Raw genomic sequence first — 288,358 nt, 5'->3', positions numbered from 1 at the left:
AAGTTGCCATGTTTGGCCTTTAGGCTCTTAAGGCATCGAGGTCGGGCCTTAGTCTTTCAAGTAGGGTCGTGCTAGATTTGTATATGCCGCTATTCGAGGGGTCTAGTCGGGCTTCCGAACTTGACTCCTCGAATCGTAAGATCATAGAAAGGGTCGGTGCTGTCCCCCATGGGGGAGCATGAGCTAACAATCGAGCTGTCGCCAGATTTCCATAGTTTTCATCCTCTGACTTTGCCGAGATCTCGGTGAGCGGGGTCGGTACCCTTAAAGGATACCTCGGCCCTTCCGGGCCCAATTGGTATGTCCGCGGTCGAGGTTGTCTTCATAGCTCGACATTGGAGACTACGTATGGGGGCCGAGTTGGGCCCTAGTTTGCGAATACTTACATAAGTCGTTATAAAGGTTCATCAGACGGAGTATGCATAATGCTGATGGGAGATCAGTCTTAAACCGACTCATAGGAGTAGTCCGACTTTGGCCAAAATAAGGCCTCGACTTTGACCGAGATTTCGCTAGCAGCGCGTAGATAAGATATGACAGGGAGAGTGTCGAGTTGGATGTACCTTTTGCATTCCCAGAGTTGTGCTCCACATGACGGAGTGGGTTGTTCCCCTTCCTCGTCGACTTTCGGAGTCACTTTGACTTGTTAGGGGGGCTCGAGCCTCTTACGGACCTGATGACGCCCGCCGAAGTTGAGAGGATCTGGGAAGGCTTTATTGATCCGCAATTCTTCCCGAGGTCAAGGAAGTTTGAGACCCTACAGTCGAAAATATTATAATTCAACTTGCCTAACTTTGGTATATAATGTTCTAATTCATACCAAAACTCAACATAAATACAAATATTCTGAATATGCTCTTATATGTTTGAAATATGTGTTTTCAATCGTAATGATTTAAGATGAGCTACAATGTGAAGATACATATCTCAAATTACAACTTTGAAAGCCTCCTTGAGAATCTTTATGAAATTCAGAATCTGATTTTGTATAAAAGCTTAAACTCAATATGAATTTCTAGATAAAACTACAGCTTAAGAAAAATAGAATAATTCTGATGCCTTGATTGCTTGCCCCGATACGCATCTGAAACATATCATTTCTTATCTTCAAAGTGTACTAATATTGGTCTAAATGATGTGTCTTTCGATGATCTTGATTGCAAACAAATATTTTTAAATATATAATTTTATTTTGATATTGAAAAGATTTATTGTGCTTCATATATACATTGCTGAAAAACTTTGATTAAGAAATTGAGTTCTATAAATATATATACTTCAATGATCATCTATATTTTTTTTCTCTCCTACATTATTAAAGACTTCCATCAAAATATATATGTATATATATATTATTAAAAGAGTGAATGATCTTAAGTCTAGAAATATTTCAGCTCACTCAAATGATTCTTAAAAGAAAGAAAATGTAAATACTTTTGAAAGAATTTGAGCTTCAAATGAATCAGTTTCTGATTAATATTTCAGTACATTTTCTCAAAGATTAAGAGGAAGCATAACTTGTTCTTAAAAGATTAAAAAGAGTGATTGCTATAAATTTTGAATAATTCTAGATCACTCTACATTCTTGATATCATAAAGTTTCAGTTTTATTCACGTTTATCATTAAAATCTGAAATTCAACAAAAGATAAGAATGATTAAAGAAGAATGCATCTTTTGAGGAGGAGCTTTAGATATTCAGTATCTTATCCTAAAGTTACTTTAATTTGATGCATACCTTGAATTTTATGGATTGATTTTGATGAACCTCCTCATATTGCAAGACTTGCTTTAATTATATAATAAGTTTATACCTTGAGATGAGTTCTATAAAGATTGTCTTATCTCAAACCTTGAGTCTTATGAAAATAAGCTGAAACTTATAGAAAATATATTTTCGAGATTGACAATTTTATTGAACATTATCTTCAAATTCTAAAACTCTCAAATGGAATGATTAATTAAGGGGGAGAAAGAAAATTTCAGAGGGAGAGATCATATAGAACTTAATCGTGTAAATTCACAACTAAAGATGAGAGAAAGAATACTAAATGTAAAGTGGTATTAAACTTTGTGCTTCATTGAATATCTTTTGAAAGTTGGATTTTCATCTGTACTTAATTGGTAAATCACTTGTTTTGAAAACTAAGTGAAAAGGATTCCATTTGTCTTAGTATTGGAAATTTACTTTGGAATCTACTAATGAGCTCTTATTGGCTTGCACTTTAGTGTTTCAATCCTGAGCCAATTTATTTTAATTGATTTTGATGCTATGATCTTTAAAGGAGTAAAAGAAAGTCTTTAAGAGAGCTCTAAAAGAACTTTCAAAGCCTTGAATTTTATGTATCCTACACTGCATAAATTCATGTTTTGGTATCTATGCCCCAATACTTTTATATCATGAAAGAACTTTGAAGTCATTAAGAATTAAGGATTCAACATAATCTTATGTTTTTCGAGTATATAAGGTTTGATCTTTATTTGCTCTTATACTATACTCTGAAAATTAATTAGATTGCTCTCATCTTGCTATATACTTAATATATATATATATAAAGGTGTTGAATTTTCATTCGTGCCTTCTTTGAATATTATTCTTGATAGATTCCATCTACACTTGATTTGAAAAATATCTTTGGAATCTACAGTTAGAGATCTCTTTTGGCTCACATCTTAAATGTCTCATTTCTAAAGCCAAACACATAGAAATAAGATATCATTTTATTAGGGATCATGTGCAAAATGGAAATATATGTATTGAGCATATATGTACTGAAAAACAATTAGCTGACATATTCACAAAATCCTTGAGTGAAGATAGATTCTGCACGCTAAGGAGGAAATTAGGCATATGTGATTTTTTTTTATTGAAGAGATATAAAAGGGAGCAAGCAGTCTCATGATACATTCCTCCCATTTCTAAAACCCATGAAACATGAGTCAAACTTGTAATCTATAGATTCCTTACTCATATATCATTGTCCCAGAAAGAATTTGTAAGGATTGGAAGCAAGAAAAATTATTTGAAGCGAAAAGGAAGAGAAAGGAAAAATTTCTGAACTTGGGTCGACCCAACCCAGAATAGGGTCGACCCAACGTTGAGTCGACCCAAGAAAATTCTTGAGTCGACCCAACGTCGGGACCCTACTATTAAAAGGGGGACCCGTGAGCTTCTAGGGCACTGTTTACCCTTTGTCCTCTTCCGAAAATCCTATTCTCCACTCTCAAATCTTCTCCAATCATCTCCAAACAGTAGATTACTTCAAGATCTTGGAGAAATGGGACCCAAGAGAGTCGTAGCCAAGCGATCCGAAAGAGTCTCACGATCTTGTTTAGAGCCTAGGATATGTATCTAGTTCTCATATGTATTTTGTATTTATCATGTATCTTTAAACTTTGATTAAGGAACATTGTATTTGTTTTTGTTTTTGAGCATGAATGTACTAAAATGTTCCTATTTTGATCAATGAAGTCTGAATGTTTGTTATTTATTGTGTCTTTTCCCATGCATCTATTTGATGATAACAAAAAGGAGGAGAAGTAAAGAAAGAGTAATAGGGGGAGAAGTAAAGATAGATAGAGTGATAAGAGGAGAAGTAAAGAAAGAAGGAGAAATAACGAAATAACTTGTAAAACAAATTGAAAATCATATAGGAAAGCATATACATCCAAGGGGGAGCAATTTGCAACAATGAAAATGATCAAGTCAAAAATTTCTATCAAATTTCAGAATTTGGCACGCACCTTTCACACCTCGATATATAATCTGAAACTCATGTTTTATCTCAAATTTTTGGAGTTTCATCTTTAATGAATTATAAATGAAAGGGGGAACAATTCAAAAAGTCAAACTGGCAACATTTGAATGATATAGGGGGAGACTTCACTCTTATATATGAAAAGCTGAAATTCAGCAAGTTAAGCCCTTTCAAAAACTGATTTTAAGATAAGTATCAATAGGCTCATACTCTTTATTTTGTAATCATCAAAAAGGGGGAGATTGAGGATGATAGTGTTATTTTGATGATTAACAAGCAATTATCTAGAGTATGTTATAAGTTAAATCGATACTTCATTTATAAGTCTATTACTCTCAATATAGTTGTATAAATTGATATAGATACATTTCATTGTTTATTTGAATGAATCTAACCTTAAGATACAGCAAAGTGTGGATTGAGTCGACCCAAAGGATGATTGGGTCGACCCCGGCACATCAAGAAAGCATTTGGCACACTTCTGCAAAAATGGCACAGATGAACAGTGAGTTGGGTCGACCCAAGAAAAGCATGAGTCGACCCAAACATCAAGATCCTCAAACAACTCAGAAAATGGTTCTCTGGATTTACTGAGAGGGTCGACCCAAGATGAAGTTGAGTCGACCCAAGGTTGAGTCAACCCAAACCCTGTGTGGGTCGACCCAAAGGCAAGACAGAAAAGGTTCTCTGGAAACCCTGTTAGGGTCGACCCAAGAAGAAGTTGAGTCGACCCAAGGAAAGGTTGGGTCGACCCAAGTGAAGGAAAGCTGAATTGCAAGTTTCTGTGTTTCTGAAAGTTGGGTCGACCCAAGAAAAAGTTTGAGCTGACCCAAGGTTTGGGTCGACCCAAGAAAAGTTTGGGTCGACCCAAGCACGGGCAGAAGCATAACGGCTAGTTGTGCAGAAGTGCTTTTTGGACTCCCAACGGCTATAAACGGCTAGTTTCTTCAATCCAACGGTCAGGAAGGACTATTTGGAGGTTGGAGAAGTATTTAAGAGGGAGTATTCATCAGAGGAAGCAAGCTTTGGAAAATACATCAAGTGCATTCAAGAGAGAACCCTAGCAAGGCAAGCTTCATCCAAGTGCTTCATTCAAGAATCAAAAGAAAGTGGTTGAGCAGATTCAAAGAGTCATCAAGAGCTCCATCCACCCTTGAAGAGTGAAGCATCCTTGACAAAGAAGAGAGAAGTCACATCAAGCGATAAATATTCTCTAAACTCTTCTTTGTAGATTATATTGTTATATTTGCTCATCTAGGAGTTTAAATCTTCTTCCTTTGTTTATTAAACTACTTGTAAAGGTTGGTTGGTTAGCCCGCAAAACCAACGGAATAGGTTGATTGGTGAACCCGGAAAACCAATTGTAAAGGTTCGTTGGTGAGCCCGTAAAACCAACAAAGGTTCGTTGGTGAGCCCGTAAAACCAACATAGGTTTTTGGTGAACCCGGAAAACCAAAGTGTAAAGGTTTTTGGATTGTGAGCCCGAAAAATAATCCAACTGTAATCCGCGGGATTATAGTGAATTCCCAAGGGGTCGCTTGGGGAGTGGACGTAGGTGCTAAGGAGAGCACCGAACCACTATACTTTGTTGTTTGTATTGTGAGTTGTTTATTTCACTAACTCATCAATTAACATAAGTAAGATAGTTAAAATTAAAAGAAACCAATTCACCCCCCCCCCCCCTCTTGGCTTGTCACCTTGGGCAATAAGTGGTATCAGAGCAAGGTGCTCCAATAGTACTCATTGATCTCACAATCAAGAGTTAAAGATCATGACAACCCAAGTGGGATGTTCTATGAGTGAGGGACAATTAATTGATAGACCTCCACTATTTAATGGTATAAACTACACACATTGGAAAGCACGCATGCGCATTTTCATTCAAGCACATGACTACGATTTATGGAGTATCATAGTCAATGGGCTACATACAAATGCTAATCATGATAAGAAAATGGCTCAGCAAAATGCAAAAGCCATGAATATTCTATATTGTGCATTGGATGATAGTGAACTTAATAACATATCTTTTTGCATGACTGCTAAGGAAATATGGAGTATGCTTAAAGTTAAATATGAATGCACTAACATTTCTAGTGAATTTGAAACTAGCTCCGAAGAAGAAGAGCAGCAAACTGAAATTGAAAATCTATGCTTTGTGGCACATGAAGATGAGGTATGTACTCGAATACAAAGTGATTTCTCATTCAAAAATCAAGTACATACTGAAGCTCAATCTGATTTTACATTTGATGAACTTCATGATGCATTTTCTGATTTATACTTAGAATACAAGAAGCTTAATTTAAAGAATAAGAAGCTTAGTTTAAAGAATAAAAAGCTACATCTGAAAATATCAGAGGAAAGAAATTCTACTACTGAAATGAAAGACAAATTAAATTCTGAGAATGAACGCTTAAGATTAAATTCAGAAGAATTGATTCAGAAAAATCAAAATTTAATTAAAGAAAATCAAAACTTAAGTGAAGAAGTTAACCAATTGAAATCTTTTATTAACAAATTCACTGTAAGTTCAGAAAGATTAAAAACGATGTTTGAAAGTCAACATGCTGTTTTTGATAAATCAAGACTTGGCTGGATTTCTTTGCTCAACAATAAACCCCTAAAGAAAAAGGTTATCAATTCGCCAAGCAAACCATTAAATAAGATAACTTATTTCAAACATAAAAAGATTGGGCATAAAAACTTTACCTATGGTTCTAATACGAATAAATCAAATGGTAAAGTTATTACGTTTAAACAGATTTGGGTTCCAAAAGGAACCATATGCACTAACCCTCAAGGACCCAAGCAAGCTTGGGTACCCAAAATGAAAATATGAGGGTGTAGATATAAGTGTGCCAAGCTACCCATGGAACAAATAAAACTTTCATACAAATGGGTGCGTTGACACATAATTAAAGATAAGTCTCAATTTATTCATTAAATCTAGTATAAGGTTTAACATTCTACATCGTGTATCAAAATTATCTTTTTATGAAATCACGATACTCTCTGCATCAAAGTTCTTAAATGCCTGATATGTTGAATTTTTATCTCAACGATCTTAGCATAAAATTTTTCTAGTGCTTGCATGATAATAAGAAAACAATGAATGAATATGTATAACCTTCTCCTTTAAGTTTTTCAAAATCTAAATTTCTTCTCTAATATAAATGGTTGATGCTGATTTCATGCTAAAACTTTATTGAGCATAATACTTATGCAATCTTAGGTTATCCTTCGTGAAGGTATGAATGTAATTCATCATGTTATTATATCATTCATTCCTTATATGATTATCTGAAATGTATTATGATTTGCTTTATAAGTCTCATATATGCATCATAGGTTAAATCATAATCATTTCAAATTGGTTCAATCATAAATGATTAATGTGTTATGATCATAATAAGAAACTTACTTAAAAGTTTCTATAATAACAAATCGTCTTCCCTCTTACAAGTAATGCTCAAGACTATTCTAAAATTCAAAATCAATAAATCTGATCATTAAAATATTTCATCGAGCATAATCATTGTATCTGTTACGGGGGAACTCAGCCACCATGCCCCACGTGACCGACACGCGCGCCCAAGAAGACTACAGCTGCCCCTTGATCCAGTAACCCGACCCCGAGTCGGATATCTTCGGCTTCGCAGCCCGACCCCGAGTCGGCTGCCCCTTGATCCAGTAACCCGACCCCGAGTCGGATATCTTCGGCTTCGCAGCCCGACCCCGAGTCGGCTGCCCCTTGATCCAGCAGTCCGACCCCGAGTCGGATATCTTCGGCTTCGCAGCCCGACCCCGAGTCGGCTGCCCCTTGATCCAGCAATCCGACCCCGAGTCGGCAATCTCTCGACAACGACAGGCTGTTCCCCTGAAGCACGCCGCGACCCTCTGCTCCACTACTCCCTGCAACGGTCGTATCCGGCGCTGCTCCACGATCTCCTGTAACAGCCATACAAAGCGGAGCTCCACTACGCCCTGTCATGGCCGTACCCAGCGCTGCCCCATGACGCCCTGTAACGGCCATGTCAGTGGCAACTCCATCGTGCCACACGATGACCAACCCCCCAGAAGGACCCCCCAGCCTGGTATATATGCTGCTGGGGGGAGAAGGGGGGAGGTGAGCAAGAACTTCCAGTGCATTCTCCTACTGGCTACTATTATCTTTCCTTCTCCTCCAATCTCCTCTGACTTGATCGTCGGAGGGCCCCCACTACCCCAGTGGTGGTGCGAGGCTTGCTTGCAGGTTTTCCGGTGGAAAGTGGAGCGCAATCAACACCAACCAAGGCAACCCAAATGGAACCCCGTTCACACCGCTGTGCCAATCGTTCTCGGTTTGGACCACCAGCAACAGTTGGCGCTAGAGGAAGGGCACCGAATCTCAGAGCGATCGTAATGGCACGGCGAAGTGGTCGTGGAGCTTCCAATGCCTCCGGTCGCGGGGCCTCTCGCGCCTCCGGCCGGGAGGCCGCTGCGTCTCCAACACATTCTCAGCAACACTCCACCGTTCCACCCCCCATTCAGATGGTCGAAGCCGCTCAGTTCGACCAGTTAGCCCAGCAGGTTCGCACCCTCGCGGAGGCAGTGCAGAACCTGCAGGGTGTGATGTCTCGGGCGCCGCAGCGGGCCCAGGAGCCGCTGCTCCCTGAGCGCTCACCTGTCCTCCTCAACCCGCGCTCCTTCCTCTCCCATGGGGAGGAGCGCCGGCGCGAGAAAGATTCTCGAGCACGGTCCATTCTGCCGGGACCTTCCCATCGGAGCTGCGCGGGGTACGAGAGGCGGGCCCGGGCGCGTTCCCAGACCCCCCAGTCCTCAAGGAACCCGCGCTCCAGTCGGTCCCCCTCTCGGTGCTCCTTGTCTCCCACCCATCGGTCGCGCTCCCTGGACCGGCGGGTGGACGATCTCCACCGACAACTCCAGGTCCTGAAGGGCCACTCCAAAGATCCCTTCGCCGACTTGGAGATCTCCTCCCAGCCGGCGCTTGCCTCGAGGATCCTGCGGACCCCGAATCCGCCGGGGTTTAAAATGCCGGCGATCGAGCCCTATGACGGGGCGGCGGACCCGCGGGATCACGTCGAGAGTTTCAGGACCCTTATGCTCCTTCACGGAGCATCAGATCCTCTCCTCTGCAAGGCCTTCCCGGCGACCCTCCGTGGCCCGGCAAGGGCGTGGTTCGCCGGCTTGGAGGCTAACTCAATCCAGTCCTTCGACCAGTTTACTCGCCTCTTCATCACCCATTTCGCCGTCAGTAGCCGGCAGCGACTGGTCTCCGACTCCCTCTTCGATATCCGGCAAAACGAGGGGGAAAGCTTGCGGGATTATCTTACCCGCTTCAACAAGGCTACGCTGGAAGTCCGGAACCTGAGCCAGGAGGTGGCTCTTTCAGCCCTGAAGCGTGGCTTCCGAAAGGGCAGACTCACCTTCTCCCTGGACAAACGCCTGCCGCGGAGCTTCCCGGAGCTGTTGTCCCGGGCGAACCAGTATGCGGACGCCGAGGAGGCGGCCGCCCACCGGAGCAAGGAGGCCGCCGAGATCCCTCCAAAGCTCGGAAAGAAAAGGCGAAAAGAGGCACGCCAGAGGAGGAGCCCGACGCCTCAACGTCGGCGCAGAAGCCTGTCGCCGGCGAGGAACCACGGCGCCCTACGCCCTCGTTCTCCGCCCCGACGTTTCAACCGGTACACTCCTCTCCTGACTCCCCGGGCCCAGATCCTCATGGAAATCAAGGGGCGGGAGGACCTCCCGGTCCCGAGACAGATGAAGAAGATCCCTGGGAGGAGGCCCTCTCAGGCGTACTGTGAGTACCACCGGGACCACGGCCACGACACCGAAGACTGCTTCCAGCTTCGGGACGAGATCGAGGCTCTCATCCGCCGAGGGCGTCTCGGTCGATATGTGAACAACCGACGTCCCCCCGCAGACTCGCGTCCGGCCGACCCGGCCCCTCCGGAGCCTCGGGAGCAGAATCGACCCGTCGCGGACGTGATCCATACTATCACTGGGGGCTGCCCCCGGCCCGAGAGGAACGCAGGGGGCTCGACTGAAGCATCAGGGGCAGCCGTCGCAAAGAGGCAGAGGGTCAGTAATGTAATCACTTTTTGTGATGAAGATGTAAAGGGGATTCAGACCCCCCACGATGACGCCATGGTGATCTCCCTCACTATGGCAAACTATGATGTAAGGCGTGTTCTTGTGGATAGTGGAAGCTCAGCTGATATTTTGTTTTACGAGGCCTTCCAAAAGATGAGCTTGTCCAGACAATTGTTGCACAAAACATCCACCCCCCTCATAGGATTCACTGGTGACGCTGTCTCGGCCGAAGGTGTCGTTGAGCTGCCTGTGACTGCGGGCGTTGCACCCGCAGAAGCCACGGTGCGGCTCGGGTTCTTGGTCGTCCGTGTTCCCTCGGCCTACAACGCTATCCTCGGACGACCCGGACTGAACGCCCTTCGCGCGGTGGTCTCTACGTACCACTTGCTCATGCGGTTCCCCACGGCGGCCGGGATTGGAGAGGTCCGAGGTGACCAACCGACCGCAAGGCAATGTTTCCTAGCAACTCTCAAAGGGAAGAAGCCCGTAGAAGCCTTAAGCATCGAGTCCCTCGACGCCAGAGACGAGGTGGCCTTGCGGCACGGGGAGCCGGCCGAAGGTGTGATTGAAGTTCCCCTCAAGGAAGGTCGCCTGGACCGGACGGTCCGGGTCGGCACCAATCTCGACCCGAGAGCTCGGGCTCGGTTGGTGGAATTCCTCCGAGCCAACGCCGATGTATTTGCCTGGTCGGCGGCCGATGTACCTGGGATCGACCCGGAGGTCATTTCTCACGCCCTCAACGTCGACCCAACCCACCGACCAGTAAAGCAGAAGAAGAGACACTGTGCCCCGGATCGGATCCGAGTGGTCGATCAGGAGGTAGACAAGCTCTTGGAGGCAGGATTCATAAGGGAGGTCAGCTACCCCGAATGGCTGGCAAATGTCGTACTTGTCCGAAAGGCGAGCGGAAAGTGGAGGATGTGCGTCGACTACACCGACCTGAACAAGGCATGCCCCAAGGATAGCTTTCCGCTTCCGCGGATAGACCAACTGGTCGACGCGACTTCCGGATATCAGCTGCTGTCTTTCATGGACGCCTTCTCCGGCTACAACCAGATAATGATGACTCCACAGGACGAGGAGAAAACTGCCTTTATAACAGACCGGGGGCTGTACTGTTACAAGGTAATGCCCTTCGGTCTGAAGAATGCTGGCGCCACTTACCAGCGCCTCGTCAACAAAATCTTCAAAGAGCAAATCGGCCGGAACATGGAGGTGTACGTGGACGATATGCTGGTGAAGAGCCGCCATGCAGACCAGCACATCGCGGATCTGGAGGAGACTTTCGCCACCTTGCGGAAGTTTCACATGAAGCTGAACCCAGCGAAGTGCGCCTTTGGCGCTTCGGCCGGGAGGTTCCTCGGTTTCATTGTCAACCAGCAGGGGATCGAAGCCAACCCGGACAAAATCAAGGCCATCCAAGATATGTCCCCTCCGACCAAAGTGAAGGAGGTTCAGGAGCTCGCTGGGAGGGTCGCCGCGCTCGGACGATTTGTGGCAAAATCGGCCGAACGCTGCCAACCTTTCTTCAAGGTGTTGAAACGCCCGAAAGACTTCCTCTGGACGGCCGAATGTCAAGCAGCATTCGACCAGCTCAAGGAATACTTGGCGTCTCCTCCCCTGCTGTCCAAGCCGCAAGAAGGGGAGATGCTCTACCTCTATCTGGCGGTCTCCCCAACCGCAGTCAGTGCGGTACTGGTTCGGAAAGAGGCAAAGCTCCAGAAGCCTGTGTACTACATCAGCCGGGTCCTACGGGATGCCGAGACGCGGTATAGGAAGGCTGAAAAGATCGCCTTCGCGCTGCTGACCGCGACCAGGAGGCTTCGCCCCTATTTCCAGGCCCATTCTGTCACTCTCTTGACCGATCAACCGCTGCGGCAGATCCTCAGCAATCCTGAGAATGCGGGACGGCTGGTGAAGTGGGCAGTAGAACTTGGTGAGTTCGACATCCGCTACCAGCCCCGACCCGCCATCAAGGCCCAGGCGCTCGCGGATTTCCTCGCTGAGTGCACGGTGCAGGAGGCGGAACCTAGGTCGCCGGAAATACCCAGCCTCGACCTCCCGATTTGGACGCTTCACATCGATGGGTCGTCGAACCCCGAAGGTGGAGGGGCCGGGCTGGTCCTCACCAGCCCTGATGGAGTGATAGCCGAGTATGCCTTGAGGTTCGGATTTCCAGTGACCAACAACGAGGCGGAGTACGAGGCCCTAGTCACGGGACTCAAACTCACCAAGGAGCTTGGCATCCGGCGCCTGAAGGTCTTCACCGACTCCCAGCTCGTGGTCGGGCAGGTCCGTGGGGAGTTCGAAGCCCGGAACCCGACCATGCAGAATTACGTCCGGAAGGTGCAAGCACTCATTTCCGACCTCGGCAGTGTCGAAATCCAGCAGGTCCCAAGAAGTGAAAATGCCAGGGCCGACAGGTTGTCCCGCTTAGTGAGCGCAGACGCGCACAACTTGTCGAGGGCGATCTACCTGGAGACTCTGGATGCCCCGAGCATCGGCGAGGCTGGAGCGGTGATGGCGATTGATCCGGAGCCGTCTTGGATGGACCCGCTTGTCGCCTACCTCGCCGAAGGGATCCTCCCTGAAGACGAAGATCAAGCTCGGCGACTTGTTATGAAGTCCGCCCACTACGTACTCTATGAAGGGAGGCTGTATCGGACCTCGTTCACCGCCCCCCTCTTAAAGTGCCTCCGCCCCTCGGAAGCGGCCTACGTCCTCGGCGAAGTCCACGAAGGCGTTTGCGGATCACACTTGGGGGCTAGGTCCTTGGCGCACAAGATCATGAGGCAAGGCTATTATTGGCCTACCTTGTTGGAGGACTCAAAGGATCATGTACGGAAATGCGACGCCTGCCAGCGCCACGCCAACGTCCAGAGAGTCCCTTCTGTCCCCTTGGCACCAATCACTGCACCCTGGCCCTTCGCCCAGTGGGGAATGGATATCCTCGGACCATTCCCCGTCGCTTCAGCTCAGCGGAAATTTTTGATTGTTGCAATCGACTACTTCACCAAGTGGGTGGAGGCAGAGCCGCTGGCCACTATCACGGAGGCGCAAGTCCGGAAGTTCGTGAAGAAGAACATCATTGTCCGATTTGGGGTACCTCGGGTCCTCATCTCGGATAATGGCCGACAGTTCGACAACAAGCATTTCCGTGACTTCTGCGAGGAGTTCGGGATCGAGCATCGGTTCACATCTGTGTCGCATCTCCAAACCAACGGCGAGGCCGAGGTCACAAATCGGACAATCCTCCAAGGAATCAAAGCGCGAATCGGTCGGACGGGGCAAGCTTGGGTCGAAGAACTCGAGAATGTCCTTTGGGCGTATCGGACCACGCATCGGACCCCTACCAGGGAGACGCCTTTCAGCCTAACCTATGGCACGGAAGCCGTTGTCCCCGTGGAGCTCGGACTCCCCTCACCTCGGGTGACCGCGCACCGACCCGAGGCCAATTCGGAGCAACTCCGAGGGAACCTGGATCTCTTGGAAGAAGCGAGGGAAATGGCGCAGGTTCGGATGGCGATGTATCAGCGGAGGGTGGCCCGATATTACAACTCCAAGGTCCGACCGAAGCTTTTCAGAATCGGAGATCTGGTGCTAAGGCGAGCTAAAGCGTCTCAACCTGCGGAAGGTGGGAAGCTAGCGCCAAATTGGGAAGGCCCGTATAGGGTTCGCTGGGTAAACCGACCTGGCTCCTACCAGTTGGAGGCCCTAGATGGTCGAAAAATTCCAAGGAGCTGGAATTCCGTTAACCTGCGGATGTATTACCAGTAGAACGACGATGCCAGAAAGACAGTTCAAAAATGTATAACACTTTGCATTTTAATAATTTCTGGTTACAACGGCGTGCTCGTGTGATTACAAGGAATTCCCAGAGGGGAATTAGGGTATAAAGAAAGTAAAGAAGAGGCGGAGACTCCGAGGAGCTGAAGATCTGGGATCCCGAAACCTCCATCCGAAGCGGCTGCAATCCCGCCGGAAGTGGGTGCTTCCAACCGGAGGCGCCATCGGCGTCTCACGAAGAAGACGAAGAGCCGGCGCGGATGAAGAAGAAGTGGACGAAGGAGAAGTCCACACTGCTCCTACCCAGAGGCGCCATCCACGCCTCACAAAAAAGACGAGGAGCCGCCGCAGACGAAGCTCCCGCTGCCTCCAGGGGAACGCCACCTCCAAGGGATATTCCGGTCCTCCCCAGTGTTAGGGGAGAGAAGGAATACAAGGGGGAAGAGCATATGGAGGCGCGGTCCCGGATCAAGCACCTGGTGCGGAGCTCAATCGGGAGGCCGAACTTCAAGGAGGGGAGACGTGATCCCGGATGAAACGCCTAGAGCGGAGTTCCGCCGGGGAGAACCTCCTTGTTGATCCCAGATGAAACGGCTAGTTGGCGGAAGTCGCGAAGGGCGCGCCTCCCGTTCCTTCGGTAGGGGTCTCTCAACCATGCGCCGGAGAGGAGGCCCACGATCCATGGCAACCTGAACAGCTCCGGCTTGGCAGGCTCCATCGCACCTGCACCTATATTTATAGCCAAATTGCGGCCCCCCGGTCGTTCCGATGCGGGTGGCTCCAATAAATGCGGGCGCATTGAATCCGGAGCCGATCCGGCTCTCGAGGCGTATCTTTCCGCGATTTCCTAAGCGTCATTCTCCTTAATCACATTCTTTGTGCAGGACACTCCGGGTGGCCTGTACCCCTAGGTCCACGTATCTCCGCTCGCGCCCCAGGCCGCATCCGCCTCGAAGAACGCGCGTATCGCGGCCGCTTAACTGACACTCCTCGCAAGCAGCAACTGGCGATCCGATTTCCCAGGTAACCCCTTAATTAGCATTTAATGCCCATCTGGTGTTCCCCAGGCGACGCTTGGAGAGGAGGAGAAACACGATCGCAGCTGGCCATGGAGAAATCCCGTCGGGCGGCAAGCGACAGGCGCACGACCAGTGAGCGGAATTTTTCGAGGCTCGGCCCTCGGATGCCAGGCTAACCCGATGATCATCCCGAGAGCAGACTAGCCTGAAGCCCCGACCGGCCGCCTCGGCTTGCGCCAGCCTTGGCCGACCAACGAGCGGAATTTCCCGAGGCTCGGCTCTCGGATGCCAGGCTAACCCGATGATCATCCCGGGAGCAGACTAGCCTGAAGCCCCGACCGGCCGCCTCGGCTTGCGCCGGCCTTGGCCGACCAACGAGCGGAATTTCTCGAGGCTCGGCCCTCGGATGCCAGGCTAACCCGATGATCATCCCGGGAGCAGACTAGCCTGAAGCCCCGACCGGTCGCCTCGGCTTGCGCCAGCCTTGGCCGACCAACGAGCGGAATTTTCCGAGGCTCGGCCCTCGGATGCCAGGCTAACCCGATGATCATCCCGGGAGCAGACTAGCCTGAAGCCCCGACCGGTCGCCTCGGCTTGCGCCAGCCTTGGCCGACCAACGAGCGGAATTTCCCGAGGCTCGGCCCTCGGATGCCAGGCTAACCCAATGACCATCCCGGGAGCAGACTAGCCTGAAGCCCCGACCGGTCACCTCGGCTTGCGCCAGCCTTGGCCGACCAACGAGCGGAATTTCCCGAGGCTCGGCCCTCGGATGCCAGGCTAATCCGATGATCATCCCGGGAGCAGACTAGCCTGAAGCCCCGACCGGTCGCCTCGGCTTGCGCCAGCCTGGGCCGACCAACGAGCGGAATTTTCTGAGGCCTAACAACCCTCAGATGCCAGGCTAACCCGATGATCATCCCGGGAGCAGACTAGCCTGAAGCCCCGACCGGTCGCCTCGGCTTGCGCCAGCCTTGGCCGACCAACGAGCGGAATTTCCCGAGGCTCGGCCCTCGGATGCCAGGCTAACCCGATGATCATCCCGAGAGCAGACTAGCCTGAAGCCCCGACCGGTCGCCTCGGCTTCCGCCAGCCTTGGCCGACCAACGAGCGGAATTTCCTGAGGCCTGACAACCCTCAGATGCCAGGCTAACCCGATGATCATCCCGGGAGCAGACTAGCCTGAAGCCCCGACCGGTCGCCTCGGCTTGCGCCAGCCTTGGCCGACCAACGAGCGGAATTTCCCGAGGCTCGGCCCTCGGATGCCAGGCTAACCCGATGATCATCCCGGAAGCAGACTAGCCTGAAGCCCCGACCGGTCGCCTCGGCTTGCGCCAGCCTTGGCCGACCAACGAGCGGAATTTCCCGAGGCTCGGCCCTCGGATGCCAGGCTAACCCGATGATCATCCCGGGAGCAGACTAGCCTGAAGCCCCGACCGGTCGCCTCGGCTTGCGCCAGCCTTAGCCGACCAACGAGCGGAATCTCCCGAGGCTCGGCCCTCGGATGCCAGGCTAACCCGATGATCATCCCGGGAGCAGACTAGCCTGAAGCCCCGACCGGTCGCCTCGGCTTGCGCCAGCCTTGGCCGACCAACGAGCGGAATTTCCTGAGGCCTAACCCTCGGATGCCTGGCTTAGCGCCGGAAGAATTTCCTGAGGCCTAACCCTCGGATGCCTGGCTTAGTGCCGGAAGAATTTCCTGAGGCCTAACCCTCGGATGCCTGGCTTAGCGCCGGAAGAATTTCCTGAGGCCTAACCCTCGGATGCCTGGCTTAGTGCCGGAAGAATTTCCTGAGGCCTAACCCTCGGATGCCTGGCTTAGCGCCGGAAGAATTTCCTGAGGCCTAACCCTCGGATGCCTGGCTTAGCGCCGGAAGAATTTCCTGAGGCCTAACCCTCGGATGCCTGGCTTAGTGCCGGAAGAATTTCCTGAGGCCTAACCCTCGGATGCCTGGCTTAGTGCCGGAAGAATTTTCTGAGGCCTAACCCTCGGATGCCTGGCTTAGTGCCGGAAGAATTTTCTGAGGCCTAACCCTCGGATGCCTGGCTTAGCGCCGGAAGAATTTCCTGAGGCCTAACCCTCGGATGCCTGGCTTAGCGCCGGAAGAATTTCCTGAGGCCTAACCCTCGGATGCCTGGCTTAGTGCCGGAAGAATTTCCTGAGGCCTGACCCTCGGATGCCTGGTTTAGCGCCGGAAGAATTTCCTGAGGCCTAACCCTCGGACGCCTGGCGTAGTGCCGGAAGAATTTCCTGAGGCCTAACCCTCAGATACCTGGCCTAGCGCCAGAAGAATTTCAAGAGTCGGGAGTCAGCGAGACGCTACCAAGAGTTAAAAAGAAGAAGGATGAAAGTGAAATGAAGAAACTCTATTTGCATTAACTTTCATTGTTTCAGGGCCGAGACCCATACAACTTGGCAAAACGCCAACACACAAAGAAAAGAACAAAAATACAGAAGGTCAGCTTGGAGGAACCCCCGGGTCGAGAACGTCGGGCACGTCCGCAGGGGGTAGGGAGACGGTTGGAGAAGCAGCAGGCAATGGCGCCGGAGGGGAGTCGAGAAGGGAGATCCCACTCAGGTCAATTTCGGGGTACTTAGCCGACACCCTTGCCAGGCCTTCCTCGAAGCCTAAGACAAAGAAGTCGGACCCCGCGTCCGACATGTCACGGACGAACTCATTGGACTGACGATAGGCCTGTACCGCCTCCGACATATCACGGGTGAACTCGGCGGACTGACGATAAGCCTGTACCGCCTGACGCCCGATCTCCGCACTCTTCTCGGCCAGCGCCGCCTCTGCCCGCTCCATAATCTGAGCCTTTGCCTCCAAGACCTTCGCCACAATCCGGTCATCCGCCTCGGAGGAGACCCTCAGCAGATCAGCCTGAGCCTCCTTGTGCTTCGCCTCGGCAGCAATGCGAGCAGCCTCAGCCTCCTCCAGGCGCGAATGAAGCTCCTGGTCGCTCGCGCGGAACTTCTCCAAGGCCGACTCCAATTCGCCCAGCTTGGCTTCAAGAGACCGGGTTCGGTTGCGGGCGTTGTCGGCTGACCGCTGGGCCTTCTCCCACCTCTCCCGGTAGTCGGCAGCCTTCCGGGACTGCTTCTCGGCCCGCTCCTCCGCCTTCTTGATCTCGCCCTCGAGACCCGAGGCAACCTTGAGTTGCTCCTGAGCCTCCAACAGTTGCTTCTCGAGGGTGGCGAAGCCGAGTGCCCGCTCTTCGGCCACCTGGAGCCTCGTCTCGAGGTCCCTGGTCGTCCTCCCCGCCGCAGCCTGACCTCCCTCCTCTACTGCCTTCAGTTGGCTCTCGGCCCTCGCCAGAAGCCTCGCCTGTTCCTCGTAGCACTCCTCCAGGCGGACCATGTACTGGGCGAGCTAAGAGATAGGAAAAACAGGGGCATCAGGCGGGGATCAACAGAGCCTATAAATGAGGAAAGTGACCAAAAGAGCACTCACCGACATGAGACAGACGCAGCTGGCAGCCCCAACGTCAGGGACCCTCATCTCCCGGACCCGCCTGCGATCCTTCTCCAGCAGCACCGTCTCGATGAGGTTTCGGGCGCCGGCGAAAGTGAAGGCCGACCCCGACTTCTCCCCGGAGTCGGACGGTGGTTCTGCAGCCTTACCCTTACCCATCGCTTGGGGAAGAGTCATGCTGACCATGCTCGGGGCGGGGACCGCCCCTGGAATTGACAGGGTCCCGCTCGGCCGGGGCCTCGGCGCGTCCCTCCTCGTATCGTCCGGAGCCGACCGAGTCGAAGGCTGGGCTGGGGACCGATCACGTCCGACCCGTCCATCTCGGGCACGCCCGGGTGATGCCTCCGGAGAAACGGTAGTCTCGGCATCGGAGGGCTGATACAGCGTCAACTCCTGGTCCGCGCCCGCGGCGTCCCCCTGATCGGTGGGTCCGGACCCGTCTGTCGGCGTCGGAGTCGCCTGCCGGCGGGACTTCTTCGCCGGTGGGGCCCCGCTCGGAGGAGCTCGTTTCTTCCTCCGGACTGCTTCCAGTAGGGACGTCCTACCAACAGCCGTTGCCTTGTCCGACCGCATGACGTCGTCGATCTCTGCAAAAAGGACGAGATGGTCGGAGGTTGAGAAACTGAAGGAAAGAACGAAACGAAAGAGAAGAAAAGAGCTAAAAAGAAATGGTGGCGGGCTCACGGTCAGCGGGGACCGAGCTCAGACCGACGTTCACCAAGGTATCCTCGGAAATAAGGCGAGCCACCGGGGGGAGCCGGCCCTCGGCAACCAACTCCTTCAAGACGGCGACGCCATCGGATTCCTCCCTCGACAACCTCGATAGGCCAATCGGGGACTTCATCGGCGTCTCCCAGGTTGCCCTGATTCCCCAAGAGGGATCTGCGTCCACGAAAAAGAAGCGCCCCTTCCAGCCGTGAATGGAGGTAGGAGCCTCCTTGACGAGGCCGCACCCTCGCCGCGCCGCAAAGCACCACCACCCTTTATCCTGGGGGTGGCCGCTCAGGCCGTAGCATTCCCAAAAGACATTCAGGGTGGCGGGAACCTCGTGCATGCGGCAGAGAACCTGAAAGGCCGTCAGGGCGCGCCATGAGTTCGGCACCAGTTGCGTCGGCGCCACTCTTAAACCCCGAAGCACCTGAACGACTAAGTCCGAGGGGAGAAAGCGGAACTCGGCCTGAAGAATGCCCTCATTGATGGCAACCTTCCCTGGAGGAGGATGGGACATCCTCTCCTCAGGCCCCGGGAGTGTAACATTGCAGGCCTCGGGAAGGTGGTATCGAGCCACGAACCTATCTAGGTCTTCGGCGACCAACTCCGACTTAATGCGGTCTGCTCTCACTTCGCCCATCCCTAATGGCCAGTGAATCTACGGTCAGGACAGGGTCAAGAAGGGGGAAAGGACCGGAACGACTGGAGTACACTAATACAAAAGGAGAGTGTGGAGAGCCCTAAATTGAAGAATGAGGCAACTCACCGGAAGAGAAGGAAGAACGGCTCCAAGAGCGTCAAAGGAGGAGCAAGCGAACAATCCGACGGCGATGACGGCAGCACAAAGGAGAAACTCGAAGATGTCTGTAAAGAGAAAGGCGGACGGAGGAGGACCCCCGGTTAAATAGGCGGAAAGGTGGGTGACGCCTCGGTGACGCCAGAGGACGCCTGGCTGCCGAAGGGTCGCTCGCGCCCCAAAGGCGAATCGACGCCATTAAGGAAGGATGTCCGCCGAAATCCTCAAACTGCCAGGTCAGCAACAACCGCCATACGCCATAAAGAAGACGGGGAGCTCGAAGCGCGCGCGCCTCTCCGAGGGATGGCGGCAATCTCGAAGCATCACTTCCTTCACCCGTTCCCCTTCTGGTTCCAGGCTCGAAAGTGGGGGGCTACTGTTACGGGGGAACTCAGCCACCATGCCCCACGTGACCGACACGCACGCCCAAGAAGACTACAGTTGCCCCTTGATCCAGTAACCCGACCCCGAGTCGGATATCTTCGGCTTCGCAGCCCGACCCCAAGTCGGCTGCCCCTTGATCCAGTAACCCGACCCCGAGTCGGATATCTTCGGCTTCGCAGCCCGACCCCGAGTCGGCTGCCCCTTGATCCAGCAGTCCGACCCCGAGTCGGATATCTTCGGCTTCGCAGCCCGACCCCGAGTCGGCTGCCCCTTGATCCAGCAATCCGACCCCGAGTCGGCAATCTCTCGACAACGACAGGCTGTTCCCCTGAAGCACGCCGCGACCCTCTGCTCCACTACTCCCTGCAACGGTCGTATCCGGCGCTGCTCCACGATCTCCTGTAACAGCCGTACAAAGCGGAGCTCCACTACGCCCTGTCATGGCCGTACCCAGCGCTGCCCCACGACGCCCTGTAACGGCCATGTCAGTGGCAACTCCATCGTGCCACACGATGACCAACCCCCCAGAAGGACCCCCCAGCCTGGTATATATGCTGCTGGGGGGAGAAGGGGGGAGGTGAGCAAGAACTTCCAGTGCATTCTCCTACTGGCTACTATTATCTTTCCTTCTCCTCCAATCTCCTCTGACTTGATCGTCGGAGGGCCCCCACTACCCCAGTGGTGGTGCGAGGCTTACTTGCAGGTTTTCCGGTGGAAAGTGGAGCGCAATCAACACCAACCAAGGCAACCCAAACGGAACCCCGTTCACACCGCTGTGCCAATCGTTCTCGGTTTGGACCACCAGCAACAGTATCCCTGATTAATATCTTTTCCTAAAATGATCTCAAATTCCACTGAGTAATTTTAACTCATCATGTTTAATCTGAGCATAAAAATCTGTTAAAGCATGAATATTAATTTTCTTGAGCTATCTCTCATAAGTCAAAAATATTTCTTATTTTTTTCTAAAAGAAGATTGCTTGTCTTCCTGAAACAAGAGTATCTGTGTTGAAAGCTAAATCATAATCAGAATTTTGATGGAAACAACTACTTAAGATAATCTGATTAAAATTGAACTTGTATATTTTATTGATAATTATCTTATGAAAATAGAATCTAAGTTAAATTGATTCTAAAAACAAAAAAAAATTTGATTTAACTTTAATGAATCTTTTTATTGCCTCACATGCTTGTCCTTGAACCACTTTACTTAATGAAGTTATTTCTTTAGTTCAAGTGACTTATGCTTGCTTATACTTAGGCAATCTCTTGAGTAAAGTGACTCAAATTCAATTATTGTCATGTCTCATGTTGAGTCATCTACTTAAGAAATATGTTGTATGAATGTTTTTGTATCCTAGAGAACCTAATGAATTGCCTTCAAGAAAAGAAAAAGATTTTGCTAATGATACAGAATTTATGAGCAAGAAATTTCAACTTGAAGGACACATCGATGAAAGATACAATAAACATTCCCTTGCAAACAAAAAAAAGGAGAGATTTTCTTCAGCCAAGGGTGTGAAGAATCTAAAAGGTATTTGGCTTGAAGAATGCTAAATGCACTGGTAATCTAAGCTCTTCTCTTGTGAGTTAGTTGAGCAAAATCAATAGTCTGAAATTATATGGTAGCATGATTAAACCTTTAATTGCTGATCATCTTGATACCATGCTTCATTCTCATGCTAGTAATAATTGTTTCATGGTGTGATTAAATTGAAGTTTACCATTTTCTATATAATGCATAACCATGAAATACACAAGCTTATGCCTCAAACCTCTAATTCGAAATAACTTGTGATAAGCTATGAATCATTGGGCATAATGAAAATGCTGTTTGCATGATATATATTTATATGCAGCATATTAGATTAATTTTTTTTTTATTCTGCTCTTTCATGTAATTACTTGAAATAATAAAAAAAAGATAAAGAAAAAAAAATGAACAATTATTCAAGGAAAGTAAAATCTAAGTAAAGGCAAATACTCCAATCTTTAGGAAAAGCAAAACAAGCATAATATATTTGGCACATTTGTGAGACTAATATGAACATTCCTTTTAGAAGAGATAAAATCCGTAATTAATTACAGAAAAAGTTTGAAGTGAACATTTTAACATTTCTATATTGCTCATCATAGGGATGGTGCCAATGGGGAGGCTAGTGGTAGTACTCGGCACTATTTGACCCAACTATTCGGTGTAGGGTATATTAGGGACGGCACAAGAGGGAGGCTAGTGGTAGTACCTCGTGCCCCTTCCAACTCCACCGGATAGGGAGCAAATAGAGTATAGAGCATAAGAAAGTAAAAATGAAAGACAAAGTAAATGAAAGTATATAAGAAAAATCAAGTCAAATTTTTAATCACTTAAAAACACACTTTAAGGATGAAATCAGTGCAAGATTATATTTAAATAGGGAGAGTTTATTTGAAAAGAATTGATTTTGATCATTGACATGCTTGCTCTTAATACTTTAATGCATGACTTAACACATAATATATTTTGCATATGGCATGATGTCTTGAATTATGGGTTCTCAATATTTTGTAATGCTCGATGCTTGGACAATTTGATTGAATGTTTGAAATACTACATAAAATTTTTGTTTGGTATTATTGAAAAGAAATTTAAGATTTGTCGTTCACAATCATCTTTAAAATCTGAAAGTTGAATAAATTTGTAAAAAGGAGAAGAGAAGGATATCTCTATTTAGGCAAAATGAATTGATTTTGTTTTATCCTTCAACTTGCCTAACTTTGGTATATAATGTTCTAATTCATACCAAAACTCAACATAAATACAAATATTCTGAATATGCTCTTATATGTTTGAAATATGTGTTTTCAATCGTAATGATTTAAGATGAGCTACAATGTGAAGATACATATCTCAAATTACAACTTTGAAAGCCTCCTTGAGAATCTTTATGAAATTCAGAATCTGATTTTGTATAAAAGCTTAAACTCAATATGAATTTCTAGATAAAACTACAGCTTAAGAAAAATAGAATAATTCTGATGCCTTGATTGCTTGCCCCGATACGCATCTGAAACATATCATTTCTTATCTTCAAAGTGTACTAATATTGGTCTAAATGATGTGTCTTTCGATGATCTTGATTGCAAACAAATATTTTTAAATATATAATTTTATTTTGATATTGAAAAGATTTATTGTGCTTCATATATACATTGCTGAAAAACTTTGATTAAGAAATTGAGTTCTATAAATATATATACTTCAATGATCATCTATATTTTTTTTCTCTCCTACATTATTAAAGACTTCCATCAAAATATATATGTATATATATATTATTAAAAGAGTGAATGATCTTAAGTCTAGAAATATTTCAGCTCACTCAAATGATTCTTAAAAGAAAGAAAATGTAAATACTTTTGAAAGAATTTGAGCTTCAAATGAATCAGTTTCTGATTAATATTTCAGTACATTTTCTCAAAGATTAAGAGGAAGCATAACTTGTTCTTAAAAGATTAAAAAGAGTGATTGCTATAAATTTTGAATAATTCTAGATCACTCTACATTCTTGATATCATAAAGTTTCAGTTTTATTCACGTTTATCATTAAAATCTGAAATTCAACAAAAGATAAGAATGATTAAAGAAGAATGCATCTTTTGAGGGGGAGCTTTAGATATTCAGTATCTTATCCTAAAGTTACTTTAATTTGATGCATACCTTGAATTTTATGGATTGATTTTGATGAACCTCCTCATATTACAAGACTTGCTTTAATTATATAATAAGTTTATACCTTGAGATGAGTTCTATAAAGGTTGTCTTATCTCAAACCTTGAGTCTTATGAAAATAAGCTGAAACTTATAGAAAATATATTTTCGAGATTGACAATTTTATTGAACATTATCTTCAAATTCTAAAACTCTCAAATGGAATGATTAATTAAGGGGGAGAAAGAAAATTTCAGAGGGAGAGATCATATAGAACTTAATCGTGTAAATTCACAACTAAAGATGAGAGAAAGAATACTAAATATAAAGTGGTATTAAACTTTGTGCTTCATTGAATATCTTTTGAAAGTTGGATTTTCATCTGTACTTAATTGGTAAATCACTTGTTTTGAAAACTAAGTGAAAAGGATTCCATTTGTCTTAGTATTGGAAATTTACTTTGGAATCTACTAATGAGCTCTTATTGGCTTGCACTTTAGTGTTTCAATCCTGAGCCAATTTATTTTAATTGATTTTGATGCTATGATCTTTAAAGGAGTAAAAGAAAGTCTTTAAGAGAGCTCTAAAAGAACTTTCAAAGCCTTGAATTTTATGTATCCTACACTGCATAAATTCATGTTTTGGTATCTATGCCCCAATACTTTTATATCATGAAAGAACTTTGAAGTCATTAAGAATTAAGGATTCAACATAATCTTATATTTTTCGAGTATATAAGGTTTGATCTTTATTTGCTCTTATACTATACTCTGAAAATTAATTAGATTGCTCTCATCTTGCTATATACTTAATATATATATATATATAAAGGTGTTGAATTTTCATTCGTGCCTTCTTTGAATATTATTCTTGATAGATTCCATCTACACTTGATTTGAAAAATATCTTTGGAATCTACAGTTAGAGATCTCTTTTGGCTCACATCTTAAATGTCTCATTTCTAAAGCCAAACACATAGAAATAAGATATCATTTTATTAGGGATCATGTGCAAAATGGAAACATATGTATTGAGCATATATGTACTGAAAAACAATTAGCTGACATATTCACAAAACCCTTGAGTGAAGATAGATTCTGCACGCTAAGGAGGAAATTAGGCATATGTGATTTTTTTTTTATTGAAGAGATATAAAAGGGAGCAAGCAGTCTCATGATACATTCCTTCCATTTCTAAAAACTCATGAAACATGAGTCAAACTTGTAATCTATAGATTCCTTACTCATGTATCATTGTCCCAGAAAGAATTTGTAAGGATTGGAAGTAAGGAAAATTATTTGAAGCGAAAAGGAAGAGAAAGGAAAAATTTCTGAACTTGGGTCGACCCAACCCAGAATAGGTGTTGACCCAAAGATTGATTTAAAGATTGATTTTGATGATCACAAAACCTTGAAGTATAAATACTAATGTTTGTGTTGCAAGGAGAAAGTTACTTATTTTGCAAGGAACATAGCAAGTTGGAAGAACACAAGAAGGCCTCCAAAGCTCTCAAGAAAAGTTGGAAGAAAGTTACACTTCATTGGCCCAAGTTTCAAGTTCAAAGGACTCAAGTTGGAAGAGCAAATTCAAAGAAAAATCCAAAAGAATAGTCCTCGAGTCGACTCCTGGATAGTACGAGTCGACTCTAGAGAGTAACAAGGCAGAAACACAGAGAAGCTATTTTGGACCCTGAGAGCCGAGTCGACTCCTGAGGAACTCGAGTCGACTCCGATGGTTGGCAGGTCGACTCCAAAGGAAGCTAGAGTCGACTCCCAGAGGAAAACAAGCAAAAAGTCAGAGAGCCAATTTCAGACACTGAGAGCCGAGTCGACTCTCGCAAAATCCGAGTCGACTCCGAGGCAGCGCAACCCCAAAGACAGAAGACGGTATTTTCGTCTCTGAGAGGCGAGTCGACTCCAAGACAGTTCGAGTCGACTCCAAGGCAGCGCGACCCCAAAAGACAGAAGACTGTTTTTTGGATACTGAGGGCCGAGTCAACTCCGAGACAATTCGAGTCGACTCCGAGACAGAACGAGCCAAAAGACAGAAGCTCGGGAGTTCGGACTCTGAGCACCGAGTCGACTCCCAGAATTTCCGAGTCGACTCGAGTGAGCAAAGTTGAAAAATGCATCCATAGATTCCTTGGGATGAGCCGACTCCAAAAGTGCCAGGTCAGCTCCAGACTTTGGGGAGTCGACTCCGGGACAAGTCGAGTCGACTCCCAGTCGAGACAGCACTTTAATTCGAATTTTGAACAGTTGCCGAGCCGTCTCCAGAAAAGCACGAGTCGACTCCTGCAACAGGCGAGTCGACTCCAGATCGCGCGAGTCGACTCCGATCCCAACGGAAGCTTTGTCAGGAGTTGCAGACTGTGCACAACGGCTCTATTTTTGTCTCTAACGGCTAGATTTCTATTTCCACGACATCTAAAGCTGTAAAATCAAGAGGAGAGCTAGAAAAGAAGTGATGGAAGTGGGAGAGAATATTTAGAGAAGAGATCTCAAAGAGATTACAAGAGAAATCCTCCATAAGCACAAAAGGGCCATCCAAAGCAAAATAGAGAGAAGAAGAGCATCCAAGTGAATCCCAAAGCTTCCTCTCCATCCGTGTGCTGCCTCGGTGATCCTCTACTTCGTGCCAAATCAGAAGAGGGTCAAGTAAAGAAGAAGCCGAGCTCCTTCATCTTCAAAACTCGTTTGAGGGCTTCTCTTTACTCTATTTGTTTATATTGTTACATTTGCTTGTTTAAGAAGCTTTGATTTGTTTTAACCTTTGTTTTAATATCTTGTAACTTGATTCAATCAAGGGATTGAATCAAGGGGTTAAGGTTTGTTGGTGAGCCAAAGGGAAAACCAACGGTGTTAGGTTGTGGTTGGTGAGCCTTTGGGAAAACCAACTGGGTTGATTGTGAACCCGGAAAACAATCGTTGTAAGGTTGTGGTTGGTGAGCCTGTGGAAAAACCAACTGGGTTTGATTGTGAACCCGGAAAAACAATCGGTTGGTTCTAGTCGGTGAGCCTGTGAAAATCGACCGAGTTCGTTGTTATCTCGCAAAACAACAAGTTGGATTGTGAGCTTGTAAAACAACCGGCTGTAATCTGTAGGATTATAGTGAAATTCCCAAGAGGTCTTGGGGAGTGGATGTAGGTGTTGGGGTGCACCGAACCACTATATGTTTGTTGTGTTTGTAATGCCTCTTGTCATTGTCTAACTTACTCACTTACTTACTTAGATAAATTGCTTGCTTAACTCTTATCCGCGCATCCTTTAGTTGCAAGCATATTCAATCAAGTCACATTCTATACATCAAACTATTGCTAAGTTTAAATTTCACTGTGCATCTATACAACTTAGCATAATTAATTGAAAAGTTTTAGAAGTAGTCTAAAAGTTTTAAAAGACCCAATTCACCCCCCCTCTTGGGTTGTATCTACTGGGCAACAAGTGGTATCAGAGCAGGTGCTCTAAGATTAATTATTGATCTCACGATCAAGAGCCAAAGATCATGACAACTCAAATAGATAGTTTTCTAGGAGAAGGACAATTAATTGATACACCTCCACTATTTAATGGCATAAACTATACACATTGGATAGCACGCATGCGCATTTTTATACAATCACTTGATTATAATCTATGGAGTATTATAGTTAATGGAACACACACAAACACTAGTCATAATGAGAAAATGGTTCAACAAAATTCAAAAGCCATGAACCTATTATATTGTGCATTAGATAGGAATGAGTTTAATTGCATATCTTCTTGCATGACTGCTAAAAAAATATGGAATATGCTTGAAGACAAATATGAATGCACTAACAAATCTGAAACATCATGTGTAAAAGAAGAGCAGTATCATCCATGCTTCGTGGCACATGAGGTACGTGCTGAAACTGAAAGCACTTTTACATTTGATGAACTTCACGATGCCTTTTCTGATTTGTATTTAGAATATAAGAAACTTATTTGTAAGAACAAGAACTTAAAGAATAAAAATCAAATCCTAATAGATGAACAACTGAAACTAACTAATAAAACTGAAATCTTAATTAAAGGAAATAAAGAACTAAATCAAAGAAATCAACTTCTCACCGAAAGCCATGATAAACTTAAGAAAAACAATGAATTACTTTCAGAAGATAACAGAAGATTAACTAAAGAAGTTGACAAATTAAAATCTATTGTTGAAAGATTTACTTTCAGCTCTGAAAAATTGAACCTAATGATAAATAATCAAAGAGCTGAATTTGACAAAGTTAGATTGGGATATCAACCATGGTACATCCAAAAATCTTTCAAGAATACAGTTGTTAAATCCTCCATTGTCTATCCTAAAATAGATTTTTATAAATATGATGAACAAAAGTTAATTAAAATCCCTTTTGCTCATCCTGAAATAGTTTTTCATAAATTCAATGAACCTAATGAACAAAATCAGAAAATTAAAAATTCATCATCTACTTATGTTAAATCTATGACTGTTAAATTTAACAAGAATATGCAGAAATACACATCTTGTAATCCTAAAATCTACAGGCCTATGGACAAAATAGCTATTAAGAAAATATGGGTTCCAAAAGGAACAATAATAGCTAACCTGCAAGGACCCAAAAGAGTTTGGGTTCCTGAGTTGAAAATCTGATTATTTTTCAGTAGGTGTGTCTAGCTCTCCAAGGTTCTAATAAAAGATATTATCTGAACAATGGATATTCTAGACACATGTTGAAGAATGGAACTTAAATGTAAACAAGAAAAATAATTAAAATAGAAGAAATAACTTCAAATTTCTCCACCTTTCTATATTATACTTTACTTATTGTTGGATAAGTTGCTAGATGGTTAATCAATTTATTAAGAATAACTCTATAAATTCTCTATATGCTTGATTGAGAGCTTTTATCCATGGCATTATTGTTTATTGATCATAGATATGAAAATGTGTACTTGGTATGCCTTTGAATATATGCACTATAAATACCAAGATTAAAGAAACCATCTTTGGCATATAATATCAACTCATGCGAGTATGGATTTAATTTCAAAAGACTTTGTCATTGGTTTACTTAGATTATCTTCTACAAGGTCAAAGTTTGCTATGCATATTAACTAAGGAAACAAACAAAAACCAATTTCTAAATCTAAAGATGTTGTTTCCAACACTAAGTTTTCAACAGCTTACATTGGTTTTGTTCTTGGCACTTAAATTGAAATATTTTCTGCATTGGCACAAACTCACAAAAAGGGATCAAATGAAAAAGGTTTGCAAACTATGAAAATAAAGAAGTATCATGGCATAGTGTTGAAAACCAATTGTGTATTAAGTTGTGCACAGAAAATAATATTGAATGCAATTGTTTTTGCACCAAGAACACCATAAGTAAAATAGGATTAATAGAATTCTTGAAGAAATGAAAAAGACAATTGTGTATGATAGTCATTTTAAAAGCTATCATCACTGCTTGTCATACATATGATTTCTATTAAATCAATTTTTGATGAAAACTCCTTTTGATCTTCTGAAAAATGGAAAATGAACCAGTGCATATCTTTCATATTTTTCAGTCATACACGTTATGCTTGATATGTTCTTTTGAAAATAATGCCAAATCTGATAAAGATATTTCTATCCTTGGATATCATTCATCAAGCAATGCGTATAGAATGAAAAGATTCTAGTTGAAGAAATATCAATTCAGTTTATTCTTTATGAGACTAATGATTTATTATCAAAATACTAAAATCAAATTATATATGTATATGGTTAATCTTTTACATATAACAATCTGAAAACTTGTTAATAATTAGAACCAAATTGAGTTCTTTAGAAATGCACTTAATGAAGAAAAATTGATAACTACTAAAAGACTAAATCAAGAAAAGATCTTGATGAAATTCTTGCATGATTAGAAGTAAAAGATCACCATTATCATTTGCTTGCTTTATGAGCTTTATATTCTGACAAATGAATGTATAGAATACACTCCTATGTGGTTATTTCATTTTAAAAAAAAAAGGGGATCTATGTAAAATAACCACCTTATTTGAAAACATTCATTACAAATATGATAAAGCAATTTGTGATTTGGAACAAGCATCAAAAGCATGATAGAATAATTATTTTATCATATACCTAATAGACCAGATTGTGTGATCATTATGTGCCCTTGTGCAAGACTTCAATCTAACTCTAATGAATCATAATTTATTGATAACAAATGAATCATAATCTGAATTTTGATAGAAATAATTGTTTAAGGCAATTTGATCAAAACTTAGCTAGCATGCCTTATTGACAATTATCTTAAGCAAATAGAATCTAAGCTAAATTGATATTGAAAATAAGAAATTGATGTGATCTTGATAAATCTTTCTATTGTCTCACATGCTTGTACTTAAACCATATTGGTTAATGAAACCATCTCTTTAGTTCAAGTGATATGTGTTTGCTTATACTTAGGGAATCTCTTGAGTAAAGTGACTCAACATTCAACTAGTATCATATCTTATATTGAGTCATCTAGTTAAAAATATGGTGGATGAATGTTTTGTATCTTGAAGAAACTAATGACTTTCTTTCAAGAAAGAAAAGGAGCTTGCAGGATCCTTGAGCAAGAAAATGAGAGATTCCAAGTTGAAGGACACCTCCATAAAAGGTACAATAAACATTCACATGCAAACAAGAGAGAGGACTTTCTTCAGCCAAAAGGTTACACATAAGAAATCTAGTAGGTATTTGACTTGAAGAATGCAGAATGATTAGGTAATTTTAGTACCTCTCTCATAAATTAGCTGAGCAAAGTCATTAACTTAAATCTTACTATGGCATGATTAAAGTCTTTAACTATTAATTTCTTGATATCATGTCTATATATGTATTGATTGACTTATGCTTTTAGAAATTGTTTCATGGTTTGCCCAAACTAAAATATATCTTTGCCTATGTCATAACCATGAACTACACAAGTTTATGCTTAAAATTTTTGATTTAAAATGACTTGTGAGAAGCTATGAATTTTTGAGTATAATGAAAATGTTGTTTGCATGATATACCTCTATATGATACATTTGATTATTTCTTTATTCTGCTCTTACTTGAGAATAACAAAGAGAAAGAGAGATAAAGAAAAGATAATGGATATTATTCAAGAGAAGTAAAATCTAAGTAAAGGCAAATACTCCAATCTTAAGAAAAAGCAAAACAAGCATAATATATTCAGCACTTGTGTGAGCATTCTTTTGGAAGGATAAAATCCGTAATGAATTACACTTAAATAGAGGGAGAGTTTAAAGTAAATAGTTTAACCTTTCTATATTGCTCATCATAGGGATGGTGCCAATGGGAAGGCTAGTGGTAGTACCCGGCACTATTTGACCCAACTATTCGGTGTAGGGCATATTAGGGACGGCACAAGAGGGAGGCTATTGGTAGTACCTCGTGCCCCTTCCAACTCCACCGGATAGGGAGCAAATAGAGTATAGAGCATAAGAAAGTAAAAATGAAAGACAAAGCAAGTGAAAGTATATAAAAAGAATCAAGTCAAATTTTTAATCACTTGAAAACACACCATAAGGTCGAAATCAATGCAAGAGTATGTTTAAATAGGGGGAGTTTATTTGAAAAGAATTGATTTTGACCATTGACATGCTTGTTATTTCAATTTGGTCATTCACGTTTATCTTTGAAAGTTAAATAGATGTGCAAAAAGAAGAAAAGAAGGATATTTCTATTTAGGCAAAATGAATTGATCTTGATCTATCTTTCTACTTGCCTAACTTTGATACATAATGTCCTAACACTTGTTAAAATATCCTCCATCGTGTATCGAAACTCAATATTGAATATAAAGATTCTGAAAGTGCTCTAATGTTATTGAAATATGTGTTTTCAATCATAATGATTTAAGATGAGCTACAATGTGGAAGATACATATCTCAAATTATGACTTTGAAAGCCTCTATTGAAAATCTTTATGAAATTCAGAATCTGATTTTATATAAAAGCTTAAACTCAATATGATTTCTAAATAAAATCTTAATGAAAGAAAAATAGAATTAATTTTGATGCCTTGGTTGATTGCTCCGATACGCATCCGAAACATATCATTACTTATCTTTAGAGTGTACCAATATTGGTTCAAATGATGTGTCTTTCGATGATCTTGATTGCAAACAAAAATTTCTAAATATATGATTTTATTTTGATATTAAAAAGATTTATTGTGTTTCATGTATACATTGCTCAAAAACTATGATTAAGAAATTGAGTTCTATAAATATATATACCTCAATGATAATCTATATGTTTTTCTCTCCTACATTCTTAAAGACTCCCATCAGAATATGTATATAGAGTAAATGATCTTAAAGCTAGAAATATTTCAGCTCACTCAAATAATTCTAAAAGAAAGAAAATGTAAATGCTTTTGAAAGAAACTGAGTTTCAAATGAATCATTTTCTGATTAATATTTCTATACATTTTCTCTAAGATTAAGAGAAAGCATAACTTGTTCTTGAAGGATTAGAAAGAGTAATTGCTACAAATTTTGAATAATACTAGATTACTCTATATTCTCGATATCATAGAATTTCAGTTTTATTCACGTTTATCACTAAAATCTGAAATTCAATAATAGAAAAGAATGATTAAAGAAGAATGCATCTTTTGAGGGGGAGCTTTAGATATTCAGTATCTCATACCTTGATAGATTTTAATGAACCTCCTTATATTGCAAGACTTGCTTTAAGTATATAATGAGTTTATACCTTGAGATGAGTTCTATAAAGGTTGTCTTATCTCAAACATTGAGTCTTATGAAAAATAAGCTGAAACTTGTAGAAAATATATTTTTTTTTGAGATTGACAATTTTACTGAACATTATCTTCAAATTCTAAACACTTAAATGGAATGATCAATTGAGGGGGAGAAAGAAAATCTCAGAAGGAGAGATCTTATGAAACTTAATCGCATAAATCTATAACTAAAGGAGAGAGAAAGCCTACTAAGTGAAAAGTGATCCTAATGCTCTCCAATATGTATCATCTGAAATTTAAATCTGAAAATCTTTATGATACTCCTTGAGGCTTGTTATTTGGTTAATATACCTTATGCATAAATCATGAACCAAATTGCAATTCAAACAGTTGATCTTAAGAGTCTCTAACTTAATGAAAAAGGGGGAGAATAATGTGTTGAATTTTCTTGAGTATCACTTAGAAAATCTATTTTGAAATTTACTAATGAGTCCTAATTGGCTTGCTCCTTAGAACTTCAATTTTGTGCCAATTTCTATTTTTATGTATCAAATTGTGCTTATTTTCTAAAGAAATAAAAGAAAGTCTTTAAATGAGCTCTAAGATGTATCAAAAATTGCATATTTTGGTATTTGTGCCCCAATGCTCTTATTATCATAAAAGAACTTTGAAGTCATTAAGAATTAATGATCCAACATGATGATATGTTTTTCAAGTATATAAGTTTTGATCTTATACTCTGAAAATTAATTAAATTGCTCTCATGTTGATAAAATACTTAATATATTGGGCAAAAGATCTTAAATGAACAAGCTTTCATACTTATTATTGAAGAGAGGTTAGATTTCCATTCGTGCTTTCTTTGAATATCATTCGTGGTACTTCTTGAATTAACTTAAGAAAGATTCCATCTACACTTGAGTTGAAAACTATCCTTGGAATCACATTCGATGTGTTCTGCTCTGAAATTATCTTAATTGGCTCTGCTATGATATTATTGCCTTGAGTTATATGATTCATATCCTTGCAATAATTTGACATGCAAATCAGAGTACAATAAGAAAAAGAAATATTTGAGTAGTCGTATCTTTGTGCTTAATGTTTCACTATCTTTTTGATGTTGTCAAAAAGGGGAAGAAATAGTCAACTATATGTTCATAATGCTTTATATTCTGTATGTTCTGAATTGAATACAAACCAGCTTAAATTTAAATATGTTGATTATGTTAAGCTGATTAAATCTAAAGCATTATCATGAAGTATGTTTTAAATATATATGTTTTCTACTTCATGCAACTTAGCTATGTACTACTTCTAGAACACAATATATTTTATATTGCATATACTCCAAGTTTTGTCATCATCAAAAAGGGGGAGACTGATGACCCAAAGATTGATTTAAAGATTGATTTTGATGATCACAAAACCTTGAAGTATAAATACTAATGTTTGTGTTGCAAGGAGAAAGTTACTTATTTTGCAAGGAACATAGCAAGTTGGAAGAACACAAGAAGGCCTCCAAAGCTCTCAAGAAAAGTTGGAAGAAAGTTACACTTCATTGGCCCAAGTTTCAAGTTCAAAGGACTCAAGTTGGAAGAGCAAATTCAAAGAAAAATTCAAAAGAATAGTCCTCGAGTCGACTCCTGGATAGTACGAGTCGACTCTAGGGAGTAACAAGGCAGAAACACAGAGAAGCTATTTTGGACCCTGAGAGCCAAGTCGACTCCTGAGGAACTCGAGTCGACTCCGATGGTTGGCAGATCGACTCTAAAGGAAGCTAGAGTCAACTCCCAGAGGAAAACAAGCAAAAGGTCAGAGAGCCAATTTCAGACACTGAGAGCCGAGTCGACTCCCGCAAAATCCGAGTCGACTCCGAGGCAGCGCAACCCCAAAGACAGAAGACGGTATTTTCATCTCTGAGAGGCGAGTCGACTCCAAGACAGTTCGAGTCGACTCCAAGGCAGCGCGACCCCAAAAGACAGAAGACTGTTTTTTGGATACTGAGGGTCGAGTCGACTCCGAGACAGTTCGAGTCGACTCCGAGACAGCACGAGCCAAAAGACAGAAGCTCGGGAGTTCGGACTCTGAGCACCGAGTCGACTCCCAGAATTTTCGAGTCGACTCGAGTGAGCAAAGTTGAAAAATGCATCCATGGATTCCTTGGGATGAGCCGACTCCAAAAGTGCCAGGTCAGCTCCAGACTTTGGGGAGTCGACTCCGGGACAAGTCGAGTCGACTCCCAGTCGAGACAGCACTTTAATTCAAATTTTGAACAGTTGCCGAGCCGTCTCCAGAAAAGCACGAGTCGACTCCTGCAACAGGCGAGTCGACTCCAGATCGTGCGAGTCGACTCCGATCCCAACGGAAGCTTTGTCAGGAGTTGCAGACTGTGCACAACGGCTCTATTTTTGTCTCTAACGGCTAGATTTCTGTTTTCACGATATTTAAAGCTATAAAATCAAGAGGAGAGCTAGGAAAGAAGCGATGGAAGTGGGAGAGAACATTTAGAGAAGAGATCTCAAAGAGATTACAAGGGAAATCCTCCATAAGTACAAAAGGGCCATCCAAAGCAAAATAGAGAGAAGAAGAGCATCCAAGTGAATCCCAAAGCTTCCTCTCCATCTGTGTGCTGTCTCGGTGATCCTCTACTTCGTGCCAAATCAGAAGAGGGTCAAGTAAAGAAGAAGCCGAGCTCCTTCATCTTCAAAACTCGTTTGAGGGCTTCTCTTTACTCTATTTGTTTATATTGTTACATTTGCTTGTTTAAGAAGCTTTGATTTGTTTTAACCTTTGTTTTAATATCTTTTAACTTGATTCAATTAAGGGATTGAATCAAGGGGTTAAGGTTTGTTGGTGAGCCAAAGGAAAAACCAACGGTGTTAGGTTGTGGTTGGTGAGCCTTTGAAAAAACCAACTGGGTTGATTGTGAACCCGGAAAACAATCGTTGTAAGGTTGTGGTTGGTGAGCCTGTGGGAAAACCAACTGGGTTTGATTGTGAACCCGAAAAAACAATCGGTTGGTTCTAGTCGGTGAGCCTATGAAAACCGACCGAGTTCGTTGTTATCTCGCAAAACAACAAGTTGGGTTGTGAGCTTGTAAAACAACCGGCTGTAATCTGTAGGATTATAGTGAAATTCCCAAGAGGTCTTGGGGAGTAGATGTAGGTGCTGGGGTGCACCGAACCACTATATGTTTGTTGTGTTTGTAATGCCTCTTGTCATTGTCTAACTTACTCATTTACTTACTTAGATAAATTGCTTGCTTAACTCTTATCCGTGCATCCTTTAGTTGCAAGCATATTCAATCAAGTCACATTCTATACATCAAACTATTGTTAAGTTTAAATTTTACTGTGCATCTATACAACTTAGCATAATTAATTGAAAAGTTTTAGAAGTAGTCTAAAAGTTTTAAAAGACCCAATTCACCCCCCCTCTTGGGTTGTATCTACTGGGCAACAATAGGGTCGACCCAACGTTGAGTCGACCCAAGAAAATTCTTGAGTCGACCCAACGTCGGGACCCTACTGTTAAAAGGGGGACCCGTGAGCTTCTAGGGCACTGTTTACCCTTTGTCCTCTTCCGAAAACCCTATTTTCCACTCTCAAATCTTCTCCAATCATCTCCAAACAGTAGATTACTTCAAGATCTTGGAGAAATGGGACCCAAGAGAGCCGTAGCCAAGCGATCCGGGAGAGTCTCACGATCCTGTTTAGAGCCTAGGATATGTATCTAGTTCTCATATATATTTTGTATTTATCATGTATCTTTAAACTTTGATTAAGGAACGTTGTATTTGTTTTTGTTTTTGGGCATGAATGTACTAAAATGTTCCTATTTTGATCAATGAAGTCTGAATGTTTGTTATTTATTGTGTCTTTTCCCATGCATCTATTTGATGATAACAAAAAGGGAGAGAAGTAAAGAAAGAGTAATAGGGGGAGAAGTAAAGATAGATAGAGTGATAAGAGGAGAAGTAAAGAAAGAAGGAGAAATAACGAAATAACTTGTAAAACAAATTGAAAATCATATAGGAAAGCATATACATCCAAGGGGGAGCAATTTGCAACAATGAAAATTGTTGCTGGGGGTTCAAACCGAGAACGATTGGCACAGCGGTGTGAACGGGGTTCCCTTGGAATTGCTTCGGTTGCGCTCCACTTTCCGCCGGAAAACCTGCAAGCAAGCCTCGCACCACCACCGGGGTAGTGGGGGCCCTCCGACGATCAAGTTAGGAAAGATCGAAGGAGAAGGAGAGGTAGCAGGTAAGATGATACTCTGGAAAATCTTGCTTACCCTCCCCCTTCCCCCCCCAGCCGCATATATACCAGGCTGGGGGGTTCTTTTGGGGATTGGTCATCGTGTGGTGCGATGGGGTTGCCACTGACATGGCCGTTACAGGGCGTCGTGGGGCAGCGCTGGGTACGGCTATGGCAGGGCGTAGTGGAGTTCCGCTTTGTACGGCTGTTACAGGGGATCGTGAAACAGCGTCGGATACGGCCGTTGCAGGGAGTAGTGGAGCAGGGGGCCGCGGCGTGCCTTAGGGGAACAGTCTGTTGTTGTCAGAGATTGCCGACTCGGGGTCGGATTGCTGGATCAAGGGGCAGCCGACTCGGGGTCGGGCTGCGGAGCCGAAGATATCCGACCCGAGGTCGGATTGCTGGATCAAGGGGCAGCCGTAGTCTTCCCGGGCGCGCGTGCCGGTCACGTGGGGCATGGTGGCTAAGTTCCCCCGTAACAGTAGCCCCCCACTTCCGAGCCTGGAACCAGGAGGGGAACGGGTGAAGGGAGTGATGCTTCGAGATTGCCGCCATCCCTCGGAAAGGCGCGCGCGCTTCGAGCTCCTCGCCTTCTTTACGGCGTATGGCGGTTGTCGCTGATCTGGCGGTCTGCGGATTTCGGCGGACATCCTTCCTTAATGGCGTCGATTTGCCTTTGGGGCGCGAACGAACCTTCGGCAGCCAGGCGTCCTCTGGCGTCACCGAGGCGTCACCCGCCTTTCTGCCTATTTAGCCGGGGGCCCTCCCCTGTCCGCCTTTCTCTTCACAGGCATCCTCGAGTTTCTCCCTTGTGCTGCTGCCGTTCTTCCTTCCCTTCCGGTGAGTTGCCCCACTCTGCAATTTAGGGCCCTCCGTACTTTCTCCTTTCGTATTAGTGTACCCCAGTCGTTCCGGTCCCTTCTCCCCTCTTGACCCCATCCTGACCGTAGATTCACTGGCCGTTAGGGATGGACGAAGTAAGAGCAGACCGCATTCAGTCGGAGCTGGTCCCCGAAGACCTAGATAGGTTCGTGGCCCGGTACCACCTTCCCGAAACCTGCAACGTTACGCTCCCGGGGCCTGAGGAGAGGATGTCCCATCCTCCTCCAGGGAAGGTCGCCATCAATGAGGACATCCTTCGGGCTGGGTTCCGCCTTCCCCTCTCGGACTTAGTCGTGCAGGTGCTTCGAGGTTTAAGAGTGGCGCCGACGCAACTGGTGCCGAACTCATGGCGTACCCTGACGGCCTTCCAGGTTCTCTGCCGCATGCACGAGGTTCCCGCCACCCTGAACGTCTTTTGGGAATGCTATGGCCTGAACGGCCACCCCCGGGACAGAGGGTGGTGGTGCTTTGCGGCGCGGCGAGGGTGCGGCCTCGTCAAGGAGGCTCCTTCCTCCATTCATGGCTGGAAGGAGCGTTTCTTTTTCATCAACGTAGATCCCTCTTAGGGAATCGGGACAACCTGGGAGACGCCGATGAAGTCCCCGATCGGCCTATCGAGGTTGTCGAGGGAGGAGTCCGATGGCGTCGCCGTCTTGAGGGGGTTGGTTGCCGAGGGCCGGCTCCCCCCGGTGGCTAGCCTTATTTCCGAGGATGCCTTGGTGAACGTCGGTCTGAGCTCGGTCCCCGCCGACCGTGAGCCCGCCACCACTTCTTCTTTTTTAGCTCTTTTCTCCTCTTTCCTTTCTTCTTTCCATCGGTTTCTTAGTTTCTAACCATCTCGTCCTTTTTGCAGAAATCGACGACGTCATGCAGTCGGACAAGGCAATGGCTGTTAGTAGGGCGTCCCTACTGGAAGCGGTCCGGAGGAAGAAACGGACTCCTCCGAGCGGGGTCCCACCGGCGAAGAAGCCCCGCCAGCAGGCGACTCCGACGCCGACAGACGGGTCTGGGCCCATCGATCAGGGGGACGCCGCGGGCTCGGACCGACAGTTGACGCCGTATCAGCCCTCCAGTGATGAGACTATCGTTTTTCCGGAGGTGTCATCCGAGCGCGCCCGGGGCGGCCGGGTCGGACGCAGTCGGTCCCCAGCCCGATCTTCGACTCGGTCGGCTTCGGATGATACGAGAAGGGGGGGCGCGCCGAGGCCCCGGCCGAGCGGGACCCTGTCGATCTCTGGCGCGGCCCCTGCCCCGCGCACGGTTGGCATGACTCTCTCCCAAGCGATGGGTAAGGGTAAGGCTGCAGAACCACCGTCCGGCTCCGGGGTGAAGTCGGGGTCGGCCTTCACTTTCGCCGGCGCCCGAAACCTCGTCGAGACGGTGCTGCTGGAGAGGGACCGTAGGCAGGTCCGGCAGATGAGCATCCCTGAAGTCGGAGCTGCCAGCTGCGTCTGTCTCATGTCGGTGAGTGTTCTTTTGGTCGCTTTCGTCGTTTATAGGCTCTGTTGATCCCCGTCTGACGCTCTCATTTTTCCTATCTCTTAGCTCGCCCAGTACATGATCCGCCTGGAGGAGAGCCACGAGGAATAGGCGAGGCTTCTGGCGAGGACCGAGAGCCGACTGAAAGCTGTAGAGGAGGGAGGCCAGGCTGCGGCGGGGAGGACGACCAGGGACCTCGAAACGAGGCTCCAGGTGGCCGAAGAGCGGGCACTCGGCTTCGCCGTCCTCGAGAGGCAACTGTTGGATGCTCAGGAGCAACTCAAGGTTGCCTCGGGTCTCGAAAGCGAGATCAGGAAGGCGGAGGAGCGGGCCGAAAAGCAGTCCCGGAAGGCTGCCGACTTCCGGGAGAGGTGGGAGAAGGCCCAGCAGTCGGCCGACAACGCCCGCAACCGATCCCGATCTCTTGAAGCCAAGCTGGCCGAATTGGAGTCGGCCTTGGAGGGGACTCGTGCGAGCAACCAGGAGCTTCATTCGCGCCTGGAGGAGGCTGAGGCTGCTCGCGTCGCTGCCGAGGCGAGGCACATGGAGGCTCGGGCCGATCTGCTGAGGGTCTCCTCCGAGGCGGACGACCGGATTGTGGCGAAGGTCATGGAAGCGAAAGCTTAGATTACGGAGCGAGCGGAGGCTGCGCTGGCCGAGAAGAGCGCGGAAATCGGGCGTCAGGCGGTACAGGCCTATCGTCAGTCCGCCGAGTTCATCCGTGACATGTCGGACGCGGGGTCCGACTCCTTTGCCTTAGGCTTCGATGAAGGCCTGGCAAGGCTGTCCGCTAAATACCCCGGAATTGACCTGAGTGGGGTCTCCCTCCTCGACTCCCCTCCGATGCCATTGCCTGCCGATTCTCCAACCGTCTCCCCACCCTTCGTGGACGTGCTCGCCGTTCCCAACTCAGGGGTTCCTCCAAACTGACTCTCTGTACTTTTCTTTGTTCTTTTCCTTGTATGTTGGCGTTTTGCCTGTTGTATGGGTCTCGGCCCTGATGCAACGAAAGTTAATGCAAACAGAGTGTTTCCTCATTTCACTTTCGTCCTTCCTCTTCTTAACTCTTGGTAGCGTCTCGCCGACTCCTGACTCTTGAAGTTCTTCCGGCGCTAGGCCAGGCATCCGAGGGTTAGGCCTCAGAAAATTCTTCCGGCGCTAGGCCAGGCATCCGAGGGTTAGGCCTCAGGAAATTCTCCCGGCGCTAGGCCAGGCATCCGGGGGTTAGGCCTCAGGAAATTCTCCCGGCGCTAGGCCAGGCATCCGGGGGTTAGGCCTCAGAAAATTCTTCCGGCGCTAGGCCAGGCATCCGAGGGTTAGGCCTCAGGAAATTCTTCCGGCGCTAGGCCAGGCATCCGAGGGTTAGGCCTCAGGAAATTCTTCCGGCGCTAGGCCAGGCATCCGAGGGTTAGGCCTCAGGAAATTCTTCCGGCGCTAGGCCAGGCATCCGAGGGTTAGGCCTCAGGAAATTCTTCCGCTCGTTGGCCACGCGCCTGTTACTTGCCGCTCGACGGGGTTTCTCCGTGGCCAGCTGCGATCGTGTTTCTCCCCCTCTCGAAGCGTCGCCTGGGGAACACTAGAAGGCCATTAAATGCTAATTGAGGCGTTACCTGGGAAATCGGACCGGCCAGTTGCTGCTTGCGAGGAGTGCCAGTTAAGCGGCCGCGATACGCGCGTTCTTCGAGGCGGATGCGGCCGGGCGCGTGCGGAGATACGTGGGCCGCGGGATACACGCCGTCTGGAGTGTCCTGCACGAAGAATGCAATTAAGGAGAATGATGCCTAGGAGATCGTGGGGGGATAAACCTCGAGTGCCGGAACAGCTCCGGATTTGATGTGCCCGCATTTATTGGAGCCACCCGCATCGGAACGACCGGGGGGCCACAGTTTGGCTATAAATATAAGCGCAGGTGCGGTGGAGCCTGCCAAGCCGGAGCTGTTCAGGTTGCCATGGATCGTGGACCTCCTCTCCGGCGCGTGGCTGGGAAATCCCAGCCGGAGGAACGAGAGGCGCGCCCCTCGCGACTTCCACCAACTAGCCGTTTCATCTGGGATCAACGGGAGGATTCTCCCCGGTGGAACTCCGCTCTAGGCGTTTCATCCGGGATCACGCCTCCTCGCGCTCTTCTCCCTTATATTCCTTTCCTCCCCTTCTCCTGGGGAGGACCGGAATATCCCTTGGAGGTGGCGTTCCTCTAGAAGCAGTGTGAACTTCTTCTTCGTCCGCGCCGGCTCTTCGTCTTTTGCGTGAGGCGTCGATGGCGCCTCCGGGGGGAAGCACCCAAGGCCAGTGGGATTGCAGCTGCTTCGGGCGGAGGGTTCGGGATCCCAGATCTTCAGCTCCACGGAGTCCCCACCTCTTCTTTAGTTTCTTTACTCCCCAATCCCCCTCTGGGAATTCTTTGTAATCACACGAACACGCCATTGTATCCAGGAATTATTGAAATGAAAAGAACTATATATTTTTTGAGCTGTCTTTCTGGCTTTGTCTTTCTACTGGTAATATACCCGCAGGTTAGCGGAATTCCAGCTCCTTGGAATTTCTCGACCATCTAGTGCCTCCAACTGGTAGGAGCCAGGTCGGTTTACCCAGCGAACCCTATACGGGCCTTCCCAATTTGGCGCCAGCTTCCCACCTTCCGCGGGCTGAGTTGCTTTGGCCCGCCTTAGCACCAGATCTCCGAGTCTGAAAAGTTTTGGTCGGACCTTGGAGTTATAATACCGGGCCACCCTCCGCTGATACATCGCCATCCGGACCTGCGCCATTTTCCTCGCTTCTTCCAAGAGGTCCAGATTCCCTCGGAGCTGCTCCGAATTGGCCTCGGGTCGGTGCGCGGCCACCCGGGGCGAGGGGAGTCCGAGCTCCACGGGGACGACCGCTTCCGTGCCATAGGTTAGGCCGAAAGGCGTCTCCCCGGTAGGGGTCCGATGCGTGGTCCGATACGCCCAAAGGACGTTCTCGAGTTCTTCGACCCAAGCTTGCCTCGTCCGACCGATTCGCGCCTTAATTCCTTGAAGGATTGTCCGATTTGTCACTTCGGCCTCACCGTTGGTTTGGGGATGCGACACAGATGTGAACCGATGCTCGATCCCGAACTCCTCGCAGAAGTCACGGAAATACTTGTTGTCGAACTGTCGACCATTATCCGAGATGAGGACCCGGGGTACCCCAAATCGGACAATGATGTTTTTCTTTACGAACTTCCGGACTTGCGCCTCCGTGATAGTGGCCAGCGGCTCCACCTCCACCCACTTGGTGAAGTAGTCGATTGCAACAATCAAGAATTTCCGCTGGACGGAAGCGACGGGGAACGGTCCGAGGATATCCATTCCCCACTGTGAGAAGGGCCAAGGTGCGGTGATTGGTGCCAAGGGGACAGAAGGGACTCTCTGGACGTTGGCGTGGCGCTGGCAGGCGTCGCATTTCCGTACGTGATCCTTTGAGTCCTCCAACAAGGTAGGCCAATAATAGCCTTGCCTCATGATCTTGTGCGCCAAGGACCTAGCCCCCGAGTGCGATCCGCAGACGCCCTCGTGGACTTCGCCGAGGACGTAGGCCGCCTCCAAGGGGCGGAGGCACCTTAAGAGGGGGGCGGTGAACGAGGTCCGATACAGCCTCCCTTCATAGAGTACGTAGTGGGCGGACTTCCTGACAAGTCGCCGAGCTTGATCTTCGTCTTCAGGGAGGATCCCTTCGGCGAGGTAGGCGACGAGCGGGTCCATCCAAGATGGCTCCGGATCAATCGCCATCACCGCCCCAGCCTCGCCGATGCTCGGGGCATCCAGGGTCTCCAGGTAGATTGCCCTCGACAGGTTGCGCGCCTCTGCGCCCACCAAGCGGGACAACCTGTCGGCCCTGGCATTTTCGCTTCTGGGGACCTGCTGGAGGTCGACGCTGCCGAGGTCGGGAATGAGTGCTTGCACCTTCCGGACGTAGTTCTGCATGGTCGGGCTCCGGGCCTCGAACTCCCCACGGACCTGCCCGACCACCAGCTGGGAGTCGGTGAAGACCTTCAAACGCCGGATGCCGAGCTCCCCGGCGAGTTTGAGTCCCGCGACTAGGGCCTCGTACTCCGCCTCATTGTTGGTCACTGGAAATCCAAACCTCAAGGCATACTCGGCTATCACTCCATCAGGACTGGTAAGGACTAGCCCGGCCCCTCCACCCTCGGGATTCGACGACCCATCGATGTGAAGCGTCCAGGTCGGGAGGTCGAGGCTGGGCGTTTCCAGCGGTCTAGGTTCCGCCACCTGCACCGTGCACTCAGCGAGGAAGTCCGCGAGCACCTGGGCCTTGATGGTGGGCCGAGGCTGGTAGCGGATGTCGAACTCACCGAGTTCTATTGCCCACTTCACCAGCCGTCCCGCATTCTTGGGGTTGCTGAGGATCTGTCGTAGTGGTTGATCAGTTAAGAGAGTGACAGAATGGGCCTGGAAATAGGGGCGGAGCCTCCTAGTCACGATCAGCAGCGCGAAGGCGATCTTTTCAGCCTTCGTATACCGCGCCTCGGCATCCCGTAGGACCCGGCTGATGTAGTACACGGGCTTCTGGAGCTTTGCCTCTTCCCGAACCAGCACCGCACTGACCGCGGTTGGGGAGACCGCCAGATAGAGGTAGAGCATCTCCCCTTCTTGCGGCTTGGACAGCAGGGGAGGAGACGCCAGGTATTCCTTGAGCTGGTCGAATGCTGCTTGACATTCGGCCGTCCAGAGGAAGTCTTTCGGGCGTTTTAACACCTTGAAGAATGGTTGGCAGCGTTCGGCCGATTTTGCCACAAATCGTCCGAGCGCGGCGACCCTTCCAGCGAGCTCCTGAACCTCCTTCACTTTGGTCGGAGGGGACATACCTTGGATGGCCTTGATTTTGTCTGGGTTGGCTTCGATACCCCGCTGGTTGACAATGAAACCGAGGAACCTCCCGGCCGAAGCGCCAAAGGCGCACTTCGCTGGGTTCAGCTTCATGCGAAACTTCCGCAAGGTGGTGAAAGTCTCCTCCAGATCCACGATGTGCTGGTCTGCCTGGCGGCTCTTCACCAGCATATCGTCCACGTACACCTCCATATTCCGGCCGATTTGCTCTTTGAAGATTTTGTTGACGAGGCGCTGGTAAGTGGCGCCAGCATTCTTCAGACCGAAGGGCATTACCTTGTAGCAGTATAGCCCCCGGTCTGTTATAAAGATAGTTTTCTCCTCGTCCTGTGGGGCCATCATTATCTGGTTGTAACCGGAGAAGGCATCCATGAAAGACAGCAGCTGATGTCCGGAAGTCGCGTCGACCAGTTGGTCTATCCGTGGAAGCGGAAAGCTATCCTTGGGGCACGCCTTGTTCAGGTCGGTATAGTCGACGCACGTCCTCCACTTCCCGCTCGCCTTCCGGACAAGTACGACATTTGCCAGCCACTCGGGGTAACTCACCTCCCTTATGAATCCTGCCTCCAAGAGTTTGTCTACCTCCTGGTCGATCACCCGGATCCGATCCGGGGCACAGTGTCTCTTCTTCTGCTTCACTGGCCGGTGGGTCGGGTCGACATTGAGGGCGTGAGAGATGACCTCCGGGTCGATCCCAGGTACATCGGCCGCCGACCAGGCAAATACATCGGCATTGGCTCGGAGGAATTCCACCAACCGGGCCCGAGCTCCCGGGTCGAGATTGGCGCCGACCCGGACCGCTCGGTCCCGGCGGCCTTCCTCGAGGGGAACTTCGACCACACCCTCGGCCGGCTCCCCCTGCCGCAAGGCCACCTCGTCTCTAGCATCAAGGGACTCGACGCTTAGGGCTTCTGCGGGCTTCTTCCCTTTGAGGGTCGCTAAGAAACATTGCCGTGCGGTCGGTTGGTCACCTCAGACCTCTCCGATCCCAACCGTCGTGGGGAACCGCATGAGCAAGTGGTACGTGGAGACCACCACACGAAGGGCGTTCAGCCCGGGTCGTCCGAGGATAGCATTGTAAGCCGAGGGAACACGGATGACCAAGAACCCGAGTCGCACCGTGGCTTCTGTGGGTGCGACGCCCGCAGTCACAGGCAGCTCAACGACACCTTCCACCGGGACAGCGTCACCGGTGAATCCTACGAGGGGGGTGGACATTTTGTGCAACAATTGTCTGGACAAGCCCAGCTTTTGGAAGGCCTCGTAAAACAAGATATCAGCTGAGCTTCCACTATCCACAAGAACACGCCTTACATCATAGTTTGCCATGGTGAGGGAGATTACCATGGCGTCATCGTAGGGGGTCTGAACCCCCTTTACATCCTCATCACAAAAAGTGATTACGTTGCCGACCCTCTGCCTCTTTGCGACGGCCGCCCCCGACGCCTCCGTCGAGCCCCCTGCGTTCCTCACGGGTCAGGAGCAGCCCTCAGTGATAGTGTGGATCACGCCCGCAACGGGTCGATTCTGCTCCCGAAGCTCCGGAGGAGCCGGGTCGGCCGGACGCGGGTCTGCGGGGGGACGTCGGTCGTTCACATATCGACTGAGACGCCCCCGGCGGATGAGAGCCTCGATCTCGTCCCGAAGCTGGAAGCAGTCTTCCGTGTCGTGGCCGTGGTCTCGGTGGTACTCACAGTACGCCCGGGAGGGCCTCTTCCCAGGGATCTTCCGCATCTGTCTCAGGGCCGGGAGGTCCTCCCGCCCCTTGATCTCCATAAGGATCTTGGCCCGGGGAGTCAGGAGAGGGGTGTACCGGTTGAAACGTCGGGGCGGAGAACGAGGGCGTGGGGCGCCGTGGTTCTTCGCCGGCGACGGGCTTCTGCGCCGACGCTGGGGCGTCGGGCTCCTCCTCTGGCGTGCCTCTTTCCGCCTTTTCTTCCCAAGCTTTGGAGGGATCTCGGCGGCCTCCTTACTCCGGTGGGCGGCCGCCTCCTCAGCGTCCGCATACTGGTTCGCCCGGGACAACAGCTCTGGGAAGCTCCGCGGCAGGCGTTTGTCCAGGGAGAAGGTGAGTCTGCCCTTCCGGAAGCCACGCTTCAGGGCTGAAAGAGCTACCTCCTGACTCAGGCTCCGGACCTCCAGCGTAGCCCTGTTGAAGCGGGTAAGATAATCCCGCAGGCTTTCTCCCTCGTTTTGCCGGACATCAAAGAGGGAGTCGGAGACCAGTCGCCGCCGGCTACTGACGGCGAAATGAGTGACGAAGAGGCGAGTGAACTGGTCGAAGGACCGGATTGAGTCAGCCTCCAGCCCGGCGAACCATGCCCTCGCCGGGCCACGGAGGGTTGCCGGGAAAGCCTTGCAGAGAAGGGGATCTGATGCTCCGTGGAGGAGCATAAGGGTCCTGAAACTTTCGACGTGATCCCGCGGGTCCGCCGCCCCGTCATAGGGCTCGATCGCCGGCATTTTGAACCCCGGCGGATTCGGGGTCCGCAGGATCCTCGAGGCAAGCGCCGGCTGGGAGGAGATCTCTAAGTCGGCGAAGGGATCTTTGGAATGGCCCTTCAGGACCTGGAGTTGTCGGTGGAGATCGTCCACCCGCCGGTCCAGGGAGCGCGACCGGTGGGTGGGAGACAAGGAGCGGCGAGAGGGGGACCGACTGGAGCGCGGGTTCCTCGAGGATTGGGGGGTCTGGGAACGCGCCCGGGCCCGCCTCTCGGACCCCGCGCGGCTCCGGTGGGAAGGTCCCGGCAGAATGGAGCGTGCTCGAGAATCCTCCTCGCGCCGGCGCTCATCCCCATGGGAGAGGAAGGAGCGCGAGTTGAGGAGGACAGGCGAATGCTCAGGCCGCGGCGGCTCCTGAGCCCGCTGCGGCGCCCGGAAAATCGCACCCTGCAGATTCTGCACCGCCTCCGCGAGGGTGCGAACCTGCTGGGTTAGTTGGTCGAACTGGGCGGCTTCGACCGTCTGAACGGGCGGTGGGGAGGTGGAGTGCTGCTGAGAGTGTGTTGGAGATGCAGCGGCCTTCCGGCCAGAGGCGTGAGAGGCCCCGCGACCGGAAGCATTGGAAGCTCCACGACCACCTCGCCGTGCCATTACGATCGCTCTGAGATCCGGGCCCTTCCTCTAGCGCCAACTGTTGCTGGGGGTTCAAATCGAGAACGATTGGCACAGCGGTGTGAACGGGGTTCCCTTGGAATTGCTTCGGTTGCGCTCCACCTTCCGCCGGGAAACCTGCAAGCAAGCCTCGCACCACCACCGAGGTAGTGGGGGCCCTCCGACGATCAAGTTAGGGAAGATCGAAGGAGAAGGAGAGGTAGCAGGTAAGATGATACTCTGGAAAATCTTGCTTACCCTCCTCCTTCCCCCCCAGCCGCATATATACCAGGCTGGGGGGTTCTTTTGGGGATTGGTCATCGTGTGGCGCGATGGGGTTGCCACTGACATGGCCGTTACAGGGCGTCGTGGGGCAGCGCTGGGTACGGCTATGGCAGGGCGTAGTGGAGTTCCACTTTGTACGGCTGTTACAGGGGATCGTGAAACAGCGTCGGATACGGCCGTTGCAGGGAGTAGTGGAGCAGGGGGCCGCGGCGTGCCTCCGGGGAACAGTCTGTTGTTGTCAGAGATTGCCGACTCGGGGTCGGATTGCTGGATCAAGGGGCAGCCGACTCGGGGTCGGGCTGCGGAGCCGAAGATATCCGACCCGAGGTCGGATTGCTGGATCAAGGGGCAGCCGACTCGGGGTCGGGCTGCGGAGCCGAAGATATCCGACCCGAGGTCGGATTGCTGGATCAAGGGGCAGCCGTAGTCTTCCCGGGCGCGCGTGCCGGTCACGTGGGGCATGGTGGCTAAGTTCTCCCGTAACAAAAATGATCAAGTCAAAAATTTCTATCAAATTTCAGAATTTGGCACGCACCTTTCACACCTCGATATATAATCTGAAACTCATGTTTTATCTCAAATTTTTGGAGTTTCATCTTTAATGAATTATAAATGAAAGGGGGAACAATTCAAAAAGTCAAACTGGCAACATTTGAATGATATAGGGAGAGACTTCACTCTTATATATGAAAAGCTGAAATTCAGTAAGTTAAGCCCTTTCAAAAACTGATTTTAAGATAAGTATCAATAGGCTCATACTCTTTATTTTGTAATCATCAAAAAGGGGGAGATTGAGGATGATAGTGTTATTTTGATGATTAACAAGCAATTATCTAGAGTATGTTATAAGTTAAATCGATACTTCATTTATAAGTCTATTACTCTCAGTATATTTGTATAAATTGATATAGATACATTTCATTGTTTATTTGAATGAATCTAACCTTAAGATGCAGCAAAGTGTGGATTGAGTCGACCCAAAGGATGATTGGGTCGACCCCGGCACATCAAGAAAGCATTTGGCACACTTCTGCAAAAATGGCACAGATGAACATGAGTTGGGTCGACCCAAGGAAAGCATGAGTCGACCCAAACATCAAGATCCTCAAATAACTCAGAAAATGGTTCTCTGGATTTACTGAGAGGGTCGACCCAAGATGAAGTTGAGTCGACCCAAGGTTGAGTCGACCCAAACCCTGTGTGGGTCGACCCAAAGGCAAGACAGAAAAGAAGACAGAAAAGGTTCTCTGGAAACCCTGTTAGGGTCGACCCAAGAAGAAGTTGAGTCGACCCAACTGAACCTTGAGTCGACCCAAGGAAAGGTTGAGTCGACCCAAGTGAAGGAAAGCTGAATTGCAAGTTTCTATGTTTCTGAAAGTTGGGTCGACCCAAGAAAAAGTTTGAGCTGACCCAAGGTTTGGGTCGACCCAAGAAAAGTTTGGGTCGACCCAAGCACGGGCAGAAGCATAACGGCTAGTTGTGCAAAAGTACTTTTTGGACTCCCAACGGCTATAAAGGGTAGTTTCTTCAATCCAACGGTCAGGAAGGACTATTTGAAGGTTGGAGAAGTATTTAAGAGGGAGTATTCATCAGAGGAAGCAAGCTTTGGAAAATACATCAAGTGCATTCAAGGGAGAACCCTAGCAAGGCAAGCTTCATCCAAGTGCTTCATTCAAGAATCAAAAGAAAGTGGTTGAGCAGATTCAAAGAGTCATCAAGAGCTCCATCCACCCTTGAAGAGTGAAGCATCCTTGACAAAGAAGAGAGAAGTCACATCAAGCGATAAATATTCTCTAAACTCTTCTTTGTAGATTATATTGTTATATTTGCTCATCTAGGAGTTTAAATCTTCTTCCTTTGTTTATTAAACTACTTGTAAAGGTTGGTTGGTTAGCCCGCAAAACCAACGGAATAGGTTGATTGGTGAATCCGGAAAACCAATTGTAAAGGTTCGTTGGTGAGCCCGTAAAACCAACAAAGGTTCGTTGGTGAGCCCGTAAAACCAACATAGGTTTTTGGTGAACCCAGAAAACCAAAGTGTAAAGGTTTTTGGATTGTGAGCCCGGAAAACAATCCAACTGTAATCCGTAGGATTATAGTGAATTCCCAAGGGGTCGCTTGGGGAGTGGACGTAGGTGCTAAGGAGAGCACCGAACCACTATACTTCTTGTTGTTTGTATTGTGAGTTGTTTATTTCACTAACTCATTAATTAACATAAGTAAGATAGTTAAAATTAAAAGAAACCAATTCACCCCCCCCCCCTCTTGGCTTGTCACCTTGGGCAACACAGGAGAAAGGGCCCCAGAATGTCAATCCCCCATTGGGCAAACGGCCAGGGGGCGATGATGGAAGTCAGCAGGGCCGAAGGTCGGCGTTGGATGTTAGCATTCCGTTGGCACCGGTCGCACTTCCAGACGAAATCCGTCGCATCTTTCTGGAGCGTGGGCCAGTAATATCCTTGCCGCAGGATCTTATGGGCTAATGCCCGACCCCCCAGGTGATTTCCGCAGATTCCTTCATGGACCTCTCGGAGGGCATAGTCCGCCTCAGAGGGGCGGAGGCATCTGAGAAGAGGAGAAGTAAATGATCGACGATAGAGTCTATTTTCATACAAGACATACCGGGGGGCTTGGCGCTTGATTCGGCGAGCCTCTATCTCGTCATGGGGTAGGGTTCCGACCTGAAGGTAGCAGACGAACCCGTCGATCCAGCTTGGCTCGGAGTCGATGCACATGGCGGGCTCGGGTTCCTCCGTGCTGGGGGTCTGAAGGTACTCGAGTGTTGTTCCCTTGGAAAGCTCGCTCATGCGGGAGGTCGCCAGTTTGGACAACTGGTCTGCCCGGAGATTCTCCGCTCTGGAAATGTGCTGAATGCTGAAAGAGTTCAGGGTGGACGTGAGTTCCCGCACCTTTTGGAGATATTTCCGCATGGATGGCTCTTTAGCTTCAAAGTCTCCTTGGATCTGGCTTACTACCAGCTGAAAATCACTGAAGGCCGTCAGGTCCTCCACTTTCAGCTCCTTTGCTAACTTGAGCCCAGCGATGAGAGCCTCGTACTCAGCCTCGTTGTTCGAGGCCGGAAACTCGAGGCGCAAGGCTTGCTCGGCCACCACCCCGTCTGGACTGGTGAGAATGAGTCCGGCCCCGCTACCCCCCGAAGTGGAAGACCCGTCCGAGTGTAGGACCCATGGTAGCCTTGGGGCTTCCTCCATGGATACGGATGGCAGCTCGGGGTCGTCCGGCAGGGTGCATTCTACGATGAAGTCGGCGAGTATTTGAGCTTTGATAGCCGGCCTGGGCCGATATTCGAGGTCAAATTCTCCGAGCTCGACCGCCCATTTGGCGATCCTCCCCGCACGATCCGACCTTTGCAGTATTTGCTTCATAGGCTGGTCGGTCAGTACGGTTATTGTGTGGGCTTGGAAGTAAGGACGGAGTCTTCGAGCTGAAGTAATGAGAGCAAAGATCGTCTTTTCAAGTTTGGAGTATCGGGTCTCAGCATCTCTGAGGACCCGGCTAATGTAGTAGACCGGCCTTTGGAGCTTGTCCTCTTCCCGGATGAAGACTGAGCTCACTGCAACTGGAGAGACGGCCAGGTACAAGTAAAGGGCTTCGTCCCTCTGAGGCTTGGTGAGCAGCGGGTGAGAGGCCAGAAGACTTCTGAGCTCTTCGAAGGTCTGCTGGCATTCTTCTGACCACTGGAAGTCCTTTGGCCGCTTGAGGATCTTGAAGAATGGGAGGCAGCGCTCGGCCGACCGGGAAACAAACCTCCCTAAGGCGGCAACTCGCCCGGTAAGCCGCTGCACCTCCTTGACTGTCCTCGGGGGCATCATTTCTTGCAGCGCTCGAATTTTCTCAGGGTTGGCTTCAATTCCGCGCTAGGTCACTATGAAGCCCAGAAATTTGCCCGAGGTGACTCGGAACGCGCACTTCGCTGGGTTGAGCTTCATTCGGTATCTCCTGAGCTTGGAGAATGTTTCGTTGAGGTCAGCTGCATGGTGCTCCGCCGTTCGACTCTTCACCAGCATGTCGTCCACGTAAACTTCCATATTTCGGCCGATCTGGTCTTTAAAAATTTGGCTGACCAGTCTCTGATAGGTGGCTCCCGCGTTCTTTAGGCCGAAGGGCATCACCTTGTAGCAATAGGTGCCCTTGTCGGTGATGAAGGCTGTCTTCTCCTCGTCTTCTAGCGCCATTCGGATCTGATTGTACCCTGAAAAGGCGTCCATAAAAGTCAGCAGCTGGTGCCCTGAGGTGGAATCGACGAGCTGGTCGATGCTTGGAATGGAAAAACTGTCTTTTGGGCAAGCCTTGTTCAGGTCGGTGTAGTCCACGCACATGCGCCATTTTCCGTTGGCCTTCTTTACTAGGACTACGTTGGCGAGCCAGTCTGGGTAAGAGACCTCCCGGATGAAGTCGGCTTCAAGGAGCTTATCCACCTCCTCGGCCGCAGCTCGTTGCCGTTCCGGGGCGGAGCCTCTTTTCTTCTGCTTTACTGGTCTGCTGGTCGGCTTCACCTGAAGTCGATGGACCATGACCTCAGGGTCAATTTCCGGTACGTCCGCGGGCGACCAGGCGAAGATATCGGCATTGTCCCGCAGGAAGCTGATGAGGTGATTCCTCTCGCGGGCGCCAAGGCCGGAGCCGACCTGCACAGTTAGCTCAGGAAAATTTTCTCGTAGTGGAACTTGAACAAGAAGCTCACCAGGCTCTACTTGCTTCTTCCAAAGGGTGTCCCTTGCATCCAGGGTTTCTATGGGTAATGAGGGACCTGTTGGCTGAATCGGCGCCTCGGTCGGTTGCCTTACTCTGTGGGCCGCCATGTAGCACTGCTTGGCAACCAACTGGTCTCCGCGGACCTCGCCTACTCCTCGGCCGGTGGGGAATCGCATGAGCAGATGGCGGGTTGAAACCACGGCCCGAAGGGCGTTTAGCCCTGGCCGCCCAAGGATGGCGTTGTAGACTGAGGGCAGACGGACCACAAATAAGTCCGTCCTCACAGTGCTCTCCCGAGGAGCGAGGCCAACTGTGACAAGGAAGCTGGCCTCACCTTCAACTGGGACCGAGTCTCCGGTGAACCCAACCAGTGGGGCATTAATTTTCCGGAGATGTCCTTCTGGCAACCCCATTTTTTGGTAGGCATGATAGTACAAAACATTAGCTGAACTTCCATTGTCAACTAGGACACGTCTTACATCGAACTTATTTACAATCATAGAGATGACCACAGCGTCATCATGGGGGGTCTCAACCCCTTCCAAGTCCTCGTCCGAGAACGAGATGACTTCATCAGCACGCAGGCGCTTCGGGGGTGCTCCCTGGGCGGCTGCTCCTGCCGAGGCCCTTCCGATCATATTGATGGTGCCGGCAATGGGCCTGTTGTTGTCCGAGTTTTCAGGCAGTGCGGCGTTCTCCGTCGGCCTCCTTGCCTCACGTTGGTTCCTCACGAACCGATTGAGTACTCCCCGGCGGATGAGCGCTTCTATCTCGTCCCGGAGCTGGAAGCAATCCTCCGTGTCGTGCCCACGGTCTCGGTGGAAGCAGCAGTACTTTCTAGGATTGCGGAAAACTCCCGTATCCCGCATAGGAGGCGGGGGTCGGAAGAAATCCCGACCCTCGATTTCCATCAAGATCTCGGCCTGGGGGGCATTGACAGGTGTATAGTTCTCGTACTTTCCTGGGTACGTCCGAGGCCGTGGTGGAGATCTTGGTCGAGGTGGGGTCCTCCGCTGAGCTCGCCCCTGCTGCCGAGGGGGGCTCCTCAGCCGAGGGAGGTTCTTCTCTCGACGGGGGGATCAGCTTCTCTGTCGGCCGCGTTCCTCGCGGCGTTTCTTCTGTTTCCTTGAGGCGGGCTCAATCGCACCCCGCCTGGGGGCAACTGCCTCCTCGGCCATGGTATACTTCCGGGCTCGGGCCAGCATTTCGGTGAAGTCGGCCGGGAAGCTCTTCTCAATGGAGAAGAGAAATCGGTAGGAGCGGACCCCAGTCTTTAGAGCCGACATGGCTATCGACTGGTCTAGCTCACGAACTTCCCACGTGGCAGCAGTAAAGCGGTCCAGATACTCCTTGAGGGATTCCCCTCCTTCTGCTTGATGTCCAGAAGGGAGTCTGACGTCCGTCGTTGGCGTCGGCTGGCAGCAAAATTGGTGGCGAACTGCCTGCCGAGTTGCTCAAAGGAGGATACCGTGTTCGGCTTTAGTCCAGAAAACCAAAGCCGAGCGGTCCCTCGAAGAGTCGCTGGGAAGGCCTTGCAAAGTATGGCCTCTGAGGACCCTTGCAGAGCCATAAGGGCTTGGTAACTCTCCAAATGGTCGAGGAGGTCGGTAATTCCACTGTAGGGCTCCACCTGAGGCATTTTGAACCTCGCGGGGACCGGCTCATCCTCGATCTGGCGGGAAAAGGGGGACCTGGTGGTGAACTCGAAGTCTCCCTCTTGTCTTGCTTTCTTACTGTGGAGCGCTGCAATTTGGCGCTCCAAGTGCTCAACTTTCCTGTCGAGCTCCCCAACCCGTGGGATTGTCGCCGTGGTCTGCTCCGGCTCACGGTGGTCTGGAGCCGACTCGGCCTCAGAGGGTTGGGGTCTTCTGTTGAGATCTTCCCCCGGTAGCTCTCTCTGGGGGGAAGTCCGCTCTTCATTGTTGGCTCTGGAGGAGCCATGCAAATTTTGGCCTGGGAAGACTGGGCCGTTGGGAGGACATTCCGGCGGGACCTGGGCCTGCGGGGGGAGCATTGGTAAAGCCTCCTCGCGTCGCAGGCCCTGAACGGTGGCGGCCAGGGCCTGGACTTGCTGTACCAGGGCATTGAACTGTTCCGGCTGGACCTGAGGAACTGGGTCAGCCGGAGTAGGCGAATTCTGGACGGAGCGTCCAGGACTTTGCGGGGGACGCCGGGAGATGTTGGAGGCTCCCTTGCTTCTCAGCTTCATGATCGCTACTCGACCCTTCCTCTAGCGCCAACTGTTGCTGGAAATTGGACCCCGGGGCGATCTTCGGTCGAGGAGAGGGAGCGGCGAGTCTTCACAAGGGAGCAGCGGTCCTTCGGCGGGCGGCGTCCTCCGTCCGGGTGCCTGCAGAAACGTCGGTGGCCGGGTTTTCCGGCGCCGGCCCTCCGACGCTCAAGTCAGAAGGGGGGCAAATTGTAGAAGAAGAAGAACAGTGCTTCTAGAGTGCAGAATTTCCAACCCCCTCTCTGGGGAGCAAGGGCCCCCTTTTATAGAGGAGAGTCGGTTTACCTGAGATGTGATGGGGAGAGGTCATTGTACGGCTCGGCATGTTGCTCAGATCGTCGCACGACCAGGTGAATCATTGCATTGATGTCGGAGGTGAGGTCGTCGTACGACCCGAAGTAGCACGCGATCGGGCGAATCATTGCATCGATGTCGGAGGTATGGCCGAGATCAGAGACTTATCATTGTTGATTGGACTCTGCTGGGCTGACTTGCCGTGGAGAGTTGTGGGTCCGTAGATAACAGGAGCCACGCGCATTAATGGTGGAGTAAGCCGGAGATCCGCATTAATTATGGAGTAAGCCAGAGATCCGCATTAATTGTGGAGTAAGCCGGAGATCCTCATTAATTGTGGAGTAAGCCGGAGATCCTCATTAATTGTTGAGTAAACTAGGGGTTTGCAGGGGTCATGCGCAATAAATGCCGGGGCAGTGGCAGGGTATGGCTCTCGGCTGGACCTCGGAGGGGTACGGCCGTAGTAGGTGGTTGACAAGAATAGACCTCGGGTGTTGAAAATTTTCCGGGTCGGAGGTTCTGAGGTCGGATGTTCCGAGGTCGGACGCCGACTTCGGCTGTCCAAGGTCGGCGGTTGTGCAACTTCTTAGGGGTAATTGTGTGACTGGGGGAAAAACCATATTCCCCCAACAAGAACAATGTGTTATAGGGTTGTTCATGTGTGTTGATCTTATGGAATGAAATTAAAATGAGCATTCTGACAAAAAGGCAAATATTCTTATGGAAAGTTGGAGTGGGAAATTATAGGATCTGAATTAACAAACTATTTTGGACACAATAGCAGGAATGGAGGAGCAAAAATAGGAACATATAAAGGGAATTCATGGCGGGCCCTGAAACGCATTAATAGCAACATTTAATTAGGTTTGAAACCATTGTAGATCCATATCTCATATAGAGAACGCAAATCATTTGCAGATCTCAATATGGAAAAAAATAAAGTGGCCCAAAATATAATTGAAGTGTTAGTCAAGGACTTTGTTTTCATTTCACAAGTTTCTTGGACAATGTCAAGCCTACTTCAAACTTTATTAAGACAGATGATGCTAGAAGCCATGCGGAGTGCTACTTACTGTCTTAATGGAACTTAAGTGCACATTGGCTAGATAATGATCTCCTTTTATTATCGAAATAAACTTGGAGCAGTTTCGGAAATTAAAGATTCTTAGCACAAAAAAGAGTCAAAAAATCTTAATTTTCCACTTCAAAGGACTACAAAGTCAAGATGAAAAAACAAAGAGTGAATGTAATTAAATAACTAGCCAAGGACTTGTTACGAGTTTCACATTTCACCAAGATTCTTAGATCCTATGATATTCATCATCCGAGTGAGTGTCTGAGACTAAAATGCATCGAGATTTTAAGATACATCGAGATTTTAATCTATCTCTGCCGATATGTCAGAAAGTTTTGGGGAAGCCCAAATTCTCGGAGATCTAACTTGGGATCGAGTTATTAAATGACAACCAAAATAAAAGGTAACTTAGGATTATCAACTAGTTTTAAACATTACTTTTGAGTTTCATTAATTAAACAATTTATTTAATAAAACTTATAGAAAATATAATTATATATACATTGGCTATATCGTATTGGTGGGACTCTAATATTGATGCAAAATGAGATATTGGTAGAAAAAAAAATCTTGCATTTCACATATTCTCCAGGATAACTAACAAATTTCGCTTGACTACAAAGTATTCAGGACAAGACACTATCAAGGTATTAAACTCTCTAGTATTAAAGTGAGTGCCCACCTAAAATTTTCCAATATGACATTAGTAGCAGTTTAACATGCATTGTTGGCCATTATAATGGAAAATAAGTGCACAATAATGGCAATATTCAGATAGAACAGCCCTAACAATTACAGATCTTTTATTTCACGTCACTTAGGCATCGCAAGCAACATAAGGTGGCCTAAAAATAATAAAATTATCAGAGAGGGACTTCGCTTAAATTTTAGACTCACAACTTTCGTGTACTGAATGCGCGCGTGACCCGGACTCCATCACACATGATTCTCACGATTCCCCAATCCCTACTAGGGCGTCCTTTCCTTGGTCCCAAAACGCGTTTCCCCACGCCCAAATTTTAAAACCGCCGTCCTGCTCTCCTCCTATAAATAGGACACCCCCCCCGTCTCGTCCGTCTTCCAAACTCGTTGAGAGAGGGAGAGGGGCTTTCGCTTCTCCTTTCTCTACTTCTCCCGACTGAGAGCTTCTTTCAACCCCGGTTCACTCCCATGGAAGGGAGCACTCGGAATCCTTCCAGGGTGGAGGGCTCCGCCCGCGCGGACGCTCGCCCCGCCGACTGGAGGTCCGACCTCAACGCCGAGTCGCGGCAGAGGGTCGTCGGCAAGATGTGAGCGAAACCTCCTGTCTCTTCCTTTGGTTTCGATATTTATCTTTCGATTTATTTGTTTCCCTGCTAGGGATTTATGATGGATGGTTTAATGTTGATCTCGAAATCTTTTTTGCCCCTCCCTTCTTCTTTCCATAATTCGGTCCTTGATTCCTTTTATTTGTGGTTTGTCTTCCTGTTTCTAATTTTTTTTTTGATTGATTAGTAGCGCCCTTATGAATGAAATTGTGACATTGATTCTGTTGTGGTTTTGGTGAGGGTGATCTGGGATAATATGGTTTATTTTTCGAGGGGTGGGCAGATAGTGTTGAAGTAGAGCATGGACATGGAAAAAAACGAAAAAAAAAGAAGAAGACCCATTAGGGCTTTTCAGCGAAAGGCGAAGACTTGTTTTTCGCCATCTTTGTGTTTGCTTCCAGTATTCTTAAACCCTTGTGCCACGCCCCGAGCCCGAGGCGCGGCAGACGCAGCACGCCCGCACGGCGGGCCGCACAGGTGTGCAAGGCATCGGATCATATCAAAGCAAATACAGATGTTCAAAACTAACATAATTATTTAAATTTATTCAAAAGCAGTCTTACAAAATTTCAAATAACATATGCTGACGTAAGTCAAATACTCTAATCAATCTAACTAAAGGACCAATAACTGATGGAATCATCGGAACATCTAACGCACTCCCCATTTCCGTGCGATCAAGCCTCTGGATCTGAAAAATAGAGAAAATAAAATAATGAGCTACACTAGCCCAGTAAGCAACAAAATACCCCAAAGTGGGGTCGGAGCATATCAGGTCAAAATACAGGATAATGACTGGAATAAATAACATCGTTTTACTATTTTCAAAACTTATTATCATTTTTCCAAAAACTCTGATGCCAGAATCTCAACATAATAAGCTACGGCCACGTAACCCAGTGGCATGGGTCGCACAATGTGCCAAATCCACTATATTTATCCACCGATGGCAGCCGGTGTTGCACAAAAGTGCCAAATCCACTATATTTACCCACCGATGGCAGCCGGTGTCGCACAAAAGTGCCAAATCCACTATATTTATCCACCGATGGCAGCCGGTGTCCAGAAACCACTATTCTAATCACCGGTGGCGCGGTGTCGAAACCGGTTCCTCACAGATTACAAGTCGACAGGTCCAACGTATAATCCCCATTGGCGGGGCCAGAACAGAACAGAACAGATCATAGCCATGCTGAGAATACATATATATATATATATAAACAGATTTTATAAATTTTTCAGTCATAGTTTACGGATTTCAGAGCATAATTTTCAAATGAAATTTAACATGCCGGACCCATTTTACTAAATACAAAACATATTTCAGAATTTAATCTATTAATAATTATTTTATCAAATAATTTTGAAAATGCACTTTAAAGCATTAAGTTACTTACCTCTTCTCGCTTAATTCCTACTTCAGATAGGCAGTCAGGTTCACCTGTTTAAATTTAATTAATTCTTTGTTAATATCAGAATTAAGCAAAAATCCAAAAATAATACTATTGGACACGGCCCAATAGGGCCCAGAGTTGGCCCATAATGGGCATGGCCCGATAGGCCCATATTGGGCGCGGCCCAATGGGCCCGCATAGACCCAGCTAAGTAGGACCCCTAAGGTTGGCTTCTAATTAGTTCATTTATACAATAAAATTTATTGCAGGGACTAATACTTAATTTACAGGGTACTATTTTATAAAGCTCGAGTGGGCTAAATAAAATATAGTTGGGGACCTTTATGTAATAAATCTTTTCTATAGGGATCAAATACAAATTACAGAAGATCCTTTTTGTGAACAAGGGCTTAACTGCAAAATTCTATTTATTGGCCAAATGGGTTCGGGTTTCGGGTTCTGGGTTTTGGGTTCCGGGTTCGGGTTCAGGTTCAGATTCCGGGCTCGGATCTGAACTGGGTTTCGGGTTTTTTTTTTTTTTTTTGGGTTTCGGGTTTGAACCGGGCCCAAGTTGGGTCCGCAGTGAATAGGACCCGTGACATGCCCTTCTTCTTCCCCAAGCCCCCACGGACAGGGGATGAAGAAGAAAAGGAAGAAAGGACCCGGGGGGGGGGGCAGGGTGGCCGGACGGTGGCCTGGCCGGCAGCTTGCGAGGGACGCGGCCGTCGGTAGGGCAGTCGTGGCCGACAGCAGGGTGCCGCGGCGGCTCGGCCGTGAAGGGAGGGTCCGAGGATGACCTCGGTTTGGGGCCCAAACAGAAAAAAAACATCATGAAATAAAGGGCCAAAAGAGGCTTACCGGTGCTCGACGGAGGCGGCAGGAGGGAGGTCTCGGCTGCAGCTGCTCGATCCGGTGGTCAAACGACGGTGGCAGCGGCGCTTTTCCGGAGAGGAAGAAGATTTCAAAACAGGGGAGACTCGCGACAGGGTTTCGGACAGCACTCGGCCGGGAGGGCACGCCGATCACCAAGGAGAGGAGGAAGAGGGAAGGAGGGAGGAGGAGGAGGAGCTTGGAGGTGCCCTAGGGAGGAGGGCTTGGGGGGTTTTATCACCCCCTTGTATCGGCTCTCCGCCGCGTGAATCGCAGCGGCCGAGCGAAATCCGCGGCCGGGATTGGCCGCGGATTGATTGGAGGGGGGTTGCCGCGGGATCCCTGCGGCGCCCTTGCCTCGTTTGTCCTCGGAGGAGCCGGAGAGGATCGCAATCGCGATCCTCTGTTCCGGCTCTTTCCAAAAGAAGACGCGGCTGAAGTCGGCTGGGGCTGCCGACTTCAGCCCGTATCTCACATTCTCTCCCCCTTAGAAAAATTTCGTCCTCGAAATTTAACATGACTTAGCTTGCAAAAAGGCTCGGATATTTTTTCTTCATCTCGTCCTCCAGTTCCCATATAGCCTCACTTTCTGAATGATTGTTCCACTAGATCTTAACATAAGGGATTATGCACCTCCTCAACACATGTTCCTTTCTATCAACCACACATATAGACTGCCTAACGTGCATAGCAGAGAACTCGAGGGAAAGTATAGGCACCACTACCTACGAAGCTAAATTTAATGTATCCAGGGATCTGAAATTTTATCCGCTTTTCATGGCAGTTAATGGTAGCAAAGTGTGACGCTAACCAGTCCATACCAAGAATTATATCAAAGTCATACATATCTATAACTATCAAATCAGCAGGCAAGTCTCTACCTACTATCTGAACCGGACAAGTCTTGCAGACCTGATTACCAATCATCCCACTTCCGGCAGGGGTGTTAACATGTAAATCATACTCTAACGGCACGCAAGGTAGGTCATGTTTTCGCACAAATATCCATGACACAATGAATGTGCAACACTAGAATCGAACAGTATATAAGCATAAACAGAAACAACCGGTAGTGTACCGACACCACAGTATTGGATGCCTGAGCATCCTGCTGAGTCAGTGCATAAATACGACCCTGTGTGTGCGGTCTCCCTCCTATCTGCTGCTTAGGAGAAGAAGGCTGAGCAAACTGAACCGGAGCAGGAGAACCTTGCACTTGCTGGGTCCTTGTAGCTTGAGGCCTCCGATTTGATTGTGATACTTGCCGATTGCGAGGGCACTCTGCTATCTTATGACCCTGTTGGCCACATCTGAAACATGCGCCAGATAATCGTCTACAAAGTTCTGTCTTATGGGCACCACCACATGCTTCACATTTAGACTGGTCTTGTTGAATAGTCTCTCCATAAGATCCCTACTTTTCTGATTGTCCAGACCTATTACGAGATTTTGCTGTCCTACTAGAATTCTGTCCACTATGAGTATCATCATCTCTGCTCCTCTTCTTTTGTATTCTATCTTTTGAATCTTGTGTTTCCTTCCAGACAATTTCCATATTCTTGGCCCTGTCTACCAGGTCATCATAGTTGGTTGAGTGCACTACGGCCAAACCCCGACGTAATTGAGGCTTCAATCCTTCTTCATATCTCCTCATCTGAGACTCTGCATCTATGACGAGGGTGGGAGCAAACCGAGCTAACCTGTCAAACTCTGCCTCATACTCATCCACGGTCATAGTTCCTTGAGACAGATTTAGAAATTCTCTCTCTAGCTCCCTAAGGCGACTTGAAGGAAAATACTTGGAGTAGAAGGCTGTGCGAAACCTCTGCCAGGTAAGTGCCTCCTGCTCGGGTGCCAATGTGCGCTCCACAGACATCCACCAATGATGAGCTCGGTCCTGAAGCATATAGGTGGCAAATCTGACCTTCTCTTCATCGGTGCACTCCATTGCTCTGAAGACTTTCTCCATTTCCTCTATCCAGGCTTCGGCCTCTTGAGGACTAGTGGTGCCTTTAAAAACTGAAGGAGTCATTCTCTTGAATTCAGCTATACTCCTTTGCTCCGGAGGATCAACGACTTGCTGGATGGGTTGCTGAGGTTGTTGCCTCTGTTGGCGTACTAACACAACGACCTCCTCAATCAGTTCGAGCACCCGGGTTTGATTTCCGGCGGCAGTTTCTAAAGTTGATTGACTCTGGGGTCTTGAGCTATGCGATGCCTCGCCAGCTTGGTTGGTAGGGGCTCTTCCCCGAGAGCCCCTGACCATCCGATTCAGGCTACGGACACGACGAGGCGGCATTCTGATTCAGTAAAAATATATAGATATTATAAAATCATCCAAATAGAATAATACGAAATAGTTAATAAAATAAATAAACATTATCCCCTTATCTGGTTCCTACCCATCTCTCAACCTTTCTGACGGATCCTACGAATCCTAAAACTTAGGCTCAATATAATTGTTTCAGTTACAATCCCTAGTGATCTTAAACCTGAGCTCTGATACCACCAAATCTGTCACGCCCCGAGCCCGAGGCGCGGCAGACACCGCACGCCCGCACGGCGGGCCGCACAGGCGTGCAAGGCATCGAATCATATCAAAGCAAATACAGATGTTCAAAACTAACATAATTATTTAAATTTATATAAAAGCAGTCTTACAAAATTTCAAATAACATATGCTGACGTAAGTCAAATACTCTAATCAATCTAACTAAAGGACCAATAACTGATGGAATCATTGGAACATCTAACGCACTCCCCATTCCCGTGCGATCAAGCCTCTGGATCTGAAAAATAGAGAAAATAAAATAATGAGCTACATTAGCCCAGTAAGCAACAAAATACCCCAAAGTGGGGTCGGAGCATATCAGGTCAAAATACAGGATAATGACTGGAATAAATAACATCGTTTTACTATTTTCAAAACTTATTATCATTTTTCCAAAAACTCTGATGCCAGAATCTCAACATAATAAGCTACGGCCACGTAACCCAGTGGCATGGGTCGCACAATGTGCCAAATCCACTATATTAATCCACCGATGGCAGCTGGTGTTGCACAAAAGTGCCAAATCCACTATATTTACCCACCGATGGCGCCGGTGTCGCACAAAAGTGCCAAATCCACTATATTTACCCACCGATGGCAGCCGGTGTCCAGAAACCACTATTCTAATCACCGATGGCGCGGTGTCGAAACCGGTTCCTCACAGATTACAAGTCGACAGGTCCAACGTATAATCCCCATTGGCGGGGCCAGAACAGAACAGAACAGATCATAGCCATGCTGAGAATACATATATATATATATATATATATATAAACAGATTTCATAAATTTTTCAGTCATAGTTTACGGATTTCAGAGCATAATTTTCAAATGAAATTTAACATGCCGGACCCATTTTACTAAATACAAAACATATTTCAGAATTTAATCTATTAATAATTATTTTATCAAATAATTTTGAAAATGCACTTTAAAGCATTAAGTTACTTACCTCTTCTCGCTTAATTCCTACTTCAGATAGGCAGTCAGGTTCACCTGTTTAAATTTAATTAATTCTTTGTTAATATCAGAATTAAGCAAAAATCCAAAAATAATACTATTGGACACGGCCCAATAGGGCCCAGAGTTGGCCCATAATGGGCATGGCCCGATAGGCCCATATTGGGCGCGGCCCAATGGGCCCGCATAGACCCAGCTAAGTAGGACCCCTAAGGTTGGCTTCTAATTAGTTCATTTATACAATAAAATTTATTGCAGGGACTAATACTTAATTTACAGGGTACTATTTTATAAAGCTCGAGTGGGCTAAATAAAATATAGTTGGGGACCTTTATGTAATAAATCTTTTCTATAGGGATCAAATACAAATTACAGAAGATCCTTTTTGTGAACAAGGGCTTAACTGCAAAATTCTATTTATTGGCCAAATGGGTTCGGATTTCGGGTTCTGGGTTTTGGGTTCCGGGTTCGGGTTTCGGGTTCTGATTCCGGGCTCGGATCTGAACTGGGTTTCGGGTTTTTTTTTTTTTTGGGTTTCAGGTTTGAACCGGGCCCAAGTTGGGTCCGCAGTGAATAGGACCCGTGACAGGCCCTTCTTCTTCCCCAAGCCCCCACGGACAGGGGATGAAGAAGAAAAGGAAGAAAGGACCCGGGGGGGGGCGGCAGGGTGGCCGGACGGTGGCCTGGCCGGCAGCTTGCGAGGGACGCGGCCGTCGGTAGGGCGGTCGTGGCCGACAGCAGGGTGCCGCGGCGGCTCGGCCGTGAAGGGAGGGTCCGAGGATGACCTCGGTTTGGGGCCCAAACAGAAAAAAAACATCATGAAATAAAGGGCCAAAAGAGGCTTACCGGTGCTCGACGGAGGCGGCAGGAGGGAGGTCTCGGCTGCAGCTGCTCGATCCGGTGGTCAAACGACGGTGGCAGCGGCGCTTTTGCGGAGAGGAAGAAGATTTCAAAACAGGGGAGACTCGCGACAGGGTTTCGGACAGCACTCGGCCGGGAGGGCACGCCGATCACCAAGGAGAGGAGGAAGAGGGAAGGAGGGAGGAGGAGGAGGAGCTTGGAGGTGCCCTAGGGAGGAGGGCTTGGGGGGTTTTATCACCCCCTTGTATCGGCTCTCCGCCGCGTGAATCGCAGCGGCCGAGCGAAATCCGCGGCCGGGATTGGCCGCGGATTGATCGGAGGGGGGGGGGTGCCGCGGGATCCCTGCGGCGCCCTTGCCTCGTTTGTCCCCGGAGGAGCCGGAGAGGATCGCAATCGCGATCCTCTGTTCCGGCTCTTCCCAAAAGAAGACGCGGCTGAAGTCGGCTGGGGCTACCGACTTCAGCCCGTATCTCACACCTTGTCAATGGGAGGTGGTGACACACAACGACCAATCCTGAAAGACCACTCTTTCGTCTAAGGATGCCTAACCGCCACACCGATCATTCGGGGTGGGTGGGTGGGTGGGACACTGCGAGGTGGGTAGTTTATCTGGGGCGGATGCCTCCTAAAGAGTAACGGAGGTGTGCGAAGGTAGGCTCAAGCGTTGATTCTGCTAGTCAACGAAAAGCAAATACAATACAAGTACGAAAGGAGCTAACCAACCAAGCTCGGAAATAGGAAAAGACTACCTAAAGACTCCTCCGCTTGTACGCTGCAGGTGCTTTCCTTTTTTTTTTGCAGCGGGATTTCGGGTGAGGTACGGTGTCCGGTTCATTCAACCTATTCTTTGTTGGTGCTTGCTCCGATTCTATAAAACCGAGACTCCGAGACCTACGAACCCGCCTCGGTGCAGAAGCCGCTCGCACTTTGTTCAAAAACTTAACGGCAACGCTCATGGCAAAGTGGATGGTTCTGAAAATCAACCACGAGATCAATTTGACCTCTCCCTTTTCCCTTTGTTATGAGAAGTTGTTTTGTGCTGTTTATGATAACAGCTGCATGTATAGGTTCATCAAATGCATAAAATGTCAGTAGAAAAATTAAAGAAGGATAAGGGATGTGAAAGACCCTATTTAAGCTATATGAAAGACCCTATTTTAGAACCCTGTGGACAAGGTTATACTCTTGAAGGGATCCATGTTAGGATTCTAGAGTAAATTCTGTATTACTTCTGTTTATTTAATAATCCTTTTCAAGAAGCACATAGGCAAATCTTCTTTGAAAAACTTGCTTTGTCATATACAGGGGGAAAGCCAAGATTTTGCCTCGGGGAAGGAGGCAAGGTTAGATTGTCAGTTCCTGCCATGTCTACTAATAATAATGCTTTGACACATCTATTTTAGTATTCATATGATATTCAAATCATGATGATTTAGGCCCAATTCCATAGTGCAGTATTAAAAAAATCATGGATTTAAGAAGAACAAGTAAGTTTATAGATGCTAGAAAAAGAATTGAATTTGCGATGATTTGGAGTAAAATCTTACCATATTTATATAAAGTATTTTTTCAAATTGTGAAATTTTAATGATCATATTATTTATTTTTTAATGTGATAAAGTACAAACAAAGCTTTGTCTATTTGCTAACAGATTACATCATTAATCAACAGCAAAGCAAAATCTATTTAAAGTGCTCTCTCTAAGATTATGATCCTAATCGAAGCAAACATTCTTCACAATCAAACAATTATTATTAGACACCAGTACATGGAAGAAGAGAAGAATTAAGCTCTATTTGGAAGTGCAGGCATAGGATGTTCTAGGATAAGTTCTCCATTTAGCTGAAGATAAGGGAATGGATAGTGATTGGAGAGAAGAAAATCAATGAGGAAGAGCCCTTCCTTGGTCTTCGGAGATTGTAATCCAGAAAATATAGAATACCGGATTCCATTTAAAAGGCGGTTTCCACTGTCATAATTTTTCTTGAGTTTTGTAATCTTAACTTTCCATATTAGAAAAGATTCTTCCTTCCCATGAAATAATTAATACTTAATGGTAGCCTTGTAGAGGAACAATCCATGGATTATTTATTGATGCATCCAAAGAGCCCTTAAACAAATAATCATAAAAGAACGATACATTTGATGGAAATAAATAACTGAGCAAGAAAAAAAACAGTCATTGGTTATGACCAAATAAGTTTAAGGAATAAATGAAACATTATACTTCTTGCGAGGAGATCATCTTGGCCACTGAATAGGCATGAAAATAAGAAAGCCAAATAGGATCGTCTTTCAGTACCAATTCCGGCTCGACAACATTGAAGCAGTCAAGGGAAAGGCCTCTTCCTCACCCTCACTGCCTTCCCACTTGGGATAGATTTCGTTTTCTGCTCTCTCTCGTGCCATTTGAACTTCTGTCTTGTCTAGCTTTAAACAGTTTTTTTTTAAAAATTAGTTGAAATAGAGATAGACATTTATACAGAGAGGAGCTAAAAGAGGGCAATTGGTTTGGATGGAGTTGTGGAGATGTGAAATACTGGCAAAGATATCTTTTTCTTCCTTTATTTGATTACAGAGAAAAAAGAGGGTATGGATTAATATATTATAGACTACAAAGTTTTTAGGAGGGTTCGATGGAGATTTATTGCATGGTTTTTCTAATTAAAATTAATTATGACATAAGGATGAGAGAAGATAGAGTAACTAGGAGGGGCCAATTTTCTCATGGTAGTGGGATAACATATTTTCACCAATTTTATGAGTGGAGTGGGGCCAACACCAATATTTGCACTTGTACTTACCATAAGGGAATCAAAAGGAACCCCAAAATTTTGGGGTGCCATGCCCCTCTCCCACCATGTCCCCTGGCTCTACTCCTATCTACATGCTGGACATTTGGAGACCACATGCTGCTAAGGTTAAAATTTCTACCTATATTGCACTTTCTTCTTGAAAGGTGCTATATCCATTTATGTTGTTACATGTTGATGTGTACACTTAAGTGCATGTTTATACAACGCAATTCATAAGTCCACCATCTTGTGTAGCCACTACTATAGATGGTCAGTTCTATCTTATAGAGGATATGGAATTTTGATTTACAAATTGGTTATGATAATGACAAACAAACATCATTCTGTAGTAGGCAAGATGTTAAAAGTCTAGATAAGTTTTAGCCAATGACCTTCCCATAATATGTCTATTATAAGAGCTTTCCGGAGTACCATTATTATGCATACAACTATTCGAATAGGTAAATTAGTTTGAAAATGGTTGTATCTTTCCCTGTAATTTTTATCACACATGTTGTGATTGTTTGTATTTTTATATGTTTAAAATAGTAGATGAAATGGGCACTGTATCAACATCGTAGGTTAATTGAAGAGAATATATCATATGCTAACATCTCCTACAAAACTATTGTGTTTATGTAAACGTGCTGGCTGGTATGGATACCTCATCGATTTTTCTTACTCGCTCCATCAATGATTATATTTTATTGGCTTGTTAATTAAATCAAGTCTTTAAGATATTACTTCATGATGATCTCATGAGTATGACATTCTTGTTATGACCTATCAAATGTCTCACATACCTCTATACGTTAGAAGCAACAAATGCTTAGGTTGTTGTTGCTAAGATATTACTGAACCATCTTATATACAACTTGGAAAATTTTTTGATGTGGTTTCAAGCTGGAGAAACATGACTTATTTATGGCTTTTTGACTAACAACCACCTAGAGGGCGGGTATTGGTGCAATGGTAAGGTTGCTGCACTATGACTTGGGTGTCATGGGTTCAAAACATGGAAATAGCCTCTCAGCACATAGGGCTAAGGTTACATGCATCTGAACCTCCCCAAATTCCACAGTGGTGGGAGCCTTGTGGTTGAGGACCTTCTTTTAAATTTTGACTGATAACCACCTATTAAGCTTTTCCATGACCTGTAGAGCAACCTAATAAGTTTTATTGCATGATCTTTTCACTAGAGTGATCTTGATATCCTAGATTGTATGCCTAAAACTTGCTTGATATCTGATATCATCATGCCATCCATGATTTAGATGCTAGTCTGGTAGTTACATGAAGTACTTCTTAGTTATGCCATGCAATTTTACTTGGACATTTGTGGTTGCCATGGATATATATATGTGTAAGAATATGTCACATGTCTGCAAGCTGAAAGATATGGATATATATATGTGGTTGCCATGGATATATATAACTGTAGCCTGGGAGGGTATCTCTTATGCGAAGCGTGTACTTGGTGCCGATTGTGTGTGCCTCAAGGGAGACTCATCCACGGTGATTGATTGGGTACGAAGAGCGGATAGATATGGGGATGGTCACCCGTTGATCCACAAGACCCGCAGACTGGTCTAGGAGTGGGGATCCTTTCAGGCAGCATATGTGTTTCAGGAGGCGAACAGAGCATCAGACTGAGTTGCCTCATTTGTTGTCCGGAACTCCAAAGAGTTCATCTAGACAACTGCAGTAGATATACCCTCTTTTTTGTATTATTTACTTTCTCTAGACTTGGCTGGCTGTACCCACATTAGAGCCAATGAAATGTCGTTGTTACCAAAAAAAAAAATATTTGTCCACCTAGCTAAAAATAACCACACCTCTTGTTGTGTTCTTACGATAGAAGATAGGATGATCATGCACTTATGTGCTAGTTTAGCACTTTGTGCTCAAAATGATCTAATTTGCCTTGTAGAAGAGGGTCCAATAGCCACTCATGGTGTGCAGAAAGGTATTCTATTATGACATTCTGAAAAGCGTTGAGAGGTTGTTCTTAGTTTGCGCTACAGTGAGGCGGAGTTTATGTGCAATGGAGAATCCTTACTGACCCTTGCTTAGGAGAATGGGTGAGATTTTAGTTGGAATCTAGGTTGTAACTTTGCAGGATAGTGGATTGGTATCTTGTGGGATGCAACATTGTAAAGATAGAAGCAAGGTTAGCCGTCATGGTATCGAACCCCATATTAATACCATCCTAATATAGTATCGGTACACTTGATATGAGGGTTAGTTTGGCATATCAAGTATCTTGTGGGACACAACACTGTAAAAATAGAAGGTTCGCTCTCCGTACTGGTACCATCCTAGTACAATGCTGGTGCGCCTATTATGGCGGTTGGTTTAGCGTACCGAAACTCGGTATGGCCCCCATACTATATATTAGTTGGTACTGGTATGGTATGGTACAGTAGGTATGCATTAGTACCGATCGACACAGTGTACCACGCACAAACTGTGCAGAAGTATTAGGCAAAAGGTGTATGGTGTGGTTGTCTCATGAAAGAGAGTTTAAGGAACAAGCAAGTAAAAAAGTACTCCATGATTATAAATACTTATCATTTAATTCTTTTGATGCTCTAACAATTAGGATTATATGATTATATCTATACTAGTGTTAAGATGTCACATGTATTCCTCAATGCACTTGGAGCCCATTGATCTGTCTTTATAGGAAGAGTGTCTTGGATAGACTCCCCCCTCTTTCCTTTCTTTTGTCAAGTTTATGAATTCAGGATCATTATATTTACAATTGTACAGGGATAAGGGAGGCTTCGATATATCATGATCCATACCCTAATTAGGAAAGGCCATGGATCTCACATTGAATATTCATGGAGAATTCTGTTATAGTGTTGTAGTTTTTGAAGATGAGAAAACGAATTTAATTTTTTTTCTTCTCTTCTTTCGTCTATAGCAAAGTGGATCTTCATGTTATCTGTGATTTGGTCATTAAGCTAGAGAAATTGTTGCTACCTTCATCTGTGAAATTGATCAGAATCTCCTACCTGTCGATAAGTCGATTTTCTCAGATGCGACATCCATGTCTGGTCTAACCCTATTTTAATTCCCATCAAAGATGATATAAATATAGCATGATGCGGATTATGTTGTATTTTTTAGATTGATGGGCATCAAATAAGGTTTAGGCATATGAAAATGCACTAGAGATGAGGATGTTAGGGTGAACTTCTGGTGAATCTAGGACCAGCTCAGGATGAAGCATGTCACTGTTTATGAGCTACAGTGTTATAGAATGAGGTATATCACTTTCTAAGATAATACAGAACGACTGGGATTCTTTTTCAAAACTCCAAAACTGAACTGAATTGAGGCTAGTTTTGCAGTTTTGGCAGAAAATGATGGGGCCAAATCCATAGTGTATGCTGTATATGAAGTACGTATGCCAAATTTTTGCTCTCCTCTTTTAAATGTTCAGAAGCAGTTTTCAGAAGATATGGGAGCACTGCATTATTACATTGCAAGGAGATACAGATTTACGTAAACTTTTTGACATATGCCCATTTATGGTGAAACTTAGGCATTTCATTGTTGATGAGTCAATATGTGATCAAATAATAAACTTACACTTTAAGGGGAATCTTTTATTTGACATCTTACATATGTTTATGCTTGAAGCTACTGAAAAAATACACCCAAAGTTCCTGATAAATAGAATATGCGTTATGATGATATCTAGCTTACTTATTTTTATTATTTGTCCATCTGACATCTTTTCTTGTTCTAATTGACCATTCTATGTTTCAGTAATTTTCAATTGAAAATTGTTCAAGCTGGAACTCATTTGGTCTAGTTGAAACTGAAACCAAGAACTCAAGCTCTGTATTGTAGTTATATGCAATTAAAATTTGTGGAATCACTATGATGATAACTTCTGGTTGTTTGTTTGTCAATGTGAAGCCTGAGAAAATTGGGAGGAAGATTATACATTGTTTTTCTCCCTATGGTTTTTCATTCTAACATTTGAAGGGTGAAGAATGCATAAGGCCTGACCCTGCTTATATGTGGTAAGGCTTTTTGGTTATCACATATATAAGGTAATAGACATCTCACTAGTATAGGCAGTTGCTTGAATACGTGTTGCTTATGGTTAAGTGTTGCTACTTCTTTGATTTATGATACTGCTAAAAGATGACACAGTTTGTTTTATTGTTTTCCTATATCAGCAAGTTTCGATATTGAATGCATTTTACATATTGGTCCAGATTCCAGGGTAGCTGCAAGCAACTAGTATAAACATGTTGATCTGGTGATTTAGGTCAATATGTTTACACTCACAAGGATGCGTAATTACTTGTATTTTTTTCTTTTTCCCCCGTGCAGATTTTCCACGCCAATATACTAGGAAAGTAGGAATGCTATACTCTTTAGAAGACATTATGTCACTTTTCCTGACTGTTAGATCAGTATAAAATCAATTTTCTTCAATATTTTCTGATGTTCATCATGTCCTTTTTACAGATTAAAATTTTCTTCATTAATTTTTGTTGATAATTTTTTCAGCCACCTGTAGCTTCTGCATAATGTTTTGATCAATTAATTCTATTTTTTCTTTAAATGCACAGAATCAGCTCTCTAAAGAAACACTTCCCACCAGGTGCTTCTGAGGGTCTAAGTGATTTTCAGAAACTTGCTGTTCGATTTGAGCAAAAGGTTTACGCTGCAGCTACTAGCCAGGTTTGTTCATTTGCTTTTCTTCAATCTTTCTTTGCTTTTTGTTGCAAGATAAAGTGGCCAGGTAAAGACATATCCAAAACCATTACCTGATTTACCGTTCCTGCTTGTTATTTAGTTCTTATGGAAAACTAGATTCCATGCATAAAATCTGGCAGGGTTTGCTGATAATTTTGTACGTACAATATGCATGACAAATGCTCATGTTAAGGTGACTGATTAACTAAGAAAGCTTAGACAAAGGTTGAAAAGATATATGATCTTTGTCTAAATAGTTTGACGAATCAGGCAATCTCTACTAGGATAAACTGTAAGGCATTGGATGTTTGAAACCCCTTCAAGGTTACTATTTTCCATTCTTTGATCTCTAAGAACTTTGTTTGAGTTGAACACATCAGTGAGCAGTCCTGCTGTGGAAAACATTATATTGGTTTTAGGGGTAAGTATGATGCTGTTGCAGCAAAATAGCAAGCAGGGAGACTAGCCATATTTTATGGAAATATCCCATGAGAAAAACCCTTTCTGGAGCATTGAAATCTAAATTTCACTGAATACTATCTCCTTACGTCAATTTCAAATTTAAATTCTGGAAAAAGAGAATTTGGTACCCAGGTTTCTGCTTTCTCCTTCAATTGAAGGTAGTTGTAATTTGACTTCAAATTTCAGCATACATGTAAATTAGGGGATCTTGTATGCAAACTTTCTGTTCTAATTGAGTCCTCACACCCAGGGGATGTTGTGCTAGCAAAAAAGAACACTTGCATTGCTACTGCTCTTGATGGTGTTCTTCTCTGGATTAAAACTTTCAACCTTGAAAGATCAAATAAATAGTGAGGGGAGCTCTTTTTTGAATGAGCTCTAGCATAAAACTATAATCGATTGACTCCAGCAATGAAGGTTTGGTGACTTTTTCCTCACTAGTATAGGCGTTTTTAAGTAAGATTCGCTATACTGGTACCGGACCCCATACCGGTGCCACATTGTCATAGTGTCAGTATGGTATCGTAAGCGGTACGTCTGATGTACCGAGTGTCGGTACGCCACCGGTTCTAGTATCGGATTGGTATGGCACTGTACGGCATGCCGATACTGTCCAGTGTGGTACGATACAGCATATTATGTTTTTAACAACAATGAAAGGCAAGGAGGAAACTAAAACTTTGTTCTCTACTATTTAGATCGAGAAGGTCTCTATGAGGTAATGCATAGACATCGGCAGCTAAAAAAGAATGACCTTCTTGAAAAAGAATGACATTTTTCAAGAAGGTCTTTATGATGGGAGCTCTTTTCGTAAAAAAAATAATATGATGACAGAAAGAAGAATGACCTTTTACAAACCACCTTCTTCCTACTCCAAGCTTCATTATAACTTTCAGACATATTTGAACTTTCCAAAACAAGCCAGTTTGTATCATTTCTTGAAAACTTACAGCAGAAAAGAAAAGAAAATATAGAATAATTAAGTAAAAGACTCTAGTGGGACCTCATATCTCGAGGTGATGTGTGGGATGTTTCATTTAGCCGGCTGCTATGTGGGCACACCATGGTGTTTAGCCTTTTATTTTCTTTTCCGCTTGATAGACATCAGCAGAATGTAAGTCCCATAGGAATGTATTTGGTTGAAGGGGGATAAAAGTTATACTTTTTTCGGGTAATGTTTGGTGTTGCTTAAGAATTGTACTTTTGCAACTTTTTGAAGAAAAGTACTTCCTAGAAAAAATGTGCTTGGTAACAATATCTGAGAAATGCTTCAACAAAACGAAAAATCAAACAAAGCGTTTTAGGAGAAGATAAGAAACCTAGCTTCAGGTTCCTTTTGGGAGAAGATCTTATAAATTAAAAAAAAAAAACAGAAGCAACACTAATAGAGATAGTTTAATAGAATTGATATCATACTAGAAACTAGGAATTCAGGCATAAGGCATAAAAATCCAATAGGGATAGTTTGGAAACAAAACACACTTAAAATAAATATTTAATTGAAGCACATTAGTTTGTAGAAATGGAATCACCAGCATATATGGACTTATGGTCCCTTTTTTCTAAGTCTTGCTTCAAAGCAATGCCATGTGTTCCCTCGAAGTCTTATCAATGCAATGAAGTCATGGAGCCCGGGTTTATCTAAAGTCACACCTTGTGTCCAAGAGAGAGCGTTTGTGTGCGTGTGTGTGTGTGAGCGAGAGAGAGAGAGAGAGAGAGAGAGAGCTGCTTAACATCTTTGGCTAGTGTGTATAAAGAGAAAGAAGAGAGAGAGGCACATGATCCTAGAGAGTAGGTGTATAAATGGTATCTGAAAATCCAATAACTTGATCTAAATATTTTACAATAATGGGGTATGGATCCATTTAAGTTTTCTATAACCTTATTGGAATGAAGTCGATTTCCATATATAGGATCCAATTTCTTATTGGATCAAACTTGGATGTAACTATTGAGCTATATTCAAATATGTTGTGGTTCAAATTTGGCCCGAGGGTGACCACGTCGGGGGAGTCGAGGGAGCTACTGGCCGGGGCGGAGAATGAGGAGAGCCACCTCCCGCGCGACGGCATACCTGCACAAAGCCTCACCGGTGGTTCCGGTGAGGGCCCTTCGACACCCAAGTTAGAGTGGATCTTAGTTGGTCCAAAAGTTCTCTTAGTGTTACCTAATGGGCCTATATATAGTCTCCGTAGAGGTGTCCAGATGGCGGAGGTATGACCTGTCCTCATCATGGGAGAAGATAGGTTTTAGACAGATGGTGCGCAGCTAGAGCTTGCTTGAGGCGCACGGTATAGGCCGTTTCTGTGAACGATAAGGCATTGACGGATGCGACGGGGTATGGCTGGAGCAGCATGGCGTTGTCCACTGTCGTTAGCCAGCAAGCAAGCATGGCGCGGTGACGTTGTAATGTACGGCCATGTAGGTGGGCGTGGGCACGCACGAGGATGCTATCATGGGCGAGGCCGAGCTCGATGAGGGGCCACAGCGTATATTCAGAGAGGTTGGCTTGGCGGTTGCTGAGGTCGGCCTCACTTCTCCGGTCCCGAGGTCGTCCAGTAGAGCGCCTCGAGCTCGAGGGTCGGGGCGCGTTAATGGATAAGATGCCCCGAGCTCGGTCGGAGCGCATTGGCGAATATAAAGGGCGCCCCGAGATCGGTCGGGGCGCGTCGGCGAACATAAAGGGCGCCCCGAGCTCGGTCGGGGCGCATCGGCGAATATAAGGATGCCTCGAGCTTGGTCAGGATGCGTTAGCGAATATATAAGGGCACCTCAAGCTCGATCGGGGCGCGTCGATGAGTATAAAGGGCGCTCCGAGCTCGGTCGGGGCGTGTCGGCAAATATATAAGGGCACCTCGAGCTTGGTCGGGACGTCATTATAAACATCAGAGGAGGTTACTGCAAGTCGTGGCAGCGGAGAGATTCGGCCGAGGTCAACTGAGCCTTCGACAGAGCCCGAGGTCGGACTGGCTTTTAGCGGGACCGAGGTCCGGCTCAATCGGTGTTGGGGTCTATTTGGCTAAATTAGGTGGTCCTATTGTTGTGAGCAGGACGATCCATTTTGCCCCCCATCAAAATCCAACGACCCGATAACCGTATGAATGTATATATGGTTGCATTAATTCCTTTTCTCCATGTTCGGATTTATACTTTTCTCGAACAAGCTCTCTTTAACTTTCCAACACCATCATTTCAGTTCCCAACACCTAGGTGGCACTTATATTCTGATTCTCTTTCAATCAAATCTAACTTCAATGGGAACTTAAAAATCATTCTCAAAGTAATTGTTTTTTTTTGAAAACCAATCATTTACTTCCCATGTCGTGCTCCTTTACTACTGCAATCTGCCACAAATTCACCATATATGGAGGACTGTTGTGAGGAGTCCTTGTAATTTTGGGAATTGTTGACCTTTGCTAGCTGTCTAACTAAAATCATGCGCTCCAATCCTAAATCAAATACAATTATTGATTGAGCTTGATGCGAATTTTGAGCTTTCTAAATTGATGGATCCCAACATGAATTCGAACTTGATTTTTCTTTATCAAGTTTGGATGTGGATACAGCATGGATCCAACTAGAGTTTGACCTGATTACAACCCTACTAAAGAGAAATGGAGGGAGCAAGAGGGCTCTGTAGTTTGGAAGTTTCACCAATATCCACCTGTAAATTTGTCTCAACACCCAATCCAAAATATAGAAATATTTTAATTTTTTAAAAATATGATTTTTTTTTAATTTAACCTTTTCAAAATAATGTGATAGAGAGAGAGGAAATTGGAACAGTCTAACCACTGTGAGATATTGGAGGTGATTGGGGGGCACATCTCATGATGAGGGTGGTTGGCAGACCTTGTGTATGTAATACATGTACTGGAAATCACTTGAAATCGGGTAGGGGGGAGCATGGCCCCCCTCTGATTGGCTCTCCCCATGTTCTGTGGTGATGGGGCTTCTGATATTGAGGATCACAGACCAGTCTCAATGCAGGACTTCTCTGATTGCAGATCGCCAATTGGTTTTCTTTTTTGATCGATTTATCAATGGTGGTGAGTTGCCTATTGGAAGCATGGCCTATGATCTGATATTCAGTATTTATCATTTATTTTTTGTTTATCCTTACAATCGTCCGTGCTGATCTTTCCTGTTTCATTTATGCTTTAATCTACACTGAATGTTAAGTGATGCGTTACATGTTACTAATCATTCATGATCCATACCATTGTTCAAACCTCGAGTGTTAAATGATATGTTGTGTTGCATATGTTTGGTTTTAGAACTTATATTTAGTTAAGTTTACTCGAAATCTTCTCCTTAATTTAGTGTTTGTGGGTTGATCATTGAATCCAGTCCTTCAACCACTAATGAAATATATTATTTTTCATCAACAAGTTGTGCATAGAAGTACCACCTATTTACATTTCCAAATGAATCTGTTGGCACAACCCATCTGTTAGAATCTGGTGAAGTGATTCTTTTGAATGTGAGTTTATCAATCGAGGTTGAGTAATCAATTTGATTGAATACTTGATAAAAAATCAAGTGCTGCATATTTTATGCTATCTACCTCTCAAAAACTAAACCATCCGGTTATTATATTTTATCAATCTAGTCATAGCTTTTCATCTATTAATAGAAGCATCAAAGAACTTGGAGTTAAGATCATCACGCTGAAACCATTGCATTGCCTTTTTACCCTTAATTGACTCTCTTCTGTTCAAGAATAGGGTTTATGAGTTTCTCTGGAAGTTGTGCCTGAATGTCTACAACTGCAACCTTGGTGTGATCATTCTAAGAGGCAGGAAAATCAGTTTTCTTTTCCTGTCCAGATTTTATGAGATCTCTTAGTAGCCTTCTACTTGCTTACAAACCAAACATTGGCTTACGTTTGGGACAAGAGTTGAGGGATGCTGTAAGCTTCCCAGAAGGGCAACATGGTCAGTGGTATCAGGCTGTGAAAGATATCTACCATGGAATTTGGGAATAGATGCAATAGGTCATAATATTACGCACTGCTATCCAAGGTTCACCATCTTGGTACTAGACCCTGTACCGGTAATATATTGGTACATTTTTTATATGCTTGGTAAGAGGGTTAGTTCAGCGTATCGGCACTGAGTATGCTTCCCATAAAATGTAACAGTGCAATACCGGTATGGTATGGTGCACTCAATTTGCACCGGTACTAACTAGAATGGCGTACTATGCTGCTATCAAGTCTACAAAAAATTCTGCTAGAGACATGAGCATCCTGGGTCGAAGTCCATTTATTGCCGATTTACATTCCAGTGTCTTCATTCATGCCCAACACATGCTTATTCCTACCTTTCCCCCCCTTTTTCCTGTTAATATGAGCTAAAATCTTCCATGGTAAGCAACTTTTCCTATTTTGTATATTTCAGGATGAATATCAGAGGAGAATTTCTGCAAAATTGCTTACAATGGAAACAAGAGCTCAAAATGGTGCTGGAATTAATTCTTCACTATCAGTCCTTGCTACTGAGAGCCAAAATTTAGCTGATCCAGGAATTGGCACAAAAGGTATTAGTTTTTCTAACATGAAGCATAATATATCTTTCGGTTTTTTGATTTATATTTTTTGACTAAAGAGAAAGACTTATTCTAGTTCAAAGATTATGGAAAAAAGCTTCTTTTGCCTTTTCATATATATAGTCTTCTTATTTTGATCCAGTATAATCTTAAAGCAGGTAAGGCCCATTAAACTTCTCTATTAGTGAATTCTTATTCCATGTTGCATGTTTGCCATTTCTTTCCATACATGTTTATCTGCTTGTCTGGTTATGCTGTCTGGGACATTTGGGTTAACTTGAGATAATATGGTTTCATGCTTTTCTCCAAACTATTAACACATAGACACATGTTTTTTTGGTTTCCATGTCTTTTTTTCTTTTTAAGCTTTCTTTTCTTTGTATCATTATACCATTAGATTAACAAGGATTGAAAAGCCAAGTGAAAGCCTTGTATTGGCCAGTATTTACTGTATTTATCTGGCCAATATGCCCCTGCATATGTTGAACTGGGTTTGTGGCTTTGTGCCACTCCTTTTGGTCCATATCAGGGTGTATTGGTTCTGAACTGGCCCTGAACCTCGCCAAACCAAGCAGTAAGATACTGCTTGGGATGAACTTTTAAAGGTTCTTTGCTTGAAAATATTCAAAAAATTGTACAGACTGCTATAATGATTATATGTCTAATTAAGTTTGAATAAGGATGCTTAATTAAATTTTAGACTTGTTTAATTTTTCATTAATTAGGCATATATTAAGATACTGCAAGCTTAATTGTCAAAGTTAACATAAAATCATTTTCTTAATTTAAATCTGTTTGATCATCTGAAAAGGAGCTACGAAAAAATTTAGAAATTTGTTTAAGGAAAAAAATAAATTTTCTTAATTGTTTATGTTGGTATTGCATATTAGGGTTCCCTGGGGGCTGGGGCTGTCCTGCATCAGTGCTGGTCATTAAAAAGACATTCGATGTACCAAATAGAATATGATGACAAGTTATTGAATCTAAAAATTAAAATATGAAACTGATGGATTCAGAAAATTAATTCAAAACATAACATATATGCAAGATGAAACATATAACTGCTGTCATGCATGCAAGATGCTGAAACAAACATCGGTCTGTAGTCTCTAAGAACAAAAAAAAGAAAAAAAAACTAATTGTTGAGAACAGAGATAATGAGAGTTACTAAATTCTTTGAGTCATAGGAGATGGGATATATATCTTGCGCAGTTTATTTGCTGCAGTCGCAATTAGGAATTTGCCTTGTTCGTTTTCCTCCATGCTGGACTATAGATTGTCAATGAATCCAAGATGTTTGTGAACAGATAGCAAAATTGATGCTCAAGATACCTTTGCAATTTAGGATTAGGGTTTGGAAGTAGGAAAAAACCAACAAGTGGATTACAGCTCTGATTATCTTCATATCTGAAACATAAAGTTAGCAAAAAAGAACTGACAGCAGATCTTGTGGTGTGTTAAGGGACACAAAGAATATGGGACTTATTTAGAAGATTGCTGGGCTGTGAAGACTTGTGTCGGGGATTAGAAAAGCTGTTGCATGGCTGAAATCATGCTGGGTGAGATAACCTGTCAGCAGTCCAGTTTGATCCTTTAGGAAGGCCTGTTTGATGGCTGCTAACAGCACCTATATTAGGTGGTGCTAGACTGCAGTATAGGACCCATGCACGCGTGTTTAGTCTATCTTTTGTTGTGCATTGGAGAGATCTTGTGTACTTGTACAGGGTTAAGAAACCCAAACAAAACCTCGGTCGTTACAAATAGTATTAAAGCGGACTCGGCTCATTGCTTATGTGTGACTAGTGGATCTCACAGGTTGATCATGATGTTTGTGATTGGATTTGGACCATTGTCCTGACAAGAATGCTAGGCTTTACTCTAAGGGAGTAAGTGAAGACCCATACAGGCGCATGTTTAGTCCCACATTATTCATGCATTGGGGAGATATTGGGTATTTATACAGGGCCAAGGAACCTAAACAAAACCATTCAGCTAGTCTTTTCAGGTGAGGTCCTAGGTTGTTACATGCAAAATGAAAGAATAGTAGAAAAGAAAAAAATAGAAAACAAGATGCAAAGAAAGAGTGAAGAAACTTATGGAATAAAGAAACGTACCTGACTGAAACTGGTTTGATTCTCACTTCCGAGGGCCTTGGATCTGATTTTCCATAAAACCCTAATAGGAGAAGCCTTAAATAGCCATGTGCTTAGTGTTCTTGTTCTTGCTACAATGATATGAACCATGGAATGCCGTACCGGCCGGTACGGGCCGGTACGTACCGGTCCAGTCCTAGACCAGTACCGGAACGGATAAAAAACCGGTATTTCCCGATTTTTTATCCGAACCGGCCGGTACGGGTGCGTACCGGCCGGTTCGGGCCCGTACCGGCCGGTTCGGAGCCCGTACCGGTGCGAACCGGCCGGTTCGGAGCCCGTACCGGTGCGAACCGGCCGGTTCGCATCGGTACGATTTTTTTTTTTTAGAACCACAGCGCCGCGCGCTGTGGTTTTTGAAACCACCGCATACCGGCCGGTACGGTACCGGTACCGGCTGGTACGGACCGGACCGGACCGGACCGGTACCGTACCGGTCCGGCCGGCCACCGGTACGCCGACCGGTACCGTACCGGTCCGGCCGCCCACCGGTACGCCGACCGGTACCGGTACGGCGGACCTTGATATGAACTATATTCTGCACCTATTTTTATTCGTAAGACACCGTCTTGCCTCTACAATTATGCATGTGACTAAACTAATCACTTAAATTCAATCTTTTTCACACTAGACTGAGTAGAACATGGACTAAAGGGACTAAAACAAAAGATAAAATTATAAGTAAGACTCAAAAACCTAACAAGCTCCAATGGTTCGAATGATGCTTGATGATAAGGTTCACAATACCAATTTGTACTTGTACTGGTACCATTCTAGGACCATGTTAGTATAGGTCAGCTTATGGTATGAATACTCGGTAACCCCCTTGTCTCCAAATTCATGGTGCCACATGATCGAAGTCAATCCAAATACTCGGAAAACTTCTTGAGTGTTGTGTATAAATGCAAAATACTCAATCCATCAAACATTTTTATTTTCATATGATTAATGGACTCTTAGATTATTAGATATATAAATAAATATTCTTTTACTTATTTGCATGTACTCTTGTATTCTATTATTGTTAAGCAGTCTATGTAAATAAATAAATAAATCTTTAAAAACATGAAGACATGATGCTTCTGTGGAATGACATCAGTTATCATACAATTTGCTTTCTTTTTATTATGTGCACTTATCTTAGGAAAATTTATTGATATTAGTTTTTTCTTGATACAAATTGATCAACTTGATTGTTACCAACTTCTTGTACCACTTCAAAAACCTTAGCAAATATAGAGAAGGATGCACTTAATGTTACCTTATTACTTACAAAAATGGAGCATTAAGAAAATAATTCATACAAAAATGTAAATAATGAATTTGGAGGCCAAAATTAGTTGTACAGGTGCATAATGTCCATGTGAATGTGTATCGGTTAATGCCTTATGTTGATATACTACATGTTATGGTATATATTAGCCGAACCATCGAAATTGGACGGTTTGGTCCATACTGAACCATCCCGAATTGGACGATTCGGTCTATACAAAATCGAACTAGTCAAGAATCAGGATGGTTCAGATAGTCAGAAAGGTTTCTGCAAAAGTGGCCTTAAGGCATGTCGAGTTTGTGTATTATAAATTTAACGAGGCTTGCGATGTCCCTTAAATAACCTCCAAGCCTCCCTGACCCCTTTGATTGTTCGACATCTCTCTCTTCCTTCCTCGTTCCTCCCCCTATCCCCTTGGGTCCTCCATAATTAGAGTTTTGAAGCTCCATGTTACCCAACCGTAGGCTCCATCGGTGATAGTGACACTGCGCTCTCCTCAATCGTTGTTGAAGGTGACTTCGATCCCCTCGATCGTGACCAAACTTAGGTACTGCTCTCTTTGTTCCCCCCTCCCTCTTTCTCCTTCTTCCCTCTCTCCCCGTCGCTCATTCACCCCTTCTTCTCTCCCCACCCCCTAGTTATCCTAAGATTAGCATTAAGGTTAGGGCTTTTCTCTCCTTCTCTCTCTTCCTCCCTCTTCTTCTCCCTATCTTCCTCTACATGGACCCCTCTCTCTCCCTCTCCCTCCCTCCTCTCTCTCTCTTCCTTGTTTTCTTCCCTCACCGTACTTGAGTGTGCTCTTAATCGGAGTGGTACGCATGTGTACTGTACCGAACTGTCGCCGGCCAGTATGAGCCTTGGTACCGGTCTGGCAGACCTTGGCATGTGCAATACCCACCTTTGGTTTATAGATTGTACATGTTAGGTAGTTGATATTTCAAACATTGCATACTAACTAGTGGATACACTTTTAATGTGTTATAGTGGATTGCGACATAGGTCCAGATACCACTACTAGTTAAGTTATCTTTAGGATTGGATAAGTGATGTAGCACATGGTGCTGCAAAATAAAGGAGAAAAAATAGCGGACTCGTGAATGAATAATAAAATTAGTATGAATTTTGCAAAATAGCCCACTAAATTTGGATATTTGCTTCTTAAGCTTTCTTGTATGATCATCTTATGCTGTAGAATAAAATGAGATAGTGTAATGGTGACGTGAAAGCTAAATAATAGATGAATATATCTAAAAGTATAAGAGCATAAACATGAGGGCAGAAAAAATAGATGTGTTGCAAGTGTCCTTGCCAAGGTTTGGTGAACAGGTATCGTGAACCGTATTGGTGAACTATCGGTATGGTATAGTATGGGCTGTGCCATGTTGAAGTGTACTGAAATAGGGAGAGGGAGGGGCAGAGAGAGAAGGGAGGAGAGAGAGGGGGAGAAGGAGAGGGCAGGAGGGACTATAACTAAGGTTTGCCGTCTCGGTACCGGACCCCGTACTGGTGCCACACTAATATAGTATCGATATAGTATTGTACATATTTTTTTGGCGTACCGAGTGTCGGTACGCCACCGATATCGGTACCGATATGGTACAGTACGTTCGGTACCGTCCGGTTTGGTACGGTACGACATACCATGATTATAACCCTAAACCTAATAGAGTGAGAGAAAGAGAGAGAGGGAGCAGAGGGACTTACCAGTAACGGCCGACATTGTCTGCGAGTGGCATCCGACAGCATAAGTACCTTCAAAGGCAGTCCGAGGAGCGAGTGGATAAGAAAGGGCCTCGAAGGCTCTCAAACCATAGAATGGGTGGGGTGGAAGGCATTTTATATATGAACTAACTTGAGCAGCTGTACCATCCTAAGCTAGCATCGCTATGGCTCCGTACGAGCAGTTCGACTTGGTTTAGCATTCCTTGCTAACAAACATGTTATAAAGAGCCACTCACAATATATCTTCGTAACTTTGAACTTAATGCAGGAATATGAGCTAAAACATATGCATCATGGGTTACTACGATGAACTTGAGATCTGCTCATGACCAAATATATCTTAAGGGGCATATATGATGGTGACGATATATATTGAAGCAAAATGCATTTAATTGTATATGTAGTAGTAGTATCTCTTATGCATGTTTTCAAGTAATCAACTTTGTAAGCCTAAAGCAAAAATCCAAAGGAGGAGATAGATGGAGAATTTGGCAATAGACTTGTTTGTTGCCCCTTTGATGCTCGAGACACATGGAATCAAATGGTCATGATAAAATCATTCCATACATTCTAAACCGTTGACTTAACTTTGGTATTATCTCCCATCTCCCATGATCTTTGTATATAATTTTTTGAAAATATAATTCCCTAATGAATCAAATATTGGATGAGGGTTCTATCATTTATACCTTCAATTAAGGTAATTTATTTGAAAGGCCACTTAGGTGAAGCAACTGTACTTATTGTAGTTTACTAATTCAAAAGTTTGGTTTAGGAAACTCTCGCTATCATAAGTAAGGATTAAAGTTAGTGTTCACATCATAGTCCAATGTTCGGCGAGCCAATATTGGATGTCGTACCAGCTAGCTATTGGTTTGATATGGTATTGGTATGTGCTATATCGAGCCAAGGTGTAAGAAGCATTGGGAGAATTGGAGGAGAGAGGGAGAAACCTGACCCTAGCCCTACGAGGAGGAGAATTAGGGGAGAGATAGAGAAGACAAAGGGGAGAAAGGGGGTGAGGGGGAAAGGGTGGGTGAGGGAGGAGACTGAGGGAGGGAGAGAGAGGTGTACCCGTTCGAATGCCTGGATGGGGATGGCATTGGCATTGGTCTTATTCAGGGTTGATGGCGTTGGCATCGATTGAGGGCATCAGCATCGATGTCAGTCTTGATGTCGATTGAGGGAATGGTGTCAATTAGGGTTCGACAGGGGTGAGAGATCTGAACATAGTCAAGTGTTCAAAGTTGGAGGATTTTAAGTTATAACAAGCTAAACCATCATGATTGTTTGAGCCATGTCGATTCCTGGCCAGTTTGGTTTGGTATACCTTGAGCATGAATCGTCCAGTTTGGGGTGGTTCAACATATGCTGCATTATAACTTAAAAGTACATATGAATTGTACCATGCCAACAGGTTATTTATAAGATGTGAGGATGTGTACTTCCATTATTCATGCTAGCTCATATTTCTGCATCAAGATGATGCATTTTGATACAACCATATATATAGTGGTAAAATATCTATTTTCAAAATTTATCGGCATAACCTTTAGAGTAGGCATGTTAATAACAAACTATCATTATTTATGTTGGATCCAAGGCATGGAATTAACAAAGCTCATCCTATAGAAGTTTCTTGCATTAGCAGTTTATGAGGCTCCCACAACAGCACCTTAGCAGTATGTGTATCACAACTACATTGTGTTTTAATGAGTAACAATATTTCATATCTCTTATCAGAGTTTTGGAGCTCTGTTATATTGTTTGTGTCTAAACATATTTCTATAATGTTAGTTATATGTTGGATTGCTTGAAGCTATGAAATACACATGCTCTATATTAGTTAAAATAGATTCACATTAATTGGTCTTGTGCAAATAAATTTAAACTATAGTTGTTACAGCATTTCTCTGCACTAATTAAAGTCTATTATATTAGATTGATGGTTTTTAAGAAAATTAACTTAGTGCATTTTGGCACGCTAACTTTGTCTTTCTATGTTGGAGTATGCTAAGTAATGATTGGCTTCAGCATGATTTGTATGTTGTGCAGGTACATGATTGCCACAATTATGATGCAAAATACTTCAATCCTGGATCATAAGACACTTCTGGATTTAGTTTCATCCTAGCTTATGAACTTAGGTGATAAAATTGTTGCCTACTTGTTGTGTTAGATGGATGGAAATTAAAAGCAAATGCAGTTTATTGTTACCTTATCATGATTTTTTTGGCATGAAATATCTTATTAATCTTGATGTAGTACATGAATTATATGCCTCATTAATCTTGTTGTATTTTTAAATTACTGAATTTGATAAAACATTAAATTTTTAATTAGAATGGTCTTGCTGAAACAGTTTGTACTGTGACCTTAATAAATGGGCCATAAACATAGCTTGAACAAGTAATAACAGTAAAACTTTACCATGCGATGCTCTTCACCTCATATTTTTCTTTCGACATATTATCTCATGCAACCATAATGAAAAATTTTGGACTTAGGCTTTTAACAGGATATGTTCTTACTCCATATCTACGATATATCTATTTAACTGACAACTCTTTCAGAGTCTTCTCCAACCGCATCGCTTGGTATACAGTCACAAGTTAGCTATGAAGGGCAATCATTAGCTATGTCTCATGTGAATCAGTCTCCAGTGCTGCCACCACTCTTGCCCCAGAATCATCAGCACAAAGCCACATTAGCCACTACACAGGGGTCTGCCAGTCTTTCTCATACGATGTCATCTGTTTCAGGATTCAGCCGGTCCACTGTGGCTAATGCTGATCAGACCTCTCATTTCCAGAGCATATCAAGCGTATCACAGAACTTTGTTAGTAGTTCTGCAGGGCAAGGTTTAACACCAGAAAGATATGCCAATGGACAAAGGCAGAATTGGGGTAGGCAACAACAACCACAGGCATTCATTTCCCAACAACATCAACAGCAATCACAAAACACATTTGTTTACCAACATGAGCTTCAGCAGCAAATTCTGAAACAGAATGTTTCTCATCCTTCACTCTTGCAAGCACAGATCCAACAGCAGCATCTGCAGCAGCAGCAGCAGAATTTTTTGCATCTTAACCAAGTGAAATCTTCTCAGCAACCTTCAATGCAAATGACATCCAGTCTTCAATCAGGCCAGTCCATGGTCCATCAGATGCGGCCTACAGTTACACAGTCAGCTTCACAACCCAACCTTCAGAAAAATCAAATCCAACAGTGTGTACCATCTTCACTTAAGCAACATCCACAGTTAGTTGCAAGACAGAAGAAGCAGGCACAACCTATTATACACCAACAATCATCTTCACTTCAGCAGGAGTGTACTTCTGTTCCTCAACAATCTATCTTGTCGTCATCACAGAAGCTAATGGGTCAGCACTCAAGTATCTCAGATATGCAACATTCCAAGCTACTTGGACAACAAAATAGTGCCTTGAACATGAAGCAGCAGCAGAAAAGACTACCAGGCCAGAAAACTAGTTTGATAAGCATGCAGCAAGCACAACCAGAGTCGAGTCAACGGATTATATCTTTACATCAGCAGCAGCAATTAAGGTCGCAAACTAACATTTCCGGACTGAAGCCGCAACTGCAACCACATCAACAGCAACAGCGGCAGTTGATATTTGGATCCCATTCTAGTGCCTCAAACATGCAGCCAAATGAATGCACAGTGCCTTCCTCGCAACAAACAAAGGCTGTAACACAGCAACGAATCCAGCAGCCAACTGTTACATTCTTACAATCACAAGGTCGGCTGTCCCAATACCAGTCATCTCAACAACAACTGATGCCTCAGGTTCAGTCTCAGCCTCCACGATTGCATCAACAGTTGGCTATGCATCAGCAGCCAAATTTGTTACAACAAGAGATGCAACAAAGGCCTCAATCTTCAGGCGCACTGCTTCAACCTCAAAATTTGATTGAAGAGCAGAGACCATATATTCAGTCACAAAGAGGGCTTCCAGAGGCAACATCTAATAGTAAGTGGGGGAATAAATAGTTTTGTTTAAAACTTTAAATGATGTCCTAGATGCCCTTTATGTTTTTACAACCCTTCCCACTGTTTATTCTGCTTTCTACTCTTTATTTATCCCCTTTATTGATATTGTTCATTTCTTATGAATCTTGCGACCCTTTCTGCAGTTTATTATGCTTTCTACTCCTTTTCTATCCCCTTTATTGATATTGTTCGTTTTTTTATGAATCATACTGGTTCTTCCTTTCTCATGTCAAATGGCTTCTGGAATTTACCTGCTCTGTGTTGTTTTTCCTTTTTCCCAGATTCACTGCATAAGGTTGTGATGAGTTTCAGAGTTTTTGAAACAGGCTATGGTGAATTATCATGTCAATTGCTTATTATATCTTTGCTTTATGCATTAGAAGTTCTGTTGCTACAACATCTTTATAATTTAGATACATCATTTCTTCTTTTCCATGGTAGGAATTGTATATTTATTTGATGTCTCAACCTATTTGAATCCATTTCTTTTGTTTGTTTCTACCTACTTTGGATGTTTATACACGAGCTTACACATTGGAAAATTATCCCTCCTGCTCTGTCATCCCATGTGCTTTTGGGATTGGCTTTTTAATTGACACTCTCTCTCTCATAACTCTCCATTAAAAAAAAATATTTTACAGTTTTCTGTACCTTTAAGCATTTATGTTGCTCCTTTGCTTGCTTAAACTCTAAGATTATTTGCGTAATTATGCCTAAAGTATAATTAACAGATTGGCCTTAAAGTATTTACTGATAACAGATCTTTTGATGTATTCCAACATAATCTGATAAGGCATTGTCACCTGAGTTGACGGATAAGTTGCTGTGCATTTCACCTCTTTTTTTCCAACTAATATATTAAATTTGTTTGATGGAGACACTTACCTGGAAACCCATAGGGGCTTTTTGGTTGACTGGTTTTATTTAAAAGAGGTACACAATAAGCTCAAAATGATTGATTTTTTTATAAAGATGGCAGTTTGGTTGGTTTCCATAACACCTTTTTTGTCAAAATTAATAGGGTGAAAAATGAATTTTATGAAAAACAAGTCTCCCATTGCTTTTCCTAAAGCTATGTTACAAAGAATTATGTTTTATGGTATATATTTTAGTAAAACTCGCAAGGAACCAGACAACCCCTTAATATTTTGGACAATTTTGTGTTTTTTATTATCTTTCAGATAAAATCTTCACAATTCACATTGTGTATTACCTTTCAATCTTTAGCATGCTTTTTTTTCCAACCACTAGTCCTATCAAGAGAAGTTCATAGTGAGTCTTAAATCTAACTATTAAACTGTAAGCTCTTGTGAATTTAAATTAACTGAGAAGAAAAATAAAAGGAGTACTACTACTAGTGGTCTTCTTTGTAGCTTAGGTACGTATGGCTTGTCTTTAATTTCTTTGATTTACTCTCTATCTATTGTCTTCGTTATATATATATATATATATATATATATATATATATATATATATATATATATATATATATATATATATATATATATATATATATATATATATATATATATATATATAATGAGAGACTTTGGATATATAAGTTTTTATTTTTATTTTGCAGAGAATACTTATAAATTATAACAACTGAAAATGGAGATACATAAATCGCCTTCTTCAAACACCTCTAAGGCTAGGAACTAGCAAGAAAAGGCCTTCAAATTGCATGTTGGGTCCATTCCGAATATGTAATGAATGTCATTAATTGCTGGATACAGCTACTAAATGTGTCGAGTACTTATGTATTCTATTTTGTAAAAATAAAAGGGCTCCATGTGCTTATGGATAGACCTGGGAATAATTCCTCGATACCTCAAGGGATGATAAGCAGGTTTTTTTTCCTCCTTTTCGATGGATGTTGATGTTTCACTAATGGATGGTTAATTTCAGATTCCCATGTTGATGTCATTGTTTGAGATTTATTATGGCCCATGAAGTTGAATGATGACTGAATGATAGAGTTTGTGGATTTTGATCTTATTGTATGAAGTGTAAGCTATTTTTGTGATAACCCTTTATAATCTATGAGTGCTTTATTTATGTACATGTAAATAATTATTTTATATAGTGAGCTTAGCTATATCATATTTTATTTATCTTTTAAATTGCCTGATTAATATGTATATATTGTGCCATATCATATCATATATCCATGCCGTAAAGCTTGGGAGGATTTTCTGAATTGGAATGTCATCAAAAGTATGATAAAAATTTTCTATCTGATGTGTCATTTGTGCGAACTTACTCTTGAAAATGTGTCTTTTCTAAATTCATCATTTTTTATGATTAACATGGGTTTGTTGTTGCCCCCTTCAATAAAATACTGGCTCTACCAGTTGTCCTAGCCTTGGAGAAGTCCTAGGGTTGGATGGCTCATTATAAAATTTTTCATATAGTGAGGTAAACTAGTTCTCACTAAACATATCTTTATTTCACCATGTGCAGCTCAAGGTTTTTTAAGTCGATGTACAGATTTGTATTGGTTACTGGCTGGTACGGGATGACTGCATTGAATTATGTTATGGGTTGTATATGTACTAAGCAAGAATAAGCAGAAGGTGTGAAAACACCTTCAAACTCGTCCTTAGTGGTGTCAAGTGGTGCGTGGTTCATTAGAAGTTGGTTTACAGCAGTTTAAGGTGGTTTAGGTCCATTGGTCTAGGGATCAGTCCTAAGGGGGTGCGAGATGCCGGATTCTTGTGACAGTATGAGCCACTGCAGGATGTAACATGGTATTTTAGTCATTAGGATTCATCAATCACTTACTACCTGCAGACTATATTATGTGATAATTTTCCATGGGCAATTCTGATGGTAGATGGTGGACCTACTTAGAAGTTTGTGAATTGCATCTAGACTTGAAACTTTTGCAATGATGTTGATGCACAATTGATTTCAAAAACCAAATTATTTCTATTATTTTTGATACTTAATAAATCATTAGAGATTTCTTCCACGGGCATCCTAAAAGTACAATTTTATTGCTTTCGGGTTTTTTTAGAGTAGTAAGGTTGTGATAGAATGGGTTTTCAACTTCATGTTAAATTTTCTCTCATCTTATAATATGCCGGAATTTAGATCCGCCAGTAAATAAAGTAGAAGTCCTATTCAGAGAATTATTTACGTCTAAGATAAGGTTTTGTTCTGCTTATTGAATAATAATTTTACATAATTTTGGTTCATATGATTTTTTTATTGGTTAACTAAGTTGAATCCTGTGGCTGAAAGATTGTTAGCAGTTGTTGTTTAATGTCTATCTTGTTGGCCTTGGGTTTCCCTTGAAATATTCCTACTTGCCTAATGCCTATTTCTTTCAGCTAAATGTTTTCTTTTTTCAAAAAAAAAAACAACAGCATTGGTGGATTCTACAGCACAGATTGGAAATGCAGATGTCGTTGATCGGCAAGAGGAAATCTATCAAGAGGTGACTTATCGCAGCTTTCCTTTCTTGTAATTTCCATTGATATATTTTTTGTGTTTTATATTATTCATTTGCATAAATCATGGTCTGCCGTACCGGTCCGGCCTGGGACCGGTACCGGATCAGCATAAAATCCGGTACCGGTAATTTATTGTTGAAGAACCGGTACGGGACCGGTTCGGACCGGTACGGGACCGGTACGAGACCGGTTCGGACCGGTACGGAACCGGTACGGACCGGTTTCGTACCGGTCCGGGCCGCCACCGGTACGCCGACCGGTACCGGTACGGCGGACCTTGGCATAAATGAAAATTCATTGCAGTGCTAGACAGACCTAAGTTGTTCTTTCAAAAGAATAGAGATGCCCCATGAAGTTTAATCTGTTGGTTAATTTAAAAATTAAATTAGCATAAGAAAGAAACTTAGAGATTTCACCTCTGCATTCTATTAGTTTTGATGGTTTTCCTCAATTGCAGATAATGTCCTGGAAGAAGTACTCTACAGAGCTCAATGAATTCAATGGAAGGATTACTCTGAAGATTGCGCAGTTTCATGTATTATATCTGTTGACCCATAAAGCTTTAGATTTCCCTACAAGTTAAATAGAAGAAATGTTTGAAAATCTAGTTTTTTTCTGCTAATCAATCTTGTCTTCCCCCTTTCCCCCCTTATTTCTACAGCATGAAGGTGTCAATGCGGCGGCAACAAAACAATCAAAACAGTTTGAAAAAGCAAAATCGTGCCAGTCTGCATCACGGCTCATATTAAATCTTTTACATACATCTAAGAGTCACATCAATTCTGATGTGATGAGGAAGTTTCCTTTGCTTCAGAATTTTATGAGCAATTTCATAAATTCAAGAAAGAATAGGAGTGTTCCTTCTCAGCCTCAGGGACATTCTCAGTCCATGCCACAGCATCTACCATCTCAAGTTTCTCAGCTGCAGCAGCATGATAATCATGTAAACGAGGTGCAACGGATAAACTTGCCGTGCTCGGTAGCATCAATGCAGTCAGCTGCTGCACCAAGCATGCAGCTTGGATCCATGCCTTTATCAACGGCTGTTAATGTTCCAACAACACAGCAGAACATGGCAAATACACTGCAGCCAACTCCTAGCTTGGATCCAACGAAGCAAGGATCTTTGGACTCCATGAAACAGGGAACTGTGGGCTTGGTGCAACAGGATGATGTTGGATCCTTGCAGACTACCATCAGTGCATCTCAACAGCTACATCAAGTGACACAGTTGCCGCTGCACCAGATGCCACAGCATCAAAAAAATGATGTAAATGAGTTGAAGGGGAGACAAAGCTCTGGCATCAAATCAGGATTATATCAACAACATTACCCTTCAGGTCAGCACCATAATTATTCTCATCAACAACTTAAGGCAGGTGTCTCTTTTCCAATTTCTTCTCCTCAAAACCTTCAACCTACTTCACCTCAAGTTTCTCAGCATTCATCGCCTCAAAAAATTGATCAGAACATTCTATTGTCATCTCTTCCAAAAGAGCAAACACCTTCGCAGTCTGCAAACTCAACCTTTATTTCGTCTCCTTATGCTCCCACAACTCCCTCTCCAGTACCTGGAGATCCTGAGAAACATTTTAGCATTTCATCATTATCAAATGCTGTAATTATTGGACATCAACAAGCATTTTCTTCCCCTCAAAGTCATCCTATTACTATCTCTACACCTGGGATTTCAGCCTCACAATTGCTTGAAGAATTTTCGAGTCCAGATGGGTGTGAGGCGAATGTTGTATTTACAACTCTGGGCAAATCAAATGCCAAAGAACAGCCTATAAATCGCTTAATCAAAGCGGTCAGTCAACTTTTCTAAAGCGCTTTTATATATTGGTCTTTATATGATTTTGTGAAAACTTGGTAATTAATCAAGAAAAGTTATTAGATCATTTTCTATGTTCAATTATTTGCATTCATGGATCTGAAATATTGATTCTCAACATCTGCAATATAGCTAAAACTTTGTAAGTGTTTATTGATGAGGATTTTGCTGCATTTCACATTGTAAAGCTAGATTTTTGTAGTCATTATGAATGTTACTTACATGTTATATTAACTTTTAATCATTATGAAGTTACAGGCTGCATTGAATATGGGACATGTTTTTTTGATATCATTTAATAAAAAATTTCATTCAGACATCCATGTATCTGAAGTTATTAAAATTTTAAACTTGTATTTTATTTGCAAAAGCCATGTTTTTACAAGGTTATTTAGTGATTGATGCCGCCATTTCCCATACGCATTCTTGTGCCTCTTGAAGCTCCTATTAGTTCCATGGAATCGCTGATTGAATAGATTGATGATCTTGTGTGGAGCTGTCAAAGTGTAAGCCCCAGTCAAAGTGATCTCAATCTTCAATCATCAATCCAACATCTTATCATGATTGGGGGTCCTGCAAGAGAATTACAGTCTCTCTTTGAAAAAAAGAAATCATATCAGTTGAGGTCAAAAGGAATTTCCTTAATTCCAGAAATTTTGTGTTTTTTTACAATCACCTCATCAGTTCAAACCCGATTTTTAAATATTTCATAATTTTTACTCTTTTCTCACATTCTTCCGTTTTTTCTCTTCCTTTTTCTTCTTCTTGATTCTTTTCCTTAAAATTTTAGAAATTACTTTTTTATAAACTAAGAAACAGCTTCCAGTTCTGCTTGAACTAGTGTGAGCTAGTTCAACAAGCGGTTGACCTGTTATGGTTGGTATTTGGTAACCTGGTCTTTTCCATGAACTGGATGTACACTGGTAGAGGCCAAAATTTACTGGTTAGGGTGAATTTATTAAATATTGGGCTGTCCAGAATCTGATTCCAACCATTTTCTAATTCATGATTTGATTAAGTAAATAATAGATTTGCTTTCAACTATAGCATAATCTGATGAGAAGGTTTTCCGGTGCATGTCCTTTTCTTTTTTCTTTTCTTCAATTGTTAGATTTTATGCTCTTTTTTTACAACCTACTAATGCTTAAAAGTGCTATCTAAACATTCGAATGGCTGTCTAGAATCTCTAGATGCTTGGATGGGTGTTTCATCCATCAAATGGTTATTTTAATAAATTCTTGAATTGACTATATTTGGAGGCCGGTCTATATGTCTGCCTGGGACATCCAAGGACTGGATGTTAAACATTTTTAGTGGAGAAAGAGCATTATATGTGCACAAGATAAAATCATGTTGGTCAACAATTTCAAGCATTTGCAAAATAATGTAGGGCTCTTTAATTTATCGAGGCTCTTATGTATCTTGTTGTCCAGCCTTTTGGCATGCTACAGCTGCAGGAAGTGAAAAAGTTATTTTTTTTATTTAGGGCTATTTACTTTCTTCGAAATTCTGGTCCAGAGACTGTCTTGTTGCTGCACTTGTATCAATATTTAAACAGCTTGCTTAAAGGTATGCCTCATGTGTTGTAAATATTTCCTATATAAAAATATAACGTATTGGTAGGCGCCGGTACCGGTCCGAACCAGTATCGAACCGGTACCACTGGTTTAGCTTAATTCACGCATCCAAAATATTTGGAAGATACATGCCAGTACGGTTGGCCGGTACCAATTTTTAACACCGAACCAGACCGGTCAGAGCCGGTACTAGTTCGGTATGGGCTGAACCGGCTGGTACAGGCCGGTTCAGCATTCCTTGCTTGGTACCAATTGTATAGATAAGAAGTTAGCTACTAATATGTTAGCATGCATATGCAGTATGTTTTCCAAGTTTTAAGAAGTATGAAAACTTTATTGTTTTTGCTACTCTTTCAGGTACAATCCTTATCACCAAAGAAGCTGAGCTCCTCTGTTAATGATATTCGCTCTGTTATCAGCATGATTGATGGAATAGCAGGCTCAGCACCTGGAAATGGTTCCAGAGCTGCTCTTGGTGAAGATTTAGTTGCCCCAACAAAGTTCCATTTGGAAGCTCAGGAACTCATGTCACAGGATGGAAATAATATGACAAAAAAATTGAAGCGTGATATAACTGCCAGGCCCTTGAATGTTATGCCATCAGCTGGCAGCATGAGTGATAGTTTCCAACAATCTGAACTTGAATCAACTTCAACATCCAATTTCAAGAGACAAAAAGTTGAGGTATGGTATAATCCAATTCGTTTTCTTGTGTAGCATCACTAAATGTTTTCTATTATTAATGTATGTTACCTTTAAGTCTGCAGTGTTCAGCTTTTATGTCTAAATTATAAATTCTTGTGTACAATTAAGCCGTTTTCCCCTAGGATAAAGGTCAATTATGCTTCAGAGTGGTGGTTTTTGTTAGCTTGGACTTATTATACAGAATAAGGAGAGATAGATGAAGATATATGTAATAGAACTAGAGCTAGTTGGATGAAGCGTAGAGGTGCCTTTGGGGTTTTATGTGATAAATAAGGTATTGCTGATAATCTATAGAACGACTCGGGGGTTTCATGAATTTACCTAAATAATAGGCAAGCAAAAAAGAACCAACGAAAAGAGGTGGGTCTAGCAGAAATGAGAATTTTGACATGGATTTATGTTTTTTTATTGAAAAAAGAAAGATCGAGGGTGAAATTCCATTGGAGTTGCTGAAATTATGGAAATGATGGGAGAATCATCAAATTCGGTATGAGCAATATTCAGTGAGGACCTAATGGGGCACCAGCAAAGATAGGTTCTAATATGTTTTAAAAGATGTAGAAGCATAGAAGAGAAGACATAAGGTCACGTAGATGGTGATTGTGAAGAAGGATTTGGAAAAGCTTGAACTAATACTATGGATGGCCCTGGAAAAGTAAAAACTATGTCAAAACTGTTTGAGCTAATTACAATCCATAAAGCCAATGCCATATATTGTGACAAAGCTGGATGATTATTGTTAATGTTTGAGTAAAACAACCCTTACTAAAGAAATTTTCCATTTTTGACAAATTAAAACAACATTTATTTCTTGGATATCAATTAGATAATGATTGAACTGTTCCAGAAATAATTTATGATAGATCAGGCTTAATCAAGATAATAAGGTGGGCTTGTAACAAATAGTCCAGAAACTGCCATATGAGGTTTAATTTTTTGAATAGTACATTTCCAAACAACATAATCAAATCCTCTAAAGATGTAATTCTGTGGAGATGACCTTATGTTAAGCACAAAATTACAGCTTCGAAAGAAAATGCAGATTTTTTTAAAATTATTTTTAGTACATTGACAGATGCATTATGTAGTTGGTTTCCAGAGGTGAGGCATGTCTATGTGAACTGATATTTTATTATTGTATACTCGTTCTTTTCTTTTCTCATTATTAAATTGCAATGGAAATATATTAGACGAGCATCTGGAACTAGTTCCAAGGCTTAAGATGATGTAAATTAAAATTACATGTGCACATAAATTTTTATAAGCCTTGAAAGAACAGTTGCACATTGTCTATCATCTAATATCATCATGCTACTTAGTTTTTGGTATTCTTACTGTCTATTAAGATCTCCTCGATGCAGGTCAACCATGCTCTACTGGAAGAGATCAACGAGATAAATCAAAAATTGATTGGTATGGTGATAACTGCAAGTGAAGATGCTGATATGGTTGCTGCTGCAGCTGGGGGAGAAGGGACAGTTATCAAATGTTGTTTTAATGCTGTGTTTCTTTGTCCGAACTTGAAATCACAGTTCGCTTCGGATCAGATGGTGAGCCCTAAATAGCCAAAAGGCAGAGGTACATATATGAACTCCTCATTGATCTATCTAGTATTGATTCAACATTTTGTTTATGCAGTCTCCAATTGTGCCTCTGAGGATTCTCATTCCTACCAATTATCCAAAATCATCCCCCATACTTCTAGACATGTTACCAAGTGAACTGAGGTGAGATGAAATTGTTGTGATTTTCATGCTTAGGGGGTTTGAGTTCACCACTCCCTTCTATATCTGACCTGCAATTTTTCTTATTCAATCATGTGTTCCTATAGCAAGGAGTTCGGAGATCTTTCTGTCAAGGCATGGTCAAGGTTCAGAATGTCCCTCCGTGACCTTCCACAGCCCCTTTTGCTTAGAGAAATCGTAAAGACATGGGATGCCTGTGCACACAAAGTTATTGATGAGTACGCTCAGCAAACCGGAGGCGGTAGCTTCAGCTCTAGGTTTGGTGCTTGGGAGAATTGTGTCAGTTCGTGACCGTGCTGCCGTCAACAACATGGATTTCTGAGGTCTTATGGGTATTTAGCCATAATTAACTAATCATCATGATGGCCATTTTTATGAAGGATGCCTGTTGAAGACCATAAAAATTTGAACAAGGGAGTTAGCAAACAAACAGCTGGGGACAACAATTTCTTCTGAATTTTTGCTAATTGTAATTCATTTGTCATAGGTCCCATATATATATTTTTTCTTGTGTTATTTAGAAAGCAACAACCTGGCATTCTTGGGGTTTCATATGCAGATTCAACAGCTGCATTAGTGCACTCGAGATGGAATCAATGTCATATATTGTGTGACATAGACTGTTTAGTCTTCTTGTTATGCCATATTGATTATACAATATACTGGTTCAAACCTGGTTTCAGACAATTTCTTTTTTACATTAAAAAATGAAAGTGTACATAATAGAATTTGATTTTCTGTATATCATGGAGTATAACTCCCCTGCAATCAATTTTAGCCTGAGGCTTCCATATGTGGTGCACCTGTCGGCTTGACTGTTTAATGAAGTAACAAACATGTGGTACGAATGAGTTTGGCAACTAAGGTGGCTGAAAGAAATGAGTTGTCCATCATCTTTCTCATACGCGTCATATATGTCTGCTTAAAACCCTGTTATATATGATTCTTGAGTTTTGATGTCTGAAAAGTTGAATGCGCTATATGGAACCTATTTTTCTCTGCGATGCTTGAGAAAATCTTGGGCCTCACGAATCATAAAGGGTGACTTCAGAAAGATTTAGTTTGCTTTGTCCTACTTGTATAAAGATTTACTTTGTTTTTAAGCTCCTGACTTTACAGGCATTGCATAAGCCTTCCATCCTATTTTTTCAAGATGATTCTGTAACTCTGATCCAAATTATGTGTTATGTAGGTTCATTCATAATTTATGGCATGATAAAACTGAAGACAATATTGATAACATAGAAATCTGTCTGATAACAATGCATCTAGCTGGTTTATGAAATTCATAGTCAATTTTTTTACTAAATTTTCACTTTGTTCTCACGCAACCATAATCATAATCAGTCAAACCTTCTTTCAATTATTTGAAAGCTTTACGAATTCTCATTCAGCAAGCAATTCTATTTGGACCTCTCAAATTATTTAAAAAGGTTAGTTACATTTCAAGCTTTACCATTTTGGTTATCTACCTTCCATCCATTTTATAACAAGCTATTCTTACGCTGAATAATCTGCTATTGCAGTCATTATCTTTTTCTTTGTTATAATGCATATAATATAACAAAGGGGGCCCAAACCTGTTACAGGCTGCTGTAAGATTACAAAATCATCTTAAACCTTCTAACAAGAATAGATTGCTTACAATTTGCTACAATTTTTGACTTTTAGTCTTTAGATACAAATTAAAAAATTTTATTTTAAAATAATATATCTAAAAGATGACTCTTATAACAATCCATTGTACGGTATGATTGTTATTTCTATTTTGATTCTAAATTGCAATTTTTTCTTTAAAAGAGTTTGTGCACCTGCATAAATAATAATAATAATAATAATAATAATAATGTTACATCGGATATCCTAATGTTTGTTATTTAACAATAAAAATTTGGAACCACACGCTAACAACAGGGAAGTAAAAGGATGATGACGATTATAATGTTATAATGGCCTGCTATAAGTCTACATGTTGGTCATAGAGCCAATATTTCGCTATCTGTATTACATATAAACTCTAGGGTATCCTTTCCTTATCAAGCCATCTTCCTCTTAGCCGGCTTCCTCTCCATCCTTTCATCTGCGACAATTGGTATCAGAGTCAGCAAAGGCTACGTATTATAACATGCTGTTATTTCTATTTTTATTCTAAATAAAACAATTTTTTGTACAATTTTCTCTCTAAAAGGGTTTGCGCACCAGGAAAAACAAACGCTGTAACGGCTGTTATAACACTCGTATTTTAATATAAAAAATTGAAATCACCCTTTTGTAATCGGGCAAATAACGGCTCAGATTACCGATATAACAGTCGGCGGCAATGGAGGCCGTTATATTGGAATAACGCCGTTATCGGAACCTTAGCCCCTACCCAATCTCCTCTCCCTCTCTCCCGATGTTCTCCCCTTCCCCCTCGGCCGCCGTCCGGTCCCTCTCCGGCCTCCTCCGTCTCGCCGCCGGCGCCGGCGCCCTCCGGCTTGCCCAGCGAGCCCACGCCCGCGCCTTCCCCATTGGCCTCCACCGCCACCCCGTCCTCTCGTCCGCTCTCATCTCCGCCTACTCCCGCCTCGGCTTCCGCTCCCTCTCTCGCCTCGTCTTCGACTCCGCCGCGGCCACCGGCGCCCCGTCCAACATCTTCCTCAGGAACGCCCTCCTCGCCGCCTACTCCCGCGCCGGCCTCTTCATCGAGCCCCTCGCCATCTTCCGCCGCATGCGCACTCACCAATCTCCTGATCATTTCACCCTCGCCATCCTGGCCAAGGCCTCCGCCGAGCTTGTCGACTCCGGCACCGGCAGAGGCATCCATTCCCTCGCTATCTGCCTCGTGTTCGGGTCCGACACCGTGATAGCTGAATCAAGCTGTGGATTTTATAAATTCAATGCCAGTTGCACCCTCTTTATCTAGTGTTTGGGGAGCTCTTTTTGGTGCTTCTGTGATTCATAAAAACCAGGAAATGCAAGATCTGGCTTCCAGGTTCCTTCTTCAGTCAGAACCAGAGAATCCATCAAATTATGTATCTCTATCAAATTTGCATGCCCCTTCTGGAAGATGGGATTGATGAATGGCGTGAAACATGCTACTGTGCTACTAGAATTGTTAGAATTATGTAGTTTTATACATTATTTTTAATTTTAGCAAATTATTTCTGATTTTGATTTGGAAGTATATGATTGAAATATTTATCAGATAGCAGCATATAGAACTAATAATAGGACCAAGCGAAGCCTATTAGCATATTCTTAAGGTAAATGGCTTAGATCGAGGCCCAGCTTGTGGATTAGAAACTTTTTAATTTGGTCCAGATAAGAATTCAATGGGGAGGTTGAGCTCGGGTACTTTGATTCTTAATAATTAAAAACAATAAATCTAATGCAACTGGTTGAGATGGCCGAGTTGGTCTAAGGCGCCAGATTAAGGTTCTGGTCCGAAAGGGCGTGGGTTCAAATCCCACTCTCAACATAACGTTTATTAATCATTTTTCACCGAAGCAAATTACTAAAAAAATTTCTCCTCCCATTCATTTTGACAAAAAACAATTTGCTAAAATCATTTTTGAATCCTACTCTCAATATATATTGTTTTAATGTTTTTGGTAAAACAAATTACTAAAAAACACCATCGTCCATTTTATCTAAGTAAACAAATATTTGTCACATATTTAGAATATACATATATTATTATTATTATTAAGAATATATATATGTATATATGTATTGACACACATACTTACATATATACATACTCTCAACATAACGCTTTTTAATCATTTTTCACCGAAGCAAATAACTAAAAAAATTTCTCCTCCCATCCATTTTGACAAAAAACAATTTGCTAAAATCATTTTTGTGAGGCCCAATAGTCCCACATCGGAAAGACTCGTTCCAGAGCCTGGGCATATGATGTCACGCCCCCGCCTCTGCGAGGCACGTGAGGCACCCAGTGCCCACGTGGGGGCCACATGAGGGGGGAACACGGGGCTCCCCTGCCAGATATTGTCCGGTTCTAGGGCTTCACGCAAGCGTCCTTCACCCCTCCCTGGTTTTGTTTTCCACCCAAAATGCGTCTGCAGGATTTGGAGACACCCGCCTCATATGCCCAGGCTCTGGAACGAGTCTTTCCGATGTGGGACTATTGGGCCTCACACCCTTCCCACCATCGGACAAGAGCCGTCCTCGGCTCTGATACCAAATGTCACGCCCCCGCCTCTGCGAGGCACGAGAGGCACCTAGTGCCCACGTAGGGGCCACAAGAGGGGGGACCGCGGGGCTCCCCTACCAGATATTGTCCGGTTCTGGGGCTTCACGCAAGCGTCCTTCACCCCTCTCCGGTTTTGTTTTCCACCCAAAACGCGTCTGCAGGATTTGGAAACATCCGCCTCATATGTGAGGCCCAGTAGTCCCACATCGGAAAGACTCGTTCCAGAGCCTGGGCATATGAGGCGGGTGTCTCCAAATCCTGCAGACGCGTTTTGGGTGGAAAACAAAACCGGGAAGGGGTGAAGGACGCTTGCGTGAAGCCCCAGAACCGGACAATATCTGGCAGGGGAGCCCCGTGTTCCCCTCTCATGTGGCCCCCACGTGAGCACTGGGTGCCTCACGTGCCTCGCAAAGGCGGGGGCGTGACATTTGGTATCAAAGCCGAGGACGGCTCTTATCCGATGGTGGGAAGGGTGTGAGGCCCAATAGTCCCACATCGGAAAGACTCGTTCCAGAGCCTGGGCATATGAGGCGGGTGTCTCCAAATCCTGCAGACGCGTTTTGGGTGGAAAACAAAACCGGGGAGGGGTGAAGGACGCTTGCGTGAAGCTCCAGAACTGGACAATATCTGGCAGGGGAGCCCCGCGGTCCCCCCCTCATGTGGCCCCTACGTGGGCATTAGGTGCCTCTCGTGCCTCGCAGAGGCGGGGGCGTGACAATTTTTGAATCCTACTCTCAATATATATTGTTTTAATCTTTTTGGTAAAACTAATTACTAAAAAACACCGTCGTCCATTTTATCTAAGTAAACAAATATTTGTCACATATTTAGAATATACATATATTATTATTATTAAGAATATATATATGTATATATGTATTGACACACATACTTACATATATACATACTCTCAACATAACGCTTTTTAATCATTTTTCACCGAAGCAAATAACTAAAAAAATTTCTCCTCCCATCCATTTTGACAAAAAACAATTTGCTAAAATCATTTTTGAATCCTACTCTCAATATATATTGTTTTAATCTTTTTGGTAAAACTAATTACTAAAAAACACCATCGTCCATTTTATCTAAGTAAACAAATATTTGTCACATATTTAGAATATACATATATTATTATTATTAAGAATATATATATGTATATATGTATTGACACACATACTTACATATATACATACTCTCAACATAACGTTTTTTAATCATTTTTCACCGAAGCAAATTACTAAAAAAATTTCTCCTCCCATCCATTTTGACAAAAAACAATTTGCTAAAATCATTTTTGAATCCTACTCTCAATATATATTGTTTTAATCTTTTTGGTAAAACAAATTACTAAAAAACACCATCGTCCATTTTATCTAAGTAAACAAATATTTGTCACATATTTAGAATATACATATATTATTATTATTAAGAATATATATATGTATATATGTATTGACACACATACTTACATATATACATACTCTCAACATAATGCTTTTTAATCATTTTTCACCGAAGCAAATAACTAAAAAAATTTCTCCTCCCATCCATTTTGACAAAAAACAATTTGCTAAAAACATTTTTGAATCCTACTCTCAATATATATTGTTTTAATCTTTTTGGTAAAACTAATTACTAAAAAACACCATCGTCAATTTTATCTAAGTAAACAAATATTTGTCACATATTTAGAATATACATATATTATTATTATTAAGAATATATATATATATATGTATATATGTATTGACACACATACTTACATATATATATACATACTCTCAACATAACGTTTTTTAATCATTTTTCACCGAAGCAAATTACTAAAAAAATTTCTCCTCCCATCCATTTTGACAAAAAACAATTTGCTAAAATCATTTTTGAATCCTACTCTCAATATATATTGTTTTAATCTTTTTGGTAAAACAAATTACTAAAAAACACCATCATCCATTTTATCTAAGTAAACAAATATTTGTCACATATTTAGAATATACATATATTATTATTATTAAGAATATATATATGTATAGACACACATACTTACATATATACATACTTGCATGTATAAATATACATAAATATATACATAATTATGTATGTATAGTATTTGGTAAACATGTATGGGGCATTTTAAATGTGTATATTATCCATCTTGTATTTAGATCCAAGGTTAAACTTATCCAAAAAGTTCTAATTGTGCATCCTTATGTGCAAGAATAGTTGAGGATGATAGTGTTATTTTGATGATTAACAAACAATTATCCAAAGCATGCTATAAGTTAAATTGATACTTCATTTATAAGTTCATTACTCTCAGTACATATGCTTAATTGAAAATATATATATGGTCTTGTTCATTTGGATGGATCTAATCTTGAGAATGCAGCAAAGTGTGAATTGAGTCGACCCATAGGTTGATTGGGTCGACCCCGGGACTTAAAGGAATCATCTGGCACACTCCTGCAAAAACAGCACAAATGAACAGTGAGTTGGGTCGACCCAAGGTAGGCATGAGTCGACCCAACCTCCAAAGAACCTCAAAATGCAAAGGAAAAATGCTCTCTGGATTTACTGAGAGGGTCGACCCACACAGTGGTTGAGTCGACCCAAGCTTGAGTCGACCCAAACCCTGAGAGGGTCGACCCAAAGGCAAGACAGAAAGACAGACAGAAAATGGTTCTCTGGAATTACTGAGAGGGTCGACCCAAGAAGAAGTTGAGTCGACCCAAGTGAACTTTGAGTCGACCCAAACCCTGAGAGGGTCGACCCAAATGGAAGACAGAAAGACAGACAGAAAATGGCTCTCTGGAATTACTGAGAGGGTCGACCCAAGAAGAAGTTGAGTCGACCCAAGTGAACTTTGAGTCGACCCAAAGAATGGTTGGGTCGACCCAAGTGAAGGAAGGTTGAAATTCATGTTTCTGTGTTCTCTGAGAGGGTCGACCCAAGGAATGTTTGAGTCGACCCAAGGCCAAGTTGGGTCGACCCAAGGACAGGTTGAGCCGACCCAAACACGGGCTGAACAGTAACGGATAGTTCTGCAGATGTACTTTTTGTCCTTCCCAAGGTCAGTAACGGCTAGTTTTTGAATTCTAACCATTGGGGCTTGACCAAAGAAGGAGGAAGGCTATTTAAAGGGGCACTATTCATCAGAGAGAAATATCTTTTGAGAGGTCTATCAAAGAATACACAAGAATACAAAAGTGCCCTAATCTTCTTCATCAAGAGCTTCATTCAAAAATCAAAGAAAGGGATTGAGCAGATTCAAAGAGGCATCAAGAGCTCCTTCCCCCATTGAAGAGTGAAGCTTCCTTGACAAAGAAGAGCCAAGCGACTTCAAAGTGATAATTTCTTTCTAACTCTTCTTCATTGCTCATATTGTTCTATATGCTCATTTAGGAGTTTAAATCTTTTCTTTTCATTTGTTTGAATACTTTGTAAAGGTTCGTTGGTGAGCCCGCAAAACCAACAAAGGTTTTTGGTAAACCCGGAAAACCAAAGTTGTAAAGGTTCGTTGGTGAGCCCGCAAAACCAACAAGGTTTTTGGTGAACCCGGAAAACCAAAGTTGTATAGGTTCGTTGGTGATCCCGTAAAACCAACAAGGTTTTTGGATTGTGAGCCCGGAAAACAATCCAACTGTAATCCGCGAGATTATAGTGAATTCCCAAGGGTACGCTTGGAGAGTGGACGTAGGTGCTAAGGAGAGCACCGAACCACTATATATTATTGTGTTTGGATTGTGTTTGTGCTTTCATTCTCTCTTGCTTTACTTTCTATTCTTGCATTAGTTTAACTCACTCTAATAACCTAAGTAAGCATCCATCGCATTTAACTAAGAAAGTTTTAAAAGCACTAAAGTTAAGAAGAAACCAATTCACCCCCCCCCCCTCTTGGCTTGTCACCTTGGGCAACAAGTGGTATCAGAGCAAGGTGCTCTAATAGTACTCATTGATCTAACAATCAAGAGTTAAAGATCATGACAACCCAAGTGGGATGTGCAATGAGTGAGGGACAATCCACAAATAGACCTCCTCTATTTAATGGCACAAACTACACATATTGGAAAGCCAGAATGAGGATATTCATTCAAGCCTCAGATTATGAACTATGGCAAATCATCACTAGAGGACCTCACACACCCACACTTAACATAGAGGGCACTATCATATCCAAACCAGAAATGGATTGGAATGAAAATGATAGAAGATTAGCACAGTTAAATGCAAAAGCTGTAAATATACTTTACTGCTCTTTAGATGTAAATGAATTTAATAGAATATCCACTTGCACCACCGCCAAAGAAATTTGGGATAGACTTGAGGTCACACATGAAGGGACCAATCAAGTTAAGGAGTCTAAGATAAACATATTAGTACACAAGTATGAACTGTTTAAAATGGAATCTACTGAGTCCATAACTGATATGTTTACTCATTTTACTGATATTATAAATGGGCTTAAGAGTTTAGGAAAGTCTTATTCTAACTCTGATTTGGTGCGTAAAATTCTCAGGTCTCTACCAAGGAATTGGGAGGCCAAGGTAACCGCTATTCAAGAAGCAAAGGACCTCAACACACTGCAGTTAGAGGAGCTTCTAGGATCACTCATGACCTATGAGTTGACAATGAGGCAAAATTTAGAAGATGAGGTCAAGAGGAGAAAGCCTATTGCCCTAAAGACTACCACCCCTAGACAACAAACTGAATCGGAAGATTCAAATGATGATGAAGATATTGATGAAGAAGGGATGGCAGTGCTTGGGAGAAAATTCAGAAAATTCATGAGAGGTAAGAATAGATTCCATAAAAAGAAGCCCTTCATTAAAGGTAACTCAAGCAAAGAAAAGGGTAAGGACAAAGAAAAGGAGAAAGAAACTCCCATTTGCTATGAGTGTAACAAACCCGGGCATTATAAGATAGATTGCCCAGATTTGAAGTGGATGGCAAGAAAATTGAAAAAGAAGAATTTTATGGCCGATTGGAGTGAGAGTGAGGAATCAAGTTCGGAGGACGAAGATCATCAAGACACGGCCCAAATATGTCATATGGCCAATGACGATGAGGTAGATTCTGAACTTGACTGTGATTTTACTGTTGATGAATTACATGATGCATTTTTAGAACTCATGGAAGAACATAAGAAAGTAATTAATAAAAACAAAGCTCTAAAAGAAGAAAATCAATCTCTCATTAAAGATAAGATAAAACTGTCTCATAACTACGAAACATTAAGTAGGAAACTTGAAAATGAAACCAATAACTCAATTGCTGAAAATATTAAGTTAAAAGAAGATGCTGAAAAATATAAAACTTTGGTAGATAAATTTACTCTTAGTTCTACCAAATTAAATTTGATTCTTGATAGCCAAAAAGCTGTATATGATAAGGCCGGTTTAGGATATAAAACAAATAGAAAACAAAAATTATTAAAGAATATTTTTGTAAAAGCTAAAAATGAAAATATTACTTGTTATTATTGCAATAAGTTAGGACATAGAGCATATGAATGTAACTTTAGAAAGTCTAGTCAAAACAAATCAAGTAATAATCAAAAGATAAAATTCAAAAAGGTTTGGGTTCCAAAAGGAACATGGAGTACTAACCCTAAAGGACCCAACTTAGTTTGGGTACCTAAAGTTTCTTCTTGATTTTGATTGCAGGTGTGTCTTGCAGCTGACAAAGTTGAAAAACGTTGGTATCTAGATAGCGGCTGTTCAAGACACATGACTGGTGACGAAGATCAATTTGTCACCTTGGAACCAAAGAATGGTGGAGTAGTAACCTATGGAGACAATGGTAAAGGGTATATCATTGGAAAGGGTAAAATTTTCATTGCTCCATCTGTTTTTATAGAAAATGTCTTATTAGTTAAAGGTTTGAAACATAATCTTCTTAGCATAAGTCAGTTTTGTGATAAAGGATTTAAAGTTACATTTGAAGCATCTGTATGTATAATCACAAATCCTAAAGATAATAGTATTGTACTTGTAGGACAAAGGCAAAGGAATATTTATTTAGTAGATCTTCAAGAATTAGGCAAGAAAAATGGTTTATGCTTAATTACTAATGAAGAAAAGAAAAATGAAACTAGTTGGCTTTGGCATCGAAGACTAGGACATGCTAGTATGGAATTAATATCAAAACTAGTTAAGAAGGAGTTAATAAAAGATGTGCCAAAATTGACTTTTGAAAAAGACAAAATATGTGGACCATGTTCATTGGGAAAACAAACTAAGTCATCCTTCAAATCGAAAAATGTAGTCTCAACAACTAGACCATTTGAACTCATACATATGGATTTATTTGGACCTACTAGAACTACAAGTCTAGGAGGGAAGAAGTATGGACTAGTTATTGTAGATGATTTTTCAAGGTACACATGGGTTTTATTTTTGGCACATAAGAATGAAGCATTTTCAGAATTTTTGAAACTATACAATAAAATCATAAATGAAAAGAAACTCACATTGGTAGCAATTCGAAGTGATCATGGCACGGAATTTGAAAATCAACACTTCGAGGAATTCTGCACTAAAAATGGAATATCACATCAATTTTCAGCACCTAGAACGCCTCAACAAAATGGGGTTGTTGAAAGGAAAAATAGGACATTGGCAGAAATGGCACGCACAATGTTGTGCGAGTCAAATCTTCCAAAGTACTTTTGGGCTGAAGCTATAAACACTTCTTGCCATATTCTAAATCGAGTCTTAATACGACCTATAACTAAGAAAACTCCTTATGAACTTTGGAACAATAGGAAACCAACTGCAAAATATTTTAAAGTATTTGGATGTAGATGTTTTATCTTAAATAATGGCAAGGAGGACTTAAGTAAATTTGATGCCAAGTCAGATGAAGGTATCTTCTTAGGATACTCCACATCTAGCAAGGCATACAGAGTATTCAACAAAAGAACCTTAGTAGTGGAAGAGTCGGTCAATATTATATTTGATGAGTCTGATAGTGAGTCTGCTAGGAAAGAAAGTATTGTTGATGATGATACAGGAATTATAGACTTTGAAAAGTTGAATATAGATGACGTGCCAAATCAAGATAAGGGAGAAGATTGCGTGCCACCACAACCCCAAGACGTGCCAAAAGAATGGAGGTATGCACATGGACATCCCAAAGACTTAATTATTGGTGATCCATCTCAAGGGTTAAGAACTCGATCTTCTCTTAGGAATTTAAATGATTATCTTGCTTTTGTTTCACAATTAGAACCTAAAACTTATGAAGAAGCTGAAAAAGATACTAACTGGATAAATGCCATGCAAGAGGAATTAAATCAATTTAAAAGAAGTAATGTATGGACATTAACTGAAAGACCAAAGCATAATTCAGTAATTGGAACAAAATGGGTATTTAGAAATAAATTAGATGAAAATGGAGTAGTTATAAGAAATAAGGCTAGACTTGTAGCTAAAGGATACAATCAGGAAGAAGGAATAGATTATGATGAGACATTTGCTCCTGTAGCTAGATTAGAAGCTATAAGATTACTTCTAGCATTTGCATGCTTTATGGACTTTAAATTATATCAAATGGATGTGAAGAGTGCATTTTTAAATGGTATTATTGAAGAGGAAGTATATGTAGAACAACCTCCAGGATTTGAAAATCATGAATTACCAAATCATGTGTTTAAATTGCATAAGGCATTATATGGATTAAAGCAAGCACCTAGGGCTTGGTATGATAGACTAAGTAAGTTTCTCATTGATAATGACTTTTGTAGAGGAAATGTAGATAAAACTCTATTTCTCAAAAGAAAGGACAAAAATCTACTAGTGGTACAAATATATGTAGATGACATAATCTTTGGTGCCACTAACGACACTCTATGCAAAGAATTTGCTGATTTAATGCATGGAGAATTTGAGATGAGTTTGATGGGAGAATTAAGCTTCTTTTTAGGATTACAAATCAAACAAACCAAAGAAGGTATTTTCATTCATCAAACTAAGTATACAAGGGAAATACTGAAGAAGTTTGGTAATGAAAATCATAAGGGAATTGGCACTCCAATGAATCCCACTAATAAGCTAGACAAGGATGAAAAAGGGAAAAGTGTAGATATTAAGCTCTATAGAGGACTAATTGGATCCTTGCTCTATCTTACGGCTAGTAGACCCGACATTGTATTTAGTGTAGGGATATGTGCTAGATATCAATCGGATCCTAAGGAGTCACATTTAAGTGCAGTTAAGAGGATCCTTAGATATTTAAGAGGAACCACCACCATTGGATTATGGTACTCGAGAGACTCATGTCTAGATTTGCTTGCATACTCAGATGCAGATTTTGCCGGATGCAAATTAGATAGAAAGAGCACAAGTGGCACATGCCAATTCTTAGGAAACAATTTAGTATCATGGTTTAGTAAAAAGCAGAATTCAGTAGCACTATCCACAGCTGAAGCTGAATACATAGCTGCTGGTAGTTGTTGTGCTCAAGTATTATGGCTCAAGCAACAACTAGAGGACTATGGTGTTAAACTAGAAAATATTCCTATTAAGTGTGACAATACGAGTGCTATCAATCTCACTAAAAATCCAGTTCAGCACTCTAAGGCCAAACACATAGAAATAAGGTACCATTTCATTAGGGATCATGTGCAAAATGGAAATGTATGCATTGAGCATATATGCACGGAAAAACAATTGGCCGATATATTCACAAAACCACTGAGTGAAGATAGATTCTGTATGCTCAGAAGGGAATTAGGTATATGTGATCCTTTTATTGAATGAATATGAAAGGAAGTTAGTAGTCTCATGATACATTCTTCTAACTTCAAAAATCCCATGAAACATGAGTCAAATTTGTTGTCTATAAATTTCTTACTCATGTATCAATGTCCCATAAGGAGCTTATAAGGATTAAAAGCGAGGAAAACTTTTTAGAAGCAAAAAGGGAGAGAAAACCAAGTTCTGCACTTGGGTCGACCCAACCCAGAACAAGGGTCGACCCAACGTTGAGTCGACCCAAGAAAATTCTTGAGTCGACCCAACGTCGGGACCCCACTGTTAAAAGGGGGCCCGAGAGCTCATCTAGGGCACTGTTTGCCCTTTGTCTTCTTCCGAAAATCCTTGTCCCCACTCTCCAATCTCCACTAGACTCCTCCAAACAGTAGATTTCTTTAAGATCTTGGAGAAATGGGTCCCAAACGAGCCGTAGCCAAAAGATCCGGAAGAGTGAGCCGAGTCCAACAAGAGGAAAGGCGCCCTACCGAGCCTTCTCCCGTGTCTCCACCACGTGAGGCACGTGCGGAGGTCCCTCCTCCTCCTTCCCCCTCAGTGCTCCTTGCAAGATTTGCGGGGAGGCCGGTTACTACCGGAAGAAGGATCCATTCGGAGTTTTTCAACCAAGAAGGATTTCGAATTTGGGAATGGATCCAAAGACAAGGATGGGAGTATCTTTGCTCCCTTGATGTGGTGATATACCCCGGGTTAGTCCAAGAGTTCTACGCCTTCCTCAAGACTGGTATGGGAGGGCTTGTTTCAGATGTTAGAGGGGTTCGGATCCGTGTATCCGAGGAGAGCTTGAGTGAGCTTCTACACCTACCTTGCACGGGAGCTATTCCGGAAAGATCAGATAACAAAATGAGAGCTCTTCAGCTGATCATGGAAAATGAGAACTTCGATTTCTCTCAGAAGGTAATAAGCAGCAACAGGGTATCATTGCCTTATGGCATGATACTTACATTGATCTTCCGTCAGCATGGGTTACCTCTCGAGGAGGAAGCATTCAAGAATCTGCAACCCACAGACACGTACACTGCACGGTCACTCATACGCATGGGTTATGAGAAAGTGAACAGGCAGTGGATACATACTGGTGCAGGCATTCAGGGTGAAGCACCAGAGGGAGAGGCACCAGAGGGTGAGGATGAGGAGCCTATGGATCATCCTACTGCACCCTCAGAGGCTGGACCATCGTCATCTGCTCCTCCGACAGATACGGATGACTTCTGGAGCAGGATGACAGAGCTCATGTCAGCTCAGGCGAGGACTATTACTGACGGGCTCACGAGCCGATTGGACGCCCGCTTGGATGTCATGTCTGCTGATATCAGTGATCTGAGGCAGCAGATTGGAGCACTCAGGAGAGAGAGAGACACATGGACCTTCTGTGCCACAGGCTGCTGAGTCAGAGATATCGGCACAGAGTCATCCAGCTCGACGTGCTCCACGCCAGACCCAGTCTCACCAGGCTCGACCTCCCCTCGCCACTTATGCTAGGCGGATGAGGACTAGATCCCAGCCATTAGATTCTCCCTAGGCTGATTTTAGCATTTATGTTTAGAGCCTAGGCTAGAAATCTAGTTCTCGTATGTATCTTGCCTTTTCTTATATGTATCTTGCTTTTTCCCTTATGTATCTTGTCTTTCCCTTATACCTTTAAATCTTGATTGTGGAACATTGTACTTTTCATCGTTTTGAACATTAATATATGAAAATGTTCCTATTTTGATCAATGAAGTTTGAAGTTTGTTCGTTATTGCATCTTTTCCCATATCTATGTTTTTGATGATGACAAAAAGGGGGAGAAGAGAAGAGGAAAGAGTATATAAAAGAAGTTATGAAGGAAAGGGTATATAAAGGGACAAGAGGAAAGAGTATATAAAGGAGAAGAGAAGGAAAGAGTATATAAAGGGGGAGACGAAAAGATAAAGTATTCACTCTAAGAAAAGAAAGAGTATTTCATTTGAGAAGAAAGAGTATTACTTTTGTGAGAAAGAGTGAGTAAAGAAGTTATGAAAAGAAAAGAGAAATAAATGGGCAAACAAATTGAAAATCATATAAGAAAGCTTATATATCTAAGGGGGAGCAATTTGCAATAATGAAAATCACAAAATCAAAAATTTCTATCAAGTTTCAGAATTTGGCACATATAAATTCAGAATTTGGCACGCTCCTCTCGCACCCCGATACATAAGCTGAAACTCATAAAATTTTTGAAGTTTCATTGCTAATGAATTATAAATGAAAGGGGGAGCCATTCAAAAAGTCAAATTGGCAACTTTTGGATGATAAAGGGGGAGATTTCACAAGTATATATGAAAAGCTGAAATTCAGAAATTTAATCCCTCTTATAAACTGATTTTAAAGACAAGTATCAATAGGCTTATACTCTTTATTTTGTAATCATCAAAAAGGGGGAGATTGAGGATGATAGTGTTATTTTGATGATTAACAAACAATTATCCAAAGCATGCTATAAGTTAAATTGATACTTCATTTATAAGTTCATTACTCTCAGTACATATGCTTAATTGAAAATATATATATGGTCTTGTTCATTTGGATGGATCTAATCTTGAGAATGCAGCAAAGTGTGAATTGAGTCGACCCATAGGTTGATTGGGTCGACTCCGGGACTTAAAGGAATCATCTGGCACAAATGAACAGTGAGTTGGGTCGACCCAAGGTGAGTTGGGTCGACCCAAGGTAGGCATGAGTCGACCCAACCTCCAAAGAACCTCAAAATGCAAAGGAAAAATGCTCTCTGGATTTACTGAGAGGGTCGACCCACACAGTGGTTGAGTCGACCTAAGCTTGAGTCGACCCAAACCCTGAGAGGGTCGACCCAAAGGCAAGACAGAAAGACAGACAGAAAATGGTTCTCTGGAATTACTGAGAGGGTCGACCCAAGAAGAAGTTGAGTCGACCCAAGTGAACTTTGAGTCGACCCAAACCCTGAGAGGGTCGACCCAAATGGAAGACAGAAAGACAGACAGAAAATGGCTCTCTGGAATTACTGAGAGGGTCGACCCAAGAAGAAGTTGAGTCGACCCAAGTGAACTTTGAGTCGACCCAAAGAATGGTTGGGTCGACCCAAGTGAAGGAAGGTTGAAATTCATGTTTCTGTGTTCTCTGAGAGGGTCGACCCAAGGAATGTTTGAGTCGACCCAAGGCCAAGTTGGGTCGACCCAAGGACAGGTTGAGCCGACCCAAACACGGGCTGAACAGTAACGGATAGTTCTGCAGATGTACTTTTTGTCCTTTCCAAGGTCAATAACGGCTAGTTTTTAAATTCTAACCATTGGGGCTTGACCAAAGAAGGAGGGAGGCTATTTAAAGGGGCACTATTCATCAGAGAGAAATATCTTTTGAGAGGTCTATCAAAGAATACACAAGAATACAAAAGTGCCCTAATCTTCTTCATCAAGAGCTTCATTCAAAAATCAAAGAAAGAGATTGAGCAGATTCAAAGAGGCATCAAGAGCTCCTTCCCCCATTGAAGAGTGAAGCTTCCTTGACAAAGAAGAGCCAAGCGACTTCAAAGCGATAATTTCTTTCTAACTCTTCTTCATTGCTTATATTGTTCTATATGCTCATTTAGGAGTTTAAATCTTTTCTTTTCATTTGTTTGAATACTTTGTAAAGGTTCGTTGGTGAGCCCGCAAAACCCACAAAGGTTTTTGGTAAACCCGGAAAACCAAAGTTGTAAAGGTTCGTTGGTGAGCCCGCAAAACCAACAAGGTTTTTGGTGAACCCGGAAAACCAAAGTTGTATAGGTTCGTTGGTGATCCCGTAAAACCAACAAGGTTTTTGGATTGTGAGCCCGGAAAACAATCCAACTGTAATCCGCGAGATTATAGTGAATTCCCAAGGGTACGCTTGGGGAGTGGACGTAGGTGCTAAGGAGAGCACCGAACCACTATATATTGTTGTGTTTGGATTGTGTTTGTGCTTTCATTCTCTCTTGCTTTACTTTCTATTCTTGCATTAGTTTAACTCACTCTAATAACCTAAGTAAGCATCCATCGCATTTAACTAAGAAAGTTTTAAAAGCACTAAAGTTAAGAAGAAACCAATTCACCCCCCCCCCCTCTTGGCTTGTCACCTTGGGCAACAATAGTCCAATCTTTGTCTTTTAAAAATCAATAATTAAGAAAAGTCAAATATTTTTTGTGCAATATTATCCATCTTGTATTTAGATCCAAGGTTAAACTTATCCAAGAAGTTCTAATGTGTCGGCCGTTATGAGAAAGAAAAATCTATTTTTTTTTTTTACAAATCAATAATTAAGTGGTTTTTTATGCAAAATTTACTTTCACCTTTTTAGTATTTTCGTTGCAAAGTTTCATAAGAGCAATAGAACATGTGTAGGAGTCCAACTATCGTCATTCATAAGTTGGATCGTGTTAAAGCATATGACAGTTTGATTCACAGATTTATATTAAAAATATTTTTTATACTATAGGGGGCCACAAAGGGGTTAGTTTCAGAATGAGCCAGCCTTTTTTTTTTGACCCAAATTAGACTTGAGTGATACATGAGCTAAGACGAGTCAGGATTGGATTAGAAATTATAAAATCTAGAACTGACCTAGTTTTCAAATGAAGTTTAATTTTTGACCCCAATCCGATTAAGAATTTGTAGTCTACTCAGGTTGCATTCAGGTCATGGATAGATCCGGCCAATTTGTGGTCATAATCTTGTAGCAGCTCAACAATCTGCTTGTTATTGATTATCAGAAAAACACAAAGGGAAAAAAAGAAAAAGATAAAACAAAAAAACTTGTTCTGCAAATAATGAAAGATGGATTTATGTTGTACTTATCATTGATCAAGCCCACCTAGGACGGTTATTATTTTCATTTTTTGTCCAATCGGAAGGTTTTGTGTTTATTTATATTTTTTATTTTTTGGATAGAGGGAAAGCTTGCTGTTGCTTTTATTCCCACAGACAAGATGGTATCAGATTTCTTTAAACTGTTTGCTCCATTAGTCGGATTTATCAAACAACATCCTGTATTTTTAGGTATTAATTTGGTTGCAAAGTTTCCATCTCGGCTCGAATTTGTATCGTACCATTTATCCCTGTTCATTAGTCTGTTGGAGTTAAGACATGGATCATTTTAAATCATAGTCAGGGGGTCAGATGAAGCAGTCTAATTGCCTCTAAATTGATTTACAAATTTATGAATTATATTTATTTACATATTGCAGCAGTTTAACATTCAGAGTATTTGGCAAAATAATAAATATCAAATTTTTGTACCCACCCTTGGTTCGACCCCATCTAGCATGGTTCTTCCTAAAATAAATTATAATTTTACTGGGATGCAATTTTTTTGTTTTTGTCCAGATTATCGTGATTTGGACTGCTTGGTTAGATGGACTTCAGCACTTGCTTTATTTGGAGCAAGAACAAAGTGTGGATAAACGGCGACACGGGTTGGACGGTCCACGTTGCGCGGAGGCACGGAGCCCGAGCCCGCCCCATCCCCATCCCCGTCCCCGTCCCCGTCCCCGTCTCCGTCGGAGAGAAGAACAAGCAGCCGAGCTCAGTTCCGACGGTTTGTCGTCGGAGAGAAGAATGAAGGAAAGAAAGAAAGAAAATAAGAAGGAGAAGAAAGGAGGAAAGAAATCAAGCATCTGGAGAAGTAACACATTCACTTGAATATAGAAAAATTTGGCAAAATCAAGCTCAGCAAAAGGCACATTTGTTCACACATCCTTGAAGAATGACCCTTACAGATATTAAAAGATGCTTTTCAAGTACAAAAATCATGAATCCACAAAATTTGCACATTGGTGATAACATAAACTTGCATGTTTGTGGGATATTGGTTGCACTTCAATTGAATACCCATAATTCTATTGTTGTTTTGAACATTCAACTGGGATAGAACTGGATCCCAACCACATCCTATGGAAGAACAAGAAGATGCAGATGAATGTGAGCCAAAATGAAGGTTATTAATATTTGACATTCCACCTTTTACCAAATTCATGATTGTACAATATTTGTACATACTGTCGAGTAGATAGAACTAATATGTTCATCAACCTAAAACATTGAATTTAAATAAGCAAACTAGAATAAAGATACTGCACCCTATTATCATTAGTAACAAATTGCAATATAAGCATGTTCATTATTAACATGAAACCATTTGGCAAAACCAATGTCAACCAAAGGCACATCTTCATACACATCGCTCAAGAATGACCTGAACAGATATTGGCAGAATTTCTCGAGCACAAGGACCACAATTTCACAAGATGCAAACATTGGAATAACATAACTTACAGGTTTGCAAGATATTGGTTGTGCCACAACAGGATCCCCTAGATTGAGATGTTGCTCTGAGGATTCGGTCGAGAAAGAACTAGATCCAACTACATCCTGTGGAACAACAGAAACATGCAGATGAGAGTGAGTAAAAAAATAAAAATAAAAATAAAGAGAACAAGTGAGCTAGAAAATTGAAGGATCTGAAATCTTTGACCTTCCATAGTTTGCCAAATATATGGAACTACGATTTGTACGAAACTGTGAAGTAGATAAAAGGTCAATCTCAGAAATCAGGTAGAGGAATTACCGTGCAAAAAAGAGGAAAGAGCACAATTCCATGCCATTATGGGCTCCATTAAACATACGCTCTCTGATCACCGTATTCCTTTGAAATAGGCATGTTCTTCTTATGATGTTGCCATGTGAAGAAAAAGAGGTCCAATATTGAAATATACATAACTAGCAATTTCAACAATGAAATGGTTCAAAATCATCTAACACAAGTTACTAAACTTCGGATAAGCATCAAAATTGATCGGACATAAGGATTATCAAAATGATATTTTTGACACTAATTATGTTCGAGTGTTTTACCTGGAAACAACAAGGCACAAGATTGCTAAACAAATCTTCTTTTACATCATCTGCATCAATGGAGTACAAAGCATTTTTAAGCCCGCGAGAAGCAAGATATTCCTCTGTTTCTTTATGCAAAGTGTAACCCTTAAATACACTGACAGCAGGATCACATACCTATTGGGAAAAAAAAATTGATTAAATTAACGAACCACCAAAGCAAGAATCACCTTCTTTGCAAGATAGGCAATAAAAAAAAGAGCAGCTCGGTGCATGAGGCTCCCGCCATCGCATGGTCTGGGGAGGGTAAGATATATGTAGCCCTATCCCCACATGTGGAGAGACTATTCCGTATTTCAAACCTATGACCTCTAGATCACAATGGAACAATCTTACCATTGCGTCAAAGCTCGCCTCTCCAGGCAAGATGGACAATAGCTGTTTAATGATTTATAAAAATTTAACTCAAACGATTGACAATAACCTTTTATAAATTTAATAACTTGAACATAATTTTGAAAGTCGGCATTTGAAAACCATTAGACCAAATTCCTAGAGTAGCAGTCTGAATCCTGAACATCAAGAAAATTTATCATGGAAATTTCTACAAGGTCATCCTACATCGTCAAGTGCTTGATTTAAAGTTTTTTCCTTTTTTTCCTTTCTTTGCTTTGCTTTTTGCTTTCTAGAAAACCTGCCGCTCAGAATGTTCCTAGCCAGATCATAAACTGATCTCAAAACTTTCAGTAAAACTAGCTTTTACGATACACATGTGAAGGTGATTGACCAGTCTCGCTCCTCTTTTGTCCAATCTAGCTCTTCTTTCATCCCACATAGCACTAGCACGTAGCACTCCAAATTTGGAACATTTAGTTACCTAATATATTTTGTTAGACTCAATACATTGCAGCTTCCTAGTCCTCAAAGTTTGTAACCAAACAAAACCATATAAGTTGATTTTAAAACAAAGCAAAGATGACAATGAAGGGAAAAAAGCAGAACAAAGACTAGATAAAGCTTTCAAGAGGCATCTTGGATCCAAGGACATAATTGAAGATTTGGACAAAAACAACAGTTATCATAAAGAAATAGATAACGAAGCACACACATGAAAGAACATATGAATATACAGAATAGTATAAGATTAAAGATTCCATAAGGAAATATGATATCTTTGGAGCAAAGAGTCAAAACCATGAACATTTTCTTCTCGTCCTTCCTTTCCTTTATCGGCAAGTCACACTAATACAGTTGTCTTTAGCTTCATGAAGGGGAGGTTAGAAAACTGAATGATCTGATTCATGACTAAGGCGAGTTATTGTACATCTAGCTTTAAGAGAAAAACATGAATGAGTCTGCCCAAGTCTATCATGTCTCCAATTACTTGCCCTAGTTAAATGAAACTCCATGTCATGTTCTTAGTAAGTTGATCCAAGCAAATATTTCTTAGTTTTTTCAGAATGAGTTTGAACTCTTTGCATCAAGCATATATGTTTTTTCCAAATATCATCTTCTTATAGTTTTCAAATAAATATCATCTTCTTGTAGTTTTCAAATGTTGATCATGCCTAATCCTATAATAAGCTCAGACCAATATAGTGGCGGTTGCAAAAAGTTAACATGAATAATGAGTGGAGCATAATCAACTCTTGCAATGGCTGAAACTTAAAAGACCAGAAAGAACATATCTTTTAACAAAATATAAGGACAGTGACACTTGAACCCATCAAGGAATATAAAGATCAAAGAAAGAAAACCTTCACAGTGCTTTACACTACAAGAAACAGAACATGAAAAAAAACAACAAAAAAAAAAGAAATAACAGCTCCATAAAGTTAATGGCATCAAAGATGCCTACCGAAGAGCTAACTTGAGCTTGACATTCACTTAAGGTTCGGTAAATGGAAATAATATTCCCCTTATGTACAATATAGAATGCATTAACATCCTCCATTGACAGCCAAGGATCTACTTCTGGCTGAAACAAACCAGTTATGCATAAAGCAAAGAAGAGCTAAACATAAGCTTATCAACAGAAATTTTAATTTATATCCACCAAATGCCAACATGCAAATGCCTCGACTATGCTGTAGACAGAGCCAAACAAAGAACCTCCAAGATGATTCATCTTTTGTGAAAAACATTGTCGACCAAACTTATCTCAGTTGGTAGCATCCCACTCGTCAAGGCAGACATCCCAAGTTTGACTCAGGATGATACTCCCACTGTATTTCTCAAGAAAATATTTTTTTGTGAGAATATCAATGAAGCATTTGTGCATCAAATGCATCAAAGAGTTTCGATTTGTTATCTTGTTAAGATGAGGGAAATTGAGATTAAAATCATACGAAAGTGTAATTTGATCTAATCAAGGGGTGATAATTTGCAGCTATTTTGAATCTGCTGAAAAGGTATCAATGAAAATGGAATCTCAAAGGTAGTATTTTGTTCGATCAAAAATGGCATACTTTCCAGTAAAACATATTGAACTCCCTCCACTCATTCATCAGCATCCCAGAGAAACAAGTTATGACCTACTGGTCAATTATAAATACAGTATGACAGTACAAGATCAGTATACTATAAATCAAAGCATTTGCTGAAAACTGACAAAATATTTACTAAAACATGATTTCTGGAAACATAAAGTTATAGTGGTATCTGTATAAGTATCCACTTTTTAATTCCTATCAACTACAATTTATAAAAACTTTCTGTTATGGCCACAGCAGACACAAGAAACTCGGATAATAATTATAAAAACAATGCCTATTTTTCTTATACAGATGTCATGGTCAAAAACACTAGCTATAGAAGATTTGATATTGAGAAGGGACCCAGACAAAGAGCCATCTTCAAACCAATACTTGAAAATCATTTCCACATAATTCAAAACACATAATTTGAGAATGTTGGGAGCATGACTTAGAGGCCTCCTAAAGTGATATCCTAATGTAGGCAGCATCGTAAGTGTGTTACATCTAGAGATATTTTGGTGGAGCAGCTATGCAACAGAAACTGTACAAGTCCATGCCCAAGTAAAGAATTAGACATATCACACTCCTCATTAATTTTCCCCTCAAATGGATGGTGCTTGATGTAACTGGGGAAAGATGTGCTGAAGTTTGTAATTTCTATAAAACTATATATTTATTTGTTGAAGTTGGGATGATTTATGATGCTAAATACTAGCTAAAAACTTTTTTTTTATTGAAGACGTATATATAATAATATAAAGCAGTTCAAATCAGTTGGTCGAGAGAATTTACTAGAGTATCTTAGTGCAAATCCTTCACAAATTTGCTTGCTTCTTCATTGTAATGCATGCTAAATTTACGGTATGCTGCACCATCCTGCCGGAATGTCATTGGCATGGACATGATAAGCAGTAATTCAATACCTGGTAGATTATTCCAATTCAAATAAAAATAGAAGCCTATATTTAGACACTGGAATTGTGCAAGGAGGTAGCAAGAGCAAAGGCATAATGTGCTGCCCTAACCAACAGAGGAATTGATACATGCTAGTTCAATCCTTGATTTATAGCGATATGTAACATCGACATATGTATCTAGATGTTAATTTGTGTGAGCGTAGAAGGGCTAGAGAAACTCTCAAAAGGTGAAGAGACACAAGAACACCAAGTGCCAAAAGGCAAGAATGAAGAGGAACAGAGTGAATGCAAATAAATCAGGGGAAGCAACCAATGATTTGAGTGACCCTAGAGAGCTCTAAAGCCATAAAAGACAAATGGAAGCGACCTTGGAGAAACAATGCAAAAGAAGTAGACAAGGAAATGGACACCTTCAACTGGTGATATGGTGAACAAATCCAAGAAAACTGATTAGACAAGGTCAAGTGAGAGAATTACAAGGATGGAAATCTGAACCTATATTGAGCAGATATAGTTTAATCAGGATGGAATGACTCGAAAAAGGGCAAAAATGAGTAGGTACAAACGTAACCATAAATATCAAGCCTTGTCTTACTACCATTACTGATCCCGAGCCCTCATGAAAAAGGTGGTGGTTTGACAATCGGTTGACAGCCAGCCATCAAAGGCATGTAAAAATTATGAAATTAAACTAGTGGCTATGATGTAAACATTTCTATAAAAGCCACAAAATAAGGGAAGAGCATCATAGTAGAAGTGACAGAAGACCATTTGGAACCAAAATGCCCTTATCAACCCCTAGCATCACTCAGTTACAAATAATACTAGAATATAATACATGACATTGTTTGTATTAAACAGAGAACCTTTTAAGCACAACTTAAAATGGAAATCAGTACATACAGGAATAAGCAAAAGGCTTGTACACTTGGAAAATTCAATAAGCTCTCCAATGATGAAAGGTCCTTGTTTGCTGCAGTTCTTTAGTTTTTGAATGTGAGTTAATGGATTTTCTGGTCTTTCTTCTCTTCTCTCTCCTAAAGAGCAACGGATTATGGATTTCTATGGTTTCTATAAGATTAGGTAATTAGGATGCAGCAAGGTTCGCAATACCTATACTTACCACCCTGTGCTGGGTGTATCATACCATACTGATACTGGAGCAAGACTTGATATGGGTGGCTTACCGAATCTCGGTATGCCAAACCAACCCCTATATCGGATGTACCGATACTATACCAGCATTGTAGTGGGATGGGTTTCTGATCGAGATTGTGAACCTTGGGCTATAGAGACTACCTCCATATTTGATTAGAATATTTTATCCATGTATTTTTCTAGAGCTGACATGAATTGTATCTAAACCTATTCTCATAGGTTTAATCTGCAGGAGTGACCCCGTGTTCAGCAGCTCTGTAAATAACATTTCTTTTTCTGAACTTTGTCTAATCCTTGGCTTTTTAAACCAACTTTACTCTTTATCCACCACTACTAACTCATTTTTGTCCTCTGCCTTCCTTCTAAATACCCTAGTTGGCTCCTTTCTGTGAAATGCCCTACATCAAATAGAGATTCCTTACTGGAGCTGCTTGCTTGTTGTCTATTGCAAGCTGCATTTTCTTGACTTTGGACTCTTTTTGTTTAGGAGAGCCAAGAGGTGCATGAGGCAAGCAGTAAAAATGCAAATGCATGTGGAGGAGAATAGAGGATACTAAACAGAATTCATGAGAGCCCTAGGAGACTATAATTAAAGCAACATATTGGATAGTTTCCAACTCACCAAGCTGCACTATATAAGATTATTACATTTTTTAATAGTCTGTATGACCCACCTATTGCTGATAAATAAACAGTCAACAAGGGATTTTTCATAGTAATTTTTAACCAAGTGATGCTCTTTAGCATTGGCAAAAAGATAAGATGACTTTCTAACCCTATATTTATATTTCTAGTTCTATATCGTGGGAACCTATCTTTTATGGTTCTTTGGTTTTGAAATGCATTAATGAATTTTCTGTCTGTTTGCTATCCTTCTTTCTCCTAGAATGCAGTAGATTTCCTTGCTTGCTGAAGGATTAGGTCATTAGCTATACAAGTAGCCCCTACCTTCAATTGTGAACTCGATCGGAATATTTTACTCATTTATTGCCTCAAATCTGATCTTGAATTAAATCTAACCTTGATACTTGTCATGAATACTATCATATCTGAAAAAAAGCAGACAATGTTATATTATTTAGAATGCTGGGAAATAAAGAGTGTGTAAGAATATTAGAGGGTATAAAAATGAGACTGTCCTGATCATGGCTCTAGTATATCTTGGAAGGAGATGCTTAGAATAAAGAATAACGAATGCTTAATAGTTTGGAGTTGCATTAGCAGACATCAAAAGGACAGATACTGTAAAGAAAGTGTAAAGGAACTCACCTGCCATTCTTTTTTGATACAAAGGATTATAAGACTACGCTGACTTTATATTTAGCAGCAAACACAATTGCTTAAAAAACTGATAGGATATGTTTTACATGATGAAAATCACAAAGTAATATTAAGATGTTTAAAGCCAAAACTTCCTCAACTTCCAAGCATAAGTCCACTTTTCTAACCGAGATGTCATGAATCGGGAAAAAACTTCAGAAAATTCAAGGGAAGCAGGTAATGTACCAGCTCTAGAGAAACTCTCATGCAGCTGCTGTGGCTCCTTCAGCAGTGTAGAGAAAAACAAGCTCCAGTTAGTACAGCAGCTTCATACGGTAACATAAAATTTTTCCATCAAAATCTGTATGATGGAATAAGAGACTTTTCAAGCTGTCATTTTTCATTATATCGCATAATACAAAAGGAAAAAAAGGAAGGAATAATGAAGAAAAATGGAATGCAAAGAAGAACAAAATCCCTTGTTACCGGTCAAGAGAGGAACTGGAATCTTTCCTTGGATGGAGCAGGCATAAGCCCCCTGATTGTTATAAACCCTAATGCCAAGCCTATAGTCCCTATTTTTCAATAACCAAAATAGTAAATTTGAGGATTTGGGTACTTGGAGCATTACCCCCAATTTTTCATCAGCCTCCTCCATATCATATGAAATCTTTGAGAAGCCGTAGGAACAACTTATCAGAAGACCAGTAAAAAAAAATCAAAGAAACCTTCAAGAAAATTAAAATCTCGAAAAAAACAGAAATTGGAAAAAAGAAGAAGGGGAAGAGGAAAAGGAGGCTCAGATTCACAATTTACATTCCATAAACTCTCTGCAGCTAAACCAAAACGGGCGCAAACGGTTGCCTGCAGAAAGGTAGCAGGCCATCCAAGATCGCCATCCCGTTAGACATACCCATCTTTCGCACAGCAATGCAGCAAAACCCTCGCCGAGGAATCATTACAGCCTCTTCATATAAACCTCAAAAAGAATTGCCGCTTTCCAAATTCGCAAAACATAGAAGAAGAAGAGCAGGAGAGAAGAAAGAGAGAGAGAGAGAGAGAGAGAGAAAGAAAGCACATCAGCATGGCCATTACCCAAGAAGAAGAAGAAAGAGAAGACCATCTAATCTTGGTAAAGAAAGCTAGCGAAAACTAGGGTTCGAAGGCTCAGAGGGATTCTTGAATCGACCGGAAGTTATCACCTTTTCTCGTCCTTCTGTAGCCTCTCCATCTAGCAGTGGCCGCAGATCGGTTGCCTGCGGAATAACAGACCTTCCATAGCTGCCTCGCCAGTGGCTGGAGAAGAAGGCATGCAAAGAAGAAGATAAGAAGAATAATAAACCCTGACGACTCACCCATCATCATCGCTTCCACGTATATACACAGAAGAAGAGGAGGAGGAGGAGAAGGAGGGAGGGAGAGAGAGGAGGTGCTAGGAGAGTAACCTCCTCTCCCGAGGAGAAAGCCAGCTAGGAGATGGGAACCGAGAACCTCAGAAGAAAGGGTAAGAGAGAAGAAGAAGAGCAAAAAAAGGGTGCCGCTTTCCGCATTCGTAAAACAGAGAACAAGAAGAAGAGCAAGAGAGAATAAAGCAAGAAAGAGAGAGAGAGAGAGAGAGAGAAAGCACAACGGCATGGCCATTACCCACCTGAAACAAGAACAACAAGAAGAAAAAGAAAGAGAAGACCATGTAATCCTGATAAAGAAAAGGAACGAGAACTAGTGATCGGAGGCTCAGAGGGATTCTTGAATCGGAAGTTATCACCTTTTCTTCTCCTTGGGCCGCCTCTCCATCTAGCAAGGACTGCAGATCGGTTGCCTGCGAACCACAGACCTTCCAGAGCCGCCTCGCCGATCGCTAGAGAAGAAGAGGCGAAGAAGAATAATAACCCTTGCGACTCACCCACCATCATCGCCTCAATATATATATACACACACACACACAGAGAGACAAGGAGAAGGCGGACGGGGGAGGGAGAGAGAGAGAGAGGTGGTAGAAGAGTAACAGAGAACCCTCCATGGATGATTGCCTAATCCCTCGAGGAGAAATTGACCTCCAGTAAGAACAGATGACCCATGACTTCTAAGGCGATCTACAAGCCAAATTTCATACCACACTATTTTTTATCTATATGACTGATTAGACAAGCCACCTTCTTTCCAACTCAAACCAGCGGTCCTCTCTCTCTCTCTCTCTCTCTCTCTCTCTGGGCCCAAGAGATTCTGAAGCAGAGCACAGCTATGTGGAGCTCCTGTCATCTTCTTCTTCTTCTTCTGGCACAAGAACATATCTGAGATAGCTCCCATTCATTAAAGAAACCATCTTGGGTCTGCTTCTCTGGCTTTCTTGCTGCTATACCTGTCCCGAGTTAAACCAAAAGCTTGAGAGCTCGGCGTTTGGGTTTCCTTCTGTTTTGCTCTGTCGTTTGAAGCCAAATCGATAGCTCATTCTCTTCTCCAACTTCTCTTCCAAACCTCGTCGACAGGATGATCACAGCTGCCGATCTCTACCACGTCCTCACGACGGTAGTCCCGCTCTACGTCGCCATGATCCTGGCCTATGGCTCTGTCAAATGGTGGAGGATATTCAGCCCCGACCAGTGCTCCGGCATCAACTGCTTCGTCGCGCTCTTCACCGTCCCCCTCCTCTCATTCCACTTCATCTCCACCAACAACCCATACGCCATGAACTACCGCTTCATCGCTGGTCACGGGTCGACCCGACTCGGAGGAGGCGCTCGGAAGAGGCGGCGCTCGGAATGGCGATAGGGACTCGGGAGAAGAAAACTCTGGCGCTGTGATTCCAATTTATAACGCTCCATTTCGGGTTCGGCTCTTCAGTTCGGGTCGGAATCGGGTCCAGAGTCAGTAAATTCGAAATAAATCCAAAAAAAATAATGGGCCAGGTAGGATCGAATCCAGATTTCGTAAAATCAGATCCGACCTAAAAAATGGCTTAGGTCTAATTGTAGAACCCAATCCAAAAAATAGTTTGGATCCAATTTTAAAACTCGATTCAGGCTTGCAGATTTTAAAATTTAAATTTGGTTGGGACTACAGAGTCGAATCGGATCGATCTGAGCCGATCCATTTGCAGCCTTAGCTTGGAGAGAACCCGTTCTCCGATCTCTCGAAGGGGGATGACTCTTTATATAGCGCGCCTGCCTGTGTCCCTTTATAAAATATTTGAGCCATTATATTGAAGCCAGGGCTTGCTTACGTCTTAACCAAGGTATTTATTTTTCACTTCTTGGTTTGTACAGAAGGTGGGACAACATGTTTGTATTGTAATTAATATTTAATCAAAAATTTTACTATGAGATTTATTTATTAATGGAACAGATGGGATGATGATATTCTTTGTCCCATATTGAGTACGTCATGATTAAAAAAAAGCCATTGGCAGCAGAATTTTGCTATTTAATAACTACATTTCTAAAATGCATGTATTTGGTAAACAAACTACCTACCAAGTTAGAATTATTTGAAATGCCCAAAAAATTAATATGTTTGAAATTTATAATTTATCTAATCAATAATATAATTAAAATTAAATTGAATTACAAAAGGTTTAGTTAAGGCATGTGGCTTTTATTCCTTTCACCTAAAGATGAATGTAGAAACAACAATTTCAACTCATAACAAATTTGAGAATAGGATCAAAATACAAGAATCAAACTGTCTAATATCTACAAGATAACTTTGCATCTATTTTTAATAAAATATGAATATGTTGTATGAATATGATATCGACAATAAATCTTATGGAATCCATTTGATATACTAATATATTTTATCATATCTAATATAACAGATATAAAGTGCTCTTCTCAGTTCTACCAAATTCAAAAGTTTTTGCTGTGCAAATGCCTCGGAAGAATTGGAATTAGGCTTACCCGCAAAACATGTTCTAGATTAAATTAGTCGGAGTAACAAAATGTGATTGTTAAAGCATGAGTTTTCCAAGCTATGAAGTTCCAATGATTGTTATCTATTTCTCATTGAAAAATCTTCCTAAGTATCCATGGAAAGAATGAAATTTGATTGGTTGCTAATTTGTGTTAATCCATCTATAGGGAAAATCAAAAAGTGAAATTTAGGAAGAACTTTGTTGCTTAAAATGACTATATTTATCTATGAGAACAATGTGTTATAGGGTTGTTCATGTGTGTTGATCTTATGGAATGAAATTAAAATGAGCATTCTGACAAAAAGGCAAATATTCTTATGGAAAGTTGGAGTGGGAAATTATAGGATCTGAATTAACAAACTATTTTGGACACAATAGCATGAATGGAGGAGCAAAAATAGGAACATATAAAGGGAATTCATGGCGGGCCCTGAAACGCATTAATAGCAACATTTAATTAGGTTTGAAACCATTGTAGTTCCATATCTCATATAGAGAACGCAAATCATTTGCAGATCTCAATATGGAAAAAAATAAAGTGGCCCAAAATATAATTGAAGTGTTAGTCAAGGACTTTGTTTTCATTTCACACGTTTCTTGGACAATGTCAAGCCTACTTCAAACTTTATTAAGACAGATGATGCTAGAAGCCATGCGGAGTGCTACTTACTGTCTTAATGGAACTTAAGTGCACATTGGCTAGATAATGATCTCCTTTTATTATCGAAATAAACTTGGAGCAGTTTCGGAAATTAAAGATTCTTAGCACAAAAAAGAGTCAAAAAATCTTAATTTTCCACTTCAAAGGACTACAAAGTCAAGATGAAAAAACAAAGAGTGAATGTAATTAAATAACTAGCCAAGGACTTGTTACGAGTTTCACATTTCACCAAGATTCTTAGATCCTATGATATTCATCATCCGAGTGAGTGTCTGAGACTAAAATGCATCGAGATTTTAAGATACATCGAGATTTTAATCTATCTCTGCCGATATGTCAGAAAGTTTCGGGGAAGCCCAAATTCTCGGAGATCTAACTTGGGATCGAGTTATTAAATGACAACCAAAATAAAAGGTAACTTAGGATTATCAACTAGTTTTAAACATTACTTTTGAGTTTCATTAATTAAACAATTTATTTAATAAAACTTATAGAAAATATAATTATATATACATTGGCTATATCGTATTGGTGGGACTCTAATATTGATGCAAAATGAGATATTGGTAGAAAAAAAAATCTTGCATTTCACATATTCTCCAGGATAACTAACAAATTTCGCTTGACTACAAAGTATTCATGACAAGACACTATCAAGGTATTAAACTCTCTAGTATTAAAGTGAGTGCCCACCTAAAATTTTCCAATATGACATTAGTAGCAGTTTAACATGCATTGTTGGCCATTATAATGGAAAATAAGTGCACAATAATGGCAATATTCAGATAGAACAGCCCTAACAATTACAGATCTTTTATTTCACGTCACTTAGGCATCGCAAGCAACATATGGTGGCCTAAAAATAATAAAATTATCAGAGAGGGACTTCGCTTAAATTTTAGACTCACAACTTTCGTGTGCTGAATGCGCGCGTGACCCGGACTCCATCACACATGATTCTCACGGTTCCCCAATCCCTACTAGGGCGTCCTTTCCTTGGTCCCAAAACGCGTTTCCCCACGCCCAAATTTTAAAACCGCCGTCCTGCTCTCCTCCTATAAATAGGACACCCCCTCGTCTCGTCCGTCTTCCAAACTCGTTGAGAGAGGGAGAGGGGCTTTCGCTTCTCCTTTCTCTACTTCTCCCGACTGAGAGCTTCTTTCAACCCCGGTTCACTCCCATGGAAGGGAGCACTCGGAATCCTTCCAGGGTGGAGGGCTCCGCCCGCGCGGACGCTCGCCCCGCCGACTGGAGGTCCGACCTCAACGCCGAGTCGCGGCAGAGGGTCGTCGGCAAGATGTGAGCGAAACCTCCTGTCTCTTCCTTTGGTTTCGATATTTATCTTTCGATTTATTTGTTTCCCTGCTAGGGATTTATGATGGATGGTTTAATGTTGATCTCGAAATCTTTTTTGCCCCTCCCTTCTTCTTTCCATAATTCGGTCCTTGATTCCTTTTATTTGTGGTTTGTCTTCCTGTTTCTAATTTTTTTTTTGATTGATTAGTAGCGCCCTTATGAATGAAATTGTGACATTGATTCTGTTGTGGTTTTGGTGAGGGTGGTCTGGGATAATATGGTTTATTTTTCGAGGGGTGGGCAGATAGTGTTGAAGTAGAGCATGGACATGGAAAAAAACGAAAAAAAAAGAAGAAGACCCATTAGGGCTTTTCAGCGAAAGGCGAAGACTTGTTTTTCGCCATCTTTGTGTTTGCTTCCAGTATTCTTAAACCCTTGTCAATGGGAGGTGGTGACACACAACGACCAATCCTGAAAGACCACTCTTTCGTCTAAGGATGCCTAACCGCCACACCGATCATTTGGAGGGGGGGGGGTGGGACACTGCGAGGTGGGTAGTTTATCTGGGGCGGATGCCTCCTAAAGAGTAACGGAGGTGTGCGAAGGTAGGCTCAAGCGTTGATTCTGCTAGTCAACGAAAAGCAAATACAATACAAGTACGAAAGGAGCTAACCAACCAAGCTCGGAAATAGGGAAAGACTACCTAAAGACTCCTCCGCTTGTACGCTGCAGGTGCTTTCCTTTTTTTTTTGCAGCGGGATTTCGGGTGAGGTACGGTGTCCGGTTCATTCAACCTATTCTTTGTTGGTGCTTGCTCCGATTCTATAAAACCGAGACTCCGAGACCTACGAACCCGCCTCGGTGCGGGAGCCGCTCGCACTTTGTTCAAAAACTTAACGGCAACGCTCATGGCAAAGTGGATGGTTCTGAAAATCAACCACGAGATCAATTTGACCTCTCCCTTTTCCCTTTGTTATGAGAAGTTGTTTTGTGCTGTTTATGATAACAGCTGCATGTATAGGTTCATCAAATGCATAAAATGTCAGTAGAAAAATTAAAGAAGGATAAGGGATGTGAAAGACCCTATTTAAGCTATATGAAAGACCCTATTTTAGAACCCTGTGGACAAGGTTATACTCTTGAAGGGATCCATGTTAGGATTCTAGAGTAAATTCTGTATTACTTCTGTTTATTTAATAATCCTTTTCAAGAAGCACAAAGGCAAATCTTCTTTGAAAAACTTGCTTTGTCATATACAGGGGGAAAGCCAAGATTTTGCCTCGGGGAAGGAGGCAAGGTTAGATTGTCAGTTCCTGCCATGTCTACTAATAATAATGCTTTGACACATCTATTTTAGTATTCATATGATATTCAAATCATGATGATTTAGGCCCAATTCCATAGTGCAGTATTAAAAAAATCATGGATTTAAGAAGAACAAGTAAGTTTATAGATGCTAGAAAAAGAATTGAATTTGCGATGATTTGGAGTAAAATCTTACCATATTTATATAAAGTATTTTTTCAAATTGTGAAATTTTAATGATCATATTATTTATTTTTTAATGTGATAAAGTACAAACAAAGCTTTGTCTATTTGCTAACAGATTACATCATTAATCAACAGCAAAGCAAAATCTATTTAAAGTGCTCTCTCTAAGATTATGATCCTAATCGAAGCAAACATTCTTCACAATCAAACAATTATTATTAGACACCAGTACATGGAAGAAGAGAAGAATTAAGCTCTGTTTGGAAGTGCAGGCATAGGATGTTCTAGGATAAGTTCTCCATTTAGCTGAAGATAAGGGAATGGATAGTGATTGGAGAGAAGAAAATCAATGAGGAAGAGCCCTTCCTTGGTCTTCGGAGATTGTAATCCAGAAAATATAGAATACCGGATTCCATTTAAAAGGCGGTTTCCACTGTCATAATTTTTCTTAAGTTTTGTAATCTTAACTTTCCATATTAGAAAAGATTCTTCCCTCCCATGAAATAATTAATACTTAATGGTAACCTTGTAGAGGAACAATCCATGGATTATTTATTGAAGCATCCAAAGAGCCCTTAAACAAATAATCATAAAAGAACGATACATTTGATGAAAATAAATAACTGAGCAAGAAAAAAAACAGTCATTGGTTATGACCAAATAAGTTTAAGGAATAAATGAAACATTATACTTCTTGCGAGGAGATCATCTTGGCCACTGACTGGGCATGAAAATAAGAAAGCCAAATAGGATCGTCTTTTAGTACCAATTCCGGCTCAACAACATTGAAGCAGTCAAGGGAAAGGCCTCTTCCTCACCCTCACTGCCTTCCCACTTGGGATAGATTTCGTTTTCTGCTCTCTCGTGCCATTTGAACTTCTGTCTTGTCTAGCTTTAAACAATTTTTTTTTAAAAATTAGTTGATATAGAGATAGACATTTATACAGAGAGGAGCTAAAAGAGGGCAATTGGTTTGGATGGAGTTGTGGAGATGTGAAATACTGGCAAAGATATCTTTTTCTTCCTTTATTTGATTACAGAGAAAAAAGAGGGTATGGATTAATATATTATAGACTACAAAGTTTTTAGGAGGGTTCGATGGAGATTTATTGCATGGTTTTTCTAATTAAAATTAATTATGACATAAGGATGAGAGAAGATAGAGTAACTAGGAGGGGCCAATTTTCTCATGGTAGTGGGATAACAAATTTTCACCAATTTTATGAGTGGAGTGGGGCCAACACCAATATTTGCACTTGTACTTACCATAAGGGAATCAAAAGGAACCCCAAAATTTTGGGGTGCCATGCCCCTCTCCCACCATGTCCCATGGCTCTACTCCTATCTACATGCTGGACATTTGGAGACCACATGCTGCTAAGGTTAAAATTTCTACCTATATTGCACTTTCTTCTTGAAAGGTGCTATATCCATTTATGTTGTTACATGTTGATGTGTACACTTAAGTGCATGTTTATACAACGCAATTCATAAGTCCACCATCTTGTGTAGCCACTACTATAGATGGTCAGTTCTATCTTATAGAGGATATGGAATTTTGATTTACAAATTGGTTATGATAATGACAAACAAACATCATTCTGTATTAGGCAAGATGTTAAAAGTCTAGATAAGTTTTAGCCAATGACCTTCCCATAATATGTCTATTATAAGAGCTTTCCGGAGTACCATTATTATGCATACAACTATTCGAATAGGTAAATTAGTGTGAAAATGGTTGTATCTTTCCCTGTAATTTTTATCACACATGTTGTGATTGTTTGTATTTTTATATGTTTAAAATAGTAGATGAAATGGGCACTGTATCAACATCGTAGGTTAATTGAAGAGAATATATCATATGCTAACATCTCCTACAAAACTATTGTGTTTATGTAAACGTGCTGGCTGGTATGGATACCTCATCGATTTTTCTTACTCGCTCCATCAATGATTATATTTTATTGGCTTGTTAATTAAATCAAGTCTTTAAGATATTACTTCATGATGATCTCATGAGTATGACATTCTTGTTATGACCTATCAAATGTCTCACATACCTCTATACGTTAGAAGCAACAAATGCTTAGGTTGCTGTTGCTAAGATATTACTGAACCATCTTATATACAACTTGGAAAATTTTTTGATGTGGTTTCAAGCTGGAGAAACATGACTTATTTATGGCTTTTTGACTAACAACCACCTAGAGGGCGGGTATTGGTGCAATGGTAAGGTTGCTGCACTATGACTTGGGTGTCATGGGTTCAAAACATGGAAATAGCCTCTCAGCACATAGGGCTAAGGTTACATGCATCTGAACCTCCCCAAATTCCACAGTGGTGGGAGCCTTGTGGTTGAGGACCTTCTTTTAAATTTTGACTGATAACCACCTATTAAGCTTTTCCATGACCTGTAAAGCAACCTAATAAGTTTTATTGCATGATCTTTTCACTAGAGTGATCTTGATATCCTAGATTGTATGCCTAAAACTTGCTTGATATCTGATATCATCATGCCATCCATGATTTAGATGCTAGTCTGGTAGTTACATGAAGTACTTCTTAGTTATGCCATGCAATTTTACTTGGACATTTGTGGTTGCCATGGATATATATGTGTAAGAATATGTCACATGTCTGCAAGCTGAAAGATATGGATATATATATGTGGTTGCCATGGATATATATAACTGTAGCCTGGGAGGGTATCTCTTATGCGAAGCGTGTACCTGGTGCCGATTGTGTGTGCCTCAAGGGAGACTCATCCACGGTGATTGATTGGGTACGGAGAGCGGATAGATATGGGGATGGTCACCCGTGGATCCGCGAGACCCGCAGACTGGTCTAGGAGTGGGGATCCTTTCAGGCAGCATATGTGTTTCAGGAGGCGAACAGAGCAGCAGACTGAGTTGCCTCATTTGGCTAGCTGTACCCACATTAGAGCCATATGAAATGTCGTTGTTACCAAAAAAAAAAATATTTGTCCACCTAGCTAAAAATAACCACACCTCTTGTTGTGTTCTTGTTGCCCAAGGTGACAAGCCAAGAGGGGGGGTGAATTGGTTTCTTTTAAATTTAACTATCTTACTTAAGTCAAATTAATGGTTAGTGAGCTAAAACAAATCACAATACAAACAACACAAAGTATAGTGGTTCGGTGCTCTCCTTAGCACCTACGTCCACTCCCCAAGCGACCCCTTGGGAATTCACTATAATCCCGTGGATTACAGTTGTATTGTTTTCCGGGCTCACAATCCAAAAACCTTTACACTTTGGTTTTCCGGGTTCACCAAAAACCTATGTTGGTTTTACGGGCTCACCAACGAACCTTTGTTGGTTTTACGGGCTCACCAACGAACCTTTACAATTGGTTTTCCGGGTTCACCAATCAACCTATTCCGTTGGTTTTGCGGGCTAACCAACCAACCTTTACAAGTAGTTTAATAAATAAAGAAAGAAGATTTAAACTCCTAAATGAGCAAATGAAACAATATAAACTACAAAGAAGAGTTAAGAAGGTATTTATTGCTTGAAGTGATTTGTCTCTTCTTTGTCAAAGATGCTTCACTATTCAAGGGAGGATGGAGCTCTTGATGACTCTTTGAATCTGCTCAACCCCTTTCTTTGATTCTTGAATGAAGCACTTGGATGAAGAAGATTAGGGCACTTTCTCTTTCTTGTGTACTCTTTGATATTCTTTGGAAAAAGTGTTCTATCTGATGAATAGTGCCACTTTAAATAGCTTCCTACATCCATTGGACAAGCCCCAATGGTTAGAATTCAAAAACTAGCCGTTACTGACTTTTAGAAGGACAAAAAGTACATCTGCAGAACTAGCCGTTATGCTTTAGCCCGTGTTTGGGTCGGCTCAACCTGTCCTTGGGTCGACCCAACTTTCACTTGGGTCGACTCAAACATTCCTTGGGTCGACCCTCTCAGAAACACAGAAACTTTATAATTCAGCCTTCCTTCACTTGGGTCGACCCAACCTTTCTTTGGGTCGACTCAAAGTTCATTTGGGTCGACTCAACTTCTTCTTGGGTCGACCCTAACAGGGTTTCCAGAGAATTTTTTCTGTCTTCTTTTCTGTCTTGCCTTTGGGTCGACCCTCTCAGGGTTTGGGTCGACCCTCTCAGGGTTTGGGTCGACTCAACTACTTCTTGGGTCGACCCTCTCAGTAAATCCAGAGAACCATTTTCTGTCTAGTTTTGAGGATCTTGATGTTTGGGTCGACTCATGCTTTCCTTGGGTCGACCCAACTCACTGTTCATCTTTGCCATTTTTGCAGAAGTGTGCCAAACGTTTTCTTGATGTGCCGGGGTCGACCCAATCATCCTTTGGGTCGACTCAATCCACACTTTGCTGCATCTCAAGGTTAGATTCATTCAAATGAACAATGAAATATATCTATATCAATTTATACAAAATATACTGAGAGTAATAGACTTATAAATGAAGTATCGATTTAGCTTATAACATACTCTAGATAATTGCTTGTTAATCATCAAAATAACACTATCATCCTCAATCTCCCCCTTTTTGATGATTACAAAATAAAGAGTATGAGCCTATTGATACTTATCTTAAATTCAGTTTTTGAAAGGGCTTAATTTGCTGAATTTCAGCTTTTCATATATAAGAGTGAATTCTCCCCCTATATCATTTAAATGTTGCCAATTTGACTTTTTGAATTAGTCCCCCTTTCATTTATAATTCATTAAAGATGAAACTCCAAAAATTTGAGATAAAACATGAGTTTCAGGTTATGTATCGAGGTGTGAAAGGTGCGTGCCAAATTCTGAAATTATGTGTGCCAAATTCTGAAATTTGATATAAATTTTTGAGTTGATCATTTTCATTGTTGCAAATTGCTCCCCCTTGGATGTATATGCTTTTCTATATGATTTTCAATTTGTTTTACAAATTATTTCTCTTTTTTTCTTTACTTCTCCTCTTATTACTCTTTCTTTACTTCTCCCCCTTTTTGTTACTCTATTTACTATATCTTTACTTCTCCCCTATTACTCTTTCTTTACTTCTCCCCCTTTTTGTTATCATCAAATAGGTACATGGGAAAAGATGCAATAAATAACAAACATTCAAACTTCATTGATCAAAATAGGAACATTTGAGTACATTCATGTCCAAACAAAAGCAGATACAATGTTCCTTAATCAAGATTTAAAGATACATGATAAAAGCAAGATACATATGAGAACTAGATATCTAGCCTAGGCTCTAAACAGAAATGCTAAGATCAGCCTAGGAAGAATCTAATGGCTGGGATCTAGTCCTCATCCTCCTAGTGTATGTGGCGAGGGGAGGTCGAGTCTGGTGAGACTGTGTCTGGCGTGGAGCACGACGAGCTGGATGACTCTGTGCCGAAATCTCTGACTCGGCAGCCTGTGGCACAGATGGTCCATGGGTCTCTCTCTCTCCGGAGTGCTCCTATCTGCTGCCTCAGATCACTGATCTCAGCAGACATGATGTCCAGTCGGCTCGTCAGCCCATCCGTAATAGTCCTGGCCTGAGCTGACATGATCTCAGTCATCCTGCTCCAGAACTCATCAGTATCTCTCGGAGGAACGGATGACGATGGTCCAGCCTCTGAAGGTGCAGGAGGATGATCCATATGCTCCTCATCCTCAGCCTCTGGTGCATCACCCTCTGGTGCCTCACCCTGAATGCTTGCTCCAGTGTTAATCCACTGCCCGTTCACTTTCTCATATCCCATGCGTATAAGTGTCCGTGCAGTGTATGTGTCAGTATGAAGCAGACTCTTGGATGCCTCCCCCTCAAAGGATATACCGTGCTGTCGAAACACCAAAGTGAGTATCATACCATAAGGTAGTGATACCCTCGAGTTGCAGATCACCTTCCTCATCTGTCTCAGTATCATGGCCGGAAGATTTAGGGGAATCCCCTGAATCATACACTCCATCACTGCTAGATCTCGCTCAGTGATGAGATCGAATCTTCCGGTCTTTGGAAATAAAATTCTATTTATTATACTAAGCAGTAATCTCATTTCAGCAGAAAGAGAACTAGCTATTACCTTCTCGAAAAAGTTGAAGTTCTCATTTTCCATGATCAACTGTAAGGCTCTCAGTTTATCTTCTGGCCTTTCCGGAGTGGCTCCTACGCAGGGTAGATGAAGTAGCTCACTCAAGCTCTCCTCGAAAACTCGAACTCGGACTCCTCGAACTTCCGAAACAAGCCCTCCCATACCAGTTTTAAGGAAGGCATAGAACTCTTGAACCAATCCGGGGTAGATCAATACATCTAGGGAGCAAAGATACTCCCAACCTTGCCTTTGGATCCATTCCCTCAACCGAAACCCTTCTTGATCAAAGAACTCGGAATGGATCCTTCTCCCCGTTGTAACCGGTCTCCCCGCAAATCTTGCAAGTATAGCAGAGGGGGAAGGAGGTGGCTCTGCACGTGCCGCACGTTGTGGAGACACTGTAGATGGCTCCGTAGGTTGCCTTTCCTCACGTTGGATCCGTGAGACTCTTCCGGATCTCTTGGCTACGGCTCTTTTGGGTCCCATTTCTCCAAGATCTTAAGATAATCTACTGTTTGGAGGAGTTTGGAGAGTGGGGATTAGAGTATTCAGAAGAGGACAAGGGCAAACAGTGCCCTAACTTTGCTCTCGGGTCCCCCTTTTAACAGTGGGGTCCCGACGTTGAGTCGACTCAAGAATTTTCCTGGGTCGACTCAACGTTGGGTCGACCCTATTGTGGGTTGGGTCGACCCAAGTGCAGAATTTTTCTTTTCTCTTCTTTTTTGCTTTTAAAAATTTTTCTTGCTTCCAATCCTTATAAATTCTTTCTGGGACAATGATACATGAGTAAGGAATCTATAGATAACAAGTTTGACTCATGTTTCATGGGTTTTTAGAAATTGGAGGAATGTATCATGAGACTACTAGCTCCCTCTTCAATAGAAAGGATCACATATGCCTAATTCCCTCCTTAGCATGTAGAATCTGTCTTCACTCAATGGTTTTGTAAATATGTCGGCTAATTATTTTTCAGTGCATATATGCTCAATACATATGTTTCCATTTTGCACATGATCCCTAATAAAATGATATCTTATTTCTATGTGTTTGGCTTTAGAATGCTGAACGGGATTTTTAGTAAGATTGATGGCACTAGTATTATCACATTTAATAGGAATATTATCTAGCTTAACTCCATAGTCCTCTAGTTGTTGCTTAAGCCATAATACTTGAGCACAACAACTACCAGCAGCTATATATTCAGCTTCAGCTGTGGACAGTGCCACTGAATTCTGCTTTTTGCTAAACCATGATACTAAGTTATTTTCTAAGAATTGACATTTGCCACTTGTGCTCTTCCTATCTAATTTGCATCCGGCAAAATCAGCATCTGAATATGCAAGCAAATCTAGACAGGAGTCTCTTGAGTACCATAATCCTATATTGGTAGTTCCTCTTAAATATCTAAGGATTCTCTTAACAGCACTTAAATGTGACTCCTTAGGATCCGATTGGTATCTAGCACATATTCCTACACTAAATACAATGTCAGGTCTACTAGCAGTAAGGTAGAGCAAGGATCCAATTAGTCCTCTATAGAGCTTAATATCAATACTCTTCCCTTTTTCATCTTTGTCTAGCTTACTAGTAGGATTCATTGGAGTCCCTACTCCCTTATGATTTTCATTCCCAAACTTCTTTAGTATTTTCTTTGTATACTTAGTTTGATGAATGAAAATGCCTTCTTTAGTTTGTTTGATTTGTAATCCTAGAAAGAAGCTTAGTTCTCCCATCAAACTCATTTCAAATTCTCCATGCATTAAATCAGCAAATTCTTTGCAAAGAGTATCATTTGTGGCACCAAAGATTATGTCATCTACATATATTTGTACCACTAATAGATTTTTGTCCTTTCTTTTGAGAAATAGAGTTTTATCTACATTTCCTCTACTAAAGTCATTATTAAGCAGAAATTTGCTTAATCGATCATACCAAGCCCTAGGTGCTTGCTTTAATCCATATAATGCCTTATGTAGTTTAAACACATGATTTGGCAATTCATGATTCTCAAAACCAGGAGGTTGTTCTACATATACTTCATCCTCAATAAAACCATTTAAGAAAGCACTCTTCACATCCATTTGATATAATTTGAAATCCATGAAACATGCAAATGCTAGAAGTAATCTAATAGCCTCTAATCTAGCTACAGGAGCAAATGTTTCATCAAAGTCTATTCCTTCTTCTTGATTGTATCCCTTAGCTACAAGTCTAGCCTTATTTCTTATGACTAATCCACTTTCATCTAATTTATTTCTAAATATCCATCGGCGGCGGCGCCCGTGCGCCGCGGCAAAGGCGGGAGCGGCCCGGCTCCGTCCGGGGCGCCGCGAGCTTCGGTCGAACCTTTGCCGTGACTCTTCGCAATAGGCCAAGCCCATTCACACTTGGCCAAGCCTAGGCCAAGCCGTGGATTGGTATCTTGTGGGATGCAACATTGTAAAGATAGAAGCAAGGTTAGCCGTCATGGTATCGAACCCCATATTAAAACCATCCTAATATAGTATCGGTACACTTGATATGAGGGTTAGTTTGGCGTATCAAGTATCTTGTGGGACACAACACTGTAAAAATGGAAGGTTCGCTCTCCGTACTGGTACCATCCTAGTACAATGCTGGTGCGCCTATTATGGCGGTTGGTTTAGCGTACCGAAACTCGGTATGGCCCCCATACTATATATTAGTTGGTACTGGTATGGTATGGTACAGTAGGTATGCATTAGTACCGATCGACACAGTGTACCATGCACAAACTGTGCAGAAGTATTAGGCAAAAGGTGTATGGTGTGGTTGTCTCATGAAAGAGAGTTTAAGGAACAAGCAAGTAAAAAAGTACTCCATGATTATAAATACTTATCATTTAATTCTTTTGATGCTCTAACAATTAGGATTATATGATTATATCTATACTAGTGTTAAGATGTCACATGTATTCCTCAATGCACTTGGAGCCCATTGATCTGTCTTTATAGGAAGAGTGTCTTGGATAGACTCCCCCTCTTTCCTTTCTTTTGTCAAGTTTATGAATTCAGGATCATTATATTTACAATTGTACAGGGATAAGGGAGGCTTCGATATATCATGATCCATACCCTAATTAGGAAAGGTCATGGATCTCACATTGAATATTCATGGAGAATTCTGTTATAGTGTTGTAGTTTTTGAAGATGAGAAAACGAATTTATTTTTTTTTTCTCTCTTCTTTCGTCTATAGCAAAGTGGATCTTCATGTTATCTGTGATTTGGTCATTAAGCTAGAGAAATTGTTGCTACCATCATCTGTGAAATTGATCAGAATCTCCTACCTGTCGATAAGTCGATTTTCTCAGATGCGACATCCATGTCTGGTCTAACCCTATTTTAATTCCCATCAAAGATGATATAAATATAGCATGATGCGGATTATGTTGTATTTTTTAGATTGATGGGCATCAAATAAGGTTTAGGCATATGAAAATGCACTAGAGATGAGGATGTTAGGGTGAACTTCTGGTGAATCTAGGACCAGCTCAGGATGAAGCATGTCACTGTTTATGAGCTACAGTGTTATAGAATGAGGTATATCACTTTCTAAGATAATACAGAACGACTGGGATTCTTTTTCAAAACTCCAAAACTGAACTGAATTGAGGCTAGTTTTGCAGTTTTGGCAGAAAATGACGGGGCCAAATCCATAGTGTATGCTGTATATGAAGTACGTATGCCAAATTTTTGCTCTCATCTTTTAAATGTTCAGAAGCAGTTTTCAGAAGATATGGGAGCACTGCATTATTACATTGCAAGGAGATACAGATTTACATAAACTTTTTGACATATGCCCATTTATGGTGAAACTTAGGCATTTCATTGTTGATGAGTCAATATGTGATCAAATAATAAACTTACACTTTAAGGGGAATCTTTTATTTGACATCTTACATATGTTTATGCTTGAAGCTACTGAAAAAATACACCCAAAGTTCCTGATAAATAGAATATGCGTTATGATGATATCTAGCTTACTTATTTTTATTATTTGTCCATCTGACATCTTTTCTTGTTCTAATTGACCATTCTATGTTTCAGTAATTTTAAATTGAAAATTGTTCAAGCTGGAACTCATTTGGTCTAGTTGAAACTGAAACCAAGAACTCAAGCTCTGTATTGTAGTTATATGCAATTAAAATTTGTGGAATCACTATGATGATAACTTCTGGTTGTTTGTTTGTCAATGTGAAGCCTGAGAAAATTGGGAGGAAGATTATACATTGTTTTTCTCCCTATGGTTTTTCATTCTAACATTTGAAGGGTGAAGAATGCATAAGGCCTGACCCTGCTTATATGTGGTAAGGCTTTTTGGTTATCACATATATAAGGTAATAGACATCTCACTAGTATAGGCAGTTGCTTGAATACGTGTTGCTTATAGTTAAGTGTTGCTACTTCTTTGATTTATGATACTGCTAAAAGATGACACAGTTTGTTTTATTGTTTTCCTTTATCAGCAAGTTTCGATATTGAATGCATTTTACATATTGGTCCAGATTCCAGGGTAGCTGCAAGCAACTAGTATAAACATGTTGATCTGGTGATTTAGGTCAATATGTTTACACTCACAAGGATGCGTAATTACTTGTATTTTTTTCTTTTTCCCCTGTGCAGATTTTCCACGCCAATATACTAGGAAAGTAGGAATGCTATACTCTTTAGAAGACATTATGTCACTTTTCCTGACTGTTAGATCAGTATAAAATCAATTTTCTTCAATATTTTCTGATGTTCATCATGTCCTTTTTACAGATTAAAATTTTCTTCATTAATTTTTGTTGATAATTTTTTCAGCCACCTGTAGCTTCTGCATAATGTTTTGATCAATTAATTCTATTTTTTCTTTAAATGCACAGAATCAGCTCTCTAAAGAAACACTTCCCACCAGGTGCTTCTGAGGGTCTAAGTGATTTTCAGAAACTTGCTGTTCGATTTGAGCAAAAGGTTTACGCTGCAGCTACTAGCCAGGTTTGTTCATTTGCTTTTCTTCAATCTTTCTTTGCTTTTTGTTGCAAGATAAAGTGGCCAGGTAAAGACATATCCAAAACCATTACCTGATTTACCGTTCCTGCTTGTTATTTAGTTCTTATGGAAAATTAGATTCCATGCATAAAATCTGGCAGGGTTTGCTGATAATTTTGTACGTACAATATGCATGACAAATGCTCATGTTAAGGTGACTGATTAACTAAGAAAGCTTAGACAAAGGTTGAAAAGATATATGATCTTTGTCTAAATAGTTTGACGAATCAGGCAATCTCTACTAGGATAAACTGTAAGGCATTGGAGTCATGTTTGAAACCCCTTCAAGGTTACTATTTTCCATTCTTTGATCTCTAAGAACTTTGTTTGAGTTGAGCACATCAGTGAGCAGTCCTGCTGTGGAAAACATTATATTGGTTTTAGGGGTAAGTATGATGCTGTTGCAGCAAAATAGCAAGCAGGGAGACTAGCCATATTTTATGGAAATATCCCATGAGAAAAACCCTTTCTGGAGCATTGAAATCTAAATTTCACTGAATACTATCTCCTTACGTCAATTTCAAATTTAAATTCTGGAAAAAGAGAATTTGGTACCCAGGTTTCTGCTTTCTCCTTCAATTGAAGGTAGTTGTAATTTGACTTCAAATTTCAGCATACATGTAAATTAGGGGATCTTGTATGCAAACTTTCTGTTCTAATTGAGTCCTCACACCCAGGGGATGCTGTGCTTGCAAAAAAGAACACTTGCGTTGCTACTGCTCTTGATGGTGTTCTTCTCTGGATTAAAACTTTCAACCTTGAAAGATCAAATAAATAGTGAGGGGAGCTCTTTTTTGAATGAGATCTAGCATAAAACTACAATCGATTGACTCCAGCAATGAAGGTTTGGTGACTTTGGCCTCACCAGTATAGGCGTTTTTAAGTAAGATTCGCTATACTGGTACCGGACCCCATACCGGTGCCACATTGTCATAGTGTCAGTATGGTATCGTAAGCGGTACGTCTGATGTACCGAGTGTCGGTACGCCACCGGTTCCAGTATCGGACTGGTATGGCACTGTACGGCATGCCGATACTGTCCAGTATGGTACGATACAGCATATTATGTTTTTAACAACAATGAAAGGCAAGGAGGAAACTAAAACTTTGTTCTCTACTATTTAGATCGAGAAGGTCTCTATGAGGTAATGCATAGACATCGGCAGCTAAAAAAGAATGACCTTCTTGAAAAAGAATGACATTTTTCAAGAAGGTCTTTATGATGGGAGCTCTTTTCGTAAAAAAAATAATATGATGACAGGAAGAAGAATGACCTTTTACAAACCACCTTCTTCCTACTCCAAGCTTCATTATAACTTTCAGACATATTTGAACTTTCCAAAACAAGCCAATTTGTATCATTTCTTGAAAACTTACAGCAGAAAAGAAAAGAAAATATAGAATAATTAAGTAAAAGACTCTAGTGGGACCTCATATCTCGAGGTGATGTGTGGGATGTTTCATTTAGCCGGCTGCTATGTGGGCACACCATGGTGTTTAGCCTTTTATTTTCTTTTCCGCTTGATAGACATCAGCAGAATGTAAGTCCCATAGGAATGTATTTGGTTGAAGGGGGATAAAAGTTATACTTTTTTCGGGTAATGTTTGGTGTTGCTTAAGAATTGTACTTTTGCAACTTTTTGAAGAAAAGTACTTCCTAGAAAAAATGTGCTTGGTAACAATATCTGAGAAATGCTTCAACAAAATGAAAAATCAAACAAAGCATTTTAGGAGAAGATAAGAAACCTAGCTTCAGGTTCCTTTTGGAGAAGATCTTATAAATTTAAAAAAAAAACAGAAGCAACACTAATAGAGATAGTTTAATAGAATTGATATCATACTAGAAACTAAGAATTCAGGCATAAGGCATAAAAATCCAATAGGGATAGTTTGGAAACAAAACACACTTAAAATAAATATTTAATTGAAGCACATTAGTTTGTAGAAATGGAATCACCAGCATATATGGACTTATGGTCCCTTTTTTCTAAGTCTTGCTTCAAAGCAATGCCATGTGTTCCCTCGAAGTCTTATCAATGCAATGAAGTCATGGAGCCCGGGTTTATCTAAAGTCACACCTTGTGTCCAAGAGAGAGCGTTTGTGTGCGTGTGTGTGTGTGAGCGAGAGAGAGAGAGAGAGAGAGCTGCTTAACATCTTTGGCTAGTGTGTATAAAGAGAAAGAAGAGAGAGAGGCACATGATCCTAGAGAGTAGGTGTATAAATGGTATTTGAAAATCCAATAACTTGATCTAAATATTTTACAATAATGGGGTATGGATCCATTTAAGTTTTCTATAACCTTATTGGAATGAAGTCGATTTCCATATATAGGATCCAATTTCTTATTGGATCAAACTTGGATGTAACTATTGAGCTATATTCAAATATGTTGTGGTTCAAATTTGGCCCGAGGGTGACCACGTCAGGGGAGTCGAGGGAGCTACTGGCCGGGGCGGAGAATGAGGAGAGCCACCTCCCGCGCGACGGCATACCTGCACAAAGCCTCACCGGTGGTTCCGGTGAGGGCCCTTCGACACCCAAGTTAGAGTGGATCTTAGTTGGTCCAAAAGTTCTCTTAGTGTTACCTGATGGGCCTATATATAGTCTCCGTAGAGGTGTCCAGATGGCGGAGGTATGACCTGTCCTCATCATGGGAGAAGATAGGTTTTAGACAGATGGTGCGCAGCTAGAGCTTGCTTGAGGCGCACGGCATAGGCCGTTTCTGTGAACGATAAGGCATTGACGGATGCGACGGGGTATGGCTGGAGCAGCATGGCGTTGTCCACTGTCGTTAGCCAGCAAGCAAGCATGGCGCGGTGACGTTGTAATGTACGGCCACGTAGGTGGGCGTGGGCACGCACGAGGATGCTATCATGGGCGAGGCCGAGCTCGATGAGGGGCCACAGCGTATATTCAGAGAGGTTGGCTTGGCGGTTGCTGAGGTCGGCCTCACTTCTCCGGTCCCGAGGTCGTCCAGTAGAGCGCCTCGAGCTCGAGGGTCGGGGCGCATTAATGGATAAGATGCCCCGAGCTCGGTCGGAGCGCATTGGCGAATATAAAGGGCGCCTCGAGATCGGTCGGGGCGCGTCGGCGAACATAAAGGGCGCCCCGAGCTCGGTCGGGGCGCATCGGCGAATATAAGGATGCCTCGAGCTTGGTCGGGATGCGTTAGCGAATATATAAGGGCACCTCAAGCTCGATCGGGGCGCGTCGATGAGTATAAAGGGCGCTCCGAGCTCGGTCGGGGCGTGTCGGCGAATATATAAGGGCGCCTTGAGCTTGGTCGGGACGTCATTATAAACATCAGAGGAGGTTACTGCAAGTCGTGGCAGCGGAGAGATCCGGCCGAGGTCAACTGAGCCTTCGACAGAGCCCGAGGTCGGACTGGCTTTTAGCGGGACCGAGGTCCGGCTCAATCGGTGTTGGGGTCTATTTGGCTAAATTAGGTGGTCCTATTGTTGTGAGCAGGACGATCCATTTTGCCCCCCATCAAAATCCAACGACCCGATAACCGTATGAATGTATATATGGTTGCATTAATTCCTTTTCTCCATGTTCGGATTTATACTTTTCTCGAACAAGCTCTCTTTAACTTTCCAACACCATCATTTCAGTTCCCAACACCTAGGTGGCACTTATATTCTGATTCTCTTTCAATCAAATCTAACTTCAATGGGAACTTAAAAAACATTCTCAAAGTAATTGTTTTTTTTTGAAAACCAATCATTTACTTCCCATGTCGTGCTCCTTTACTACTGCAATCTGCCACAAATTCACCATATATGGAGGACTGTTGTGAGGAGTCCTTGTAATTTTGGGAATTGTTGACCTTTGCTAGCTGTCTAACTAAAATCATGCGCTCCAATCCTAAATCAAATACAATTATTGATTGAGCTTTCTAAATTGATGGATCCCAACATGAATTCGAACTTGATTTTTCTTTATCAAGTTTGGATGTGGATACAGCATGGATCCAACTAGAGTTTGACCTGATTACAACCCTACTAAAGAGAAATGGAGGGAGCAAGAGGGCTCTGTAGTTTGGAACTTTCACCAATATCCACCTGTAAATTTGTCTCAACACCCAATCCAAAATATAGAAATATTTTAATTTTTTAAAAATATGATTTTTTTTTTAATTTAACCTTTTCAAAATAATGTGATAGAGAGAGAGGAAATTGGAACAGTCTAACCACTGTGAGATATTGGAGGTGATTGGGGGGCACATCTCATGATGAGGGTGGTTGGCAGACCTTGTGTATGTAATACATGTACTGGAAATCACTTGAAATCGGGTAGGGGGGAGCATGGCCCCCCTCTGATTGGCTCTCCCCATGTTCTGTGGTGATGGGGCTTCTGATATTGAGGATCACAGACCAGTCTCAATGCAGGACTTCTCTGATTGCAGATCGCCAATTGGTTTTCTTTTTTGATCGATTTATCAATGGTGGTGAGTTGCCTATTGGAAGCATGGCCTATGATCTGATATTCAGTATTTATCATTTATTTTTTGTTTATCCTTACAATCGTCCGTGCTGATCTTTCATGTTTCATTTATGCTTTAATCTACACTGAATGTTAAGTGATGCGTTACATGTTACTAATCATTCATGATCCATACCATTGTTCAAACCTCGAGTGTTAAATGATCTGTTGTGTTGCATATGTTTGGTTTTAGAACTTATATTTAGTTAAGTTTACTCGAAATCTTCTCCTTAATTTAGTGTTTGTGGGTTGATCATTGAATCCAGTCCTTCAACCACTAATGAAATATATTATTTTTCATCAACAAGTTGTGCATAGAAGTACCACCTATTTACATTTCCAAATGAATCTGTTGGCACAACCCATCTGTTAGAATCTGGTGAAGTGATTCTTTTGAATGTGAGTTTATCAATCGAGGTTGAGTAATCAATTTGATTGAATACTTGATAAAAAATCAAGTGCTGCATATTTTATGCTATCTACCTCTCAAAAACTAAACCATCCGGTTATTATATTTTATCAATCTAGTCATAGCTTTTCATCTATTAATAGAAGCATCAAAGAACTTGGAATTAAGATCATCACGCTGAAACCATTGCATTGCCTTTTTACCCTTAATTGACTCTCTTCTGTTCAAGAATAGGGTTTATGAGTTTCTCTGGAAGTTGTGCCTGAATGTCTACAACTGCAACCTTGGTGTGATCATTATAAGAGGCAGGAAAATCAGTTTTCTTTTCCTGTCCAGATTTTATGAGATCTCTTAGTAGCCTTCTACTTGCTTACAAACCAAACATTGGCTTACGTTTGGGACAAGAGTTGAGGGATGCTGTAAGCTTCCCAGAAGGGCAACATGGTCAGTGGTATCAGGCTGTGAAAGATATCTACCATGGAATTTGGGAATAGATGCAATAGGTCATAATATTACGCACTGCTATCCAAGGTTCACCATCTTGGTACTAGACCCTGTACCGGTAATATATTGGTACATTTTTTATATGCTTGGTAAGAGGGTTAGTTCAGCGTATCGGCACTGAGTATGCTTCCCATAAAATGTAACAGTGCAATACCGGTATGGTATGGTACACTCAATTTCCACCGGTACTAACTAGAATGGCGTACTATGCTGCTATCAAGTCTACAAAAAATTCTGCTAGAGACATGAGCATCCTGGGTCGAAGTCCATTTATTGCCGATTTACATTCCAGTGTCTTCATTCATGCCCAACACATGCTTATTCCTACCTTTCCCCCCCTTTTTCCTGTTAATATGAGCTAAAAACTTCCATGGTAAGCAACTTTTCCTATTTTGTATATTTCAGGATGATTATCTGAGGAGAATTTCTGCAAAATTGCTTACAATGGAAACAAGAGCTCAAAATGGTGCTGGAATTAATTCTTCACCATCAGTCCTTGCTACTGAGAGCCAAAATTTAGCTGATCCAGGAATTGGCACAAAAGGTATTAGTTTTTCTAACATGAAGCATAATATATCTTTCGGTTTTTTGATTTATATTTTTTGACAAAAGAGAAAGACTTATTCTAGTTCAAAGATTATGGAAAAAAGCTTCTTTTGCCTTTTCATATATATAGTCTTCTTATTTTGATCCAGTATAATCTTAAAGCAGGTAAGGCCCATTAAACTTCTCTATTAGTGAATTCTTATTCCATGTTGCACGTTTGCCATTTCTTTCCATACATGTTTATCTGCTTGTCTGGTTATGCTGTCTGGGACATTTGGGTTAACTTGAGATAATATGGTTTCATGCTTTTCTCCAAACTATTAACACATAGACACATGTTTTTTTGGTTTCCATGTCTTTTTTTCTTTTTAAGCTTTCTTTTCTTTGTATCATTATACCATTAGATTAACAAGGATTGAAAAGCCAAGGTCTTTGGCCTTGTATTGGCCAGTATTTACTGTATTTATCTGGCCAATATGCCCCTGCATATGTTGAACTGGGTTTGTGGCTTTGTGCCACTCCTTTTGGTCCATATCAGGGTGTATTGGTTCTGAACTGGCCCTGAACCTCGCCAAACGAAGCAGTAAGATACTGCTTGGGATGAACTTTTAAAGGTTCTTTGCTTGAAAATATTCAAAAAATTGTACAGACTGCTATAATGATTATATGTCTAATTAAGTTTGAATAAGGATGCTTAATTAAATTTTAGACTTGTTTAATTTTTCATTAATTAGGCATATATTAAGATACTGCAAGCTTAATTGTCAAAGTTAACATAAAATCATTTCCTTAATTTAAATCTGTTTGATCATCTGAAAAGGAGCTATGAAAAAATTTAGAAATTTGTTTAAGGAAAAAAATAAATTTTCTTAATTGTTTATGTTGGTATTGCATATTAGGGTTCCCTGGGGGCTGGGGCTGTCCTGCATCAGTGCTGGTCATTAAAAAGACATTCGATGTACCAAATAGAATATGATGACAAGTTATTGAATCTGAAAATTAAAATATGAAACTGATGGATTCAGAAAATTAATTCAAAACATAACATATATGCAAGATGAAACATATAACTGCTGTCATGCATGCAAGATGCTGAAACAAACATCGGTCTGTAGTCTCTAAGAACAAAAAAAAGAAAAAAAAACTAATTGTTGAGAACAGAGATAATGAGAGTTACTAAATTCTTTGAGTCATAGGAGATGGGATATATATCTTGCGCAGTTTATTTGCTGCAGTCGCAATTAGGAATTTGCCTTGTTCGTTTTCCTCCATGCTGGACTATAGATTGTCAATGAATCCAAGATGTTTGTGAACAGATAGCAAAATTGATGCTCAAGATACCTTTGCAATTTAGGATTAGGGTTTGGAAGTAGGAAAAAACCAACAAGTGGATTACAGCTCTGATTATCTTCATATCTGAAACATAAAGTTAGCAAAAAAGAACTGACAGCAGATCTTGTGGTGTGTTAAGGGACACAAAGAATATGGGACTTATTTAGAAGATTGCTGGGCTGTGAAGACTTGTGTCGGGGATTAGAAAAGCTGTTGCATGGCTGAAATCATGCTGGGTGAGATAACCTGTCAGCAGTCCAGTTTGATCCTTTAGGAAGGCCTGTTTGATGGCTGCTAACAGCACCTATATTAGGTGGTGCTAGACTGCAGTATAGGACCCATGCACGCGTGTTTAGTCTATCTTTTGTTGTGCATTGGAGAGATCTTGTGTACTTGTACAGGGTTAAGAAACCCAAACAAAACCTCGGTCGTTACAAATAGTATTAAAGCGGACTCGGCTCATTGCTTATGTGTGACTAGTGGATCTCACAGGTTGATCATGATGTTTGTGATTGGATTTGGACCATTGTCCTGACAAGAATGCTAGGCTTTACTCTAAGGGAGTAAGTGAAGACCCATACAGGCGCATGTTTAGTCCCACATTATTCATGCATTGGGGAGATATTGGGTATTTATACAGGGCCAAGGAACCTAAACAAAACCATTCAGCTAGTCTTTTCAGGTGAGGTCCTAGGTTGTTACATGCAAAATGAAAGAATAGTAGAAAAGAAAAAAATAGAAAACAAGATGCAAAGAAAGAGTGAAGAAACTTATGGAATAAAGAAACGTACCTGACTGAAACTGGTTTGATTCTCACTTCCGAGGGCCTTGGATCTGATTTTCCATAAAACCCTAATAGGAGAAGCCTTAAATAGCCATGTGCTTAGTGTTCTTGTTCTTGCTACAATGATATGAACTATATTCTGCACCTATTTTTATTCGTAAGACACCGTCTTGCCTCTACAATTATGCATGTGACTAAACTAATCACTTAAATTCAATCTTTTTCACACTAGACTGAGTAGAACATAGACTAAAGGGACTAAAACAAAAGATAAAATTATAAGTAAGACTCAAAAACCTAACAAGCTCCAATGGTTCGAATGATGCTTGATGATAAGGTTCACAATACCAATCTGTACTTGTACTGGTACCATTCTAGGACCATGTTAGTATAGGTCAGCTTATGGTATGAATACTCGGTAACCCCCTTGTCTCCAAATTCATGGTGCCACATGATCGAAGTCAATCCAAATACTCGGAAAACTTCTTGAGTGTTGTGTATAAATGCAAAATACTCAATCCATCAAACATTTTTATTTTCATATGATTAATGGACTCTTAGATTATTAGATATATAAATAAATATTCTTTTACTTATTTGCATGTACTCTTGTATTCTATTATTGTTAAGCAGTCTATGTAAATAAATAAATAAATCTTTAAAAACATGAAGACATGATGCTTCTGTGGAATGACATCAGTTATCATACAATTTGCTTTCTTTTTATTATGTGCACTTATCTTAGGAAAATTTATTGATATTAGTTTTTTCTTGATACAAACTGATCAACTTGATTGTTACCAACTTCTTGTACCACTTCAAAAACCTCAGCAAATATAGAGAAGGATGCACTTAATGTTACCTTATTACTTACAAAAATGGAGCATTAAGAAAATAATTCATACAAAAATGTAAATAATGAATTTGGAGGCCAAAATTAGTTGTACAGGTGCATAATGTCCATGTGAATGTGTATCGGTTAATGCCTTATGTTGATATACTACATGTTATGGTATATATTAGCCGAACCATCGAAATTGGACGGTTTGGTCCATACTGAACCATCCCGAATTGGACGATTCGGTCTATACAAAATCGAACTAGTCAAGAATCAGGATGGTTCAGATAGTCAGAAAGGTTTCTGCAAAAGTGGCCTTAAGGCATGTCGAGTTTGTGTATTATAAATTTAACGAGGCTTGCGATGTCCCTTAAATAACCTCCAAGCCTCCCTGACCCCTTTGATTGTTCGACATCTCTCTCTTCCTTCCTCGTTCCTCCCCCTATCCCCTTGGGTCCTCCATAATTAGAGGTTTGAAGCTCCATGTTACCCAACCGTAGGCTCCATCGGTGATAGTGACACTGCGCTCTCCTCAATCGTTGTTGAAGGTGACTTCGATCCCCTCGATCGTGACCAAACTTAGCTACTGCTCTCTTTGTTCCCCCCTCCCTCTTTCTCCTTCTTCCCTCTCTCCCCGTCGCTCATTCACCCCTTCTTCTCTCCCCACCCCCTAGTTATCCTAAGATTAGCGTTAAGGTTAGGGCTTTTCTCTCCTTCTCTCTCTTCCTCCCTCTTCTTCTCCCTGTCTTCCTCTACATGGACCCCTCTCTCTCCCTCTCCCTCCCTCCTCTCTCTCTCTTCCTTGTTTTCTTCCCTCTCCGTACTTGAGTGTGCTCTTAATCGGAGTGGTACGCATGTGTACTGTACCGAACTGTCGCCGGCCAGTATGAGCCTTGGTACCGGTCTGGCAGACCTTGGCATGTGCAATACCCACCTTTGGTTTATAGATTGTACATGTTAGGTAGTTGATATTTCAAACATTGCATACTAACTAGTGGATACACTTTTAATGTGTTATAGTGGATTGCGACATAGGTCCAGATACCACTACTAGTTAAGTTATCTTTAGGATTGGATAAGTGATGTAGCACATGGTGCTGCAAAATAAAGGAAAAAAATTAGCGGACTCGTGAATGAATAATAAAATTAGTATGAATTTTGCAAAATAGCCCACTAAATTTGGATATTTGCTTCTTGAGCTTTCTTGTATGATCATCTTATGCTGTAGAATAAAATGAGATAGTGTAATGGTGACGTGAAAGCTAAATAATAGATGAATATATCTAAAAGTATAAGAGCATAAACATGAGGGCAGAAAAAATAGATGTGTTGCAAGTGTCCTTGCCAAGGTTTGGTGAACAGGTATCGTGAACCGTATTGGTGAACTATCGGTATGGTATAGTATGGGCTGTGCCATGTTGAAGTGTACTGAAATAGGGAGAGGGAGGGGCAGAGAGAGAAGGGAGGAGAGAGAGGGGGAGAAGGAGAGGGCAGGAGGGACTATAACTAAGGTTTGCCGTCTCGGTACCGGACCCCGTACTGGTGCCACACTAATATAGTATCGATATAGTATTGTACATATTTTTTTGGCGTACCGAGTGTCGGTACGCCACCGATATCGGTACCGGTATGGTACAGTACGTTCGGTACCATCCGGTTTGGTACGGTACGACATACCATGATTATAACCCTAAACCTAATAGAGTGAGAGAAAGAGAGAGAGGGAGCAGAGGGACTTACCAGTGACGGCCGACATTGTCAGCGAGTGGCATCCGACAGCATAGGTACCTTCAAAGGCAGTCCGAGGAGCGAGTGGATAAGAAAGGGCCTCGAAGGCTCTCAAACCATAGAATGGGTGGGGTGAAAGGCATTTTATATATGAACTAACTTGAGCAGCTGTACCGTCCTAAGCTAGCATCGCTATGGCTCCGTACGAGCAGTTCGACTCGGTTTAGCATTCACTAATCCTTGCTAACAAACATGTTATAAAGAGCCACTCACAATATATCTTCGTAACTTTGAACTTAATGCAGGAATATGAGCTAAAACATATGCATCATGGGTTACTACGATGAACTTGAGATCTGCTCATGACCAAATATATCTTAAGGGGCATATATGATGGTGACGATATATATTGAAGCAAAATGCATTTAATTGTATATGTAGTAGTAGTATCTCTTATGCAGGTTTTCAAGTAATCAACTTTGTAAGCCTAAAGCAAAAATCCAAAGGAGGAGATAGATGGAGAATTTGGCAATAGACTTGTTTGTTGCCCCTTTGATGCTCGAGACACATGGAATCAAATGGTCATGATAAAATCATTCCATACATTCTAAACCGTTGACTTAACTTTGGTATTATCTCCCATCTCCAATGATCTTTGTATATAATTTTTTGAAAATATAATTCCCTAATGAATCAAATATTGGATGAGGGTTCTATCATTTATACCTTCAATTAAGGTAATTTATTTGAAAGGCCACTTAGGTGAAGCAACTGTACTTATTGTAGTTTACTAATTCAAAAGTTTGGTTTAGGAAACTCTCGCTATCATAAGTAAGGATTAAAGTTAGTGTTCACATCATAGTCCAATGTTCGGCGAGCCAATATTGGATGTCGTACCAGCTAGCTATTGGTTTGATATGGTACTGGTATGTGCTATATCGAGCCAAGGTGTAAGAAGCATTGGGAGAATTGGAGGAGAGAGGGAGAAACCTGACCCTAGCCCTACGAGGAGGAGAATTAGGGGAGAGATAGAGAAGACAAAGGGGAGAAAGGGGGTGAGGGGGAAAGGGTGGGTGAGGGAGGAGACTGAGGGAGGGAGAGAGAGGTGTACCCGTTCGAATGCCTGGATGGGGATGGCATTGGCATTGGTCTTATTCAGGGTTGATGGCGTTGGCATCGATTGAGGGCATCAGCATCGATGTCAGTCTTGATGTCGATTGAGGGAATGGTGTCAACTAGGGTTCGACAGGGGTGAGAGATCTGAACATAGTCAAGTGTTCAAAGTTGGGGGGTTTTAAGTTATAACAAGCTAAACCATCATGATTGTTTGAGCCATGTCGATTCCTGGCCAGTTTGGTTTGGTATACCTTGAGCATGAATCGTCCAGTTTGGGGTGGTTCAACATATGCTGCATTATAACTTAAAAGTACATATGAATTGTACCATGCCAACAGGTTATTTATAAGATGTGAGGATGTGTACTTCCATTATTCATGCTAGCTCATATTTCTGCATCAAGATGATGCATTTTGATACAACCATATATATAGTGGTAAAATATCTATTTTTTTTCAAAATTTATCGGCATAACCTTTAGAGTAGGCATGTTAATAACAAACTATCATTATTTATGTTGGATCCAAGGCATGGAATTAACAAAGCTCATCCTATAGAAGTTTCTTGCATTAGCAGTTTATGAGGCTCCCACAACAGCACCTTAGCAGTATGTGTATCACAACTACATTGTGTTTTAATGAGTAACAATATTTCATATCTCTTATCAGAGTTTTGGAGCTCTGTTATATTGTTTGTGTCTAAACATATTTCTATAATGTTAGTTATATGTTGGATTGCTTGAAGCTATGAAATACACATGCTCTATATTAGTTAAAATAGATTCACATTAATTGGTCTTGTGCAAATAAATTTAAACTATAGTTGTTACAGCATTTCTCTGCACTAATTAAAGTCTATTATATTAGATTGATGGTTTTTAAGAAAATTAACTTAGTGCATTTTGGCACGCTAACTTTGTCTTTCTATGTTGGAGTATGCTAAGTAATGATTGGCTTCAGCATGATTTGTATGTTGTGCAGGTACATGATTGCCACAATTATGATGCAAAATACTTCAATCCTGGATCATAAGACACTTCTGGATTTAGTTTCATCCTAGCTTATGAACTTAGGTGATAAAATTGTTGCCTACTTGTTGTGTTAGATGGATGGAAATTAAAAGCAAATGCAGTTTATTGTTACCTTATCATGATTTTTTTGGCATGAAATATCTTATTAATCTTGATGTAGTACATGAATTATATGCCTCATTAATCTTGTTGTATTTTTAAATTACTGAATTTGATAAAACATTAAATTTTTAATTAGAATGGTCTTGCTGAAACAGTTTGTACTGTGACCTTAATAAATGGGCCATAAACATAGCTTGAACAAGTAATAACAGTAAAACTTTACCATGCGATGCTCTTCACCTCATATTTTTCTTGCGACATATTATCTCATGCAACCATAATGAAAAATTTTGGACTTAGGCTTTTAACAGGATATGTTCTTACTCCATATCTACGATATATCTATTTAACTGACAACTCTTTCAGAGTCTTCTCCAACCGCATCGCTTGGTATACAGTCACAAGTTAGCTATGAAGGGCAATCATTAGCTATGTCTCATGTGAATCAGTCTCCAGTGCTGCCACCACTCTTGCCCCAGAATCATCAGCACAAAGCCACATTAGCCACTACACAGGGGTCTGCCAGTCTTTCTCATACGATGTCATCTGTTTCAGGATTCAGCCGGTCCACTGTGGCTAATGCTGATCAGACCTCTCATTTCCAGAGCATATCAAGCGTATCACAGAACTTTGTTAGTAGTTCTGCAGGGCAAGGTTTAACACCAGAAAGATATGCCAATGGACAAAGGCAGAATTGGGGTAGGCAACAACAACCACAGGCATTCATTTCCCAACAACATCAACAGCAATCACAAAACACATTTGTTTACCAACATGAGCTTCAGCAGCAAATTCTGAAACAGAATGTTTCTCATCCTTCACTCTTGCAAGCACAGATCCAACAGCAGCATCTGCAGCAGCAGCAGCAGAATTTTTTGCATCTTAACCAAGTGAAATCTTCTCAGCAACCTTCAATGCAAATGACATCCAGTCTTCAATCAGGCCAGTCCATGGTCCATCAGATGCGGCCTACAGTTGCACAGTCAGCTTCACAACCCAACCTTCAGAAAAATCAAATCCAACAGTGTGTACCATCTTCACTTAAGCAACATCCACAGTTAGTTGCAAGACAGAAGAAGCAGGCACAACCTATTATACACCAACAATCATCTTCACTTCAGCAGGAGTGTACTTATGTTCCTCAACAATCTATCTTGTCGTCATCACAGAAGCTAATGGGTCAGCACTCAAGTATCTCAGATATGCAACATTCCAAGCTACTTGGACAACAAAATAGTGCCTTGAACATGAAGCAGCAGCAGAAAAGACTACCAGGCCAGAAAACTAGTTTGATAAGCATGCAGCAAGCACAACCAGAGTCGAGTCAACGGATTATATCTTTACATCAGCAGCAGCAATTAAGGTCGCAAAGTAACATTTCCGGACTGAAGCCGCAACTGCAACCACATCAACAGCAACAGCGGCAGTTGATATTTGGATCCCATTCTAGTGCCTCAAACATGCAGCCAAATGAATGCACAGTGCCTTCCTCGCAACAAACAAAGGCTGTAACACAGCAACGAATCCAGCAGCCAACTGTTACATTCTTACAATCACAAGGTCGGCTGTCCCAATACCAGTCATCTCAACAACAACTGATGCCTCAGGTTCAGTCTCAGCCTCCACGATTGCATCAACAGTTGGCTTTGCATCAGCAGCCAAATTTGTTACAACAAGAGATGCAACAAAGGCCTCAATCTTCAGGCGCACTGCTTCAACCTCAAAATTTGATTGAAGAGCAGAGACCATATATTCACTCACAAAGAGGGCTTCCAGAGGCAACATCTAATAGTAAGTGGGGGAATAAATAGTTTTGTTTAAAACTTTAAATGATGTCCTAGATGCCCTTTATGTTTTTACAACCCTTCCCACTGTTTATTCTGCTTTCTACTCTTTATTTATCCCCTTTATTGATATTGTTCATTTCTTATGAATCTTGCGACCCTTTCCGCAGTTTATTATGCTTTCTACTCCTTTTCTATCCCCTTTATTGATATTGTTCGTTTTTTTATGAATCATACTGGTTCTTCCTTTCTCATGTCAAATGGCTTCTGGAATTTACCTGCTCTGTGTTGTTTTTCCTTTTTCCCAGATTCACTGCATAAGGTTGTGATGAGTTTCAGAGTTTTTGAAACAGGCTATGGTGAATTATCATGTCAATTGCTTATTATATCTTTGCTTTATGCATTAGAAGTTCTGTTGCTACAACATCTTTATAATTTAGATACATCATTTCTTCTTTTCCATGGTAGGAATTGTATATTTATTTGATGTCTCAACCTATTTGAATCCATTTCTTTTGTTTGTTTCTACCTACTTTGGATGTTTATACACGAGCTTACACATTGGAAAATTATCCCTCCTGCTCTGTCATCCCATGTGCTTTTGGGATTGGCTTTTTAATTGACGCTCTCTCTCTCATAACTCTCCATAAAAAAAAAAATATTTTACAGTTTTCTGTACCTTTAAGCATTTATGTTGCTCCTTTGCTTGCTTAAACTCTAAGATTATTTGCGTAATTATGCCTAAAGTATAATTAACAGATTGGCCTTAAAGTATTTACTGATAACAGATCTTTTGATGTATTCCAACATAATCTGATAAGGCATTGTCACCTGAGTTAACGGATAAGTTGCTGTGCATTTCACCTCTTTTTTTCCAACTAATATATTAAATTTGTTTGATGGAGACACTTACCTGGAAACCCATAGGGGCTTTTTGGTTGACTGGTTTTATTTAAAAGAGGTACACAATAAGCTCAAAATGATTGATTTTTTTTATAAAGATGGCAGTTTGGTTGGTTTCCATAACACCTTTTTTGTCAAAATTAATAGGGTGAAAAATGAATTTTATGAAAAACAAGTCTCCCATTGCTTTTCCTAAAGCTATGTTACAAAGAATTATGTTTTATGGTATATATTTTAGTAAAACTCGCAAGGAACCAGACAACCCCTTAATATTTTGGACAATTTTGTGTTTTTTATTATCTTTCAGATAAAATCTTCACAATTCACATTGTGTATTACCTTTCAATCTTTAGCTTGCTTTTTTTTCCAACCACTAGTCCTATCAAGAGAAGTTCATAGTGAGTCTTAAATCTAACTATTAAACTGTAAGCTCTTGTGAATTTAAATTAACTGATACTTTATTTTTAATAATTAACCAAAGTTATTGCTATTTCTACTTTGGATGCTTTGTCAAGTACTCAAGTTTGTTCCCATTTATTTGGTGGAAGTTATTCTGAATTATCATTCCTGGTACATCTGATGTCCAATATCCTCAACAGTTCTAGATAAGATATTATCACATGAGAGGAATCTCTACAAGTCAAATAACTTAGGGAAACTCTGTTATCCTTTTCTTTTCTCAGGTCTGATCTTTGGACTTTCTAAACTCTTGCTGTTACTCCTGATAACATTATGAACCACCTACTTAAAATACTATTGGTCCTATTCCTCGTTAAAAGTCTTTCCTGTTTCGAATCTTCTTTCCCTTTGCTGCAACACCTTTTTTAAAATATTGAAAAATGTGTGATTTATCTTTAGTTGCGTGGAGTTGAAACTATTGCATTTCTCGAAACATTGCCAAAAGTGAGGAAGCGTCTGTTTGTAAAATTCTTAGGTATTGGATGTCATCCAGGTCCTGTTTTAGATTTTGAATATGATTTTCATCAATACTGAATCTTGATAATTTTTTATTGGTCAATAATTGAATTTCATTTGAATGAGGCTCAAGAGAAGTGTGAAGAATACACAATGAGGAGTCCATCTCTTCGTGCGGGCATCATAGGTGAGGAAGGAGGGATCTGGGGGGTGATTTCACCCTTTACAATATATGATTTTTATAGAATAATTAATATATGATGCTTTGCTCCCTAAATTCTAAATTGTCTTGTTGATCAAATATGGCTTAGGTTTTTGGATAAGATTGCCTGCTTAGTATTGTGGCAACATTTTGTCGTTCCATTCAAGGATGTAAGGTGGCTTTTTTATAATGAACAGCAGGAACTTTGTTATCCAATCATCAACATCCAGTCCCATGTGGTTATGTTCATCTAAATTTACTACAATACCAGAATATCCTAGATCATCCATGCCACTTCCTTTTTAGTGCACATTTCTTTCCCAAATTGGTATGTTTTAACTAGAATTATAGATCTAAGTAGAATCTAGAAAGAACAACGAAGAATCGGTGAAAGAGGAAGGAGATGAATGGTAGGAGGAACTAAAAGAAGAAGAGAAGAAAAATAAAAGGAGTACTACTACTAGTGGTCTTCTTTGTAGGTTAGGTACGTATGGCTTGTCTTTAATTTCTTTGATTTACTTTCTATCTACTGTCTTCGTTATATATATATATATATATATATATATATATATATATATATATAATGAGAGACTTTGGATATATAAGTTTTTATTTTTATTTTGCAGAGAATACTTATAAATTATAACAACTGAAAATGGAGATACATAAATCGCCTTCTTCAAACACCTCTAAGGCTAGGAACTAGCAAGAAAAGGCCTTCAAATTGCATGTTGGGTCCATTCCGAATATGTAATGAATGTCATTAATTGCTGGATACAGCTACTAAATGTGTCGAGTACTTATGTATTCTATTTTGTAAAAATAAAAGGGCTCCATGTGCTTATGGATAGACCTGGGAATAATTCCTCGATACCTCAAGGGATGATAAGCAGGTTTTTTTTCCTCCTTTTCGATGGATGTTGATGTTTCACTAATGGATAGTTAATTTCAGATTCCCATGTTGATGTCATTGTTTGAGATTTATTATGGCCCATGAAGTTGAATGATGACTGAATGATAGAGTTTGTGGATTTTGATCTTATTGTATGAAGTGTAAGCTATTTTTGTGATAACCCTTTATAATCTATGAGTGCTTTATTTATGTACATGTAAATAATTATTTTATATAGTGAGCTTAGCTATATCATATTTTATTTATCTTTTAAATTGCCTGATTAATATGTATATATTGTGCCATATCATATCATATATCCATGCCGTAAAGCTTGGGAGGATTTTCTGAATTGGAATGTCATCAAAAGTATGATAAAAATTTTCTATCTGATGTGTCATTTGTGCTTACTCTTGAAAATGTGTCTTTTCTAAATTCATCATTTTTTATGATTAACATGGGTTTGTTGTTGCCCCCTTCAATAAAATACTGGCTCTACCAGTTGTCCTAGCCTTGGAGAAGTCCTAGGGTTGGATGGCTCATTATAAAATTTTTCATATAGTGAGGTAAACTAGTTCTCACTAAACATATCTTTATTTCACCATGTGCAGCTCAAGGTTTTTTAAGTCGATGTACAGATTTGTATTGGTTACTGGCTGGTACGGGATGACTGCATTGAATTATGTTATGGGTTGTATATGTACTAAGCAAGAATAAGCAGAAGGTGTGAAAACACCTTCAAACTCGTCCTTAGTGGTGTCAAGTGGTGCGTGGTTCATTAGAAGTTGGTTTACAGCAGTTTAAGGTGGTTTAGGTCCATTGATCTAGGGATCAGTCCTAAGGGGGTGCGAGATGCCGGATTCTTGTGACAGTATGAGCCACTGCAGGATGTAACATGGTATTTTAGTCATTAGGATTCATCAATCACTTACTACCTGCAGACTATATTATGTGATAATTTTCCATGGGCAATTCTGATGGTAGATGGTGGACCTACTTAGAAGTTTGTGAATTGCATCTAGACTTGAAACTTTTGCAATGATGTTGATGCACAATTGATTTCAAAAACCAAATTATTTCTATTATTTTTGATACTTAATAAATCATTAGAGATTTCTTCCACGGGCATCCTAAAAGTACAATTTTATTGCTTTCGGGTTTTTTTTAGAGTAGTAAGGTTGTGATAGAATGGGTTTTCAACTTCATGTTAAATTTTCTCTCATCTTATAATATGCCGGAATTTAGATCCGCCAGTAAATAAAGTAGAAGTCCTATTCAGAGAATTATTTACGTCTAAGATAAGGTTTTGTTCTGCTTATTGAATAATAATTTTACATAATTTTGGTTCATATGATTTTTTTATTGGTTAACTAAGTTGAATCCTGTGGCTGAAAGATTGTTAGCAGTTGTTGTTTAATGTCTATCTTGTTGGCCTTGGGTTTCCCTTGAAATATTCCTACTTGCCTAATGCCTATTTCTTTCAGCTAAATGTTTTCTTTTTTCAAAAAAAAAAAACAACAGCATTGGTGGATTCTACAGCACAGATTGGAAATGCAGATGTCGTTGATCGGCAAGAGGAAATCTATCAAGAGGTGACTTATCGCAGCTTTCCTTTCTTGTAATTTCCATTGATATGTTTTTTGTGTTTTATATTATTCATTTGCATAAATCATGGTCTGCCGTACCGGTCCGGCCTGGGACTTGTACCGGATCAGCGTAAAATCCGGTACCGGTAATTTATTGTTGAAGAACCGGTACGGGACCGGTTCGGACCGGTACGGAACCGGTACGGGACCGGTTCGGACCGGTACGGGACCGGTTCGGACCGGTACGGGACCGGTTCGGACCGGTACGCCACCGGTACGGACCGGTACGCCACCGGTACGGACCGGTTTCGTACCGGTCCGGGCCACCACCGGTACGCCGACCGGTACCGGTACGGCGGACCTTGGCATAAATGAAAATTCATTGCAGTGCTAGACAGACCTAAGTTGTTCTTTCAAAAGAATAGAGATGCCCCATGAAGTTTAATCTGTTGGTTAATTTAAAAATTAAATTAGCATAAGAAAGAAACTTAGAGATTTCACCTCTGCATTCTATTAGTTTTGATGGTTTTCCTCAATTGCAGATAATGTCCTGGAAGAAGTACTCTACAGAGCTCAATGAATTCAATGGAAGGATTACTCTGAAGATTGCGCAGTTTCATGTATTATATCTGTTGACCCATAAAGCTTTAGATTTTCCTACAAGTTAAATAGAAGAAATGTTTGAAAATCTAGTTTTTTTCTGCTAATCAATCTTGTCTTCCCCCTTTCCCCCCTTATTTCTACAGCACGAAGGTGTCAATGCGGCGGCAACAAAACAATCAAAACAGTTTGAAAAAGCAAAATCGTGCCAGTCTGCATCACGGCTCATATTAAATCTTTTACATACATCTAAGAGCAACATCAATTCTGATGTGATGAGGAAGTTTCCTTTGCTTCAGAATTTTATGAGCAATTTCATAAATTCAAGAAAGAATAGGAGTGTTCCTTCTCAGCCTCAGGGACATTCTCAATCCATGCCACAGCATCTACCATCTCAAGTTTCTCAGCTGCAGCAGCATGATAATCATGTAAACGAGGTGCAACGGATAAACTTGCCGTGCTCGGTAGCATCAATGCAGTCAGCTGCTGCACCAAGCATGCAGCTTGGATCCATGCCTTTATCAACGGCTGTTAATGTTCCAACAACACAGCAGAACATGGCAAATACACTGCAGCCAACTCCTAGCTTGGATCCAACGAAGCAAGGATCTTTGGACTCCATGAAACAGGGAACTGTGGGCTTGGTGCAACAGGATGATGTTGGATCCTTGCAGACTACCATCAGTGCATCTCAACAGCTACATCAAGTGACACAGTTGCCGCTGCACCAGATGCCACAGCATCAAAAAAATGATGTAAATGAGTTGAAGGGGAGACAAAGCTCTGGCATCAAATCAGGATTATATCAACAACATTACCCTTCAGGTCAGCACCATAATTATTCTCATCAACAACTTAAGGCAGGTGTCTCTTTTCCAATTTCTTCTCCTCAAAACCTTCAACCTACTTCACCTCAAGTTTCTCAGCATTCATCGCCTCAAAAAATTGATCAGAACATTCTATTGTCATCTCTTCCAAAAGAGCAAACACCTTCGCAGTCTGCAAACTCAACCTTTATTTCGTCTCCTTATGCTCCCACAACTCCCTCTCCAGTACCTGGAGATCCTGAGAAACATTTTAGCATTTCATCATTATCAAATGCTGTAATTATTGGACATCAACAAGCATTTTCTTCCCCTCAAAGTCATCCTATTACTATCTCTACACCTGGGATTTCAGCCTCACAATTGCTTGAAGAATTTTCGAGTCCAGATGGGTGTGAGGCGAATGTTGTATTTACAACTCTGGGCAAATCAAATGCCAAAGAACAGCCTATAAATCGCTTAATCAAAGCGGTCAGTCAACTTTTCTAAAGCGCTTTTATATATTGGTCTTTATATGATTTTGTGAAAACTTGGTAATTAATCAAGAAAAGTTATTAGACCATTTTCTTTGTTCAATTATTTGCATTCATGGATCTGAAATATTGATTCTCAACATCTGCAATATAGCTAAAACATTGTAAGTGTTTATTGATGAGGATTTTGCTGCATTTCACATTGTAAAGCTAGATTTTTGTAGTCATTATGAATGTTACTTACATGTTATATTAACTTTTAATCATTATGAAGTTACAGGCTACATTGAATATGGGACATGTTTTTTTGATATCATTTAATAAAAAATTTCATTCAGACATCCATGTATCTGAAGTTATTAAAATTTTAAACTTGTATTTTATTTGCAAAAGCCATGTTTTTACAAGGTTATTTAGTGATTGATGTCGCCATTTCCCATACGCATTCTTGTGCCTCTTGAAGCTCCTATTAGTTCCATGGAATCGCTGATTGAATAGATTGATGATCTTGTGTGGAGCTGTCAAAGTGTAAGCCCCAGTCAAAGTGATCTCAATCTTCAATCATCAATCCAACATCTTATCATGATTGGGGGTCCTGCAAGAGAATTACAGTCTCTCTTTGAAAAAAAGAAATCATATCAGTTGAGGTCAAAAGGAATTTCCTTAATTCCAGAAATTTTGTGTTTTTTTACAATCACCTCATCAGTTCAAACCCGATTTTTAAATATTTCATAATTTTTACTCTTTTCTCACATTCTTCCGTTTTTTCTCTTCCTTTTTCTTCTTCTTGATTCTTTTCCTTAAAATTTTAGAAATTACTTTTTTATAAACTAAGAAACAGCTTCCAGTTCTGCTTGAACTAGTGTGAGCTAGTTCAACAAGCGGTTGACCTGTTATGGTTGGTATTTGGTAACCTGGTCTTTTCCATGAACTGGATGTACACTGGTAGAGGCCAAAATTTACTGGTTAGGGTGAATTTATTAAATATTGGGCTGTCCAGAATCTGATTCCAACCATTTTCTAATTCATGATTTGATTAAGTAAATAATAGATTTGCTTTCAACTATAGCATAATCTGATGAGAAGGTTTTCCGGTGCATGTCCTTTTCTTTTTTCTTTTCTTCAATTGTTAGATTTTATGCTCTTTTTTTACAACCTACTAATGCTTAAAAGTGCTATCTAAACATTCGAATGGCTGTCTAGAATCTCTAGATGCTTGGATGGGTGTTTCATCCATCAAATGGTTATTTTAATAAATTCTTGAATTGACTATATTTGGAGGCCGGTCTATATGTCTGCCTGGGACATCCAAGGACTGGATGTTAAACATTTTTAGTGGAGAAAGAGCATTATATGTGCACAAGATAAAATCATGTTGGTCAACAATTTCAAGCATTTGCAAAATAATGTAGGGCTCTTTAATTTATCGAGGCTCTTATGTATCTTGTTGTCCAGCCTTTTGGCATGCTACAGCTGCAGGAAGTGAAAAAGTTATTTTTTTTATTTAGGGCTATTTACTTTCTTCGAAATTCTGGTCCAGAGACTGTCTTGTTGCTGCACTTGTATCAATATTTAAACAGCTTGCTTAAAGGTATGCCTCATGTGTTGTAAATATTTTCTATATAAAAATATAACGTATTGGTAGGCGCCGGTACCGGTCCGAACCAGTATCGAACCGGTACCACTGGTTTAGCTTAATTCACGCATCCAAAATATTTGGAAGATACATGCCAGTACGGTTGGCCGGTACCAATTTTTAACACCGAACCAGACCGGTCAGAGCCGGTACTGGTTCGGTATGGGCTGAACCGGCTGGTACAGGCCGGTTCAGCATTCCTTGCTTGGTACCAATTGTATAGATAAGAAGTTAGCTACTAATATGTTAGCATGCATATGCAGTATGTTTTCCAAGTTTTAAGAAGTATGAAAACTTTATTGTTTTTGCTACTCTTTCAGGTACAATCCTTATCACCAAAGAAGCTGAGCTCCTCTGTTAATGATATTCGCTCTGTTATCAGCATGATTGATGGAATAGCAGGCTCAGCACCTGGAAATGGTTCCAGAGCTGCTCTTGGTGAAGATTTAGTTGCCTCAACAAAGTTCCATTTGGAAGCTCAGGAACTCATGTCACAGGATGGAAATAATATGACAAAAAAATTGAAGCGTGATATAACTGCCAGGCTCTTGAATGTTATGCCATCAGCTGGCAGCATGAGTGATAGTTTCCAACAATCTGAACTTGAATCAACTTCAACATCCAATTTCAAGAGACAAAAAGTTGAGGTATGGTATAATCCAATTCGTTTTCTTGTGTAGCATCACTAAATGTTTTCTATTATTAATGTATGTAAGTCTGCAGTGTTCAGCTTTTATGTCTAAATTATAAATTCTTGTGTACAATTAAGCCGTTTTCCCCTAGGATAAAGGTCAATTATGCTTCAGAGTGGTGGTTTTTGTTAGCTTGGACTTATTATACAGAATAAGGAGAGATAGATGAAGATATATGTAATAGAACTAGAGCTAGTTGGATGAAGCGTAGAGGTGCCTTTGGGGTTTTATGTGATAAATAAGGTATTGCTGATAATCTATAGAACGACTCGGGGGTTTCATGAATTTACCTAAATAATAGGCAAGCAAAAAAGAACCAACGAAAAGAGGTGGGTGTAGCAGAAATGAGAATTTTGACATGGATTTATGTTTTTTTATTGAAAAAAGAAAGATCGAGGGTGAAATTCCATTGGAGTTGCTGAAATTATGGAAATGATGGGAGAATCATCAAATTCGGTATGAGCAATATTCAGTGAGGACCTAATGGGGTACCAGCAAAGATAGGTTCTAATATGTTTTAAAAGATGTAGAAGCATAGAAGAGAAGACATAAGGTCACGTAGATGGTGATTGTGAAGAAGGATTTGGAAAAGCTTGAACTAATACTATGGATGGCCCTGGAAAAGTAAAAACTATGTCAAAACTGTTTGAGCTAATTACAATCCATAAAGCCAATGCCATATATTGTGACAAAGCTGGATGATTATTGTTAATGTTTGAGTAAAACAACCCTTACTAAAGAAATTTTCCATTTTTGACAAATTAAAACAACATTTATTTCTTGGATATCAATTAGATAATGATTGAACTGTTCCAGAAATAATTTATGATAGATCAGGCTTAATCAAGATAATAAGGTGGGCTTGTAACAAATAGTCCAGAAACTGCCATATGAGGTTTAATTTTTTGAATAGTACATTTCCAAACAACATAATCAAATCCTCTAAAGATGTAATTCTGTGGAGATGACCTTATGTTAAGCACAAAATTACAGCTTCGAAAGAAAATGCAGATTTTTTTAAAATTATTTTTAGTACATTGACAGATGCATTATGTAGTTGGTTTCCAGAGGTGAGGCATGTCTATGTGAACTGATATTTTATTATTGTATACTCGTTCTTTTCTTTTCTCATTATTAAATTGCAATGGAAATATATTAGACGAGCATCTGGAACTAGTTCCAAGGCTTAAGATGATGTAAATTAAAATTACATGTGCACATAAATTTTTATAAGCCTTGAAAGAACAGTTGCACATTGTCTATCATCTAATATCATCATGCTACTTAGTTTTTGGTATTCTTACTGTCTATTAAGATCTCCTCGATGCAGGTCAACCATGCTCTACTGGAAGAGATCAACGAGATAAATCAAAAATTGATTGGTATGGTGATAACTGCAAGTGAAGATGCTGATATGGTTGCTGCTGCAGCTGGGGGAGAAGGGACAGTTATCAAATGTTGTTTTAATGCTGTGTTTCTTTGTCCGAACTTGAAATCACAGTTCGCTTCAGATCAGATGGTGAGCCCTAAATAGCCAAAAGGCAGAGGTACATATATGAACTCCTCATTGATCTATCTAGTATTGATTCAACATTTTGTTTATGCAGTCTCCAATTGTGCCTCTGAGGATTCTCATTCCTACCAATTATCCAAAATCATCCCCCATACTTCTAGACATGTTACCAAGCGAACTGAGGTGAGATGAAATTGTTGTGATTTTCATGCTTAGGGGGTTTGAGTTCACCACTCCCTTCTATATCTGACCTGCAATTTTTCTTATTCAATCATGTGTTCCTATAGCAAGGAGTTCGGAGATCTTTCTGTCAAGGCATGGTCAAGGTTCAGAATGTCCCTCCGTGACCTTCCACAGCCCCTTTTGCTTAGAGAAATCGTAAAGACATGGGATGCCTGTGCACACAAAGTTATTGATGAGTACGCTCAGCAAACCGGAGGCGGTAGCTTCAGCTCTAGGTTTGGTGCTTGGGAGAATTGTGTCAGTTCGTGACCGTGCTGCCGTCAACAACATGGATTTCTGAGGTCTTATGGGTATTTAGCCATAATTAACTAATCATCATGATGGCCATTTTTATGAAGGATGCCTGTTGAAGACCATAAAAATTTGAACAAGGGAGTTAGCAAACAAACAGCTGGGGACAACAATTTCTTCTGAATTTTTGCTAATTGTAATTCATTTGTCATAGGTCCCATATATATATTTTTTCTTGTGTTATTTAGAAAGCAACAACCTGGCATTCTTGGGGTTTCATATGCAGATTCAACAGCTGCATTAGTGCACTCGAGATGGAATCAATGTCTTATATTGTGTGACATAGACTGTTTAGTCTTCTTGTTATGCCATATTGATTATACAATATACTGGTTCAAACCTGGTTTCAGACAATTTCTTTTTTACATTAAAAAATGAAAGTGTACATAATAGAATTTGATTTTCTGTATATCATGGAGTATAACTCCCCTGCAATCAATTTTAGCCTGAGGCTTCCATATGTGGTGCACCTGTCGGCTTGACTGTTTAATGAAGTAACAAACATGTGGTACGAATGAGTTTGGCAACTAAGGTGGCTGAAGAAATGAGTTGTCCATCATCTTTCTCATACGCGTCATATATGTCTGCTTAAAACCCTGTTATATATGATTCTTGAGTTTTGATGTCTGAAAAGTTGAATGTGCTATATGGAACCTATTTTTCTCTGCGATGCTTGAGAAAATCTTGGGCCTCACGAATCATAAAGGGTGACTTCAGAAAGATTTAGTTTGCTTTGTCCTACTTGTATAAAGATTTACTTTGTTTTTAAGCTCCTGACTTTACAGGCATTGCATAAGCCTTCCATCCTATTTTTTCAAGATGATTCTGTAACTCTGATCCAAATTATGTGTTATGTAGGTTCATTCATAATTTATGGCATGATAAAACTGAAGACAATATTGATAACATAGAAATCTGTCTGATAACAATGCATCTAGCTGGTTTATGAAATTCATAGTCAATTTGTTTACTAAATTTTCACTTTGTTCTCACGCAACCATAATCATAATCAGTCAAACCTTCTTTCAATTATTTGAAAGCTTTACGAATTCTCATTCAGCAAGCAATTCTATTTGGACCTCTCAAATTATTTGAAAAGGTTAGTTACATTTCAAGCTTTACCATTTTGGTTATCTACCTTCCATCCATTTTATAACAAGCTATTCTTACGCTGAATAATCTGCTATTGCAGTCATTATCTTTTTCTTTGTTATAATGCATATAATATAACAAAGGGGGCCCAAACCTGTTACAGGCTGCTGTAAGATTACAAATCATCTTAAACCTTCTAACAAGAATAGATTGCTTACAATTTGCTACAATTTTTGACTTTTAGTCTTTAGATACAAATTAAAAAATTTTATTTTAAAATAATATATCTAAAAGATGACTCTTATAACAATCCATTGTACGGTATGATTGTTATTTCTATTTTGATTCTAAATTACAATTTTCTCTTTAAAAGAGTTTGTGCACCTACATAAATAATAATAATAATAATAATAATAATGTTACATCGGATATCCTAATGTTTGTTATTTAACAATAAAAATTTGGAACCACACGCTAACAACAGGGGAAGTAAAAGGATGATGACGATTATAATGTTATAATGGCCTGCTATAAGTCTACATGTTGGTCATAGAGCCAATATTTCGCTATCTGTATTACATATAAACTCTAGGGTATCCTTTCCTTATCAAGCCATCTTCCCCTTAGCCGGCTTCCTCTCCATCCTTTCATCTGCGACAATTGGTATCAGAGTCAGCAAAGGCTACGTATTATAACCTGCTGTTATTTCTATTTTTATTCTAAATAAAACAATTTTTTGTACAATTTTCTCTCTAAAAGGGTTTGCGCACCAGGAAAAACAAACGCTGTAACGGCTGTTATAACACTCGTATTTTAATATAAAAAATTGAAATCACCCTTTTGTAATCGGGCAAATAACGGCTCAGATTACCGATATAACAGTCGGCGGCAATGGAGGCCGTTATATTGGAATAACGCCGTTATCGGAACCTTAGCCCCTACCCAATCTCCTCTCCCTCTCTCCCGATGTTCTCCCCTTCCCCCTCGGCCGCCGTCCGGTCCCTCTCCGGCCTCCTCCGTCTCGCCGCCGGCGCCGGCGCCCTCCGGCTTGCCCAGCGAGCCCACGCCCGCGCCTTCCCCATTGGCCTCCACCGCCACCCCGTCCTCTCGTCCGCTCTCATCTCCGCCTACTCCCGCCTCGGCTTCCGCTCCCTCTCTCGCCTCGTCTTCGACTCCGCCGCGGCCACCGGCGCCCCGTCCAACATCTTCCTCAGGAACGCCCTCCTCGCCGCCTACTCCCGCGCCGGCCTCTTCATCGAGCCCCTCGCCATCTTCCGCCGCATGCGCACTCACCAATCTCCTGATCATTTCACCCTCGCCATCCTGGCCAAGGCCTCCGCCGAGCTTGTCGACTCCGGCACCGGCAGAGGCATCCATTCCCTCGCTATCTGCCTCGTGTTCGGGTCCGACACCGTGATAGCTGAATCAAGCTGTGGATTTTATAAATTCAATGCCAGTTGCACCCTCTTTATCTAGTGTTTGGGGAGCTCTTTTTGGTGCTTCTGTGATTCATAAAAACCAGGAAATGCAAGATCTGGCTTCCAGGTTCCTTCTTCAGTCAGAACCAGAGAATCCATCAAATTATGTATCTCTATCAAATTTGCATGCCCCTTCTGGAAGATGGGATTGATGAATGGCGTGAAACATGCTACTGTGCTACTAGAATTGTTAGAATTATGTAGTTTTATACATTATTTTTAATTTTAGCAAATTATTTCTGATTTTGATTTGGAAGTATATGATTGAAATATTTATCAGATAGCAGCATATAGAACTAATAATAGGACCAAGCGAAGCCTATTAGCATATTCTTAAGGTAAATGGCTTAGATCGAGGCCCAGCTTGTGGATTAGAAACTTTTTAATTTGGTCCAGATAAGAATTCAATGGGGAGGTTGAGCTCGGGTACTTTGATTCTTAATAATTAAAAACAATACATCTAATGCAACTGGTTGAGATGGCCGAGTTGGTCTGAGGCGCCAGATTAAGGTTCTGGGTCGAAAGGGCGTGGGTTCAAATCCCACTCTCAACATAACGTTTTTTAATGAAGCAAATTACTAAAAACATTTCTCCTCCCATCCATTTTGACAAAAAACAATTTGCTAAAATTATTTTTGAATCCTACTCTCAATATATATTGTTTTAATCTTTTTGGTAAAACAAATTACTAAAAAACACCATCATCCATTTTATCTAAGTAAACAAATATTTGTCACATATTTAGAATATACATATATTATTATTATTAAGAATATATATATGTATAGACACACATACTTACATATATACATACTTGCATTTATAAATATACATAAATATATACATAATTATGTATGTATAGTATTTGGTAAACATGTATGGGGCATTTTAAATGTGTATATTATCCATCTTGTATTTAGATCCAAGGTTAAACTTATCCAAAAAGTTCTAATTGTGCATCCTTATGTGCAAGAATAGTCCAATCTTTGTCTTTTAAAAATCAATAATTAAGAAAAGTCAAATATTTTTTGTGCAATATTATCCATCTTGTATTTAGATCCAAGGTTAAACTTATCCAAGAAGTTCTAATGTGTCGGCCGTTATGAGAAAGAAAAATCTATTTTTTTTTCTTTACAAATCAATAATTAAGTGGTTTTTTATGCAAAATTTACTTTCACCTTTTTAGTATTTTCGTTGCAAAGTTTCATAAGAGCAATAGAACATGTGTAGGAGTCCAACTATCGTCATTCATAAGTTGGATCGTGTTAAAGCATATGACAGTTTGATTCACAGATTTATATTAAAAATATTTTTTATACTATAGGGGGCCACAAAGGGGTTAGTTTCAGAATGAGCCAGCCTTTTTTTTTTTGACCCAAATTAGACTTGAGTGATACATGAGCTAAGACGAGTCAGGATTGGATTAGAAATTATAAAATCTAGAACTGACCTAGTTTTCAAATGAAGTTCAATTTTTGACCCCAATCCGATTAAGAATTTGTAGTCTACTCAGGTTGCATTCAGGTCATGGATAGATCCGGCCAATTTGTGGTCATAATCTTGTAGCAGCTCAACAATCTGCTTGTTATTAATTATCAGAAAAACACAAAGGGAAAAAAAGAAAAAGATAAAACAAAAAAACTTGTTCAGCAAATAATGAAAGATGGATTTATGTTGTACTTATCATTGATCAAGCCCACCTAGGACGGTTATTATTTTCATTTTTTGTCCAATCGGAAGGTTTTGTGTTTATTTTTATTTTTTATTTTTTGGATAGAGGGAAAGCTTGCTGTTGCTTTTATTCCCACAGACAAGATGGTATCAGATTTCTTTAAACTGTTTGCTCCATTAGTCGGATTTATCAAACAACATCCTGTATTTTTAGGTATTATTTTGGTTGCAAAGTTTCCATCTCGGCTCGAATTTGTATCGTACCATTTATCCCTGTTCATTAGTCTGTTGGAGTTAAGACATGGATCATTTTAAATCATAGTCAGGGGGTCAGATGAAGCAGTCTAATTGCCTCTAAATTGATTTACAAATTTATGAATTATATTTATTTACATATTGCAGCAGTTTAACATTCAGAGTATTTGGCAAAATAATAAATATCAAATTTTTGTACCCACCCTTAGTTCGACCCCATCTAGCATGGTGTTGACCCCCTAATGGATTTTGATGAATACAAAACACTAGAGTATAATTCCATTTATCTTAACAATTTATTTGAGAATTTCAGGTGATTAATTATTAATATTGTTAAGAAATGTCTAGGCAAGTTTCCATAATTTTTAAGGATTTATTGAAGAATTTTTGAGTTGAAGAAAATAGATCAGGGACAGCCGAGACGTCTCCGGTTAGTCCCAGAGATGTCTCTGGCACAAACAGGAAGAACTGGCACGTTTGGAGACGTCCCCGGCACCTGGCGAGGCGTCTCGCATCGCAGGGTCGGAGTCGACTCTCTCAGAGGCGGAGTCGACTCTCTCAGAGGCGGCAGAAAGGCCGATTTCAAGGGATGCGCCCGAGTCGTCTCCACAGGACGCGGAGTCGTCCCCGCAAGTAAAAAGCAGAGTTCCCGAGTCGTCCCTAGAGAGTGCGGAGTCGACTCTCTCAGGGTATTCTAGAGGATATCTTTTTCCGTGATAAGGCAGCGGAGACGTCCCCTGAAAAAGCGGAGTCGACTCTCTCAGAGAATTTCAGAAGACTTGTTTTTCGAAGATAAAACAGCGGAGTCGTCCCCAAGGCAGCGGAGTCGTCCCCATGCAAAAAGCGCAAACAGCCCGAGACGTCCCCGTAAAGCGCCGAGTCGACCCCAAACAACGTCAAAAGAAAAATCTTATAGGCGAGACGTCTCGCGTTGAAGCGGAGACGTCTCCGGAGCACCTGGGATGCGACTGACACCTTTTTGCAGGTTTGTTTGAATTTCAAACATTTCTTTCTTTGTGTCTAACGGCTATATTTGCTTTTTGGGCTATAAAAGGGAGCTCTTAAGTGCCTTCCAACAACTTCTCACCAACCCAACACAAGATCATTCAAGAGAGAAGCAAGAGAGAGAGGTTCAAGGGAGTTAGTGCATTCAAGTGAAGAAATCAAGTACTTTCAAGTTTTCCAACTGATTTCGTGCTCAACTACTCTCTCCCGCTCGGCATTCAAAGCTCACATTCAAGCCAACGCGATCCACATCGGAAGAATCACCATTACCCACGCTTCCAACGGCAAAAGGGTTCTTCCGGGTTTTTCATTATTTCTCATTGTCATATTTGCTTATTAAGAGCTTTCAAATCCTTGGTAAAACCTTTGGTTATTGTACTTGTTCCAGTCAAGGGACTTGGAACAAGGGAAAGGCGTCCCAAGCCTAGGTGAAATTGGGGGTTATAGGGTTCGTTGTTAGCCCGGTGTAAAACAACGAGTTTGGTAGTGAACTCGCAAAACTACCGGACTGTAATCTTGGATTATAGTGGAAATTCCCAAAGGTGCTTTGGGGAGTGGATGTAGGAGCAGTGGAAGCTCCGAACCACTATAAAACCCTGTGTTTGCGATTGATTGTTCTCATACCTCTATCTTTACTTTATTTCATACATTTGTGTATTTTATTTTTAATTAGACAAAAAGTATTAAAACACCCAATTCACCCCCCTCTTGGGTGACCATCTCTGGGCAACAAGTGGTATCAGAGCAGGTGCTCTGTGTATTTCTTGAAGACCTAACCGTCTTAGCCAAAGATCTAGATGGCAACACCCTTCAACAATGTTCCTGCTGAGGGGCAGGCAACCAATAGACCTCCACTCTTCAATGGGACAAATTATACCTATTGGAAGACTAGAATGAGAATTTTTATTCAAGCACAAGATTATGCCTTGTGGAGGGTTATAATCAAGGGACCACACGAACCATCTCACATGGTAAATGGCATTCAAGTTTCCAAACCTGAGGATGATTGGGATGAGAATGATAGTAGGATGGTTCAACTCAATTCTAGAGCCATGAACTCATTATTTTGTGCTCTAGATGTAAATGAGTTCAATAGAGTCTCCACCTGTAGTTCCGCCAAGGAAATATGGGATAGGCTTGAAGTTACCCACGAGGGTACAAATCAAGTCAAAGAATCTAAAGTGAACATTCTAGTTCACAAATATGAGTTGTTTAAAATGGAACCCAATGAAACCATCACATGCATGTTCACATGCTTCACCGATATAATAAATGGTTTAAAGAATTTGGGTAAATCTTATACTAACCCAGAACTTGTGAGTAAAATTCTCAGATCTTTGCCGAAAGCTTGGGAAGCGAAGGTCACGGCGATTGTAGAAGCTAAAGACCTCAACACATTGGTACTCGAACAACTATTGGGCTCATTGATGACGCATGAGCTCACAATGAAGCAACATGAAGAAGATGTGCCAAAGAAGAAGACAATCGCACTCAAGGCCACTTCGAGTGTGTGTGAAGAAGAAAGTAGTGAGAGTGAAGAAGAAAGCGAAGATGAGGACTTGGGTTTAATAGTAAGGAAGTTTAAGAAATTCATGAGAAGAAAGAAACCCTTCCCAAGAAAGAAGTTCGGAGGGAGAAATGATTGGGAAAAGGAAAAAGAAAAGGAAAGAGACCCAATCATTTGTTATGATTGCAAGAGACCGGGACACATCCGTTCCGAATGCCCTCAACAGAAGAAGCACTTTGGAAAGAAGAAGAAGAAGGCATTGAAAGCAACATGGGATGATAGTGACACATCATCCTCCGAGGAAGAGAAGGAAGAGACCGCCAATTTGTGCTTCATGGCATTCGAAGACGATGAGGTAAGTCATAGCTCAACTACAAATTTTACTTTAGAAGAATTATATGAAGCTTTTCAAGAACTCATGAGTGATTGTAGTATGTTAGGAGCAAAGAATAAAGAATTAAAAGCCTCCAATCAAAAACTAAAGGATGATATTGAAAACCTATTGATTGAGAAGGAGAGCTTTAAAAAAAGTTAATACCATTGACCTAGAAAATAAAAATTCAAAACTTAGCATTGAAAATGAAACGGCAAAAACACAAATTAAGGAATTAAATCTAAAAGTTAAATTCCTACTCAATAGTAATACCTTACTTGCGCAAAATGTTGAACTCCTTAAAAAGGATAAGGAAGAATTAGTTAAAGAAAATTTGGATCTCAAGAATGAGGTACATAAGTACAAACCAATTGTTGAAAAATTTACACATAGCTCTGAAAAGTTAAATCTTATTCTATCCAATCAAAGAGCTGTTTTTAATAAAGCCGGTCTAGGATATAAAACTAGCAAACAACAAAAGTATTTAAAGAATTTCTTTGTGAAAGCAAAAGATGTCAAATCTGAAAAACCTACATGCTTTCATTGTGGAAAAAGTGGACATAAAGCCTATTCTTGCATTCAAAGAAAGATTCAAACTAACAAGAATACATTTGTAAGGGGTAAAACAACAACTAAAGTATGGGTGCCTAAGGGAACCAACTACACTAACCAGGAAGGACCCAAGAAAACTTGGGTACCTAAGAGCTTCACATGATTATTTTGCAGGTATGCCTTGCAGCCGAAAATAAAAAGAGAATGTGGTATCTTGATAGTGGTTGCTCAAGGCATATGACCGGTGACAAGAGTCTTCTCGTCACCTTGAAATCAAAAGAAGGAGGAGTAGTCACATTTGGAGACAATGCTAAAGGTCAAATCATTGGTATTGGTAAAATCTCTATATCATCCTCCTCTTTTATTGACAATGTATTGTTAGTTAATGGACTAAAACATAATTTATTAAGTATAAGTCAATTTTGTGACAAGGGCTTTAAAGTGTCATTTGAATCATCACTATGCATAATTAGTAGTCCAATTGACAATGAGATCATACTCACAGGACATAGGCATGGAAATGTTTACATGGTAGATCTTGATGATCTCACCATGAAGGATGGCCAATGTCTTGTAGCCATGGATCCCAAAGTCAATGAGACTAGTTGGTTATGGCATCGTAGGTTAGGGCATGCTAGCATGGATTTAATCTCTAAATTAATTACAAAAGATCTAGTCAAAGGACTACCAAAAATAGACTTTGAAAAGAACAAAATTTGTGCTGCATGTCAATTAGGGAAACAAACAAGAAGTTCTTTCAAGTCTAAGAACATAGTCTCAACATCAAAACCCTTAGAACTAATTCACATGGATTTGTTTGGACCCACTAGAACTGCTAGTCTAGGGGGTAAGAAATTTGGTCTTGTAATTGTTGATGATTTTTCACGTTTTACATGGGTTTCATTTCTTGCACATAAAGATGAGTCCTTTCCCGCTTTTATCAAGTTTCATAATAGGGTTTCGAATGAACTCAATCTTAAACTAAAAGCAATTAGGAGTGATCATGGTACCGAGTTTGAAAATCAGTATTTTGAAAAATTTTGTGAAGAAAATGGTATCAATCACAATTTCTCGGCACCTGGGACACCCCAACAAAATGGGGTGGTGGAAAGGAAGAATCGCACACTAGCAGATATGGCTCGTACCATGTTGTGCAAATCGGATCTACCAAAGTACTTTTGGGCTGAAGCAATAAATACTTCATGTCATATTTTAAACCGTGCTTTAGTTAGATCCATCTTAAAGAAAACACCTTATGAGTTGATAAAAAGTAAGAAACCAAATATAAGCTATTTTCATGTTTTCGGTTGTCGATGCTTTATTTTAAACAATGGAAAGGACAATCTAAGTAAATTTAGTGCTAAATCAGATGAGGAAATCTTCTTAGGTTATTCCTCATCTAGTAGAGCATACAGAGTCTTCAACAAGAGAACTCTCGTTGTTGAAGAATCCATTCATGTTGTTTTTGATGAAGCTAATGAAGATTCTTCTAGAAAAGAAGAAGATAGTGATGCAGGTATACTTGAAGACAGAATGAAGGAGTTCTCCATACAAGAAAAACAACTTGAAGATGAAGTCAAGGAAGATACAATTCAGCAAGATGAAGAAGATCAATCTCAAGCAAGAAATCAAGATCTTCCGAGGGAATGGAGGTATGCACATGGTCATCCAAGGGATTTAATCCTTGGTGATCCCTCACAAGGGGTAAGGACAGGATCCTCTCTAAGAAATACTAGTAATTATCTTGCTTTCGTTTCACAAATAGAGCCTAAGTCACTAGAGGAAGCCGAAAAGGATGAAAATTGGATAAATGCTATGCAAGAGGAATTAAATCAATTTGAAAGAAATCAAGTTTGGACTCTAATGAAAAAACCCCCTAATGTTTCAACATAGGCACCAAGTGGGTGTATAGAAATAAACTAGATGAAGATGGAATAGTTATAAGAAACAAAGCTAGACTAGTTGCCAAAGGCTATAATCAGGAGGAAGGAATAGATTTTGATGAAACTTTTGCTCCTGTTGCTAGGTTAGAGGCTATTAGGCTACTCTTGGCATATGCTTGCTTCATGGATTTTAAACTCTATCAAATGGATGTAAAAAGTGCATTTTTAAATGGTTATATAATGGAGAAAGTTTATGTAGGACAACCTTCAGGTTTTGAAAACCACTTACATCCAGATTATGTTTATAAATTACATAAAGCATTGTATGGACTGAAGCAAGCCCCTAGGGCATGGTATGAAAGATTAAGTAATTTTCTAATTGAAAATAAATTTAAGAGAGGAAATGTAGACAAAACCCTCTTCATTAAAAGAAAAGGAAATGACTTATTGCTTGTACAAATTTATGTGGATGATATAATTTTTGGTGCTACTAATGATAGTCTTTGTCAAGAGTTTGCCAAGCTTATGCAGGGAGAATTTGAAATGAGCATGATGGGTGAGCTCAACTTCTTCCTTGGGCTACAAATAAAACAATCAGAGGAAGGCATCTTCATCAGTCAGTCCAAATATATCAAGGAAATGTTGGAAAAATTCAAGATGAAGGATGCAAAGGAAATCAGCACACCCATGGGCTCAAGTTGCAAGCTTGACAAAGATAAAAAAGGTAAAACTATAGACTGCAAATTGTACAAAGGTATGATAGGCTCTTTACTTTACCTTACTGCTAGTAGACTAGATATATTATTCAGTGTTTGCATGTGTGCTAGATACCAAGCATGTCCTAAGGAATCACACTTGCAAGCTGTTAAAAGAATTTTCAGATATCTAGTAGGGACATCTAATGTAGGCTTATGGTACTCTAAACAATCTGACATAAACTTAATTGCTTATTCCGATGCTGATTTTGCCGGGTGCAAACTCGACAGGAAAAGCACAAGTGGCACATGTCAATTCTTGGGTGCTAATTTGGTTTCTTGGTTTAGCAAGAAACAGAATTCAGTTGCCTTATCCACAGCTGAGGCTGAGTACATTGCAGCTGGAAGCTGTTGTGCCCAAGTTCTTTGGATTAAGCAACAACTTGAAGACTTCGGTATCAAAATGGACAATATACCAATTAAATGTGATAATACAAGTGCAATTAATTTAACAAAAAATCCTGTCCAACACTCAAAATCAAAACATATAGAGATTAGGCATCACTTTATTAGGGATCATGTGCTGAAAAATGATGTGATGATTGAATATGTATGTACTGAAAATCAATTGGCCGAAATCTTTACAAAGCCCCTTTGTAAAGATAGGTTCAACTTCTTAAGGAATGCTTTGAGCTTGTATGATCCTAGCAATTAAATTGAACTTGTATTGCAATGCTTTGCTACTCAAACTAGTAATCCACCTCAAGGTCAACATAAGTGAAAGCATCAATCTATCTAAGTTAAATGACGAATTGTTCGACTTTTCGGAGGATGGTTACCCTCCCTTGGACTCTTCATGGAGATATTTTCAGAGCCTATTTCATAGGTATTCGAAATTTGGTCAAACATTCCTCATTTCAATATTAATAATTCAAGAATCATTATCAAACTTTTATAGGATGTATTATTAAAGGGAAAGATCACAAACAAATTCACTCTGTATTCACCAAAAGAAATCATGTTGATTAGTGTGGTTAAATAAAATAAATTGGAAAAAGATAGAAATTAGTCTGAAATGTTTCAGTGCCGGAGACGTCTCTGGCAAATCGCAGAGACGTCCCCCCGGCGAGACGTCTCGCGTTAGTCACGGAGACGTCTCGGGGACCGAACGAGGGTTTTTAAAATAGGTCGAAACAGCTTGAGCCGACCCGAGCTATCCCTTTCATCCCCAACAAAACACAAAACCCTAGCCTCCATTTTTCTCTCCACCTCAAACCGAACCAAAACTCCCCATTTCCCTAGGGTTTCCGAACTATGGCACCTAAAAGAGCTAGGAGAACCGGTGGGAGGCGTCCTAGGGTTGCGACCGACAATGAGGAACGGAGGGAAGAGCCTTCCGCGCCGTCTCCTCCGGTTGCTCCGCCAACCACGACCATTTCCTGTGCGAATCGCACAGTAACCACCGGTAGGTATATAGATTTTCATTTTCTAGATAGTGAGGGGTTCTCTATTGGAGAGAGACTCCGTGCCCAAGGGTGGAAATACCTTTGTACCCTCAATACATCAACCTACCCCGGCCTAGTTAGAGAGATGTTTAGTAATATGGCCTTAGGGGACTCGGGGTACACTGCATATGTCTGAGGGACATTGATAGAGATTAACGAGGATATCCTTTCTAGCGTGTTGCAAATCCCTAAAGACGGTGAGGCTCCGACCTCACATCCCCAAAGGGAAATAGCCCTAAACCTACTATTAGGGAGAGAGGACTGCGGCCCTCTTGATGTAGTTAACTCACAAGACCTAAATGCCGAAATGAGACTACTTTTGAGTATTGTCAACCAGGTCTTGCTTCCAAAAACCGGCCGCTTCGATTTTGTTTCGGAACGAGATTTAGTGATCATGCACCATATCTTACTAGGGATTCCCCTAAACCTACCTAGACTTATGTTAAACTACATTTCTATATGTCATAGGTATTTTAGGTTTAGCATACCCTATGGGATGATCTTTACCCTAGTATTCAAACATTTCAAGGTTCACATTCCAGAAAATGAACCTGCAAAACCCTTGAGAAACACCGACTATTATAATGAAAGCACAATGCGTAGAATGGAGTTTCACAAGGTAGATGGGTCTTGGGTTAAGGTCCCTAAAAGAAGATCTCAAACCTTAGAGCCCGAGATCCCACATCAGGAGCCTGACCACCACTCTCCTCCACATAGCCATATGGGCTTTCCTGATGTACCCTCCAGCTCAGCTGGACCTTCCACATCTGTGCCTCCTCCTCCTCCAGTTAGTGGGCCCTTCTCCTTGTCAGATGAACAGATGCACACTCTAGCATCTGTGATATGCCAGCAGATGAGAGAGGAGATGAGATCGATGATCACTGCTGAGTTGGCCCCCATTCGTACCTCACATGAAGGGCTTCTACAAGAATTGAAGGAGATCAAAACCCAGGTAGAAGCTACAGCATCAGAGTTGGTTCATGTGGGTACCATCCAAACTATACGATCAATTGAGCTACAGGAGAAATTGAAGATCATATCAGATGGTCTTCAAGAGTTGACGAGCCCTGGAGGCAATTTGGGCACCGTGGCTGCCTAACTTAAAGAAAAAATTGAAAGGGCAAGTCTCGAGTTTGAAGCACTAGTAGCAGCCTTCCATCAATCTCAAGGAGATCAGTTCAAAACTCTACTGGACTCAATAAATGCATTTATAGAGGCAGCTGCTAGGGCTATTGAACAACGTCGCCGATGAGGGACATTTTGTAGACATCTAGGGTTCATCTATTTTTGTAAAACCCTAGGCTCATTTTGACACTTCTTTTGTATTAGGAATCAATACTTGTAATGATTTCCTCTTTTTTCTTTTACCCTTGTAATGCCTTCAAATGATTGCAATGACATATGAATGACATACAATTTCTTTTGAAATCTTGTGTTTGTTTCAAATCCTGTGGAATCAAACTTTGTGTATGTGATTCTGTGTTGTGCCATAAAAATCTCATAACATACCTTAAGTGTTCAAATTTGACACAATTTATCAATGCATATCCAACAGGGGGAGCACATCTTGTGATAACTATTTTAAACAAAAAGAGGAGTCTGAAATGAATTCCAAAACAAAGGGGGAGTGAAATGAAAATAACTTGAATATCCTTGAGTGGTTCATAGTAATATGCTGAATTCTACTAGGAATTGAGTTTTAAGTACCTAAGGATAATTTGTCCCCTTCTTTGCTGATGACAAAAAGGGGGAGTAGAACCAATATGGATATTGAATATATTGGAATGCAAAATTTATGGAGTGTATTGAGTAGATATATATATATATGGAGTATATGGAGTAGAACCTAAATATGGAATGCAAAATTTACACTCATACTTAAAAATTGAATTAGAAAAAGATAAAATTGAAGAATATTGGCTTTAAGATAATTGCCCTTCTGGAAAAGAAAGGGGGAGTCAAAAAGAACTTAGCCTTCAATGGTCTTTAGCATCAATATTTTATTAATTTAAATTTTAACTTGATTCAAATTCAGTTGATATGCTAAAATTGCTTAAGAGCTATTAAGATCAATCTTATGCATAAGGATAGAACTGAAAATTGACTATTTTGAATTATGCACACTGTATCTAGCTCAAATCAAAATATTATACTTGTACATCTGACCAAATACTGTGTATATGTTTAAATTTCGAATTTTGCATATACTCAGTGTTTTGTCATCATCAAAAAGGGGAAGATTGTTGATCCCCTAATGGATTTTGATGAATACAAAACACTAGAGTATAATTTCATTTATCTTAACAATTTATTTGAGAATTTCAGGTGATTAATTATTAATATTGTTAAGAAATGTCTAGGCAAGTTTTCATAATTTTTAAGGATTTATTGAAGAATTTTTGAGTTGAAGAAAATAGATTAGGGACAGCCGAGACGTCTCCGGTTAGTCCCAGAGACGTCTCTGGCACAAACAGGAAGAACTGGCACGTTTGGAGACGTCCCCGGCACCTGGCGAGGCGTCTCGCAGGGTCGGAGTCGACTCTCTCAGAGGCGGAGTCGACTCTCTCAGAGGCGGCAGAAAGGCCGATTTCAAGGGATGCGCTCGAGTCGTCTCCACAGGACGCGGAGTCGTCCCCGCAAGTAAAAAGCAGAGTTCCCGAGTCGTCCCCAGAGAGTGCGGAGTCGACTCTCTCAGGGTATTCCAGAGGATATCTTTTTCCGTGATAAGGCAGCGGAGACGTCCCCTGAAAAAGCGGAGTCGACTCTCTCAGAGAATTCCAGAAGACTTGTTTTTCGAAGATAAAACAGCGGAGTCGTCCCCAAGGCAGCGGAGTCGTCCCCATACAAAAAGCGCAAACAGCCCGAGACGTCCCCGTAAAGCGCCGAGTCGACCCCAAACAACGTCAAAAGAAAAATCTTACAGGCGAGATGTCTCGCATTGAAGCGAAGACGTCTCCGGAGCGCCTGGGACGCGACTGACACTTTTTTGCAGGTTTGTTTGAATTTCAAACGTTTCTTTCTTTGTGTCTAACGGCTATATTTGCTTTTTGGGCTATAAAAAGGAGCTCTTAAGTGCCTTCCAACAACTTCTCACCAACCCAACACAAGATCATTCAAGAGAGAAGCAAGAGAGAGAGGTTCAAGGGAGTTAGTGCATTCAAGTGAAGAAATCAAGTGCTTTCAAGTTTCCCAACTGATTTCGTGCTCAACTACTCTCTCCCGCTCGGCATTCAAAGCTCACATTCAAGCCAATGCGATCCACATCGGAAGAATCACCATTACCCACGCTTCCAACGGCAAAAGGATTCTTCCGGGTTTTTCATTATTTCTCATTGTCATATTTGCTTATTAAGAGCTTTCAAATCCTTTGTAAAACCTTTGGTTATTGTACTTGTTCCAGTCAAGAGACTTGGAACAAGGGAAAGGCGTCCCAAGCCTAGGTGAAATTGGGGGTTATAGGGTTCGTTGTTAGCCCGGTGTAAAACAACGAGTTTGGTAGTGAACTCGCAAAACTACCGGACTGTAGTCTTGGATTATAGTGAAAATTCCCAAAGGTGCTTTGGGGAGTGGATGTAGGAGCAGTGGAAGCTCCGAACCACTATAAAACCCTGTGTTTGCGATTGATTGTTCTCATACCTCTATCTTTAATTTAGTTCATACATTTGTGTGTTTTATTTTTAATTAGACAAAAAGTTTTAAAACACCCAATTCACCCCCCTCTTGGGTGACCATCTCTGGGCAACACATGGTTCTTCCTAAAATAAATTATAATTTTACTGGGATGCAATTTTTTTTGTTTTTGTTCAGATTATCGTGATTTGGACTGCTTGGTTAGATTGACTTCAGCACTTGCTTTATTTGGAGCAAGAACAAAGTGTGGATAAACGGCGACACGGGTTGGACGGTCCACGTTGCGCGGAGGCACGGAGCCCGAGCCAGAGCGGCGAGCCCGAGCCGGCCCCATCCCCATCCCCGTCCCCGTCCCCGTCTCCGTCCGAGAGAAGAACAAGCAGCCGAGCTCGGTTCCGACGGTTTGTCGTCGGAGAGAAGAATGAAGGAAAGAAAGAAAGAAAATAAGAAGGAGAAGAAAGGAGGAAAGAAATCAAGCATCTGGAGAAGTAACACATTCACTTGAATATAGAAAAATTTGGCAAAATCAAGCTCAGCAAAAGGCACATTTGTTCACACATCCTTGAAGAATGACCCTTACAGATATTAAAAGATGCTTTTCAAGTACAAAAATCATGAATCCACAAAATTTGCACATTGGTGATAACATAAACTTGCATGTTTGTGGGATATTGGTTGCACTTCAATTGAATACCCATAATTCTATTGTTGTTTTGAACATTCAACTGGGATAGAACTGGATCCCAACCACATCCTATGGAAGAACAAGAAGATGCAGATGAATGTGAGCCAAAATGAAGGTTATTAATATTTGACATTCCACCTTTTACCAAATTCATGATTGTACAATATTTGTACATACTGTCGAGTAGATAGAACTAATATGTTCATCAACCTAAAACATTGAATTTAAATAAGCAAACTAGAATAAAGATACTGCACCCTATTATCATTAGTAACAAATTGCAATATAAGCATGTTCATTATTAACATGAAACCATTTGGCAAAACCAATGTCAACCAAAGGCACATCTTCATACACATCGCTCAAGAATGACCTGAACAGATATTGGCAGAATTTCTCGAGCACAAGGACCACAATTTCACAAGATGCAAACATTGGAATAACATAACTTACAGATTTGTATTGGTTGTGCCACAACAGGATCCCCTAGATTGAGATGTTGCTCTGAGGATTCGGTCGAGAAAGAACTAGATCCAACTACATCCTGTGGAACAACAGAAACATGCAGATGAGAGTGAGTAAAAAAATAAAAATAAAAATAAAGAGAACAAGTGAGCTAGAAAATTGAAGGATCTGAAATCTTTGACCTTCCATAGTTTGCCAAATATATGGAACTACGATTTGTACGAAACTGTGAAGTAGATAAAAGGTCAATCTTAGAAATCAGGTAGAGGAATTACCGTGCAAAAAAGAGGAAAGAGCACAATTCCATGCCACTATGGGCTCCATTAAACATACGCTCTCTGATCACCGTATTCCTTTGAAATAGGCATGTTCTTCTTATGATGTTGCCATGTGAAGAAAAAGAGGTCCAATATTGAAATATACATAACTAGCAATTTCAACAATGAAATGGTTCAAAATCATCTAACACAAGTTACTAAACTTCAGATAAGCATCAAAATTGATCGGACATAAGGATTATCAAAATGATTTTTTTGACACTAATTATGTTCGAGTGTTTTACCTGGAAACAACAAGGCACAAGATTGCTAAACAAATCTTCTTTTACATCATCTGCATCAATGGAGTACAAAGCATTTTTAAGCCCGCGAGAAGCAAGATACTCCTCTGTTTCTTTATGCAAAGTGTAACCCTTAAATACACTGACAGCAGGATCACATACCTATTGGGAAAAAAAATTGATTAAATTAACGAACCACCAAAGCAAGAATCACCTTCTTTGCAAGATAGGCAATAAAAAAAAGAGCAGCTCGGTGCATGAGGCTCCCGCCATCGCATGGTCTGGGGAGGATAAGATATATGTAGCCCTACCCCCACATGTGGAGAGACTATTCCGTATTTCAAACCTATGACCTCTAGATCACAATGGAACAATCTTACCATTGCGTCAAAGCTCGCCTCTCCAGGCAAGATGGACAATAGCTGTTTAATAATTTAGAAAAATTTAACTCAAACGATTGACAATAACCTTTTATAAATTTAATAACTTGAACATAATTTTGAAAGTCGGCATTTGAAAACCATTAGGCTAAATTCCTAGAGTAGCAGTCTGAATCCTGAACATCAAGAAAATTTATCATGGAAATTTCCACAAGGTCATCCTACATCGTCAAGTGCTTGATTTAAAGTTTTTTCCTTTTTTTCCTTTCTTTGCTTTGCTTTTTGCTTTCTAGAAAACCTGTCGCTCAGAATGTTCCTAGCCAGATCATAAACTAATCTCAAAACTTTCAGTAAAACTAGCTTTTACGATACACATGTGAAGGTGATTGACCAGTCTCGCTCCTCTTTTGTCCAATCTAGCTCTTCTTTCATCCCACATAGCACTAGCACGTAGCACTCCAAATTTGGAACATTTAGTTACCTAATATATTTTGTTAGACTCAATACATTGCAGCTTCCTAGTCCTCAAAGTTTGTAACCAAACAAAGCCATATAAGTTGATTTTAAAACAAAGCAAAGATGACAATGAAGGGAAAAAAGCAGAACAAAGACTAGATAAAGCTTTCAAGAGGCATCTTGGATCCAAGGACATAATTGAAGATTTGGACAAAAACAACAGTTATCATAAAGAAATAGATAACGAAGCACACACATGAAAGAACATATGAATATACAGAATAGTATAAGATTAAAGATTCCATAAGGAAATATGATATCTTTGGAGCAAAGAGTCAAAACCATGAACATTTTCTTCTCGTCCTTCCTTTCCTTTATCGGCAAGTCACACTAATACAGTTGTCTTTAGCTTCATGAAGGGGAGGTTAGAAAACTGAATGATCTGATTCATGACTAAGGCGAGTTATTGTACATCTAGCTTTAAGAGAAAAACATGAATGAGTCTGCCCAAGTCTATCATGTCTCCAATTACTTGCCCTAGTTAAATGAAACTCCATGTCATGTTCTTAGTAAGTTGATCCAAGCAAATATTTCTTAGTTTTTTTAGAATGAGTTTGAACTCATTGCATCAAGCTTATATGTTTTTTTCCAAATATCATCTTCTTATAGTTTTCAAATAAATATCATCTTCTTGTAGTTTTCAAATGTTGATCATGCCTAATCCTATAATAAGCTCAGACCAATATAGTGGCGGTTGCAAAAAGTTAACATGAATAATGAGTGGAGCATATCAACTCTTGCAATGGCTGAAACTTAAAAGACCAGAAAGAATATATCTTTTAACAAAATATAAGGACAGTGACACTTGAACCCATCAAGGAATATAAAGACCAAAGAAAGGAAACCTTCACAGTGCTTTACACTACAAGAAACAGAAAATGAAAAAAAACAACAACAAAAAAAAGAAATAACAGCTCCATAAAGTTAATGGCATCAAAGATGCCTACCAAAGAGCAAACTTGAGCTTGACATTCACTTAAGGTTCGGTAAATGGAAATAATATTCCCCTTATGTACAACATAGAATGCATTAACATCCTCCATTGACAGCCAAGGATCTACTTCTGGCTGAAACAAACCAGTTATGCATAAAGCAAAGAAGAGCTAAACATAAGCTTATCAACAGAAATTTTAATTTATATCCACCAAATGCCAACATGCAAATGCCTCGACTATGCTGTAGACAGAGCCAAACAAAGAACCTCCAAGATGATTCATCTTTTGTGAAAAACATTGTCGACCAAACTTATCTCAGTTGGTAGCATCCCACTCGTCAAGGCAGACATCCCAAGTTTGACTCAGGATGATACTCCCACTGTATTTCTCAAGAAAATATTTTTTTGTGAGAATATCAATGAAGCATTTGTGCATCAAATGCAGTTCATCAAAGAGTTTCGATTTGTTATCTTGTTAAGATGAGGGAAATTGAGATTAAAATCATACGAAAGTGTAATTTGATCTAATCAAGGGGTGATAATTTGCAGCTATTTTGAATCTGCTGAAAAGGTATCAATGAAAATGGAATCTCAAAGGTAGTATTTTGTTCGATCAAAAATGGCATACTTTCCAGTAAAACATATTGAACTCCCTCCACTCATTCATCAGCATCCCAGAGAAACAAGTTATGACCTACTGGTCAATTATAAATACAGTATGACAGTACAAGATCAGTATACTATAAATCAAAGCATTTGCTGAAAACTGACAAAATATTTACTAAAACATGATTTCTGGAAACATAAAGTTATAGTGGTATACTGGTATCTGTATAAGTATCCACTTTTTAATTTCTATCAACTACAATTTATAAAAACTTCTGTTATGGCCACAGCAGACACAAGAAACTCGGATAATAATTATAAAAACAACGCCTATTTTCTTATGCAGATGTCATGGTCAAAAACACTAGCTATAGAAGATTTGATGTTGAGAAGGGACCCAGACAAAGAGCCATCTTCAAAAACAAACTAAGTATAACCAGTTGAGATGGGCGAGTTGGTCTAAGGCGCCAGATTAAGATTCTGGTCCGAAAGGGCGTGGGTTCAAATCCCACTCTCAACATAACTGTTTTTAATCATTTTTCACCGAAGCAAGTTACTAAAAGAATTTTTCCTCCCATCCACTTTGACAAAAAACAATTTGCTAAAATCATTTTTAAATCCTACCCTCAATATATATTGTTTTAATCTTTTTGGTAAAACTAGTTACTAAAAAACACCACGTCCATTTTATCTAAGTAAACAAATATTTGTCACATATTTAGAATATACATATATATTAATATTAAGAATATATATATATATGTATGTATGTATTGACACACATACTTACATATATATACATACTCTCAACATAACGTTTTTTAATCATTTTTCACCGAAGCAAATTACTAAAAAAATTTCTCCTCCCATCCATTTTGACAAAAAACAATTTGCTAAAATCATTTTTGAATCCTACTCTCAATATATATTGTTTTAATCATTTTGGTAAAACTAATTACTAAAAAACACCGTCGTCCATTTTATCTAAGTAAACAAATATTTGTCACATATTTAGAATATACATATATTATTATTATTAAGAATATATATATGTATATATGTATTGACACACATACTTACATATATATACATACTCTCAACATAACGTTTTTTAATCATTTTTCACCGAAGCAAATTACTAAAAAAATTTCTCCTCCCATCCATTTTGACAAAAAACAATTTGCTAAAATCATTTTTGAATCCTACTCTCAATATATATTGTTTTAATCTTTTTGGTAAAACAAATTACTAAAAAACACCATCGTCCATTTTATCTAAGTAAACAAATATTTGTCACATATTTAGAATATACATATATTATTATTATTAAGAATATATATATATGCATAGACACACATACTTACGCATATACATACTTGCATATATAAATATACATAAATATATACATAATTATGTATGTATAGTATTTGGTAAACATGTATGGGGCATTTTAAATTTGTGTATATTATCCATCTTGTATTTAGATCCAAGGTTAAACTTATCCAAAAAGTTCTAATTGTGCATCCTTATGTGCAAGAATAGTCCAATCTTTGTCTTTTAAAAATCAATAATTAAGAAAAGTCAAATATTTTTTGTGCAATATTATCCATCTTGTATTTAGATCCAAGGTTAAATTTGTCCAAGAAGTTCTAATGTGTCGGCCGTTATGAGAAAGAAAAATCTATTTTTTTTCTTTACAAATCAATAATTAAGTGGTTTTTTATGCAAAATTTACTTTCACCTTTTAAGTATTTTCGTTGCAAAGTTTCATAAGAGCAATAGAACATGTGTACAAGTCCAACTATCGTCATTCATAAGTTGGATCGTGGTAAAGCATATGACAGTTTGATTCAAAGATTTATATTAAAAATATTTTTTATACTATAGGGGGCCACAAAGGGGTTAGTTTCAGAATGAGCAAGCCTTTTTTTTTTGGACCCAAATTAGACTTGAGTGATACGTGAGCTAAGACGAGTCAGGATTGGATTAGAAATTATAAAATCTAGAACTGACCTAGTTTTCAAATGAAGTTCAATTTTTGACCCCAATCCGATTAGGAATTTGTAGTCTACTCAGGTTGCATTCAGGTCATGGATAGATCCGGCCAATTTGTGGTCGTAATCTTGTAGCAGCTCAACAATCTGCTTGTTATTAATTATCAGAAAAACACAAAGGGAAAAAAAGAAAAAGATAAAACAAAAAAACTTGTTCAGCAAATAATGAAAGATGGATTTATGTTGTACTTATCATTGATCAAGCCCACCTAGGACGGTTATTATTTTCATTTTTTGTCCAATCGGAAGGTTTTGTGTTTATTTTTATTTTTTATTTTTTGGATAGAGGGAAAGCTTGCTGTTGCTTTTATTCCCATAGACAAGATGGTATCAGATTTCTTTAAACTGTTTACTCCATTAGTCGGATTTATCAAACAACATCCTGTATTTTTAGGTATTATTTTGGTTGCAAAGTTTCCATCTCGGCTCGAATTTGTATCGTACCATATATCCTTGTTCATTAGTCTATTGGAGTTAAAACATGGATCATTTTAAATCATAGTCAGGGGGTCAGATGGAGCAGTCTAATTGCCTCTAAATGGATTTACAAATTTATGAATTATATTTATTTACATATTGCAGCAGTTTAACATTCAGTGTATTTGGCAAAATAATAAATATCAAATTTTTGTACCCACCCTTGGTTCGACCCCATCTAGCATGGTTCTTCCTAAAATAAATTATAATTTTACTGGGATGCAATTTTTTGTTTTTGTCCAGATTATCATGATTTGGACTGCTTGGTTAGATGGACTTCAGCACTTGCTTTATTTGGAGCAAGAACAAAGTGTGGATAAACGGCGACACGGGTTGGACGGTCCACATTGCGCGGAGGCACGGAGCCCGAGCCAGAGCGGCGAGCCCGAGCCCGCCCCATCCCCATCCCCGTCCCCGTCCCCGTCCCCGTCTCCGTCGGAGAGAAGAACAAGCAGCCGAGCTCGGTTCCGACGGTTTGTCGTCGGAGAGAAGAATGAAGGAAAGAAAGAAAGAAAATAAGAAGGAGAAGAAAGGAGGAAAGAAATCAAGCATCTGGAGAAGTAACACATTCACTTGAATATAGAAAAATTTGGCAAAATCAAGCTCAGCAAAAGGCACATTTGTTCACACATCCTTGAAGAATGACCCTTACAGATATTAAAAGATGCTATTCAAGTACAAAAATCATGAATCCACAAAATTTGCACATTGGTGATAACATAAACTTGCATGTTTGTGGGATATTGGTTGCACTTCAATTGAATACCCATAATTCTATTGTTGTTTTGAACATTCAACTGGGATAGAACTGGATCCCAACCACATCCTACGGAAGAACAAGAAGATGCAGATGAATGTGAGCCAAAAGAAGAAAGCTAGAAAAATGAAGGTTATTAATATTTGACATTCCACCTTTTACCAAATTCATGATTGTACAATATTTGTACATACTGTCGAGTAGAAAGAACTAATATGTTCATCAACCTAAAACATTGAATTTAAATAAGCAAACTAGAATAAACATACTGCACCCTATTATCATTAGTAACAAATTGCAATATAAGCATGTTCATTATTAACATGAAACCATTTGGCAAAACCAATGTCAACCAAAGGCACATCTTCACACACATCGCTCAAGAATGACCTGAACAGATATTGGCAGAATTTCTCGAGCACAAGGACCACAATTTCACAAGATGCAAACATTGGAATAACATAACCTACAGGTTTGCAAGATATTGGCTGTGCCACAACAGGATCCCCTAGATTGAGATGTTGCTTTGAGGATTCAGTCGAGAAAGAACTAGATCCAACTACATCCTGTGGAACAACAGAAACATGCAGATGAGAGTGAGTAAAAAAATAAAAATAAAAATAAAAATAAAGAGAACAAGTGAGCTAGAAAATTGAAGGATCTTAAATCTTTGACCTTCTATAGTTTGCCAAATATATGGAACTACAATTTGTACGAAACTGTGAAGTAGATAAAAGGTCAATCTCAGAAATCAGGCAGAGGAATTACCGTGCAAAAAAGAGGAAAGAGCACAATTCCATGCCATTATGGGCTCCATTAAACATATGCTCTCCAATCACCGTATTCCTTTGAAATAGGCATGTTCTTCTTATGATGTTGCCATGTGTTGCCCAGATAGACAACCCAAGAGGGGGGGTGAATTGGGTTTTAAAATAATTTTGCAATTAAAATGTTTGTGGATGACTAATTAATACTTTTGCAAGATGATTAATTAGTAGCTATGTGCTGTGAGTGAAATGAGAGTGAGAGAGAAACACAAGCAATCACAAACACAATGTTTTTATAGTGGTTCGGAGCTAACCCTTGCTCCTACGTCCACTCCCCAAGTCTCACTTGGAAATTCACTATAACCCCTCGGATTACAGCCGGTTGTTTTACAAGCTCACAACCCAACTTGTTGTTTTACGAGGTCACAACGAACTCGGTCGGTTTTTCCAGGCTCACCGACTAGAACCACCCCGATTGTTTTTCCGGGATCACAATCGAACCCTTACACGTTGGTTTTACCCTCGGCTCACCAACCAACCTCTACACCCTTGATTCAATCCCCTGATTGAATCAAGCAAAGACAAGATGGAAAGAACAAAGACAAACAAAAAAACAAAGCTTCTAAAAAGCAGATATACAGCAATATAAACTAGAGAGAAGTTAAGAGCCCTCAAACACGTATGAGTTGGAGTAGAGTAGGGCTTCTTGAACTTTGGGTCTCCTCTTGAACGTCTAGTCGACTTGAAGGCAGGAGGAGACTTCTTTAAATGCTGGGAAGAGGTAGTTGGATGAAGTTAATGGCGCTCTTCCTTCTTTTCCGTTGAAAACCAGTTTGCAGAGCAAGGATGCTTGATTTCTTTGAGTGAAATGGTGCTTCTCTTCCTTGCTACAGTCCTCTGTGGCTATTTAAGCCATCCCCCACGGAAACTAGCCGTTAGACACCTTTTTCTGTCCGTTCTGCACACTCTACATATCCTGACAATGTGTCCGTTGGGGTCGGAGTCGACTCGCGCGATCTGGAGTCGACTCGGCTGTAGCGGAAGTCGACTCATGCTTTTCTGGAGTCGGCTCGGCAACTGTTCCGGATTTGAATTAAAGTGACCTCCTAGACTGGGAGTCGACTCGACTTAACCCGGAGTCGACTCGCCAACATCTGGAGCTGACTTGGCATTTTGGGAGTCGGCTCATCCCATGGAATCCATAGAGCTGTTCTTTAATTTGGCTCACTCGAGTCGACTCGACAATCCTGGGAGTCGACTCGGCACTCAGAGCCCGAACTCCCGATCTTCTGTCTTTTGGCTCGTCCAATCTTGGAGTCGACTCGAACTGTTCCAGAGTCGACTCGGCTCTCAGTTTCTGAAACACAGCCTTCTGTCTTTTTGGTGTAGCGCTGCCTTGGAGTCGACTCGAGCTGTCTTGGAGTCGACTCGGCTCTCAGAGACAATAATTCGGTCTTCTGTCTTTTTGGGGTCGCGCTGTCTCGGAGTCGACTCGAGCATTGCGGGAGTCGACTCGAATCTCAGTGTCCGAAAACTGCTCTCTGACTTTTGCCTTGTGTACCACTGAGAGTCGACTCTTGTTTTCTTTGGAGTCGACCTACCAGCCATCGGAGTCGACTTGCGTTCCTCAGGAGTCGACTCGGCTCTCAGGGTCGAAAATCGCTCTCTGACTTTTCTGTCTGTAACTCCTTGGAGTCGACTCGGTAAGCATCGGAGTCGACTCGCGCACTTCAGGAGTCGACTCGCTGACAGGTTTTGAGTTGAGTCTTTCTGTTCATCTGTCTGCTCTCAGTCGGAGTCGACTCGTAATGTTCCGGAGTCGACTCGAGCCCGTGCCAGTGCTTCTGATACGCTTGGAGTCGACTCGAATCTCAGACATTGGTTCAAACTGACTTCTTAACTTATCCAAAATATCTTGAACCAAATCTAGAAACACTTAGACAAGATTTTCACTGAAACACTCGATTGAATTCATTAGTAAACAAAAGATATACTCAAATGCTTTGAGCTCATCAAAATCAAATAGGGTTTTAATCAATCACTCCACAATCTCCCCCTTTTTGATGATGACAAAACATTGAGTATATGTAAAGTGAATTGCTCAATAAACAAGGAAATAAAATCTATAAATGAATTCAAGTGTCTGGTTATTTAATTTATCCAAGCTTGAAAGGTGTGAAATAATAAATTTTGGAGTTAAAGCTCCCCCTTTTATTTGGAATTATATAAGCCTTCATATCATGCAATCAATTGTTTGGCTTATATATATTTAATGATTTAGCTTTCTTAAAAATTCAGATTCTCTCCCTCAACATATGCATTCAACTTTGTTTTGATTCTCTGAATTTTTTTTTAGTGCATTGAAACTTTTGAACTGAAATTTTTGGTTTTTAGAGGGAAAATCTGTCAATTTGTTCTTGAGTAGGATTCAACTAATCTCCGAATATCCCTTGAATAGATTCTGGAGATTACTCCATTAGGAGCCCCAACAGAGAGATAATGAGCCTCGAGGTACTAAATCCACTAAGAACAAATTATGTTTTAATTTTTTGATTTTCATTTTGATTTCTTTTATGTTGATTCCATTTACATATCTATTAAATATTTCTCTCCATTTTTGTCATCGTATCAAAAAGGAAGTGAGTATAACACGCAATCAATTAGAGATCAAATTGCACAAAATTGAAGAGAATATGTCTACTCATTGTATTGATGTGTATGTAAATACATTTGTGAATACAATAAGTAAAGCAGAAAATACATGTCAAAATACAAAAAGATCTAAGGCTTCCTCGAGGAGGATGCGGCTCCCCGGGGCATGCGTTCCGCGAGTAGGGTGATCGCATTGGTGACGTGCTCTAACTGTCGGATAATGGCCGAGGTGGCCCTGCTGTGTGTCGTATCGAGCTCGGTCACCAACTGCTGAAGTGTGTCCAGCTTGGCGATGAGCACATTCGCCAAGCGCTCGGCCCCCTGAGTAGTGGTGCCCATGTCATGTCAGATGTCATCGCGCATCTTCCGAGTGGTGCTCGTGACATCACTCATACTAGAGAACTGGACTTGGATCAGGCTCCTGACATTGTAGATCTCTTTCCGCACATGGGCCGTCATCTCAGTCACGGCTGATAGGGAAGGGACCAATGCAGAAGAAAGTGCAGGAGAGGGAGCAGTTACTGGACCTCGGAGCTCCCTAAGCAGGTCGTCCCGGAGATCTCTAACTATCTCCTGCCGCAACTCCTGGAGCTGCTCAGGAGAGATCCGGACCTCCATGGGCTGAGTAGGTGGAGCTGAGGAGGAGGGTCCGGCTGAGGTGGTGGGAGCAGAGGTGGAGGAAAAGGTAGGATAATCTGAGTCTGGGTCAGGACTAGGGGAATGTCTGGTGGTATGTGTGGAGGTGGATGATTTCCTAACCCAAGTTCCCTCTACCTTCCGAAACCCCATCCTGTGTAGGGTTCCCGGATGCATGCGATCTGTCCATCGCAATGCGCGAGAGGGTTCCCCCTCAGGAATAGGGATCTCGGCCTCCCTAAACAGAAGAGTGAACATCATGCCATAGGGGAGGGTGAGCCTAGGTCTATCTAGTGGCTCACATAGATATCGATAAATAAGTTTCGGAAAGTTAATTGGGGTGTCCTGGAGGATGTAGAACATAAGGGCTAGGTCTCTCTCAGATACAAAATCGAAGCGGCCAGTCTTCGGGAAGAGGGACCTAGAGATGATACTCAAGAGGAGCCGCATCTCAACTGAAAGTGAGCTAGCGGACACCTCATCTAAGGGGGACTGGGGTGGATGTCCTAGAATGGCCGTAAGGGCCTCAGTCCTATCCTCAGGGTGTGTGGGTGACACCCCAACTTGGGGAAGATGGAGGATCTGAGCAATGATATCCTCCGAAATGAACAATGGGACACCGGCTACCATGCCCTCTATACCCCCATCGCCCCTATGTACAGTACCGTAGAACTCCCTAACTAGGCCAGGGTATGTGGGGAGATCTAAGAAACAGAAATACTCTAAGCCCTGGGCCCGTAATCTCTCTCCTATGGTAAAGCCCTCCCGGGAGAGATAGTCAAAATCGACATATCTCCCGGTGGAGACCGCCTTCCCGGCGCACGGCCTCGAGGGAACCTCCCTCGGCGGGGAACGAACCGGAGGTTGTGGCCTCGCGGGATCGTTCCGAGCCTTGGAACGTCGCTCGGTGCCGGTTGCGGGTTGGTGCCTCTTCCGGCTTGGGACAACGGTTTTACGAGGCATGGTCGACCTAGAATGGAGTAAGACGCTAATGGATGGTGAAAGATCGACGGGAAAAACCCTAGGGGCGGCCGGAGACGATCTAGGAGTCGGCTCTAGGGTTTGTGAACAGTGGCGGCGGTGAATAGAAGTATTGAGCAAACGCTTGAGTTAGGGTTAAAAAGTCGGATCCCGACTGCGAGTCGACTCCTGTAAGTCTCGAGTCGACTCGACCTCGAGTCGACTCCAAAATATGCGCGAGTCGACTCCCCTAATGCGCCTATCGATCTCGAGTCGACTCCCGTAAATGTGCGAGTCGACTCCCCCTTACGAGCCGACTCTGAAACTTACTCGAGTCATCTCGAACTCTGGCACGCACCTAAAAATCATGCTATGTTCGTGCCGAATGAGGGAAAATCACTAAGTTATGATCTGATTTGATGATTATTGAAAAGAAACTCTATATTAACCACAATCTAATCATCAAAATCAATGAACTAGTGGAAAATACCACTAGGATGGATCAATCACTCCTAATCCCCTCCTAAGCACACTAAATCTCTCTTCACTTAAGGGTTTTGTAAAAATGTCAGCTAATTGATCATCAGTGCAAACAAATTGAAGTGTCACATCACCATTCAGTACATGATCTCTTATGAAGTGATGTCTTATCTCAATATGTTTAGTTCTTGAATGCTGAATTGGATTTTTAGTTAGATTAATGGCACTTGTATTATCACAATTAATGGAAATTTTATCTTGTTTAATGCCATAATCTTCCAATTGTTGTTTGATCCACATGATTTGAGCACAACAACTCCCGGCTGCAACATATTCAGCTTCAGCAGTAGATAATGCAACCGAATTTTGTTTCTTGCTAAACCATGAGATTAAGTTTTCTCCTAGGAATTGACATGACCCGCTGGTGCTTTTTCTATCAAGTTTACATCCAGCAAAGTCTGAATCTGTGTATCCTATTAAGTTCAGGCTAGATTCTTTAGAATACCATAACCCTATATTCTTTGTTCCTATTAGGTATTTAAAGATTCTTTTGACTGCAATTAGATGAGATTCCTTAGGATTAGACTGATATCTAGCACACATGCAAACACTAAACATGATATCAGGTCTACTTGTAGTAAGATACAATAAAGATCCTATCATACCTCTATATAGCTTCTGATCTACAGATTTATCTGATTCATCTTGGTCTAATTTGCATGATGAGCTCATGGGGGTGCTGATTGACTTGTTTCCCTCCATATCAAACTTCTTAAGCATCTCCTTGATGTATTTGGCTTGATTGATGAAAATGCCTTCTTCAGATTGTTTGATTTGAAGTCCGAGGAAATAGTTCAGCTCTCCCATCATGCTCATCTCAAATTCACTCTGCATCAAGTCAGCAAATTCTTCGCAGAGGCGATTGTTAGTAGCACCGAAAATAATATAATCAACATAAATCTGCACTAACAACATATCTTTGTTTTTCTTCTTTAGAAACAATGTTGTATTTACATTTCCCCTAGAAAACTCATGTTCTAATAGGAATTTGCTAAGCCTCTCATACCATGCTCTAGGTGCTTGTTTCAAACCATAAAGTGCTTTGTTAAGTTTATACACGTGATTAGGGTATTGATGATTCTCAAAACCAGGAGGTTGTTCTACATACACCTCCTCATTAATATACCCATTTAGAAATGCACTTTTTACATCCATTTGAAATAACTTGAAGTCCTTAGAACATGCAAATGCTAATAATAATCTAATTGCCTCGAGTCTAGCTACAGGAGCAAAGGTTTCATCAAAATCTATACCTTCTTCTTGATTATAACCCTTTGCGACTAGTCTAGCCTTATTCCTTATTACAATTCCATTTTCATCAAGTTTGTTTTTATATATCCATTTGGTACCTATGATTGAATATTCAGGAGGTCTTTCAACTAGATTCCATACCTTGTTTCTAGTAAATGGGTTTAATTCTTCTTGCATTGCATTTATCCAATTTACATCTTTTTCAGCTTCTTCTATGTGTTTGGGCTCAAAATGTGAAACGAAAGCTAGATGATTGTTTAAGTTCCTAAGAGATGCTCTAGTCCTAACAGGTTGAGATGGATCATCTAGAATTAATTTCTTAGGATGCCCATGAGCAAACCTCCAAGCCTTAGTCAGCCCATGATCCATAATAGCCTCTTGGCTTGATGATGCATTTCCAATTAATTTATGATTATCATCTTGTAATGTCATCTCATCTATCTTTTCTTCAAGGATTTCAGCATCATCATCAAGATTAACTTTCTTACTAAAAGAAATATCACTAGAATCATCAAAAACAACATGTATGGATTCTTCTATAACTAGAGTTCTTTTATTAAAGACTCTATAGGCTTTACTAGTTGTAGAGTACCCCAAGAATATACCCTCATCAGATTTAGAGTCAAATTTTTCTAGATTATTTTTTCTATTATTATGAACAAAACACCTACATCCAAAGATATGAAAATAGTTCACTTTTGGTTTTCTGTTTTTCCAAAGTTCATAAGGTGTTTTCTTTATAATGGGTCTTAATAAAACTCTATTTAATATATGACATGAGGTATTTATGGCTTCTCCCCAAAAGTACTTAGGAAGATTACTTTCACATAACATGGTTCTAGCCATTTCCTCTAGAGTTATATTTTTCCTTTCCACAACTCCATTTTGTTGTGGTGTCCTAGGTGCAGAAAAATTATGAGTTATCCCCTTTTTACTACAGAACTCATCAAATAAATGATTTTCAAATTCGGTTCCATGGTCACTTCTAATAGCTATGACTGAAGTGTCTCTAGCATTTGTTACTTCTTTATGAAATTTCTTGAAAATTGAAAATGCTTGATCCTTATGACCTAAGAACATGACCCAAGTGTATCTAGAATAATCATCTACGATAACTAGACCATATTTATTTCCACCTAGACTCGTGGTTCTAGTTGGTCCGAATAGGTCCATGTGTAGTAGTTCTAGAGGTCTAGAGGTAGAGACACAATTTATAGATTTAAAGGAGTTCCTTGATTGTTTGCCAAATTGACATGCTTCACATATTTTATTCTTTTCAAACTTTAGTTTTGGCAAACCTATCACGGAATCTCTTTTAACTAGTTTTGATATGGTGTCCATGCTTGCATGACCTAACTTACGGTGCCATAACCAACTAGCATCATTATCCTTAGTTTCATTAACAACTAAACATGGATTGTGTTTGGCAAGATCCTCAAGGTCTACAACATACACATTTCCACGTCTTATTCTTTTAAAAACTAAACTATTGTCATTTGGGTTTGTTATGATGCATAGTGATGGTTTAAACATAACATCATAACCTCTATCACACAATGGACTAATGCTTAGTAGATTATGCTTAAGACCATCAACATATCGAACATTATCAATAAAAGTTGAAGGGATAATTTGTACTTTACCTATACCAATGATGTGACCTTGGTTATTATCTCCAAAAGTCACAGCACCTCCCTTCTTAGCTTCAAGGGTGAAGAATTGATCCTTGTCACCCGTCATGTGTCTTGAGCAGCCACTGTCCAAGTACCAACAATTTTTGTCGACTTTGGCTGCAAGACACTCCTACACAAGCAAATCATATAGTTTTAGGTACCCAAGTTTTCTTGGGTCCTTCATGGTTAGTAGTGTTGGTTCCTTTTGGAACCCAAATTCTTTTAATTTTTCTTTTAGTTTTTCCTTTCCTATAATCACATACATTTGCTTTATGTCCTAAAGTTCCACAACAAAAATAGGTTATTTTCTTAGTTTTACTTTCTCCTGCTTTAGCAAAGAAGTTACTAAGAAGTTTTTGCTTATTTTTAGGTTTATACCCTAAACCCGCTCTATTGAATACAGCTCGTTGACTATTAAGTATCATATTCAATTTTTCAGAACTATATGTAAATTTTTCAACCAAAGGTTTGTATTTTTCAAGTTCTTTAGTTAGTGTTTGTTTTTCCCTTTTTAGAATGTTCAAGTCTTTTGTGAGATTCTTGTTTAAGATTTGTTTATTGTTTTTAAGTTCTGAAATTTTCTTAGTTAGTTTTTCATTATCTTTACTCAAGGTATTAGTTTTTTGAATTAAGAGTTGGTTGCTTGTCTTAAGTTCTAAATTTTCTTTGGTGATAACGTCCTTATCCTTAACTAATTTATCATATTTATGTAGGTAAGATTGATTAGCTAGCTTTAGCTCTTTATTCTTAAGATTTATAGCCTTATATTCAATCATTAATTCATTAAATGCATCATACAGTTCATCAAAGGTAAAATCTAGATGCGTTTCGGATGTTACCTCATTTTCATTGGCCATGAAGCAGAAATTGGCCTTTTCTTCTTGTTCCTCATCCGATGATGACGATGATGCGTCGGAGTCCGATAAGGTGGTGACAAGGGCTTTCTTCTTCTTGTACTTGCTCCCCTTCTTCAGTAAAGGACACTCAGCTCTGATGTGCCCCGGCTTCTTGCACTCATAACATCCAATCCCCTCATTTTCCCTTTCCTTACCTTTATCCTTGCGATAGGAATTTGAGGGGCCTCTCCTTTGATGAAAGGACTTCATTTGGTTGATGAACCTTCTGAACTTACGCACGAGAAGAGCCTCATCATCATCTCCCTCATGATCTTCTTCTTCACTGCTGCTACTGCAAGACAAGTCTTTGTTAGATGATGTAGATTTAAGAGCTATTACCTTTTTCTTATGGGAGGATTCTTCTTCGCTGTGTTGCTTCATTGTTAGCTCGTGCGTCATTAGGGATCCAAGAAGCTCCTCAAGAGGAAGCGTGTTCAAATCCTTTGCTTCTTGGATTGCCGTCACTTTGGCTTCCCATGACCTTGGTAGACAGCGAAGAATCTTCCTGACAAGATCACTGTTAGTATAGTTTTTGCCAAGGCTTTTTAGGCCATTGACAATGTCAGTAAATCTAGTGAACATGCATGTGATTGTTTCATTAGAATCCATCTTAAATAGTTCATACTTATGAACCAATATATTTATTTTGGATTCTTTGACTTGATTCGTGCCCTCATGGGTCACTTCAAGTCTATCCCAAATCTCTTTTGCAGAATTGCAAGTAGAGACCCTATTGAATTCATTCATATCTAATGCACAGTAAAGCACATTCATTGCTTTGGCATTGAGTTGTGCCTTCCTAAAGTTATGGTCATCCCAATCCTTTTCAAGTTTAGGTACAGTGACACCCTCTACATAGATGGAAGGGATGTATGGTCCATTCAATATAATGGTCCACATCTCATAGTCTTGGGCTTGGATAAATATTCTCATCCTAGCCTTCCAATATGAGTAGTCGGATCCATTAAAGAATGGGGGTCTTTGGGTGGACTGACCCTCAATGTGGAAAGATCCAAATGGGGTTGTCATTTTGATCTTTTACTCTTAGGGTAGAAGAGTTTAGGCTCTGATACCACTTGTTGCCCAGATAGACAACCCAAGAGGGGGGGTGAATTGGGTTTTAAAATAATTTTGCAATTAAAACGTTTGTGGATGACTAATTAATACTTTTGCAAGATGATTAATTAGTAGCCATGTGCTGTGAGTGAAATGAGAGTGAGAGAGAAACACAAGCAATCACAAACACAATATTTTTATAGTGGTTCGGAGCTAACCCTTGCTCCTACGTCCACTCCCCAAGTCTCACTTGAGAATTCACTATAATCCCTCGGATTACAGCCGGTTGTTTTACAAGCTCACAACCCAACTTGTTGTTTTACGAGGTCACAACGAACTCGGTCGGTTTTTCCAGGCTCACCGACTAGAACCACCCCGATTGTTTTTTCGGGATCACAATTGAACCCTTACACGTTGGTTTTACCCTCGGCTCACCAACCAACCTCTACACCCTTGATTCAATCCCCTGATTGAATCAAGCAAAGACAAGATGGAAAGAACAAAGACAAACAGAAAAACAGAGCTTCTAAAAAGCAGATATACAGCAATATAAACTAGAGAGAAGTTAAGAGCCCTCAAACACGTATGAGTTGGAGTAGAGTAGGGCTTCTTGAACTTTGGGTCTCCTCTTGAACGTCTGATCGACTTGAAGACAGGAGGAGACTTCTTTAAATGCTGGGAAGAGGTAGTTGGATGAAGTTAATGGCGCTCTTCCTTCTTTTCCGTTGAAAACCAGTTTGCAGAGCAAGGATGCTTGATTTCTTTGAGTGGAATGGTGCTTCTCTTCCTTGCTACAGTCCTCTGTGGCTATTTAAGCCATCCCCCACGGAAACTAGCCGTTAGACACCTTTTTCTGCCCGTTCTGCACACTCTGCACATCCTGACAATGTGTCCGTTGGGGTCGGAGTCGACTCGCGCGATCTGGAGTCGACTCGGCTGTAGCAGGAGTCGACTCATGCTTTTCTGGAGTCGGCTCGGCAACTGTTCCGGATTTGAATTAAAGTGACCTCCTAGACTGGGAGTCGACTCGACTTAACCCGGAGTCGACTCGCCAACATCTGGAGCTGACTTGGCATTTTGGGAGTCGGCTCATCCCATGGAATCCATAGAGCTGTTCTTCAATTTGGCTCACTCGAGTCGACTCGACAATCCTGGGAGTCGACTCGGCGCTCAGAGCCCGAACTCCCGATCTTCTGTCTTTTGGCTCGTCCAGTCTTGGAGTCGACTCGAACTGTTCCGGAGTCGACTCGACTCTCAGTTTCCGAAACACAGCCTTCTGCCTTTTTGGTGTAGCGCTGCCTTGGAGTCGACTCGAGCTGTCTTGGAGTCGACTCGGCTCTCAGAGACAATAATTCGGTCTTCTGTCTTTTTGGGGTCGCGCTGTCTCGGAGTCGACTCGAGCATTGCGGGAGTCGACTCGAATCTCAGTGTCCGAAAACTGCTCTCTGACTTTTGCCTTGTGTACCACTGAGAGTCGACTCTTGTTTTCTTTGGAGTCGACCTACCAGCCATCGGAGTCGACTCACGTTCCTCAGGAGTCGACTCGGCTCTCAGGGTCGAAAATCGCTCTCTGACTTTTCTGTCTGTAACTCCTTGGAGTCGACTCATACTACTCCGGAGTCGACTCGGTAAGCATCGGAGTCGACTCGCGCACTTCAGGAGTCGACTCGCTGACAGATTTTGAGTTGATTCTTTCTGTTCATCTGTCTGCTCTCAGTCGGAGTCGACTCGTAATGTTCTGGAGTCGACTCGAGCCCGTGCCAGTGCTTCTGATACGCTTGGAGTCGACTCGTACTATCCCGGAGTCGACTCGAATCTCAGACATTGGTTCAAACTGACTTCTTAACTTATCCAAAATATCTTGAACCAAATCTAGAAACACTTAGACAAGATTTTCACTGAAACACTCGATTGAATTCATTAGTAAACAAAAGATATACTCAAATGCTTTGAGCTCATCAAAATCAAATAGGGTTTTAATCAATCACTCCACACCATGTGAAAAAAAAGAGGTCCAATATTGAAATATACATAACTAGCAATTTCAACAATGAAATGGTTCAAAATCATCTAACACAAGTTACTAAACTTCAGATAAGCATCAAAATTGATCGGACATAAGGATTATCAAAATGATATTTTTGACACTAATTATGTTCGAGTGTTTTACCTGGAAACAACAAGGCACAAGATTGCTAAACAAATCTTCTTTTACATCATCTGCATCAATGGAGTACAAAGCATTTTTAAGCCCGCGAGAAGCAAGATATTCCTCTGTTTCTTTATGCAAAGTGTAACCCTTAAATACACTGACAGCAGGATCACATACCTATTGGAAAAAAAAAATTGATTAAATTAACGAACCACCAAAGCAAGAATCACCTTCTTTGCAAGATAGACAATAAAAAAAAGAGCAGCTCGGTGCATGAGGCTCCCGCCATCGCATGGTCTGGGGAGGGTAAGATATATGTAGCCCTACCCCCACATGTGGAGAGACTATTCCGTATTTCAAACCTATGACCTCTAGATCACAATGGAACAATCTTACCATTGCGCCAAAGCTCGCCTCTCCAGGCAAGATGGACAATAGTTGTTTAATAATTTATAAAAATTTAACTCAAATGATTGACAACAACCTTTTATAAATTTAATAACTTGAACATAATTTTGAAAGTCGGCATTTGAAAACCATTAGACCAAATTCCTAGAGTAGTGAATCCTGAACATCAAGAAAATTTATCATGGAAATCTCTACAAGGTCATCCTACATCGTCAAGTGCTTGATTTAAATTTTTTTCCTTTTTTCCTTTCTTTGCTTTGCTTTTTTGCTTTCTAGAAAACCTGCCGCTCAGAATGTTCCTAGCCAGATCATAAACTGATCTCAAAACTTTCAGTAGAACTAGCTTTTACGATACACATGTGAAGGTCTCACTCCTCTTTTGTCCAATCTAGCTCTTCTTTCATCCCACATAGCACTAGCACGTAGCACTTCAAATTTGGAACATTTAGTTACCTAGTATATTTTGTTAGACTCAATACATTGCAGCTTCCTAGTCCTCAAAGTTTGTAACCAAACAAAGCCATATAAGTTGATTTTAAAACAAAGCAAAGATGACAATGAAGGGAAAAAAAGCGGAACAAAGACTAGATAAAGCTTTCAAGAGGCATCTTGGATCCAAGGACATAATTGAAGATTTGGACAAAAACAACCGTTATCATAAAGAAATAGATAACGAAGCACACACATGAAAGAACATATGAATATACAGAATAGTATAAGATTAAAGATTCCATAAGGAAATATGATATCTTTGGAGCAAAGAGTCAAAACCATGAACATTTTCTTCTCGTCCTTCCTTTCCTTTATTGGCAAGTCACACTAATACAGTTGTCTTTAGCTTCATGAAGGGGAAGTTAGAAAACTGAATGATCTGATTCATGACTAAGGCGAGTTATTGTAAATCTAGCTTTAAGAGAAAAACATGAATGAGTCTGCCCAAGTCTATCATGTCTCCAATTACTTGCCCTAGTTAAATGAAACTCCATGTCATGTTCTTAGTAAGTTGATCCAAGCAAATATTTTTTAGTTTTTTCAGAATGAGTTTGAACTCTTTGCATCAAGCATATATGTTTTTTTCCAAATATCATCTTCTTATAGTTTTCAAATAAATATCATCTTGTAGTTTTCAAATGTTGATCATGCCTAATCCTCTAATAAGCTCAGACCAATATAATGGCAGCTGCAAAAAGTTAACATGAATAATGAGTGGAGCATATCAACTCTTGCAACGGCTGAAACTTAAAAGACCAGAAAGAACATATCTTCTAGCAAAATATAAGGACAGTGACACTTGAACCCATCAAGGAATATAAAGATCAAAGAAAGGAAACCTTCACAGTGCTTTACACTACAAGAAACAGAACATGAAAAAAAACAACAAAAAAAAAAGAAATAACAGCTCCATAAAGTTAATGGCATCAAAGATGCCTACCGAAGAGCTAACTTGAGCTTGACATTCACTTAAGGTTCGGTAAATGGAAATAATATTCCCCTTATGTACAACATAGAATGCATTAACATCCTCCATTGACAGCCAAGGATCTACTTCTGGCTGAAACAAACCAGTTATGCATAAAGCAAAGAAGAGCTAAACATAAGCTTATCAACAGAAATTTTAATTTATATCCACCAAATGCCAACATGCAAATGCCTCGACTATGCTGTAGACAGAGCCAAACAAAGAACCTCCAAGATGATTCATCTTTTGTGAAAAACATTGTCGACCAAACTTATCTCAGTTGGTAGCATCCCACTCGTCAAGGCAGACATCCCAAGTTTGACTCAGGATGATACTCCCACTGTATTTCTCAAGAAAATATTTTTTTGTGAGAATATCAATGAAGCATTTGTGCATCAAATGCAGTTCATCAAAGAGTTTCGATTTGTTATCTTGTTAAGATGAGGGAAATTGAGATTAAAATCATACGAAAGTGTAATTTGATCTAATCAAGGGGTGATAATTTGCAGCTATTTTGAATCTGCTGAAAAGGTATCAATGAAAATGGAATCTCAAAGGTAGTATTTTGTTCGATCAAAAATGGCATACTTTCCAGTAAAACATATTGAACTCCCTCCACTCATTCATCAGCATCCCAGAGAAACAAGTTATGACCTACTGGTCAATTATAAATATAGTATGACAGTACAAGATCAGTATACTATAAATCAAAGCATTTGCTGAAAACTGACAAAATATTTACTAAAACATGATTTCTGGAAACATAAAGTTATAGTGGTATCTGTATAAGTATCCACTTTTTAATTCCTATCAACTACAATTTATAAAAACTTTCTGTTATGGCCACAGCAGACACAAGAAACTCAGATAATAATTATAAAAACAATGCCTATTTTTCTTATGCAGATGTCATGGTCAAAAACACTAGCTATAGAAGATTTGATATTGAGAAGGGACCCAGACAAAGAGCCATCTTCAAACCAATACTTGAAAATCATTTCCACATAATTCAAAACACATAATTTGAGAATGTTGGGAGCATGACTTAGAGGCCTCCTAAAGTGATATCCTAATGTAGGCAGCATCGTAAGTGTGTTACATCTAGAGATATTTTGGTGGAGCAGCTATGCAACAGAAACTGTACAAGTCCATGCCCAAGTAAAGAATTAGACATATCACACTCCTCATTAATTTTCCCCTCAAATGGATGGTGCTTGATGTAACTGGGGAAAGATGTGCTGAAGTTTGTAATTTCTATAAAACTATATATTTTATTGTTGAAGTTGGGATGATTTATGATGCTAAATACTAGCTAAAAACTTTTTTTTTATTGAAGACGTATATATAATAATATAAAGCAGTTCAAATCAGTTGGTCGAGAGAATTTACTAGAGTATCTTAGTGCAAATCCTTCACAAATTTGCTTGCTTCTTCATTGTAATGCATGCTAAATTTACGGTATGCTGCACCATCCTGCCGGAATGTCATTGGCATGGACATGATAAGCAGTAATTCAATACCTGGTAGATTATTCCAATTCAAATAAAAATAGAAGCCTATATTTAGACACAGGAATTGTGCAAGGAGGTAGCAAGAGCAAAGGCATAATGTGCTGCCCTAACCAACAGAGGAATTGATACATGCTAGTTCAATCCTTGATTTATAGCGATATGTAACATCGACATATGTATCTAGATGTTAATTTGTGTGAGCGTAGAAGGGCTAGAGAAACTCTCAAAAGGTGAAGAGACACAAGAACACCAAGTGCCAAAAGGCAAGAATGAAGAGGAACAGAGTGAATGCAAATAAATCAGGGGAAGCAACTAATGATTTGAGTGACCCTAGAGAGCTCTAAAGCCATAAAAGACAAATGGAAGCGACCTTGGAGAAACAATGCAAAAGAAGTAGACAAGGAAATGGACACCTCCAACTGGTGATATGGTGAACAAATCCAAGAAAACTGATTAGACAAGGTCAAGTGAGAGAATTACAAGGATGGAAATCTGAACCTATATTGAGCAGATATAGTTTAATCAGGATGGAATGACTCGAAAAAGGGCAAAAATGAGTAGGTACAAACGTAACCATAAACATCAAGCCTTGTCTTACTAACATTACTGATCCCGAGCCCTCATGAAAAAGGTGGTGGTTTGACAATCGGTTGACAGCTAGCCATCAAAGGCATGTAAAAATTATGAAATTAAACTAGTGGCTATGATGTAAACATTTCTATAAAAGCCACAAAATAAGGGAAGAGCATCATAGTAGAAGTGACAGAAGACCATTTGGAATCAAAATGCCCTTATCAACCCCTAGCATCACTCAGTTACAAATAATACTAGAATATAATACATGACATTGTTTGTATTAGACAGAGAACCTTTTAAGCACAACTTAAAATGGAAATCAGTACATACAGGAATAAGCAAAAGGCTTGTACACTTGGAAAATTCAATAAGCTCTCCAATGATGAAAGGTCCTTGTTTGCTGCAGTTCTTTAGTTTTTGAATGTGAGTTAATGGATTTTCTGGTCTTTCTTCTCTTCTCTCTCCTAAAGAGCAACGGATTATGGATTTCTATGGTTTCTATAAGATTAGGTAATTAGGATGCAGCAAGGTTCGCAATACCTATACTTACCACCCTGTGCTGGGTGTATCATACCATACTGATACTGGAGCAAGACTTGATATGGGGGGCTTACCGAATCTCGGTATGCCAAACAAACCCCTATATCGGATGTACCGATACTATACCAGTATTGTAGTGGGATGGGTTTCTGATCGAGATTGTGAACCTTGGGCTATAGAGACTACCTCCATATTTGATTAGAATATTTTATCCATGTATTTTTTTAGAGCTGACATGAATTGTATCTAAACCTATTCTCATAGGTTTAATCTGCAGGAGTGACCCCGTGTTCAGCAGCTCTGTAAATAACATTTCTTTTTCTGAACTTTGTCTAATCCTTGGCTTTTTAAACCAACTTTACTCTTTATCCACCACTACTAACTCATTTTTGTCCTCTGCCTTCCTTCTAAATACCCTAGTTGGCTCCTTTCTGTGAAATGCCCTACATCAAATAGAGATTCCTTACTGGAGCTGCTTGCTTGTTGTCTATTGCAAGCTGCATTTTCTTGACTTTGGACTCTTTTTGTTTAGGAGAGCCAAGAGGTGCATGAGGCAAGCAGTAAAAATGCAAATGCATGTGGAGGAGAATAGAGGATACTAAACAGAATTCATGAGAGCCCTAGGAGACTATAATTAAAGCAACATATTGGATAGTTTCCAACTCACCAAGCTGCACTATATAAGATTATTACATTTTTTAATAGTCTGTATGACCCACCTATTGCTGATAAATAAACAGTCAACAAGGGATTTTTCATAGTAATTTTTAACCAAGTGATGCTCTTTAGCATTGGCAAAAAGATAAGATGACTTTCTAACCCTATATTTATATTTCTAGTTCTATATCGTGGGAACCTATCTTTTATGGTTCTTTGGTTTTGAAATGCATTAATGAATTTTCTGTCTGTTTGCTATCCTTCTTTCTCCTAGAGTGCAGTAGATTTCCCTGCTTGCTGAAGGATTAGGTCATTAGCTATACAAGTAGCCCCTACCTTCAATTGTGAACTCGATCGGAATATTTTACTCATTTATTGCCTCAAATCTGATCTTGAATTAAATCTAACCTTGATACTTGTCATGAATACTATCATATCTGAAAAAAAAGTAGACAATGTTATATTATTTAGAATGCTGGGAAATAAAGAGTGTGTAAGAACATTAGAGGGTATAAAAATGAGACTGTCCTGATCATGGCTCTAGTATATCTTGGAAGGAGATGCTTAGAATAAAGAATAACGAATGCTTAATAGTTTGGAGTTGCATTAGCAGACATCAAAAGGACAGATACTGTAAAGAAAGTATAAAGGAACTCACCTGCCATTCTTTTTTGATACAAAGGATTATAAGACTACGCTGACTTTATATTTAGCAGCAAACACAATTGCTTAAAAAACTGATAGGATATGTTTTACATGATGAAAATCACAAAGTAATATTAAGATGTTTAAAGCCAAAACTTCCTCAACTTCCAAGCATAAGTCCACTTTTCTAACTGAGATGTCATGAATCGGGAAAAAACTTCAGAAAATTCAAGGGAAGCAGGTAATGTACCAGCTCTAGAGAAACTCTCATGCAACTGCTGTGGCTCCTTCAGCAGTGTAGAGAAAAACAAGCTCCAGTTAGTACAGCAGCTTCATACGGTAACATAAATTTTTTCCATCAAAATCTGTATGATGGAATAAGAGACTTTTCAAGCTGTCATTTTTCATTATATCGCATAATACAAAAGGAAAAAAAGGAAGGAATAATGAAGAAAAATGGAATGCAAAGAAGAACAAAATCCCTTGTTACCGGTCAAGAGAGGAACTGGAATCTTTCCTTGGATGGAGCAGCCATAAGCCCCCTGATTGTTATAAACCCTAATGCCAAGCCTATAGTCCCTAATTTTCAATAACCAAAATAGTAAATTTGAGGATTTGGGTACTTGGAGCATTATCCCCACTTTTTCATCAGCCTCCTCCATATCATATGAAATCTTTGAGAAGCTGTAGGAACAACTTATCAGAAGACCAGTAAAAAAAAATCAAAGAAACCTTCAAGAAAATTAAAATCTCGAAAAAAACAGAAATTGGAAAAAAGAAGAAGGGGAAGAGGAAGAGGAGCCTCAGATTCACAATTAGAATTCCATAAATTCTCTGCAGCTAAACCAAAACGGGCGCAAACGGTTGCCTGCAGAAAGGTAGCAGGCCATCCAAGATCGCCATCCCGTTAGACATACCCATCTTTCGCACAGCAATGCAGCAAAACCCTCGCCGAGGAATCATTACAGCCTCTTCATATAAACCTCAAAAAGAATTGTCGCTTTCCAAATTCGCAAAACATAGAAGAAGAAGAGCAGGAGAGAAGAAAGAGAGAGAGAGAGAGAGAGAGAGAGAAAGAAAGCACATCAGCATGGCCATTACCCAAGAAGAAGAAGAAAGAGAAGACCATCTAATCTTGGTAAAGAAAGCTAGCGAAAACTAGGGTTCGAAGGCTCAGAGGGATTCTTGAATCGACCGGAAGTTATCACCTTTTCTCGTCCTTCTGTAGCCTCTCCATCTAGCAGTGGCTGCAGATCGGTTGCCTGCGGAAGAACAGACCTTCCATAGCTGCCTCGCCAGTGGCTGGAGAAGAAGGCATGCAAAGAAGAAGATAAGAAGAATAATAAACCCTGACGACTCACCCATCATCATCGCTTCCACGTATATACACAGAAGAAGAGGAGGAGGAGGAGAAGGAGGGAGGGAGAGAGAGGAGGTGCTAGGAGAGTAACCTCCTCTCCCGAGGAGAAAGCCAGCTAGGAGATGGGAACCGAGAACCTCAGAAGAAAGGGTAAGAGAGAAGAAGAAGAGCAAAAAAAGGGTGCCGCTTTCCGCATTCGTAAAACAGAGAACAAGAAGAAGAGCAAGAGAGAATAAAGAAAGAGAGAGAGAGAGAGAGAGAGAGAGAGAAAGCACAACGGCATGGCCATTACCCACCTGAAACAAGAACAACAAGAAGAAAAAGAAAGAGAAGACCATGTAATCCTGATAAAGAAAAGGAACGAGAACTAGTGATCGGAGGCTCAGAGGGATTCTTGAATCGGAAGTTATCACCTTTTCTTCTCCTTGGGCCGCCTCTCCATCTAGCAAGGACTGCAGATCGGTTGCCTGCGAACCACAGACCTTCCAGAGCCGCCTCGCCGATCGCTAGAGAAGAAGAGGCGAAGAAGAATAATAACCCTTGCGACTCACCCACCATCATCGCCTCAATATATATATATACACACACACACAGAGAGACAAGGAGAAGGCGGACGGGGGAGGGAGAGAGAGAGAGAGGTGGTAGAAGAGTAACAGAGAACCCTCCATGGATGATTGCCTAATCCCTCGAGGAGAAATTGACCTCCAGTAAGAACAGATGACCCATGACTTCTAAGGCGATCTACAAGCCAAATTTCATACCACACTATTTTTTATCGATATGACTGATTAGACAAGCCACCTTCTTTCCAACTCAAACCAGCGGTCCTCTCTCTCTCTCTCTCTCTCTCTCTCTCTCTCTCTCTGGGCCCAAGAGATTCTGAAGCAGAGCACAGCTATGTGGAGCTCCTGTCATCTTCTTCTTCTTCTTCTGGCACAAGAACATATCTGAGATAGCTCCCATTCATTAAAGAAACCATCTTGGGTCTGCTTCTCTGGCTTTCTTGCTGCTATACCTGTCCCGAGTTAAACCAAAAGCTTGAGAGCTCGGCGTTTGGGTTTCCTTCTGTTTTGCTCTGTCGTTTGAAGCCAAATCGATAGCTCATTCTCTTCTCCAACTTCTCTTCCAAACCTCGTCGACAGGATGATCACAGCTGCCGATCTCTACCACGTCCTCACGACGGTAGTCCCGCTCTACGTCGCCATGATCCTGGCCTATGGCTCTGTCAAATGGTGGAGGATATTCAGCCCCGACCAGTGCTCCGGCATCAACTGCTTCGTCGCGCTCTTCACCGTCCCCCTCCTCTCATTCCACTTCATCTCCACCAACAACCCATACGCCATGAACTACCGCTTCATCGCTGGTCACGGGTCGACCCGACTCGGAGGAGGCGCTCGGAAGAGGCGGCGCTCGGAATGGCGATAGGGACTCGGGAGAAGAAAACTCTGGCGCTGTGATTCCAATTTATAACGCTCCATTTCGGGTTCGGCTCTTCAGTTCGGGTCGGAATCGGGTCCAGAGTCAGTAAATTCGAAATAAATCCAAAAAAAATAATGGGCCAGGTAGGATCGAATCCAGATTTCGTAAAATCAGATCCGACCTAAAAAATGGCTTAGGTCTAATTGTAGAACCCAATCCAAAAAATAGTTTGGATCCAATTTTAAAACTCGATTCAGGCTTGCAGATTTTAAAATTTAAATTTGGTTGGGACTACAGAGTCGAATCGGATCGATCTGAGCCGATCCATTTGCAGCCTTAGCTTGGAGAGAACCCGTTCTCCGATCTCTCGAAGGGGGATGACTCTTTATATAGTGCGCCTGCCTGTGTCCCTTTATAAAATATTTGAGCCATTATATTGAAGCCAGGGCTTGCTTACGTCTTAACCAAGGTATTTATTTTTCACTTCTTGGTTTGTACAGAAGGTGGGACAACATGTTTGTATTGTAATTAATATTTAATCAAAATTTTTACTATGAGATTTATTTATTAATGGAACAGATGGGATGATGATATTCTTTGTCCCATATTGAGTACGTCATGATTAAAAAAAGCCATTGGCAGCAGAATTTTGCTATTTAATAACTACATTTCTAAAATGCATGTATTTGGTAAACAAACTACCTACCAAGTTAGAATTATTTGAAATGCCCAAAAAATTAATATGTTTGAAATTTATAATTTATCTAATCAATAATATAATTAAAATTAAATGGAATTACAAAAGGTTTAGTTAAGGCATGTGGCTTTTATTCCTTTCACCTAAAGATGAATGTAGAAACAACAATTTCAACTCATAACAAATTTGAGAATAGGATCAAAATACAAGAATCAAACTGTCTAATATCTACAAGATAACTTTGCATCTATTTTTAATAAAATATGAATATGTTGTATGAATATGATATCGACAATAAATCTTATGGAATCCATTTGATATACTAATATATTTTATCATATCTAATATAACAGATATAAAGTGCTGTTCTCAGTTCTACCAAATTCAAAAGTTTTTGCTGTGCAAATGCCTCGGAAGAATTGGAATTAGGCTTACCCGCAAAACATGTTCTAGATTAAATTAGTCGGAGTAACAAAATGTGATTGTTAAAGCATGAGTTTTCCAAGCTATGAAGTTCCAATGATTGTTATCTATTTCTCATTGAAAAATCTTCCTAAGCATCCATGGAAAGAATGAAATTTGATTGGTTGCTAATTTGTGTTAATCCATCTATAGGGAAAATCAAAAAGTGAAATTTAGGAAGAACTTTGTTGCTTAAAATGACTATATTTATCTATGAGAACAATGTGTTATAGGGTTGTTCATGTGTGTTGATCTTATGGAATGAAATTAAAATGAGCATTCTGACAAAAAGGCAAATATTCTTATGGAAAGTTGGAGTGGGAAATTATAGGATCTGAATTAACAAACTATTTTGGACACAATAGCATGAATGGAGGAGCAAAAATAGGAACATATAAAGGGAATTCATGGCGGGCCCTGAAACGCATTAATAGCAACATTTAATTAGGTTTGAAACCATTGTAGTTCCATATCTCATATAGAGAACGCAAATCATTTGCAGATCTCAATATGGAAAAAAATAAAGTGGCCCAAAATATAATTGAAGTGTTAGTCAAGGACTTTGTTTTCATTTCACACGTTTCTTGGACAATGTCAAGCCTACTTCAAACTTTATTAAGACAGATGATGCTAGAAGCCATGCGGAGTGCTACTTACTGTCTTAATGGAACTTAAGTGCACATTGGCTAGATAATGATCTCCTTTTATTATCGAAATAAACTTGGAGCAGTTTCGGAAATTAAAGATTCTTAGCACAAAAAAGAGTCAAAAAATCTTAATTTTCCACTTCAAAGGACTACAAAGTCAAGATGAAAAAACAAAGAGTGAATGTAATTAAATAACTAGCCAAGGACTTGTTACGAGTTTCACATTTCACCAAGATTCTTAGATCCTATGATATTCATCATCCGAGTGAGTGTCTGAGACTAAAATGCATCGAGATTTTAAGATACATCGAGATTTTAATCTATCTCTGCCGATATGTCAGAAAGTTTCGGGGAAGCCCAAATTCTCGGAGATCTAACTTGGGATCGAGTTATTAAATGACAACCAAAATAAAAGGTAACTTAGGATTATCAACTAGTTTTAAACATTACTTTTGAGTTTCATTAATTAAACAATTTATTTAATAAAACTTATAGAAAATATAATTATATATACATTGGCTATATCGTATTGGTGGGACTCTAATATTGATGCAAAATGAGATATTGGTAGAAAAAAAAATCTTGCATTTCACATATTCTCCAGGATAACTAACAAATTTCGCTTGACTACAAAGTATTCATGACAAGACACTATCAAGGTATTAAACTCTCTAGTATTAAAGTGAGTGCCCACCTAAAATTTTCCAATATGACATTAGTAGCAGTATAACATGCATTGTTGGCCATTATAATGGAAAATAAGTGCACAATAATGGCAATATTCAGATAGAACAGCCCTAACAATTACAGATCTTTTATTTCACGTCACTTAGGCATCGCAAGCAACATAAGGTGGCCTAAAAATAAAAAATTATCAGAGAGGGACTTCGCTTAAATTTTAGACTCACAACTTTCTTGTACTGAATGCGCGCGTGACCCGGACTCCATCACACATGATTCTCACGGTTCCCCAATCCCTACTAGGGCGTCCTTTCCTTGGTCCCAAAACGCGTTTCCCCACGCCCAAATTTTAAAACCGCCGTCCTGCTCTCCTCCTATAAATAGGACACCCCCTCGTCTCGTCCGTCTTCCAAACTCGTTGAGAGAGGGAGAGGGGCTTTCGCTTCTCCTTTCTCTACTTCTCCCGACTGAGAGCTTCTTTCAACCCCGGTTCACTCCCATGGAAGGGAGCACTCGGAATCCTTCCAGGGTGGAGGGCTCCGCCCGCGCGGACGCTCGCCCCGCCGACTGGAGGTCCGACCTCAACGCCGAGTCGCGGCAGAGGGTCGTCGGCAAGATGTGAGCGAAACCTCCTGTCTCTTCCTTTGGTTTCGATATTTATCTTTCGATTTATTTGTTTCCCTGCTAGGGATTTATGATGGATGGTTTAATGTTGATCTCGAAATCTTTTTTGCCCCTCCCTTCTTCTTTCCATAATTCGGTCCTTGATTCCTTTTATTTGTGGTTTGTCTTCCTGTTTCTAATTTTTTTTTTGATTGATTAGTAGCGCCCTTATGAATGAAATTGTGACATTGATTCTGTTGTGGTTTTGGTGAGGGTGGTCTGGGATAATATGGTTTATTTTTCGAGGGGTGGGCAGATAGTGTTGAAGTAGAGCATGGACATGGAAAAAAACGAAAAAAAAAGAAGAAGACCCATTAGGGCTTTTCAGCGAAAGGCGAAGACTTGTTTTTCGCCATCTTTGTGTTTGCTTCCAGTATTCTTAAACCCTTGTCAATGGGAGGTGGTGACACACAACGACCAATCCTGAAAGACCACTCTTTCGTCTAAGGATGCCTAACCGCCACACCGATCATTCGGGGGGTGGGTGGGTGGGTGGGACACTGCGAGGTGGGTAGTTTATCTGGGGCGGATGCCTCCTAAAGAGTAACGGAGGTGTGCGAAGGTAGGCTCAAGCGTTGATTCTGCTAGTCAACGAAAAGCAAATACAATACAAGTACGAAAGGAGCTAACCAACCAAGCTCGAAAATAGGGAAAGACTACCTAAAAACTCCTCCGCTTGTACGCTGCAGGTGCTTTCCTTTTTTTTTGCAGCGGGATTTCGGGTGAGGTACGGTGTCCGGTTCATTCAACCTATTCTTTGTTGGTGCTTGCTCCGATTCTATAAAACCGAGACTCCGAGACCTACAAACCCGCCTCGGTGCGGGAGCCGCTCGCACTTTGTTCAAAAACTTAACGGCAACGCTCATGGCAAAGTGGATGGTTCTGAAAATCAACCACGAGTTATCAATTTGACCTGTCCCTTTTCCCTTTGTTATGAGAAGTTGTTTTGTGCTGTTTATGATAACAGCTGCATGTATAGGTTCATCAAATGCATAAAATGTCAGTAGAAAAATTAAAGAAGGATAAGGGATGTGAAAGACCCTATTTAAGCTATATGAAAGACCCTATTTTAGAACCCTGTGGACAAGGTTATACTCTTGAAGGGATCCATGTTAGGATTCTAGAGTAAATTCTGTATTACTTCTGTTTATTTAATAATCCTTTTCAAGAAGCACATAGGCAAATCTTCTTTGAAAAACTTGCTTTGTCATATACAGGGGGAAAGCCAAGATTTTGCCTCGGGGAAGGAGGCAAGGTTAGATTGTCAGTTCCTGCCATGTCTACTAATAATAATGCTTTGACACATCTATTTTAGTATTCATATGATATTCAAATCATGATGATTTAGGCCCAATTCCATAGTGCAGTATTAAAAAAATCATGGATTTAAGAAGAACAAGTAAGTTTATAGATGCTAGAAAAAGAATTGAATTTGCGATGATTTGGAGTAAAATCTTACCATATTTATATAAAGTATTTTTTCAAATTGTGAAATTTTAATGATCATATTATTTATTTTTTAATGTGATAAAGTACAAACAAAGATTTGTCTATTTGCTAACAGATTACATCATTAATCAACAGCAAAGCAAAATCTATTTAAAGTGCTCTCTCTAAGATTATGATCCTAATCGAAGCAAACATTCTTCACAATCAAACAATTATTATTAGACACCAGTACATGGAAGAAGAGAAGAATTAAGCTCTGTTTGGAAGTGCAGGCATAGGATGTTCTAGGATAAGTTCTCCATTTAGCTGAAGATAAGGGAATGGATAGTGATTGGAGAGAAGAAAATCAATGAGGAAGAGCCCTTCCTTGGTCTTCGGAGATTGTAATCCAGAAAATATAGAATACCGGATTCCATTTAAAAGGCGGTTTCCACTGTCATAATTTTTCTTGAGTTTTGTAATCTTAACTTTCCATATTAGAAAAGATTCTTCCCTCCCATGAAATAATTAATACTTAATGGTAACCTTGTAGAGGAACAATCCATGGATTATTTATTGAAGCATCCAAAGAGCCCTTAAACAAATAATCATAAAAGAACGATACATTTGATGGAAATAAATAACTGAGCAAGAAAAAAAACAGTCATTGGTTATGACCAAATAAGTTTAAGGAATAAATGAAACATTATACTTCTTGCGAGGAGATCATCTTGGCCACTGAATAGGCATGAAAATAAGAAAGCCAAATAGGATCGTCTTTTAGTACCAATTCCGGCTCGACAACATTGAAGCAGTCAAGGGAAAGGCCTCTTCCTCACCCTCACTGCCTTCCCACTTGGGATAGATTTCGTTTTCTGCTCTCTCGTGCCATTTGAACTTCTGTCTTGTCTAGCTTTAAACAATTTTTTTTTAAAAATTAGTTGATATAGAGATAGACATTTATACAGAGAGGAGCTAAAAGAGGGCAATTGGTTTGGATGGAGTTGTGGAGATGTGAAATACTGGCAAAGATATCTTTTTCTTCCTTTATTTGATTACAGAGAAAAAAGAGGGTATGGATTAATATATTATAGACTACAAAGTTTTTAGGAGGTTTCGATGGAGATTTATTGCATGGTTTTTCTAATTAAAATTAATTATGACATAAGGATGAGAGAAGATAGAGTAACTAGGAGGGGCCAATTTTCTCATGGTAGTGGGATAACAAATTTCCACCAATTTTATGAGTGGAGTGGGGCCAACACCAATATTTGCACTTGTACTTACCATAAGGGAATCAAAAGGAACCCCAAAATTTTGGGGTGCCATGCCCCTCTCCCGCCATGTCCCCTGGCTCTACTCCTATCTACATGCTGGACATTTGGAGACCACATGCTGCTAAGGTTAAAATTTCTACCTATATTGCACTTTCTTCTTGAAAGGTGCTATATCCATTTATGTTGTTACATGTTGATGTGTACACTTAAGTGCATGTTTATACAACGCAATTCATAAGTCCACCATCTTGTGTAGCCACTACTATAGATGGTCAGTTCTATCTTATAGAGGATATGGAATTTTGATTTACAAATTGGTTATGATAATGACAAACAAACATCATTCTGTATTAGGCAAGATGTTAAAAGTCTAGATAAGTTTTAGCCAATGACCTTCCCATAATATGTCTATTATAAGAGCTTTCCGGAGTACCATTATTATGCATACAACTATTCGAATAGGTAAATTAGTGTGAAAATGGTTGTATCTTTCCCTGTAATTTTTATCACACATGTTGTGATTGTTTGTATTTTTATATGTTTAAAATAGTAGATGAAATGGGCACTGTATCAACATCGTAGGTTAATTGAAGAGAATATATCATATGCTAACATCTCCTACAAAACTATTGTGTTTATGTAAACGTGCTGGCTGGTATGGATACCTCATCGATTTTTCTTACTCGCTCCATCAATGATTATATTTTATTGGCTTGTTAATTAAATCAAGTCTTTAAGATATTACTTCATGATGATCTCATGAGTATGACATTCTTGTTATGACCTATCAAATGTCTCACATACCTCTATACGTTAGAAGCAACAAATGCTTAGGTTGCTGTTGCTAAGATATTACTGAACCATCTTATATACAACTTGGAAAATTTTTTGATGTGGTTTCAAGCTGGAGAAACATGACTTATTTATGGCTTTTTGACTAACAACCACCTAGAGGGCGGGTATTGGTGCAATGGTAAGGTTGCTGCACTATGACTTGGGTGTCATGGGTTCAAAACATGGAAATAGCCTCTCAGCACATAGGGCTAAGGTTACATGCATCTGAACCTCCCCAAATTCCACAGTGGTGGGAGCCTTGTGGTTGAGGACCTTCTTTTAAATTTTGACTGATAACCACCTATTAAGCTTTTCCATGACCTGTAGAGCAACCTAATAAGTTTTATTGCATGATCTTTTCACTAGAGTGATCTTGATATCCTAGATTGTATGCCTAAAACTTGCTTGATATCTGATATCATCATGCCATCCATGATTTAGATGCTAGTCTGGTAGTTACATGAAGTACTTCTTAGTTATGCCATGCAATTTTACTTGGACATTTGTGGTTGCCATGGATATATATATGTGTAAGAATATGTCACATGTCTGCAAGCTGAAAGATATGGATATATATATGTGGTTGCCATGGATATATATAACTGTAGCCTGGGAGGGTATCTCTTATGCGAAGCGTGTACCTGGTGCCGATTGTGTGTGCCTCAAGGGAGACTCATCCATGGTGATTGATTGGGTACGGAGAGCAGATAGATATGGGGATGGTCACCCGTTGATCCGCGAGACCCGCAGACTGGTCTAGGAGTGGGGATCCTTTCAGGCAGCATATGTGTTTCAGGAGGCGAACAGAGCAGCAGACTGAGTTGCCTCATTTGGCTAGCTGTACCCACATTAGAGCCATATGAATTGTCGTTGTCACCAAAAAAAAAAATATTTGTCCACCTAGCTAAAAATAACCACACCTCTTGTTGTGTTCTTATGATAGAAGATAGGATGATCATGCACTTATGTGCTAGTTTAGCACTTTGTGCTCAAAATGATCTAATTTGCCTTGTAGAAGAGGGTCCAATAGCCACTCATGGTGTGCAGAAAGGTATTCTATTATGACATTCTGAAAAGCGTTGAGAGGTTGTTCTTAATTTGCGCTACAGTGAGGCGGAGTTTATGTGCAATGGAGAATCCTTACTGACTCTTGCTTAGGAGAATGGGTGAGATTTCAGTTGGAATCCAGGTTGTAACTTTGCAGGATAGTGGATTGGTATCTTGTGGGATGCAACATTGTAAAGATAGAAGCAAGGTTAGCCGTCATGGTATCGAACCCCATATTAATACCATCCTAATATAGTATCGGTACACTTGATATGAGGGTTAGTTTGGCGTATCAAGTATCTTGTGGGACACAACACTGTAAAAATAGAAGGTTCGCTCTCCATACTGGTACCATCCTAGTACAATGCTGGTGCGCCTATTATGGCGGTTGGTTTAGCGTACCGAAACTCGGTATGGCCCCCATACTATATATTAGTTGGTACTGGTATGGTATGGTACAGTAGGTATGCATTAGTACCGATCGACACAGTGTACCATGCACAAACTGTGCAGAAGTATTAGGCAAAAGGTGTATGGTGTGGTTGTCTCATGAAAGAGAGTTTAAGGAACAAGCAAGTAACAAAGTACTCCATGATTATAAATACTTATCATTTAATTCTTTTGATGCTCTAACAATTAGGATTATATGATTATATCTATACTAGTGTTAAGATGTCACATGTATTCCTCAATGCACTTGGAGCCCATTGATCTGTCTTTATAGGAAGAGTGTCTTGGATAGACTCCCCCCTCTTTCCTTTCTTTTGTCAAGTTTATGAATTCAGGATCATTATATTTACAATTGTACAGGGATAAGGGAGGCTTCGATATATCATGATCCATACCCTAATTAGGAAAGGTCATGGATCTCACATTGAATATTCATGGAGAATTCTGTTATAGTGTTGTAGTTTTTGAAGATGAGAAAACGAATTTATTTTTTTTTTCTCTCTTCTTTCGTCTATAGCAAAGTGGATCTTCATGTTATCTGTGATTTGGTCATTAAGCTAGAGAAATTGTTGCTACCATCATCTGTGAAATTAATCAGAATCTCCTACCTGTCGATATGTCGATTTTCTCAGATGCGACATCCATGTCTGGTCTAACCCTATTTTAATTCCCATCAAAGATGATATAAATATAGCATGATGCGGATTATGTTGTATTTTTTAGATTGATGGGCATCAAATAAGGTTTAGGCATATGAAAATGCACTAGAGATGAGGATGTTAGGGTGAACTTCTGGTGAATCTAGGACCAGCTCAGGATGAAGCATGTCACTGTTTATGAGCTACAGTGTTATAGAATGAGGTATATCACTTTCTAAGATAATACAGAACGACTGGGATTCTTTTTCAAAACTCCAAAACTGAACTGAATTGAGGCTAGTTTTGCAGTTTTGGCAGAAAATGATGGGGCCAAATCCATAGTGTATGCTGTATATGAAGTACGTATGCCAAATTTTTGCTCTCATCTTTTAAATGTTCAGAAGCAGTTTTCAGAAGATATGGGAGCACTGCATTATTACATTGCAAGGAGATACAGATTTACGTAAACTTTTTGACATATGCCCATTTATGGTGAAACTTAGGCATTTCATTGTTGATGAGTCAATATGTGATCAAATAATAAACTTACACTTTAAGGGGAATCTTTTATTTGACATCTTACATATGTTTATGCTTGAAGCTACTGAAAAAATACACCCAAAGTTCCTGATAAATAGAATATGCGTTATGATGATATCTAGCTTACTTATTTTTATTATTTGTCCATCTGACATCTTTTCTTGTTCTAATTGACCATTCTATGTTTCAGTAATTTTCAATTGAAAATTGTTCAAGCTGGAACTCATTTGGTCTAGTTGAAACTGAAACCAAGAACTCAAGCTCTGTATTGTAGTTATATGCAATTAAAATTTGTGGAATCACTATGATGATAACTTCTGGTTGTTTGTTTGTCAATGTGAAGCCTGAGAAAATTGGGAGGAAGATTATACATTGTTTTTCTCCCTATGTTTTTTCATTCTAACATTTGAAGGGTGAAGAATGCATAAGGCCTGACCCTGCTTATATGTGGTAAGGCTTTTTGGTTATCACATATATAAGGTAATAGACATCTCACTAGTATAGGCAGTTGCTTGAATACGTGTTGCTTATGGTTAAGTGTTGCTACTTCTTTGATTTATGATACTGCTAAAAGATGACACAGTTTGTTTTATTGTTTTCCTTTATCAGCAAGTTTCGATATTGAATGCATTTTACATATTGGTCCAGATTCCAGGGTAGCTGCAAGCAACTAGTATAAACATGTTGATCTGGTGATTTAGGTCAATATGTTTACACTCACAAGGATGCGTAATTACTTGTATTTTTTTCTTTTTCCCCTGTGCAGATTTTCCACGCCAATATACTAGGAAAGTAGGAATGCTATACTCTTTAGAAGACATTATGTCACTTTTCCTGACTGTTAGATCAGTATAAAATCAATTTTCTTCAATATTTTCTGATGTTCATCATGTCCTTTTTACAGATTAAAATTTTCTTCATTAATTTTTGTTGATAATTTTTTCAGCCACCTGTAGCTTCTGCATAATGTTTTGATCAATTAATTCTATTTTTTCTTTAAATGCACAGAATCAGCTCTCTAAAGAAACACTTCCCACCAGGTGCTTTGAGGGTCTAAGTGATTTTCAGAAACTTGCTGTTCGATTTGAGCAAAAGGTTTACGCTGCAGCTACTAGCCAGGTTTGTTCATTTGCTTTTCTTCAATCTTTCTTTGCTTTTTGTTGCAAGATAAAGTGGCCAGGTAAAGACATATCCAAAACCATTACCTGATTTACCGTTCCTGCTTGTTATTTAGTTCTTATGGAAAATTAGATTCCATGCATAAAATCTGGCAGGGTTTGCTGATAATTTTGTACGTACAATATGCATGACAAATGCTCATGTTAAGGTGACTGATTAACTAAGAAAGCTTAGACAAAGGTTGAAAAGATATATGATCTTTGTCTAAATAGTTTGACGAATCAGGCAATCTCTACTAGGATAAACTGTAAGGCATTGGAGTCATGTTTGAAACCCCTTCAAGGTTACTATTTTCCATTCTTTGATCTCTAAGAACTTTGTTTGAGTTGAGCACATCAGTGAGCAGTCCTGCTGTGGAAAACATTATATTGGTTTTAGGGGTAAGTATGATGCTGTTGCAGCAAAATAGCAAGCAGGGAGACTAGCCATATTTTATGGAAATATCCCATGAGAAAAACCCTTTCTGGAGCATTGAAATCTAAATTTCACTGAATACTATCTCCTTACGTCAATTTCAAATTTAAATTCTGGAAAAAGAGAATTTGGTACCCAGGTTTCTGCTTTCTCCTTCAATTGAAGGTAGTTGTAATTTGACTTCAAATTTCAGCATACATGTAAATTAGGGGATCTTGTATGCAAACTTTCTGTTCTAATTGAGTCCTCACACCCAGGGGATGCTGTGCTTGCAAAAAAGAACACTTGTGTTGCTACTGCTCTTGATGGTGTTCTTCTCTGGATTAAAACTTTCAACCTTGAAAGATCAAATAAATAGTGAGGGGAGCTCTTTTTTGAATGAGATCTAGCATAAAACTACAATCGGTTGACTCCAGCAATGAAGGTTTGGTGACTTTGGCCTCACCAGTATAGGCGTTTTTAAGTAAGATTCGCTATACTGGTACCGGACCCTATACCGGTGCCACATTGTCATAGTGTCATTATGGTATCGTAAGCTGTACGTCTGATGTACTGAGTGTCGGTACGCCACCAGTTCCAGTATCGGACTGGTATGGCACTGTACGGCATGCCGATACTGTCCAGTGTGGTACGATACAGCATATTATGTTTTTAACAACAATGAAAGGCAAGGAGGAAACTAAAACTTTGTTCTCTACTATTTAGATCGAGAAGGTCTCTATGAGGTAATGCATAGACATCGGCAGCTAAAAAAGAATGACCTTCTTGAAAAAGAATGACATTTTTCAAGAAGGTCTTTATGATGGGAGCTCTTTTCGTAAAAAAAATAATATGATGACAGGAAGAAGAATGACCTTTTACAAACCACCTTCTTCCTACTCCAAGCTTCATTATAACTTTCAGACATATTTGAACTTTCCAAAACAAGCCAGTTTGTATCATTTCTTGAAAACTTACAGCAGAAAAGAAAAGAAAATATAGAATAATTAAGTAAAAGACTCTAGTGGGACCTCATATCTCGAGGTGATGTGTGGGATGTTTCATTTAGCCGGCTGCTATGTGGGCACACCATGGTGTTTAGCCTTTTATTTTCTTTTCCGCTTGATAGACATCAGCAGGATGTAAGTCCCATAGGAATGTATTTGGTTGAAGGGGGATAAAAGTTATACTTTTTTCGGGTAATGTTTGGTGTTGCTTAAGAATTGTACTTTTGCAACTTTTTGAAGAAAAGTACTTCCTAGAAAAAATGTGCTTGATAACAATATCTGAGAAATGCTTCAACAAAATGAAAAATCAAACAAAGCGTTTTAGGAGAAGATAAGAAACCTAGCTTCAGGTTCCTTTTGGGAGAAGATCTTATAAATTAAAAAAAAAAAACAGAAGCAACACTAATAGAGATAGTTTAATAGAATTGATATCATACTAGAAACTAAGAATTCAGGCATAAGGCATAAAAATCCAATAGGGATAGTTTGGAAACAAAACACACTTAAAATAAATATTTAATTGAAGCACATTAGTTTGTAGAAATGGAATCACCAGCATATATGGACTTATGGTCCCTTTTTTCTAAGTCTTGCTTCAAAGCAATGCCATGTGTTCCCTCGAAGTCTTATCAATGCAATGAAGTCATGGAGCCCGGGTTTATCTAAAGTCACACCTTGTGTCCAAGAGAGAGCGTTTGTGTGCGTGTGTGTGTGTGAGCGAGAGAGAGAGAGAGAGAGCTGCTTAACATCTTTGGCTAGTGTGTATAAAGAGAAAGAAGAGAGAGAGGCACATGATCCTAGAGAGTAGGTGTATAAATGGTATCTGAAAATTCAATAACTTGATCTAAATATTTTACAATAATGGGGTATGGATCCATTTAAGTTTTCTATAACCTTATTGGAATGAAGTCGATTTCCATATATAGGATCCAATTTCTTATTGGATCAAACTTGGATGTAACTATTGAGCTATATTCAAATATGTTGTGGTTCAAATTTGGCCCGAGGGTGACCACGTCAGGGGAGTCGAGGGAGCTACTGGCCGGGGCGGAGAATGAGGAGAGCCACCTCCCGCGCGACGGCATACCTGCACAAAGCCTCACCGGTGGTTCCGGTGAGGGCCTTTCGACACCCAAGTTAGAGTGGATCTTAGTTGGTCCAAAAGTTCTCTTAGTGTTACCTGATGGGCCTATATATAGTCTCCGTAGAGGTGTCCAGATGGCGGAGGTATGACCTGTCCTCATCATGGGAGAAGATAGGTTTTAGACAGATGGTGCGCAGCTAGAGCTTGCTTGAGGCGCACGGCATAGGCCGTTTCTGTGAACGATAAGGCATTGACGGATGCGACGGGGTATGGCTGGAGCAGCATGGCGTTGTCCACTGTCGTTAGCCAGCAAGCAAGCATGGCGCGGTGACGTTGTAATGTACGGCCACGTAGGTGGGCGTGGGCACGCACGAGGATGCTATCATGGGCGAGGCCGAGCTCGATGAGGGGCCACAGCGTATATTCAGAGAGGTTGGCTTGGCGGTTGCTGAGGTCGGCCTCACTTCTCCGGTCCCGAGGTCGTCCAGTAGAGCGCCTCGAGCTCGAGGGTCGGGGCGCGTTAATGGATAAGATGCCCCGAGCTCGGTTGGAGCGCATTGGCGAATATAAAGGGCGCCTCGAGATCGGTCGGGGCGCGTCGGCGAACATAAAGGGCGCCTCGAGCTCGGTCGGGGCGCATCGGCGAATATAAGGATGCCTCGAGCTTGGTCGGGATGCGTTAGCGAATATATAAGGGCACCTCAAGCTCGATCGGGGCGCGTCGATGAGTATAAAGGGCGCTCCGAGCTCGGTCGGGGCGTGTCGGCGAATATATAAGGGCGCTTTGAGCTTGGTCGGGACGTCATTATAAACATCAGAGGAGGTTACTGCAAGTCGTGGCAGCGGAGAGATCCGGCCGAGGTCAACTGAGCCTTCGACAGAGCCCGAGGTCGGACTGGCTTTTAGCGGGACCGAGGTCCGGCTCAATCGGTGTTGGGGTCTATTTGGCTAAATTAGGTGGTCCTATTGTTGTGAGCAGGACGATCCATTTTGCCCCCCATCAAAATCCAACGACCCGATAACCGTATGAATGTATATATGGTTGCATTAATTCCTTTTCTCCATGTTCGGATTTATACTTTTCTCGAACAAGCTCTCTTTAACTTTCCAACACCATCATTTCAGTTCCCAACACCTAGGTGGCACTTATATTCTGATTCTCTTTCAATCAAATCTAACTTCAATGGGAACTTAAAAAACATTCTCAAAGTAATTGTTTTTTTTTGAAAACCAATCATTTACTTCCCATGTCGTGCTCCTTTACTACTGCAATCTGCCACAAATTCACCATATATGGAGGACTGTTGTGAGGAGTCCTTGTAATTTTGGGAATTGTTGACCTTTGCTAGCTGTCTAACTAAAATCATGCGCTCCAATCCTAAATCAAATACAATTATTGATTGAGCTTGATGCGAATTTTGAGCTTTCTAAATTGATGGATCCCAACATGAATTCAAACTTGATTTTTCTTTATCAAGTTTGGATGTGGATACAGCATGGATCCAACTAGAGTTTGACCTGATTACAACCCTACTAAAGAGAAATGGAGGGAGCAAGAGGGCTCTGTAGTTTGGAACTTTCACCAATATCCACCTGTAAATTTGTCTCAACACCCAATCCAAAATATAGAAATATTTTAATTTTTTAAAAATATGATTTTTTTTAATTTAACCTTTTCAAAATAATGTGATAGAGAGAGAGGAAATTGGAACAGTCTAACCACTGTGAGATATTGGAGGTGATTGGGGGGCACATCTCATGATGAGGGTGGTTGGCAGACCTTGTGTATGTAATACATGTACTGGAAATCACTTGAAATCGGGTAGGGGGGAGCATGGCCCCCCTCTGATTGGCTCTCCCCATGTTCTGTGGTGATGGGGCTTCTGATATTGTGGATCACAGACCAGTCTCAATGCAGGACTTCTCTGATTGCAGATCGCCAATTGGTTTTCTTTTTTGATCGATTTATCAATGGTGGTGAGTTGCCTATTGGAAGCATGGCCTATGATCTGATATTCAGTATTTATCATTTATTTTTTGTTTATCCTTACAATCGTCCGTGCTGATCTTTCATGTTTCATTTATGCTTTAATCTACACTGAATGTTAAGTGATGCGTTACATGTTACTAATCATTCATGATCCATACCATTGTTCAAACCTCGAGTGTTAAATGATCTGTTGTGTTGCATATGTTTGGTTTTAGAACTTATATTTAGTTAAGTTTACTCGAAATCTTCTCCTTAATTTAGTGTTTGTGGGTTGATCATTGAATCCAGTCCTTCAACCACTAATGAAATATATTATTTTTCATCAACAAGTTGTGCATAGAAGTACCACCTATTTACATTTCCAAATGAATCTGTTGGCACAACCCATCTGTTAGAATCTGGTGAAGTGATTCTTTTGAATGTGAGTTTATCAATCGAGGTTGAGTAATCAATTTGATTGAATACTTGATAAAAAATCAAGTGCTGCATATTTTATGCTATCTACCTCTCAAAAACTAAACCATCCGGTTATTATATTTTATCAATCTAGTCATAGCTTTTCATCTATTAATAGAAGCATCAAAGAACTTGGAATTAAGATCATCACGCTGAAACCATTGCATTGCCTTTTTACCCTTAATTGACTCTCTTCTGTTCAAGAATAGGGTTTATGAGTTTCTCTGGAAGTTGTGCCTGAATGTCTACAACTGCAACCTTGGTGTGATCATTATAAGAGGCAGGAAAATCAGTTTTCTTTTCCTGTCCAGATTTTATGAGATCTCTTAGTAGCCTTCTACTTGCTTACAAACCAAACATTGGCTTACGTTTGGGACAAGAGTTGAGGGATGCTGTAAGCTTCCCAGAAGGGCAACATGGTCAGTGGTATCAGGCTGTGAAAGATATCTACCATGGAATTTGGGAATAGATGCAATAGGTCATAATATTACGCACTGCTATCCAAGGTTCACCATCTTGGTACTAGACCCTGTACCGGTAATATATTGGTACATTTTTTATATGCTTGGTAAGAGGGTTAGTTCAGCGTATCGGCACTGAGTATGCTTCCCATAAAATGTAACAGTGCAATACCGGTATGGTATGGTACACTCAATTTGCACCGGTACTAACTAGAATGGCGTACTATGCTGCTATCAAGTCTACAAAAAATTCTGCTAGAGACATGAGCATCCTGGGTCGAAGTCCATTTCTTGCCGATTTACATTCCAGTGTCTTCATTCATGCCCAACACATGCTTATTCCTACCTTTCCCCCCCTTTTTCCTGTTAATATGAGCTAAAAACTTCCATGGTAAGCAACTTTTCCTATTTTGTATATTTCAGGATGATTATCTGAGGAGAATTTCTGCAAAATTGCTTACAATGGAAACAAGAGCTCAAAATGGTGCTGGAATTAATTCTTCACCATCAGTCCTTGCTACTGAGAGCCAAAATTTAGCTGATCCAGGAATTGGCACAAAAGGTATTAGTTTTTCTAACATGAAGCATAATATATCTTTCGGTTTTTTGATTTATATTTTTTGACAAAAGAGAAAGACTTATTCTAGTTCAAAGATTATGGAAAAAAGCTTCTTTTGCCTTTTCATATATATAGTCTTCTTATTTTGATCCAGTATAATCTTAAAGCAGGTAAGGCCCATTAAACTTCTCTATTAGTGAATTCTTATTCCATGTTGCACGTTTGCCATTTCTTTCCATACATGTTTATCTGCTTGTCTGGTTATGCTGTCTGGGACATTTGGGTTAACTTGAGATAATATGGTTTCATGCTTTTCTCCAAACTATTAACACATAGACACATGTTTTTTTTGGTTTCCATGTCTTTTTTTCTTTTTAAGCTTTCTTTTCTTTGTATCATTATACCATTAGATTAACAAGGATTGAAAAGCCAAGTGTTTGGCCTTGTATTGGCCAGTATTTACTGTATTTATCTGGCCAATATGCCCCTGCATATGTTGAACTGGGTTTGTGGCTTTGTGCCACTCCTTTTGGTCCATATCAGGGCGTATTGGTTCTGAACTGGCCCTGAACCTCGCCAAACCAAGCAGTAAGATACTGCTTGGGATGAACTTTTAAAGGTTCTTTGCTTGAAAATATTCAAAAAATTGTACAGACTGCTATAATGATTATATGTCTAATTAAGTTTGAATAAGGATGCTTAATTAAATTTTAGACTTGTTTAATTTTTCATTAATTAGGCATATATTAAGATACTGCAAGCTTAATTGTCAAAGTTAACATAAAATCATTTTCTTAATTTAAATCTGTTTGATCATCTGAAAAGGAGCTACGAAAAAATTTAGAAATTTGTTTAAGGAAAAAAATAAATTTTCTTAATTGTTTATGTTGGTATTGCATATTAGGGTTCCCTGGGGGCTGGGGCTGTCCTGCATCAGTGCTGGTCATTAAAAAGACATTCGATGTACCAAATAGAATATGATGACAAGTTATTGAATCTGAAAATTAAAATATGAAACTGATGGATTCAGAAAATTAATTCAAAACATAACATATATGCAAGATGAAACATATAACTGCTGTCATGCATGCAAGATGCTGAAACAAACATCGGTCTGTAGTCTCTAAGAACAAAAAAAAGAAAAAAAAACTAATTGTTGAGAACAGAGATAATGAGAGTTACTAAATTCTTTGAGTCATAGGAGATGGGATATATATCTTGCGCAGTTTATTTGCTGCAGTCGCAATTAGGAATTTGCCTTGTTCGTTTTCCTCCATGCTGGACTATAGATTGTCAATGAATCCAAGATGTTTGTGAACAGATAGCAAAATTGATGCTCAAGATACCTTTGCAATTTAGGATTAGGGTTTGGAAGTAGGAAAAAACCAACAAGTGGATTACAGCTCTGATTATCTTCATATCTGAAACATAAAGTTAGCAAAAAAGAACTGACAGCAGATCTTGTGGTGTGTTAAGGGACACAAAGAATATGGGACTTATTTAGAAGATTGCTGGGCTGTGAAGACTTGTGTCGGGGATTAGAAAAGCTGTTGCATGGCTGAAATCATGCTGGGTGAGATAACCTGTCAGCAGTCCAGTCTGATCCTTTAGGAAGGCCTGTTTGATGGCTGCTAACAGCACCTATATTAGGTGGTGCTAGACTGCAGTATAGGACCCATGCACGCGTGTTTAGTCTATCTTTTGTTGTGCATTGGAGAGATCTTGTGTACTTGTACAGGGTTAAGAAACCCAAACAAAACCTCGGTCGTTACAAATAGTATTAAAGCGGACTCGGCTCATTGCTTATGTGTGACTAGTGGATCTCACAGGTTGATCATGATGTTTGTGATTGGATTTGGACCATTGTCCTGACAAGAATGCTAGGCTTTACTCTAAGGGAGTAAGTGAAGACCCATACAGGCGCATGTTTAGTCCCACATTATTCATGCATTGGGGAGATATTGGGTATTTATACAGGGCCAAGGAACCTAAACAAAACCATTCAGCTAGTCTTTTCAGGTGAGGTCCTAGGTTGTTACATGCAAAATGAAAGAATAGTAGAAAAGAAAAAAATAGAAAACAAGATGCAAAGAAAGAGTGAAGAAACTTATGGAATAAAGAAACGTACCTGACTGAAACTGGTTTGATTCTCACTTCCGAGGGCCTTGGATCTGATTTTCCATAAAACCCTAATAGGAGAAGCCTTAAATAGCCATGTGCTTAGTGTTCTTGTTCTTGCTACAATGATATGAACTATATTCTGCACCTATTTTTATTCGTAAGACACCGTCTTGCCTCTACAATTATGCATGTGACTAAACTAATCACTTAAATTCAATCTTTTTCACACTAGACTGAGTAGAACATGGACTAAAGGGACTAAAACAAAAGATAAAATTATAAGTAAGACTCAAAAACCTAACAAGCTCCAATGGTTCGAATGATGCTTGATGATAAGGTTCACAATACCAATCTGTACTTGTACTGGTACCATTCTAGGACCATGTTAGTATAGGTCAGCTTATGGTATGAATACTCGGTAACCCCCTTGTCTCCAAATTCATGGTGCCACATGATCGAAGTCAATCCAAATACTCGGAAAACTTCTTGAGTGTTGTGTATAAATGCAAAATACTCAATCCATCAAACATTTTTATTTTCATATGATTAATGGACTCTTAGATTATTAGATATATAAATAAATATTCTTTTACTTATTTGCATGTACTCTTGTATTCTATTATTGTTAAGCAGTCTATGTAAATAAATAAATAAATCTTTAAAAACATGAAGACATGAAGCTTCTGTGGAATGACATCAGTTATCATACAATTTGCTTTCTTTTTATTATGTGCACTTATCTTAGGAAAATTTATTGATATTAGTTTTTTCTTGATACAAACTGATCAACTTGATTGTTACCAACTTCTTGTACCACTTCAAAAACCTCAGCAAATATAGAGAAGGATGCACTTAATGTTACCTTATTACTTACAAAAATGGAGCATTAAGAAAATAATTCATACAAAAATGTAAATAATGAATTTGGAGGCCAAAATTAGTTGTACAGGTGCATAATGTCCATGTGAATGTGTATCGGTTAATGCCTTATGTTGATATACTACATGTTATGGTATATATTAGCCGAACCATCGAAATTGGACGGTTTGGTCCATACTGAACCATCCCGAATTGGACGATTCGGTCTATACAAAATCGAACTAGTCAAGAATCAGGATGGTTCAGATAGTCAGAAAGGTTTCTGCAAAAGTGGCCTTAAGGCATGTCGAGTTTGTGTATTATAAATTTAACGAGGCTTGCGATGTCCCTTAAATAACCTCCAAGCCTCCCTGACCCCTTTGATTGTTCGACATCTCTCTCTTCCTTCCTCGTTCCTCCCCCTATCCCCTTGGGTCCTCCATAATTAGAGGTTTGAAGCTCCATGTTACCCAACCGTAGGCTCCATCGGTGATAGTGACACTGCGCTCTCCTCAATCGTTGTTGAAGGTGACTTCGATCCCCTCGATCGTGACCAAACTTAGCTACTGCTCTCTTTGTTCCCCCCTCCCTCTTTCTCCTTCTTCCCTCTCTCCCCGTCGCTCATTCACCCCTTCTTCTCTCCCCACCCCCTAGTTATCCTAAGATTAGCGTTAAGGTTAGGGCTTTTCTCTCCTTCTCTCTCTTCCTCCCTCTTCTTCTCCCTGTCTTCCTCTACATGGACCCCTCTCTCTCCCTCTCCCTCCCTCCTCTCTCTCTCTTCCTTGTTTTCTTCCCTCTCCGTACTTGAGTGTGCTCTTAATCGGAGTGGTACGCATGTGTACTGTACCGAACTGTCGCCGGCCAGTATGAGCCTTGGTACCGGTCTGGCAGACCTTGGCATGTGCAATACCCACCTTTGGTTTATAGATTGTACATGTTAGGTAGTTGATATTTCAAACATTGCATACTAACTAGTGGATACACTTTTAATGTGTTATAGTGGATTGCGACATAGGTCCAGATACCACTACTAGTTAAGTTATCTTTAGGATTGGATAAGTGATGTAGCACATGGTGCTGCAAAATAAAGGAAAAAAATTAGCGGACTCGTGAATGAATAATAAAATTAGTATGAATTTTGCAAAATAGCCCACTAAATTTGGATATTTGCTTCTTGAGCTTTCTTGTATGATCATCTTATGCTGTAGAATAAAATGAGATAGTGTAATGGTGACGTGAAAGCTAAATAATAGATGAATATATCTAAAAGTATAAGAGCATAAACATGAGGGCAGAAAAAATAGATGTGTTGCAAGTGTCCTTGCCAAGGTTTGGTGAACAGGTATCGTGAACCGTATTGGTGAACTATCGGTATGGTATAGTATGGGCTGTGCCATGTTGAAGTGTACTGAAATAGGGAGAGGGAGGGGCAGAGAGAGAAGGGAGGAGAGAGAGGGGGAGAAGGAGAGGGCAGGAGGGACTATAACTAAGGTTTGCCGTCTCGGTACCGGACCCCGTACTAGTGCCACACTAATATAGTATCGATATAGTATTGTACATATTTTTTTGGCGTACCGAGTGTCGGTACGCCACCGATATCGGTACCGGTATGGTACAGTACGTTCGGTACCGTCCGGTTTGGTACAGTACGACATACCATGATTATAACCCTAAACCTAATAGAGTGAGAGAAAGAGAGAGAGGGAGCAGAGGGACTTACCAGTGACGGCCGACATTGTCAGCGAGTGGCATCCGACAGCATAGGTACCTTCAAAGGCAGTCCGAGGAGCGAGTGGATAAGAAAGGGCCTCGAAGGCTCTCAAACCATAGAATGGGTGGGGTGGAAGGCATTTTATATATGAACTAACTTGAGCAGCTGTACCGTCCTAAGCTAGCATCGCTATGGCTCCGTACGAGCAGTTCGACTCGGTTTAGCATTCACTAATCCTTGCTAACAAACATGTTATAAAGAGCCACTCACAATATATCTTTGTAACTTTGAACTTAATGCAGGAATATGAGCTAAAACATATGCATCATGGGTTACTACGATGAACTTGAGATCTGCTCATGACCAAATATATCTTAAGGGGCATATATGATGGTGACGATATATATTGAAGCAAAATGCATTTAATTGTATATGTAGTAGTAGTATCTCTTATGCAGGTTTTCAAGTAATCAACTTTGTAAGCCTAAAGCAAAAATCCAAAGGAGGAGATAGATGGAGAATTTGGCAATAGACTTGTTTGTTGCCCCTTTGATGCTCGAGACACATGGAATCAAATGGTCATGATAAAATCATTCCATACATTCTAAATCGTTGACTTAACTTTGGTATTATCTCCCATCTCCAATGATCTTTGTATATAATTTTTTGAAAATATAATTCCCTAATGAATCAAATATTGGATGAGGGTTCTATCATTTATACCTTCAATTAAGGTAATTTATTTGAAAGGCCACTTAGGTGAAGCAACTGTACTTATTGTAGTTTACTAATTCAAAAGTTTGGTTTAGGAAACTCTCGCTATCATAAGTAAGGATTAAAGTTAGTGTTCACATCATAGTCCAATGTTCGGCGAGCCAATATTGGATGTCGTACCAGCTAGCTATTGGTTTGATATGGTACTGGTATGTGCTATATCGAGCCAAGGTGTAAGAAGCATTGGGAGAATTGGAGGAGAGAGGGAGAAACCTGACCCTAGCCCTACGAGGAGGAGAATTAGGGGAGAGATAGAGAAGACAAAGGGGAGAAAGGGGGTGAGGGGGAAAGGGTGGGTGAGGGAGGAGACTGAGGGAGGGAGAGAGAGGTGTACCCGTTCGAATGCCTGGATGGGGATGGCATTGGCATTGGTCTTATTCAGGGTTGATGGCGTTGGCATCGATTGAGGGCATCAGCATCGATGTCAGTCTTGATGTCGATTGAGGGAATGGTGTCAACTAGGGTTCGACAGGGGTGAGAGATCTGAACATAGTCAAGTGTTCAAAGTTGGGGGGTTTTAAGTTATAACAAGCTAAACCATCATGATTGTTTGAGCCATGTCGATTCCTGGCCAGTTTGGTTTGGTATACCTTGAGCATGAATCGTCCAGTTTGGGGTGGTTCAACATATGCTGCATTATAACTTAAAAGTACATATGAATTGTACCATGCCAACAGGTTATTTATAAGATGTGAGGATGTGTACTTCCATTATTCATGCTAGCTCATATTTCTGCATCAAGATGATGCATTTTGATACAACCATATATATAGTGGTAAAATATCTATTTTTTTTCAAAATTTATCGGCATAACCTTTAGAGTAGGCATGTTAATAACAAACTATCATTATTTATGTTGGATCCAAGGCATGGAATTAACAAAGCTCATCCTATAGAAGTTTCTTGCATTAGCAGTTTATGAGGCTCCCACAACAGCACCTTAGCAGTATGTGTATCACAACTACATTGTGTTTTAATGAGTAACAATATTTCATATCTCTTATCAGAGTTTTGGAGCTCTGTTATATTGTTTGTGTCTAAACATATTTCTATAATGTTAGTTATATGTTGGATTGCTTGAAGCTATGAAATACACATGCTCTATATTAGTTAAAATAGATTCACATTAATTGGTCTAGTGCAAATAAATTTAAACTATAGTTGTTACAGCATTTCTCTGCACTAATTAAAGTCTATTATATTAGATTGATGGTTTTTAAGAAAATTAACTTAGTGCATTTTGGCACGCTAACTTTGTCTTTCTATGTTGGAGTATGCTAAGTAATGATTGGCTTCAGCATGATTTGTATGTTGTGCAGGTACATGATTGCCACAATTATGATGCAAAATACTTCAATCCTGGATCATAAGACACTTCTGGATTTAGTTTCATCCTAGCTTATGAACTTAGGTGATAAAATTGTTGCCTACTTGTTGTGTTAGATGGATGGAAATTAAAAGCAAATGCAGTTTATTGTTACCTTATCATGATTTTTTTGGCATGAAATATCTTATTAATCTTGATGTAGTACATGAATTATATGCCTCATTAATCTTGTTGTATTTTTAAATTACTGAATTTGATAAAACATTAAATTTTTAATTAGAATGGTCTTGCTGAAACAGTTTGTACTGTGACCTTAATAAATGGGCCATAAACATAGCTTGAACAAATAATAACAGTAAAACTTTACCATGCGATGCTCTTCACCTCATATTTTTCTTTCGACATATTATCTCATGCAACCATAATGAAAAATTTTGGACTTAGGCTTTTAACAGGATATGTTCTTACTCCATATCTACGATATATCTATTTAACTGACAACTCTTTCAGAGTCTTCTCCAACCGCATCGCTTGGTATACAGTCACAAGTTAGCTATGAAGGGCAATCATTAGCTATGTCTCATGTGAATCAGTCTCCAGTGCTGCCACCACTCTTGCCCCAGAATCATCAGCACAAAGCCACATTAGCCACTACACAGGGGTCTGCCAGTCTTTCTCATACGATGTCATCTGTTTCAGGATTCAGCCGGTCCACTGTGGCTAATGCTGATCAGACCTCTCATTTCCAGAGCATATCAAGCGTATCACAGAACTTTGTTAGTAGTTCTGCAGGGCAAGGTTTAACACCAGAAAGATATGCCAATGGACAAAGGCAGAATTGGGGTAGGCAACAACAACCACAGGCATTCATTTCCCAACAACATCAACAGCAATCACAAAACACATTTGTTTACCAACATGAGCTTCAGCAGCAAATTCTGAAACAGAATGTTTCTCATCCTTCACTCTTGCAAGCACAGATCCAACAGCAGCATCTGCAGCAGCAGCAGCAGAATTTTTTGCATCTTATCCAAGTGAAATCTTCTCAGCAACCTTCAATGCAAATGACATCCAGTCTTCAATCAGGCCAGTCCATGGTCCATCAGATGCGGCCTACAGTTACACAGTCAGCTTCACAACCCAACCTTCAGAAAAATCAAATCCAACAGTGTGTACCATCTTCACTTAAGCAACATCCACAGTTAGTTGCAAGACAGAAGAAGCAGGCACAACCTATTATACACCAACAATCATCTTCACTTCAGCAGGAGTGTACTTCTGTTCCTCAACAATCTATCTTGTCGTCATCACAGAAGCTAATGGGTCAGCACTCAAGTATCTCAGATATGCAACATTCCAAGCTACTTGGACAACAAAATAGTGCCTTGAACATGAAGCAGCAGCAGAAAAGACTACCAGGCCAGAAAACTAGTTTGATAAGCATGCAGCAAGCACAACCAGAGTCGAGTCAACGGATTATATCTTTACATCAGCAGCAGCAATTAAGGTCGCAAAGTAACATTTCCGGACTGAAGCCGCAACTGCAACCACATCAACAGCAACAGCGGCAGTTGATATTTGGATCCCATTCTAGTGCCTCAAACATGCAGCCAAATGAATGCACAGTGCCTTCCTCGCAACAAACAAAGGCTGTAACACAGCAACGAATCCAGCAGCCAACTGTTACATTCTTACAATCACAAGGTCGGCTGTCCCAATACCAGTCATCTCAACAACAACTGATGCCTCAGGTTCAGTCTCAGCCTCCACGATTGCATCAACAGTTGGCTATGCATCAGCAGCCAAATTTGTTACAACAAGAGATGCAACAAAGGCCTCAATCTTCAGGCGCACTGCTTCAACCTCAAAATTTGATTGAAGAGCAGAGACCATATATTCAGTCACAAAGAGGGCTTCCAGAGGCAACATCTAATAGTAAGTGGGGGAATAAATAGTTTTGTTTAAAACTTTAAATGATGTCCTAGATGCCCTTTATGTTTTTACAACCCTTCCCACTGTTTATTCTGCTTTCTACTCTTTATTTATCCCCTTTATTGATATTGTTCATTTCTTATGAATCTTGCGACCCTTTCCGCAGTTTATTATGCTTTCTACTCCTTTTCTATCCCCTTTATTGATATTGTTCGTTTTTTATGAATCATACTGGTTCTTCCTTTCTCATGTCAAATGGCTTCTGGAATTTACCTGCTCTGTGTTGTTTTTCCTTTTTCCCAGATTCACTGCATAAGGTTGTGATGAGTTTCAGAGTTTTTGAAACAGGCTATGGTGAATTATCATGTCAATTGCTTATTATATCTTTGCTTTATGCATTAGAAGTTCTGTTGCTACAACATCTTTATAATTTAGATACATCATTTCTTCTTTTCCATGGTAGGAATTGTATATTTATTTGATGTCTCAACCTATTTGAATCCATTTCTTTTGTTTGTTTCCACCTACTTTGGATGTTTATACACGAGCTTACACATTGGAAAATTATCCCTCCTGCTCTGTCATCCCATGTGCTTTTGGGATTGGCTTTTTAATTGACGCTCTCTCTCTCATAACTCTCCATAAAAAAAAAATATTTTACAGTTTTCTGTACCTTTAAGCATTTATGTTGCTCCTTTGCTTGCTTAAACTCTAAGATTATTTGCGTAATTATGCCTAAAGTATAATTAACAGATTGGCCTTAAAGTATTTACTGATAACAGATCTTTTGATGTATTCCAACGTAATCTGATAAGGCATTGTCACCTGAGTTAACGGATAAGTTGCTGTGCATTTCACCTCTTTTTTTCCAACTAATATATTAAATTTGTTTGATGGAGACACTTACTGGAAACCCATAGGGGCTTTTTGGTTGACTGGTTTTATTTAAAAGAGGTACACAATAAGCTCAAAATGATTGATTTTTTTATAAAGATGGCAGTTTGGTTGGTTTCCATAACACCTTTTTTGTCAAAATTAATAGGGTGAAAAATGAATTTTATGAAAAACAAGTCTCCCATTGCTTTTCCTAAAGCTATGTTACAAAGAATTATGCTTTATGGTATATATTTTAGTAAAACTCGCAAGGAACCAGACAGCCCCTTAATATTTTGGACAATTTTGTGTTTTTTATTATCTTTCAGATAAAATCTTCACAATTCACATTGTGTATTACCTTTCAATCTTTAGCATGCTTTTTTTTCCAACCACTAGTCCTATCAAGAGAAGTTCATAGTGAGTCTTAAATCTAACTATTAAACTGTAAGCTCTTGTGAATTTAAATTAACTGATACTTTATTTTTAATAATTAACCAAAGTTATTGCTATTTCTACTTTGGATGCTTTGTCAAGTACTCAAGTTTGTTCCCATTTATTTGGTGGAAGTTATTCTGAATTATCATTCCTGGTACATCTGATGTCCAATATCCTCAACAGTTCTAGATAAGATATTATCACATGAGAGGAATCTCTACAAGTCAAATAACTTAGGGAAACTCTGTTATCCTTTTCTTTTCTCAGGTCTGATCTTTGGACTTTCTAAACTCTTGCTGTTACTCCTGATAACATTATGAACCACCTACTTCAAATACTATTGGTCCTATTCCTCGTTAAAAGTCTTTCCTGTTTCGAATCTTCTTTCCCTTTGCTGCAACACCTTTTTTAAAATATTGAAAAATGTGTGATTTATCTTTAGTTGCGTGGAGTTGAAACTATTGCATTTCTCGAAACATTGCCAAAAGTGAGGAAGCGTCTGTTTGTAAAATTCTTAGGTATTGGATGTCATCCAGGTCCTGTTTTAGATTTTGAATATGATTTTCATCAATACTGAATCTTGATAATTTTTTATTGGTCAATAATTGAATTTCATTTGAATGAGGCTCAAGAGAAGTGTGAAGAATACACAATGAGGAGTCCATCTCTTCGTGCGGGCATCATAGGTGAGGAAGGAGGGATCTGGGGGGTGATTTCACCCTTTACAATATATGATTTTTATAGAATAATTAATATATGATGCTTTGCTCCCTAAATTCTAAATTATCTTGTTGATCAAATATGGCTTAGGTTTTTGGATAAGATTGCCTGCTTAGTATTGTGGCAACATTTTGTCGTTCCATTCAAGGATGTAAGGTGGCTTTTTTATAATGAACAACAGGAACTTTGTTATCCAATCATCAACATCCAGTCCCATGTGGTTATGTTCATCTAAATTTACTACAATACCAGAATATCCTAGATCATCCATGCCACTTCCTTTTTAGTGCACATTTCTTTCCCAAATTGGTATGTTTTAACTAGAATTATAGATCTAAGTAGAATCTAGAAAGAACAACGAAGAATCGGTGAAAGAGGAAGGAGATGAATGGTAGGAGGACCTAAAAGAAGAAGAGAAGAAAAATAAAAGGAGTACTACTACTAGTGGTCTTCTTAGTAGCTTAGGTACGTATGGCTTGTCTTTAATTTCTTTGATTTACTCTCTATCTATTGTCTTCGTTATATATATATATATATATATATATATATATATATATATATATATATATATATATATAATGAGAGACTTTGGATATATAAGTTTTTATTTTTATTTTGCAGAGAATACTTATAAATTATAACAACTGAAAATGGAGATACATAAATCGCCTTCTTCAAATACCTCTAAGGCTAGGAACTAGCAAGAAAAGGCCTTCAAATTGCATGTTGGGTCCATTCCGAATATGTAATGAATGTCATTAATTGCTGGATACAGCTACTAAATGTGTCGAGTACTTATGTATTCTATTTTGTAAAAATAAAAGGGCTCCATGTGCTTATGGATAGACCTGGGAATAATTCCTCGATACCTCAAGGGATGATAAGCAGGTTTTTTTTCCTCCTTTTCGATGGATGTTGATGTTTCACTAATGGATAGTTAATTTCAGATTCCCATGTTGATGTCATTGTTTGAGATTTATTATGGCCCATGAAGTTGAATGATGACTGAATGATAGAGTTTGTGGATTTTGATCTTATTGTATGAAGTGTAAGCTATTTTTGTGATAACCCTTTATAATCTATGAGTGCTTTATTTATGTACATGTAAATAATTATTTTATATAGTGAGCTTAGCTATATCATATTTTATTTATCTTTTAAATTGCCTGATTAATATGTATATATTGTGCCATATCATATCATATATCCATGCCGTAAAGCTTGGGAGGATTTTCTGAATTGGAATGTTATCAAAAGTATGATAAAAATTTTCTATCTGATGTGTCATTTGTGCGAACTTACTCTTGAAAATGTGTCTTTTCTAAATTCATCATTTTTTATGATTAACATGGGTTTGTTGTTGCCCCCTTCAATAAAATACTGGCTCTACCAGTTGTCCTAGCCTTGGAGAAGTCCTAGGGTTGGATGGCTCATTATAAAATTTTTCATATAGTGAGGTAAACTAGTTCTCACTAAACATATCTTTATTTCACCATGTGCAGCTCAAGGTTTTTTAAGTCGATGTACAGATTTGTATTGGTTACTGGCTGGTACGGGATGACTGCATTGAATTATGTTATGGGTTGTATATGTACTAAGCAAGAATAAGCAGAAGGTGTGAAAACACCTTCAAACTCGTCCTTAGTGGTGTCAAGTGGTGCGTGGTTCATTAGAAGTTGGTTTACAGCAGTTTAAGGTGGTTTAGGTCCATTGATCTAGGGATCAGTCCTAAGGGGGTGCGAGATGCCGGATTCTTGTGACAGTATGAGCCACTGCAGGATGTAACATGGTATTTTAGTCATTAGGATTCATCAATCACTTACTACCTGCAGACTATATTATGTGATAATTTTCCATGGGCAATTCTGATGGTAGATGGTGGACCTACTTAGAAGTTTGTGAATTGCATCTAGACTTGAAACTTTTGCAATGATGTTGATGCACAATTGATTTCAAAAACCAAATTATTTCTATTATTTTTGATACTTAATAAATCATTAGAGATTTCTTCCACGGGCATCCTAAAAGTACAATTTTATTGCTTTCGGGTTTTTTTTAGAGTAGTAAGGTTGTGATAGAATGGGTTTTCAACTTCATGTTAAATTTTCTCTCATCTTATAATATGCCGGAATTTAGATCCGCCAGTAAATAAAGTAGAAGTCCTATTCAGAGAATTATTTACGTCTAAGATAAGGTTTTGTTCTGCTTATTGAATAATAATTTTACATAATTTTGGTTCATATGATTTTTTTATTGGTTAACTAAGTTGAATCCTGTGGCTGAAAGATTGTTAGCAGTTGTTGTTTCATGTCTATCTTGTTGGCCTTGGGTTTCCCTTGAAATATTCCTACTTGCCTAATGCCTATTTCTTTCAGCTAAATGTTTTCTTTTTTCAAAAAAAAAAAAAACAGCATTGGTGGATTCTACAGCACAGATTGGAAATGCAGATGTCGTTGATCGGCAAGAGGAAATCTATCAAGAGGTGACTTATCGCAGCTTTCCTTTCTTGTAATTTCCATTGATATGTTTTTTGTGTTTTATATTATTCATTTGCATAAATCATGGTCTGCCGTACCGGCCGGTACGGGCCGGTACGTACCGGTCCGGCCTGGGACCGGTACCGGATCAGCGTAAAATCCGGTACCGGTAATTTATTGTTGAAGAACCGGTACGGGACCGGTTCGGACCGGTACGGAACCGGTTCGGACCGGTACGCCACCGGTACGGACCGGTACGCCACCGGTACGGACCGGTACGCCACCGGTATGGACCGGTTTCGTACCGGTCCGGGCCGCCACCGGTACGCCGATCGGTACCGGTACGGCGGACCTTGGCATAAATGAAAATTCATTGCAGTGCTAGACAGACCTAAGTTGTTCTTTCAAAAGAATAGAGATGCCCCATGAAGTTTAATCTGTTGGTTAATTTAAAAATTAAATTAGCATAAGAAAGAAACTTAGAGATTTCACCTCTGCATTCTATTAGTTTTGATGGTTTTCCTCAATTGCAGATAATGTCCTGGAAGAAGTACTCTACAGAGCTCAATGAATTCAATGGAAGGATTACTCTGAAGATTGCGCAGTTTCATGTATTATATCTGTTGACCCATAAAGCTTTAGATTTCCCTACAAGTTAAATAGAAGAAATGTTTGAAAATCTAGTTTTTTTCTGCTAATCAATCTTGTCTTCCCCCTTTCCCCCCTTATTTCTACAGCATGAAGGTGTCAATGCGGCGGCAACAAAACAATCAAAACAGTTTGAAAAAGCAAAATCGTGCCAGTCTGCATCACGGCTCATATTAAATCTTTTACATACATCTAAGAGCAACATCAATTCTGATGTGATGAGGAAGTTTCCTTTGCTTCAGAATTTTATGAGCAATTTCATAAATTCAAGAAAGAATAGGAGTGTTCCTTCTCAGCCTCAGGGACATTCTCAGTCCATGCCACAGCATCTACCATCTCAAGTTTCTCAGCTGCAGCAGCATGATAATCATGTAAACGAGGTGCAACGGATAAACTTGCCGTGCTCGGTAGCATCAATGCAGTCAGCTGCTGCACCAAGCATGCAGCTTGGATCCATGCCTTTATCAACGGCTGTTAATGTTCCAACAACACAGCAGAACATGGCAAATACACTGCAGCCAACTCCTAGCTTGGATCCAACGAAGCAAGGATCTTTGGACTCCATGAAACAGGGAACTGTGGGCTTGGTGCAACAGGATGATGTTGGATCCTTGCAGACTACCATTAGTGCATCTCAACAGCTACATCAAGTGACACAGTTGCCGCTGCACCAGATGCCACAGCATCAAAAAAATGATGTAAATGAGTTGAAGGGGAGACAAAGCTCTGGCATCAAATCAGGATTATATCAACGACATTACCCTTCAGGTCAGCACCATAATTATTCTCATCAACAACTTAAGGCAGGTGTCTCTTTTCCAATTTCTTCTCCTCAAAACCTTCAACCTACTTCACTTCAAGTTTCTCAGCATTCATCGCCTCAAAAAATTGATCAGAACATTCTATTGTCATCTCTTCCAAAAGAGCAAACACCTTCGCAGTCTGCAAACTCAACCTTTATTTCGTCTCCTTATGCTCCCACAACTCCCTCTCCAGTACCTGGAGATCCTGAGAAACATTTTAGCATTTCATCATTATCAAATGCTGTAATTATTGGACATCAACAAGCATTTTCTTCCCCTCAAAGTCATCCTATTACTATCTCTACACCTGGGATTTCAGCCTCACAATTGCTTGAAGAATTTTCGAGTCCAGATGGGTGTGAGGCGAATGTTGTATTTACAACTCTGGGCAAATCAAATGCCAAAGAACAGCCTATAAATCGCTTAATCAAAGCGGTCAGTCAACTTTTCTAAAGCGCTTTTATATATTGGTCTTTATATGATTTTGTGAAAACTTGGTAATTAATCAAGAAAAGTTATTAGACCATTTTCTATGTTCAATTATTTGCATTCATGGATCTGAAATATTGATTCTCAACATCTGCAATATAGCTAAAACTTTGTAAGTGTTTATTGATGAGGATTTTGCTGCATTTCACATTGTAAAGCTAGATTTTTGTAGTCATTATGAATGTTACTTACATGTTATATTAACTTTTAATCATTATGAAGTTACAGGCTACATTGAATATGGGACATGTTTTTTTGATATCATTTAATAAAAAATTTCATTCAGACATCCATGTATCTAAAGTTATTAAAATTTTATACTTGTATTTTATTTGCAAAAGCCATGTTTTTACAAGGTTATTTAGTGATTGATGTCGCCATTTCCCATACGCATTCTTGTGCCTCTTGAAGCTCCTATTAGTTCCATGGAATCGCTGATTGAATAGATTGATGATCTTGTGTGGAGCTGTCAAAGTGTAAGCCCCAGTCAAAGTGATCTCAATCTTCAATCATCAATCCAACATCTTATCATGATTGGGGGTCCTGCAAGAGAATTACAGTCTCTCTTTGAAAAAAAGAAATCATATCAGTTGAGGTCAAAAGGAATTTCCTTAATTCCAGAAATTTTGTGTTTTTTTACAATCACCTCATCAGTTCAAACCCGATTTTTAAATATTTCATAATTTTTACTCTTTTCTCACATTCTTCCGTTTTTTCTCTTCCTTTTTCTTCTTCTTGATTCTTTTCCTTAAAATTTTAGAAATTACTTTTTTATAAACTAAGAAACAGCTTCCAGTTCTGCTTGAACTAGTGTGAGCTAGTTCAACAAGTGGTTGACCTGTTATGGTTGGTATTTGGTAAGCTGGTCTTTTCCATGAACTGGATGTACACTGGTAGAGGCCAAAATTTACTGGTTAGGGTGAATTTATTAAATATTGGGCTGTCCAGAATTTGATTCCAACCATTTTCTAATTCATGATTTGATTAAGTAAATAATAGATTTGCTTTCAACTATAGCATAATCTGATGAGAAGGTTTTCCGGTGCATGTCCTTTTCTTTTTTCTTTTCTTCAATTGTTAGATTTTATGCTCTTTTTTTACAACCTACTAAAGCTTAAAAGTGCTATCTAAACATTCGAATGGCTGTCTAGAATCTCTAGATGCTTGGATGGGTGTTTCATCCATCAAATGGTTATGTTAATAAATTCTTGAATTGACTATATTTGGAGGCCGGTCTATATGTCTGCCTGGGACATCCAAGGACTGGATGTTAAACATTTTTAGTGGAGAAAGAGCATTATATGTGCACAAGATAAAATCATGTTGGTCAACAATTTCAAGCATTTGCAAAATAATGTAGGGCTCTTTAATTTATCGAGGCTCTTATGTATCTTGTTGTCCAGCCTTTTGGCATGCTACAGCTGCAGGAAGTGAAAAAGTTATTTTTTTTATTTAGGGCTATTTACTTTCTTCGAAATTCTGGTCCAGAGACTGTCTTGTTGCTGCACTTGTATCAATATTTAAACAGCTTGCTTAAAGGTATGCCTCATGTGTTGTAAATATTTCCTATATAAAAATATAACGTATTGGTAGGCGCCGGTACCGGTCCGAACCAGTATCGAACCGGTACCACTGGTTTAGCTTAATTCACGCATCCAAAATATTTGGAAGATACATGCCAGTACGGTTGGCCGGTACCAATTTTTAACACCGAACCAGACCGGTCAGAGCCGGTACTGGTTCGGTATGGGCTGAACCGGCTGGTACAGGCCGGTTCAGCATTCCTTGCTTGGTACCAATTGTATAGATAAGAAGTTAGCTACTAATATGTTAGCAAGCATATGCAGTATGTTTTCCAAGTTTTAAGAAGTATGAAAACTTTATTGTTTTTGCTACTCTTTCAGGTACAATCCTTATCACCAAAGAAGCTGAGCTCCTCTGTTAATGATATTCGCTCTGTTATCAGCATGATTGATGGAATAGCAGGCTCAGCACCTGGAAATGGTTCCAGAGCTGCTCTTGGTGAAGATTTAGTTGCCTCAACAAAGTTCCATTTGGAAGCTCAGGAACTCATGTCACAGGATGGAAATAATATGACAAAAAAATTGAAGCGTGATATAACTGCCAGGCCCTTGAATGTTATGCCATCAGCTGGCAGCATGAGTGATAGTTTCCAACAATCTGAACTTGAATCAACTTCAACATCCAATTTCAAGAGACAAAAAGTTGAGGTATGGTATAATCCAATTTGTTTTCTTGTGTAGCATCACTAAATATTTTCTATTATTAATGTATGTTACCTTTAAGTCTGCAGTGTTCAGCTTTTATGTCTAAATTATAAATTCTTGTGTACAATTAAGCCGTTTTCCCCTAGGATAAAGGTCAATTATGCTTCAGAGTGGTGGTTTTTGTTAGCTTGGACTAATTATACAGAATAAGGAGAGATAGATGAAGATATATGTAATAGAACTAGAGCTAGTTGGATGAAGCGTAGAGGTGCCTTTGGGGTTTTATGTGATAAATAAGGTATTGCTCATAATCTATAGAACGACTCGGGGGTTTCATGAATTTACCTAAATAATAGGCAAGCAAAAAAGAACCAACGAAAAGAGGTGGGTGTAGCAGAAATGAGAATTTTGACATGGATTTATGTTTTTTTATTGAAAAAAGAAAGATCGAGGGTGAAATTCCATTGGAGTTGCTGAAATTATGGAAATGATGGGGGAATCATCAAATTCGGTATGAGCAATATTCAGTGAGGACCTAATGGGGCACCAGCAAAGATAGGTTCTAATATGTTTTAAAAGATGTAGAAGCATAGAAGAGAAGACATAAGGTCACGTAGATGGTGATTGTGAAGAAGGATTTGGAAAAGCTTGAACTAATACTATGGATGGCCCTAGAAAAGTAAAAACTATGTCAAAACTGTTTGAGCTAATTACAATCCATAAAGCCAATGCCATATATTGTGACAAAGCTGGATGATTATTGTTAATGTTTGAGTAAAACAACCCTTACTAAAGAAATTTTCCATTTTTGACAAATTAAAACAACATTTATTTCTTGGATATCAATTAGATAATGATTGAACTGTTCCAGAAATAATTTATGATAGATCAGGCTTAATCAAAATAATAAGGTGGGCTTGTAACAAATAGTCCAGAAACTGCCATATGAGGTTTAATTTTTTGAATAGTACATTTCCAAACAACATAATCAAATCCTCTAAAGATGTAATTCTGTGGAGATGACCTTATGTTAAGCACAAAATTACAGCTTCGAAAGAAAATGCAGATTTTTTTAAAATTATTTTTAGTACATTGACAGATGCATTATGTAGTTGGTTTCCAGAGGTGAGGCATGTCTATGTGAACTGATATTTTATTATTGTATACTCGTTCTTTTCTTTTCTCATTATTAAATTGCAATGGAAATATATTAGACGAGCATCTGGAACTAGTTCCAAGGCTTAAGATGATGTAAATTAAAATTACATGTGCACATAAATTTTTATAAGCCTTGAAAGAACAGTTGGTGATGCAGACTGGCACGATTTTGCTTTTTCAAACTGTTCTGATTGCTTTGTTGCTGCATTGACACCTTCATGCTGTAGAAATAAGGGGGGAAAGGGGGAAGACAAGATTGATTAGCAGAAAAAAACTAGATTTTCAAACATTTCTTCTATTTAACTTGTAGGGAAATCTAAAGCTTTATGGGTCAACAGATATAATACATGAAACTGCGCGATCTTCAGAGTAATCCTTCCATTGAATTCATTGAGCTCTGTAGAGTACTTCTTCCAGGACATTATCTGCAATTGAGGAAAACCATCAAAACTAATAGAATGCAGAGGTGAAATCTCTAAGTTTCTTTCTTATGCTAATTTAATTTTTAAATTAACCAACAGATTAAACTTCATGGGGCATCTCTATTCTTTTGAAAGAACAACTTAGGTCTGTCTAGCACTACAATGAATTTTCATTTATGCAAATGAATAATATAAAACACAACAAACATATCAATGGAAATTACAAGAAAGGAAAGCTGTGATAAGTCACCTCTTGATAGATTTCCTCTTGCCGATCAACGACATCTGCATTTCCAATCTGTGCTGTAGAATCCACCAATGCTGTTGTTTTTTTTTTTTTTTTGAAAAAAGAAAACATTTAGTTGAAAGAAATAGGCATTAGGCAAGTAGGAATATTTCAAGGGAAACCCAAGGCCAACAAGATAGACATTAAACAACAACTGCTAACAATCTTTCAGCCACAGGATTCAACTAAGTTAACCAATAAAAAAATCATATGAACCAAAATTATGTAAGGCCATCCAAAATATCATTGTGCCATAACCCAAATGGAAAATTATTATTCAATAAGCAGAACAAATCCTTATCTTAGACGTAAATAATTCTCTGAATAGGACTTCTACTTTATTTACTGGCGGATCTAAATTCCGGCATATTATAAGATGAGAGAAAATTTAACATGAAGTTGAAAACCCATTCTATCACAACCTTACTACTCTAAAAAAACCCGAAAGCAATAAAATTGTACAATTAGGATGCCCGTGGAAGAAATCTCTAATGATTTATTAAGCATCAAAAATAATAGTAATAATTTGGTTTTGAAATCAATTGTGCATCAACATCATTGCAAAAGTTTCAAGTCTAGATGCAATACACAAACTTCTAAGTAGGTCCACCTTCTACCATCAGAATTGCCCATGGAAAACTATCACATAATATAGTCTGCAGGTAGTAAGTGATTGATGAATCCTAATGACTAAAATACCATGTTACATCCTGCAGTGGCTCATACTGTCACAAGAATCCGGCACCTCGCACCCCCTTAGGACTGATCCCTAGATCAATGGACCTAAACCACCTTAAACTGCTGTAAACCAACTTCTAATGAACCACGCACCACTTGACACCACTAAGGACGAGTTTGAAGGTGTTTTCACACCTTCTGCTTATTCTTGCTTAGTACATATACAACCCATAACATAATTCAATGCAGTCATCCGGTACCAGCCAGTAACCAATACAAATCTGTACATCAACTTAGAAAACCTTGAGCTGCACATGGTGAAATAAAGATATGTTTACTGAGAACTAGTTTACCTCACTATATGAAAATTTTTATAATGAGCCATCCAACCCTAGGACTTCTCCAAGGCTAGGACAACTGGTAGAGCCAGTATTTTATTGAAGGGGGCAACAACAAACCCATGTTAATCATAAAAAATCATGAATTTAGAACACAATTTCAAGAGTAAGTTAGCACAAATGACACATCAGATAGAAAATTTTTATCATAGTTTTGATGACATTCCAATTCAGAAAATCCTCCCAAGCTTTATGGCATGGATACATGATATGATATGGCACAATATATACATATTAATGAGGCAATTTAAAAGATAAATAAAATATGATATAGCTAAGCTCACTATATAAAATAATTATTTACATGTACATAAATAAAGCACTCATAGATTATAAAGGGTTATCACAAAAATAGCTTACACTTCATAAAATAAGATCAAAATCCACAAACTCTATCATTCAGTCATCATTCAACTTCATGGGCCATAATAAATCTCAAACAATGACATCAACATGGGAATCTGAAATTAACTATCCATTAGTGAAACATCAACATCCATCGAAAAGAAGGAAAAAAAAACCTGCTTATCTTCCCTTGAGGTATCGAGGAATTATTCCCAGGTCTATCCATAAGCACATGGAGCCCTTTTATTTTTACAAAATAGAATACATAAGCACTCGACACATTTAGTAGCTGTATCCAGCAATTAATGACATTCATTACATATTCGGAATGGACCCAACATGCAATTTGAAGGCCTTTTCTTGCTAGTTCCCAGCCTTAGAGGTGTTTGAAGAAGGCGATTTATGTATCTCCATTTTCAGTTGTTATAATTTATAAGTATTCTCTGCAAAATAAAAATAAAAACTTATATATCCAAAGTCTCTCATTATATATATATATATATAACGAAGACAATAGATAGAGAGCAAATCAAAGAAATTAAAGACAAGCCATACGTACCTAAGCTACTAAGAAGACCAGTAGTAGTAGTACTCCTTTTATTTTTCTTCTCTTCTTCTTTTAGTTCCTCCTACCATTCATCTCCTTCCTCTTTCACCGATTCTTCGTTGTTCTTTCTAGATTCTACTTAGATCTATAATTCTAGTTAAAATATACCAATTTGGGAAAGAAATGTGCACTAAAAAGGAAGTGGCATGGATGATCTAGGATATTCTGGTATTGTAGTAAATTTAGATGAACATAACCACATGGGACTGGATGTTGATGATTGGATAACAAAGTTCCTGTTGTTCATTATAAAAAAGCCACCTTACATCCTTGAATGGAACGACAAAATGTTGCCACAATACTAAGAAGGCAATCTTATCCAAAAACCTAAGCCATATTTGATCAACAAGATAATTTAGAATTTAGGGAGCAAAGCATCATATATTAATTATTCTATAAAAATCCTATATTGTAAAGGGTGAAATCACCCCTCAGATCCCTCCTTCCTCACCTATGATGCCCGCACGAAGAGATGGACTCCTCATTGTGTATTCTTCACACTTCTCTTGAGCCTCATTCAAATGAAATTCAATTATTGACCAATAAAAAATTATCAAGATTCAGTATTGATGAAAATCATATTCAAATCTAAAACAGGACCTGGATGACATCCAGTACCTAAGAATTTTACAAACAGACGCTTCCTCACTTTTGGCAATGTTTCGAGAAATGCAATAGTTTCAACTCCACGCAACTAAAGATAAATCACACATTTTTCAATATTTTAAAAAAGGTGTTGCAGCAAAGGGAAAGAAGATTCGAAACAGGAAAGACTTTTAACGAGGAATAGGACCAATAGTATTTGAAGTAGGTGGTTCATAATGTTATCAGGAGTAACAGCAAGAGTTTAGAAAGTCCAAAGATCAGACCTGAGAAAAGAAAAGGATAACAGAGTTTCCCTAAGTTATTTGACTTGTAGAGATTCCTCTCATGTGATAATATCTTATCTAGAACTGTTGAGGATATTGGACATCAGATGTACCAGGAATGATAATTCAGAATAACTTCCACCAAATAAATGGGAACAAACTTGAGTACTTGACAAAGCATCCAAAGTAGAAATAGCAATAACTTTGGTTAATTATTAAAAATAAAGTATCAGTTAATTTAAATTCACAAGAGCTTACAGTTTAATAGTTAGATTTAAGACTCACTATGAACTTCTCTTGATAGGACTAGTGGTTGGAAAAAAAAGCATGCTAAAGATTGAAAGGTAATACACAATGTGAATTGTGAAGATTTTATCTGAAAGATAATAAAAAACACAAAATTGTCCAAAATATTAAGGGGCTGTCTGGTTCCTTGCGAGTTTTACTAAAATATATACCATAAAGCATAATTCTTTGTAACATAGCTTTAGGAAAAGCAATGGGAGACTTGTTTTTCATAAAATTCATTTTTCACCCTATTAATTTTGACAAAAAAGGTGTTATGGAAACCAACCAAACTGCCATCTTTATAAAAAAAATCAATCATTTTGAGCTTATTGTGTACCTCTTTTAAATAAAACCAGTCAACCAAAAAGCCCCTATGGGTTTCCAGTAAGTGTCTCCATCAAACAAATTTAATATATTAGTTGGAAAAAAAGAGGTGAAATGCACAGCAACTTATCCGTTAACTCAGGTGACAATGCCTTATCAGATTACGTTGGAATACATCAAAAGATCTGTTATCAGTAAATACTTTAAGGCCAATCTGTTAATTATACTTTAGGCATAATTACGCAAATAATCTTAGAGTTTAAGCAAGCAAAGGAGCAACATAAATGCTTAAAGGTACAGAAAACTGTAAAATATTTTTTTTTTATGGAGAGTTATGAGAGAGAGAGCGTCAATTAAAAAGCCAATCCCAAAAGCACATGGGATGACAGAGCAGGAGGGATAATTTTCCAATGTGTAAGCTCGTGTATAAACATCCAAAGTAGGTGGAAACAAACAAAAGAAATGGATTCAAATAGGTTGAGACATCAAATAAATATACAATTCCTACCATGGAAAAGAAGAAATGATGTATCTAAATTATAAAGATGTTGTAGCAACAGAACTTCTAATGCATAAAGCAAAGATATAATAAGCAATTGACATGATAATTCACCATAGCCTGTTTCAAAAACTCTGAAACTCATCACAACCTTATGCAGTGAATCTGGGAAAATGGAAAAACAACACAGAGCAGGTAAATTCCAGAAGCCATTTGACATGAGAAAGGAAGAACCAGTATGATTCATAAAAAACGAACAATATCAATAAAGGGGATAGAAAAGGAGTAGAAAGCATAATAAACTGCGGAAAGGGTCGCAAGATTCATAAGAAATGAACAATATCAATAAAGGGGATAAATAAAGAGTAGAAAGCAGAATAAACAGTGGGAAGGGTTGTAAAAACATAAAGGGCATCTAGGACATCATTTAAAGTTTTAAACAAAACTATTTATTCCCCCACTTACTATTAGATGTTGCCTCTGGAAGCCCTCTTTGTGACTGAATATATGGTCTCTGCTCTTCAATCAAATTTTGAGGTTGAAGCAGTGCGCCTGAAGATTGAGGCCTTTGTTGCATCTCTTGTTGTAACAAATTTGGCTGCTGATGCATAGCCAACTGTTGATGCAATCGTGGAGGCTGAGACTGAACCTGAGGCATCAGTTGTTGTTGAGATGACTGGTATTGGGACAGCCGACCTTGTGATTGTAAGAATGTAACAGTTGGCTGCTGGATTCGTTGCTGTGTTACAGCCTTTGTTTGTTGCGAGGAAGGCACTGTGCATTCATTTGGCTGCATGTTTGAGGCACTAGAATGGGATCCAAATATCAACTGCCGCTGTTGCTGTTGATGTGGTTGCAGTTGCGGCTTCAGTCCGGAAATGTTACTTTGCGACCTTAATTGCTGCTGCTGATGTAAAGATATAATCCGTTGACTCGACTCTGGTTGTGCTTGCTGCATGCTTATCAAACTAGTTTTCTGGCCTGGTAGTCTTTTCTGCTGCTGCTTCATGTTCAAGGCACTATTTTGTTGTCCAAGTAGCTTGGAATGTTGCATATCTGAGATACTTGAGTGCTGACCCATTAGCTTCTGTGATGACGACAAGATAGATTGTTGAGGAACAGAAGTACACTCCTGCTGAAGTGAAGATGATTGTTGGTGTATAATAGGTTGTGCCTGCTTCTTCTGTCTTGCAACTAACTGTGGATGTTGCTTAAGTGAAGATGGTACACACTGTTGGATTTGATTTTTCTGAAGGTTGGGTTGTGAAGCTGACTGTGTAACTGTAGGCCGCATCTGATGGACCATGGACTGGCCTGATTGAAGACTGGATGTCATTTGCATTGAAGGTTGCTGAGAAGATTTCACTTGGTTAAGATGCAAAAAATTCTGCTGCTGCTGCTGCAGATGCTGCTGTTGGATCTGTGCTTGCAAGAGTGAAGGATGAGAAACATTCTGTTTCAGAATTTGCTGCTGAAGCTCATGTTGGTAAACAAATGTGTTTTGTGATTGCTGTTGATGTTGTTGGGAAATGAATGCCTGTGGTTGTTGTTGCCTACCCCAATTCTGCCTTTGTCCATTGGCATATCTTTCTGGTGTTAAACCTTGCCCTGCAGAACTACTAACAAAGTTCTGTGATACGCTTGATATGCTCTGGAAATGAGAGGTCTGATCAGCATTAGCCACAGTGGACCGGCTGAATCCTGAAACAGATGACATCGTATGAGAAAGACTGGCAGACCCCTGTGTAGTGGCTAATGTGGCTTTGTGCTGATGATTCTGGGGCAAGAGTGGTGGCAGCACTGGAGACTGATTCACATGAGACATAGCTAATGATTGCCCTTCATAGCTAACTTGTGACTGTATACCAAGCGATGCGGTTGGAGAAGACTCTGAAAGAGTTGTCAGTTAAATAGATATATCGTAGATATGGAGTAAGAACATATCCTGTTAAAAGCCTAAGTCCAAAATTTTTCATTATGGTTGCATGAGATAATATGTCGAAAGAAAAATATGAGGTGAAGAGCATCGCATGGTAAAGTTTTACTGTTATTATTTGTTCAAGCTATGTTTATGGCCCATTTATTAAGGTCACAGTACAAACTGTTTCAGCAAGACCATTCTAATTAAAAATTTAATGTTTTATCAAATTCAGTAATTTAAAAATACAACAAGATTAATGAGGCATATAATTCATGTACTACATCAAGATTAATAAGATATTTCATGCCAAAAAAATCATGATAAGGTAACAATAAACTGCATTTGCTTTTAATTTCCATCCATCTAACACAACAAGTAGGCAACAATTTTATCACCTAAGTTCATAAGCTAGGATGAAACTAAATCCAGAAGTGTCTTATGATCCAGGATTGAAGTATTTTGCATCATAATTGTGGCAATCATGTACCTGCACAACATACAAATCATGCTGAAGCCAATCATTACTTAGCATACTCCAACATAGAAAGACAAAGTTAGCGTGCCAAAATGCACTAAGTTAATTTTCTTAAAAACCATCAATCTAATATAATAGACTTTAATTAGTGCAGAGAAATGCTGTAACAACTATAGTTTAAATTTATTTGCACAAGACCAATTAATGTGAATCTATTTTAACTAATATAGAGCATGTGTATTTCATAGCTTCAAGCAATCCAACATATAACTAACATTATAGAAATATGTTTAGACACAAACAATATAACAGAGCTCCAAAACTCTGATAAGAGATATGAAATATTGTTACTCATTAAAACACAATGTAGTTGTGATACACATACTGCTAAGGTGCTGTTGTGGGAGCCTCATAAACTGCTAATGCAAGAAACTTCTATAGGATGAGCTTTGTTAATTCTATGCCTTGGATCCAACATAAATAATGATAGTTTGTTATTAACATGCCTACTCTAAAGGTTATGCCGATAAATTTTGAAAAAAAATAGATATTTTACCACTATATATATGGTTGTATCAAAATGCATCATCTTGATGCAGAAATATGAGCTAGCGTGAATAATGGAAGTACACATCCTCACATCTTATAAATAACCTGTTGGCATGGTACAATTCATATGTACTTTTAAGTTATAATGCAGCATATGTTGAACCACCCCAAACTGGACGATTCATGCTCAAGGTATACCAAACCAAACTGGCCAGGAATCGACATGGCTCAAACAATCATGATGGTTTAGCTTGTTATAACTTAAAACCCCCCAACTTTGAACACTTGACTATGTTCAGATCTCTCACCCCTGTCGAACCCTAGTTGACACCATTCCCTCAATCGACATCAAGACTGACATCGATGCTGATGCCCTCAATCGATGCCAACGCCATCAACCCTGAATAAGACCAATGCCAATGCCATCCCCATCCAGGCATTCGAACGGGTACACCTCTCTCTCCCTCCCTCAGTCTCCTCCCTCACCCACCCTTTCCCCCTCACCCCCTTTCTCCCCTTTGTCTTCTCTATCTCTCCCCTAATTCTCCTCCTCGTAGGGCTAGGGTCAGGTTTCTCCCTCTCTCCTCCAATTCTCCCAATGCTTCTTACACCTTGGCTCGATATAGCACATACCAGTACCATATCAAACCAATAGCTAGCTGGTACGACATCCAATATTGGCTCGCCGAACATTGGACTATGATGTGAACACTAACTTTAATCCTTACTTATGATAGCGAGAGTTTCCTAAACCAAACTTTTGAATTAGTAAACTACAATAAGTACAGTTGCTTCACCTAAGTGGCCTTTCAAATAAATTACCTTAATTGAAGGTATAAATGATAGAACCCTCATCCAATATTTGATTCATTAGGGAATTATATTTTCAAAAAATTATATACAAAGATCATTGGAGATGGGAGATAATACCAAAGTTAAGTCAACGATTTAGAATGTATGGAATGATTTTATCCGACTAATTTAATCTGAACATGTTTTGCGGGTAAGCCTAATTCAATTCTTCCGAGGCATTTGCACAGCAAAATCTTTTTGAATTTGGTAGAACTGAGAAGAGCACTTTATATCTGTTATATTAGATATGATAAAATATATTAGTATATCAAATGGATTCCATAAGATTTATTGTTGATATTGTTGGGGGGAAAAATGGACCACCCACAAATTAAAGCACCCAAATCAGAAGGCCGAGACCAGAAGCTGCCGAGCTTAGAAGGCCGAGCACAGCAGGCTGAGACCAGAAAGCTGTCGAGCTCAGAAGGCTGCCGAGCTCAGAAGGCCGAGCACAGAAGGCTGCCGAGCTCAGCAGGCCGAGACCAGAAGGCTGCCAAGCATAGAAGGTTGTCGAGCACAGAAGGCCGAGCACAGCAGGCCGAGACCAGAAGGCTGTCGAGCACAGAAGGCTGCCGAACTCAGAAGGCCGAGCACAACAGGCCGAGACCAGAAAGCTGCCGAGCTCCGAAGGTTGCCGAGCTCCGAAGGCCGAGCACAGCAGGCCGAGACCAGAAGGCTGCCGAGCACAGAAGGCTGCCGAGCTCAGAAGACCGAGCACAGAAGGCCGAGCTAACCTCAGAAGGCCGACCTCGTCGTCTATAAGCTGCGGCCATGCCCTGCAGCAGCCTCACCGCACCATGCTTTACTTGCCGGCCACGCCATGACATATCAATCAGGGACCATACCCTGCTACGACTGTCAATGCCTCACCATTCCCAAGAATGTACTGCACTATGCGCCACAAGCAAGCTCTGGCTACGCGCCATCTCCTTCCATGATGGGAACAAGCCATCCACGGCAACTCATTACTTCACACGCCCACGTCCAATCATGACGGTAATCCATTAATTCGCTCAGTTACATCACAGGTAACCCTACCACTCTCCCTATAAAAAAGAAGGCTTCTTCCTCCCAAGGGAGGGCTTGGGACTTCTACATACAGTCCCTCTCCTTCTCCAAAATTAAGCCCCCCTCTGACTTAGGCATCGGAGGGCCGGCGCTGGGAACCTCGGCCACCGGCATTTTGCAGGTCTCCCGAGGACGTCGCGCCCTGCCGGATCGCCGCTCGCCGATTCCCACCGGAGCTCCTCCTCAGCTGACGGCCGCCCTGGATCCAAATTCCAGCAACAGTTGGCGCTAGAGGAAAGGCCCGAGTCGTGGCCATGAAGCTAAGGAGTAAGGGAGCCTCTAACGCCTCCCGGCATCGCGTACCAAGTCCTGGACACTCAATCCAGAACCCATCACAAAGGCCTCCGGCGGATCCAGTTCCCCAAGTTCAACCAGAGCAGTTCAACCTGCTTGTTCAACAAGTCCAAGCACTCACTGCGGCCGTTCAAGGCCTACAGCAAGCAGAAGACCAACCTCTACTTCCTCCTCACGAGCATAAGTCCTTAAGACGCCGCTCGCGATGTCATTTCTCTGTAGAACGTCGCCACCACCGAAGCTCCCACCGAGCTCGACTCCCAAGCTGGGAGGGCTTGTCACACATCCATTGTCCTGAAAGCTCGCGCCGAAGCCTGACGCCTCGCGTACAGGAGCATCCATCTGAGGCGGGGTCTACCCCATGCCAAGTTGCAACAGGAGCCCCACCCGAGCTCGGCAAAAAGGTCGAGAACTTGGAGCGGTAGATATAAATGCTTCAAGACCAAGGCCCAAAGCGAGACGTCGACCTTGACTTTACAACAGAGTCTTCGTTCCCTCAATGGATCATGGATGAATCAATCCTCCAAAGGTTCAAGATGCCACAGATTGAGCCATATGATGGCTCATCCGATCCTCTGGATCATTTGCAGAGCTACAAGGCCCTTATGACACTCCAAGGAGCCACAGACGCTCTACTCTGCAAAGCCTTCCCAGCAACTCTCCGCAAGGCAGCTCGTCTTTGGTTCTCTGGATTAAAGCCGAGCTCGATTCTCTCCTTTGAACAGCTGGGCAGGCAGCTCGCCACCCATTTTGCCGCTAGCCGGTGTCAGCGCCGGACCTCAGACTCCCTCTTCGCCATCAAGTAGAAGGAGGGAGAATCCTTAAAACACTATATCAGTCGCTTTACCTCGGCCATATGGGAGGTTCGCGATCTCGACCAGTCAATCGCCATGTCGGAATTGAAGACTGGAGCTCGGTCCTACAAATTTCTCTTCTCCATCGAGAAGAGCTTCCCCACCGACTTTGTTGAAATGTTGGCCCGAGCGCGCAAGTACGCCAAGGCTGAGGAAGCCATGGCCTCTCAGCGGGAGGCAGCCGAACAACCTGCCAAGATGCAGAAGAAGCACCAGGAGCACTCCCAACCAAGTAGCAGATTTCCCTGGCATGAGAAAGAGCCTCCTTGGCCCAAGAGCCTAGCTCGCCCGGGGTCTCCCCTCCAAAAATTTCAGATCCTCTCACATCCACCCGAGCAGAGATCCTCATGGAGATTGAGGGTCAGGGCTACCTCCGACCTCCATTGAGAATGCGTCCGACAGAGTCGCAGAAGCACTCGAAAAAGTACTGCCGCTTCCACCGAGATCGCGGCCATGATACGGAGGATTGCTACGAGTTCCGTGATGAGATCGAGGCACTTGTCCGCCGAGGTCGGTTGAGTTGTTTTGTCCGTGATCATGCCTACAGGAGAGAGCCTGAGGAACAAAACCTAGTACCGTGTGAGGAGCGGGATGACAACTGAGCTCTCGCGGGCATCAATAATATCATCAGAGGGCGGGCGAGTAGTGGCGCCTGAAGCATCGAGCTCGGAAGAAGGAGCTTCCTCAAAGCATCCATGCACTACGAAAGTCATCTCCTTTTCCGATAAAGACCAAAAGAGTGTTGAGCCCTCTTTATGACGACGCTGTAGCTATTTTCTTCATCATTGCAAGGCTTTAAAGAGGATTTTAGTATATAATGAAAGCTCGGCTGATGCCTTATTTTGTATGCTTTCCAAAGGATGAGTGCTCCTCTGGCTAGATTCACAGGAGATTCCACCCCAAGAAAGTACTATGAAGTTAAATCCTCTAATAGTCCAGAAGGCTGCCTAGCTCACAAGGCCGAGCACAAAAGGCTGCCTAGCTCACAAGGCCGAGCACAGAAAGCTGCCGAGCTCATGCAGGCTGCCGAGCTCAGAAGGCCGAGCACAGAAGACTGAGACCAAAAGGTCGAGACCAGAAGGCCGAGCATAGAAGGCTGCCTAGCTCACAAGGCCGAGCACAGAAGGATACCGAGCTCATTCAGGCCGAGCTCATGCAGGCTGCCGAGGGACTTCGAAGTTCGGAAGCTATCAAAATATCTCCAAAAGGTACAGAATGCCACTTTGGCTTCAAATAATTTCAATATTTTATTTATTTCCAGGTCGGAGAATCCAAAAAACGACCTACGGGTATCTCTATCTCCAACATCGCCCCTTTCCGAATAAGGGCGCACGATCGCCAACGGACGAAATCCGTCTCCTGTATGTGTCTCCAATGATGCCCCGACTAAGCTCGGGACGCCTATTCGACGCTCTTCAACGACATTCGACGCCCTTCGACGACATTCGACGACTTTCGACGCCATTCGACGACATTCGAAAACATTCGACGCCATTCGACGTCCTTCGACGACATTCGACGCCATTCGACGACATTCGACGCCATTCGACGCCATTCGACGACACTCGACGCCACTCAACGACACTCGACTCCACTCGACGACATTCGACGCCATGTCAATGTCGTTCGATGTCTCCTACGACAACACGCCCTCATCTGAGTGGGGGCACCCTGCTGAGTCGACCACAAGCCAAAGAAGGCTGCTGAGTCGACCTGAAGTACTTGAACTCCAACTTCATGAGAGGTACACCCTACTTGGCACGCACATCTCCATATACATTTGGCTATATTACAGGATGATCGACGACTGGACTACTTCCTTCGTCCGAGCCAAAAAGCAGCTCGAACTCGGAAGTCGGGGGGTAGTGTTGGGGGGAAAAATGGACCACCCACAAATTAAAGCACCCAAATCAGAAGGCCGAGACCAGAGGCTGCCGAGCTCAGAAGGCCGAGCACAGCAGGCCGAGACCAGAAAGCTGCCGAGCTCAGAAGGCTGCCGAGCTCAGAAGGCCGAGCACAGAAGGTTGCCGAGCTCCGCAGGCCGAGACTAGAAGGCTGCCGAGCACAGCAGGCCAAGACCAGAAGGCTGCCGAGCATAGAAGGCTGCCGAGCTCAGAAGGCCGAGCACAGCAGGCCGAGACCAGAAAGCTGCCGAGCTCCGAAGGCTGCCGAGCTCAGAAGGCCGAGCACAGCAGGCCGAGACCAGAAGGCTGCCGAGCACAGAAGGCTGCCGAGCTCAGAAGGTCGAGCACAGAAGGCCGAGCTGACCTCAGAAGGCCGACCTCGTCGTCTATATGCTGCGGCTATGCCCTGCAGCAGCCTCACCACACCATGCTCTACTTGCCGGCCACGCCATGACATATCAATCAAGGACCATACCCTGCTACGACTGTCAACGCCTCACCATTCCCAAGAATGTATCGCACTGCGCGCTACAAGCAAGCTCTGGCTACAGGCCATCTCCTCCCATGATGGAAACGGGCCATCCACGGCAACTTATTACTTCACACGCCCACGTCCAATCGTGACGGTAACCCATTAATTCGTCCAGTCACATCACAGATAACCCTACCACTCTTCCTATAAAAAAGGAGTCTTTTTCCTCCCAAGAAAGGGCTTGAGACTTCTACATACAGTCCCTCTCCTTCTCCAAAATTAAGCCCCCCTCTGACTTAGGCATCGGAGGGCCGGCGCCAGGAACCTCGGCCACCGGCATTTTGCAGGTCTCCCGAGGACATCGCGCCCCGCCGGATCGCCGCTCGCCGATTCCCACCGGAGCTCCTCCTCAGCCGACGGCCGCCCCCGGATCCAGATTCCAGCAACAGATATCATATCCATACAACATATACATATTTTATTAAAAAAAGACGCAAAGTTATCTTGTAGGTATTAGACAGTTTGATTCTTATATTTTGATCCTATTCTCAAATTTGTTATGAGTTGAAATTGTTGTTTCTACATTCATCTTTAGGTGAAAGGAATAAAAGCCACATGCCTTAACTAAACCTTTTGTAATTCAATTTAATTTTAATTATATTATTGATTAGATAAATTATAAATTTCAAACATATTAATTTTTTGGGCATTTCAAATAATTCTAACTTGGTAGGTAGTTTGTTTACCAAATATATGCATCCTAATTACCTAATCTTATAGTAACCATAGAATTCCATAATCCATTGCCCTTTAGGAGAGAGAAGAGAAGAAAAACTAGAAAATCCATTAACTCTGTCACGCCCCGAGCCCGAGGCGCGGCAGACGCTGCACGCCCGCACGGCGGGCCGCACAGGCGTGCAAGGCATCGGATCATATCAAAGCAGATACAAATATTCAAAACTGACATAATTATTTAAATTGTTCAAAAGCGGTTTTACAAAATTTCAAATAACAAATGCTTACGTAAGTCAAATACTTTCATCAATCTAACTAAAGGACTAATAACTGAAGGAATCGTCGGAAAATCTAACGCACTCCCCAATCCCGTGCGATCAAGCCTTTGGATCTGAAAAATGAAGAAAACAGAATAATTAGCTACACTAGCTCAGTAAGCAACAAAATACCCCAGAGTGGGGTCAGAGCATATCAGATCAAAATATAGGATAATGTCTGGAATAAATCATAAATAACATCGTTTTGTTGTTTTCAAAACTTATTATCATTTTTCCAAAAACTCTTATACCAGAATCTCAACATAATAGGCCACGGCCACGTAACCCAGTGGCATGGGTTGCACAGAGTGCCAGAAACCACTATTGTTAGTCACCGGTGGAAACGGTGTCCAAAAACCACTATTCTAATCACCGGTGGCGCGGTGTCGAAACCGGTTCCTCACAGATTACAAGTCGACAAGTCCAACGTATAATCCCCATTGGCGGGGCCAGAACAGAACAGAACAGATCATAGCCATGCTGAGAATATATATATATAAAAACAGATTTCATAAATTTTTCAGTCATAGTTTACGGATTTCAGAGCATAATTTTCAAATGAAATTTAACATGCCAGACCCATTTTACTAAATACAAAACATATTTCAGAATTTAATCTATTTATTTGAAAATCACACTTGAAGTATTAAGTCACTTACCTCTTCTCGCTTAACCCCTGCTTCAGATAGGCGGATAAGGTTCACCTGTTTAAATTTAATTAATTCCTTGTTAATTTCAGAACTAAGCAAAATCCAAAAATAATTCTATTGGACACAGCCCAACAGGGCCCAGAGTTGGCCCATAATGGGCATGGCCCGATAGGGCCCATATCGAACACGGCCCAATGGGCCCGCATAGACCCAGCTAAATAGGGCCCCCAAAGTTGGCTTCTAATTGGTTCATTTATACAATAAAATTTATTGCAGGGACTAATACTTAATTACAGAATACTATTCTATAAAGCTTGAATGGACTAAATAAATATAGTTGGGGACCTTTATGTAATAAATCTTTCTTAGGGATCAAACATAAATTACAGAAGGCTCTTTTGTGCAATAATATACTATCAAGGGCTTAACTGTAAAATTTCATTTATTGGCCAAACGGGTTCGGATTTCGGGTTCTGGGTTTCAAGTTTCGGATTCCGGATTTCGAATTTCGGGTCTGAACTGGGTTTCGGATTTCGGATTCTGGATTTCGGATTTCGGGTTTCGGGTTTTGGGTTCGGGTTCGGGCTCCGGGTTCGGGTTCAGAGTTGAACTGGGTTTCGGATCGGATTTCGGATCTGAACTGGATTCTGGATTTCGGGTTTCGGGTCTGAACTGGGTTTCGAAATTTTTTTTTTTTTGTTTCGGGTTCGGATCTGAACTGGGCCCAAGTTGGGCCCACAAAGGTACTGCCCAACTGGGCCCAACCGGACTGGACTGGGCCAAGTTGGGCCTGCAATGGATAGGGCCCAACGGGCCCAGTTTGGCCCGTGATGGGCCTCCTTCCCCAAAACCCCCAGCCACAGACAGGGGAAGAAGGAGAGACGGAAGAGAGAGAGAGAGGGGGGGCCGGCGGGGTGGCCGGCCTGGGTGGTCGGAGGCCGTCGTCCAGTCGACGGTCAGCCGGCCATGGTGGCAGCCGGTGGCTGCTGCGGCGGCCGACGTTGAGGAAGAACCGAGAATGGTCTCGGTGTGGGCCGATGCAGAGGAGAAAAAACATGCTATTTGGCATGGAATCAAGGCAAGAGAGGGCTTACCAGTGGTGGCAGAGGCAGTGGGAGGAAGATCTCGACCGACGGTGCTCGATCCGGTGGTCAAGCGGCGGTGGCGGCGGTGCTTTTCGAAGAGGAGGTAGATCCAGAAACAGGGGAAGGCCGTGAGGAGATTCGGACGATACTCGGCCGGGAGAGCTCGCCGGTCTCTTGGGAGGCAAGAACAGAGGGAGGAGAGGAAGAGGAAGAAGGGAGAGGAAGCGGAGGAGACGGATGAGAGGGAGGAGGGCTCGGAGGTGCTCTTACAAAGAGGAAGATGGGGGTTTTATCGCCCCATTTCAACGGCTCCCCGCCGCGATTTTCACGGCGGTGGGGCGAGATCAATGGCCTCTCTTGCGGCCGCGGGGTGGACGCGGACCCTCCGCGGTGCCGCCGCGGTGTAGCGGCGTCCTCGTGCCCGGAGAAGTCGGAGGGGATCGCGTCTGCGATCCCCTGTTCCGCCCCTTCCAAAAGGGGTGTTGAGCTGAAGTCGGCTGGGGCTGCCGGCTTCAGCCCAGTATCTCACAAACTCACATTCAAAAACTAAAGAACTTCAGCAAACAAGGACCTTTCATCATTGGAGAGCTTATTGACTTTTCCAAGTGTACAAGCCTTTTGCTCATTCCTGTATGTACTGATTTCCATTTTAAGTTGTGCTTAAAAGGTTCTCTATTTAATACAAACAATGTCATGTATTATATTCTAGTATTATTTGTAACTGAGTGATGCTAGGGGTTGATAAGGGCATTTTGGTTCCAAATGGTCTTCTGTCACTTCTACTATGATGCTCTTCCCTTATTTTGTGGCTTTTATAGAAATGTTTACATCATAGCCACTAGTTTAATTTCATAATTTTTACATGCCTTTGATGGCTGGCTGTCAACCGATTGTCAAACCACCACCTTTTTCATGAGGGCTCGGGATCAGTAATGGTAGTAAGACAAGGCTTGATGTTTATGGTTACGTTTGTACCTACTCATTTTTGCCCTTTTTCGAGTCATTCCATCCTGATTAAACTATATCTGCTCAATATAGGTTCAGATTTCCATCCTTGTAATTCTCTCACTTGACCTTGTCTAATCAGTTTTCTTGGATTTGTTCACCATATCACCAGTTGGAGGTGTCCATTTCCTTGTCTACTTCTTTTGCATTGTTTCTCCAAGGTCGCTTCCATTTGTCTTTTATGGCTTTAGAGCTCTCTAGGGTCACTCAAGTCATTGGTTGCTTCCCCTGATTTATTTCATTCTTGCCTTTTGGCACTTGGTGTTCTTGTGTCTCTTCACCTTTTGAGAGTTTCTCTAGCCCTTCTACGCTCACACAAATTAACATCTAGATACATATGTCGATGTTACATATCGCTATAAATCAAGGATTGAACTAGCATGTATCAATTCCTTTGTTAGTTAGGGCAGCACATTATGCCTTTGCTCTTGCTACCTCCTTGCACAATTCCAGTGTCTAAATATAGGCTTCTATTTTTATCTGAATTGGAATAATCTACCAGGTATTGAATTACTGCTTATCATGTCCATGCCAATGGCATTCCGGCAGGATGGTGCAGCATACCGTAAATTTAGCATGCATTACAATGAAGAAGCAAGCAAATTTGTGAAGGATTTGCACTAAGATACTCTAGTAAATTCTCTCGACCAACTGATTTGAACTGCTTTATATTATTATATATACGACTTCAATAAAAAAAAGTTTTTAGCTAGTATTTAGCATCATAAATCATCCCAACTTCAACAACAAAATATATAGTTTTATAGAAATTACAAACTTCAGCACATCTTTCCCCAGTTACATCAAGCACCATCCATTTGAGGGGAAAATTAATGAGGAGTGTGATATGTCTAATTCTTTACTTGGGCATGGACTTGTACAGTTTCTGTTGCATACCTGTCTCCACCAAAATATCTCTAGATGTAACACACTTACGATGCTGCCTACATCACTACTGCTATGCTTGTTACAATTTCCACTAGAATATCACTTTAGGAGGCGTTTATGTCATGCTCCCAACATTCTCAAATTATGTGTTTTGAATTATGTGGAAATGATTTTCAAGTATTGGTTTGAAGATGGCTCTTTGTCTGGGTCCTTCAATAAAAAAAGAAAAATAAAAATAAATAAATAAGGAAGTACGTCGATTTTGGGAGAACCCCATGATCCTTCCGTGTGGAAGGAGGCAAGAAAGCGGAAAATTGCAAAGAGAAGTAAGATGGGAAAAGTTCCCCCCTTTTTTTTAGCCAGTTGCCAAGAGGGAGAAGGTATTCTGGCAATCGGTCGCTAGGGCAGGGTCGTATCCCGGCATCCCCACCGGGATATGGGCCGTTTTCCCGCGGCAAGTCATCACCGAAAAGAGGGGCTGGTCTACTCATGGGTGGGGCAAGCTCTTCTATTCTGGTTCATGGTTTATCTTGGCTATATGGTTTATCTGGGGGGGAGATCGAGCTTCAAGAAATAGTGAATGGTCTTATCAATACATAAATGTATAACTCCCCAGGAATTTCAATTGTCCTTATATCCATCACTGTAGAAATTGGGTTCAAGCTTTCCCCAACCCCTTTTCATCAATAGACTCCTGACATATACGAAGGAGTGCGGTTCGTTCGACAAATTCCCCTATTGATATTTAATCACTCTCAAACAGGGATGGCGGGTGGGTACAGAAAGACTAATCCAATCTTTTAATTCAACAAGAAGTACCACCAGTGTGACAGATGACTATTCTGGTGAAATAGACAGCCCATCCGATAAATATCCTGCATCTGGAAAGGTCTTATTTGGTACAGAGAGACTCTCTAACTTTTCATACCAAACTCTCCTGGACTGAATACTCGGACTTTCACTTAGTTCGATCTCCAGATCGAAAGATAGGATTGGCAGATTCGGGGAGGAGGACATCCAGAATCAAAGCATTTGGCTTTTCATCAATGGACTCACTAGGGGGAGCCAGATCTCAAAGAATAACGAGCTAGGCGGCCTCTCGGTTGTTCTTAACAGCAATGGCTATTCATTTAAGTCTTCGGGTAGCACCACCAAATCTTCAACAAGGTGGAACCAGAACTAGAGGATGCGCTTGAGCAGTAAAGAAGCAGTCAAAGGAAGAGGAAAAGGTATTCCATTCCTGTGGGGGTACCCCCCCCCCCCCCCCTTTTCATCGAAGAGAACTGAAAGGAAGAATTCATTAATGACCGCCTCAAACTGGGACTTAAGCGGAAGTCTGATTTTTCCTGAGAAATCCTTTACGAAGGAGATACATTAGTTACATTTGTATATGAAAAATCGAGATCTGGTGACATAACACAAGGTCTTCCAAAAGTGGAACAAATCTTCGCCAAACCCTCCTCACCCGAACTACTTTGCTTACTGAACTGCTCACCGATTCGAAAGCGTGCCACTAATAAGCTCACTTGAACAGCTCCTTCTTTGCATCAGTTACCTTTCCTTCTTTGCATCAGTTACCTTTCGACGGCTTTGGCGCTGGAACTATACGGTTAAAAAAGTCGTATTTCGAAATCTTCGACTAGGCCAGATGGACGAAAGCATTTTTTTTTTATTCTTTGTCTGCTACCCCCAAAAAAAGAGAGACTTGTTGGAAATCTAAGCAGATCGTACTTTCTCTGTCGAAATGATTTGTTGCTAAAATATCGGTATTAAACCCGAAACTCTCGGCGGATGGCCAGTTTCCATCCATAAGCATTCGCAGGTACCTCGGAGATTTGATTAATTCTTAATTAAAGAATGAAGAATTGAATTAAAGGGCTCGCTTGGTGGGCAAGATTCGACCGATTCACTCAACTGATACCACTAGCCTTGCATTGTGTGGTGGCTTGGGTCATTTCATTGGGGAAAAAGTCCCCTCGGCCGGGCACAGCTACGCGTGGAAGACGGTCAACTTTACTGAGTCAACCGTTCGAATGTCAGTTTCAACAGCAACCACTGCAGCTAAACGCTCTAGAAAGTCGAACAACATTCGATTACTCCTCGCTTGGTTTGGTTAGTTTCCTTCAGCAGCCTGAACAGGTGGTTGAGAATGGGTGCCCATGGTGTGCTTGTGCAGCTAGGAGAGCAGCTACTTCTGAACTCATTCGGTCTGAAGGCTACATGAAGAACACGTCCCCCTCAGGGGGAATATTCCTATACTCTGAAATCCGGTTTTCCAGAATTTCAGCGAGCGAATGAGCTAACGATCTAACAGAGCTAAAAGCCTAGCATCCTTTACCCCCCGTCAATGTCGGGCTGATCCAAGAGTTCTGGTTCCGGTTTGAGAACCACTTCTTCGAGAGGGTGTCGAAGCGGAATTTCAGAATTCCGTGAAATGCATCTATTCAATTCATGTAAGGTCGCAGCCTATCCGAACCAACTGGAGTGAAGTTGGTTGCCGACAAGTCTGTCCCCTTCGGATACAGATTTCAGACTGCATGGGTTTTAGCTCTCGCCTTATAAATTAGGCCGCATTCGCCCTAAACGAAAAGAGTTCCTGTTCCGTTCGCTAGGTTAGTTAGGAGCTCGCTAACTAACCTAGCTCACTGTCTTCCGCGTGTGAATAACATTTGTTACCTTATCTAGTTACATTAAGGATTAATGATTCTTCCTTTTGCCCAGAGGAGCATTCGACTGAAGAAGTATGCGGATTTGGATGGAGTCTCGCAGAAGGAGTACGCGCGCTTACTGCTACCATATTGCGGATGGCTCATCACCCCTTGAGAGTCTTATAGGAGACGGGTGTGACACTACACCCAAGGAAAAGAAAGAAAAGGACCCGTAAAGGATATTTGCTTGCAATGCGTTGCCTATCAAAGTAGGCGAACGTCGTAGCCTAGCAAGTGTTTTCAGGCTACGCTAGCTAGCTAGCGTACTCTTCTGCTATCAATGATCTTTCGTCCGTGCACGACGTCCTCTATCCACGCGAACTCCACCTATTTTTGAGCTATTTAATTGAAAAAAATAGGTAAATCTAAACTTTCAACCCCTGAATAACCCATCTTTGGAGGTACACCGGCCGTGCCACATAAATGTTCTGCTACCTGAGGTCTCAGCAATCCCTTGACATCCCTCTCCTCCCGGAGCTTCTTCATCGGAGATCTTCTTGCTTCAATCTCACTTTATATATAACCTACCCTATTCCCTGCAGACTGATGACTGGATTCTTCGTCGATTCCTCTTCCCCACCCCGCTCGATAGACGGTGACGGGCTACGACTTGAGAATTGCTGGAAGAGTATAGAGATTGTTTTGACTCAAGGTCGGAACGATTGAGGAAAGAAAGAGAATGGTGGCAAACTCTCTTTAGATTGATGCCCGAGATCATTCCTTTTAGAGGTAACTGCAGGGGGTATCGCCATTTAGCTACGGAGACTAGGGAAGAAGCAACTAATAGACCCGAAATCGGTAGCGGCAGGGATCGCTCTAACGCCCGATTATCGAGTGAGTTCAGAGAGCACTCCTCTCATCCCCAAAGAAATAAGGCCTGAGATTGAAACCTCTTTTTTTTAAAAAGTCAAAGCACTTGGCATTGGCTTGCGTATAGCTCCATCCTACTAACCGGAAATCAGGATTGACTTCTATTTCTAAGTATACCCATTCCTGGGGCCCACAATTTCTTTCCGCAGACAATTCAGATCAAAATCGGACTGTTTATACTTAACTTGGGCTGGGGACAGGCTAATCATTGATGGCTAAGAAAAAGAAGAAGAGTAGGGATTTTACAGACCAAAGAATGGAATATAACATCCTTTTTCGATTGGGTATGGCTTCGACCATTCCTGGAGCTAGGCAATTAGTTAACCATAGACATATTTTAGTGCGCATCTCGTTGGGCGTGGAGAAGCACGGCTCTCCCACCTATCCGGCGATCTCAGCCGGAGCCTTTGTGTTTTCGCTTTCTGAGCTCTCTCCAGTGATTCTCTGAGCTGGTCTTGATTTCCAACGCCGCCTTGGGAGTGCTTCGGCCATCAAGCGACTTTGAGATATTGTGGGCAATTAACCAACCTATTAATGTGTTGCCCTTCTCCGGCCTGGGAAAAGCAGCGAATTTCCGTCGTTCGCCCATCACATTATTTCAAATTCCAAAAAAAATTAGATCTTATTGTATTGATTCCCGAAGTGAACTTACCGTGATTGCTTTAGAAGTTAGCCCTCAGAATGTAGTATCGGGTATCTTGTTATCTAACTCTTGTTACATGTCTTAACGTCCGCGTCTCCTCATCTATGAGAGGGAAGACATTGAAGAAGCTAAAAGCTAACAGCTGCTACGTCTTATCATCTGAGCTAGCGTCTGATGCCTCTCACCCGAACCCCCTCCCCTTCCCATCTTTTATAGGATATTCTTCTATCAATATCAAATAGATAGCAGCGTCAAATTGTTCGCGATGAGATTTCGAGGTCTGCAAAAGAACCTGAATGGCTTTTTTAGGTCCAATTCAATCCATTCTTTCTTGATGGTTGCATGTGACCAAGCCAAGAATGGCTAGAGTTGAAAGAGAGGACTTTGCTCCTTTATCTGCTCTTTTGTTTTCTCAATGCGGTCTTATTCTCTCGGGAACTTTCGGGATATCAGGGGATGGGATGGTTTCTAAACATTAAAGTTTACAATCGGGTTTGTGTTCATTGAGACAACAAAGACAGTGGACTCTGAAACCAATGATTTCACTGGATCTAAGAATAACGTAGCACAGAAAACCGGACTCACCAAGGAAGGCGAATGGACAGTAGAGGAGACCTTTCCTCCTATGAAAAGTTTTATAGCGGTACGATTACGATGCTTGCTCCGAATGGAAGAGGGACGGCTTTCCTAATTTCTTGGTATCGTAAATAAAATATATGATTAATGATTCAAGTTAGTTAGGCGGCCTTCCCCAGAAATCCTTAAAGTAAGAAAGACTGGCTGAAAAGGAAGAAAAAGGAATAGAATTGAAATCTGCTTCTAAACTTGCAACAAGGGCCAGTCAACGAGAAAAAGGACCTTCACTCTCGTTTTCTCTCTTCGAGTATTGGTTCAGTTCGTTCCTCTCTTGTCTAGTGATCCGACCACCCTCCGAGGGCCCTAGGAATGGGTATACTTAGAAACAGATGAATTTAGAAAAATGACTTTAATTGCTCTTCCCGCCCTTCCCCTAGGTCTCCGAAAAGTCGTAAGACCATGTATGGGGCCTTGGATACGAAGTCCAATCAAATCAGTGACAATCGTTCAAATGCATTATTGGAAATCGGGGGTATAGCTAGTGTTTTTGACCATGACATCTGCATAAGAAAATAGGCGTTGTTTTTATAATTATTATCCGAGTTTCTTGTGTCTGCTGTGGCCATAACAGAAAGTTTTTATAAATTGTAGTTGATAGGAATTAAAAAGTGGATACTTATACTGATACCACTCTAACTTTATGTTTCCAGAAATCATGTTTTAGTAAATATTTTGTCAGTTTTCAGTAAATGCTTTGATTTATAGTATACTGATCTTGTACTGTCATACTGTATTTATAATTGACCAGTAGGTCATAACTTGTTTCTCTGGGATGCTGATGAATGAGTGGAGGGAGTTCAATATGTTTTACTAGAAAGTATGCCATTTTTTATCGAACAAAATACTACCTTTGAGATTCCATTTTCATGGATACCTTTTCAGCAGATTCAAAATAGCTGCAAATTATCACCCCTTGATTAGATCAAATTACACTTTCGTATGATTTTAATCTCAATTTCCCTCGTCTTAACAAGATAACAAATCGAAACTCTTTGATGAACTGCATTTGATGCACAAATGCTTCATTGATATTCTCACAAAAAAATATTTTCTTGAGAAATACAGTGGGAGTATCATCCTGAGTCAAACTTGGGATGTCTGCCTTGACGAGTGGGATGCTACCAACTGAGATAAGTTTGGTCGACAATGTTTTTCACAAAAGATGAATCATCTTGGAGGTTCTTTGTTTGGCTCTGTCTACAGCATAGTCGAGGCATTTGCATGTTGGTATTTGGTGGATATAAATTAAAATTTCTGTTGATAAGCTTATGTTTAGCTATTCTTTGCTTTATGCATAACTGGTTTGTTTCAGCCAGAAGTAGATCCTTGGCTGTCAATGGAGGATGTTAATGCATTCTATGTTGTACATAAGGGGAATATTATTTCCATTTACCGAACCTTAAGTGAATGTCAAGCTCAAGTTAGCTCTTCGGTAGGCATCTTTGATGCCATTAACTTTATGGAGCTGTTGATGGAATGATTAACTTTAATAATTCATAAATCATACCTTGTGTCGCTATATCCATCCGGATTAAACTTTGGAATGCGTGCGCAGCCTCGACCACCGATGATCTGAACAAAGATTAGCGAGAGATCTTCTGGAGAGAGAGCTCTTAATGAGTGCTTTAGAGAAGGGGTCTAACAGGCTATTTATAGCCCTCTCCAGGGACCAAACGCTGCAGGTGGTTACACCCGTGAAGAGTCACCCCCCATCAAGGTAACCCTTCACTGCTGTGAAAATACCTTAATGCCCTTGTGATTATCAAGATTTACGAAATTCAAGGGACACTTGTCAAGATGTGGGTTCTAATTAAACGGGATCAGGGTTTAATTAAATAGGATCCAACATTCTCCCACTTGGACCATATTGACGCCATTTGTCAATGTGGGCCACAACTTGACGGGATCCCAACATTCTCCCACTTGGACCATATTGACAAGTAAAATATCCTTAGCACTTGAATTTTATAATCTTTATACGCATATTCCTTTTATTCTGATATCAAGTCGGGCAAACTTTATGTTTGACTACTTTGAGAATAATAATACGAACCATGGCGGAAATAACACCTATTTGATTGGCGTATAACCTTCCACGATCACTATATTACTAAACCATCATAACCAAACCCTTATGAATGAATTTTTCATAAAATCCATTCTTTGGTCACATTTTCTGCTACCATAGTATGCATAAACTACATGAATTCATTAAAACAGAAAATATAATAAATGTGATTTACAACCATCTAAAATATGCATAATAATACATCAATTAATTTATACAGAAAAGACCCATTTGACTGACATGCTCCGGATGAGAGTACAAAAGTATAATTTTCATACTATCATAATTAATATTAGAGCTAATCTTTATTAATAAAATTGATTAATTAATGTTTTATTTGTGTCTAAGTGCAAGTAATTCAAAAGACCCAATAACGCTGGGTTTGAACCCAATGTTCGGCAGTTCGAGGTCAACAAATTTCCCAACAGCTACCAAATCGTCCGCATTCAATATCCCAGCATCCAATTTCGGCCATCTGAATCAATCCAACCATCTCATTCCCCATCCGTTTGAAGCGTCCCAAGCCGTTCGCATGGCATCTCACGACCTCCACCCCGTGTCTCATCCGCTCCCAAACTGGCTCTTTCTTGCATCCCACCTCAGCAACTCCCCAACGAACAGAGCACGCGTGAGGAGTTTCCCAGTGGCTTCCAACGAACAGCAACGCTTCAATCTCAGCTTCCCAACCGACAGTGGACCTCCCAGCACATGCAAACCGGCTCTTCAATTCCAAGCCGCATTCAACATCCGATCGTTTCATCTTCAAATTTCCTTCCCAGCAAACAAATTCTCATCCGAAGAGTCCCAAGCATTCAAATCCACGCCTCATCCGCTCCCAGCAGCGTTCCAGCTTCTCCAATCCGGTGAAGTGTCTATAAAAGGAGGCCATTCGGGAAGAAGAAGAAGGAGGGGAGAGGCCAGATCCATCCAAGTCCGAGCGAGAGAGGGAGAGAGGAGAAGAGGACAGCCGGCCGTGTGCCATCGGGTGGAGGAGAACCAGCCATCGGAAGAAGAGGAGAACCAGCCGACGGAAGAAGAAGAGGACAGCTAGCCGTGCGACGAAGGAGGAAGAGGCCAAGGGAGGATCTACCAGCGAAGCATCTCCTCTTTGGATCAATCCTCTCAGCCGGGCAAGAGAAGAGGAGAGCCCACGGGAGAAGAAGAAAGGAAACAGAGTACTCTGTTTCCTAATCCAAAAAAAAAGGGGGTTTATGTTTATTTTATTTATTTTATGCTAATCCCTTTTATAAAATTGCTTGCATCTCATATGGATAGCTAAATATCTTTTAGCTAAGGCTAAGGAAAAGCCTAGCATTTTCTTCATGTATTTCATTTAATCATCAATGGGATTTTAATGTTATTGATTTGATTTATGGTGCAGTAAATTTAAAGAAATTATTTCAAACTTATATATTTTCTTTGATTTGTTATTTCCTCCGGGTATATCAGATGCTTAGAAATTCCTGTAGTTTAAAATAGAATTACTGTAATGCTGCCCATAAGACTAAATCTATTTTATTATGATTAATAGGTGATTTTAAGAAAAGCATGATGAAGTGCTAGGCTGAATCCTAATGCCTTAGTTATATTTTTGTCAATCTGAATATTATTTAGCCTTTAGTTTTTGTTCACTGTCAAATCCCTGTGGATTCGATCTCGGACTCACCGAGAATATTACTTTGCTACACCCTATACTTGGGGTATCCTACGTTTAATTTTCCTTTTTAAAAGAGCAAGATTAAAATCGTAGCAAGCTTTGTCCCTCTAAGTGATTGACGGGAGACAGTTTCTGTTCGAGGAAAGTGGGTTTTAAGTGGGACCTTTGCTATACGCATCGTGACCCCTCCACTTACCTGGGAGCTTCCCTGGTCGACTAGGTTATTAGACCGGATTGGAGGCTTAAGTGTACTCTTCAAATCAGTTAGGAGCTGTCTAGAAATTTTTCGGAAAACATTAGAAATAAGGGTGCTATGCTTTGATACTGTTTGATTGTGAATAATTTTAGTAGCAGGGTGTCAATATTCATAGCTTTAGGTAATATTCATACTCATCCAAAACTCTAAATATATATATATATATACAAAATAAATAATTAATTAATAATAATAATAATTAAAAAAAAAGAGTCGGCTGGTTAATTGGTCAGTATATGCGGTTGTGGCAAAGGGATAAAACGAAAAGATTATTTCGAGTTGAATCAAGGGATAAAAGTTCAAATATTCAAATGGAAGATAATGGTAGTAATCAGGGAGATAATGAATTTCAAGATGACTTACCTATTAGAACGCTTCGTGATTATCTACAACCCACTAGGATCAGTACCCCATCCTGTATGGTCATTCCTACTGCTGCGGGAGCTTTTGACATGAAACCAGGAATAATCCAATTACTCCCAAAGTTTCACGGACTTGATTCTGAAAGTCCCTATTTGCACCTAAAAGAATTTGATGAAGTGTGTTCAACACTTCAATTTAATAATATCAATGAAGAGGTAGTGAAGCTTAAGTTATTTCCTTTTTCTTTAAAGGAAAAAGCTAAGTCATGGTTACATTCTTTAAGACCTAGGACCATAGCTACCTGGCAAGAGATGACAAGGGAATTTTTAAAGAAATTCTTTCCAACACATAAAACAAACACACTTAGAAGAAATATCATGAACTTCGCACAAAAAGATGGAGAAACATTTTTTCAGTGTTGGGAAAGATTTAAGGACCTTCTGCTTGCTTGCCCACATCATGGATATGAAATTTGGAGGGTCATTAGTTTCTTTTATGATGGTTTGTCCTCCAATATGAGACAATTCGTGGAAATGATGTGTGATGGTGAATTTATGAATAAGGAACCAGAGGAAGCCTGGGACTATTTTGATCTGTTGGCAGAAAATGCACAGGCTTGGGATATAATAGATAAGAACGAGAAACTTAAAATACCGACTAATACTAAAGGAGGAATGTATCATGTTAAAGAAGAAAATGATGTAAATTTAAAGATTGCTAATCTAACTAGGAAGGTTGAAGCCATTGAATTAAGCAGAGCCAATACAGGAAAGGCACCTACTATAGATGAAAGTATTTGTGAAATCTGTGAGAGTAATGCACACTTAACCAAGGATTGTCCTACAATCCCCGCCTTCTAAGAAGTGTTGCATGATCAAGCAAATTTCACAAATGCTTATAAGAGACCATTTTCTGAAACATATAATCCTAACTGGCGAAACCATCCGAATTTTAGTTGGAGACATGGACCCACTACCAATGAATCTCAAGGGAATTCCATACCCTATGTGCCACCCCATAAGAGATCCCTTGAAGATACTTTGCAAACCTTCATGCAAGGGCAGACTCAAATAAATCAGAATACAATGCAATCACTCCAAGAACTTAAAAATTCTGTAGGTAGAATTGAGGCTCAACTTAATGTTAGGGAAAGAGGGACATTTCCAGCCCAACCTCAATCTAACCCAAAGGGTCAACATGAAGTCCATGAAGCAAGTTCATCCCAACCTAAATTTGAACAAGTTAAGTCTGTCACAACTCTTCGAAGCGGAAAAATAATTAACAAAGAAATTCCAACGAAGGATGACAGACCTGAAAAATCCATTGAGAAAAGGGATGAAAATAATACTGAACAAGATGATCCAATACCTCATCATAAAATAGTTGCTCCATTCCCTCAGCGCTTGCTTGCAGCTAAAAAAGGAGTACCTGATCAAGAAATTTTGGATATCTTTAAACAAGTAAAGATTAACATTCCTCTATTAGATGCCATTAAGCAGATCCCATCTTATGCCAAATTTTTAAAAGATCTTTGTACCATAAAGCGAAAGCTTTACGTACAAAAGAAAGCTTTTCCAACTGAACAGGTGAGTGCTATTCTCAAACACAACACCCCACCTAAATATAAAGATCCTGGTTGTCCTACCATATCTTGCATCATAGGAAACTTCAGGATACAACGAGCCCTCCTGGATTTAGGTGCTAGTGTTAACTTACTGCCCTATTCAGTTTATGAACAATTAGGACTTGGTGAACTAAAACCCACCAAGGTTACTCTCCAACTTGCTGATCGATCTATAAAGATACCAAGAGGAGTAGTCGAGGATGTACTGGTCCAAATTGATAAATTCTATTTTCCAGTCGACTTCATAGTATTAGATACCCAGCCTGTCATGCATTGTACCACTCCAATACCTATCATCTTGGGACGCCCATTTCTAGCTACTTCCAATGCTTTGATTAACTGTCGAAATGGAATAATGAAAATGTCATTCGGGAATATGACTATAGATTTTAATATATTTAACATTTGTAAACAACCCGATAATGATAACGAAAATGATGAAATTCATGGAGTTAATCTGATCGACTCCATTGTAGAGGATGCTTTTGTCCCATCTCTTTCTTCTGATCCTTTAGAAACATGCCTAACTCATTTCGGAAATACAGATATCAACCAAAACTTTAGAGAAATCAGTGCTATATTAGATTCAGCTCCTTTGTTGGATACAGATAGGTGGAAATCTCGTTTTGAAGAATTGCCCACACGCAACAATAGTCCTCTACCATCTAGTGTTCAAGCACCTAAACTTGAGCTAAAACCTTTGCCATCTGAGCTCAAGTACGCATACCTTGGTCAAGAAGAGACTTTTCCTGTGATCATATCATCCCAACTCGAACAAAATCAGGAATTAAAATTGTTAGAAATTCTCAAGGAACATAAGGGAGCAATAGGGTGGACAATTGCTGATATCAAGAGAATTAGTCCCTCAATTTGCACTCATAGAATTCATTTAGAAGCTGATGCCAAACCTTCTTGTCAACCTCAACGTCGATTAAACCCAAACATGAAGGATGTGGTTAGAGCAGAAGTTCTGAAACTTCTGGATGCGGGTATGATCTACCCAATTTCAGATAGTAAATGGGTAAGTCCAACCCAAGTGGTCCCGAAAAAATCTGGTGTTACTGTAGTCAAAAATACCAACAATGAATTAGTTCCAACTAGGGTCCCCACTAGTTGGCGTGTATGCATTGACTATAGAAAACTTAATTCTGTCACAAGGAAGGATCACTTTCCTCTACCTTTTATTGATCAAATCTTAGAAAGGTTGGCAGGTCATAAATATTATTGCTTCCTAGATGGCTATTCAGGTTACAACCAAATTGTAATTGATCCTGAAGATCAGGAAAAGACCACTTTTACATGTCCTTTTGGCACATTTGCTTACAAGAGAATGCCTTTTGGATTATGTAATACTCCTGCAACCTTCCAAAGATGCATGCTCAGTATTTTCTCCGACATGGTTGAGCGCTTTTTGGAAGTCTTCATGGATGATTTTTCGGTTTTTGGCTCTTCTTTTGAAAACTGTGTGGACCATTTAAGACTAGTCTTAATTCGGTGTGAGGAGAAGAATCTAATCTTAAACTGGGAGAAGTGTCATTTCATGGTAACTAGGGGAATTGTTCTCGGGCATGTCATTTCATCTGAAGGAATTGAAGTAGACAAGGCTAAAATTGACTTAATTGCTAACTTACCCAATCCAAAAACTATCAAAGATATACGCTCATTTTTGGGTCATGCAGGATTTTATAGGAGATTCATTAAAGATTTTAGCTCAATATCTAAACCCTTATGTAATCTCCTTCAAAAGGAAACCCAATTTGTGTGGTCTGAAGAATGTCAAAAATCTTTTGATAAACTTAAAAGCTTACTGACCTCTGCTCCCATTATGCAACCACCCGACTGGTCGCTTCCTTTTGAAATTATGTGTGATGCTAGTGAATATGCAGTTGGGGTAGTTCTAGGGCAAAGAAAAGAAAGAAAGCCTTATGTTATTTACTATGCAAGTAAGACTTTAAATAGTGCACAAAAGAATTACACCACTACGGAAAAGGAACTACTTGCCGTAGTATTTGCACTAGACAAATTTAGGTCTTACTTGATTGGATCCAAAATCATTATCTACACTGACCACGCTGCCCTTAAGTACCTTCTTTCAAAAAAGGATGCTAAGGCGCGTTTGCTTAGGTGGATCCTTCTGCTCCAAGAATTTTTTCTAGAAATAAGAGATAAAAAGGGGGTAGAGAATGTAGTAGCTGATCACTTGTCCCGTCTGACTCTTTCAGATTCCTTAGACAATTCACCCATAAAAGACACTTTCCCTGATGAGCAACTGTTTGAGATCACATCTTCACCCTGGTTTGCAGACATTGCAAATTTTTTAGTCACAGGTGAACTACCAAGTCATTGGAATAAACAAGACAAAAGAAAATTTTTGACTGAAATAAAAAAATTTTTCTGGGATGATCCTTATCTTTTCAAATACTGCCCAGACTAAATTATTAGGAGATGTGTACCTAATGACGAATTTATTAGTGTCATTTTCTTTTGTCATTCTGAAGCTTGCGGTGGTCATTTCTCTGCTAAGAAAACGGCTGCAAAAATTTTACAGTGCGGTTTCTATTGGCCCACCTTGTTCAAAGATTCCCATAACTTTTGCAAAGCTTGTGAGCGTTGTCAAAAGTTAGGTGGGATAACTCGTAGGAATATGATGCCCCTCAACCTAATTTTAATTATCGAAATATTTGATTGTTGGGGACTAGATTTTATGGGTCCATTTCTTCCTTCATTCGGAAATTTGTACATCTTAGTAGCTGTAGATTATGTCTCCAAATGGATTGAGGCAATTCCTTGCAAACATAATGACCACAAAACTGTTCTAAAATTTTTAAAGGAAAACATTCTTTCCAGATTTGGAACGCCTCGAGCCATCATCAGTGATGGGGGTTCACACTTCTGTAATAAGCCTTTTGAGGCTTTAATGCGAAAATATGGGATCACCCATAAAGTCGCCACCCCTTATCATCCACAAACAAGTGGACAAGTTGAAGTCTCCAATCGATCAATTAAGAATATTTTGGAAAAAACGGTTAACCCAAATCGCAAAGACTGGTCTTTGCGTCTAACTGATGCACTTTGGGCTTATCGTACTGCTTTTAAAAGTCCAATTGGTATATCTCCGTACCGTCTTATTTTTGGCAAACCGTGTCACTTGCCTGTGGAATTGGAGCATAGGGCCTACTGGGCTATTAAAAGATTTAATTTTGATATGGATAAGGCTAGTTCACTACGCAAACTTCAACTTAATGAACTAGAAGAAATCAGGAATGAAGCATATGAGAATGCTCGAATTTATAAGAACAAAATGAAAGTCTTTCATGATAGAAATATTATAAGGAAAACATTTGAGCCTTCCCAGAAAGTTCTATTGTATAATTCAAGACTTCATTTATTTCCAGAAAAATTGAGATCTAGGTGGACCGGCCCTTTTATAGTTAAAACTGTTTATCCGTATGGAACCGTTGAGATAGAGAATCCAAACACCGGTAATATTTTTAAAGTAAATGGCCAACGTTTGAAGTTATTTTTGGACAACTTTACCCCGGAGGTTGAATCGACCAATCTGGAAGATCCTGTTTATCAGGATTGATCTCTATATCTGCTAGAGATCCTCTGTTTGTACATAATTTTTCTTTCTTTCATATGGCAATTGGTGAGCAACAACAGTGTGCAGTCATTCTATCAGGTAAATTCTAACCTTCAGCCTTATTATCCTTCATACAATCATTAATGCCATATTTTATGCATTCATGTTGCAACATTGGGGACAATGTTGAAATTAAGTTGGGGGGGAGAGATTACTGTATTTTTCTATATATCATACCAATTGTCATATCTTTCAAAAAAAAAATATATATATATATAATAATAATAATATATTATATATATAATATATTATTGTAATAATAATAACAAACATATATTTTGTTTCATTTAATTACCACTTTAATTTTTTTCAAAGAATTAAACATGTGTAGCTATTAAGGCAAGGAGCGCATTATGACTTATCAGAGACCTATTACTAGATCCCCACACAAGTATTCAATGACAATAAAAAAGCCTCAGGAGTTCACTTGTGTTACCTATTTATTTGTTGACCTTATTCGCAAGAGAAGTACGAGTGTCCTTGTTTTAAAGTTCATGTTTTGGTTTTCACATAAAGATAGAGCTTGAAATTCCCGGCTAGATCACCTGGGTGCCTTATGTTCTGACCTTGGTTGACCTATAGTCACAATACAGTCACGTTACATAAAAAAAAAAAGAAATAATACAGTTTTTCTTCACTGAGTAACCGGGTCTCTTGCCTACAAAGCAGCGAGTGTTCGCGTAAAAAGGTGAAAATAACTGAAATAAGTGATTAGTCTGGCCTCGTGGCGTAGTCTGGTTCGAGTAATTAAGTCTGAGGGGTGTTTCACCTAATGCCTTGAGCCAACTGGATCAAGAGTCTTGACCCAAAGCTCGTTATATGGACCTTACTAGAGCCTAATGGAGTTGGACTGTTGTAGGCACTGTACATCTTAAAAAAAAAAAAAAAAAATATTTTAAACATGAGTGAGTTAGTTAAACTTAAACCAAGTGACATGTGGATGACTGGTTTGACTCCATTGTTTTAGAACTCTGTGTACCTGGGATGTCTAGTTGGGATTGATAGCTTCATTTTTATATGCGAACCATTCTGGACAAATAACATGTGATATTCGGAAAATTTAGTGGGTCGGGAGCTAACAAATGATAGTTAACACTTGTGAATTTGAGTAGTGCACCTAGAACTCAAGGGGTACCTAATTGTGGTGGAAGTATAGGTATTCTGAGACGTCACATTTACATTTGCCTTAAGGGTTGCTATATTTTAAAGTATTTTAATTTGAAAAAAAAAATGATGTTTGTGGATAACATCACTGCAAACCCTCACGAGACAACACTCGTCCACTAGGGTAACCTAGGGGTTTAACGGCTTGTTGCACGTGCTAAGTGCAATCGTAATGCTATACGAAAATGAGTATTTATTTTAATTCATGTATATATTAATAAACAATACTTTTGCACCCTTATTTTATCATTTTCACACTAAATTGCTAGAGACTAGCAATAAGTTAGTTGGGGGGTGTGATGAGAGTACAAAAGTATAATTTTCATACTATCATAATTAATATTAGAGCTAATCTTTATTAATAAAATTGATTAATTAATGTTTTATTTGTGTCTGAGTGCAAGTAATTCAAAAGACCCAATAACGCTGGGTTTGAACCCAATGTTCGGCAGTTCGAGGTCAACAAATTTTCCAACAGCTACCAAATCGTCCGCATTCAATATCCCAGCATCCAATTTCGGCCATCTGAATCAATCCAACCATCTCATTCCCCATCCGTTTGAAGCGTCCCAAGCCGTTCGCATGGCATCTCACGACCTCCACCCTGTGTCTTATCCGCTCCCAAACTGGCTCTTTCTTGCATCCCACCTCAGCAACTCCCCAACGAACAGAGCACGCGTGAGGAGTTTCCCAGTGGCTTCCAATGAACAGCAACGCTTCAATCTCAGCTTCCCAACCGACAGTGGACCTCCCAGCACATGCAAACCGGCTCTTCAATTCCAAGCCGCATTCAACATCCGATCGTTTCATCTTCAAATTTCCTTCCCAGCAAACAAATTCTCATCCGAAGAGTCCCAAGCATTCAAATCCACGCCTCATCCGCTCCCAGCAGCGTTCCAGCTTCTCCAATCCGGTGAAGTGTCTATAAAAGGAGGCCATTCGGGAAGAAGAAGAAGGAGGGGAGAGGCCAGATCCATCCAAGTCCGAGCGAGAGAGGGAGAGAGGAGAAAAGGACAGCCGGCCGTGTGCCATCGGGTGGAGGAGAACCAGCCATCGGAAGAAGAGGAGAACCAGCCAACGGAAGAAGAAGAGGACAGCTAGCCATGCGACGAAGGAGGAAGAGGCCAAGGGAGGATCTACCAGCGGAGCATCTCCTCTTCCGATCAATCCTCTTAGCCGGGCAAGAGAAGAGGAGAGCCCACGGGAGAAGAAGAAAGGAAACAGAGTACTCTGTTTCCTAATCCAAAAAAAAAAAAAGGGGTTTATGTTTATTTTATTTATTTTATGCTAATCCCTTTTATAAAATTGCTTGCATCTCATATGGATAGCTAAATATCTTTTAGCTAAGGCTAAGGAAAAGCCTAGCATTTTCTTCATGTATTTCATTTAATCATCAATGGGATTGATTTGATTTATGGTGCAGTAAATTTAAAGAAATTATTTCAAACTTATATATTTTCTTTGATTTGTTATTCCCCCGGGTATAACAGATGCTTAGAAATCCCTGTAGTTTAAAATAGAATTACTGTAATGCTGCCCATAAGACTAAATCTATTTTATTATGATTAATAGGTGATTTTAAGAAAAGCATGATGAAGTGCTAGGCTGAATCCTAATGCCTTAGTTATATTTTTGTCAATCTGAATATTATTTAGCCTTTAGTTTTTGTTCACTGTCAAATCCCTGTGGATTCGATCTCGGACTCACCGAGAATATTACTTTGCTACACCCTATACTTGGGGTATCCTACGTTTAATTTCTCTTTTTAAAAGAACAAGATTAAAATCGTAGCAGCTCCTTATGCAATCTCGGGGCTATTGCTTTAGTCAAAGGATCTGCTAACATAAGCACAGTATTGATGTATTGAACTAAAACTTTATGGTCATCACATTTTTCCTTTATAACAAGATATTTCACCTCCATGTGCTTATTTCCATTGGATATCTTGTTATTCTTTATTGAGAAAACTGCTGCTAAATTATCACAATATAACTTTATGGGCCTTGAAATAGTGTCCACGATCTGTAAGCCTGTGATAAAGTTCCTCAACCAAATAGCCTGTGTAACTGCATCATAGCATGCTAATAACTCAGCCTCCATTGTTGAAGCAGCCGTCATCTTTTGCTTCGAACTCTTCCACGATACTGCTCCACCAGCTAGTAGAAAGATATAACCTGATGTTGATTTTCTACTATCTGGACATCCCGCAAAGTCTGAGTCTGAGTATCCAACTATCTCCAAGAGATCGGATTTGTTGTATGTGAGCATATGATCTTGAGTTCCTTGAAGATATCTTAATACTTTCTTTGCAGCTCTCCAATGTTCCATTCCTGGATTAGCTTGAAATCTCCCCAGTAATCCCACAACATATGCTATATCAGGTCTGGTACAGACTTGAGCATACATTAAAGTCCCAACTAGTGAAGCATATGGAAATGCTTTCATATGCTCCCTTTCAATTTCATTCCTTGGAGATTGTGATTGGCTCAACTTTTCACCTTTAGTAATAGGCACTGGACTTGGTTTGGAATTTTCCATACCAAATCTCTCCAACATTTTCTTAATGTAGGCTTTTTGAGATAGACAAACTTTTCCCTTAGATCTATCTCTATGAACCTCAATGCCGATGACATATGAGGCTTCACCCATATCCTTCATATCAAAATTACTGGAGAGAAATTGCTTAGTCTCCCTAAGCAATGCCAAATCACTACTAGCAAGCAAAATGTCATCTACATATAGGACTAGAAAAATAAATCGACTCCCACTGATCTTAAGATAAATACATCTATCAACAACGTTTTCTACAAAGCCAAATGTAGAAACGATGTTATTGAACTTAAGATACCACTGTCGGGATGATTGCTTGAGTCCATATATAGACTTATTTAACTTGCAAACTTTTTGACTCTGACCTTCTGAAACAAAACCTTCAGGTTGTTTCATGTAAACTTCTTCCTCTAAATCTCCATTAAGAAATGCAGTTCTCAAATCCATTTGGTGCAGCTCTAAGTCAAAATGAGCTACTGTTGCCCAAGGTGACAAGCCAAGAGGGGGGGGGGGTGAATTGGTTTCTTTCGATTTTAACTAACTTACTTAAGTCAATTGTATGATTAGTAAGCTAAAACAAATCACAATACAAACAACACAAAATATAGTGGTTCGGTGCTCTCCTTAGCACCTACGTCCACTCCCCAAGCGACCCCTTGGGAATTCACTATAATCCCGCGGATTACAGTTAGATTGTTTTCCGGGCTCACAATCCAAAAACCTTTACACTTTGGTTTTCCGGGTTCACCAAAAACCTATGTTGGTTTTACGGGCTCACCAACGAACCTTTGTTGGTTTTGCGGGCTCACCAACGAACCTTTACAATTGGTTTTTCGGGTTCACCAATCAACCTATTCTGTTGGTTTTGCGGGCTAACCAACCAACCTTTACAAGTAGTTTAATAAACTAAGAAAGAAGATTTAAACTCCTAGATGAGCAAATGAAACAATATAAACTACAAAGAAGAGTTTAGAAAGTATTTATCGCTTGTAGTGACTTCTCTCTTCTTTGTCAAGGATGCTTCACTCTTCAAGAGAGGATGGAGCTCTAGATGACTCTTTGAATCTGCTCAACCCCTTTCTTTGATTCTTGAATGAAGCACTTGGATGAAGAAGATTAGGGCACTTTCTCTTTCTTGTGTACTCTTTGATATTCTTTGGAAAGGATGTTCTATCTGATGAATAGTGCCACTTTAAATAGCTTCCTATATCCATTGGACAAGCCCCAATGGTTAGAATTCAAAAACTAGCCGTTACTGACTTTTGGAAGGACAAAAAGTACATCTGCAGAACTAGCCATTATGCTTCATCCCGTGTTTGAGTCGGCTCAACCTGTCCTTGGGTCGACCCAACTTTTGCTTGGGTCGACTCAAACATTCCTTGGGTCGACCCTCTCAGAAACACAGAAACTTTATAATTCAGCCTTCCTTCACTTGGGTCGACCCAACCTTTCTTTGGGTCGACTCAAAGTTCACTTGGGTCGACTCAACTTCTTCTTGGGTCGACCGTAACAGGGTTTCCAGAGAACCTTTTCTATCTTCATTTCTGTCTTGCCTTTGGGTCGACCCTCTCAGGGTTTGGGTCGACTCAACTACTGTTTGGGTCGACTCAACTACTGTTTGGGTCGACCCTCTCAGTAAATCCAGAGAACCATTTTTCTGTCTTGTTTTGAGGATCTTGATCCTTGGGTCGACTCATGCTTTCCTTGGGTCGACCCAACTCACTGTTCATCTTTGCCATTTTTGCAGAAGTGTGCCAAATGTTTTCTTGATGTGCCGGGGTCGACCCAATCATCCTTTGGGTTGACTCAATCCACACTTTGCTGCATCTCAAGGTTAGATTCATTCAAATGAACAATGAAATGTATCTATATCAGTTTATTCAAAATATACTGAGAGTAATAAACTTATAAATGAAGTATCGATTTAACTTATAACATACTCTAGATAATTGCTTGTTAATCATCAAAATAACACTATCATCCTCAATCTCTCCCTTTTTGATGATTACAAAATAAAGAGTATGAGCCAATTGATACTTATCTTAAATTCAGTTTTTGAAAGGGTTTAACTTGCTGAATTTCAGCTTTTCATATATAGGAGTGAAGTCTCCCCCTATTTCATTTAAATGTTGCCAATTTGACTTTTTGTGTTACTCCCCCTTTCATTTATAATTCATTAAAGATGAAACTCCAAAAATTTGAGATAAAACATGAGTTTCAGGTTATGTATCGAGGTGTGAAAGGTGCATGCCAAATTCTAAAATTATGTGTGCCAAATTCTGAAATTTGATATAAATTTTTGAGTTGAACATTTTCTTTGTTGCAAATTGCTCCCCCTTAGATGTATATGCTTTCTTACATGATTTTCAATTTGTTTTACAAGTTATTTCTCTTTCTTTACTTCTCCTTTCTTTACTTTTCCTCTTGTTATTCTTTTTTTTACTTCTCCCCTTTTTGTTACTTTATTTACTCTAAAGATATCTTTACTTCTCCCCTATTACTCTTTCTTTACTTCTCCCCCTTTTTGTTATCATCAAATAGGTACATGGGAAAAGATGCAATAAATAACAACCATTCAAACTTCATTGATCAAAATAGGAACATTTGAGTACATTCAAGTTCAAAAACAACAACAGGTACAATGTTCCTTAATCAAGATTTAAGGATACATGATAAAAGCAAGATACATATGAGAACTAGATATCTAGCCTAGGCTCTAAACAGAAATGCTAAGATCAGCCTAGGGAGAATCTAATGGCTGGGATCTAGTCCTCATCCTTCTAGTGTACGTGGCGAGGGGAGGTCGAGCCTGGTGAGACTGTGTCTGGCGTGGAGCACGACGAGCTGGATGACTCTGTGCCGAAATCTCTGACTCAGCAGCCTGTGGCACAGATGGTCCATGGGTCTCTCTCTCTCCAAAGTGCTCCTATCTGCTGCCTCAAATCACTGATCTCAGCAGACATGACGTCCAATCGGGCGTCCAATCGGCTCGTCAGCCCGTCAGTAATAGTCCTCGCCTGAGCTGACATGAGCTCAGTCATCCTGCTCCAGAACTCATCCGTATCTCTCGGAGGAACGGATGACGATGGTCCAGCCTCTAAAGGTGTAGTAGGATGATCCATATCCTCCTCATCCTCAGCCTCTGGTGCATCTCCCTCTGGTGCCTCACCCTGAATGCCTGCTCCAGTGTGAAGCCACTGCCCGTTCACTTTTTCATATCCCATGCGTATAAGTGTCCGTGCAGTGTATGTGTCAGTATGATGCAGACTCTTGGATGCCTCCCCCTCGAGAGATATACCGTGCTGTCGAAAAATCAAAGTGAGTATCATACCATAAGGTAGTGATACCCTCGAGTTGCAGATCACCTTCCTCATCTGTCTCAGTATCATGGCCGGAAGATTTAGGGGACTCCCCTGAATCATACACTCCATCACTGCTAGATCTCGCTCTGTGATGAGATCGAATCTTCCGGTCTTTGGAAATAAAATCCTATTTATTATACTGAGCAGCAATCTCATTTCAGCAGAAAGAGAACTAGCTATTACCTTCTCGGAGAAGTCGAAGTTCTCATTTTCCATGATCAACTGTAGGGCTCTCATTTTATTTTCAGGCTTTTTCGGAGTGGCTCCTACGCAGGGTAGATGAAGTAGCTCACTCAAGCTCTCCTCGGAAACTCGAACTCGAACTCCTCGAACTTCCGAAACAAGCCCTCCCATACCAGTTTTAAGGAAGGCATAGAACTCTTGAACCAATCCGGGGTAGATCAACACATCTAGGGAGCAAAGATACTCCCAACCTTGCCTTTGGATCCATTCCCTCAACCGAAACCCTTCTTGATCAAAGAACTCGGAATGGATCCTTCTCCCCGTTGTAACCGGTCTCCCCGCAAATCTTGCAAGTATAGCAGAGGGGGATGGAGGAGGAGGTGGCTCCGCACGTGCCTCACGTCGTGGAGACACGGTAGATGGCTCCGTAGGTTGCCTTTCCTCACGTTGGATCCGTGTGACTCTTCCGGATCTCTTGGCTACGGCTCTTTTGGGTCCCATTTCTCCAAGATCTTAAGATAATCTACTGTTTGGAGGAGTTTGGAGGAGTTTGGAGAGTGGGGATTAGAGTATTCAGAAGAGGACAAGGGCAAACAGTGCCCTAACTTTGCTCTCGGGTCCCCTTTTAACAGTGGGGTCCCGACATTGGGTCGACTCAAGAATTTTCTTGGGTCGACTCAATGTTGGGTCGACCCTATTCTGGGTTGGGTCGACCCAAGTGCAGAATTTTTCTTTTTCTCTTCCTTTTTGCTTCTAAAAATTTTCTTTGCTTCCAATCCTTATAAATCCTTTCTGGGACAATGATACATCAGTAAGGAATCTATAGATAACAAGTTTGACTCATGTTTCATGGGATTTTAGAAATTAGAGGAATGTATCATGAGACTACTAGCTCCCTTTTATATTTCTTCAATAAAAAGGATCACATATGCCTAATTCCCTCCTTAGCACGCAGAATCTATCTTCACTCAATGGTTTTGTAAATATGTCGGCTAATTGTTTTTCAGTGCATATATGCTCAATACATACATTTCCATTTTGCACATGATCCCTAATAAAATGATACCTTATTTCTATGTGTTTGGCTTTAGAATGCTGAACTGGATTTTTAGTAAGATTGATGGCACTAGTATTATCACATTTAATAGGAATATTATCTAGCTTAACTCCATAGTCCTCTAGTTGTTGCTTAAGCCATAATACTTGAGCACAACAACTACCAGCAGCTATATATTCAGCTTCAGCTGTGGACAGTGCCACTGAATTCTGCTTTTTGCTAAATCATGATACTAAGTTATTTCCTAAGAATTGACATGTGCCACTTGTGCTCTTCCTATCTAATTTGCATCCGGCAAAATCCGCATCTGAATATGCAAGCAAATCTAGACAGGAGTCTCTTGAGTACCATAATCTTATATTGGTAGTTCCTCTTAAATATCTAAGGATTCTTTTAACAGCACTTAAATGTGACTCCTTAGGATCCGATTGGTATCTAGCACATATTCCTACACTAAATACGATGTCGGGTCTACTAGCAGTAAGGTAGAGCAAGGATCCAATTAGTCCTCTATAGAGCTTAATATCAATACTCTTCCCTTTTTCATCTTTGTCTAGCTTACTAGTAGGATTCATTGGAGTGCCTACTCCCTTATGATTTTCATTCCCAAACTTCTTTAGTATTTCCTTTGTATACTTAGTTTGATGAATGAAAATGCCTTCTTTAGTTTGTTTGATTTGTAATCCAAGAAAGAAGCTTAGTTCTCCCATCAAACTCATTTCAAATTCTCCATGCATTAAATCAGCAAATTCTTTGCAAAGAGTATCATTTGTGGCACCAAAGATTATGTCATCTACATATATTTGTACTACTAATAGATTTTTGTCCTTTCTTTTGAGAAATAGAGTTTTATCTACATTTCCTCTACTAAAGTTATTATTAAGCAGAAATTTGCTTAATCGATCATACCAAGCCCTAGGTGCTTGCTTTAATCCATATAATGCCTTATGTAGTTTAAACACATGATTTGGCAATTCATGATTCTCAAAACCAGGAGGTTGTTCTACATATACTTCATCCTCAATAAAACCATTTAAGAAAGCACTCTTCACATCCATTTGATATAATTTGAAATCCATAAAACATGCAAATGCTAGAAGTAATCTAATAGCCTCTAATCTAGCTACAGGAGCAAATGTTTCATCAAAGTCTATTCCTTCTTCTTGATTGTATCCCTTAGCTACAAGTCTAGCCTTATTTCTTATGACTAATCCACTTTCATCTAATTTATTTCTAAATATCCATTTTGTTCCAATTACTGAGTTATGCTTTGGTCTTTCAGTTAATGTCCATACATTACTTCTTTTAAATTGATTCAATTCTTCTTGCATGGCATTTATCCAATTAGTATCTTTTTCAGCTTCTTCATAAGTCTTAGGTTCTAATTGTGAAACAAAAGCAAGATAATCATTTAAATTTCTAAGAGATGATCGAGTTCTTACCCCTTGTGATGGATCACCAATGATTAAGTCTTTAGGGTGTCCATATGCATACCTCCATTCCTTTGGCAAGTTTTGGGATTGAGGTGGCACGCAATCATCTCCCTTATCTTGATTTGGCACGTCATCAATATTCAACTTTTCAAAGTCGATAATTCCTGTATCATCATCAACAATATTTTCTTTCCTAGCAGACTCACTATCAGACTCATCAAATATAATATTGACTGACTCTTCCACTACTAAAGTCCTTTTATTGAATACTCTGTATGCCCTGCTAGATGTGGAGTATCCTAAGAAGATACCTTCATCTGACTTGGCATCAAATTTACTTAGATCCTCCTTGCCATTGTTTAAGATGAAACATCTACATCCAAAAACTTTAAGATATTTAGCAGTTGGTTTCTTATTCTTCCAAAGTTCATAAGGAGTTTTCTTGGTTATTGGTCGTATTAAAACTCGATTTAGAATATGGCAAGCAGTGCTTATAGCTTCAGCCCAAAAGTACTTTGGAAGATTTGACTCACACAACATTGTGCGTGCCATTTCTGCCAATGTCCTATTTTTCCTTTCAACAACCCCATTTTGTTGAGGCGTTCTAGGTGCTGAAAATTGATGTGATATACCATGTTTAGTACAAAATTCTTCAAAGTGTTGATTTTCAAATTCGGTACCATGATCACTTCGAATTGCTACTAAGGTGAGTTTCTTTTCATTTATGATATTATTATATAGTTTCAAGAATTCTGAAAATGCTTCATTCTTATGTGCCAAAAATGAAACCCATGTATATCTTGAAAAATCATCAATAATAACTAGTCCATACTTCTTCCCTCCTAGACTTGTGGTTCTAGTAGGTCCAAATAAATCCATGTGTATGAGTTCAAATGGTCTAGTTGTTGATACTATATCTTTGATTTGAAAGATGATTTAGTTTGTTTTCCCAATGAACATGGTCCACATATTTTGTTCTTTTCAAAGATCAATTTTGGCACATCTTTTATTAATTCCTTCTTGACTAGTTTTGATATTAATTCCATACTAGCATGTCCTAGTCTTCGATGCCAAAGCCAACTAGTTTCAGTTTTCTTTTCTTCATTAGTAATTAAGCATAATCCATTTTTCTTGCCTAACTCATGAAGATCTACTAAGTAAATATTTCTTTGCCTTTGTCCTACAAGTACAATACTATTATCTTTAGAATTTGTGATTATGCATACAGATGCTTCAAACGTGACTTTAAACCCTTTATCACAAAATTTACTTATGCTAAGAAGGTTATGTTTCAAACCCTTGACTAATAAGACATTTTCTATGAAAATAGATGGAGTAATGAAAATTTTACCCTTTCCAATGATATGCCCTTTACCATTGTCTCCATAGGTTACTACTCCACCCTTCTTTGATTCCAAGGTGACAAATTGATCTACGTCACCGGTCATGTGTCTTGAACAGCTGCTATCTAGATACCATCATTTTTCCACTTTATCAGCTGTAAGACACACCTGCAATCAAGATCAAGAAGAAACTTTAGGTACCCAAACTAAGTTGGGTCCTTTAGGGTTAGTACTCCATGTTCCTTTTGGAACCCAAACTTTCTTAAATTTAATCTTTTGATTATTACTTAATTTGTTTTGATTGGACTTTCTAAGTTACATTCATATGCTCTATGTCCTAACTTATTGCAGCAATAACAAGTAATATTTTCACTTTTAGCTTTTACAAAAATGTTCTTTAAGAATTTTTGTTTCTTATTTGTTTTATAACCTAAACCAGCCTTATCATATACAGCTTTTTGACTATCAAGAATCATATTTAATTTAGTAGAACTAAGTGTAAATTTATCTACCAAGGATTTATATTTTTCAGCATCATCTTTTAGCTTGATATTTTCAGCAATTAAATTCTTGGTTTCATTTGTAAGTTTCC

At 40.6% G+C, this 288,358-nt stretch overlaps 3 protein-coding genes, 1 long non-coding RNA gene and 4 other non-coding genes across 21 annotated transcripts; 5 read left to right on the top strand and 3 right to left on the bottom strand.

The window, feature by feature from the left end:
- Positions 1–56,731: 56,731 nt before the first annotated feature.
- Positions 56,732–96,511, top strand: LOC103699336 (mediator of RNA polymerase II transcription subunit 15a-like). Of its 7 annotated transcripts, none has more exons than XM_088718311.2 (11): positions 56,732–56,936; positions 70,984–71,095; positions 76,975–77,113; positions 85,033–86,268; positions 89,660–89,730; positions 90,204–90,281; positions 90,408–91,556; positions 93,515–93,841; positions 95,224–95,412; positions 95,501–95,589; positions 95,694–96,511. In XM_088718311.2, the coding sequence occupies exons 1-11, from the start codon at positions 56,818–56,820 to the stop codon at positions 95,896–95,898; spliced, it is 3,714 nt and encodes a 1,237-aa protein (XP_088574437.2). In that variant the 5' UTR covers positions 56,732–56,817; the 3' UTR covers positions 95,899–96,511. The 7 variants fall into 7 exon arrangements, with proteins under 7 accessions (XP_088574437.2, XP_038975712.3, XP_089785758.1 ...); XM_039119784.3 differs by having other exon boundaries at positions 84,844–86,268; XM_089929632.1 differs by lacking the exon at positions 85,033–86,268.
- Positions 96,512–98,986: 2,475 nt separating this feature from the next.
- On the top strand, positions 98,987–99,067 carry TRNAL-AAG (transfer RNA leucine (anticodon AAG)). The gene has a single exon. It is a non-coding gene; the product is annotated as a tRNA-Leu (tRNA).
- Positions 99,068–126,796: 27,729 nt separating this feature from the next.
- Positions 126,797–244,590, top strand: LOC120109906 (mediator of RNA polymerase II transcription subunit 15a-like). Of its 7 annotated transcripts, none has more exons than XR_015976304.2 (11): positions 126,797–127,104; positions 139,540–139,651; positions 145,510–145,648; positions 152,947–154,371; positions 158,798–158,868; positions 159,405–159,482; positions 159,609–160,757; positions 162,716–163,042; positions 239,030–239,100; positions 239,629–239,706; positions 239,833–239,891. XR_015976304.2 is itself a non-coding variant. In XM_088718309.2 (11 exons), the coding sequence occupies exons 1-11, from the start codon at positions 126,986–126,988 to the stop codon at positions 165,090–165,092; spliced, it is 3,903 nt and encodes a 1,300-aa protein (XP_088574435.2). In that variant the 5' UTR covers positions 126,798–126,985; the 3' UTR covers positions 165,093–166,004. The 7 variants fall into 7 exon arrangements, 6 of the variants coding, with proteins under 6 accessions (XP_088574435.2, XP_089785755.1, XP_088574432.2 ...); XM_088718309.2 differs by lacking the exons at positions 239,030–239,100; positions 239,629–239,706; positions 239,833–239,891 and adding exons at positions 164,418–164,606; positions 164,695–164,783; positions 164,888–166,004 and having other exon boundaries at positions 126,798–127,104; XM_088718307.2 differs by lacking the exons at positions 239,030–239,100; positions 239,629–239,706; positions 239,833–239,891 and adding exons at positions 239,986–240,981; positions 242,492–242,574; positions 242,940–243,075 and having other exon boundaries at positions 126,800–127,104.
- TRNAL-AAG (transfer RNA leucine (anticodon AAG)) lies at positions 168,177–168,257 on the top strand. The gene has a single exon. It is a non-coding gene; the product is annotated as a tRNA-Leu (tRNA).
- On the top strand, positions 185,365–185,445 carry TRNAL-AAG (transfer RNA leucine (anticodon AAG)). The gene has a single exon. It is a non-coding gene; the product is annotated as a tRNA-Leu (tRNA).
- Positions 207,762–208,685, bottom strand: LOC148714376 (uncharacterized). The gene is made up of 2 exons (XR_015976303.2): positions 208,366–208,685; positions 207,762–208,248 (listed from the first exon to the last, which is right to left on the bottom strand). It is a non-coding gene; the product is annotated as an uncharacterized LOC148714376 (long non-coding RNA).
- Positions 244,591–244,626: 36 nt separating the features above from the next.
- LOC113461756 (uncharacterized) lies at positions 244,627–251,953 on the bottom strand. 2 transcript variants are annotated; one of them, XM_088718314.2, is made up of 4 exons: positions 251,454–251,953; positions 249,603–251,027; positions 245,094–245,164; positions 244,627–244,846 (listed from the first exon to the last, which is right to left on the bottom strand). In XM_088718314.2, the coding sequence occupies exons 1-4, from the start codon at positions 251,461–251,463 to the stop codon at positions 244,721–244,723; spliced, it is 1,632 nt and encodes a 543-aa protein (XP_088574440.1). In that variant the 5' UTR covers positions 251,464–251,953; the 3' UTR covers positions 244,627–244,720. The 2 variants fall into 2 exon arrangements, with proteins under 2 accessions (XP_088574440.1, XP_088574441.1); XM_088718315.2 differs by having other exon boundaries at positions 249,603–250,838.
- Positions 251,954–271,766: 19,813 nt separating this feature from the next.
- Positions 271,767–271,873, bottom strand: LOC120110347 (small nucleolar RNA R71). The gene has a single exon (XR_005511289.2). It is a non-coding gene; the product is annotated as a small nucleolar RNA R71 (small nucleolar RNA).
- Positions 271,874–288,358: the final 16,485 nt, after the last annotated feature.

This window comes from Phoenix dactylifera, chromosome 3 (assembly GCF_051530095.1).
Source record: "Phoenix dactylifera cultivar Ajwa chromosome 3, Ajwa_hap1_PhDact_Kaust_v1.1, whole genome shotgun sequence".
NCBI lineage: Eukaryota > Viridiplantae > Streptophyta > Magnoliopsida > Arecales > Arecaceae > Phoenix > Phoenix dactylifera.
Note: the sequence above shows the minus strand (reverse complement) of the source record. Positions and strands in the feature narration are given on the sequence as shown.

Excerpts from the sequence above, each read along its gene's own strand:
- LOC103699336 (XM_039119784.3), top strand. The coding sequence starts at position 56,818 with ATGGAAGGGAGCACTCGGAATCCTTCCAGGGTGGAGGGCTCCGCCCGC. Across the intron at positions 77,114-84,843 it reads TCCAGGAATTGGCACAAAAG|AGTCTTCTCCAACCGCATCG; the intron begins GTATTAGTTTTT and ends CAACTCTTTCAG. Across the intron at positions 86,269-89,659 it reads TCCAGAGGCAACATCTAATA|CATTGGTGGATTCTACAGCA; the intron begins GTAAGTGGGGGA and ends AAAAAACAACAG.
- LOC120109906 (XM_088718305.2), top strand. The coding sequence starts at position 126,986 with ATGGAAGGGAGCACTCGGAATCCTTCCAGGGTGGAGGGCTCCGCCCGC. Across the intron at positions 127,105-139,539 it reads CAGAGGGTCGTCGGCAAGAT|AATCAGCTCTCTAAAGAAAC; the intron begins GTGAGCGAAACC and ends TTAAATGCACAG. Across the intron at positions 145,649-152,946 it reads TCCAGGAATTGGCACAAAAG|AGTCTTCTCCAACCGCATCG; the intron begins GTATTAGTTTTT and ends CAACTCTTTCAG.
- LOC113461756 (XM_088718314.2), bottom strand. Across the intron at positions 245,165-249,602 it reads TCCAGAGGCAACATCTAATA|CATTGGTGGATTCTACAGCA; the intron begins GTAAGTGGGGGA and ends AAAAAACAACAG. Across the intron at positions 244,847-245,093 it reads AAGAGGAAATCTATCAAGAG|ATAATGTCCTGGAAGAAGTA; the intron begins GTGACTTATCAC and ends CCTCAATTGCAG.